The following is a 276094-nucleotide window of genomic DNA, read 5'->3' as shown; positions in this document are numbered from 1 at the left end:
CAATTTTAGGACCAGGCAATCACAGTCTTGCTTGGCCGCCCTGTCACCCAGGGATAACTCTAGTGTTAATGAAATCCACTGAGAAATAAACAGCATCTTTGCCAACAAAAGTGAGTTTGCAACAGATTTAGCCAACTGGAAAAGTTTCTTCCCCCTTTCCCTCAGGAAACATGGGAGGAAATGGGCAGGTGATTTAAAAGGTATTAGCAGAAATTAATTAAATTGCTAAATTATTCTGGAATACCTATGGAATTACATATTACATCCCTGCTGGTGCCTTTAAAATACATGGATTAGCATCAGTGCAATTAACTCCCAAGTATCTAATAACATTCTGCTGCTCTTTTAGGTAATTAATTTATGAGCCTTTGTTTTATAGCTCTTCCCCAGAAGTGGGCAGGGGGGGACCTTCAGGGGAACCTGTGGCATGGTGCTGTGCACCCTGGGGCTGGGATGTGCCAGCTGAGGGCGTCAGGCTGAACCCTGGTGCAGAGATCTTTCATCCTGGGGATAGAATCAGTGATCTGGTGGGTTTCTCTGATGGCTTGGGTGTTTTTTTGTTCTGTTTCACCCCAATAGCTAGCTCTGCGTCCTTACCATACACTGGAATATCTTCATATTCCCTCCATCCTGATCTGTTGCTGAGGTTCCTTGGGGGCGTCTGGCTGTGCTCCCTAAAGGCAGCCTGCATGGGAAGGGAATATTGCTTTATCCTCCTGGTCCCATAACTTCCAAGAAGGTTTAGGAGTCCCCCCAGGTTTCTCTTGAGCATGCATGACCCTGATTCCTACTGCTGACGTGAGGTTTTTGTGGAGTGGGGTGTTCTGTGGAAGGAGCAGAGGTCCTGCAGGTGATGCTCACCTGGGATGCAGTGCACCACATCATTCCCAAAAAGTCCACTCTGGTGAGAGGAGGGAGAAGAGGCTTTTCTCATCTTCTGCTCTTCATCATCCCCGGGGCTCTGTGTGCATCACCTTCTGCCTCAGCAGCACAGCCCTTCCTCTTCTGGGAGCAGCAGTGAGGAGCATTCCCTCCTCAGCAGCTGCCAGAGGAAGGTGGGAGCAAGGAGAGGCTGGGAAGGGAGGATGTCTGCGAGCAGAGGGGACAGCCAGAGCAGCCAGCAAAGCCCTTGGGGCATGGAGGCAGCACAGCAAAGGCAGCACTGTTCCTGCCCCCTGCTTGCCTCCTCCCAAAATCCAGCCCTGCCAGCACAGACAACCCCCCAGGAGCCATGGGACCAGCAGGAGGGGTGGCACAGCGGCTGGGCAGGGTGGCTGGCTCCCAGCCTGGATGGTTGTTAGGGGAAGGTGATATTTTGCTGTGGGCAATGAGAACTAAAGGAAACAATTAAAACTAAATAGGCTGGAACCGAGCGATTTTTCAGCTTTCTGCTGAGAAGAAAAAGAGCTCCTTTGTGAAGTGCGAAATGCTCCTGGCAAGCTGTAGAGTCCCACCTGATGAAGCCAGAGCTGCACAATTAAAATGCAGAAGGGATGCAGGGTGGAAAATCCACGGGGCTGGTGACCCTTGCTGCCATCAGGACCAGGCCACAAACGCAAGGCAGGGAGGGCTGGAGGTGCTTTGGGGACCCAGCTGGTGCTGTCCTCCCTCTTAGCACCCCCCTGCCAGTGCTGAGGCTACCCCTCCTTCCAAGTGACACCCCTGGAGGAGCCAGGTCCAACTTGCAGGGCACCCTCTGGAGATGCCAAACCTGAGCCCCTCTGAGCCTTTCTGTCAGGCTGGTCCCAGGGGTCAGCAAACTGCCTGTCAGGAAAATTAATCCACAAACACCAGAGGTTCATGTCCAAAAAGGAGACAGAGAAGTTCTTTTTCTTCATTCAAAAAAGGGAGAGGCCATGGGGCATTCCCCTGGGATCTCTCAGGTTTTTGGAGGATGCAGCCTCCTTTTTATCCCAATTTCCCATCTGCATTTCCCTCTCTCCTTCCCCATGGGCTGAGGTACTTGAGAGGCACAGACTTCCCAAACACCTGATACCTGAGATTCCCCTCTAATGTACAACCCTCCCTTTTAATCTTTAATTCTTATAGAATTCATGGTATTTCCCCATTGTTTCTTTCATCCTTCAATATCCAATTTCATTTATCAGCAAACCTGCAGTTTGCTTGTAAAGACAAATATCTTTTTTCCATTCATCAGTCAGTGGAGTCCTTCCCAATGTTTCTTTTATCTCTCAGTTCTAATTTTATCTTCCAGCAGATCCACAGCTTGTTTGTAAAGACAAATCCCTCATTCCTCTCACTGCCCCAGTCCTGCACAGGCACAGGGGATCTGATACCACTGCTGGGCAGTGCCCACCCATGTCCCAGGCACTGTGGGACTGCAAAACAGGAGCTGCCAAGTGCAGCAAAGCAAGCCATGCAGGCTCTTAAAATGCATCAAGCCCAGACAAACCCACCTGGGTCCCATCCCCCTGCCCAAAATTTGGGTGAAGTGGCAGCCACAGGTTTGAGCTGTTACACACCTGGCACCTGCCTGGTGTCAGAAAAACACCAGGAAATAGCCTGGACCCAGCTGCTGTGCCCCAGCATCCTTGTGGTACCTGCAGCACCTCCTCAGTGGAGCTCATGCAGCCCATGGCAGCCCAGCCTCCTGCTGCTGCACTCAGCTGTGTGCTGGCAGCGTGCTGAGCAGGGCTCCAGCTCCTCTTTCCCAAGGTCTGGCAGCGCTCACATGTCCTGCTTGTCCTCACTTCTCATATCCTGCTTGTCCTCACCTCCTTTTGGCAGGTGAAAATCTCCCATGCTGCAGCCTCTGTGCGGGACTGGAGGAGCGTTCAGGCACTGAGCTGAAAGCAGCAGCCAGGCTCTGCATGTGAGCACAGCTCTGGTGCCTGTGCAGGGCCCAAAAGGGCTTGGGAGCTTCTGGGAGAAGGAATGCACCCACCAAGGCCATGCAGAATGAGGATGGACTCTCTGCAATGCCCCCTGTGCAGCACTGCCACCTGGAACCATACATAAATAAGGGATTTTTTTTTCCTTTGGATCAGTCTGGGTTGATTTGATGAGCAGGGTCAGACTGAACTTTCATGCCAATAACTGTTTTCCTCCCACCTGCCCCAGATTTGCTTCTTCTTTTTAGCCCAGGCCAATGCTGCAACAGCAAACACAGGGCAGGTGTCCAGAGCACCGTGACGGCAATTCCCATCCTCTTAAATTCCTCCTGCCCAGGAACTGAGACAAAAGTTTCACACCGATTTAATCCTAACTGAATTCTTCAGTTGTGTCTGGTTTTTAGGTCTGGCATCCTTGAAGAACAATATCCATTTAAATTGCTGGTTTGGGCTTGCTCATTTAATTTCATCTTAATAAAGATTTTATGTGGTTTTGACATATTCAGTGTCTCGGGTGTATTGACACGGCAGCCTGAAGAAGCATTATGACCATAATGGCTCAAAAAAGCATTAAAAAGACCCTGGCAAGGTTTATCGATTGCCCTCTTTTACAGCTGCTTGAAGACAAAGACCAGTCGTAGGGAAGAGGGAATACTGTGTTTTTTTATGTGAGCTTCCCTGATGTTACAAGAAAAGGCATTTGCAAACAAATGCCTGCAAGCTGTTCATCAGGACATGAAGGAGCAGCAGTCCTCTTGCTGGGATGCTGTCAGGAGGGCGATTTGGAAGGAGAAATCCTGCAGACAGCAGAAAAGTCACCTCCAAGGAAGGGGTGTGAAAGGGGAAATAAATCAATCAGTGATGAAGATGCCCAGGTTCCTCCCCGGGGGTGAATCCCCCAGGAAAAGCCCTCATGCCTCGCTGGGGACTTGCTGTAACATGTAGAAGGAAAGGGTAAATCCAAAATCTGCCCAAATCTGTCCTGTGGCTTTCCCCGGGGACCCTTCCCAGCTGCTGTACCCCCAGGTCTGTGTGAAAGCACAAACGCATTTGGGCACCTTACACTAAGTGCAACAGAGATAAAAATCAGGAGAATGAGCCCTAGATGAGGTAGGAATGTGCTGGAGATGGGAGAGCAGAATAATCATCTCCTCACAGCCAGCACTTGCATACTGAGATGCACCCAGGAGCCCTGCGCAGCCCCTGCCCAACTGCTGAGGGGAGGAATTGCTTTTTAAAGACACTTCACTAATTGCAACCCATTCTCTCCAGCCCAGGCAGGGCTGCCTTGTGTTCAAAGGAAGAAAAGCTCAGGTGTGCTGCTGGGTGCTGCCACGCTGGCTCTGCCCTCTGCCAGGGTTACACACAGGTAGGGATATTGTAAAATAAAGGCCTTATAAAACATGGGTTAGGCCCTACTGCTCTCAGCTAATAACTAACTTGTAAGTTCCCACGTGAAAAAATCCTAAGAATGAAAGTCAGCTAGCACAACAATGTATTCCAGTAACGGAACTGCTCACACCTGCAAAAACAAAAAACCTGTCCCATGAAAATCAATGGAGAAAATATGTAAACACATCTAGAAAGGGAAAATCTCATAAACATATACAACAGCTCTTACCAATCAACAAACTAAGCTTCACTGTGTTGCTGAGCAGTTAACACAGTGCCTTCTAAAATTCCCTATAAATATAAGCTGTGTGAATAGAAAAACAGCTTTTCCTTCATGAAGAAACTTATTACTCAGTCTGCTTATTACTGCAACGGTGCAGGAGGCAGCACTTGGCTTCTGGGTAGGGCACAGGGAAGGAGCAAGGAGCTCCCTGGTGTCCCAGGAAGCAGGTGAACCAAACACAGTGTTTTGTGTCCCAAGGAGCTCCCTGGTGTCCCAAGAAACAGGTGAACCAAACTCACTCCCTGGTGACTGGTGCAGAGCGAGGTCCAAGGAAGCACCTGCCTTCTCCACCCTTGAAGAGAGGTTGCTATGACACCAAATCCATTTGGTGCCATAAAACCAGCAGACATGAGGTCTGCAGGGCTCTGCAGCCACAAATGCATTTTCTAGTCCCTTTCCATGGCTGTAGGTGAGTGATCACTCTTGCCTTGCTCGCCAGGGCTCTCCTGCTTCTGCATATGTGCCATGAAATAGCAGCTCATGGCTCACAGGGCTGAGGATGCTGAGAGCCAGGGAGCAGCACCTTGGGCATGCCAGGCACATCCTCCTGCAGCCCAGGTGGGCCAGGCAAGCAGGAGCTGAAACCCCAGCATCCCAGCTCCCAGGGCTGTTCACAGCTGGAACCCCAGCATCCCAGCTCCCAGGGCTGCTCACAGCTGGAACCCCAGCATCCCAGCTCCCAGGGCTGCTCACAGCTGGAACCCCAGCATCCCAGCTCCCAGGGCTGCTCACATCTCTGAAACCCCAGCATCCCAGCTCCCTGGGATGCTCACACAGCTGGAACCCCAGCATCCCAGCTCCCAGAGCTGCTCACATGGGGCCCACTCTGCCCAGCAGAATAAGTACCTCAAGCAGAAAAAGGCACTGTTTGCCTTTCTGTGCTGGTGCCAGGGAGAACTTAGTATTCAAAAACTGTTTTCAGATGTTTCACTTCACAGCTGGTGAATGAACTCGGAGAACTCAATAAACCTCTTTGTGAGACATTATCTCTCATTAATCTCTCAAATGAGGCTGGCACCTGGAATTGCATCAATCTTTACCTGCACATAGTAGGAAACAGGGGAATGGGCCATCATCAGAAAGTGTGTTATAATGGGAGAGTCCTAAGCAGCAAATAAAGAAGAAATATTCATAAAATTTTCCTCTTGGGAGGAGGACATCAACTTTTGGAGGAGATGGATTTTAGAAGGAGCCAGGGCAGCACAAGGGCTCCAGCAGTCTGCAGGCATTATGGGGGCACCACCTTTCCATTGGCCATCCCAGGAAATGTCCAAAAACTTTCAATGGTGCTGCCAGCTCAGGAGCAAACTGCTTCACAGTTCTGCCAGCTTGCAGATCCCTGTGTGGTTTCTGTCTCCTCCTTCTCCCAGCAGTGAGCTGGACTGGCTGTGCTGGAACATCCAGCACGTGCCATCACACTCCTACGAGTGGGACACAGCCACCAAAGCCACCTCCCTGAGGCAGGACAGCTCTGGAAAATGTTTGGAAAGGACAGAGATGATTTAGCAAGTCTTGAACAGCTTGATGTAGAAATAGCATCCAGAGTGTTCTCCCTTGCAGGGGATTTTTAGATTTATTTGGGCATCTTTTGCTTTGGTGCAACAGATGGTAGGGAGGCACGGTGGCCTGGAATATTAATGCTTCCTCCAGCATCCATGTCCTCAGAGACACTGGCAGCTCCATGCTTTTCCTGAGCATCGTGCTGCCTCATCTTCTGTCTCAGGGCCAAGCTCTTCCCACACCAGCTAGGAATTAAAATTTGTGTCTCAGTCCACAGTAGCCCCCTCGGGGGGGGGCATTTTGCATCAGGAGAAATTCAGAGCAAAGGCTGGGGCTGGGAAGCAGGGATGTGGTTATGGCAGGGATACCACCCCCTTTGCCCAAATGGGAAAGTTAGGAGAAAATAAAAATGCAGTGAAGCAAATCTGTTCTGTGACTGTAACCACCACCATCCTCTGCAAAGGGTATTCAGCCTGGATTTTAAAAGTTGTCTTTTATTGATGACTAATGTTCCATAACCAGCATCCAACGAGGAGCAATTAAGCATTCCCTGAGATAAAATGTATGTCTTGGGGCGATAACCAGGCAGAGGATCTTCTACTGCGATGTCAAGATGTGATTTTGTACCGTGGAGCTGAGTGTGGCATAAAAATCCTTCTGCTGCCTTGCCCCCATTCCTGGGATGCTGCAGCAGCTCCCTGCAGGCTGGAACTGGGGAGCATTGCCTGACTGTCTAGGCTTGAATGCAGAATGTAACCACCAGTTTGTATTCCATCACCAGCTGTTAAACCAGGTGGGGCAGTGTTCTTTATCTTTTCCACATCCCATCCTCCCTGCAGGAGATCTCTCCTGCTAATGGCCATTGAGTCCCACTGCAGGACTGATAAAATTCCATCATCCCATTGGGAGATGCTCCACCCAGGGGGAGGAGCCAAGCATTTCCTACCCAGATAAAATCTGAGATTTGGAACATCAGAGCAGCCTTTTCCCACTGGATTCCAGAGGAAAACCAGACCCTTCCACATCATCACTGCACCTTTGGAGGGAAACTGCACCTTCTACAGGAGCACTGCTTCAACTGAGCCACATCTGTCACTGCAGGAGGATGCAGCCACCATTTAATGGGACTGCTGCCAACACCCTGACTGCCTGATGGGGTGTCAGCTTTTATTCTGACTTTGGCGGTGTTTTGTTGTTTTGTATTCCTGCATTTTTATTTTAATTTACCTAGTAACGAACTGTTATTCCCATATCTCTGCCTGAGAGCTACTTAATTTCAAAATTATAATTTGGAGGGAGGAGGTTTACATTTTCCATTTCAAGAGAGGCTCCTGCCCTTCTTAGCAGAGACCAGTCTTTAAACCAAAACACTGACTCAATTCCCAGCTTGGTCAGGGTGCTCCAGCCACTCCCCCTGGCAGGCTGTGAGCCCTTCAGAAAGGACACAATTTCACAGCTCCATGTCCAATAACACGAGCCCCAGCAATGACACAGATCCATTGAGTGACACCCACGCAGAGCCCTGCTGGCTGAGCTGCAGTGTTTGACCAGGATGCTGAGTAACACACCAGACTATAAAAGCCAGCAGGATGTGGGCCAGCGTTCCAGGGCTGTGCAGGGAGGAGCTGCCATGAGTCTTAGCCCTCCCCAGCACGATGCTGTCAGCAGCCCAGGTGTTTTCTGCTGGGAAGGCAATGCCATCAGACTGGTGGCTCGTGCCACCCCTGCTTTGGGCTGCTGGGACTTGTGAGCATCACTTCCCTGGCTGGCTCTGTGTGGCACGTTCATCTCTCTCCTACCTCACACCTCTGTCAGGCACTTCCCAGGGGCTCTGCCTGATGGAGCTCTTCCTTTATTTTTCTTACAAGTAGAAAATTGCATCTATACTACTAAGTGCAAAGAACATGAGTGCTGTGGGGCTCGGGGTTTGAGAGGCAGCGTGTACTCATGGCTGCTGTGCCTGTGCAATCCCAACACTCACTCCTTGATTCTTTTGTATTTACAAGGACAGGCTCAGGGCACAGGCACTTGCAAGAGAAGGGATGTGCTTTAATGCTCTTCTTCTGTGGGTTCATGTGGGCTCCTGGAAACACTGGCAGTGCCCACAGCCAGCTAAAATCTGGAGCCTTGTGGAGGCAGCAGCAGCAGTGCTGGGAATGCCCTGGCTGCAGCAGGTCTCCCTGCTTCCAACCCCAGCCTTGCCAAAGGACATACCCTGGGGATTTGCTTCTGTCAGCATCAGGCTTACGACAGGTTTCTGCTTCTTTTTCTTTTTCCCTGACATCCCACTGAACACACCAAGTGGCCCTCATCATGTTTCCATCTGTCCCTGGAAGAAATCCTGCCCTTCTCCTGCTTAAGCCTTGCCATGATGACCCTTCAATTCCTCCTTTCCTGGGCTGAGCAGCTTGCCATACCCATCTCCTTCAGCCTCAGCTTTTGCAAACACATGCCCAGGAGCACAACAGCCCCAGGAGGGGTGGGGTGAACCCAGCACAGTTTTCTGAAGCATGGGAACAAGCTTGGTGTTTAATCTGCTGTAGCCCCAAGTAGGATTTAGCAAAGGATCTACCTGTAATTGTCAGTGCCTAAAGGACTGTTAAATATGTCCTTTAACTGGTTTCTGAAGGACTTGTGCTATTTTAATAATAAGCATCTCAAGAAAGAAAAGCTCTCTGTGAAGCATTAGCTCTGAGATCCAAAAGCAATCTCGCTAACACACAATATCAAGTTTGATTGACAAGGCCAATACCCATAAACTGTGCTGATTGACACTAATTAGCCTGCCAGCCTTTAATTGCTTCTGATCGTGTTCTACATGGCTCTGATTAAAAAATTAGTCCTATGCAAAAAAAAAAAAAATAAAAAGAAAAAAAAAAAAATCAAAAAAAATCAATGCAGCAGGGGGTGGTTTGAGATCGCAGCTGAGAGCCGCCCTGGAGCCTGAAGCCTCCTCAGGCTTGCAACACCAACCATGGCCAGCACCAAGCCATGTTTTCCTCTGCTGTCTCTTCTTCCTTCCCACAGGGCTGCCTTGGCAAGTGCATCCTGCACTGCTCCCTGTGTGCTGCTCACAGGGTGGATGTGGGGGCAGACCCCAGCCCCCCTGCCTTCCTGCTGCCCATCTCCCCACATGGCACTTCAGGAGTGTGGCAGCTGCAAGACCCAGGTGTCTTGGTTTGAAAGACAGGTGTTTGTTAAGAAAGGCAGGAGCCTTTATTAAAATGGACAATATAAACCCCATCCCTCCAAATTATTATAATTTCGAAATTAAGGGGCTCTCAGGCAAAGATACGGGAATAACAGTTTGTTACTAGGAAAATTAAAGTAAAAATGCAGGAATACAAAGCAACAAAAAACTGAGAGTCAGAATCCACCCTGACACCCCATCAGTCAGTCAGGGTGTTGGTAGCAGTCCCATTCAATGGTGGCTGCATCCTCCTGCAGTGACAGATGTGGTTCAGTTGGAGCAGTGCTCCTGTACAAGGTGCAGTTTTCCTCCAAAGGTCCAGTGATGATGTGGAAGGGTCTGGTTTTCCTCTGGAATCCAGTGGAAAAGGCTGCTCTGATGTTCCAAATCTCAGATTTTTATCTGGGTAGGAAATGTTTGGCTCCTCCCCCTGGCTGGAGCATCTCCCAATGGGATGATGGAATTTTATCAGTCATGCAGTGGGACTCAATGGCCATTAACAGGAGATATCTCCTGGAAGGAGGATGGATTGTGGAAAAGACAAAGAACACTGCCCCACCTGGTTTTTAACAGATGGTAATAGAATACAAACTGCTGGTCACATCCTGTATTGCAAGCCAAGACACCAGGAAATGCCTCCCCTGTGCTACTGACTGCTCTCACTCCCCTGGGATAACTTGCAGGAAGTCTCTGTTTTCCACATCCCCCAGAGGCACAGGGCAGCAGGACGAGCTCCTGTGGGCTGCAGAGCTGGGGACAGTGGGTTTGGTGCTGAGGACAGCCCAGCACAGGGCTAGTGCTGCTCCATCCCACACTCACATGCAGGCTGTGGTTGTCCTTCCTCTTCTTTTTCACTTTCCTTCTGTGCCTCTCTTGGTTTTGCCCAGCCTGGATGCAGTGAGGGGGCTGATGAGCAGCAAGACACAAGAGTGGAGGGCAGCAGGAGATGGACACCAATGCTGAAAAGCAGGAAAGAGGGAATGGAAACATCCCAGTGGATGAGTGTATGAGGAGAGGCACTCTTTGCAAAGCCAAGGATATCCCAGGGGATCTTCACCTCTCCCCTGACCTCCTTTTGATGCCTACAAGCCAGAGCCGAGGAGCTTTGTGAAAAACACTGTTCCCATGGCAGCCAGCAGCAGCTCCCAGACCAATAAAAGCAAGATACGATCACACTCTATTAGTTTGATAATATCATTTATAGTTGACTTAGAGCTGCATCCCATCTAATTAAAAGGGAGCTGCTTGCGAGAAGCGCGAGAGCAGGAAAAGGCAGAGAGGATCCTTGCCCTGAGCCCCGTGCCTGTGCAGATCTCTTGTCAGTGAATGGCTTTTTATTTCCCGCTCCACACTGGAGCTAATTCCATCCATCACCAGAACCAATGTGACTCATGCCCCCAGCAAGAGACAGATGCAATAAGTGAGCACCGAGAGAGAGGGAAGAGAAGGCACTGCTCTCCAGAGCCAGTGTCATCCGCAGCTCCTCTCTGCCTTAATTACACTCCTCTGTCTCCTGGGCTTTCCAGGGGCTCGTGCTTCTGCACAGTCAAGGAAAAGCAGGCAGCAAAACCACAGAATCCAGCCCAAATCCTCCTCCTCTTCCTCACTGCAAGCAGGGCTGGCACAGGGCTGGCTCAGCACAAAGTGTTCAGCTGGAGGCACAGAGAGGGCACGGGCTCCTCACAGAGATGTGTTGGCAAACCACCAGTTCCTGTGGCAAGCAAAATGCTGCATTTTCTCTTACAGCCAAAATATCAGGATTCCCCAGAATGCCCCCAAATGAGGAGAGGAAAAGAGAACTTGTGTGTGCAAAGAAGTAAGGGCTGACTGTGCCGTGTTTTCCACCCGTGGGCTGTGTTTCTGAGTTCTCGGCTGCTGGGTCAGTCTGGATGGTGTGTTTGCTCCCTGAGCTGTGGTGAGCAGAGCCCAGACCAGGCTGTGGGCTGGTAAATCATCCACCACCCCAGGCCATGGTCAGTCTCCTCTGCTGGAGCAGGCAAGGAGCTAAAACACATCTGGGAGCTCCCTGGAGCTGGCCTCAGCTGGGGAGACAGATGGGGATCTCCTGAATGTCACAGCAGGGATCTGCACACCTTTGTCAGTGTGGAGCAGCCCAGCTGCCCTCTGCAAAAGTCATCCTGGCACCAGCACTGCTTCCTGCCCAGGCAAAGACTGCCAGAGCTGGAGAGGGGCTGGGAGGGGTTTGGGGGATGAAGGTGAAATGAGGGAAATCAGAGAGGGAGTTCATGGCTCCAGGGAGCTGCAGACATCCCAAACTCCTGAGCTGTTCAGGTGCTCTTGGAAGATTTGCCCTCTGTCCCTGGGCAAAGGGACTGGAAGAACTTCCAGCCTGAAGGATCCAGAGATGGCTGAGCTCCCTCTGGCATCCCAGAGCATCCCAGGGAATTCCTGATGCTGTGCAGCACCAGCAAGGAGCCCCTGCCCTTGGAGGAGCCCTCAGCCAGCAGCATTCACAGCACAAGCTGCTGTCCCAGCCTGCCCCTGAGGTGTGCAAAGGTCCTGGCAGCACTGAGCACGGCTACCTGAGAGTCCCAAGGGAGTAGGAGCTGTTGCTTTCCTTCCAGACTTCCTTCAAGATGTGTTTTCCAAGGAGAAAGCTGTGCAGAGTGCTGAGGGCAGCTTGTACAGGGCTCAGGGGAGAGGGGAAACAGCAAAGACCCCTGTCAGGAAAACTAACCCACAAACACCAGAGGTTCATGTTCAAAAAGGAGACAGAGGAGTCCTGTAACTTTATTCGAATAAACGGAGAGGCCATGGGGCATCCCCTGGGATCTCTCAGGTTTTTGGAGGATGCAGCCTCCTTTTTATCCCAATTTCCCATCTGCATTTCCCTCTCTTTCCCCATGGGCTGAGGCACTTGAGAGGCACAGACTTCCCAGAACACCTGATACCTGAGATTCCCCTCCAATGTACAACCCTCCCTTTTCATTTTTAATTCTTACAGAATTAATGGATTTCCCCATTGCTTCTTTCATCTTTCAATATCCAATTTAATTTCTCAGCAAACCTGCAGTTTGTTTGTAAAGGCAAACATCTTTTTTCCCATTCATCAATCAGTGGAATCCTTCCCAATGTTTCTTTTATCTCTCAGTGCTGGTCTGATCTACCAGCAGACCCAGAGCTTGTTTGTAAAGAGCAGGGTAAATCACAGAGTGCAGCATCCTGCTTGTCTACCCTTCAAGGTGATCACCAGCATCTCACAGCCCAGCTGCTCCCGCTGCTCCTGCCCTCACAGGTGAGATTTTCTGGGCCACCAAAGCACGCAGAGCTGGCCAGGAGCCCTCTCGTCTTTCAGAGGGTGATAATGGAGCTGTGAAATTTCAGCTGCTCTATTCCACAGGCAGCCTCCAGCACACCAGCGTTCCCACAGGCTGCCAGGCTGGCTGTTCTCACACCACGTTAGCTGTGCTCACTGCAGGCTCCCACCTCTCCCCCTGAGCACCAGCATCTCCCTGATGGATGCAGGATGAGCTCCTCAAAAGCCAGGCTGCCAGCCCCCAGTGCTCGCACAAAATTCAGTCCTCTAGGTGATAAATCTCACTCTTGAGGGCTTTGCACTGCCTGAAATTCATATTTTCCAGGTTCTGTACTGCATTACTGTGTGACTCTGAACTCCACACAAAGTGTTACAAGTTCTCCTCCCAGCTCAGGCACACAAAACAATCCTTTTCCAGCCCCAGAACCAAGGACACCGCTGCAGCTTCAGCCCCAAAAAGTGCAAACAGCAGGGAATGGAGGAGAGAATCCGGGAGGGTGGGACTGCAGAACCTGGAGCTGGAATTGGACAATGAACCCCAATATGGGAATGGACCCAAACTTATAAAAGTGTGAGAGCTCCTGACTCTGAGCCCACCTTGGGTGTAGCCACAGCCGGGCTCTGGCACTGCCCAAGGTGAATCCTTTGAAGGGCTTTTAATAAATCCCTGCTTTATTCCTTTAACTCTGTGTAACCTCTGTTCCAGGGAGCCTCTCCAGGCCTCCCCACACATGGGACTTTGCAGCTTGTGGCTGCTGTCTGCTTCTTCATTCCCTGTCAAACACTGGCACGAGGAGCACAGTCAATAACTGGAGCTGATGAACTGCTTAAATCAAAGACTCTTACCCCATGTTAACCCACAGCACCAGGATGCAGGAAAATTAAGCAAACTCGTGAAGCAGAAGCCAAATTATCTCCAAATGGGTTTTCTTTCCAGAGGTGTCAGTCACTTTTCAAATTATTTTCCCTAGCTGGGGATGGTGAGGGGAGGTGTCTGGGATGAAGGTGCTTTGTGCTGTGTGACAGCCTCTCCACCTGACAGGCCTGGAGAATCAGATCATTCCTCTGTAAAATCAGCTTTCACAGCCGTGTCCCTGGGAGCTGACAGGCTGGCAAGGAGCAAGCAGCCATGGCAGGATGAATGCCAGCAAGGGGCAGAGCAGCTGGAAAAGCACGTGAGAGCAGCCTGGCCAGTGCTCCCTGTGCTTTAGTGGGAAATGAACTCCAGCATTTAAACAAAAAAGGAATCCTGTCAAGCCCTGAGAGGTGTTTTTTCCACCTAGTTACGGGGCTGATGAATGCAAGGGAATGTTGGCATGACACAGAGGCACCTGTCATGGTGTCACCCAGCAGCCTGATTAATACACAAGGTGTGCACGTGTGCAGTTTGTGCTCTGGAAATCAGCTCACAGAGGGGTAGCAGAGCACCTGGGAATGCAAAACCTTCACCCAGTGGTGGCAGTTCTGTGGCACCCCTCAGACAGTAGTCCTCTGTCACATTATTTTCTTATTGAGATGATTCAAAGTGAGCAGGACTGGGTTTATTTAAATAATAAGCAGGCAGGGCTGGGAGCTGCTCTGCAAAGCTCCACATTTATTTCCCCTGGGAGCTGCTGCCAGCAGGATGCTGCAGGACTGAGAGCAGGTCAGGGCATGCTGCAGGGCAATGCTCTTCCCCTGAGGTCTCCTTCCAGCCTGGAGGGCTCTGATCCAGCCTCTCAAGTGCAAATCAAAGCAGCAGCATCAAAGGAGACAACAGTGGGGGAGAAAGGAGAATCTATTTTTTTATCACTTCCTCCTGCCCCTCGCACTGGGCTCTCCCTGCCCCAGGCATGCAGTGAGTGAGAGCAGTGTCTGCTGCCCCTGCAGCCAGCGAAGCAGGAGAGCAGGAGATGCTGCCCAGGGCCAAGGACACGAGAGGAGTTAAGCCTTAATTATGAAAATGAGAGGTCCCTGAGCTTCCCAAGCAGAGAGAGCCAAGGCTTTGGGCAGCTGGGCTGCTCCTGCCTCTTCCAGCTGTGCCTTGGGGGCAGCTGCTCCTGCCTGGGTTTGAATGATCCCTGCAGCACCCAGCCCTGGCAAAGCAGAGGCAGCAGAGATTTCCACCTGCCAATCAATTCCCTTGGGAATTACTCCTGACAGGCAGCTTGCTTCCTTGGGATGCTCATGTGTTGCTGCTGTTCTTCCTCCTGCCACCCTGGCTGTGGGCTGCTCAGAATTTGCTCACATTTATGGGATACCATAAAATTCCTCCAAAAATCCCCCACAGGACCAAACACAGGTATGAGACCAAAAGCATCCGAGCCAGAAGCCAAGATGCTCTTGAGCCAACCTGTCCCAAGGAGGCTTCACCCTCATAAAAAGGGGTGAATAAAATTATTGCATCTGCAAAGTTATTGCAGAAGAACCCAGCTGCTTTGCCTTTTCAGTATTTATGACCCTTTTTATTTGTGAGTGCTCAAAAATATCAGCTTACGCTCATGTTGGTGGAAAGGAAACGCATCGCTTCTGTTTAAGAGCAGAAAATAAGGAGGGAATCTTCCTGCCATATGGAAAAGCTCCTTTTATTGTCTGTATAATAATTGCACAGACTTCCAGTCTGGAGATAATTTGCAGAGGACAAGGTGCTCTCAGTAGGGATAAAAACTCATCAAAAATAAACCTCTTTCGCCGGAAAAATATTTAATTTGGATTTGGGTCAGGGTTTCAAGCTCATGCAAAGTGCCTTTGCACAAATCGCCCCCCACGCACGTGGTTCCACCCTTCTGATGAGCACAATGAATGCCTGTATCTCCAGGGCTCAAAGGAATTCACTCTTCTCAGCATCAAAACATTTCCTGACAGTTTTTCAGGTGGAACACACGGGTTCTTTGTAAATGCTTGATCTCTTGGAGTGTAAGGGCATTCTGCTAAGCCCCATCTGGATGCCCACCATGCATCCATGGCATTACACCTGAAAACACACCTGGAGGTGACAACTGGCACTTCATGGAGAAGGCAGCTCCAAGTGCTCCAGGAGATGGAGACCATGCAGTCTGCCTTGGTCTGTCTTGGCTGGGGCAGCCTGGACAATCCCATGCCCACTGTCCTGCTTTCTGTCAGATGTTCCATATATAGATTTGTCCCATATATAGATTTGTCCCATATATAGATTTGTTCCATATATAGATCTGTTTCATGTATAGATTTGTTTCATATACAGATTTGTTCCATATATAGGTTTGTTCCATATATAGATTTGTCTCATATATAGGTTTGTTTCATATATAGATCTGTCTCATATACAGATGCATTCCATATACAGATGTTTTAAGGGATAAGCAGGCATTCCTGCAGCATCCTGGCCCCAGCACATGCAGCATCCTGGTGTCCCAGGGTGAGGCTGGGCAGGGAAGGGGTCCTGCTGTGGGCAGGCTGTTCCCTGTGTGTGCTGCTGGCCTTGAATCCTCCACTGCTCAGCTTCCACCACCAGCAGCCCTGATTTCCCCAAGGCCCCCACCAGCCTTGGGGCTGTTTCCTTCCTCTTCTGCTCCCAAATCAGCGTGAAGCGGAAAGCAGCAGGAAAGATTTCCATTTGAACGCTTCGAGGCTGATTACACTGGAAAAGCAACTGGGAATAGGGCAAACATAATCACAGGTAGCAGTGTGAGCATCATTAAATCAGGCACTGAAAAAGCAGCCTCTTCCAAATAAACTTCATTTCTTCTGATTCCTGCCTTCAGCCAGGCTGGTGAGGTGTTTACTGCACCTTGTTTGGGATTCAAATCCCTGCAGATGCTGTCCATGGAGCGCATCCAGACTTGGCACCTGGTTCATGGCTCCCTGGCCCAGGTGTCAGCCCTGGCAGACAGGGCTCAGCCCTCGCTGCTCCGAGAGGGGATGGCACCTCAGAGCTTCTCCCAGAGCTGGGAGCTTCTTTAGGTGCTCCCAGTGTGACAGGGAAGGGGAGCTCTGGGGAGGCAACAGGCTTTTGGGAGAGCAAAGTGAAATTTCCCTCATCATGGCAAGGAAAAGCCCTTGCACACTGCAGCTGTCAGAAGGATGGCCTGAATCATGCAGGGGGAGCTCTGTGATGCCTTCACAGAGTGCAGAAACTGCTCCAGCTACAAGGTGTGTGGGAAGGAGCTGCTCTGGCACCTGACACTGAATATCAGGAGAGGGCCCAGGTTGGATATGTTGTTTTTACAGCATTCATTATGGATGCTGCTCCAAGCATCCCCCTGCAGATACCCTCTGCTTGGAGCCTTGCTGCCCTGTGCCACTCCACAGCATCAGCAGCACCAGCAGTCCTTGGATGGGGCTGGTGGACTCAGCAGTTCCATGGGTTTACTTTCCAGATGTGTCCTTTTGCACAGCCAGGTTACAGGAACCCCTGGGTTTGGGTGGGTTCAGCTCACTTGAGTCTTTCAGACCTTTCTTTCCTTTTCTAAATGTATGCTAAGCCCCCAGCAGATAGGATCTCTCCTACTTCAGCGTTTTCATGTAAGCTTAATTCCTGATTTTACTAGAAGCTGGTGTTCTCTCAGAGTTGCCATAGTTACTGATGCATGCGTTTCTGATTTCACACGCTAATGACTGTCCCAACCTCTTGTTTGTGGAATAAACTGTGTAACCCTGAAAGCAACATAAAATGAAATATTAAAGCACTTACGGTTCAGAAAGCCGACATCATGAATCAGCAATTGGAATTAATCGCATTATCAAGCCTGGATTAAAATAATCCAAGCCTCTAGGCCGACCAAGAGATCAGGACAGCCCCCAGACCAGATTTTTTGGGGATGCTCCAAGCCTGAGAGGCAGTGTGGTGTTGTGGGATTGTCATGCCATCGCTGCACACCAAAATGACCCAGGCAGTGGCTCCAGCTTTGCTGCAGGAAACGATGGGGAGATTTGGCAGCCTGGCACCAGAGGGAGAAGTGCAGGAGCCATGCCCTGGAGCAGCCTGTCCTGCAGAGCAGCAGCACTCTGCTCTTCACCCCCACTTCCAGTGCTCTTTTCCTGCCCCAAGGAAAGAGAAGCAGATGTGCTGGGTGGCACTGGGCAGCACCCACAGTGGTGTGGGCACGGGTGAAGCAATGGCCATGCTGCAAAGCCCAGCCTGCCCTGGTGGCCTCTGGAGCTCTGAGTCCCACCTGGAAGGCTGGGCATGCCCTCCTAGCGCCCCAGAGCTGCTGTCTCTGCCTGCTCCCACAGCACAGTGTGCCCTGGGCACTGCCAGAAGTCCTCACACATGGCTGTGCCAGCCCTGCTGGCCCCAAGGCTGGCAGTGGCTCTGTCCTCAGAGGGGCCACAGGGCAGCAAGGTGCCCTTGACTCCTGAACACACCTGGGGTAGGTGGGCAGGGCTGACAGACCAGAAGGGCTTTGTGCTGGTACAACTCACTACACCCTTGACAGGCTTGAGACTAAATTATATAAATGCATAATGAAATACATCAATTTCCAGCAATGGGGTGCAAGTGCAGCATTCTTCCCCTGCCAGCTCCAAGCTCTGCTGGCAGTGGCCCTTTCCCCTGGCACTGGGGGTCATTGCCTTGTCCTGCAGCACCCCTGTGTCCCTGGCAGCTCCCAGGGATCCCATTGCCCCAGGCATGGCAGGAGCCTGCTGTGGTGTGCTGACCTTGGCTGGCTGGCAGTTAGAATGGATTTGGATAGCCACAATGAAAACAAACACCAATCACAGCCGAGGCAGGCTGGGGAGCAGCAGCAGCAGCAGTGTCCTGCCCTTGACACTGCTGCTGGCTCTGTGTGCACGTGGCACCCAGGGAGCTGGGCCAGCACTGGCCACGCTCCATGTGCTGGGCAAGCACCCATGAGCCTGCCAGCCTTGGGACACAACCCTGACCCAGAGCCCAAATTCAAGTGACCCTTCCAAGGGCTGGCCTGTCCTCTGGCTGAGCTCTGCCTGGGAGCAGTTTCCAGCCTCACTCCCATGGATGCAGGGTTATTTTTAATCCCCTCTCAGCTCTGGCAGGAGATCTTTGCTGTGTCCCAGTGCCGGGATAAGCTGGGGTGCATCCCTCTGGGAGGTGCTGCTGGAGGCTGGGATAACCAGCAAGGCTCTCTGGGGATGTGTGCTGTGCCAGGGGCGGGGCAGGGTCACTTGGGACCTTGGCCACTTTATTCCCTATAAATACACAGAAATAATGGCTTTCCTCATCCCTGCTCTGGGCACCAGTGTAAGCTTTGGGTTGTCCCATCATTGCCACTTGCAGTTCTTCAGCTTCCCTCTGAACTGCAGCTTCACCTCAACACTGTAAGTACAACAGAGGGAAGAAACTGTGAAAGGAGGAAAGCAACTGATGTAATTCCTTAGCACAGCATGTGCTCAGAAAAGACCCAGAGCAAGGATGTGGAGATAGCTGGGGTATCATCCCTCATGTGGTGCTGTGGAGCTGGACATGTCTCGCAGGTCCTGGCTCCTGGCTCCTATCTTGTGGAAACCTGCAGGTCCACAGCACCAAGGGACCCTGAAGGAGATGTAAAGCAGCTTTCTATGATACAGAATCATAGAAAAGCTTGGCTTGGGAGGGAACTTGAAGAACATCCAGTTCAAACTCCCCTGCCACGGGCAGGACACCTGCCACTATCCCAGGTAGCTCCAAGCCCTAATGTCCAGCCTGGCCTTGCAAACTTCCAGGGATCCAGGGGCATCCACAGGTCTCTGGGAAACCTTTTCCAGGGCCTCCCCACCTCCAGAGGGAAGAACTCCTTCCTGAATCTCTCCTCTCTTGGAGGTGACACATTTTGTGAGACAGCCCAGGATGCATCAGGTGCTCAGTGCTCCCGCGGGGCTTGGCAGACCATGGGGAGTTTTCAGGTCTCTGGTCTGGTGTCACAGGGCCCTGGGGATGGTGGAGAGCACCAAAAGCATTCAGACACCTTTTGTGTTCCATGCCCTGGGGGCCTGCACTCCTGGCTGTTGGCCCAGAGCAGCCACTCAGTCCAGAGATTCCTCAGTAATTCTGGGAGGTGTTTACTTTACTGTTCCATGTTATGTATTTGCATACATCCAATTTACCGAGCTGCCTCAGTAATTGGGCAGCTGGTCTCAGAAATGCTGATTTACTGCACTGCTGATGACATAATATGTGCTTGTGCTCGCAAGAGGCAGCCACGAAATCCCTCTCCCCTGAGCTCAATTCCACTATTGATGTTTCCTATTGGATTGATACTACCATGGGCTGCTGTCTTAGTCAGCACATTGGAGACACTGGCAAGAACAGACCTTCTGCCACAAACTGTGTTTCCTGCATGGGGCACGTGCATCTCCCCTCTCCTGCAAGGGAATAACAATCCCTGAGCACTGGGAGCAGGAACAAGACTGCAGAGAGTGCAAACAGCGAATGTCACCTTGAAATGTTTATTGGTGGCGTTGGGTTTTGCTCTGCCAACACCTCCTGGGCTGGGCACAAATTCCTGCTGCCTCTGCAAAACTCATGGAATGGTTTGGGCTGGAAGGGACCTTAAAAATGATCTCGTTCCAACCCTCCTGCTGTGGGCAGGGACACCTTCCTCTAGGTCAGGCTGCCCAGAGCTCCATCCAGCCTGGCCTTGAGCACTTCCAGGCACGGTTCATCCCCTCTGCCCATCACCAGAGCTGGCCTGGTAGCCAAGCAAAGGGTTCTGTACTGCTGCTGAACTCTGGGCAGCAAATGTCACCAGCAGTGGCAGCAGCAGAGATGGCCAAGCTGCCCACCCCCCATCAGCGTGGCTGGCTGAGGAGGACAACGTGCAGGACAAATGAAAATGGCAGTGAAGGGTTCCCATGGCAGAGCAGGAGCGCTCCCAGCCAGCTTCCCACACAGCCAGCTGTCTCCTGTGCTTTTTGTGTTTGGTTCCTGTCCAGCCTGGAGTAAGAGCAGTCTCTGAAGGGAGGCATTTGTCACTGCCCAGCAGGACTTGCAAGCAAGGTCAGCCTGGAGTGCTGCAGCAGCGTGGCCTGATGCTGCTTGCTCTGGATGAACACCCTGTCCCCAGACCTCCACCCACACTCCCTTTCAGCCTCCTGATGCACAGCAAAGAGCTGCAGTACAGACTCAGCACAAGTAAGAAAACAATTTTCCTTGTAGACATCCTTATTCTTACAGCCTGACTGATTTAATTTTTTTATTCCTGTAACTGGTAATTCCTGTGTTTTCTTATCTCCTAAAGGAAAGCTTTCTCTTGGAAAGCAGAAATGGCAGGTGCTGGTGCTGGGCTCGTGCAGTGTTCAGAGGTTTGCCCATCCCTGGCACAGCAGAGAGCTCCTGCCTGGGGACACGGCGTCACTTTGCATCACCCAGCAGCTTGGGGACATCCAGCAGCACAGGGCAGGGAGCTCTGGAAATGTCTCAGGCACTGGGGCTCACGAGAGCCTCTTTTCCCAACACTGCACAGCACAATGGGATCACACATCCCCCTTCAGGTGCGTTTTTGGGTGGCAGGAAACGCACCGCGAGGAGAAATGCGAGCGAGCGACAAGGAGCAAAATGGAAAGCACATTTTTCACCAAAATGGAAAGCACTGGAAGGGAACGCTTGCAAACAGCAATCTGAAGCTGCCTAGGGGGGTCTGGGGATCAGATCCCCACCTCTGATGGGAGCAGCCCCACACCAGTGAGCCCCAGTCCCCAGCTCCATGCAGCAGATTAAAATGCCAGTCTCCCCACTTCTCCCATGCTAATTCCCTCCTGTCTCTTAGTAACTGGTTGGTACAGGTTATGTTAATATGGATTTCAATCCTCCAAAGAGCAGAAAAATAAAGGAAATTATGAATCAATTTACATTTCATCTGATTCATAAACCTACACACTCTACAAAAATGAGTTGATTTGAAATAATTAAGGTTAAGAATGTCCTCATCACCTCTTCAACACTCCTACTAGATGCACTGCATCTTCCCTGTCTGCTCCTGCTCTCTTTAGCATTTCAAATTACACATCCTCCGTTGTTTTTTTTTCCAAGACACTGCAAATTTACCAGGCAATTAAATAGTGATATGTAATAATAGCAAAAACAGCAAAACCAATAATGGTGGCAGCAGGCTGTGCTTGCAGCAGGAGCAGTAGAATGTGATCTGCAGTTCCCCAGCACACATCCTTGCTCTGCTGTCACAATTCCTTCTGCAGAGCTCTGAGGGCACTTGCCCCAACCCTCCTAAGGATTTCTCATCAAGGTAATTTTTTTTTTTCCCAGCAGGTTTTACTGTCAGGATGATACATTTAAATCAGCTCCACCACAGCTGACTCACATGTGAATAGCCCCCAGTGAGAAGCAGAACCCACTCACCACCCAGAAATTTTGAGGGGAAATAGAGAAAAGACTTTTCCATTGCCTCACACCACCTGTATGGGAAGGTGACCCAGCTGAGTCTGAGCAAATGTGTGGCAATTTTCTTTACCTATTGAAAGTACAGGAGAGAGAATGGCAGTTCTGGTGGGTGGGTGCATTTTTTGGCAGTGGGATGACGTGCTCTTGCTTCCATTGCTGCTTTCTATTGGCAATTATAGATTTTTCAGTGATTACAGTAATTCTCCTCATTAGGAAATAAACACCAGTTCCATGCAGCTCTGTGGTGGCAGCAGTTTTCCTCTCCAACATACAAGTCCCTTCTGTCCAGACTGCTCCAGCCACAGGGCAGAAGGAAAATGTCCTGCACCTCCAATACTTCTTCCAAAGTTTCCCAGGGAGTGACAATGTGTCTTTCCTCACCTGACCTCAGAACAGCACCATGACAGGGCTCTGCAGGCAGGAAATTCCCCAGCTCCAGCAGGCAGAAGGGCTCCTGAGGAGCAGAGCCCCTTGGCATGAGGAGGCAGTGCCTGGTGGCAGCTGGAGGGACGCGCAGCATTTCCAGGGGGTGTGATGTGACACAGAGGTGACTCGTGTCCTTCCTTGGCTTGGCTGGGCTTGCTGAACCCTCCAGTGCTTCGGAGTGACACAGAAGCTCAGCTTCCCACCCTGTGCAGTGGCCCAGCTCCATCCACTGCCAGCCAGAGCGTTTGCCCCGTGGTGCATGGCCCTGTGGCTGGTGGCCAGCTCTCTGCCACCTCTGGGGGGACAAGGACTTGTGTCTTCCTGCTCAGAAAGAAGCCCACAGGTGTGCCAGCCTGCACATGCACAGCAGGACAAGGCAGCCACTTCCTGGCCTGCTTCAGGAGGAACAAGGCATCAGAAACAGAGCTGGTTTGGGTCCCCAGCTCAGGAGAAACCTGGAGAAACCAAAGGCAGCTAAAAGGGTCAGGGCCAGATGCAGTGCTGGTGACAGCCCTGTCCTGAGCTTGGACCAGGGCCAAGCAGCCAGCTTTGGTGATTCTGGGGTTCAACACACCAGGCCTTCCCTGGAAAGGGAGGAAATAACAGTGATGCCTTTGGGGAGACAAGCACGTCACCTCTTGTCGTGCTGCAGAGACAAGCAGGAGATACTGAAGCCCTGTGAGCAGCAGCCTGAATTTCAGCCCTGCCAAACTGACTCAGCTGCATTTGGATGGCCAGACAAATGTCCAGGGGCGATGTCAGACCCTGGGAAATGCAGAACAATTAGACAAGGCAAGCCTGTGGCTGGGGGAACAGCTACTCTCTTCTCTCCCAGCCTTCCAGCCTGCACTGTGCCTCGGGAGTTATTTCTGATATTCCTCCTCTCCCTGCCTGCGGTGTGGACCGGCAGCCTGCATCCCACTCGTTGACACGGCTGTAAATCACTCTTGACAGGTTTAACAATGACTCAAGGGCAGCCAGGAGCCAGCAAGGAATGGGTGCTGTTCCTGCCAGTGTGTGCCAGGTGCTTCCCCCACCTGTGGCCACCTGTGCCTGGTTCCATGGGGCTGGGAGAACATTCCCACCACAGCCACAAGGGCCACTCACCCCACCTGGAGATAAAATGTCAAATCCCAGCTGGCATTTAACTCAGACTCCTCTCACCAGAGCCTGCTGCAGGCACAGGGAGCCCCAGCTCTGCTCGGGGGGTGCTGCAGGCTGGGAGTGCTGCCATCCCCAGGGGCTGATGGCCACAGGCAGCACAGGTCCTGCAAGCCTCCCCTGTGAGCTGCAGCCCTCTCCAGTGAGAGATGAGCATGGCCTGGCTGGCTTCCTGCAGAACAGCCTGTCTGTCACATCATGCTGCCAGCAAAGCAAGGGCTGGGGCTTCTGCTGGCCCAGGGAGACACAGCTCCTGGAATTCCCTTGGGGGAATTCCCTTGGGGGGCTGCAGGTCACTTCTCTCCTAAATAAAGCCATGGGGACAGTCATGGGAGCAGCCCCACAGCCCAGTAGCCAGGGTGGCACATGCCCTTCTGCTGCCTGCTCCAGTCCTTGCTGGCACGTGCAGAGCACCCAGAGAGCAGCCCAGGGTGGGTTCTGGGGACCCACGGCCCCAGCTCTGACATGCCCCTCCAGCAGCACCAAACCTGCCACTGGTCTGCCAGGATGCCACCAGGGTGCCTGGCTCTGACTGCCCGTGCTCTGAAGCCACCCATCCCCTCTGGCCTAGGGGACAGAGCTTTTCTTTTCCATGTTCTGCCTCAAATTGCACGTCCTGCTCTGCAGACCCCTGGGTTTGGAGTGCCCAGAGTGCTCCCAGCAGACTGGGAGAGCTGGCTGCACTGATAGCAGGGGATATGATGGGAGGGAATATCCAGCTGTCATCACCATCATCTTGTGGCCAAGGTAACGCTGGGAAGTGGCTTTGCCTTGCTGAATCCTCTTTGGATGAGCAGCGGCGAGCACCGAGCTGCTCTTGCTCACAGATCCCTCCTGTTGGGTTTCTAATGTAATGATCCAATTTGCTCACACAGCTGCAGTTTCTGGGCTCCTTCCAGCTTCCGTGTGTGGCACAGAAAGGCTGCCTGCTGCACAGAGCTGCCCATCCTCTGCCCCTTCCCCCTGCACTGCTCCCTGGACACGTCCCCATGCCCCAGCAATGGCTACACACAGGAATCTTCCCTTGAATTTTGGGATTTGTTGCCTGTGGCACAGAGTTTGAAGAGCTCAGACCAGAGGGGGATGCCCAGACTGACACTGTGCAGTCCTCTTTTCATCCACAGCTCTTTCCCAAAGCACTGGGACCTCTCCCTTTAACTGAGGTGGTCCCTGAACTCTTTTGCTGCAAGATTAAGGTGTGCAGCAAAGAAGCAGAGCTGGCCAGAGGGTGTGGGTGCAGAGGCAGCACAGACCCCTATTTCTCAGCTGGGTGGGGGAAACAAACACTCCCTGGCTGCTCCACTTCTCTGAATCACCCCAATCCCACAGGAGAGGAGGCTAACAGGGGTGGAGAGCCCCCACCCTCCCTGCAGGGCTCTGTGCAGAGAGCTCAGAGCTTATTCTTCTGTGCTGGGGCTTTTTCTTACCCTGAGCAGCAGCGTGGGGCAGCAGAGCCCCCAGCCCATCCCACACCACCTGTGGTAGGATTCCTTCTCCATCCCAGCACATCCCATACCACCTTGGGTAGGATTCCTGTTCCATTCCTGCCTATCCCATACCACCTTGGGAAGGATTCCTGTTCCATCCTTCCCATACCACCTTGGTAGGATTCCTGTTCCATTCCTGCCTATCCCATACCATCTTGGGAAAGATTCCTGTTCCATCCATCCCATACCACCTTGGGAAGGATTCCTGTTCCATCCCTGCCCATCCCATACCACCTTGGGTAGGATTCCTTCTCCATCCTTCCCATACCACCTTGGTTAGGATTCCTGTTCCATCCATCCCATACCACCTTGGGAAGGATTCCTGTTCCATCCATCCCATACCACCTTGGGAAGGATTCCTGTTCCATCCCTGCCCATTCCACACCACCTTGGTAGGATTCCTGTTCCATCCTTCCCATACCACCTTGGGTAGGATTCCTTCTCCATCCATCCCATACCACCTTGGGTAGGATTCCTTTTCCATCCATCCATCCCATATCACCTTGGGAAGGATTCCTTCTCCATCCCAGCCCATCCCATACCACCTGTCTCCTCTCCCAAGTAAATAAGACTATTTTTAAAATAATAAACTGAGTTGTTTTCTGTACCTTTTCAGTATGACAGAGAAGAAGTGTGTGTGGGGAAGAAAAGTGGTCTGAAGTTTTATTCAGAGGGGTTTTTTTCCTTTATAATTTCTAGTAATAAACTTTCTCTTTGTACCATTTAAAATTGAGCCTGTTTTTCTTTCCTCCTAATCCTATCTCCAAGCAAGAAAATTTCAAATTAGTGACCCAAACCCACTACATTAATAGGTGTTTCTGCCTGGTTTCAAACTGAAACCAGAACAGTGGGGCAGGAATGGGGCAGGCAGGGCCACAGCACAGTGCTGGCCAGGCAGGCTCTGTGCTCATGCAGCTCCATTCAGCTCCTTGAAACTGTTGTCCTACTTATTTAATCTTTGGGAAAGATGCCTGATGGGTTTTATAAAGTGTCTGAGTGTGGTTTATGCTCTTGGGTTGCAGGAAATTAAATGCCTTTCGGTTGTCTCTGAGGGTAGTAAAGAAAGAGTTCAGGAGCCTTATTAGGCTTCATTTCCATTTCTCTCCATGTTGAAGGAATGCTAAATAACTTCATCTTGGTGGATTTGAAGTATCTGTCATTTGCTTATCTGCGGGACAAGCCAAGTATAGAGTATTATAAGTTCAAAATGGAAAAATAATCTTACTTATTTTCTCATTTACTTTATTTTTCGCTTTTTTTTCCCATACCCATCATCCTGCAATTGTAAACAACTTGGGCAGCTGAGCTACTGCTTCTCTCCAGTTTCACTGCCCTGACTCCAGTTCCTGAGAGACTCCCTGCAGAAATCCAGACACTAAATGGCTCCCACAAGCTCTTATGCTGGGCTCACATTTCTCAAAGAGAAGTCTTCAGGAAAAAAAAAATGCATCATATTTCATCACTATTCTGAGCCCAGAAGCGTTTTCCTCCCATGTATTTTGGATCTTTTCCTCTGAATGGATCAGCCGAGGAGGGCCAGGCACAAAGCAAGTGCAGGATGAACCTGCACTCACCCAGGGACTGAACCTTTAAATTAAATCCTGCCCTGAGCTGCTGCCCCCAGGGAGGCTCTGAGCCCTTGGGACTCCAGGAATTGGCCAGAGAGGGAATAAATTCCTGTGAGGAACAGCAGCTTTCCCTGGTCAGCTGACTGTGCACCCCTGCTTGTACCACGACTTCTCAGGGCTACTGAGCAGGCACTAGGGGCTAGTGAGAGCTGGGTGGGACTCAGGGCAGGGATCAAGGCTCCTGGGAAGCAGGAAGGAGCTGCTCCTCATTTTCCTAAAAACAGCACCCAAAACCACTTGCTGGTTTACTGCAGGAGATGGACTTCATGCTTTTTAGACATTTTTGTTTCCACGGGACATTTCTCTTTTATATTCTGTGTATTAAAATATATTTCAACGGATTGTTATGTCACAGGGAAATGGCATAGCTATTTTAGTAATGATCTGATTTATAGATTCATAAACTTTAGGGCCAGAAGGGACTATTATGATCTTCAGAGCCATGGCCAGAGTCACTTGCCTGATGATTCCGTGCTCCAAGCCCGGCGTTTCTGGCCAAGTGAAAATCCATCTTCACAGAGAGAAACCCTGTCAGAAGCAGAAAGCACTGAGTGCTGGAGAACCCACATCACCCTGCAGACACCCCATAGCTGTGTGGCAGAGGTGCTTGGCAGATGTCCCCAGCTGTCCCCAAAGCTCCTCTGTGGCCAACTCCCACCTCACTCTCCTTCAACAGAGAGTTCTGGTCATACCAGGAAAAAAAATCCTGCTTCAACCATTTCCTTGTGAATGTCTGGGGCAGTTTCAGAGGCAGAATGTGTGGGGCAGTTTCAGGACAGGCTGGGCCAGGGTTTGGCTGTGGCTCTGATTCAGCTGGGGTCAGGATCATGCACAGGCTCCCTCTCCTCACCCTGCCCATCACCTGCCTTGTCCCCACGGCACAGAGCCTGTCACATGCAGGGCAGACATCACAGACTCTGCCAGAATCCCTGAGCATTTCTTTTCCTTTCCTTTGAGCAGAAATGGCTGGAGGTGGGAGCTGGGCTCTCTGCAGAGCTCTGCTCCAGCCCTGGGCGTTGTGAGGACACGGAGGAATCGCTCTGGTGTGAGCTATCCATCTGTTACCTCCAGCCCTCCGTGGATTTTACAAGTGAAATGGGCAGAGACCAGCTCATTCCCCACGTGCAGGGGCTGCCAGGAGCCCCCAGCCCAGGTCCCTGGGCTCACAGCAGGCACTGTGCCACTGTGGCACCGTGAGCTGCTTCACCTGCACGCACCGCGGGGCACCAGGGATTCGCTGGGCTCCAATTCCATCCTCGGGGTTCATTAGGTTAATTAATACTGTGGACACACTCTGGTAATCAGCTTTGCAATGGGAGAGTGGTTTCAGCAGGAGCCGAGGAGCTGCTCAGAAGCTGCTAATGGTGCTAAATCCAATTTCAGGCAATGGCACAGCACAGGGAGATGATTCATGGGTTTTGTGTCTCCCCAGCTGTGGGGGCTGTCCCCAGCTCCCCCCAAGTCACAGGGAGCTGGTCCTTGCTGGCTGTCAGCATGGCAGAGCCCCCTTTGCTCCTTGAAACAATCCCAGGATGAGGGCAAGGGAGAGAAGACGTTTTTCAGGGCTGTATCAGCATCCCAGTGCCAGGCAGGGCCAGCCCAGCTGCTCAGGTGAGCCCACCCAGGCACCTGGAAATGCCAGACCCCCATCCCACTGAGGGTCCAGCCAGCAGGGAGATGCTGATTCTGACAGCCACTGAGGCAGGGCAAGGGTTTCAGGGACTGGTAACAAATCTGCCACACAAATATATTGCTGGATTCAATGGTCTAGTGCCATTTGGAAAGGATTTGCATTTTCATACGTCTGAGAGGAAGATTAGAGACACCACCTGCAAAAAGGCTCTCCTGGGCTATTCCTTCCTCTCTCCTCGGAACACAGACAGTGACTTTGAAATATGAAACAGCACTGACTGCAAATAAGTTGAAATAAAAGCACTGCTTATGTGACCCAAAGGATTTCCTGGTGGGGAAAGCTCTCACCTGAACAAGCAGGAGGATGTGACTGGTGCTGGGTTGAAGCCTGGGCTGGCTGCAGAGCTGTGACACAGCTGTCCCTGCAGAGCAGTGACACAGCTGTCCCTGGGACCAGGGACTGGCCCAGGCTGCTGAGCTCAAGCAGGAGGAGGGAGGGTGATGGGAAATAAGTGTATTTTCCCCCATGGCATGAGAAGGAGGAGAGAAGAGGTGGGCACCAGTGCATGCTGCAGCTAGCAGGCACATTGAAGGGCCATGAAAGTGCTGGTGCTGGGGACAGCAACTCTCAAAACTTCACCCCAGCAAATAAAGGGCGTGTTTACTGGGATTCACTGGTTTTGGAGTGGGTGATGGGGAGAAAACTCATCCCCATCCTCTGGCTTTTGCAGGGACTCAGTGCACATCAGATAATTCTGATGCTGCTCTCGGATGAGATCATGTCTTTGGCTGTAAAGGTAAGAGCACAGATACAGGGGAGCGCTTTGGCTTTGCTGCCATTTGAGTCGGGAGAGCCCTGCAGTCTGATTTTAGGAGTTATCAGGAGAAGACACATTATGTGAATTAAAATGTGGCTGGCAGGCTCACTTGTAGAAGGCAGCTGAGCCAGAAGCCCTCAGCTGGCAGCACTGGTGGGGTCAGGGCTCGGCATTTCTGCCACTAACATGCTGCAGGCAGCATTTGTTCCTTGTGGGGGTGGGCTGAGTGGGCAGGCTGAGCTTTGCAGCCTGTGCCAAGCACAGGTCAGAGCTGTTCGGGTGCCCCCCTGCCCTGGGCTCAGCCAGCATCACTCTCCTCTCCTCCCTGTGCTGCTGGTGTGGTGGCACCAGGGGGGTCCCTCCAGGATGTCCCTTGTGCCAGGGAGCCCCAGCAGCTGCACAGTGACATTTCCCCCCCATCATCACAGGGGCTGTGCCACGGCGCTGTGTGAGAGGCACAAACACACCCACGGGCACTTTGCTGAATTTCAGCATCTGCTCGGGCTGCAGGAGCACCTTGCAGCACTGGAATCGTGTGCTCCCAAATTTGTTGGAGTGCAGGATCATTTTCCATTGATTTCAGGCTAATCACACGAAGAAAAGCAACATCTGCTGCGTGAATGGGCTCCCAAGGAGAATTAACCGCTCTCACCCACAAAAGAATGGGAAAGAGTTGAACCAGCAAGATTCCCTTTAGCAAGAAGAACATTTATTTTTAGCGCCTCGTGTGGCCCAATCCCTCCCTCCCTCCTTTCTGCCAGCACCAGTTGGAGGCAGGAAAGTACTGCTGGCATTGGCTTTTCTCCTTCCTCCCCATCATCCCCTTCCTCACATCCTGACCCCCTCACTGACTGAGGAAAAAAATGGCATTTCTAGCGGGCCATCCATCTACAGTGCACATAAAGTTATTTGCCAGTAAAACGAGAGCAACTGAGATGATCTGAACCCGTGCCAGGGTTCCCCATAACACACCAGTCAGCTGCACAAAGGTGGAGTGGGGAGCCCGGGTAATAAGATGGAAGCACAGAGAAAAGCATCCTAACAAGAGTGTGGTAATTAGGATTGGGCTGTTTGTTTCCCTTTCCCAGGAAGAGGCAAGCCATAAATCAGGGAGGCATCTGCCGTGCAGGATCCAAGGGCTCTCAAAGCAGTGGGGAAAAGCCATCCATCACTGTTAGCAGAAGGAGGATCCCAGTTTAAATTACAGATTCTCCAACTATGCATTCGCAATTGTTTGGAAACAAAGTTTTCCCTAATTTCTCCCCTGCCTCTGGGAGGGGGCTGAGCCAGCTACAGCAGGGTTCAGCTGATGCCTAATCAGGCCCCAAAAGGAAAAATTCAGTGGGAACCCCAGGGCTGTGGGGTGCAGTTGCTGCCCTCCCCCTGAGCACCTGCACCCACTCTCACCCTCCTTGCCTTCTCCTTGCGGGCATTCTGCATTTCCAAAATAACCTGGTCCTTGAAAGCGAGAGAGGGACAATCTCAAGAGCTTTCTTCCTGCTGAGCACTCCCTCTGGCACGTGTCCCGTGCTGCTGACCTCTCTGGCAGCAGTTCCTGCGTGCCCAAGGACTGCAGGCTCCTTCCCCACACACCTGCTCACCGCCCAGGGCAAATCCCTGCCCCCTCATTTCGGACAGATGCCATTCCCTGGCTGCCATCTCCAGCTAAGGCTGTGAAAATGGTCCCAGTTGGATCCCAGTCTCCTCTTGTAGGCTTGGTTACCCCCCTGTGCCCACCCTGAGCTGCCCATCCCTCCTCTCCCCAGTGGAATGATGTAAATCCTGCAGTGATGGGAGCCAGGACTATTCACTGTGCTGTTTTAATTCTCCCCTGGTATTTACAGTCACTGGGATTTGGGAGCTGATATATATTATTGTTTCATCTGAATATATCTCCAGGCAAGGGAGCCGAGCTGCGAGCACAGAGATGTTCATTGCCCAGATAGGAGAGGTCCCTTAGGAGAATATATCAGAGCTACAGAGTTAGCATGTAAAATATGTGGGAGAGAGAGTGAAATACTGCCTTTGCTGGCCAGCACCTATCAATGGGATGTGGGAAGGGCTGAGGGGCAAAGGCAGAGCTGGGGGAGGTTCCCAGGCTGGGGAAGGGGTTGGCACATGTCCCAGGGGTGTGTGAGTGCCAGGGCAGGGGTTTGCTGTGGACTCTGCCCCAGCAGGGCTGGGCACAGGGAGTGCTGCTGCACCCATCAGCAGGCACCTGCTCTGTGTCCCGAGGGATTTCCACATCCCCTAGCCCCAGGAAAGGTGTGCAATCACTCCCACCGAGCCAGAGAGATCCTGCCCAGCCTGCTGGGCTCCACTGGGGTGTCAGCCCTCCCCTCATCACCCTCCTAAGCCACCAGGAGAAATGCAGGCTGGTGGCAGAATTAATCACTCTGGCAGTTTACAGGGCAGTTAAAGGAAGGGGCTGTGTGTCTGATTACACGGCAAATAATGGCCTTGGCAAATTACAAACATACCAAAGGTAGCTCCAATTAACTGCAGCGATCCAGGGGAGAGAGCTCCCAGGAAAACACCTCCTCCTCTGGCTGTGTCCTGCACTCAGGAACTGGGGAGTAACTCGTGAGAGGATCAAAGCTGCATTCCCACTTGAAGAATGCCAAGTATTGTATTTATTTGTCAGCCAGAAGTGGCTACCAGAAGCCTGAACAGCTAGACACTGCAATTATTGCTTGAATATGGCCACATGCTTGCCACACAAATGAAGAAGATGCTCCTCTTGCTCCTTAGAAGCTGAGAAAAGCCACATTCCTTCTTGTCTCTGCTGCAACATAAAAGCCATGGCCAGCATTGCATCTCTGGGCTGGATTAGCCTGGAGTCCCTGGTGCCTTGAGCACGTCCTGCAGAGATGGGAGATCCTGCTGCACGAACTCCTCCACACAGAGACAGAAACAACCCCCAGACCTTTCTTCCTGCAGCAATTCCACCTTCAGAACAGCACTGTGAGGAGCTGAGAATGAACCTGGGGTGATGCTGTGCCTCTGGAGAGGCTGCACGTGGCTGCAGCTCTCCCTGCCAGCCCATGGCACCAGCCTCTCACTGCCGTGAGCATCTGATGATTAATAATTGATTAATAATCTGTTAATACAGTCGCTGACAATTACTGCAGCTGGTAAAATATTGCATGGGGTGGCTCCTGTGAGGCTGTCCAGGGGATGTTGGCACTGCTCCAGCCTGCTGTGGGAACACTCCTGCTCCACATGTGGAGCCCCGTGGGAAGTTTCCAGAGATGGAACATCCCACAGGAACCCACAGCAGCTCCCTGCATGGCAATGGGACTCTGGGTGCCCCAAAGCTGCCAGGCCCTCACAGGCTGTGGTGGCAGGGGGCAGGGTTAATTTTAGCCACCACCTGCTCCACTGCAGAGAGTGTCATTTATTTCAGAAGTGTTTGTTTCTCTGCAACAAAAATGTTTCAAGGCTTGGGGTTTGTGGAGAACTTCCAAAAACTTGGGATAATTTAAAGTTGAAAGGAAACCACAGTGCAAAGATTCAAGATGCCTGTGAAGACAAACTCTGAGTTTTCAGGTGGTTTGATTAGCAGTCTGCCTGCACCCTTCTGGGTAGCGAAGATGTGTCTGTGTTTTCAAAAACAGCTCTGAAGCTGTTTCCAGGCCCACCTCTAAAATAAATAAATGCATACATAAGTGTGTGCCTGATGAGAACGAGCTCTGCCAGCTCATCAGAATAAAATGTCAGCAAATGCCAGCAAGTTCCTGACCTTAACTCCAACACACTTCCTCCCCTTCCTGAACTTATTTGCTTCCTTCCCAGACCTGGCTATTTAGATGTTGATCACCAGGTTTTATTGGGTAAAAAGAGCCTGTGCTGGTGGTGCTGACCCTCACACCCTGCAGGTGCCCCGAGGGACAAGGTGACCCCCAGCCCACCACAGGCTCAATTTTGGGATGTCCTGATGCCACACAGGTGGCTCTCCAGTCGCAGGGCCACGGCCCTAGAAGGATTTGCCGCTGTAGGATTTGGTGCAAGGGTTTCAGAGCCATGGCAGCACGGAGCTGAGAGCTGGATCCCACCTTGGCCCTGTGGCTGCCCGCCTGTCTAAGGGCCAATGTGCTTTACAAATGACTGTACAGAGCTGCAAAGCCTGCCATCTGCCCGCTGCTTCTCACAGCCATGCCCTGGGCTGCTCCCCCTGCATCCAGCACAGTAAAACATACCTGCATTCCTGGCCAAAAGCCCTTTTGTTGTTCCTCTGGGAGGAGAGGCTGAGCAGCAGCAGTGCATGGGGTGTTTTCCCCACACCCACTGTGCAGTGCTGCACACCTGACAGAACATCAAACCCCGTGTTCTGAGGACACAGGCAGCGAGGGAAGGGGGTACCAGCCTGCAGCTCACCATTGCCACCTCTGAGGGCAGCTCTCCTCTCCTCCCCACACAGGAGCTGTGGGGAAGTTTGGGGGAGGTTGGAGCTCGGTCGTGCTGGTGCCAGCAGTGTTGGAGGTACAAAGTGCTCTGCAAACACTGCATTTTAGGTTAGATAAAACAGCTTACTGCTTTACACTGTGGGTATTACAGTAACATATAGGACTTTCTGGTGGGAAAAGTGTGGTGTATTTTCACCGTGTTTTTTTTTTATAAGGGTGAGACTAGCTGGTGCAGGCTGACACTCACAGGCCAGGTTGCATTTATAACTTATTTGTACAACACGATCTCCTTTCCAGCTCTGAGACCTGCCAAGACTTTGGGATGCTTTTGGACAAACTTAAACCACCCTGACCAACTCTTTTGGGTCCTTGGCTGTTGGGGTGCATGGCTCACTGCAGACCAAGGCATGTTCCCAAGTGGGATGGGGATCATCTCTCCCTGCACCCCATGGCACCCCAGCTGCTGCTGCTGCTTCTGGGGGGCTCCACGGCTGGACACGGTGACAAAAAATGCAGATTTTATCTTCCTATCGCATAAGTTCTGCTAGAACATCCTCTTGACTTCGCAGGATGCCATAGGCAGTGTGTGGATGGCGGGTGGGGCTGCTGTCTGTCCCCGGGGCTCCGGTGTCCCCGGGGCTCCGGTGCAGAGCAAGGAGGAACAACCTCCACCCCCCGAAAGCCGGGGAGGGGCTGAGGGAGGCGATCGCGGACCCTCCGTCCGGTCTGGGCTTTCCGTGCCGCATTTCTCGGCCTTCCCAGGAGATGGCAGGCCAGCCTCACAAATCCACATCCCGCCGATCCCGGGAGAGGCGGCACCGGCACCGGCACCGGCACCGGGGCTGCTCGGAGGGGTCACGGGCGGCTCCTCGGAAATGCCCCAGCGGTGGCTCAGGGTGGCAGAGCCGTGTCCCCTGCCATCCCCCCGGCCCTGCCGGGGTCCCCTCGGGCTCGGGGGACACCTCAGCCCCCGGTGCCGCCACCAGGGATGCGACAGCGAGCAAACCGGTTACACAACCCCGACGGGTTATTCCAGTGCTCCCGATTATTGATTTGGAATGGGAGGGGACAGGATCTGGACTTGCAGGACAAACACGAGTGTGAGAGTTGATTTCCTTCCTTGTCCTTCCCGGATGTGCCGTACCCTGCGGTGCAGGTGAGCTCAGCTCCACACCTGGGAGCGGCAGCTCGGAAAGGCTCTGCCAGCAAGAGGCGGTGCAAGGGCAGGGACGGGTAAGGTCACTGATCGCAGGGGGAGAAAACAAAACCAACCCCAAAAAGCCAAACCAAACAAAAAAACAAAAGGGACCCCGCTGATTTTTGTAACACCTGGGGCAGCAGGGCTGGGGCAGAGCTGCTGCTCCCCACGCTGCTGTTTGCGGTGCCCATGGTGCAAAAGACCCACGAGTGACTGCAGAGAGGCTTGTCCCTTGCTTCAACCCCAATATTTTAAGGGTTGGCTCCAGGCACTGCAGCAGACAGTGAGAACAGCCACCACGCTGCGGGAGAAGCCAGAGGAGCAGGCTGGGACTGCTCAGGGCATCTTCCATGAGCCCCAGTGCTGCCAGGAAAACCACTGGGACTGCCTGGAAGGAGCTGGTGTGCTCCCCAGGCTCTCAAGGCTTTCCATCAAACACGTCCCCGAGGCACCATTCACCGGAGAGATGCTTGCAAGCCCTCCCACACGGGATTCAGTCCTTCCCCAAATCCTCAGGGCTTTGCTGGCGGTGGAAATCCTACAGTCTGCAAGAATGTGTGTCTGTAATCAAATTTAGCACAGGAACAGGGCTCCAGAGAGGCTGTGGGATCTCTGTCCCCCGGGATACTTGCAGGATGCCTAGACAGAGCCCTGAGCTGCCGCTCTCATCTCAAAGCTGAAACCCACCCTGCTTGGAGCAGGCATTGGACGAGACTCCCGGGGGACGTATGTGGTGTCTGTATCATCCCCAGCACCTGGGACTTCCATGCTGCCAGCCAAAACCTTCACTGGAGATAAACAGAAACCTTCAGCAAGAGCCATGGAGCAGATCCAGGCTCAAGGATGTTCCACCAGCAGCTTCTGCCTGTCCCAGGCTGAAGTGAGCTCAAGCAGATGTTCAGTTCTCTGCACCCAGGGGTCTCTGCAGGTGCAGCCACAATGGCAACACACAGCACTGATCCCCTGCCCTCTCCCAAAACCAGCAGTAAAAGTTTTCAAGAGCCCAGGGCTCGCTGGTGTCTTGCTTTCAGTGGGAAATCATCCCTAGATTCACTTGTCCAAGCACTGACAGCTCTGTGAAATCCCACCCTGGGCCTGGCACGGGAAAGCTGGCAGCACAGCTGTTCACATACACCTGTCATGGCAGGATGGAGCACAGGGATTTCTCAGCTCGAGGTGTAGCTGTCTGTGCCCAGACTGTCAGCTGAGCCTCTGGGGGTGGTGGGAAGCCCACCCCGTTCTCAGTGGAACAATACATTTTCCAGACATGGCTGAAGTGCTGTGGCTGGCACTGAACTCTGTTATAAACTCAAAGAAGTTTCACCACATCGATCCAGCCTGAAAAATCAATGGCTCTGGATGTGTTCTGCCCAGGGAAGGATCAACAATCAGCGCTGCTCTTTGCACTGCAGTCATTTGGAAGCCTGAGGGAAGCGGGCTCTGGCTGTGGGAACATGCAAAGGCTTTGGGACCTGAGGTTCTGTGCAGAGCAGTGCCTCTGAGAGCAGTGCCAGCTCTGCAGCACCCGTGGGTATCCAGCACAGGAGGATGGAGTCCCACATGAGAGTGGGGCTGTGGGGATAAGGGATGCAAGTGTGGACTCAAGGTCACATCCACGTGAATTGCTCCCTGAACAGCTGGAAAGCAGCTCTGGGCTGCTCTCAGTGGGTAGGAAGCTGTCTTGGGGTGAGTTTATGATTGTAAGTGTATTCACAGCTTTTGGGACTTTGGTAAAGCAGGGCCCGGTAGGGCCGGGGGTCTGGTCTCAAGAGCTGCTCTTCCTTTAAGCACAACATGGAGATTTTCCACTTCCAGCTTGCTCGGTTTCCACCGGTCCGGGGTTGAGACCAAGACTGGCGTGCGGAGTTCCGAGGCACCCGAGGGACGCCGGTCCCGCTGCCAGCGCTGCCCACCCTCCCGAGCCGCTCCCCGGGCACCGTGTCCCGTTATCCCCGCTTGCCTTCCCCTCCTTTCCCGTTTGAAGTTTGGCGGCGGGGCGCAAGCCCGGCCCCGCGCACCGGGCACTGGGCGTCAGCGCCGCCGCTCCGCTCGCTCCGGCACCGGGGCCGGTACCGGTGCCGCCCGGGAGGGGACGCACAGCTCGCTCCGGTGCCGGTACCGGGGCCGGTGCTGCCCAGGAGAGGACGCGCAGCTCGCTCCGGTGCCGGTACCGGTGCTGCCCGGGAGGGGACGAACAGCCCGCCCCGCTCGCTCCGGTGCCGGTACCGGTGCCAGTGCCCGTGCCGCCCGGGAGGGGACGCACAGCTCCCTCCGGTACCGGTGCCGGTGCTGCCCAGGAGGGCACGCACAGCTCGCTCCGGTACCGGTACCCGTGCTGCCCGGGAAGGGACGCACAGCTCGCTCCGGTACCGGTACCGGTACTGCCCCGGAGAGGACGCGCAGCCCGCCCCGCTCGCTCCGGTGCCAGTGCCGGCGCTGCCGGGGAGGGGACGCACAGCCGGTCCTGCTCGCCCCGGTGCCGGTGCCGCCCAGAAGGGGACGTGCAGCTCCCTCCGGTAGCGGTGCTGCCCGGGAGGGGACGCCCGGCCGGTGCCGCTCGCTCCGGTGCCGGTAGCGGTGCCGGTGCCGGTGCCGCCCCGCGCAGCCCCCGCCGCCGCCCCGCTCGCTCCGCGCGGGCGCGTCCCCGCCCCGGGGCCGGGCGGGGCGGGCTCGGCGGCGCTGGCGGCGGCAGGGCCGGGCCGGGCCGGGCGCGCTGCAGGGCTGCCCGGCCGCGGGGGCCGCCATGCCCGCCAAGTCCAAGTACAACCTGGTGGACGACCGGCACGACCTGCGCATCCCGCTGCACAACGAGGACGCCTTCCAGCACGGCATCTGCTTCGAGGCCAAGGTGGGCGGCGGGCGCGGGGGAGCCGCGGGGGTCGCTGCACCCCGGGATGCCCGGTTTTACAGCTGGCTTTTGGCAAAGCCGCGGGGCTTTTCTGCTTTTCCCCTTGGCGTTGCCCGGTCTACCCTAAACTCAGCTGCGGAGTCGGGCGAGGCTTCCCACCTGTCCGGTGGGGATGCCCGGAGCGGTGGGATGGGTCAGGCTGGAGTGGGGTCACCCTGCTGCTGCACCCCTGCATCCCTCCCTGGCCCTGCATCCCTCCCTGGCCCTGCATCCTTCCCGGGTCCGCGTGGTGCTGCTGGGGACGCTGCCCCCCGAAGCGGGGTCCGAGTGCATCTTCCCGGCTGGGGGAGAGCAGAGCGCTCGGGCTGCGCTCCGGGCAGTGCCCGGGTTGGGATGGGCTCGGCCGGCTGGCTCTGCAGCATGCCCCGGACCGGACCCTGGTGCTCCTGCGGTGCCCGCAGCCGGACGGGCTGTGCGCGGTCAGGGACACGCACCCGAAATAAACGCTCGCTGTTTCTCTTTACACACACAAACCATCCTTGCTAGCGGATTTGGCGCGGACTGCTCTTTTCTTTTCTATCTTTTCTTTTCCGTCGGGACTTTTCCTTCCCTCCACGTCGGCTGTGGCTTCCCGCAGGCTGGCAAAAGCCAAGCCACCAGCAGGAAGCTGGGAAGGAGCTGGCAGGAGATTGGGAAAGGGGAAACATCAAATTTGCCTCTCCTGGGGAACACGGTTATCGTGCCGACGGAGATACTCGAGTGAGGTTGGCTTAGGAGAAAAGCCTGGTGTAAAACCGGGAAGGTCTGTCACACACTGTTGTGTTCCGAGAACATGTGCTGTCAGGGGAGGAAAATTTGGCATCTGATGCCCTCGGGGCAAGGCTGCGGCTGGTCGGAGGGTGTCAAAGTGTTATTTTCCGCCTTTTCTGGGGCCGGGAGGGCTCCTCTGCAGAGGCCATCGCCTGCCCCACTGCAGGCACTGTGCTGCACAGCAGCCGAACAGCCCAGCAGTTGTTTATGGGGCAAACTTAAACCTGCTTTGCAACTATTTCCTGGGAAAGCTGCTACGGCTCAACTTTGCAGCCTTTTGCTCGTGGTTGGTGGGAGCCGGCTGGTGTGTGACTGCCAGCACCTGCTCACCCCTCACCTGCGGGGAGATGCTGAGCATCTCACCTTGCAAACCCCTGTGTCTGTTCTCTGTGCCAGCCTGGGGTGACGCGGGCTGGGGAGTGGGACAGGGGGTCAGCACCCCCGGGTCTGCTCGTGGCTCATGCCTGCTCCACGCTGCCAGTCTGGCTGCGTTGTGCAGGGCTCGCATTAGCCTTTGTTAGCTGCTCTTTCTCCTATTTGGTATCCGGTGGCACGCACCAATGCCAAGCGCGAGCCGTACGAAACCCAGCTTCCCAATTCCTGGGTTTCTCCAGCAGCCCTCGGTGCCAGATACAGAATGCAGATGGCTGAGGCAATTACTCTATCCTTTTATTAGATTGCTGGAGATTAATTAAATGCTTACACTCCTTTACTTCCTCTCATCCCCAAGAATCCCAAGCGCTCACACCCGCACGGCTCGTGTTGCAGCCAGGCACCCAGCACGAGTCACAAAAGTGTGGAGCTGTGATTTAGGGCAGAACTTTGGGGGAAGATTAAACCAGGAAAACGCTGGTGTGGGGTGTCAGGACTGGAGTGGCTGTCTCCTCAGATCCTCCTGGGAAAGCTGATAGTGCAGGCGGCGCGGTCCCGGTGTTAGAGCTCAGCAGCTGGACCAGCGCTCTTGGCTGCAGCAGCCTGAGATTCCTGACGAGCCTGCTTGGGGCTCACTGCAGGGGGGTACTGTGGGCCTGAGCCAGTGTGTGCTGATTTATGGCTCGGATTTTTAATTGTGTTCTTACACTGGGAGCTGCTGCTGCTTGAAGCAGCGCATGTGGTGGGTGCAGTGCGTGTTTTGGTCCAGCTGCAGCAGTTGGCATCCGTGCTGCTGTCCCCCTTGTGCCTCTCCTGAGGGAGTCTTGGCATCCTGGGTGGCCATGGACAGTCAGAATTTGAACCTTTGACAAGCAGAGGGGGATGGACTTGATGTAAGCTCGGAGGCTTGTGCCTCTTGTCCCCACTGGAGCCACTTGCAGCCGCGTGTGCTGGCACAGGGTCACTGAGTCAGAGCAAAGTGCCCCCTAAGGATTTTGTTAATCCATTTTCTGGAGATAAATCCAAGAGATGGAAAATCCCACTCCATCTTCTTATGAGCAGGAATGCATTTCACACTTTTGGGTCTGTTTTCATTGGTCACTTCTCTTGGCACCAAACCCTGCTGTATCCCAGAGATGCCTTGGTCAAGCTGCGGGGAATTGGAGGAGCTGGCTCCGAGGGGAGGCAGGAGGTTTGCTTTCTTCTGTGTCTTGCAGTCTGAACTGTTGAGTAAAGTCAAAAGCCTGGCCTCTTGGGTTAGCTGAAACGTTTGGATGAAAGAACTGTGAGCTGCAGCATGGTGCAGGGGAATGGACAGCAATTCCCACCTGTGCAGTGGTGTTCTGGTGAAATAAATGGGGATGTAGACCGGAAGGACACCTCCTCCACCTCCATGAGTAGGAGAGGGATATGAGCTTACTCCTTATCTTCCCAAAGCCCTGGTGCTGCAGGACTAAACCCAAGGGCCACCTTGTGCAACACCAGCAATTCTACACATTCAGGAATGATGACTCAGGCTACTCCAACGCCTCCAGAGAGAGCACAGAGAATGCTGTGGGGTGGTGGAGCCTGGCGCTGGAATGCCAGACCCTTGTCTGTTGGAGTGCTGGGTGCTGCTGGGTTTGCTCAGGGAAGTGTTGCTGTCCCTGTCCTGAGGCTGGGCTGAGGTTTCCTCCTGCCCCAGAGGTCTTGTGGTCCAGAGCAAGGTCCCACTTACCAAATGCCCACTTTTTGAGAACAGCTGTCACTCCTTCAGTCCCATTAATCCCTTTGCAGTGCCTTGAAGTGTGTGGTTTCCAAAGAAGGGGCAGGTGGGTGTGAGGACACTCTCTGCTGCTCCCCCTGTGCAGGCAAGGGGAGAAGTGACTGCCCAAGCACGTCTCAATCCTTGGTGTACCCAGTTCCCCTGGTGTGGGGCTGCCTGGGTGTCCCCTGTGCTGAAAGCTGCTGCTCCTGGTTCCAGACCTGCTCGTGGTGGATGTGGAGCTGCAGGTTAGGGAGGGTTGCTGTTCTTCTGTGCAGCAGGTGGGGTTTTTGTGTGTGCCTGGTGGGGTGGTACTTTATTTTTCTTCCCTTAAGTGGTCTTGGCAACCAGGCACTTTCTCTCATTTTTGTCAGTGCTTTTCTCTGCTTCCGTGCGTGGGAAACTGAGCTGAGCATCTGCTGCTGTCTATGTTTGGAGATGGGACACGGAGGAGACTTAGGTCTGATCCCTGCTGTCCTTTCCTCTGAACCTCCCCAGCCCACCTGCCTGCCACCCTCCAGGGGCTCCAGGCACTGCCAGCTGCTCCAGAGAGAAATGCTGTACAGGAAAGCCATTGTAGCCTCAGGTGAGCACTAAGCAGGGAGTACCTGTGTGTTTCCACCCGTGTGTGTATTTTTATTTACACAAGGGCTGCAAATAACAGCGTTGGAAGTGAGCTGAGTTGCAGGCAGCCCTGATGGAGGTGTTCAGTTCCCCTCCACTGCTCCAGGCTCCCTTCCCAGCTCCTTTCCTGGAGGGCTGGGAAGCAGCAGGCAGGTTGTGTGGTGCTCTGCAGCACTCTGGCTGGCTGGGAGCGAGTTGGCAGCTCTGTTTGGGGGCTGTTTGTACTGGCAGCTCTGGTGTGCTCTGTCGGGGCTGCTCAGCCCAGAGCAGAGCTGCAGTGTGCCTGAGCCCGGGATCGCTCGCTCCAGGCTATAAATAACCTTCCCAAGTCTACAAAGGTTCTCCTCTGAAACACTGGCATATTTCTGCCATACTTGTTAAGTCAGCTCATCGCCTGCTTAGTGCAGCTCTTAGCAAAGAAAACTCTGTCTGGCTGTGGCACAGCCGTGTGTGCCCGGGCTGTGTGTTCCAGGAGGGCAGGGCAGGTGCCAGGAGGTGCCAGGGGAGCAGCTGCAGGGTGGGATGCTCCCAGCCCTGCTTCCTTCTGGGGGTGCAAAAAGCTCAGGCCCAGGGTGGGGATGGAAGCATGGAGAGCGGGCAGTGCTGCTGCACTGGGGTGGAAATCTTCATCCCTGCTGCTGGTTGCCTGCAGCACAGGTGTCCCCCCTTTTGGGTGAGCCCTGTTCTGGCTGGTGGCAGGGCAGAGTGGGTGTGCTGCTCCTGGCTCTGGTGGGTGTCCTGGAGCCCCAGAGCTCTGTGGTTCTGGACTTGAGCCCCAGGGCAGTCCTAAGCAGGGCAGGTACTGCTGGGAGCAGCAGGCACAGGCACTGGTGTCCTTCAGGACACAGCCTGCCTGCTGTGACTGTCCCTGCTGTGACTGTCCCTGCTGTGTCCCTGCCCAGCTCGTGGCTCTGGGTACTGTGACTGTCCCTGCTGTGTCCCTCTCCAGCTTGTGGCTCTGGGTGCTGTGACTGTCCCTGCTGTGACTGTCCCTGCTGTGACTGTCCCTGCTGTGACTGTCCCTGCTGTGGCTGTCCCTGCTGTGATTGTCCCTGCTGTGTCCCTGCCCAGATGTGTGGCTCTCAGTGCTGTGACTGTCCCTGCTGTGATTGTCCCTGCTGTGTCCCTGCCCAGATGTGCGGCTCTGGGTGGCTCTGACACCTGGCTGCCAAGGGTGGGTGTGCTGCCCTCGGGGTGCAGAGCCCTGCTCAGGGAGGCACTGGGCAAGGCTGAGGTTGCCAGCTCAGCTCAGCTCAGCTCAGCTCAGCACCCCTCTGCTGCACTCAGCGTGGAAGCCAGGGCCTTTTTCCATGTCAGCTGGCACCGTGAATTTTCCATCGCTGTTGGCCTCTGAGCCTGCACCACCAGAGCCTGAGTAAACTTCCCCCTTTGCACCCAGCAAGGCAGGGAGTTCCTGAGGTGCAGGGCATGCCAGCCCAGACCCTTGGCTTCCCAGGCGTGGGCAACTGGAGAGCAGGAGCAGTGGGACAGCCTAAGTGCTGGGAATGGAATTGTCCCTGCTTTCCCTGACAGCAGCAGCCTGGTGAGAAGCCCTTATCAGGCAGCCTGCAGACAGACTGGGTGTTCCCCTGGTGCTGGAGGTTTCAGCCCTTTGTCCCTCACTTGGTGGCACAGCCCAGTGTGGCAGGGTCAATGTCCCATGCCCAGGGCAGCCTCACACCTCCCTGGGCTCTGTAGCAATCTGGGGACCCTTGTGCCCACATCTGGTGCCTCCCATCTGGCTGCTGGTGCCTCTGGGGCAGGATCCTTGCCCAGAGGGGACTCTGCTGGCCCTGAGGATGGGCTGGGGCTGGTGCCAGCATGTCCCTCCACCCTACTGCAGCTCCCAGACAGCAGCAGTGGCTCCCCATCTGTGGCAGGGTCCCTGGCTCAGGGTGGCTCTGGGAGATGGAAACCAGCAGCCAGACAGTGCAGGCTGCCCTGTGAGCTGGGGATGATTCAGCCCTGACCTTTGCACGCAGTCAGAGCAGCAGGAATGGCATCTCCTCCCCTGGAAGGCTTTGGCTGCCCACCTCTGCCCACCTCTGCCCACCTCTGCCCACCTCTGCCCAGCTCTGCCCACCACCCATCCCATCAGCACCCCTGCCAAGGTGTCCCCCAGCAGTGATGCCATTGGCCTTCAGCTTTCCAAAAATATCTGCCACCTGCTGTCACTGAAAAAGCAGCTCCTCAAGAAAATTCATTCCTGACAGAGCAGAAAACGAGCAGTATTCAACAGCCTCGAGGAAAAATGAGAGGCTGAGTGACTTGTGCAAACAGCGCTTTGGCAAAGCGTTCCCCTTTGTTTTCTGTTTAAAAAAAACAAATTTATTTTTTTTTTCCCCTTGGCATTTCCCAGAACTGGGCAGATCTTTTGTAAGCCATGGGTGCAGCGGTGTAGGCTGTGTGCTGGGGCCCTGCTTGCTGTGCCCAGGACAGAGAGGAGAGCCTGTGTGCACGGGGAGGGGGCAGAGCAGAGTCCCTTTGAGGAGCCTGATGGGTGCTGCCATCCCAGGGCAGGCCCATGGATGGATGGGTGGATGGATGGATGGGTGGATGGATGGATGGATGGATGGATGGATGGGTGGAAGGCTGGATCCCAGCACAGGGATGATAAGGAGCAGCAGGGCATAGGAAGGACCAAAAGCACCCTGCAAAAGAGTTGCTTTGTGCTGGCATCACAGCCTGGAGCAGCACTTGGCAGGGTCAGGGCTGCCTTTGTGGGGCTGCCTGCTGCACCAGGGACCCCCTTGGCTGCCCATTCACCCAGCAGCTGGGTGGCCTTTCTTCCTCTAATTGGGCTGGGGAGGAGGAGGCTGCCCAGGACAGCTGGGGGGATTTGGGACCCCCCTGATCCCACTTGGCTCTTGGGTGTGGGTGGGGGGACTCCAGTTCTGTCCCCCCATCCCTTGGCAGGGTGGTGGGGCTGTGGATCTGGAGGTGATTATTTGGGAAAACCACATCCTGCTCATGTACACGTGTTGGTTCAGGGGGCTTGGGGAGGGCGAGTCCTTTCATGGGTTCATTTCCTTTGTCAGCTCTTTCGCACAGCTTTATTTTCTCGCCTTTTGTCCCGGGCACCTTCCTTTCTCCTCCCTGCCTGCCTTGGCCCTGGGGTCAGCTGGCTGGCAGGGATGCTGGCCTGAGCCCCAGGAGCCAGGACAATGGCCCTGCAGGGACCAGGGCCACCACCGTGTGCTGGCACCTCTCTGGGGGCACAGAACTCCGTGCCTGGGGGTGTCTGAGCTCCTGGCCTGGCAGAGAGGGAGCTCAGGCTCAGGGGTGAGTGGGAAGTATTGCACCCTGGAAGCTCAGGCTGCTTTGCTTATCCTGGTCTTTGCCTCACCTGCTTGTTCCCACACCTATTCCCACAATTAGAACTGGTGCTGTGGGTAGGAGGGCTGGAGGAGAGTGGAGCAGGAGCAGCCCTCGGTGAGCCCATTGCCTGCCCATCACTGCTGGGTATGGATGGTTTCTCAGACCATCCCCCAGCTGAAGGGCCAGCCCCCAAATCCACATTTTGGGGGGATATCCACCACATTGTGAAGGGTTACTCTTCTGCGGCGCAATCGTCACGTGCGATTTCTGCCCTGAAGGCAAAAATAATCTGGAGAGACTTTGTCCATCTGCTGAGTTGTGTGAAATGTGTAAAAAGTACCTGCCAGAGTGGAGATGGGAGAGGGGGGTGTGAGCACAGTCATGGTGTGCAGTGAGCTCACACTGGGGCTGGGTGTGCCGTGGGCACCCATGGGCTGTGGGATGCTCTGGAAGCCAGGCACAGCTGAATCCTGCAGGGTTGGTGACCTGTGCCCCTCGGTTTGGGACAGCATCAGGACAACCCTGCTGCTGCTGCTGTCTCTGAGGAGGCCAGTGCAGAGGGGTGGTGCAGCTGTGGCCCTGGGTTGTGGTGGCAGCCAGGACATGGCATGGCTGGAATTCCTGTGGCCTGGGAGCCAGCGGTGCTGCAACTGTTGCTTCCTGCCCAGCTGGCACTGCCTGCCCTGTCCTTGGGCACGGCTGAGATCTGCACCTGCCCGGGCCAGGAGCACAGGGGCAGCACAGGGATCACCAGGCAGCTGGGAATAGCTGGAAGGAGAGGGGCTTCCTCTGGCTGCAGCACTCTGCCCTTCTCTATAGGATGAGAATCCTGCTTCCCCTGTGGTCCCTGGCAGGAAAGCAGTGTGGGAAGGCCTGGAGGAAGTACAACAGGGATGTTTGCCTGGCAGAGCAGGATGGGGAAAGGCTCCTTCCTTGGGTCCTGCATGGGGACTGCAGGTCCAGGGCTCCAGCTGCCTCTGCCCTCCTCCTCAGCTCCTGCTTTTTACTGATGGTTTCCAGACCTTACCTGAGAAGAAGGGATGTGCTGGTGTCTGAGATGCCCTGTCCCTTTGCAGGGGTGGCACACTGTGCAGGGGATGTGACAGGGGACCTCTCAGGGCTGTGTGCTCTCAGCAGGGCAGTGAGGGGCTGTAATTCCCATTACGTAAGGCACGGCACGTGATGGCCACGCCAGCTGTTTGGGGGTTATTTTTATATCCTGTCTCTGCACATCCTCTCAGCACTGTGCTGGCCACTGGGCACCTGCTCTGTGTCCCCCCAGGCTGGAGCTGCGTGCCTGGGGATGGCCTGGCCGAGCTGCTGGCTGGGGTGTGGGGGTCAGCAGGGAGCTGAAAAGAGAGAACACACACATCCCCTGCCCCGTGCCATCCCTCCTTAGGGTTGGCAATCCCACTGCAGGGGAGCTGGGGGAGGAATGACCCCTCTCAGCATCCTCTGGCTGAGCCCATGTGCACACTCTTGGGCACCCATGTGGGTGCTGCTGCTGGGAAGAGCCACCTGGGCTTCCATGGTGTCAGCAGAGGTTGTGGCCCCGCTGGCAGGAGCACGTAGCCCTGCTGGCTTTGGTGCCCACGCTGTGCTGCCGAGGGTTACGTCAGCCCTGGTGTGAGATGAAGCGTGGGAGCACAGAGGGCCAGTAAATAGCTTTTCTCCCAAGTACACGTTTTTAGTGCTCAGCATTGACTCTTCGTCGCTTGTCTGTTTTCTGATCCTTCTTCAGAACCTGCCCTCTTCCATTTTATTTTTAAAAAGGTTTTTGTTCCGCGTCTCTCCGTGCTGGGTCGCCGTGGCGCTGCCTTTGGTCCCTTTTGAATAGCAAAGCAGCTCCTTTATTCTGGAGGCTTGGCCTGGAGGCTCAGCATTCCTGCAAAAACAGCCACGGGTTTGGCAGAGCTGCAATTAAATGATGGAGGGACTTTCACAGGACAGGTTGGTCCGGCTATTTTAGGGATATTCCAATATCCAGGTCTGTAATGGATGACTCACTGCAGCTGAGAGGATATTTGCTTATACCTGTGTGCTTTGATCATGGCCTAGATGAGTGAGTCCTGCTGGCCTGATGGCTGAAGTTATTTTATTGCTAGAAAAAGGGTTTTTGACTGCTTGCAGTGCTGTGGTGAGCAAGCAGCTTCATGGCTGGAGGCGAGCAGGGATTCAGGAGCAGCAGGCAAAATGCTGCTCGTTCCCCAGAAGTTACCCTGGGCTCCCTGTGTGGCCATGGTGGGGCCATGGGCTTTGCAGGGCTGCAGGAACTGAGCTAATCTACTTTCTTTCCCTGCAGTACATCGGGAGCCTGGATGTGCCACGGCCAAACAGCCGCGTGGAGATCGTCACAGCCATGCGGCGCATCAGGGTGAGTGTGGCCAGCCTGCTCCTTCCCAGTGTGGCCATCCTGCTCCTTCCCAGTATGGCCAGCCTGCTCCTTCCCAGTGTGGCCATCCTGCCCCTTCCAGTGTGGCCAGGCTGCTCCTTCCCAGTGTGGCCAGCCTGCTCCTTCCCAGTGTGGCCATCCTGCTCCTTCCCAGTATGGCCAGCCTGCTCCTTCCCAGTGTGGCCATCCTGCCCCTTCCAGTGTGGCCAGGCTGCTCCTTCCCAGTGTGGCCAGCCTGCTCCTTCCCAGTGTGGCCAGCCTGCCCCTTCCCAGTGTGGCCAGCCTGCTCCATCCCAGTGTGGCCATCCTGCTCCTTCCCAGTGTGGCCAGCCTGCTCCTTCCCAGTGTGGCCATCCTGCCCCTTCCCAGTGTGGCCATCCTGCCCCTTCCCAGTGTGGCCATCCTGCTCCTTCCCATTGTGGCCAGGCTGCTCCTTCCCATTGTGGCCAGGCTGCTCCTTCCCAGTGTGGCCATCCTGCCCCTTCCAGTGTGGCCAGCTTGCCCATTCCCAGTGTGGCCATCCTGCCCCTTCCCAGTGTGGCCAGCCTGCCCCTTCCAGTGTGGCCATCCTGCTCCTTCCCATTGTGGCCATCCTGCTCCTTCCCAGTGTGGCCATCCTGCCCCTTCCCAGTGTGGCCATCCTGCCCCTTCCCAGTGTGGCCATCCTGCCCCTTCCCAGTGTGGCCATCCTGCTCCTTCCCAGTGTGGCCAGGCTGCTCCTTCCCAGTGTGGCCAGGCTGCCCCATCCCATTGTGGCCAGGCTGCTCCTTCCCATTGTGGCCAGCCTGCTCCTTCCCAGTGTGGCCAGGCTGCTCCTTCCCAGTGTGGCCATCCTGCTCCTTCCCATTGTGGCCATCCTGCCCCTTCCCAGTGTGGCCAGGCTGCTCCTTCCCAGTGTGGCCATCGTGCCCCTTCCCAGGGTGACCAGGCTGCTCCTTCCCATTGTGGCCAGCCTGCCCCTTCCCAGTGTGGCCAGCCTGCCCCTTCCCAGTGTGGCCAGCCTGCCCCTTCCCAGTGTGGCCAGGCTGCTCCTTCCCATTGTGGCCAGGCTGCTCCTTCCCAGGGTGACCAGGCTGCTCCTTCCCATTGTGACCAGGCTGCTCCTTCCCCTTTCCCATCCAAATCCCAGTGCCTGGGCCTCTCCTCCACCTGCACCTGCAGCTTTGTCTTGCCTCAATCCTGTCCTCCAACATATTCACAACTCTGTGTGTGCCTGTCCGTGCCAGCTGGAGAGGCTCAGTATGGCACAGTCCTGTTGGCAGCACAGGCTCCTTGTGCAAGAGTTTTAGGGTTTTTTAGTGCCTGTGAAAGAGTTTCAGCAGCATGGGAATCGGGGTGCTGCCTGGTTAAGGCAGCAGGTTGGTGCTAAATGGCACTGTGCAAATGGAAGTGCAGAGTAGCCAGCTCTGGGGCTGGCCAGCAGTGAGCTTGTTTAACAGTGAGTAGGTCAGGGGATGTCATCTGGTAATGAAGTCATCTGGCTTCCCAAAATACTTCTAGTCAGGATATGGGACACCCTTGCTGTACAATGCTTGGCCAATAGCCAGGAGAGGAGTTTTTCTTCTGCTCTGCTGCCCAGCCTCTGGCCAGCACGACTGCAAGGTGTGCAGAGGGGGCTGGGAGGGCAGCAAACCCCATAGAAGGAGCAAACCCCATGTGCACCCCGTAACTCGCTGCCCCCAGGCTGAAAAAAGCAGGAGCTTGGCTGTTCTCCAGCCCTTGGTGTGGTTCTGTGGCCATGATGATTTGATGTGTCCTTGGGCCACAGCAGGAGTGTCCCTGTCCTCCAGGGATGGCTCTCCTGGGAGTAGCACCCTGAGCTGAAGGGATGTGGGGTAAGGGATGAGCTGTTCTCTGCTGGTCTCATGGGATCCATAAGCACCAAAGCTGCTCCTGTGGCTGGGCAGCTGCCCCAGAGCTCTGCTCCTCTCAGCCCTTCCTGCTGTAATCCCATTTTCTCTTTCACCAGAGGAGGAGAGGAGTATCCTATCCCAAGGTGAGGAGTACCACGTTCAAAGCCCTGAGATTTCAAGGCTCTTCTGTTTCAAACTTTCAGGGTGTGAATATTTTATGGGCTTTCCTCAACAGCTTTTCTACCTGCTGTCCTGTGCTCTCTGTGGAGTTAATGTTGTGAGTGGGGCACAAGCTGGGAGGGCCTTTATGGCATTAGGCTTGCTCTCCTTGTGTCCAGACAAAGTTTGGGGTGGAACCACTGTTATGTCATTGAGAGCTCTCACAAACCTTCATTGCCTTTCAAGATAAGACTTTTGAACCAATGCACCTCCAGCCCCAAAATCACAGAACTCCACCTCAGTGTGGAAGGGCTGGCACAACTTTGAGTTCTGGGGGGAAAAGAAGAACACCAAAACATCCTTGTTGAGCAGTATAAATAAACTCAAGCACAGGTGCAATTCAGAGTGGCAGTGAAAGGACACAAAGTAGGGTAAAATGATGGTTTCCTGTGCATGGTGTGTTTGCCTGTGCTCAGCTCTCTTCCCCTGGTGTGAGACAGCAGAGAAAGGCTGTGACTTTGCAGCTCAGATCTGCCAGGGAGACCCTGTCTGTCTGTCTGTCTGTCAGGGGATGCCAGGATGGTTGCTCTGATGGCTGTTGGCATGCAGAGCCCTGCCCTGGTGTGCTGTGCTGTGCCCTGGCAGCAGGAGGGACCACAGCAGTGCTGAGGACATTTCTGGCCAGGCTGGCTGCTGGGGGCTCCTTCCAGTTTGGCTGGAGCTGAAGGAATGCACCTTACAGGGCACAGCTGCCCTCTGCTTTAAGGCATGGCATAATCCCTTAATGCTGGCATTGTGGGGAAGCCAGAGGAAGGAAGAGGTTGATTTAGGCACAGAAGGCAGGCAGTGGGAGATGGCAGCAGGGTTGTGTGTAGGGTGTGAAGCAGCTGCTGACCCTGAGGTTGGTGTGGTTTTTACTGCAGGCTCTGGTTTAGGGGCAAGGTGCTCTGTCTCAGTTTGTTCCAAGGGGACCTTCAGAGCAAACAGGGCTTTGTCTCTGTTTACTAAGTGATCTGAAAAATGACCCTGGGGTGCCTTTCCTGTTCAGATGGAGCCCTGAGGCTGTGGGGGCACAGAGGGGGACACTGCATAGCTGGCATTGCTGGGATGCCTGGAGGTTCAGCCCAAAGCTGCTCCCTCTGTGGCTCAGGGGTGACAGGACCCTCAGACAGGGGGGGTTGGTGGTACCATGGCCATCCCCCTGCTCCTGGCCACAGGCAGTTTCTGCCCACAATCAGGGCAATGTGGAGAATTCCTGGGATTCTTGGGGTGAGCAGGGAAGGGGAGGTGCTCAGCTGGCCCTCTCTGCTTTTCCTTCCTGCCTGGTTTGCTGGGACACAGCTCTCTCTGCACTGTAAATCCCTGGCCCTGGAATGTCTCAGTGCAGTGGGACATGAGCCATGCTGAAGGTGCTCTTGGGGAGCAGTTTTGTGAGCATTTGCTGCAGCTTTCTTCCAAACCCTACATCTCTGCTGCAGACCACTGATGGCCTATAAATAATAAATATTATTTGGTTTATTTATTTAATTTATCTATTTTTATTCTATTTAATATATTATATTAAATTTAATCTAATTTAATAATAATACAATATAATATAATTATTACATTATATGTAACATATAACATCTAACACATAGCATCTAACATATATTATATTATATTATATTATATTATATTATATTATATTATATTATATTATATTATATTATATTATATTATATTATATTATATTATATTATATTATATTATATTATATTATATTATTATATTGAAATATAGACAAATGTATTAATAATATAATATATTATATAATAATAATAAATCCATTAGACCTGTTCCCAGGGCTTGTTTCCTGGGCAAGCAGTGGGGTTTCTGTGAGTACAGCTGGCTTCTGTCTCCTCCTCATCCCAAGCAGGGTGACCCAGCCCATGTTGCTTCACGCCCTGAACTGCCACAGTAGGTTGGATTTCTGTCCTGGTTCTGTCTCCACCAACCAAAAAATTTCACTTTTTTTAATTAAAAAAACAAATAGAAATAATTAGAAAAAAATTGAAAAAAATTCAATAAGAATTGAAATTAAATTTTTAATTTAATTAAAAATAATAAATGATTTGAAATAAATTTCAAATTTAGTTGAAAAATAAATAATAAAAATTTTAAAATAAATTTTAACAATTAAAAACCTTTACAAACCACCACTATTTCCAAATTCCCCTTGTCTCCTCTGGGTGCAGGATAGAGGGATCTGATCCATGAGTCCAGGAAATCACCTGAGCATCCAAAGTGAGTGATGCACCTCCCCAGCCCTGAGGATTATGAGCTGTGGCAGATTTCAGTTCAAAGCCTGAGCAGGTGGCAAGATGTCTTTTTCCTTCCCTTCCTGGTGAGCTCATGGGCCCTAAATGACAATGACAACTGTATATTTTTTACAAATATAAATTCCTGCAAATGCTTTGCTCCCCATGCCCCTGGCACTTCTCCAGGGCAGCCAGCACTGCCTGGCTGGGGCTTGGGGAGGTTCTGGAGAATTTGGAATCAGCCCTTTTGGATTGCTGAGTGCAGCTTTGATCCAGGTTTTCCTTGGAGCCAGAAATCCTACATAGGCACTTCTTAAAAGCTGCCTCTCTGGAAGTCTTCTGCAAGGCTGTTTCTGGGAAGTGTCCAGCTGGGTTCTGCAGGCTCAAAACAGGGAGCCATTCCAAGCACTTGAAAATCTTGCTCCTCTACACCTCCTACTCTGTCAGGTACATCTGATTTCGTGGGACTTCTGTTGCTTTGCATAGCTGAGCTCAAATTTAGCAAATTGGCAAAATTGCTGGATTTCTACAAGCTTGTGTAAAGCAAGATTTCACATCCTCTGCAGGGCACAGGTGCAGTTGGGCTGGTGTGAAAATTGATGTGTGTGGCCAGCTATTGGTGTAGAGCTCCTGGTGTAACTCTGAGCCCATTTAATTGGAATATTTCTCAGCTCTCCCTGCTCCTGCCATGGTGAGTTTTTAGAAGCACAAGGCCATTTACAGCAATGCCTTCCTTTATTTTTCTCTTCTTTTCTCTCCCTGTGCATGGGAGAGCAGAGCAGGATTTGGGAGCAAGTCTGGGACACCCCACCCCTGTCTGTCTGTCTGTCTGTCTGTCTGTCTGTCTGTCTGTGAGGAGCAGCACAGTGGGAAGTGGGCTGGCCAGGAGCTGCTCAGCCTTTGGCCAGCTGAAGAGCACAGCCTGCTCTGTGCCAAGTCATGGCACTGGGTGCAAGGTGAATTACTGACAGGCTAATGACTTGATGTGGTTATCCAGGATGAGCAGGATTATGATCTGGGAGGAACTGAAAGGATGTCTGTCATCATTTCAGTTGATCTTTCGGTGCTCTGACAGGGTGAAGCCTTCTGGGCGTTCTTGGCATTTCTCCTGGCATCACCAGTGCCACTTAATGCCATTAATAAAATAATGGCTAGTTTGGTACTGCTACCAGCATGGCATGGAACATTCCAGGATCTCATCCTGTGGTTAGTATTTCATCAATAAACTGGTTAAATTAGAAACCCAGGATTTATTGTCCAGGACTGCCCAGGTGAGCTTGCCCAAGCTCTTTGCATTGCCCTGTCCACGAGTTCTCTGCCAAACCTGGCACAGCAGCATGTCCAAAACAGGGTGGGGTGGCCAGGCTGGGGCAGGAAGGGGCAGGGATGGACAGCTGGATGTGCTGGAGCCAGTGAGGATGAGGAAAACCATGACCAGGAGGTTTGGGAGAGCTGCTGAGCAGGAGGTGCTGCCATGGGTGCTGTGCCTCCTGTGTCCCTGAGGGGCTCAGCACTCAGCACTCCTGCTCTGGGCCAGTGTCCCGTGGGCAGGGACACAGCAGGTGGCACTGGGCATTGCCAGCACAGCTCCTGGTGGGCATGCTGGGGATGTGGAGCTGCAAACACTGCACACCTGGAGCCTGTGGGAGCTGCCCACAGGGCTCTCCTGCTCTGGCTTTTCCTCCTTTTATAATTTCTTTTTCCTTTTTTTTTTTTCCCAGAAGGGAAAGATTTGTTGCACACTGTGCCTCCCAGGCATGAATAGATTCAGCCTGGCTGTCAGGGCAAGGAGGTCTGCAGCTTGTTCTGGGAGACTTGGGGTCATGTTAGCACTGGTGGTTGCTGTTTGTGGGGGTTTGAAGAGTTCCTACAGCAGCAAGCATCCTTTGATAGCCCTTGTGCAAGGTGGCAGAGCTTCCTTTGATGATGGCCTGAGCCTCAGGCTCGCACAAACCTCTGCTGAAGGTGTTGTTGCTGTGGGCAAGGGCTGTGCTCAGTGTCACCAGTGTCACACACCCAGCTCAGTGCACAGCAGCCCCAAGAGGGGACAGCTCTTCTGCTGCTGGGAGATTGGTGAAGATATCCCCCTGCACTTTGCATTTTAGAGTGAGTTTCTAACTGTGATTAATAAGCCCCTGGCTAGCTGAGGGGTGGTTGATGAGAATAAACAGGTTTGAGGGAGGTGTGCTGAGGTTTGGCTGGCTTCAGGCTCTCTGCAGGGTCTGGGCAGTGCAGTGAAGAGCTGGACCTTCTCCCTGACTTTGTGGCTCCTCTCGCCCTTGGCATTGCTTTTATTTGGAGGTTTTGCCCCTTCCTATTTGCTACAACATGGAATTTTCGTGTGCTTTTTAACAAATCAGTGCTTTCAGCAATTTTCTGCCGCCATGGCAACATTTCACTCTAGGGATGGGCTGGGACCAAATGCTCCCTGGTGCTGAGTGCTGGTGCTGCATGGGCCTTGAGAGGACAGATGCAGGCAGCCTTGTTCTGGGCAGCCACATCTTCCAGCCTTGAGAGACAATTCCTCACTCTTGCTCTGTGGTTAAAGGGAGAAATAACCCAGGAGAAGGAGACCAAAGAGTTAATAAAGCTCACAAGCAGGGGTCCAGCAATATTTAGCATCCATTTTAGGCGTGAGAACCTAAGGCAGAGTCCTTCCACATCCTTGTGTAGGGAACTGGGCTGAATTCAAGTCAAACCAAACTGGAATCAGCTTTGAATGCCACTCCTGTGTCTGATCCTTTCTGCTCTTGTGCTTCCCTGCTGGTCCTCAAAGGCCAGGGACCCTTTAATTTAATCTGTTGTGGTGTTCTCTGCTGCATCACCTCAGCAGAGAGACAAAAGCCTGGGGCTGCAGCCTTCCAAAAGGAGTGCCACGTGCCCCAGATTCTTCCCTGCTAAAATTAATTCCTGGTGGTTTTGGCTCGGTGCAGCAGGAAGGTGTTGCAAGGGATGCTGAGCCCTGGGGAGGCACAGAGCCTGCAGCAAGGGGAGAGGGAATTGGGGATCCAACAAAGACAGAGGGGTTTGGGGTGTCCAGAAAGGACAGAAGGATTTGGGGTGTCTAACAAAGACAGAAGGATTTGGGGTGTCCAGAAAGGGCAGAAGGATTTTGGGGTGTCCAGAAAGGGCAGAGGGATTTGGGGTGTCTAACAAAGACAGAAGGGTTTGGGGTGTCCAGAAAGGACAGAGGGATTTGGGGTGTCCTTCCCCTGTGCAGGAGTGGAGGAAAGCAGCACAGCTGGTTAAGAGGACAGGTTGCAAAATCCTATTGTGTGAGCTGGTGTGTGGAATGGGAGTTTAATTAGGGAGTGGGAGGAAGGGATGTGTCTGTTGTAGGGCACTGCCCAGGACAAGGGGAAGGAGCCCAGCACTCTCCCCATGCCAGCAGAGGAGGCTGGAGCCTGCAGAGCATGCTGAAATCCCTGGAAATCCCTGGAGGTTCCTGTCCTTGTCCCAGAAGGGCTGCCAGGGCCACCCAGGGCTGCTGCTGCTCCACGTGGCTCGGTGGCATATGGAAACTGCTGATTGTTCCAGCAGAAGCTGCAAAAGCCAGCCTGCAGTGTGCATTTGCCACAGGAAACTTCAGCAGAGATGGTTAAATTTCAGCTTAATTCTTAATGAGCAGGAAGCAGCCTGACCTGTGGTGTTTCACAGTGTGCTGTTGGATTGCAGCAGTGATATGCATCTGAGAGAGCAATCTCTGTCTCTCCAAGGCCTCCAGTTTTGTTTTAGCATTTTGCTCCACTGACATTTTCTTACTCCCTCTTAACATGATGGATGGGATTGGTCTGGACTCTTTCAAACATTCCCTGATCCTTGTGAGCCTGGGGGATGTGTGTGTATCTCCAGCACAAGGAGCACATCTGTGCTGACCTCTGCTTACATGCTGAGGAGTCCACTTTATCTGAAAGGAGCAGAGAAATCCAGAATAATTGACCAGAGCTGTTGGGGAGTGTGGCTTGGGTGCAGCTCCCCTTGAGCTCTCTGTGAAAAAAGCCTGTCTTGTTGTGATTTGAGTGGATCCACCAGTTGATTTTGTGCATTTGCCTGAAGTCAGAGCCTTTGATGTGAGGCAGCTCTTCCCAAGTCCCAGGTTCTGGGCTGTGGACAAGTGCCCACCGAGCCTGCTCTGTGGATTAAAAAAATACAGAGAGTTTGTGTTAACCTCTGGGATGTGGGAGTCTGGGAACTGCCTCCTGTTCTTGGTGACTTTTTCTGTTTTTTCTTTGAAGTGTGTGCTAAAGCAGCAGAAGTCCTGCAGGAATAGGTTGTAGTGATTTTGGGGTTTGAGGTAGTGTCACCTTTCTGGTTTGCTGCACGTGTCCCCACAGTGTCCTTTGGACTGGGGTGGCACCTTGCAATGCCTCCAGGGTCTTTTTAGGATACATTTCTGCATCTTGGCAGATGCAGCTTCTGTTCCTTTTTCCTGTGAGAGGCTGCTTGGCCAATGCCATATAAAATCATCCTGAAATGAGTAGATGCCAGATTCCTGCACACTTGGCCTGGATAGCAAATACTCTTTTTTTTTTTTTTTTTTTTTTTCTCCTCAGCCCTGCATAGAAATGAATATTGGTGTGCTCTCCTGGCTGGGGTTTCCTGGAAGCACAGTGGCATTCTGTCCTCTGTCTCTCATTGCTTCATCTGGGGCTCTGCTGCTGAGGTGGATTTCAACCCCTCTTTTCTAGCTCCGCCTCAAATCTTGGTACTTTTATTACTTGGAAATTTTTTTTCTATGATTCTGTCTAAATCTCTATAAAAGACATATTTTTGTTACCTTTAACACTTAGAATTTATTGAATGGGGTTTAATTAATTAAATTAATGGGTTATTGTTGAAATAGGAACTGTGAAGCAAGAGTGATGTGAATAATCACCTCTTTTCTCCATTACAGCCCAGAAACATTGCTGAGCACTGCCAGCATCTAAAGAGCCCCACAGGGCTGGCTTGTTTCTGATGCACCGAGCGTTTAATGCTGCTGCTCGTTCATTCTTTATTAATTGTCTGAATTTCATCATCTCTGATTGAGTTACAGTACTGCCAGCCTGCCTTCCTTGGTGTGTCACTGCTTCTCTGCCTGGCTATTCACATTTGCCTTCCCAACTGGTCTTACTCAAGCTTTTTATGCAACAGTGGGAGAGCAGTAAAAAAAAAAAAAACCGAAATAAATCCTGTATTTCACAACTTGGGGCATAAATATCAGCTGGCTTTGCTGAGCTGACACCTTTCTGAAGTGCTGGGTGAGCATCTTCTGAGGGTGCCCCTTGCTTTGTCACCTGCCCTCGGGGTGGGTTTGGGGTGACTTTGTGCTCCTCTGCAGTGTCAGCCCTGCCTTTGACCCATCCGTGTGGGCAGGGATTTGCCTCAGCTGCCTCGAGGCAGGGTCTTGGAAAGCTAATTTTGAACACAGGAATTTTGTTTTCCTTCTCAGGTGCTGTGCTGGACATTGCTCATTCCCCGGGGTCCCCCGAGGCAGAGAGGGGCAGGAGTTTGTCAGGGATTATTGTACAGGGCATGGCTGAACTGCTGCAGTGCTGCTCTTCAAGCCAAGGTGGTTCTAGATAAACCCACTCTGGGCTGGAAGAGCAGAGACCATGTCCAGGCTCTTGTAGCTCTTTACCTTCTTCAGAGGCTGCTTGCACCAACCAGCTCTGCTGCCTCTGCCTGCTCAGGTCAAACCAACATGTCTAATTAAAAATACCACAAATTCCAGGCAGATGTGGGCTTCCCAAGGAATGCTCCTCTGCTTATTCTAGCAACAGGTGGTGGATGTGAGCACGTGTGCAGCTCATTCCTTGTGCTCTCTGCGAGGAGCAGTGTGAGAGCAGATGCACACAGAGCCCGCCCTTGTTTTCCTGGGCTGCAGGAAGCAGCTCCCAGCCTGCTGTTGTTTTTATAACCAGTTTGACCAGTATCCCACAGGCACCTACACACCAGTTCATTCACACCCCAGCATGGTCACAGGGATGGCAGCATGTGGAGCTTGCCACATCCTGTGCTGTTATCCCTTCCTTGGCTTTCTGGAAGGAAAGGGGTTTTTTGGGAGGTGTTTTCAGGGCTGGGGGATAGAGTGTGGCAGGGTCTGCACTGACCTGCATGCCTGCCTGAGAGCTGCTGCTTTCCCAGCCTGTGAGCACTGCTCCCACTTGGAGCTGCCACTGGGTATTCCAGGCTGGAGGAGAAATGGTATGGCTGGGCTGGAAAGAAAGGCCCAGCTTTCTGTCCTAAGCTTGGTGTTGGTCACGCCCCATGGAGTGGGCAGTGACACTGGCACTGGGAGCCTGGTGGCTTTGGTGGAACTGAGGGATGGGCTCCTGCATCCCTCATGGCACTCCTCTGAACCTCTGATTGAAAGGTGTTTTAAAAAAAACAAACACACAGAGAGGTATGGAATGCCTGAGGATTTCTTTGTAAGGGAGGTAAATCGTCTTGCAAATGGAAGCCTTCAAAAGAAAGGCTTGGCATAAGTTGTTGCCTGTTAACATTCTCCGTTTAACCCTGTGACTGGTATTGATTTAATTCTTACCAGTTCTGATTTCTCTGAGCTTCCTGTGGAGCTGCTTCTCCTGCAGATGGCTGGTGAGTGTGTCCCAGTTTGCCACCTCAACTTGTGAAACTCGGAGGCAGTGAGGGGAGGCTGGAGGAAGCGGATGGAGGCAGCTCTCGGGGAGGAAATAGCACCCGAGCAGAAGGCATTTATTGTGAAGTATTGGATGTTATTGGAAAACATATTTTGTGTGATGGATGGGTATGCTGCAATCCTGGGGTGGTTTTGAAGCAGCAACCCCTAACTCTGCTCTGCTGCTCTCACAACGTGGGTATTTTTAGCCTGATTCCCATTTATACCCATCGGTATAAACGGGAATAAACAACCATCACAGACGGGTACCGAAATTAAACCTGAAGTTGGATGGGAAAATAGGCACTGACCTTGTCAGTGCAAACCAAAATCATATCTATTTCAGACAAACACACGTACCTCAGAGCTGCATTTCCCATATGTGCAAATGCAAACTCCGAGGAGCTGTGGCAGAGTTTTAAAAAGCATCGTTAAGCTCAAGAGCAAGCATCCAGTACTTCATTATTCCTCCTCTCTTCCAAATTGCTGTGGCCTTAAATTGAGGTCCAGCTCGTGCCAAAAACCACCAGCAATGGGGTGTAGGCAGGAGGACAGGGGAAATTTAATCCTGAGGAGTAGTTTAAACCCAGCCTGACAGGATAGCAGAGGTGTCCAGCATGTTTGGCGATGCCATGCTGGCAGTCTGAGGATGGAACTGGTGGAACTGGCCTCACATATATCCATGTTTCTGTGCCCCACAGTGGGACTCATCCCTGCTGCAAGTGTGAGTGTCACAGGCTGGTTTTGTCCTGAGGTTTGGTGGCAGGAGCAGGGAGCCCAAGCAAAGTGGCCACACCAGGGGATCCCCAAATTTCCCTGCTGTTCTCATGGTTTTGTATCCCAGCTCCTGGAGGGAGCAGGGAGGTGCTGCTGGCATCCATCCCATGGCCAGTGCCCTGTCATGTGTGGAGCATGGGCACAGTTGTGGGCAGACTGAGGGATGCAGAGAGAGGAACTGGGGGGCAGTGGGATCCCACACTGGAGGATGGGATCAGACACAGCACTTTGCTAGGATGGCTTACAGCAGGGTTTAAAAACAGGTTTTTTTTCTATTGCTGATCACATCAGTAGGCTAGGCAGGTATTTCAGTGTGCTCCCCTCCAGCAAGCCTGAGTCCCCTGGGTGCAGCCCAGAGCAATGGGCTGTCAGGTGCTCTGAAGCTGTTCAGAAATGCCTTTTGGACGAAGCTGCCTGCCCTCCTGGGAGGTGCCCTGCTTTCCAGCCATCTCATCTCCTGACACCTGCAGCTGTCCTGGCAGGGCTGTTCTGTTTTGGGGGCAGCAGCAGGGAGGGATGGATGGATGGATGGATGGATGCTCCATGCCTGGGCAGGGCTCTGGCTCTCTGCTGCCCTGCTCCCTGCCTGGACACAGCTCACATGGTTCTGGACTCCTCTGCTCTGCAAGGCTGCTTCTGGCCAGCTTCTATCTGTCTGCTTCTTCTTGGATCCAAAGCCATATTTAAAACCATTCCCTTCTCTCCAGTGCTCTTTTCTTTCAGGCTGAAAGGCACACCTCTCCAGCTAAGCAGAAGGAAAAAGGGAGGCATGGGGTGTTGTGGCTGCAGTCTGCTCCTGGTGCTTTGGCAGGCACCGAGCTCTGGGTGTGGGTCACCCCACAAGGGCTCAGGGTGCTGCCTTCCTGCTCCTCCTGCTTTCCCTGCCCAGGCAAAAAGAGCCTTTCCCTCGCAGGTTCCTGTTCCCACAGGTGGCTTCTGAGTCACTGCAGGGCACTGGGGCTGGTGCCTTTTCTTTGTGTGGCTCAGCGAAGCAAAATCCTCGCACCCTGTACAGAGCCGGGTTTGCCACTCCTCCCAATTAGGGCTGTCAGGATCCCAGCAAGGTTTCTTAGGCTCCCCTCCTGGGAAGCTGCTGGCCATGTCTGAGCTTTGCTGTCACTCCCCATGTTTCCAGCAGCAGGATTTGGGAGCTGTGTGCCTCCCCCAGCTGTGAATTCCTGGCGCCGTGGAGCCTGTGCCCACTGAACTCAGTCCCGCCTGTCATTCTCTAATAAGTTAATTCTTCATCAAGAGCGCAGACCCGGGCTGACCCGAGGTTAAAGTCTAACTCAGGAGGTTTTTTATGAGGTATTTTATGAGCTGCTGTGCCAGCCAGCTGCAGGAGGAGCCCAGCCAGGGGAGCTGGGGGTGCTGCCAGCAGCTCTGCATCCAGCACAGCTGCCTCAGGGTACCCCACTTTGCTCACACTTCCATGGCCTTGCTGCAGAAGCACACAGAAATTCAGCTTTCTGGCAAAAACTGCCTCCTCTTCTGTGCTGTTTCTTACAGCAGGTTTTTGTCCCCTGCCCCCCAAGCCAGCACAGCAGCAGTGAGTTTTGTGGGAATTGCTTTTTCCCTGTTAATTGAATTCTCAGAACACTGTTCTTTCCCCTATGCAAGGTACAAGCTAGTAACTTTTTCTTTTTTTTTCTTCTTTTTTTTTTTTTTTTTTTTGAGGAGCAGGGATAGAGGGTGGGTGGGGATGGGGGCAGCTCAATGCACTTAGAGCAACTTCCTTTAAAAAATATTCTGTTTATTTGTATAAAGCATTCCTGGTGCCTTCCCTTACTTACTAGTGGGCAGACTTAAATTGTACCTGAGCTGGAATGAAATGAGGGCGTTTTTATTCAGGTTAACATTTTTCAGATGCTTGTGAATGTGGGGGATGATGGATGTGGAAAGACATCATCTCTCCTCCTCGGTGCCTGACCTTGTGTGCAGAGCGTGGTTTTGAGTTTTCTCACACTTCTGCTGTGTGGAAACAGCCCCATAGGCATGGGGAGCATCTTTCTAGGGAAGCTGAGTTTTCCCTGCTTTTCACACTTTGGGTTCATACATAATTTTACTCCAAGCTGACAAGGTTACATGCGCTCTCCATTAAGGAACATATGTTACTCAGTTCTCCAGAAAGGGCAGTTTTAATACTCTGCCAGTAGGAATGCGCTGTGCAATGATGCATGCACCAGCTGGCTTCTTTTCCTTCCAAACTTATTGAAATACTGAACTCTGCACAAAAGACAGATGTTGAAAATAGACTCCCACTAACCCAAGGTCCATGGGAAGGCTCCTGTGCTCTGGTGAAGTGGATGTTTCTCTTCCATTTGGAAAGATGAATATGTTGGGTTATTTTTGTGGGCAGGGTAGAATTAAGGGATAATCTTTATTCACTTGGATTTATGAGTGACCTTGTACTTCTTTTGCACTACTGAGACCACCTTTGTTGCAGGACATTTTAATTGTTGTATCTCAGATGTCCATTTTCAGTCTTTGCTCAAAAATTTTAATGCAGCTCTTAGAGATTCAGTGGGAGACAGACAGTGGAGCTGTGCAAGTCCAGGAACAGATGATTTTGTTGGGTTTACATTTTCTGTGCATTTCCCTGAAATTAATCCTTCTCTTTCTTCTGGCATTGCCACATTGCTATAAACAAGAATTAATGTAATTAACCCAAGCTTGTAGTATTATTAGAGATATTTAAAGGACCAGAAACATACCCAAGAGGGGCAAAATGCCTGGGTTGAAGGCTAAGAAAGCTCTTCTGCTACGGCATTTAATTGGTTATAAGCAGTACAGTGAAATCCTGCATGGTGTGAAACCAAAGTGGATCATGGGAATGCTGTGCAAATCCTCTTTCCTTTCTTGATTTCAAGCTGGATAATTATTTCTGTATCAGTTCTTTATTAAGCTGTAGGCTAGGATTCAGCTCTCCAAGACAGAGCCAAGGGTTAGCTGAGCTCATCACGTCTGAAATGTGTTTTTTCTCCTGAGGCAGTCCCTAAATCCCAGTGCAGTGCCCAGTGAGTGCAGGGTGGATTGCTGCCACCCAGCTCCCAAGTACAGAGAATTCCTCTTGCACATCCTTGGGAATGCAGGATGTACTCCCAGCATTGTGTGGCAGTGGAAACATGTGGAAACATTCCTTTTCCTGTGCCTGCTTGTTTTGGTAGAGCAGCAGTGGCTGTGGCTGTGCAGACCATCCTAGAATCCCTTTGGTGGCATTTCCAACCCTCTATCATCACCTCTGCTCTCCTGCCAGCAGCAGGAGACACTCAAATCCCAATGCTCTGCAGCCCTCTTTGTTCTGCAGCAGAAGGAGGAATGTTGACAGACATGGGCAGATCTCTGTCATCAAGAACAACTCCAGGCCAGGGAGGTCCTGATCACTTGTTCAGAAATGTTCTTCCATGGCCCCCTTAAATAAAGGGTTTGGGGTTCACCCCCTGCAGTCTCTGTGGCTCAGATCCCACTCAGAGGAGCTGCACAAAGCTGACACTTCCTTAGACCAAATTAGGAAGCCCCTCAAAAGCAGCAAACCAAAAAAACTGACTAAAAGAGTCTGTCTTACCCCTGAGATGTTTTTCTCTCTTCCAAGCCCACATCAGTTAGCATTTGGGGTAGCCCAGAGCAGAAACCCCACAGGAGCAAGGGCTCCAAAATGCAACTGGATGTGTATAATCAGTGATTGTCAGGACCAATAAATCAGGCATCAGCACCCCGGGTGCCATGCAGTCACCCTGGATGCTGCAGAGAGCTTCCAGATCAGCCTGCAGCTCCTGGAAAATCACATGCAGAGCCTCAGAAAGGGCTGAGTGAATTACTCCAGGGTTGTCAGGCCAAAACTCACCTTTTCAGGGCTAAACCAAGACATTGCTGTGGTGTTAGGTGCCAGGCACTGGTGTAGTGTCCCAACAAGACACAAAGAAGGGGGCTTGGAATGCAGTTTCATGGTAGTGATGGGGATGGCACTGGGAAGCCACAGAGATGGGTTCTTGGGTGAGACCCTTCTCCATGGGGAATAAACCATGCAAGCAGCACGTGGGGCTGTGCTGGGGGCTTTGAGCCTCACCAAAGCCACGGTGGGAGCCTGAGCTCTGCTTTCTGCAGCCCATCAGTGTGGCTTCAGCCCCAGTGTGGCTGGGCTTGCCTGGTCAGTGCTCGGGGCAGGGCAGAGCTGTGCTCCCCACACTGTTTTCCAAACTTCCTGAATCTCCCATCCCCTTCAGCCACTTCAAAGGGCTTTGAGGAATTGTGCTCTCAGTCTTTTATCATCTGATCAGAGGTCAGGGCCAGCAGCTTTCTGTGCCTGCTGGCTTGGCTGCCAGAGCCAATGCATCACTGGAGCTGGGAATGTCACAGTGAGCCAGGCAGGGAGGGCACTGCTGCCTCTGCAGGGACACTGCCAGAAGGATGAGAGGAGACATCCACTCCCTCTGCCTCGGGAGGGGCAGGGTGCAGGGCTCAGACAGAGGGTCTGTCCCCATGGGTGTGCTCAGTGGCACCAGCAGATCGGGTGCCTGATGTGGCTGCACCTGTGGCAAAGCAGTCATGGGACTCCTCAGAGTGCCACAGCAGGGTCAGCCCAAATGGCTTTATTAACCTGCTCCTCTGCCAGCCTTCTCCCTGCCTGCAGCACTCTAAATGCCAGAGTGGGTGGATTTGGGGGGAATCTCATTCTCTTCCCAGGCCAGAGCAAAGCTTTGTGTTTAGCCCCTGATCTTTGGAAGTTGCTGTTGGGATTTTTTCCTGTCCGGTGACTTCTAATTGAAGTGGGTGATTGCATTATCCCATCTCTGCTGGAAGGTTCACAGGATCCTCAGCAATCAAATTCAGTTTTATACTGAGCCCAAAAATACCCAACTCAAAATGCCATTTCACTTTCCAGAGCTCAGCAATGGCCACGAGCCATGCTGCAGATCCCTGGGGGCTGGCAAGGCTGGGGGTGTGGTGGGCAAAGCCCTTCAGAGGAGTCTCTGAAACACATGCTAACATTCCCAGCAGCATCCTGAACTGGGGAAACCATTATCCACATCCAGAGGCTGGATTGCTTCAGTGTGTACTCCTCCAGATGCTGGGCAGGGGGACACTGCAGGACAAAAAGATCCTGACCTGGCATGGATGTACAGGTTGATGTGGGACCAGGAAAATCTGTCCCTGTCCCTCTTCATCCTCCCTGGGGCTGTCCTGGCACAGGAAGGCTAATTCAGGTGTTTTCTCCCATCTCCTGCAGTATGAGTTTAAAGCCAAGAATATCAAGAAGAAGAAAGTGAACCTCATTGTGTCGGTGGACGGTGTGAAGGTCATTCTGAAGAAGAAGAAGAAGGTAGGCAGCACTGGTCCCTGGGCAGCAATGCCAGAGTAGCAGAACCCCTCCCCTCCTGGTGCAGAATCCTTGAATTTCTGGGAAGCCCTGGCAGGCTGGGAGAGGGAGGGATGGGCTAGGGTCAGCCTGCTGTGGGTCATGTTCCTGCAGGGTGGCTGAGCCAGTCCTGGTGTGCTGCAGAAGGGGCTGGGGGGCCCTTTACAAGGTGATGTGGGGTGTGACTGGTCCCCAACAGCACCCAACCCTCAGCAAAGGGTTGCAGGGGAGCAGCAGCCAAGCTGTCACGAGAGCTTCCCAAGTATGTTCCTGGACTGTCTCTCTGCCCTGTCCTTGTTCTCAAGGACAGCATCTGACGTACTCATTTTCAGCTTCTTTCATTGCAGAAAAGAGAATGGGCCTGGGACGAGAACAAAATGCTCGTCATGCATGATCCCATCTACAGGTAAGGCTGTGGGGTGAGGGACAGAGGCTGGTGTGGCTCTGCTGTGCCCCTTGCCCACACCACACCACACCAGCACTGTGCTGGGCACTGGAGAGCTGCCACCATCCCCTGGAGGACAGCTCATGGGGCTTCCCAAAGTTGCCAGCTCTCCTCCTCCATCTTGTTCCCAAAAGCCAAGAGCAGGGTGTGTCTGTCCCAGGGAGGCCAAATTGGAGCAAAAGAGGCCCCCAGCCATGCTGGGGAGGGGGTGGCAGGCACCTGGGCAAGGTATCCAGCTCTGTGAGCAGGCCAGGAGTGGGGCTTGCTCTTCTCCATCCCTGGAGGGCTCCTGGGTTGCAGATGTTGTCCCCAGGGGCGGAGCAGAGAAGTCCCATGCTGCCTTTGCAGAATGTTTGCTGCTGCTGCTGAATCAGCAGGCAGATTTTCCCAGCTGAGGTAAAACCACTGCCAAAAGCATTTGTGATGGGCTGTAGCAGGGATGTGCTGCAGAGGTTGGGCATCTGCCAGCACCCCTTGCCATGGGAGGTATTGATTGTGGCCTTGGCAGTCTCCTGGGCACGTGGGTAATGTGTATGCTGATATCCTGCCTTCCATTCTCTTTGCAGGATATTCTATGTGTCTCATGACTCCCAGGACCTAAAGATCTTCAGCTACATTGCCAGGGATGGCTCTAGCAACGTCTTCAGGTGCAATGTCTTCAAGTCCAAGAAGAAGGTAAAGATGCTGGGATCCTGTCCTGGTGTACTGGGGATGGAGCAGCTGGGGCAGGAGCCTGGCACTGCACTGGGGCTGCCAGCCCAGGGCACCCTGGGGCTCTGTGGCAGCACAGAGACCCCTGAGAGCTGTGCCAGGCTGAGGGGTCACCATGCACAGGCAGCCCAGCTGAAGCTACATCTTTTCTCTCCCTCTCCCTCTCCCTCCCTCCCCTCCCAGAGCCAGGCCATGCGGATCGTGCGCACGGTGGGGCAGGCGTTCGAGGTGTGCCACAAGCTGAGCCTGCAGCACACGCAGCAGAACGCTGATGGCCAGGAGGATGCAGACAGTGAGAGGAATGGAGATGACCTGGATGTCCCAGGTACAGCACACAGGTGGGGGTGGCAGGAGTGGCTGACAGAGGCTGACACCTCCAGGCAGTGGATCTGCAGGGCAGTGTGCCCTGCTGTGCTCCAGGCTCAAGCTGGGATGTGGCCCAGCAAGGAGCCTTCTCCAGGTGTTAGCTGTGATGCTCTCAGACGTGCCCCTTGCTGAGAGCCCATTAGCAGTGCCTGGGGCTCTGCTCTGTGCTTGGCTGCACACACTGCAAACATTCCCTCGCTGCTTCCGCACAGCCATGAGCACAGACCTTTCTCGTGTCCTGAGGCTGGCTCTGGGGCCAGCTCTCTGCCATTCCCAGAATGGACATAGCCGTGGTTGTGGTCTCCCAGCGAGCTGTCAGGGCTGCAGGCAGGCTGCAGACCCCGCTCCTTCTCAGCCCTGTGGGTAGAGGGTGCCTGGCTGGGGGCTGCTGGTCCAGCCCCATCACTCTGAGCTGTGCAGGGTCCCAGGGAGCAGCAGCTTTGCTCCTTGGCGCTGCTGCCTGTGCTGGAGGGGAGGCAGAAGTTTCAGGAGAGGTCAGTCAAACCTTTCCAGTGCCAGGTGGGACACTGGCAGGTCCTCTGTGTGGATTCTCTGCCCTGCCATGCCATGGGCTGGATCCCCCCACATCCCAACAACAGCAGCCTGGGCTGAGCTGTGGTTTCCTGCTTGCCTCTGTGACCAGTTCTGTCCTGATGACCTAATCACTGGGCTGCTCTGGACTGGTCATTGTTTGGTTTTCCTCCACACAATGTCCTGGCCACGATATGCAGCTCCCTGGGGAATGCAGAGCATCTGTTTTTTGTTTTTCTTTCCCGTAATCTCTTGTTTACCTTTCTCCAGCTTTATCTGTGTTTTCTGTTCTCGGTGGCCCGTTTGTCCCACATCAGGGCTTTTGGCTGCCAGTTCCCCAGGTTTGCTGTGCTGGGGCTGGGTGTGTTTTTGGCTGATCACAAAGCCTCCTCCCGAGCAGCAGCAGCAGGAGCAGCCGTGTCTCTCTGTACCTGCAGCGTGGGTGGCACAGGGCACTGTGGTGGGTGGGCATGGCCACTGTGGGTGCCACGGGCCCTGCCCTGACCCTTTCCCACAGCCTGTCGCCTCTCAGGCGTGGAGAGAGCGGCTGCCTCTGCTGAGGAGACCGACATCGACGCCGTGGAGCTGCCACTGCCCGGGGCTGACATCCTGGACTTCAGCCGCGGTGTCACCGACCTGGACGCCGTGGGCAAGGAGGTGGGTGCCGCTCTGAGCCCAGGCTGCCTGGCCCCGCTCTCAGGGGGGGCTCTGAGTGCATCCAGAGGGCTCTGGGGTCAGGAGGGGATGGTGCAGCATTCCCCAGCTCCCTGATCAAAGCCATCTGCCGCTGCAGGGCTGCCCTTTGGCTGGGGCCCAGGGCGCTCCTGGAGAGCGCTGTGCCGAGGATCAGCTTTGTGCAGCCACACGGAAAGGGTTCGGGGCAGAGCTGGTGGGGATTTTTTCCACCAAAAACACAAAAATAAAAGACTTTTTTGATACAGTGGAAATTCCCATGCCTTTTTGGGAATTTTCTACAAAAGTGTTGGGGTTGTTGTTGAAACTCAAAAAGTGCTGTTTTCAAAGCACCCTCAGCAAAGTGTGCATTATCTTTGAGTTCAGCTGGTTCTTTTCTGGGTATTTTGGGTGGCTGCTCTGTGCCAAAGCTCATGTGTGCTTGGTGGCTCTCTGAGGTGAGTGCTAGGGGATCAAACCTTCAGCACTGATGTTTTACAGAGCTGCCTCCATCCTGAAGATATCCTGACAGCGTCACCCAAGATGCTGCTGCCCTCATCTGCCCAGCTGCCCGACCTGGGAACACCCCTGTCTGCCCACCACCAGATGCAGCTTCTCCAGCAGCTCCTGCAGCAGCAGCAGCAGCAGACACAAGTGGCCGTGGCACAGGTTGTCCCCTCTGTTCTTTCCCGGGGCAGTGGCAGGGCTGGGGCACACTGCTGGGGTCTGGGGCCTTTGGCTCCTGTCTGCTCACCAGTGACTAGTGTGCCTGGGCTCTGCAGCTGGCAGCTCATTCTCCATGCAGCTATTTCTCATGGAAGCAGCTCTGGCTGCTTTATCCAGATCATTACCTGAGCTTTACTTGTTGTCTGACCCCACACAGAGCTCGCTGCAATTCACCAACTTCCATCGTGGCCTGCAATGGGCTCCAGCAGCATTTCTGTGCTGCCCCCTGGCTTTGCTCCTCTTGCTTCAGTAAATCAGTATTTGTTGATCAGTTCTGGCTGAGCTGCTGCCTCCAGAGCCCACATGCCTTTTGGGGTCACAGGCTGCCAAGTTGTGGAAGAGGGATCTGCATCCTCGGGGACTCCCTTGTGTCTGTCCAAGTGTAGAGTTGCTCACAATCCAAAGGCTCCATGGTGCCTGCTCAGAGTGTCAAATACTGCACCCCTTGCTCTTGGTCTTTGTGGAAAATTGTAAATCCCAGTCCTTTGCCTCATCTCCTGTCACTCCCAGGCTTGCTGTGCTTCAGCTCAGCTCTGCCAAGGGCACTGCTGTGCCACTTTGCTGGCCACATTGGGCCAGCTGGCACTGCCTCCCGGTACCCACCTGTGGGGGCAGGTGGCCCTGCAGCTGCAGCAGCAGCTCACAGCTTGGCAGGTACAGAGAGCTTCCTCTTCTTCCTCAAGGTCACTTTCTAGGCCACAGGAAAATAGCCTTTTGTGTTTGGTGGGGATATTTTTGTTTTCGGGTTATTTTTGGTTTGGATTTTGGTTTTTTTTGTTTAGTTGTAAATCTGTGCTTTCCTGGTCCCAGTCCTTGCTGGAGCAGTTGTAGGAGCTGTGGGTGGATGTCAGGAAGGGATGCTGAGCCCAAGTGGCCCCCAGGTCACTGCTGTTCCCTTGTGCAGTGTGTGTTTCTGGGGTTCTCCTTGCTCAAACACAAATCAGAGAGCTGCCCTGGGCAGGAGCTCCAGGCGTGGTTCTGGGGACACAGATGTTTGCATGGAAGTAGTTGTGCTGAAATCACTGTGGGCTCCCTGCAGGCATTGCTTCCCAGAGCCAGGCTGAGCAGGCAGCTCACAGCCCAGAGCTGTGCCCCTCAGCAGCACCTTGCTATCCGTGGTGCTGCAGCCCCTCCTTGTGACAGAGCTGCTGGCTGGGCCCTGTTTCTGGGAAAGCTGCCCAAAACCACAGCTTTTCCAGGGCCAGCTCTGCTGCATGGCTGCGCCCTCACACACCCACAGCACCATCCAGAGCGTGTGTCCACTGCTGCATCCATCCACTGCTCCTGGGCTGCCCTTTCCATGCACATCCCCAGCTCACCTGCACCACTGACAGCTCAGTGCTGCCCGCCTGCCCTTGGGCTTTTCCATCAGGGAGGCCAGGGGACAAAGTGCTGAGCCCTGGGGTGACACCACCCACACCCTCCCCATCCCATCTGCAGTACCTGCAGGGAACTGCTGCTTCATCACAGCATGGGTGGGGTGCTGGTGAGCCCTGGGAGAGGAGCAGGGATGGCCAGAGTCGAAGCCCTCGACCCTGGAGCAGCATGTGCCCGTGCTCACTGCTGTATCCCATCCAGGTCCACCTGCTGAAGGACCAGCTGGCAGCAGAAGCAGCAGCACGGCTGGAGGCCCAGGCTCGTGTGCACCAGCTCCTGCTCCAGAACAAGGACTTGCTGCAGCACATCTCACTCCTGGTCAAACAGGTGCAGGAGCTGGAGCTGAAGCTGGCGGGGAACACGACCAGTAAGCGCTGCCGCCCCTTCCTGTCCCCTCGCAGCTAGCCAGGGCTGTGGGGGATGTGCATGTGGGTGTTTGTGCGTTTCCAGTCATTTTGTTCAGAGGGATGTTTGTGCCCTTCTGGCCTGGCTTGTGTGTGTGCAGCAGGGTGCTTGCATGCAGCATGGAAGGGACTTGGGGAGGGCTGTATGGACAGGTAGGCACCTACCTCCATCAGCTGTATGTCTGCATGCTTCAGGCCATCTCCATACCTGCCCAAGGGCCCCTACTAGACCTTCCTCTTCAGCAGATGTGGCCATCAGCTCTCTGCAGGAGCTGGGCTGGAAGGTAGTTAACTTCCTGACCTGCAGAACTGGCCCTTTGTTGGCCAGCAGCAGCTCCTGGCATTAGTGACACCAAATAGCGAGAGTGGCGAGGTTGATACCCAAACGACCCCAGACTGTCCTCCAGCGTGCAGCCAGCTGTGTGGCCAGGGCAAGCTGGGCCTCTTAGCCGTGCCCTTCTCTTGCAGCAGGCTCCCAGGACAGTCTGCTGGAGATCACCTTCCGCTCCAACGTGCTGCCCGTGCTGTGCGACCCGACCACCCCGCAGCCCGAGGACACGCACCCGCCGCCGCTGGGCCCCAGCTCGGCATTCCCCAGCGCCGTGGGCAGCCCCATAGGTAGGAACGACTGCCTGGTGAAGCTGGAGTGCTACCGCTTCCTGCCCGACTCGGGGCCGCCCGCCCCGGAGCCGGCCCTGGGCAGCCTGGAGCTCATCAAGTTCCGCGAGTCGGGCATCGCCTCCGAGTACGAGTCCAACACGGACGAGAGCGAGGAGCGCGACTCCTGGTCCCAGGAGGAGCCGCCGCGCCTGCTCCACGTGCAGCCCAGGCAGGACCTGGGCGACAGCCTGGAGGACGAGATCGCGGTGTAGGGGTCAGCACGAGGTGGTGCAGAGCTGCCAGGACCTGCTGGAGCTGGGAAGGACCCTGGCCGCAGCCCTGCGGCCCTGGTAGGGAGGGAGGGGGGGCAGAGGAGGGAGCAGGAGGATTCCAGCGCCCGGTCAGGAGCGTGGAGGTGAGGATGGAGCCGTGACCAGGGGAGCTGCAGCATCCCTGCTTTGCAGCAGACACTGAGATTACAGCTCCTCGTGCTGCCCCCTGGCCCCGTCTCCCTTCGAACTGTGTGTCAAGGTCAGGAAGAGGCAAGGGACTTGTGCTGGATGCTGCTGGGGAAGCAGTAAAGCAGAGGAAGGGTTCTGCTGGGAATGAAGAGCAATCTATGGCAGTGAGCGGGGACAAGAGGGACCGAGGGGGCAGCTCCAAGGTGTGAGCAAGGACAGAGCAGCTGGTCTGGCGCTCTGTGTGCTGGGCAGGGTGGGGATGAGAGCAGGGCTGTGCTAGGTGAGAGTTGGTGACGATGCACTGTCAGAGTGGGTCTGTGAGTGAGACGTGAGGCATTGAGGGACAGTGGGGATGAGCCTGGAAAGGATCTGAAGGGGTGAGATGAGGTTGCTCAGGCTGGCCTGGTGCAGGCAGTTGCTGGCAGGAGGATGTGGCACTTCCAGGAGAGGGTTTATCCGTGCCAAGGCAGGTGGAGCCCGCTCCTCTGCCAGGCTGTGGAGCAGAGAGGAAGGCACAGCAAAGTGTGGAGCAGGGAGCCAGGGCATGCAGCACCAAGCTGTGAAGTGTCCTGCCCCTCATCATCCAATCCTTTGTCTCCTTGGCCAGCTGCCAGGACCTCAAAGCCTTTCTCCTGCTCTCAAGTCACATTTCCAAGCAGTTCCCATCACCACAAACTCCCTGCTTTGCTTTATAGACAAACCCTCCCATTTCCAAGCAGCTGTTTTGCCCCAGACCAAGGCTGGGAGCTGCAGTGCTGGCATTGGCATCTTCACGGATGAGCACACTTCCAGCCCTCAATGGGGAGTGGACTGCTGGTGTCTGCAGGGGTGTTTCATCACACCTCTGGTTTGCACCCTCTGGAAAAGTGAATCCAAGATCTCGTGGTCCCCCCACCAGCTCTCGAGACACTTAACAGCTGAAAGCCATCTGTGGGGGCCTCCAAGGGACTCAGAGCTTGTTCCTTTTCTGCACACACTTGTATCACCTGCCTGGTGCTGAGCCTCTAAGAGGCCATGGTTGAAGGGGTATGAACCAAAGTCCTGATGTCCACCCTGCTTCATGTGGAAGCACTCACTGAGGTGGGGATTTGGCACAGTTGTCTTCCTCCCCATCCTCCCTCCTATCCTGCTTCTGCTTTGATTTGTTGCTTCCATGCTGCTCTCACCTTTGCCAGCTCTGTCTCTGCTCAATCTGCCTGCAACTAACCCCTGGCTGACACCACCTCTTGCTCTCCTCCAGGGCTTAGCCTGGCTGCTGAGGAAGGTCCATCACTTCTCTCTGCCCTGGTCCCCTTGGGACTGAGGGCTGCTGAGGAGTGATGTGTGGATGAGGTCCCCTGGGTCAGCACGAGCTGAGCTATGCACCCTCCACCACATGGCAGGACTGGATGGACTTGAGGAGCTAGAGGGTCTAGTGGGAAGGAAAGAAGGACATGTTTCAGTGTCCCCAGCAGTGTCCTGGTGTCCAGGGGAGCTCTGCACCAGCTGCCCAGCAGGCAGAGTGTGAGAGGGTGCTGTTTGGTACGTGGTGCTCCTGTCCTCTCATGCCCTGTCCCTCATAGCTGGGGACAGCTGTGCCGGCTCCTCTGCTGGGGACCCGATATCCCACTGCCAGCTTGCAGCAGTTGAAGGTGAAGGCAAGGGGAGAGAGGCTGGTCCAGCTAGGAGGAGGAAGTGGGCATGGCAGCACGCACGAGGCATGGCGCTTACGGGGTAGGGTAGGGGTGGGTGAGCTTGGACAGGGGTTTCCATGTGGGCAGGCTGATCATTCAGGGGAAAGGACAGCAGGAGCTCAGCTGTACACACGGGGCAGATGGAGGGAGAGGCTGAGAGGAGCAGCAGCATTCCAGAGGTCTCTTCTCAGGAAGCAGGTGGGGGGAGCCATCTCCTGAGCCCCCGCTGTGGTCCATCCCAGCTGCACGCACAGAGATGTGTGCTGTCCCACACACACAGCCCAGGCCTGTCCCAGCTCCTGCAGGGGCTGTCAGCACCAGCTGTGGCCTCGGGCTCCTGCCCCACACTCTGCCCACAGAAGACAGTGGCAGGTGCCCCACAGGCCAAGGGGGGGCCAGGTGGGATCCTGCCAGCCCCATGCTGTGCCATGGGTGTACACGTGTAAATGACCCCTCCTAAGTCAGCGCTGCCTCCAAGACTCCTCTCTAGCCTCTCACTTTTGTTATGGACCTTGACAGGGGTTTTATAGCTATATTTTTTGTCCTTTCTTTTCCTACAACTGTCGTATTACTAACTGTTGACTCAATCTATCTGGGAAGCCAATCTGTCAATGTAAGTGCACTTAACCCTTGGGTGTTGTCATTAGTCAACTGGCTTTTGCTAAATAAATCTTTCTATTTCTCAAGGCTTTCTGTTGTCTCTTTCTTCTCACTGACTCTCTCTTTCTGTACTTGCTTCCCTCTCCATGCTGGGTGCCAGCACCAGCACTGGCATCCCCTGGCCTTGCAGAGATCCCCTCCAACCTGAGCTCTCTCTGCTGTGGGACCCCTGCTTGCAGTGCCAGGCACAGAATGCCCACGAGAGCAAGGTGCCCAGAATATTGCTGTGAGTAGAGGTGTTTCAGCGTTGCCCTTCAGCCACTGCATAGCACAGCTTTGTCTCAGGGCTGATCCAACAGCTGGAGGATGCCAGGGGCTTCCAGGCATCTGCAGAGCACCCCACGGAGATGCAGAGGTGCTAATTGGCACTTCCAGGGGCTCGGGAAATTTTTGGCTGCTGGAGAAGTAGGGAAGAGCCTCTCTTACAGGATGGCAGAAGTGTGGAGTAGGCAAAAGCAGCGCTCAGGCAGAAGCTGACTGCTCCTGAAACAATACATTCTGCTGCTGGTAGGAGTGATGGAGCAGTGCCCTCCCGTGGCAGCCGCCTGCCTGCTGGGGCTGCAGGGACACCCGGGGGACTGCAGGGATACCTGGGGGGGTGCAGGGACACTCGGGGACTGCAGGGATACCTGGAGGGGTGCAGGAACACTCGGGGACTGCAGGGATACCTGGAGGGGTGCAGGGACACTCGGGGGCTGCACAGATGTTCAGGGGCTGCAGGGACACTGGGGGGACTGCAGGGATACCTGGGGGGCTGCAGGAATACCCAGAGAGATGCAGAGACACCTGGGGGCTGCACAGACACTCGGGTGCTTCAGGGACACCCCAGGGGGCTGCAGGGACACTCAGGGGGCTGCAGGGACACCTGGAGGGCTGCAGGGACAGCCGGGGTCTGCAGGGACGCCTGGAGGGCTGCAGGGACACTCGGGGGCTGCACAGACACTCAGGGGGATGCAGGGACGCCTGGAGGGCTGCAGGGACACTCGGGGGCTGCACAGACACTCAGGGGGATGCAGGGACACTCGGGGGGCTGCAGGGACACTCGAGGGACTGCAGGGACACCCAGGGGAATGCAGGGACACCTGGGAGGGTGCACAGACACTTCAGGGGCTGCAGGGACAGCCGGGGTCTGAAGCCTCCTGTGCCTTGAGCTCCTGCTGTCTGGCCCTCCTGGGAGCTGTGCTGGATCCGGATGTTGAGCAGCCAGGGTGTGGGGAAGATGGGGCAGCACGACATGCACTGGTTGCCACGCTGGAGCACAGGCTGGCACTTGGAAGCAGTGAGTTTGTCCTGGACCATGATACTGGCTGTGCTGCTGACCGCCTGTCCCTCTCAGGGACTGGAATTCATCTGAGGAGCCAGAAGAGAGCTCTCCAAGAGGTTGTCAGGCTGCTCACACTCCCGAGAGCTGGAGGAGAGGCTGCCTAGGCACTGCTGGGTGGCTCTTGGTGCAGATGAATTGCTGTAGGATGAACCCCAGGGTAGATGCTGCAGGTGCAGGCAGAGAGCTCGCTGTTCAGCAAGACTGTGGGGCCTCAGAATGCAGAAGAAAGGGCCTGCAGTGAGTTGGGGGTCCCTGTAAGAGCCCAGCCCACCGTGAGGTTGGAGCAGTGCTGGGAACCCTTCCTCTCTGCCTGTCCCATGGGATGTGGAGGTGGTTGTCTCTGTCCCAGTACATGCCCCTGGGATGCAGAGGTAGAGTTGGGCAGGGGATGCTGATGGGCAGCGAGGCCCCAGAACAGCACCAGGCTCACCCAGAACTGGCTGGAGCCATCACACACACACACAATGACATGGAGGTTTGAGCTGGGGCAGCCCCCACAGCTGCAAGAAGACGTGGTGGAGAAACCAGGGTAGCTCAGAGGTGGGGTGACTGCAGAGCCCTTTCCCCAGCAGGCACCTGCTGCCCCCCACCACAGAGACCCAGCCTGGCTGAGCTGAGCTGAGGGAGCCGTGGCGGGGTGGGCAGTGCAGAGCCCACGCTCTGGGTGCCCCAGAAGAAGGCCCTGTGGCTTTACCAGGGTGTGGCTGACAAGGGACCCCAATGTGAGTGCCATCGCTTCAGGCAGCATGACAGGTCTGAGCAGGGGGTGGGCAGCACATCTCACCTGGCAGTGTGGAAGGGACACTCTTCCCTTGCCATTCCCCTGGTAAATGCTCTCTCTCTCTTTTTCCACAACCTGCTTCCCCAGTCACTTGGTGTCCAAGGTAAGAGAAGCTCTGGGTCTGTTGGCAGTGCCAACGTGGAGGCCTGGGCTTGCTGCTACCCTGTCTTACCCCATGCTGGTCCCCCGTGCATGCACTGCCCTGTGCAGCCTGGCATGGCCTGGCTGCTCACAGCCTCTGCAGGGCTGTAGGAACATCCTCCCAGTCCCCAAACCTGTGTTCCCACGGTTCTGCTGGGATCCCCCTTCCAGCCTGGCTCACCTCCTCTCTGTTCCCTTTCCCCCTCCAGTGGACCAGAGCATGTTTGAGAACGCCAGCGCCAGCGCGGCGCCCACGCCACGGGCACAGCACGTCCCTGCCGCGGCGGGCACCGCGCCCCAGCCCTGCCGGCCCGCTGGCAGCCAGCACCTCCGCAACCTGGGCAAGGCCGTGGGTGCCAAGGTGAACGACCTGCTGCGCCGCAGGGAGCCGGCCGGGCTGCCCGGCGTGGGAGCCATGGAGGTGAACGCCAACGCGGGCGCCGTGCTGGGGGCAGGACAGCCAGATGCTGAGGATGGGTGAGTGTCCCCGCAGCGTGCGCCCTGTGCCAAGGGCCCAGCACGGGGCTGTGTGAACTGTCCCTCTGTGCTTGCAGGGCTGTGGGGCTGGATGCCTTTCCCCGGCTGGAACCCCCGCCCCCCATCACCAAGAAGCGGACGCCGCGCGCCCTGAAGACCCCCCAGGACATGCTCATCGCTCCGCAGCCGGAGGGGACCAGCGCGAGGAGTGGCACCGAAGAGTCTCCTGAACCACCCACAGCCCACCCTGACCCCACAGAGGAGCAGCTGGGGATGGAGGACCCGTCTCCTCCAGAATGCCCGGGGGTCCCCAGCGTGATGGGTGCCCTAGAGCCCAGTGGGGACCAGCCTACCAGTGCCTTACCCGTGCCTGACCTCATCCATAAGGGCAGCCGGGAGAGCCAGTGGCAAGTGGCTGAGAGGGCTGCTGAGATGTCAGCCAGCACAGAGAAGCCCTCACGGAGACCAGGGCTGGAGCACGAGCCACCAGGGAGCACAGCGCGGCCAGAGCCACGTAGCCCTGGCTGGGAGGTGGAGGGGGCCCATCCTGACCTACTGTCCTTTGAGTAGCAGTGGGTAGCTGTGACAGGGGCACCACGGGGGCTGGCTCTCCCAGACTTGTCTTTTTTGGGGTGATTGTTTTGGAAAGGGGAAAGCCTCAGGGTGGAAAGAGCTGTTGCTGCCCGGTGAGGGCTCTGGGGAGCCATGACAACCTGCTTCTCCCCAAATTCCCAGGAGGGGCACAGCCTGTCCTGCCATGGCTTCTGCAGCCCCATTCGGGGCCTGTTCACCTGGCCAGTGCCAAGCTCCTGTCGTGCCACAGTGCCACTGCTACTCTGTCTGCAGCCAGGAACCTTGCTGAACTGGGGACCAAGGGGGTGTGTGGCCATAGAGGTGCCAGCCTGCCCCAAACCCCATCAGCTCTGCTGGAATGTGGGATCCTGTGAGCATCCCACAAGCAGCATGCACTTTCTATGTCGCACTGGATGCCTTGGTCCAGAGGATTTCCCAGCTTCTGCCATGTGCTTGCCGGGATACCCCATCCTGGGGTACCAGCAGGCTCACCCAGCCCCAGTGCCTGGTGCCAGCGAGCCAGGACTGCTGATGTGTCCAGGGCCTTCTCCAGGTGCTGGCCTTGTGGTGTTTCTGTGCTCAGTGCCATCTCCTTGCAGTGAGCCCCTGGGCTCTGTCAGGGCGCAGGGCTGGGCACCTGGGACTGCCCAGCTGCTGGCTGGTGGGCTCTGGCAGGGAGCTGAGCTCTCAGTCAGACTCCCTTCCAGCTCCTGCTCGCTTCCTGGTCTCATCCAAGCAGTTCTGGGTCACTGTCACTGCTCCTCTTCATTTCCTGGGACAGTGGTCTCTGCAAGACTGGGACACACAAAGCCATGTGGTCCTCTGATACTGCTGGATGAGTGTTTCACCATGGATTACGGGAGGGGTTAGCCAGCCTGGGGACACCCGTGCCAATGCAAGGAAGCAGCTGTGAGATGGAACTTTTTGCTTAGAGCTTTTACGTGCATCCTCACCACAAAGGTGGTTTTCAGAGGAAAGGCTCCAAAGCTCTGGGTTGGGTTGGAGGAACCCAGGAGCTCATGGATGGGCCTGCTCACAGCTCCTTCAGGGCCACACAGGGTGGTTTGCCTGAAGAAATTACTTCCACCACCCAAAGCCACGCTGTGCCACTGAAGGAAGGAAGCTGTGAGCATGGGCTCTGTTGCCCTGGGAGCAGCCATCCATGTCCTTGCCGTTGGTGTGGTGATGCCGTGGTGGCGCTGGGGCAGCTCTCGGCTCTGGGAAAGCCCTGCTCAAGAGTGAAGGGATGCAGAGCTGCACAGAGCCCATGTTCAGTGCTGAGGCATCCATGCCCTGTGACAATGTGATCACACAGTGCATGGCCACCTCCACGCTCAGATACAGGTGTGTGTGTGTGCTGCCCAGCTCTGCACTGCAATGGAGGTGTTGGTGGAAACCACGACTTGTAGCCCCTCTCTGAAGAGCCAGCATCTTCCATCACTGTGATCCCAAGGGAACCTTCCCCTTAATGAAGGTCATCACTCACAGCCAGTCCAGTCCCTCTATTTATGTTGTCAGGGTGTGTGTGTGTGGTTTGGAACAAGACATGCAGATTGCACAATAAATTTTTTTTCTTTTTTTACCCACTGATGTGTGGCATTCCCTTGATGGGAGAAGACACAGGCGCCATCCTGGTGGGGAGCCAGGGGGCAGAGGGGGACTTTGGTGGCTGCCTTGCTGTGCTTGGCACTGAGGGCACAGGAACCCTGGCTGGTGGCTGGGCTGAGGGGACTGGGCTGAGGGGTGCCCGGGCTGAGGGGACGGGACCCCGACGGGAGCCCCGGCTGGTGTCCGGGCTGAGGGTGTGCGAGCCCCGGCAGTGCTGAGGGTGCTGGAGCCCGCCTGAGTGGACCAGATCCCGAGGCTACTGAGGGTCTGGAGCTTGCCTGTGCCCGGCTGAGGGGACCGGGGCTCGGGGGTGCTGAGGGGACCGGACCCCGACGGGAGCCCCGGCTGGTGTCCGAGCTGAGGGTGTGCGAGCCCCAGCAGTGTTGACGGCGCTGAAGCCGCCCGTGGCCGGGCAGAGGGCACCGGGCCGGGCACCGCGGGACCCCGCCCGCTGCCGGGCCCAGGGCCCGCCCCGCCGGGGGCCGTGCCGCCCGCCGCACCGCCCCGTTTCCGGTGTCATGGCGGCCGGAGCGCGGCGGCGGCCGGGGCCGGGGCCGGGGCAGCGGCGGGGGCGGCGGCGGGACGGCGATGTGAGGCGGGACGGCCATGTCGGGGTGCGCGTGGGGCGCGGCGCCGCCGCTGCTGGAGGCGCTGGGCCGGCTGTGGGAGGTGCAGGCGCCGCTGGGCAGCGGCTCCTCGGCCTCGGTGTACCGGGTGCGCTGCTGCGGGGACCCCCGGGCTCCCCCCGGCGCCGTCAAGGAGTTCGTGCCGCCCCCGGGGCCGCGGCCCGGCCCCGCTCGCCGCCCCGGCGCCCGCCCGCCCGCCGCCGACTGCGCCGAGTACGGGTTCCGCAAGGAGCGCGCCGCGCTCGAGCAGCTCCGCGGGCACCGCAACATCGGTAACGGCACCCCCGCACCGCAGCCGGCCCCACACACCCCTTCTCGGGCACCCTCCGGCCCCAGAGCACCCCCAGGGCACGCTCCCCTGCCAGAACGGTGTCTCCAAACCGCCCTCCCAGCTCCTTGGGGAATACAGGCAGCAGGCTCGCTCCCGACCGCGCCCCCAGGCCAGTGTGCCCCTCGGACTGGCACCTCTGGGTGGGCAGATGTGAGGGCTCCTAGCTGGACACCCCAAAGCAGCTTCCCTGCAGTACTCCACCCCTTCCCTGGGTGGGGGATCTGCCGGTGACATCCCCGGGGAGGGCAGGAGAGATGGGCAGAGCGGGTCACACCCCGGAGTGCTCCTTTGGGCAGGGTGCCAGAGCCCCAGCGAGGACTGTGTTCCCTGTGGGACAGCAGTGAGACTATGTGTTCCCACTGGGCTGCAGCTCCTGGGCTGCCTTCGTGGGTGGGAATGAGCCTAGGAAGGGAGGAAGCCTGTGTGTGAGACTGGAAGTGCCAAAGTTCATCCACCTCTGATACTTCTTGTCAGCGTGAAATGCTTTTTACTGCCGTGGTGTGTCTGGACACCCAGACAGCACGTGGGTTCCCACTCTGCAAAGTTAGTCATGGGATGGGATTGACAGGTCTCTGAAGAGTGACACTGTGTCCAGTTTGCCCTCTGGGATGTGTTTATCCATGTCCCAGAGAGTGTCCTGAGCAGGAGTACTCAACCCTGTCACTTCAGCAGGGCTTGGGGAGTGTTGCGAGGCCAGCCTGTGCTCCAGAGCTCGTGGGGTCACATCACTGGTTATCCCTTGCTTCTTCCTCCCTGGTTCTCTGAGCATCACGCAGATGTTACAGAGCGTTGGAGCTGCCCCAGGTGTTGTGGTGAGTGGGGGTGGAAGGCTGGTTACCGATGCCTGTCCCTGTGTCTCGTTGCAGTGACGCTCTACGGCGTGTTCACCAACCACTACTCTGCCAATGGCCCGTCCCGCTGTCTGCTGCTGGAGCTGCTGGACATCAGCGTGTCCGAGCTGCTGCTGCACTCCAGCAACCAGGGCTGCTCCATGTGGATGATCCAGCACTGTGCCCGAGATGTCCTGGAGGCCCTGGCTTTCCTGCACCACAAAGGCTACGTGCATGCAGACCTCAAGCCACGCAACATCCTGTGGAGCGCAGAGGAGGAGTGCTTTAAGCTCATTGACTTTGGACTTAGCTTCAAGGAGGGCAATCAGGTTTGGAGCGTGCTACTCTTGAGGCAGATGGCTCTGTGTTGAGTTGTGTGGCTCTGTGATGTTTTCCAAGTGAACTGATCTGAGTAGAAGCTGAGCTGGTGCTGAGGGTTTGCTGGAAAAGGCCAAAATGTTGTCTGCCCCATACAACTTCCCCTGTTCCCATTCTCCTTGCACGTCTCTGGTTTCTGTTGATGTCTTAGCCTTTGTGCTACAAATTCCAATGTTAATGATGCAGAGGTGTCTCGGCTTCCTGGAAAGTCTGCTAGTTTTTATGTGGTCAGACCAGTGGGAGCACCCAGAAATGTAGGATTCCCTTTTATCATCCCTTATCATGTGTAGTAATAATCCAGGCTTTGCCATCTGCCTCCCCAGCCAAGTGTGTTATTGGCAGTGTCCTTGTGCTTGCCTTTACTTTCACCCTATCTTCAGCAGCCTCCCTTCCTCAGGAAGTCTGGATGTTTCTTTCCCACATGTATCAAAAGTGCCCCGGGTGGGCAGTGTCTGTTTTTTACTGACACACACAGTCTCTGCCTGTTCTACACTTTGTCCCATTTGCTGCTGTCCTGCTCAGTCTTCTTGCTGTCACTTTCGTTGTGGTGATTCTGAGTTGTTTGTCCTTGCCCATTTTATTCTCTTCCATGGTTTCTGATGGAAGCAGAGAGCCTCAGGAGGTTCTGCTGTTTGCTTGGTAGATCTTCCTTTCACTCCTCCTTCTCTCAGTAAAGAGACTTTACTCTCATCTTTTCCATCAGGTAACCTTGTAGCACACTTGTCTTCACTCACTGGGTGATGGATGGTAATTTTTTCTGTGCCTTCCTACATTGTCCTGGTTTGTCCCTATTCCACACACTTTACTCACTTAGCAGCTTTATATAGTTTTTTACTGGTTTACCTGGTATTGGCAGTACAGCCCACTGATTGTGAATATCAGAGGGTTGTGTGGGTGACCTATCTCTGAATTCTTTGGTACAGGAGTTGTTTTTAATGTTTGGACTTCTTAACTCCCACGTGTTGTCTTCAGTTCTCCTACATTCTTGGCTGAGTTTCTGGTGGTAATCTGTTGCTGTCTATCAGCAAAATACATGCTCCTGGTGTCCTGTGTCTAATGCAGATATTTTTATTTAATTCAGGTCTGTGTTTTGCTGCTTGCTGTGTGAGTTGCCTCGTAATAGTTGATGGGGTGTTCTGTTTGCTTCCATGGTTCCTTCCAGTCTGCTTTCTTTGGGCTGAGTTTCCTTTGCCCTTTCTCAGAAACACACAGGTTGTACGGGTGAACCTTCTGACCTTGTTTTGAATGTGCACCAGGTGCCAGTGTCCTGTTCCCACCCCCTGCCTTGGGCTGCAGCCTACATGCATAATTTCCTTATCTGAGTCAAAGACCATACTACTTTTGTTTATGACAGCCCTGCCAAGCTTACCCTTACACCAAATTTCCTGCAATTGCTGTGTAACAGGGAATGGTTGTACAAAGAGCAAGGTCTCAACCACTTGCAGCTCTCCAAATGCTTTAGGTGGTAGGAGTGAAATTCCATCTCACTCTTTTTGCTGGGGCAATTGACCACAGTGCTTTCTCTATCTCTGAATGTTGTTTGGGGGCCTGCCAAATTGCTGCTGTTGTCATGCTGGAGGTTCTGCTCCCTACTGATAGGAGGGGGAACATGGGATATAGTTTGTGTATAAGTTTTAAGTTCATAAACCACTTTTGAGCTCTGTTGCTGGAAGATGTCTTCTGTAAACTTTATTTTCAGTCAGAGAACCCCACAGTCTTGGTCTGAATATATTCTCATAGTAAGAAATCCTAATCCTGTGCCTTATCCAGGAGGAAGTAGGCTTGCATGTTCTTCTGCTATTCCTTGAGTTCCATCAGTGTTTCTGAAATAAGACTCCCCACATGTTAAAAAGACCCAGTGCAGTTTGTATTTGGGCATTTAGAAGACTTGGCTGGACAAAGCCACAGCTGACAGACCAGGTCTTGCCTGGCAGCAGGAGACTGGACTGGAGCCTTCAGAGCAGCCCCTCCAGCCAGTACTTGTGATTCTGTAATTCCCCATTTTCTCTGGAGCAGGCAGTATGTGGGCATTTCCTCTTGCTGTGCCAGCCACAACAGCTGGGCAGGTATTGATTGCTGCAGCACTTCCAGGGGAGTTGGAAGAAGTGCAGGGGAAGTTCCTTGGATGATTTCCTTGTCTGAGCATTTTAGCTGCCTGCTTCCAGAGAACATCAGCACCTGGATAATGGCAGCAGGACTGACTATGCTCTCAGGTGGCTGATGGGGGAGCATATTGTGGGTGTTCAACCCTTATCCCAAAATTTCTAGCATCATCTGCATGTAGGAGAGGTTAAGGGGCCAGTCCACAGGGACATCCAGCCCCTTTCTCCCAGTAGTGCTGTCTTTCTGAGGTCAGATGTTAGTGCTGTTTTGCTGGGAGATGTTTTCCTTCCAGACAGTCCTGTTTTTCCCTCAGTACAGCAGTGTAGGGAGTTGAACTGCCTGCTTTGCACAACTGTCTCTACAATGCTTTCTGCCAATTTAGCAGCAGTATTTTGGGGACTCCTTTGGAAGGATGTCGGAACTGATTTAAGGATGGAGTGGAGAACCTGAGTGTGGAAAATCAATTTTTTCCTTGTGTTTGTTTACCTGTAGGATGTGAAATATATTCAAACAGACGGGTATCGGGCTCCAGAGGCAGAACTGCAGAACTGCCTGGCACAGGCAGGGCTCCAGAGTGAGACAGAGTGCACCTCTGCTGTGGATCTGTGGAGTCTGGGAATCGTTCTACTGGAAATGTTCTCAGGAATGAAACTGAAACATACAGTCCAATCTCAGGAATGGAAGGTGAGACAGCTCTTGCTTGCACCAGATGAATCCTTCTGCTTCTTGTTTGTAATCTGGATTTGTGAGGTAGCACCTGGCAACTAGCTAGTGTTTCCAGGATGTTTATCTAATCCTATTGCCTTGAGAATTAAGGTTTCTGAGCCTTAAAGACACACCTGCCCTGTGGGACTGGCATGTCTGAATGCTACCTGTGTTCAGGTTACTGAAATAGGAGTGTCCAGGAGTCTCTCTCTGGAGCCTGTGGCTTGCCTGGATTTGGCAGGCAAGCTGTGCTGGCTGTAGTTGTGGCATAGGAGGAAGAACAAAATCAGTGATCAGCTGATGGCTGTCAGCTAGTTCAGCAGCACAATGGCAGGGGAATTATTTGCTGGCTTTAGTTTAATGTTAGCTGTAATTTGGGGATCTTCTTGTAAATCTGTATCCTGAGAAGACAAGGGGAGAGCTCTGTATTGTGAGACTGGAGCCTGACTGTCCTGTGTTCTGTCTGAAATAAATTTTTGTGCTCCCCTTCCCAGAAAGAGTATCCTTTCAGCATCACAGTAACAGAAAAGTTTCCTGCATGTGGAAATTTCCAGCTTTTGCTGACAAATGGGGAAAAGTTGATTTGAGCCTGCTAGTTTAACATGTGAGGCTTGGGCATTGGAGATCCCTCACAAAACCCTAGAGAACCACAGCCACAGAGTGATTTCCTCACTGTGAAAAATGATAGAATATTGCAAGCTTTGCACAGTCTGGTTTTTACCTCCCTGATCACTGTTTCTTTTTCTTTCCAGACAAACAGTTCTGCCATCATTGATCGCATATTTGCCAGTGAGGGGGTGGTTAATTCAGCCATTCCAGCTTATCACCTCAGAGACCTTATCAAAAGGTACCGTAACATATTTGATAACTGTTGATTAAAGATGTGCTCTGTAAAGTCATGCCTTGCTCTTAGCATCTTAGAGCCCACATCTAACACTTTATTTTATTTTTTTATCTCCCACTGTGCTGCTAACAAGTGCAAGCATTAGCAGACATGTTTCAGTTCCTCTGATTTTGGCATAATTTGGAGTAAGCACACAGAGATTATCAGTCATGATGTTGATCACTTGCTGTTTCAGTGCTTTGCACTTGAGCTGAAGATTGTATTTGGAGAAAACTGCAGACTTTGCTGCTTTTGGGGATTGTTATCATAAAAATGAGGGAGGGGGCAGAAAGTGCTGCTCTCCACTGCTGCCAAGATTCAAAGGCACTTTTGCAATTCTCCTGAGGAGTCTGCCAAGGGGATTGTTTTCACTGTCCTGTGACTGTGCTCTTAGGCTGCAGAGGGAATGAGGACACAACTTGGCAGAAATAGCATTGGGAGCCCTTGGTAAAGCCAAGTTAGGGATATTGTCAGGCAAACTCTGGGTTATTAGCTGCTTTGAATCCCATTTGTGAAAAGATGTGGGAGCACCTTGGAGTGTGATCACTCTCATGAGACTGCATGTATGCCTGGGATGTGGGATGAATGGCCTGAGGATGTGGGGCTGGAGCATGCTGTGTTCCTTGTAGACTTGTAAGTGAGCAATTTTCATTATTTGGTGCTGAGAGACATCAAGAGGGGAAGCTTGCTCTGCCATATACCCAGAATGCTTTCAGGGGATCCTTCTGATGTGCTTCAGCTGCAAATGGCAAGATGTGCTTCCCACTCTTCTCCTTGTACCATAACCACCCCAAAGAGAGGGTGTTCCTCTGTGCTAGCTCCCATCCTGTGTGGGATGTGTCAGTGCAGGAATGTCACATGTGTGAACACAAAGGTGTTTTCTCTTGCAGCATGCTTCATTGTGACCAAGGAAAACGAGCCTCTGCTGAGAAGGCTTTATGCAGCCCATTCTTCAGCATTCCCTTTGGTAAGCTGTGCCTGTGGCCCCTGCTTAGGACTCTCTCAGCATGTGCTGGAAGCAGCACAGAGAGGGCAATTAACTGTTGTTTCTTGGTCTGACCTCGTTGCTGCTCCTCTGTGGCACTTGCCAGCTCTCCATGGCACCACAAGAGGGAAGTCAGAGTGATGCCTGTGCTCTCAGTGCTGCCCTACTCCTCCAGCCCCACAGGCTGCCACTTTATCCTAGCTGGACTCTGCCCCCAAGAGTATGTTGGCAGCAGCATTCATCTGAGGGCACAGAAATAACCAGGATATTTACCTAACATTCTGACTGTTGAGGTGCTTTTGAAGAGTGCAGTGCTGTTTATGGTGAGTGGATGGGTTTTGTTACTCCAAGTGTTTCCCAGTTCAGGAATCACCAGGAATGTGAGTGCCTTGGGCAGTGGCTGCTGCCTGTGCACAGGTCAGACAGTCCCAGTGTGTTTGTGGTGTGAGCTGTTTCTGCAGTGACCTACGTGGCAGGTCATGGACAAATGCCACTGTCACTTCCATCTGGTGCTGTCCCTTTGATTTAATACAACAGTGGTGTTTCCTCGAAACCTCCCCACATGCCTTGCAGGCAGTCACCAAAGGTGGGCTGAGACCTCCCTGCTTAGTGTCCCTCCCTGTCTTCTGTTCCAAATGCAGCTCAGTAGCATTCTCCAGAGCTTGTCTGCTTTCCAGAGCACCAGTGATGAGCTGTGCATCCAGGTTTTCTGCAGCAGAAATTAATGCTTCAGGCTGAGCTAGCATCTCTCCTTGAATCTTAGCCCTGCTTTTCTTAAGCTCTTTGCTGTACCTTGCAGCAAAGATTATTAAGTATTGCTTCTTACAGATACTGATATTTCTGTATGTTAGGCAAAGGTAACAAACTCATTCTTGTTTTCAAACTTCAGGTGTGTCTCAGAAACTGGGGCTGTTCTAACCAAAGTTGAGCCTTGCTGCCAGGACTGCTTTAGAGCAGAGGGAATTGTATATTGGCAGTGCTTTCTGGGCTGGTTTGAAACACAGACCTCTAACTGTACTGAGGAAGGTGATTCTGTGGTCAGTGCTCAGAGTTTATATAACAGCTGCCATTTTTCTTAGTTCTTTTTGCTGCTTCTTTGCCAGCCTTGCACATATGCTTGTCTGCACAAAGAAGCATTTACTGCTGCTTTCCCAGAAAGTGATCTGTCCTTGCCTTTCACTTGGACATGGCTCTTCTGTTTAGAGCAAAGACAGCTGAGAATAGCTTTCCTTGTCATTTACAGCTAAGTCCTGAGTTTCCAGTTCATCAGGTTCTTTCCTGTGTTGTCAGTGTGGTTGGTGTCACCTGGCATTTGCAGAGGAGCTGGGCAGAGGGGGATTGCCAGAAATGCATTTGTCACTTGGGTACAACATCAGGTGTCTCTGAGTTCACAGAGTTGGTTTGTCTCCCTCTCTGGAAAAGGAGATATGAAATAAAGGACAGGTTTACTTCAGTGTTTATCTTTTCTCCCAGGTAGCAAGTGACAGGACAAGAAGAAACAGCCTCAGGTTGCACCAGAAGAGGTTTAGATTGGTTGTCAGGAAAAATGTCTTCAGTGAAACAGTCAAACATTGGGACAGGCTGCCCAGGGAAGTGGTGGAGTCACTATACCCATTAAAAGATGTGTAGATGTGGTACCAGGGGACATTGTTTAGTGGTGGGCTTGGCCCTGACAGGTTGGAGTTCATATTTAAAAGGTCTTTTCCAGCCTAAATAATTCTATGAAAATAGGTGGCATACAAGACTATGGTGACACTTAAATGTTCTTTCAGCCTTCAGTTCATCTGATGTGTCTTGGTTGCAAATAGTCCTGTAGAAGAATAGTCCTAGAGGTGCACTAGGGGCTGGAACATGCCTGGTTATCTGGAGGCAGCACCCTTCTTCAAAGAGCTGCCCTGAGAGCTGTCTGGGTATTATCATCTGTACTGATAAGGCCTTTCACACTCTGAGCTTTTCCTAAGGGCTCTTCCATGACAGGCAGGAGATTCACAGCAAGAGATGCTTGCCTTGCATCTGTGAGATCAACATCTGTGCCTGGCAGAGATGTCAGCTCCCTCACAGGCATTGTGTGCTTAGCTGGGAGAAGTATTTCCTGGGAAATAACAGCTCACATTGCAGGCTGGCCAGAAGGCTCAGAGTGGAGGAATGAAGCCATTTCCCTCTTCTCTCCCCTCTCACTGTCAAGTGGCTGAGCTGTGAGGTCCTGCTATTGTGTTCAGCTGCTGTAGCTGCCAAAACAAATAAACACATCAATGCTCTCCAAGTACTACAAGTTGGGTGCCCAGATCTTAGATTCATTAGTGGCCTGTCACTAGTGTGCAAGGACATGAAATCAAGTGACACTTCTGTGGCTTTGAGTGTCTAGAGGGCTGATTATCCTCAGAATGTGACTCTCATAGCTTGTCATTTTCTCCTTGACTGTTGCCTTCTCCCACCATGGCATCTATGCTGCCCTGCTCCAGGCCATCCTGGAGCTGCTTGTTTTCCAGAGCCAAGTGCCCCATGTCCAGCAGCCAAAGGGCTTTATTTCTGCTCCTGAGAAGTCCTTCACAGGATCACTGCTCACACACCTTGTGGACATGTCTGATTCTACAGCACTGCATTGTTCAAGTAGCTTAAGTGTGGTGGTCTTCAAAACAGTGGATTGCAGCTGGATTTTAAGGGGAGGAGGGTTAATGTGGTGTTCAGGAAGGAACTAAAAGATATTCTAAGGAGATCTGAGGCCTGTGCCTTAGTGCAGCTGAAAAATTGAAATTAGAGAAGCTGACAAGCCTGTTTTCAGCTTGTCTGGGAGCAGTGACAGGAGAGGCAGTTGCAGAGTATTCCTTTGATCTTCTCACATCTCTATATGGATGGGGTAGTTTGTTCAACTAGCATAGTTCTTGAGGTCACATCAGTTTCTGAGACTGGCTAAATAGACACAATTCTGGCCTTAATTTGAAAAACAATTTCAGATGCTGGCCTCAGAATAATTGCAGAGTGCACTGAACCCTTGGGAAGAGTCTCTCAGTGCACAGGTAAGATAAAATGGAAATGGAGAATTCAAACTATAAATGCAGTTAATAGTGGAGAGAAGCAAAACTGTACTGCAAAGAGCAGTAAGTGCTTGAGTATCACAATGCATGTTGAGTCAGCTTCCTGTTTGCTTGCTCCTTTAACATTGACTTTGTTTCTTTAATTCTGTGGGTGCCAAACAGCTCCCCATATTGAAGATTTGGTGATGCTCCCCACCCCTGTGCTGAGGCTGCTAAATGTTCTAAGTGATGCTTCTCTGCAGTGTGAAGAAGAATATGAAGGTTGGTGCAATTCCCATACACAGTATTGTCTTACACACTCTGTTTTCTGTGGCTCTGGGGATGTAAGAACAAGCAGGTGAGCAATTAATAGGCACAAGAACAGCAAACAGAGCTGCCCAGCTGAGCTTTGGTTGCAAGGGGTCAACTGCACCGGCAGAGAATGGACTGAGATTGACAAAGACAGCAGAACTTGTAGGGAATTGAAGGATCACAGATTTTTTTTTTTAAATATTTTCTTCTTTGGTTTGATGCCCACCAAATTCACAAAGTGTTTGTGGCTCTGAGCTTCTGCTGGATATGTACAGGACTCTGAAGCCCAATAGCACAGATCCTTAAAAATATGCTAATGAACTTGTCCAGCATCTCAGCAGAGAACTAAAATATCTCAGTGGAGTTCCTGAAGTGTGGTGGATGGCAGGCATGGTGGTGGGATTTGCATTTCTGTGAGCAGCACAAATGAGAGAGCTCTGGGGACATGAGTTGAAAGGCAGAGTTCTGCTCACACAAAGAAGGGTTTGTGCCAGCTCCTTCAGCTCCCCTCCTCCAGGTGCCACAGCAGGCACTCCTAAATGCCCCATGTTTTAGCTACTGGAACCTGCTGCTGGAGGTTCACTGCCTGCAGGCTGTTCCTGACCTTCAGTTCAGAGACTTCCATCTCATTATGTGGCCATTAGGCAGTGACAGCTTCTGCTGTATCACTTTGTGCTACTTTATTTTAAATTGAGAGGAGAGGAATATTTGTTGTCTGGGTGTTCTTGATGTATTCATCTCACCTTCACTTGTTCCTTGGCTCACCCTAGTTTGCAAAGTGAAAGCCAACCAGCTCCTTCCTTTCCTAGATATCCTGGAAGACATAAGGGAGGAGTGTCAGAAATATGGACCGGTGGTTTCCTTGCTTATTCCAAAGGAGAATCCTGGTAAAGGCCAAGTAAGTGAATGGAGGGAAGAGGCTGTGTGTTCCTACATATCCTCCGTGTACTGCAGGACTGCTGCTCAGTGCCTGGAAATCTCCTGGCTGATGGCAGTGCTAAAAATAAATGGCTGTTTTGAAGGACAGCACAGGTTCCTTCCTAGTTATATAAGGTTGGCAGATCAGCCTTTAGCATGGATGGACGGAATGAAGGGGAGAATCCAATGGGTGGGAGAGGAATTGTTGAGGGTATAACCACCAGCTTACTTTCTCCCACCTTGCCAAATGGAGGAGCAGGAGATAAATCCCAGTTTAGAGGTTCAACTCTTAGCTCCAGTGCTCTCTGCTCAACCAAGGATAGAGGGGAAAAAATTCTTTAGGGGTGGTTTTCCCCCATTGCAGGGGTAGGAGGGGGCAAGTGGCATGGTGCACTGGAGGTCCTACTTCTCCTCTCTCTCTTTCAGGTCTTTGTTGAATATGCAAATGCTGGTGATTCCAAAGCTGCCCAAAAAATGCTGACTGGAAAGATTTTTGATGGCAAGTTCGTTGTGGCTACGTTTTACCCACTGAGTGCCTATAAGAGAGGATATCTGTACCAAAACTTGCTGTAGGCAGTAGCAACAATCAGGAGAGTTGTCTTGCTCCTCTTCCTCACATGTTTTACAGTTGAATGTGCAAAAGAGCTTCCTAGCCCTGCTTCCCAGTCATCTGTGAAGGAGAGGTGCAAAGGACTCGAATGGGCTTTGAAATTTCCCTGCTGCTTTGTGATGTGCTGAGGAGGCCGGGACGCTTTGGCGTGTGCTTGTGTGTGTGCTGTGCTTGCTGTTTACAGGGGGTGTGGCTCTGCCCGGGCACGGCTGGCAGCAGCAGGGACAGGGGCAGCCCGGGAGGCCCAGCAGGTCCTGGCAGGGGCTCCTCCGGGATTTGAACTGAGACCAAAGTCTTGGCCTTAGCGCTGGGCTCGGCTCGGGGGAGAGGATTTCTTTGTTTAGCTTTCCTATAACGCAAGTCCTCCTCTCCAGCGTTAGGGGAGGAGGAAGGCTAGCCTGCTTTTTGTTGATACCTGTTATAAATAGCAGAAACACCATCCTCTCTAAAGCAAATCAGGAGGACTTTTGAGTCTTCTCCTCACCCAGAGCAGAGGGAGGCAATGAAATTGGATCTGCTGAGCCTGTGGGTCATCCTGACCTGAGCAGAGCCATGCAGCTGATGCTGGGCTGGGCAGTGAGGTGAGGATGGTGCTGCCTGTGGGGAGCTGAGCTTGCTTGTATGCCTGGGGTGGGCCGGGACTGATGGTGGAGACCTGGTCAGAGCAGTGCCAGCCTCAGTCCCAACACAACCTGTAAGCACTTTGTAGCCTGAGTAGATGTGAAAACCCCTCTGTGTGGATTCATCTTTCTAGCACATACCCTGTGCTGGCACTGATGCTCCTTGCTCTGATGCCAAATCATCTGTGATACGTAAGCGTCTTTGGGTGATATTTTTGGGAAGGAGTGCTACAGCACACAGTATTCTTTGTGTCACAGCAGGACTCCTGCCTTGGGAGTCTTACAAGAACAAATATTTGTCCGTGGTAGGTCCCACGCTTGGCTTTTCTGTGTTGTGCATTTTGGTTTTGCATTAACCCATTAAGACTTGTAGATTAGAAGCACTGACACTTTTGGTCCTTCATAGGTTACAAAAAGGGCTTGAGGCACTCTGAGATCCTGTACTGAAAGGGCTTAATCAGTCATCAGACTGGACTGGCCAGGAGAAGGTGTTTCACAGTGTCAGGGACAGCATCCACGTGCCCTGGGGGAAAGCACTGTGGTGAGCAGCATCACTTCACCCAGAGCACGCTCTGCTCCCGTGGCTGCAGTCAGCTGCTGCCCTGGAGCAGGCAGAGGCTGTTTCCCAGGGATTTCCAAACCCATGCACCCAGCAGAGCCTCTCCCTCCAGGGTGAGCACTCTGCTCCTGCTGGGCACAGTGTGAAACAGCCTTGTTCAGAGAGTCACCAGTGTGTTCTGGCCTGTGGTCTTGGTCCCAGTTTTAGTGAGGAGGAAAACCCTCCTGAATTCTTTCCTTCAGATGAAATACTTGTGGACAGCTGCCTGAACCTTCCCTGACCTTCCCTGGAATAATACCTGAATTACCTTGCAGTTTACTGTTTGCATCTTGCTGATGCTGGACTTGCTGGAATCCTGCACTTAAAAAGTTCCTCTTGATTTTTTGCCCTGTGCATGGTGTGCCAGGAGATCCAATGTCTGTAGCATTTCATGAGTCTGAGTTGCTCTCTGTGCTGGTGTATAGTCCTGTCTACTATGGCCCGTACCAAACTCCCTCAGAAAGGACCAATCTCTGAATTCTTCCGTTGCCTTTGAGATGGTGGGCTTGCCAGGGGAAAGAAAAAAAAAAATAGAATCCCACAATGAGTTTTAAGGTGTGATTTGCTGATCAGATTTTTCTGGGAATCATGCTACTTTAGTGTACATAGCTGTGCAGCAGCCTTTGCATAGGTGGGGTGTGTGATTCATTGCTTTTAATTTATCTGTCCTTTTAGTGAAGCACCTTTTAGTGTCTGGGAGGAATGGAATGATTAACTGGGTGAGGGTTTTTCCTATGTGGAGAGCAGTGTTTGGAGTATGGTTGGGTCTTGGCTGACCTCCTGAGCTCTGTGTCCCTGCTGTCCCTGCAGGTTCAGCCAGGGGTCAGAGCACTTTGGTCCAGACATGCACATGTTGAATGCCACCATGTCAGCAGCACTGAGCTGGCAGGAGCAGACCCCAAAGCTCCTGCCCTGCTGAGTGCCAGCCCAGGTGGGGCCACAGGGAGCTCCCCTGGCTGCAGGGTGTGAGGTCTGTCACCTACAGCAGCACTGGCACAGGGAGATGCTGGGATGCAGGGATGGAACTTAAATGCGTATAAAGTTCTCACATGCACTTGTCTGGAACTGTGAGCTGCTCTGTCATTTTTCAAGCATGACTTTTTCAGTCAGAATTCTAAACTAATGATAGAGCTGTGCCAGGATTGATCATCTGCTTGATCTCCTCTCTGAGAGGAGCTAGAGCCTGTTCAAGCAGCATGGCAGCTCCTCCACCAGACTTTGGCTGGGATTTTGTTCAGCTTCTTTAACAGGGGCTAAGTAAATCCTCACGATGCCAACTCCTGCTACCAGACATTTTTTCTCCAGATGTTCATTGACCAGGCTTGAGCACTGAGCTGGGTAAAAACCCCAAAGCTGCTTTTCTTTGTATTCCTCCTGGCAAATGTTAAAGATGTTGATCTCTGTCCTGTCACTGGATCCACCCTTCTGCAGGCTGTGGGGTGCAGGGAGGTTAAGAAGCATTGTATTGTTATTCCTCACTCTCTGCCTTCAAAGACTTTTCCTATCAAGATGAAGCTCACTCTGGTGTCTCAGACCGTTGGTATCATGGCATGAGTTTTAGCCCTGCTAAAACCTTGGAGTTCCTTAACTCTAGATTGTATATGAAGTGTGCATGGCGATTCAGTCCAAGGTGTCTGTCGTGGTGTGTCTGGGATGGGCCTGGCTTTCCTCATCTCCAGATTACTGCCTGCTTGAGGTGCACAAGTGTTGAGGCTTTCCACTCGGATGCTCGCTGGGATTCCTGGTCTGTGCTGTTCCCCCTGATACCCCTTGGTGTAGCACCAACCTGCACAGTCCTACCCTAGCGTAGGGTAACTGGTGTTTAAATCACTGGCCAAAGCACAAGTCAGCTCCAATCTTAGCTGTACTCCTAGTTTTATTGTCACTGGCCTTCAGCCTCGCAACAACACAGCCCAAGCACCGTGTTGTAGCCAGGCTCTGTCCAGAGGGTTCAGTACACTTCCTCCTGCTGTGCCGGATCCTGTAACCACGTGCCTCCCTTCGGGTTAGATGTCAACTGTTGTATCCCGTCACGCACCGTTGCTGAGCAGATGTGTGCTTGATACAGGTGATTAATAAACGATGCTTCAGTACGAGCTGCTTGTCCAGCGTGCCCTTCTTGTGGGACACTGAAATGCCACACAGCCGAGCAAGTTCTCTGTCCCTGAGCACCAGGGCCTTGTTCTCGGGGGACAGGACTGTGACCCAGCGTTGGTGTTGGTGTCTGCCAGAACTCCTTCCCGTTCCAGTGAGGTGAGCTCATGGCTCTGGGATGGAGGGGGCTGTTAACATTATTACTAGTCTTTAATGAAGCAAGTTCATCTAAGGAAGTGGATTTCACCACAGCTGTTGGCTCAGCATTAGGACATCTTCCCTGTCTCCTGTGGTTGACGGGACATGCAAAGTATCACCTGCAAAATGCCATTGAGTTCCTCCTCCTGGCGAGGATTTCTGGGGAGCCTGGATCTTCTGTCTCCACTCTGCTTCCCCACCCTCCAGCCCCCTTAGCATGTGTGTGTATGGGAAATCATCTTGGAATGCGTTTCCAGTCCTGCCAGCCGCCTTCAATCCAGGCAGCAGTAACTGATTTACCCTGTAATTTCCGTACTGTTATAATTCCCGTTAGGACACTAATAAAAATCCTCACGTTCCTCTAACTGTACCCCCGGTTAGCTGGGCACAGCTTCCCCGGCCATTCTCCCCACACAGGCCCCAGCCTGGCCGGACCCCCCGTGTCCCCTCCCGGTCACTCGGGGCTCGGTTTCCTGCGGCAGCCCCGCTGACTCAAGGCCCACAGGGGCGCGTCCCAGCCCGGCGTGACGATAACAGGGGCGAGCCGCCCGCTGACGCACGGCCTCCCCGGGGGCTGCTGCGGCTTGCACAACGCTGCCGGGATGGCACTGCCCCGTCCCGGCACCGAGCCTGGCAGGGCTCCAGCGGCGCTTGTGCTCGTGGAGCGGCTGCCGGGGGTGTCCTGTGCGTGGCCGGGGCTGCGCTCCAAGCCCCTCAGGGTCCCTCCCGGTTCAGCACATCCCGTCATCCTGGCATGACGGCACGAGCGGCGCGTGTGTCACCGCTGCTGACGCCTCAGGGCTGCCGGGCCCGGCTGGGCGGGCCCTCCTCCGCAGGGCCCCGGCCTGCGCGTTTTGGGGCGGATTTGGGGCTTTTCGCTCCCCGCTCGCCGCCCCCGAGCCCGCCGGGGCCGCGCGCTGACGTGGCGCGCGTTGCCATGGCAGCCAGCCGCGCGCGCCCCGCCCGCGCCGCAGCGGCCGCTCCGATTGGCGGCGGCCACGCGAGGGGGGCGGGCGGTCCCGCCCCTCCCCGGCGCCCATTGGGCGGGCGCGGCACCACGTGGTGCGGGGCGCGGCCATTGGCCCGCACGGGCTATAAAGGGCGGCGGGGGGCGGCGTCCGCACGGCGGCGGGCGGGATGGAGGCGGCCGGGGCTGACGGGGACGTGGCGGCGCTGCGGGAGCGGCTGGCGGCGGGCGGGCAGGACCATGTGCTGCGCTTCTGGCCCGAGCTGGACGGCGCGGCCCGCCGGGCGCTGGCGGCCGAGCTGTGCCACATGGACGTGGACGAGATCAACCGCTTCTTCCGCCGCGCCCGCGGGGACGGCGGCGGGGCGGCAGCGGCGGCGGGGCTGGACGCGCGCATGGAGCCGGTGCCGCGGGACGTGCTGGGCAGCGCCTCCCGCGACCGCGGGCTGGTGCCGCGCTGGGAGAGCCGCGGTAGGTGCGCGGGGCGGCGGCGCTCGGCGCGGAGCCGGCGCGGAGGGCCCCACGCGTGTCTGCTCCCGCAGGGCTGGCGGAGATCGCCGGGAGCCGCGTGGCCGTGCTGCTGCTGGCCGGCGGGCAGGGCACCCGCCTCGGCGTCCCCTACCCCAAGGGCATGTGCGACGTGGGGCTGCCCTCCCGCAAGACCCTCTTCCACCTGCAGGCCCAGCGCCTGCGAAGGCTGCAGCAGATGGCGGAGGAGCAGCACGGCACTGCCTGCCATATCCCCTGGTGAGCCCGGCTCGGGGCTGCTGTGGGCAGGGTCCAGCGGGCACTGACGGATCCGGGCCCGGTAGATCGGCACAGCCCTCTGGCTGTCGGCTGCCCGCAGCCCTCGGGGTTGGTGCAGTTCCCTTTGGCAGCCCGAGGTTAGCCTGGATTAGTGCAGTTCCCCTTGGTAGCCCCTGGGTTGATGCTGAGTCCCTCCAAGGACCGTGGACTGGCACAGCCCCTCTTGACGCCAATGCTTTACGATGGGCATAGCCCCTCAGAGTGAGCGGCGCAGAGTGGCGCTGGCAGGTCCCACGCTGTCACACTCAGTCCTATGGTCCTTGGGAGAGGCTTTTGTGTCCCCATGCAGGACAGCAGCCGTGCAAGGTGGGGACAGGGAGATGAGCTGCTGGGGTGCTTTGTGGACAAGGCAGGAGCTGGGTGTCCCATGCACGGTGTTGTACAATTTTGGAGATACACCTGTTGCAGAAAAGGGCGAAACCATTCATTGGCTTGTCAAAGTGGGGGGACCTCAGCAGGTGAGATCCTACTAAACGTGGAGGGGCAAAAAGCCTCTCCTGGGTATTGCCCACATTGGAGATGAGGGGTGTGAGACCCTGCCTCTCTTCCCTGCTCAGTGAGTGTTTTCTGCTCTGCCACAGGTACATCATGACAAGTGGCCGCACTATGGAGTCCACCAAGGAGTTCTTCCAGAAACATCGGTATTTTGGCTTGAAAAAGGAGAATATCATCTTCTTCCAGCAGGGCATGCTGCCTGCCCTGGGATTCGATGGGAAAATCCTGCTGGAGGAGAAGGGCAAGATTGCTATGGCACCAGGTTGGTGGCCAGGGCTGCGACATGGTGCTGAGGAGCAGCTTTTGGAGACTGAGCTGGCCCACAGCTGACTCAGGCTGGGCTGTGGCTGGGCCGATGCCCCTCCACATCAGCCCATGGGGAAGGAGTGTGGGTGGCTGACAGACAACAGGGTGTTGCTGCAGCCCCTGTGGTGTGTTCCCTCTGCAGATGGCAACGGGGGCCTGTACAGAGCCCTGGGCTCACACGGCATCATGGAGGACATGGAGAGGAGGGGAGTGCACAGTGTCCATGTCTACTGTGTGGACAACATCCTGGTGAAGGTGGCTGACCCCAGGTTCATCGGGTTCTGCCTGGAGAAGGGAGCAGACTGTGGGGCCAAGGTATGCTTTAGGGAGTAGGCACTGCTTCTGCAGAGCTGGCTGCTGTCTGTCCTGCTCCTTGCCTGCCTTCCCTGACTGTTCACCCTTCATTTGCTGGCTTGCCACAAGCAGGAGGGATAGCTAAGTACCTGGAGCTCATTGGTGAAGTAACACATGCTGCCAGAGTCCTGCCTGCCCCTGGAGGATGCCTGGCACTGCTCTTCTGCCTTGCACAGGCCCAGGGCTCAGAGGTCCCCCAGGGGCCAAGAGGCTGCTTGGGAGCCTTGTGCAGCTCTTTCCTGGGTGGCTGTGGCTAGCACAGGCAGACAGGATCCTGCCAGCTCTCCCCAGCTTGACATCCTGGTCACCACACTAGGACATGGTGGGTGCAGCTGACGCTGAACCCAGCCCCATATCTTGTGGATAGGACATTGCACGCTTCAAGCTTTACTTTAAAGACAGGCTTGACAGCCAAAGGTTTTGTTTACACTGGGCTTGGCTCTGGCAAACAGGTGAAAGGATTTACTGGCCTTGTAGCTTTCAAAGCATAAGCTGAGAAAGGGAAGGCAGTTTCTCCTCCTGGCCTGCATGAAAGAAAGAGGAAATAAACCTTAGCATGCAGAAAGGAGAAAGCCCTGCACCCCTGCATGCCACTGCTCTGTGGTGACAGTGGTAGGTAGGGATTTGCTGGAGTACCCCACACCCAGAGGAGGTGTGTGAGGTGCAAGGAGGAGAGGAAGGTCGGTGGATGGCTCTGCTGAGCCAGCAGCCTTCTGGTTGTGCATAGCAAGCTGGCTAAAAATACCCTAGCCTGCTGCCAGCTGCACGTTGGCTTGGTGCCACATCCTGCTGTGCCCTCCAGGTGTGTCTGACACCTGTCACCCAGCCCTGCCTCCTCTTGTCCCCATTGCCGGAAGCATCCGGGAGGGCAGGGCTCCAGCATCCCCATCCCTGCTTACAAGGGAGTGTGAGTGAGGTGTGGGTGCCTTTCCCTGACACTGCTTCCCTGGGCAGGTGGTGGAGAAGACCAACCCCACGGAGCCGGTGGGTGTGGTGTGCCGGGTGGATGGCGTGTACCAGGTGGTGGAGTACAGCGAGATCTCCCTGGCCACCGCCCAGAGGCGGGGCTCGGACGGGCGGCTGCTCTTCAACGCCGGCAACATCGCCAATCACTACTTTACCACTGCCTTCCTCAAAGACGTGGTCAAGTAAGGGCCTGCTGAGTGCCATGGTGGGAAATGCTGGTGCTGGGGTGCTGCTGCCCAGCAGAGCTGGCTGTGCCTTGCTCGATGCTGGGATGAGGCCCCCAATGTCTGGCCCCTGCACAGCCCCTTCCTTGAGATAAGGTTTCTCCAGGCCATATCTGGATGCTGCTTCCAGAGTGCAGGCATGGGGGGCTGTCTCTGCTGGCTGCTGTGGGGATGAGCAGCCCGTGCCTTGGGGCAGATGGAGTCAGAGCAGGGCAGCCATCCTGCTGCAGCACTGTCTGAGCTGGGGACATGGCTTGCTCAGGCAAGTGACATCTCTTTCTTGGCCTGTTGCAGCACTTATGAGCCACAACTGCAGCACCACGTGGCTGAGAAGAAGATCCCACATGTGGACATCACTACAGGGCAGCTCATCCAACCCGAGAAACCCAACGGGATTAAGATGGAGAAGTTTGTCTTCGACATCTTCCAGTTTTCCAAGTATGTCCTTTGCTCTCTGTAGGGCCCAGGCTGGCTGCTGGCTCTCCTGGAGCAGCTCTGAGAGCCTCTGGGGTTGTGTCAGGGTGTACCCACTGGCAATGCCTTGGGATAGGGGGGAGGAATGGGTGCTGTGTGCCCTGCTCCTGTGCCAGAAGAACATCTGCTGACCCTACAGAACAGGCCCTCCCCTCCCTCCTGCATGGCTGTGAAAATGGCCCGTGGGTGTGGCTGGGGGAGGGCTGTGGGCCCCCCCGGCAGGGGAAGCAGCCACAATTCCCAAAGGTGACCCTCCCACGCTGTGTTTCCCCAGGAAGTTCGTGGTGTACGAGGTGCTGCGTGAGGATGAGTTCTCTCCCCTGAAGAACGCAGACAGCCAGAATGGCAAGGACAACCCCACCACAGCCCGACATGCCTTGATGTCCCTGCACCACTGCTGGGTTCTCAATGCAGGGGGGCACTTTGTGGATGAAAATGGCACACGCATCCCTGCCATCCCTCGGTGAGCTGCTTCTCCTGTCACTCCTGCTCCTTTTTGGGCTGGATATTGTGCACAAGGCAATCCCAGCACTGATAACAGTATCACAGAAGTGGCCAGCTATGGGTCCCCTCTCCTGGGTGATCTGTGGAGCAGAGCTGGGTGTGAGCTGTGTGCTGGCAACAGGAGTGGTGCTCAGTCAGCAGCAGCTTTCCTTCTCAATTCAGCACCTGGGAGCTGAATCCTGCCAGCCTCCATTGCCCGGCCAAGGAGCCACCAGTGAGCCATGCAGCAGCCAGGCTGCCGTCAACACATCCCTCAGCCACAAGAGCTCCCACCACCCTCTGTAGGGACCAGCAAACCCCAGCCTCATTTGCTGTTTTCCCCCCTTGCTAACCCTTGTTTATTCCCGTGTAGCGTCACAAACGGAAGGTCAGCTGCCAGCCCAGCAGATGTCAATGACAAGTAACTATCCTGTCCCAGGTGCATGGTGGTGGGGCTGTGCTGAGGGACTAACGGGCTGCAGGCAGAGCAGCGTGCCAGGCTAACGGGACCGGGGGCTGGTGGCCGCATGCGGGCAGGGGGGCATGTCAGCCCTGGGCACGGGGACACTGCTTCTCGTGGTGGTGGGCACGGGCAGCTCTGCTCCCTGCTGGGCTCCTTTCTGCAGGGATAACTCCATGGATGGGGCTCATGCTGTTGGTACAGGTGCAGGAAGGCAGCAGCCCCCAAAGGTCACCCCATGTTGGCAAACACCCTGTCACATCCTTTGGTGCCACTCCCTGTTTGTCACAGAGTGGCAGGGACTGGTCCCAGCCAGTCCCAGAGCTGGGGATGGCTGCCACCTCCCCATGTCCGCCAGGCATCCGGGCAGATTATCCCAAAATGGGATTAAAAACATGAAGCAAACGTCAGGCAGGCTTTGATGTAGCATGTGTGAGTCTGAGCACAGCAGCCAGCTGGGCTTTGTGTGACTCCAGCTCTTGAGTTTGGAGGATCCAGAGCATGACACCAGGGAAAGCCCCTGGCTCAGAGCTGGAGTTTACGGGAATACACGGGGAGCTTTAACTCCTCCGTGATGTTCTGTAGCACAGGCGTGCTGGGACTTGGAGCTGGTGAGTGTAAATGACTCGCAGAGTAAGCAATCTTGTTACCTTCCCCTCCTTCATAAGCTGTATTTTCAGGTTCTTTCTGGTGGAATACAGCTGTTTTATCTCTATTTTAATTCCAGACTCCAAGTATTTTCAGGCTCATGACTAAGCCATCATACTAGTTGACATGTAGGAGAAAGGATGCACCTTGTCCTACATTTACCCTTCAATAGCAGTTAATGTCCATTTTTTTTTTAAAACAACTATCTTGAATCTAACACTCAGGGTAAATACCAGTGTGGGTAGGGATGGGTGAGTTTTATTTACTGACACTTGGGACAGGAGGGGCTCAGTGAGTGAGTGGCAGCAGGAACAAACTTCACATCCCATGGCATCCCGTCATGCCTGCCTGGCTACTGGGGCCACTACCTGAGAAAGGGGCACCCTGGGGTGCTGTTACCATGGCTGCTTGTTGGGTCCACACAGCTGCACCCCCAGCTGGATCCAGGGACCATCCAAGCATGTCCTACCAAGGCTGGTGGCAGCAGGAGCAGGGTCAGGGACCCCACATGGGCCTCTGACCCAGGGCTGCAGGAGGAGAAGGAAAGGGTGACTTGTTTCTATGCAGCATTGAAAACAGCAGGACTGGCAGCACAGGCACTGCTGTAGTTACACACATGGAAAGGCATCATGAAAGCCCCATCTAAAGCTCTTTTCCCTTTCAGTCGCTGCTGGGATCTAAACTTTAGCTGGCACTTCTGTGGAGAGCACGCAAGGCTTGACTAACCCAGGGCAGCTCTGCCTGGTGGGGTCTGTGTGGCCCAGACAGCCCCTGACCCTCTGCCTGTCCTTGGGCCAGATCTTGGACCCCATCTGTGTCCCCCTGGCTGCACCTAACTCTGGATGTCTCTCTGCAGCTTGAAGGATGCAAACGACCAGCCAATCCAGTGTGAGATTTCTCCCCTTGTGTCCTACGGAGGAGAAGTGAGTACTGGCTCTGCAGAGGGACTGGGCTGGCAGGGCACACACAAAATGACTCTGATTCACTGCAGAGCTTTGTGGGGCAGCACAGGGGGGAGCAGAGGCACCCCTGAGCAGCTCAGCAGAGCAGGTGATGTGTGGTGTGTTCCAATGAGCCCCTTCTCGTTCTGTAGGGCCTGGAGAAGTACGTGAAGGACCGGGAGTTCCGCACACCTCTGATCATCGACGAGGACGGGATCCACGAGCTGGTGAAGAACGGGATGTAGTGGCAGCCTGGTGCCAGGCAGGGCTGCCCATCCCTCCAGGAACTCAGCCACACAGAGGTTGATAGCTGGGCCTAGCAGGGGCTGCTCCTGCTCACTCCAGCCCTGTGCAGAGCAGGATTTGACCCAGTCGGTTCTTGGCACGCTGTATGCTTCTATTTATATTTTAATTTAAAAACCAAACACTATGGATTCCCCTGCCACAAGGCACAGCTGTGGTGCTGCTCTTTGCACTCCAGGCTGTGGGCGTTTATTTTTAAACATGTATATAGTAATAGTCACTGTACATGCACAGAGAGGATTTTTATGGTACGGGGCTGGGTTTAATCTTGGATTTTTATTTTTCTTAAATCTACATGACTTTTTTTTTTAATAGGGTTCTTGCCATTGCCCATGTCCTCCCTTTTGGTCATCCTTTGTATATTGCACAACTGGAAGCACCCAATTAAACTGTTGACTCCCTCCTATTTGTCATCTGGTGGTGTTTGAGTGACAGTGACTTTCCACCAAGAGGCTCGCAGAGCAGAGACCCAACTGCTCATGCCCAGTACTCAGTTCAGTGCAGCGAGAGTGGCTGGCTGGGGTGGCTGCAGGCAGGGCCTCTAGCTTGCAGTGTTCATTTGGGATGTTCCTGGAGGAAACGGAGAGTTGCACCCTCCTCTTACATTTCTGCAAGCAGTGGCAAGCCTTGAGCAGGTAGGAGGCGGCAGGTGTGTGGCACTGCTGGAGTGCTCAGGGTGAAGCCAGCCTGGCACAGATCCCTTCACCCCTGCCGTGTGCCCTCTGCTGTTCCTGGAGGGCCTCTTCAGCTCCTGCATGAGCCCACTGCCGAGGAGCAGCGTGGTGTCCTGACTGCCTCGGGCAGAGCAGCTGTGCTGCCTCCCCTGTTTGGGAAGGAGGATGTAGAGCTTGGCCAGCTCCTCTCCTGATCCTGGTGTGGTCACAGCCTCCTGCTGCCCCGTGGCTGCCTGGGCAGGGATTTTCCCTTGCAGGCCTGGGAATGGGACCCAAACCACTCCCTGTGGGGGAAGTCACCACGTGTCCCCCAGTGCAAAGGTGGCTGCGGGGCATCCCAGGCTCAGCCAAGCACTGGGTTCCCTGGGCACTGTGCCTGGGCCACCAGGGCAGTGTGGGGGGTCCTGGCTGGCACTGTGCCTGCTGCTGGCTCACCACAGGCTGCCTGGGCTGTGTGTGGCCAAGCCTTTGGCTTTTTGGCTTTGCAGACCACCACCTTTGCATTAGGTCCCTGGACTGAACGCCCAGTGCTGGCTGCTGCCAAGTTATTTGAGCACCAATTCCAGGTAGCAGGAGGAGAGTGGAGCAGAGCTGGCTGGGATTTGTGCTGATGTGCACGTAGGGCAGCCTGGGCTTCTCCCTGCCAGCTCATCTGGGGTAGCACATGGGGCCCTGCTCCCTGCCAGCTCAGAGGGAGCTGTGCCCTGCCTCTGGCACCCTGGGCAATGCTGCTGGTGGCAGTGACAGGGTCACCAGTGTCTGCTGGGGGCAGTGGGTGGCTTCCCCTGCCTGTGGGTTGGTTGGTGTGTCTGGAGAATTCAGGCTGGCAAAGAGATTGGTTTAGGAGCAAGGCTACAGCCCTGGGGCTTTGGGGTGTCTGGTGGGACAGGAAAGCCTTTTAGGGAGGTGCTGGCCTGCTGCCAGGGCTGCTACTTCCTTCCCATATAATGTGAGCGTGGAATTCAACACAGTCCAAACAGTCTAAAAAATAATTTTTGAGAAAGTTCTTTAATTGTGGTTTCTGCTGCTGCAGGAAAGTTAACATGAGCCCATTATTAGTAGTATTACTGTTATTACTTTCTCCCTGCCTTGTTGCGTAGCCGGTGGCCACCGTGCCAGGCTAGTGCCTGGAAATGATGTCAAGCCCCCAGCTGTGCGTGGAGCTGGGGGAGCTGGAGCACCGAGCCCGTGCCCTGAGCCAGGCTGGCTCTCTGGCCGCTGCGCTGGCCACGTGTGCCCGTGCAGGAGCCCCAGCTCGCTCCCCCAGGGGCCCGGACAGGGGCAGCCCGTGTGGGACACGCCGGGCTCTGCTGGGGTGTCCCCATCCCCTGCGTTTTGGGGGTGTCCTGCCCGCCCCACAGTGCAGGAGCAGGCTCCTGGACACGCGTGCCATGCCACAGCCACGGGGCAAGCGCTGGAAAGCGAAACGTTGCCTATTGCTTTAAGTTCCCTCGCTGGCCACGGGTGCTTTTTTATTTTTTTCTCTTGCGCTATGAATGGGTTTTGCTGTAAATTATAGCTTTGCGCACGTTCCCTCGGGCCAAGGAAAATAACCTCTGCCGAAAAGCCAGCCCGGATCGCTGACTGGCTCCCCCTCTCCGCTCCCTAATTGAAACCAAATGTGCAAGATGTAGGATTGTGGGATTTCTGGCCGGCTCCCAGGAATCCACAGAATGCGAGCGGGCTCCCAGAGGCATCTTGCATCAGCCCGGGGAAGTTCTCTCCTCACCTGGCTCCCCCGGCCCGGGCGAGGGGCGAGGAGCCCGCCCGGCCTCGGCCGCTGCCCCGCTCCGGTGAGTCCTGGGGCCGCGTTTGGCCCTGCTGGGATTGGGATTTTGGGGGGATCTGGTCAGGCAGCGGGGCTGGGGTGTGGGTCTGCCTGGGAGGGCTGTGGGGCAGCAGCAGGGCGCTGTCCTCGCTCGGGGAGGTGACAGTGACCCCTTCTCTCCAGCTGACCCCAGTGCCAGCGTGTGCCCCCGCGCCTCGTGCCAGGCCGGCGTTCCCGGTGTCCCTCCTCAGCGCCCGCCCCTGTGTGTGTTGGCAGAGCTGGTCGGCCAGAGAGGCCCTGCTGTCCCCAGGGTCCCAGCCGGGCAGCGGGTCACTGGGGAGGGGAGCAGCAGGCCCTGGGGCCATGCTGTGGGGCTGGCACGGAGCAGGGCTGGGGGCTTGGGGAGCCTTGCTGGAGGCAGCACCCACGGGACGCTGTGCCCAGGCCCCAGCCGTGCCCGGGAGGTGTCACAGGGCATGGGGAGCCATGGGGACCTGCTGGCTGCTCCTCGCACCCCGGCTCAGCCAGCCAGCCCAGGGCTGGGGAGGCGCTTGCTGCTGCAGAAAATGGGGCTGCATCCAGCCCAGAAAAAGTCTAAAATGGCATTTTTGGAAGGGAGGAGGACTACGGGTCCCGGCATGCTGTACTGTGCTCCCGCCGGCGGTGTGGCATGCTGGGGGCTGTAGTCCTCCTCCCTTCCAAAAATGCCATTTTTGGGGCAGGGATCCTGAACCCCCTCATCCAAACAGCCCTGGGCCGGGGTCACGGGCATTCTGTCCTCACTCAGGGACATCCCAGTGTTGCAAGGCAGCCCCAGCCCCATGAGGACAGCAGCTCTGCAGCAGGAGCCCTGGCAGTGCTGGCAGACTCGTGTCCAGCTGTGCACAAGGGGTGCAGGCTGCTGCCATCCAGCCCCCTCCCCATGGATGATGCTCCTGCAGTGCCAGCAGAGGTGGCAGTGCCCACCTGGGGACCTCACCCAGCTGGGAACCTCACCTGGAACGGGCTGCCAGCCACAGGGACCATGGCTCGGGTGGGGTTTGTCTCTTAACAAATTTAGTTTTTCCCCCAGTTAGTTCCCTGGGTTATTTCAGTGGAATAAGGAAGGAGGGAAGTAAGAAGGGAAAACAACAAAATAGCTGCAGCCAAGGGAAACTCGAAGCCCAGGCGATGCCAGGGAGGAGCTCCAAAAACTCTCTGCACTAAAACTTTCCAGTGATTGAAAGTTTTCAGCAAACATTCTCAGTCAAAACGTTGCAGAGCCATCCCTTTTGCGGGGCTGGTGGAACAGAACTGGTTTCCAGCTGGTCTGCCAGTACTGCCTGTGTGTTTGACTGTATGTCCCTTAGCCCTCGGCCTCGTGGCCTGAGCCACTGTCCCCACACCCCTGAGGGACAATCAGCGCTTCCCAGTGGCTACATGGGGATGATTTCCCTATACCAGGCTAAATGTAAATGCATTCCCTGCAGGAGATTACAGCATCTGGTATCCTGATGCTTAAAGAGTTTACTCAGCCTGAAAGAATAGTGGGGGAAAATATCCCTGGATATTTTTTGGAATGCAGAAGGAAATTAAGTTTTTAATGTTGGGGGCAACTGGCCATCATCAAACACAGCAGCCTCCTGCGTGTGCCTCTGGGCAATGCAGCTGAAATTCCCAGTTGCAGCTGAATTAATTGCAACTAGCTACAGTTTCCCAGCTGGGAGTAGAGGGGGGGGGGGAAAGATACCACATATGTGTTTATTAAAAAAAAAAAAAAATTTAGAAAAAAGTAGGGGGGATCATCCCAAGTGCAGGTGTTTACTTGTGCCTCCTTCACAGCTTGTGGTGTTTGGCAGAGACCCCCAGGAATGCAGCAGGGTGCTGTGGGGTGCAGAGAGCTTCGAGCAGAGTGTAGGTGGGAGCTCCTGACAAGGCTTTGCTCTCCCTTTGGGTGCTGCTGTGGCCACAGCAAGCCCTGGTCTCACTCCTGCTGTGCCAAAACCCGGCTGTGGCAGCAGCCAGGACCATATCCAGCACCTCCCAGCTGGCTCTGTTGGGTGTGGGCAGCTGCTCTGGGTGCTTTAGCCTTTGTCTTGATGGTGGGACGATGCAGGGACACAGCCAGGCATTCACCTGCAGCCTCAGTGGTGCTGGGCTGGTTCAAGGATGTGCCAGCCAGGACAGACATCCCTGGTGCAGTGAGCTCGGCTGGGATGTACCCCAGCAGCCAGGCCCCATTTGGCCAGGAGCTGTGGTCCCTTTGACCCCCAGTTAGTGGGTTGTTAATGTGTGTTTAAACTGGATTATAACAGGGGGTTTTAATAGAAAGAAAGAAAACTGATTGTATCTGGTGCTAGTGTGAAGTGTCCTCTTGGCAGACAAGGGGTGCTCGGGGGCCTGGGGCAGGGCTGGTGATGTTTAGGGGTGTCCCTGGTGCTTCCCCTGGCATAGTGCCATGGTGGTCACTCCAAGGTGTGTGGGCACAGTGGGAGCTGCTCGGCTCCAGGGCTTCCTGGCAGCTGAGGGCTGTGGTGACACAAGGGCAGGCATGTCCTGGAGAGGTCCCCCTGTCCCCTCTGAGAAGCCCCAGCAGCACTGGTCCTTTTTGGTCCCCATGCTGTGGCCCAAGCCCTGTTCCCAGGTCCCCTCCAGCCCCATCCCAAGCTCCCCTTGAGCAGAGGGTGCAAGCTGGCTCCCAAGCACACCCTGTGTCACACCTGTCTGTGTCACACATCCCTGGGATCTGCTCTGCCATGGGGAGCTATCCCAGTAAATCCCCTGTAAATCTTGGGTGATTACCTCTCTGGGAGCCAGCAGGCAGGGAACCCGCTCTGGCCCCGTGCCATTATTGCTTTATACCACGGGGTTGTGCAATCTCTGCCTTGCAAAGGCGGCCAAGAGTGGGTGGTGTGGCCAGAGCCTTCGTGCCCTGCGGTGGAGGTGGCCAGTGCTGGCCCCAGGGAGCTCCTGCGGCCGTTCCATGGGGATGTGGCACACCATGTCTCCCAGGGGTGGTGTCCAGGATCCCCGTGACCACCACGAAGGTCTGAGCCCTGGGACTCTGTTGCTCCTCCAAGGCCAAGGTGGGACACAGGGTGCTGTGCAGGAGAGGTGCTCCCACCCTCAGCTGGGCTGGCGTTTGCCCCTCCTCAGCTGCCTCAGCCTGACAAGCCCTGCTTCTGTCTCCACAGGACTGCCGACATGCCAGCCACCCCCAGACCAGCCCTGCTGTCACTGCTGCCACTGCTGTCACTGCTGCACATCCCACATGCTGCCAGAGCCCAGGTCAACCCCGGTAAGCCACACAGGGACCAGGTGGCTGCAGGTGCCATCATTGCATTCTCCTGGTCTCTACTCCTGCCAGATGGCCAAGTTCAGACTCACATCATCTCCATCATCTCTGGGACTTTCTCAGCTCTGGGAGCAGTATGTGATGGCCCCCTAAGCCCAGACCTGCCTGGTCACTCTGCTGTCCTGCACCTCACCTGGGCACCTGCAGTGACCTGCAGAGCCCCTCTGCATGCCCCTGGCAACCGGCAGGGTGCTGGCCATGGCAAATTTGGCACTAGAGCCAGAGCCCTGTGCTCTCAGTGGGGCCCTTGCCATGGGGGCTCCCTGAGTCTGGAGGCTGCCAGGTGCCAAGCTATTGTTTTCTCTGCTGGGCTGTGCCTTCTCTGGTGGTTTTGTAGCAAACCAAGGCTGGCTTTGGGGAAGTGGCTTGACTGGGTGCCTGGCTCTGCTCAGAAACCACAACACTGCGTGGCTGGCAGCACAGGCACGTTCAGATGGCTGTTCCTGCAGGGCTCAGCCCCATCCTGTGCAGGGATGGACAGAGCCCAGCTTTTCCCAGGGTTTCCCCAGGGAGTCCCTTTAACAAGGCCCTTCAAAGGCTTCTTCCATCTGTGGGAGGAGTTAGCTGGGTCTTCCCAGGAGGTGCTTACTTAGGGAGGCAATCCTGCTTCTCCTGCTGGCAGAATTGGATTTGCCTGGACAGGATTGTCATTACCAAGACAAAAAAACCAGGGCTGGCTCCATGTTTGGCAAGAATTAAATGGGAGTTCAGTGGGAGCTGTGGGAGAGCAGGAGACAAGAGGACATGCTCCTACTGTGCCAATGCTCACAATGAAGATGTGAGATATGGTGCCCGTGGGTGTCGTCCCAAGGATGGTGGCACAATGGGACGTGGATTCTTTGCCAGAGCAGTGCCAGGCTCCCAGGCTGTGGGCTGGGAGGTGGCCCAAGCACAGACTCCTGCCTGGTCCTTGCCACCTCGGTGCGGGTGTTTGCTCGGGGTGGTGTGCGGCGGGAGCGCGGTGGGCTGGAGCCGGCAGCCAGACAGTAAACATGGCCAAACAAGCCGCCCTTTCAGCGCTGCTCTTGGCAGCCAGGCGTGAAAAAATAACTGCTGGGAAGCAGCGAGGATGCGGTGCTGAGGGATCTCTGCCACCCGGGGCTGCAGCCCGCCTGCCACCCCAGGTACTTTTCCACTCACAGCCAGGCTGGGAGCAGGGCTGCTGGTGAGGGGTGGCCAGGGAGGATGAGTGCCTGTCACTTGTTCCCCCAGGCAGGGACAGCGAGCAGCAGGGCAGCATGGCACCATTGAGGTGAGGTTTCAGGGCAAGTGGCCTCTGGAGTGTGGGGACAGCAGTGCCAGCTCACAGGCTCTCCAGCACAGCCAAGATCCTCACCAGCAAGGCTGAGGAGATCCCTGGGGACAGGGCTCAGTGTGCCCGCCAGTCCTTGGAGCCACCTCCCCTCCTTCCCACTTCACTTGGAGCTGGGGTGGCATCCGCTGCTGGCCAGAGGCCGTGTTTGCTGGGGAGGGCTCCTGCTTTGGCAGCACTGTCCCCTCCTGGCAGCCAGAGGGATGGAGAGTGCTGCCAGCTCGTCAGGGAGGGATTTGTTCCCTCCTGCTGAGCGCCGTGCCGGTGTCATTGCAGCGGTGTGCCGGTACCCCTTGGGAATGTCGGGTGGGCACATCCCCGACGAGGACATCTCCGCCTCCAGCCACTGGTCTGACTCCACAGCCGCCAAGTACGGACGGTGAGTGTGGGCACCCTCCTGCAGCAGCCACAGCAGGGGCTGGGCTGGCGTGGAGGGAGAAGGGGGACACGGGGCTGGCCTCGGCTACAAACAGCTCCTCCGCTCTGGGCTCGCAGGCTGGACTTGGAGGGTGGCGATGGAGCCTGGTGCCCCAAGACCCCCGTGGCACCAAATGACCTGAAGGAGTTCCTGCAGATTGACCTGCACGCCCTGCACTTCATCACGCTGGTGGGCACCCAGGGGCGCCACGCCAAGGGCCACGGCAATGAGTTTGCCCCCATGTATAAAATCAGCTACAGCCGGGATGGCACCCGCTGGATCTCCTGGAGGAACCGGCACGGGAAGCAGGTGAGGAGGCTCTGGGTGGGGGCTGCATTGGGTGGTGGGTGAGGAGGCTCCTCCTGCCCATGCCCACCGTGCTTCTCCCTCTCCAGGTGCTGGATGGAAACACCAACACCTACGACATCGTCCTCAAGGACCTGGAGCCGCCCCTCATCGCCCGCTTTGTCCGCTTCATCCCGGTCACTGACCACTCCATGAATGTGTGCCTGCGCGTGGAGCTCTACGGCTGTGTCTGGTTGGGTGTGTGGTGCTCTCCTGTGCCTGTCCCCAGTGCCATCCCAGCATGCTGGCCATGCCAGCAGGGACTGGCTGTCCTGCAGCACTGGGACTGGGGGCTGTCCATGCACTCACCCTTCCCTCCCTGCAGATGGGCTGGTGTCCTACAACGCGCCAGTCGGGCAGCAGCTCGTCCTTCCCGGGGGCACCATCATCTACCTGAACGACTCAGTGTATGACGGGGCCTTTGGCTACAGGTGAGGGCTGGGTGCCATGCTGGGCAGTAGGGTGTTTCTTCCCTACATTGTCAGAGCAAATGCTTGTGGTGTCCTTGAGGTGGGGGACGTGGCCAGCCTGGGAAGGAGGATAGTGGGGGGGGGGGCAGTGTGATATCCCAGCCCTTCCATGTTCAGCACCCCTCAACCCTTTCCAGAGAGAACACCAGGAAAAAAATCCCCTCCCTGAACATCCCGTGAAGAACTGCCAGGGGGAGTTGGGTGATGCAGGTTGGTGGGGCTGGCCAGAGTCACGCTCCTTCTGTCCCCTTGCAGCATGACAGAGGGCCTGGGCCAGCTGACAGACGGGGTGTCGGGGCTGGATGACTTCACTCAGACCCACGAGTACCACGTCTGGCCGGGCTATGACTACGTGGGCTGGCGCAACGAGAGCACGGCCAGCGGCTACGTGGAGATCACCTTCGAGTTTGACCGCATCAGGAACTTCACCGCCATGAAGGTTGCCACCCCCCTGCCCCGCCGGCCTCCCCGTGCCCCTCGGTGGCCGTGCTGACAGCCTGCCCCACAGGTCCACTGCAACAACATGTTCGCCAAAGGCGTGAAGATCTTCAAGGAGGTGCAGTGCTACTTCCGCGCCGACGCCGGCGAGTGGGAGCCCGGTGCTGTCTCCTCGGTGCTGGTGCTGGATGATGTGAACCCCAGCGCCCGTTTTGTCACCGTGCCCCTGCTGCACCGCATGGCCAGTGCCATCAAGTGCCAGTACTACTTCGCTGACACCTGGATGATGTTCAGTGAGATCACCTTCCAGTCAGGTAACTGTCTTCCCGTGGGGGCCAGGCTCTCCTGGGTGGGAGGCTCAAGGAGATAGTGGAGCTGTGGGGCACCCCCACCCTCATGTTCTCTTCTTCCTGGGCAGATGCAGCCATGTACAACAACTCGGTGCCCCCCGCCGAGGCACCCGTGGTCCCCACCACTTACGGTAAGTGTGTCACCCTGTACTGGCCAGGGGCTGTGCCCCATCCCGTGGGGAAAGGGGCAGGGGGTCACCCCACACCCCACTGTGACCAGCCCTCGCTGTCCCCTTCTCCAGCTAGACCCCATGCTAACCCTAACCCCTTCTCTGGCCAGACCCCACCCTCAAGGTAGACGACAGCAACACACGCATCCTGATCGGGTGCCTGGTGGCCATCATCTTCATCCTGGTGGCCATCATTGTCATCATACTGTGGCGGCAGTTCTGGCAGAAGATGCTGGAGAAGGTGGGCAAGCGTGGCGTGGCTGGTGAGGTGCCCTGTGGCGGTGGTTGTGCAGACCGTGACAGGCTCACTCTGGGCACATTCTTCTGGGAGAAAACAGGCTCCAAGCAAGGGCTGCTGCTCCCTTCCCCTCCTCAGAAAGGCTGTGCTTTGCACCCATCTCCCTTAGCTGAACAGGGTGGTGGCTTTGGGACTTGCCTGTTTGCCCATCCCTCAGTCCTGAAGGTGATCTGGGGAACAGGAGCCCGGGTGTGGAGGGTTCTCACCACAGCCACCACCTCACCACGGTCACTCACAAAACTGATGAAGCCAAACCCTCCTCCATAGAGGCAGACAAGAGAAGGGGGGAATGTGAGGACAAACCCAAGCAGGTGTTGCAGCCCGGGGACCAGGCACTAGAGAGGAGGTTTGGGCACACCCCTGGTGCCGTGGAACAGGAGACACGCCATCCTGCCCACGCTGTGGGGAACCCCAGCTCTCTCCTCCCTTGCCCCACTGTCACAGGCATCACGGAGGATGCTGGACGATGAAATGACCGTCAGCCTCTCCCTGCCCAGCGAGTCCAGCATGTTCAACCACAACCGCTCCTCCTCCCCCAGCGAGCAGGAGTCCAGCTCCACTTATGACCGCATCTTCCCCCTGGGACCCGACTACCAGGAGCCCTCCCGCCTGATCCGCAAGCTACCCGAGTTCACCTCGGGGGAGGAGGACGCAGGTGAGAGCCAGGATGCTGTGTGCTCACAGCACTGAGCCTGCTGCAGCCCCCTCTCCCCAGCTTTTGGCCACTCTTTAAACGTTTTGGCACAGAGGGGAGAGGTCTCACAAGCCCCCGTGCATCCCATGTGAGGGTCACACAAAGCCTGTGATCACCAACATCCTCTGCCAGACTAAGCTTTGTCCTACTGTCATCCCTGGGATGCTCTGGCACCTCTTCCTCACCCATCTGGAGGCCAGGCATTGACCTCTGCTCACCTGGAGCTCAGGGCTTGGCTGGTGTGTTTGGTGCAGGGCTCTGGGGCAGAAGGCACAGGGTGCGAGCAGCCAGCAGGGAGCAGAGGGTGCAGGGCTGACCCTGCTGTGTCCCCCCAGGCTGCAGTGGCCCTGCCAAGTCCCAGGCCAGCGTCCCCGAGGGTGTGCCACACTATGCCGAGGCCGACATCGTCAACCTGCAGGGCGTGACGGGCGGCAACACCTACTCGGTGCCGGCCCTCACCATGGACCTGCTCTCCGGCAAGGACGTGGCTGTCGAGGAGTTCCCCAGGAAGCTGCTGACCTTCAAGGAGAAGCTGGGGGAAGGCCAGTTTGGGGAGGTGAGAGGGAGTGGGGCCTGCTCCCAGCAGGGATCAGGCAAAGCTCTTCCCAGCTCCCACTGGGAGGCTGTCGGTGAGCAGAGGGAATGGCTGCCCCTTGCTCCCCCAGGTTCACCTCTGTGAAGTGGAGGGCATGGAGAAGTTCACAGGGAAGGACTTTGCCCTGGAAGGCTTGGACGGCAGCTCCGACCACCCCGTGCTGGTGGCTGTGAAGATGCTGCGGGCAGATGCCAACAAGAATGCCAGGTAGGGGCTGAGGGGGCACACAGCCCAGCACTGCCCCGTGCAGAGCCTCGCCAGGAGAGCTGGGATGCTTGGACAGCATTCCCTGCCTCATCCATCCGCTGTATGCTCAGTGCCACTGCCAGGACCACACACCTGAGCTCTTTGGGGATGCTGGGCTGTCCCATGGCAGGATCCTTGGTCCTAACCAGCTCCCCAATGCCCGTCTACCTGCTGAGCCCACCCTGCAGCCCGTCTTCCCCACAGGTCCCTCAGCAGGCTCGGGCGGGCGGGTGGCACTCTCGGCCAGTCTGTGCTCACCTCCGTGCCCCTCTGGGTCTGTCTGTCCGACCCGTGTGGTTTCTGTTCCGGAAAGGAATGATTTTCTGAAGGAAATCAAGATCATGTCGCGGCTGAAGGACCCCAACATCATCCGGCTGCTGGCGGTGTGCATCACGGACGACCCCCTGTGCATGATCACCGAGTACATGGAGAATGGGGACCTCAACCAGTTCCTGTCCCGCCAGCAGGCAGGCGGCCCCGCTGCTGGCCACGCACCCTCCGTCAGGTAGGTGTCATGGCTTGAAAGACTGGTGTCTGCTAAGGAAGGCAGGAGCCTCTCTTGAAATGGACAATGTAAACCTCCTCCTCCCAAATTATTATAATTTTGAAATTAAGGAGCTCTCAGGCAAAGATATGGGAAATAGGAATAACAGCTCTTTACTAGGAAAAAAATTAAAATAGAAATACAGTAATGCTAAAAAACCCCAATGCAAAACACTGACAGAGTCAGAATCCAGCCTGACACCCCGTCAGTCAGTCAGGGTGTTGGCAGCAGTCCCATTCAATGGTGGCTGCATCCTCCTGCAGTGACAGATCTGGCTCAGTTGGAGCAGTGCTCCTGTACAAGGTGCAGTTTCCCTCCAAAGGTCCAGTGATAATGTAGAAGGGCCTGGTTTTCCTCTGGAATCCAGTGGAAAAGGCTGCTCTGATGTTCCAAATCTCAGATTTTATCTAGGTAGGAAATGTTTGGCTCCTCCCCCTGGCTGGAGCATCTCCCAGTGGGATGATGGATTTTTATCAGTCCTGCAGTGGGACTCAGTGGCCATTAACAGGAGAGATCTCCTGGAGGAAGGATGGGTTGTGGAAAAGATAAAGAACACAGATGGTGATAGAACACATACTTTTGGTCACATCCTGTATTACAAGCCAAGATGGCAGAGCAGGGACAGGTGCCTGGGACACCCTGCCTGGAGCCTCCTGGCTGCTGTCCTCCCTTCCCTCTGCTCATGGGTCCCGTGTGTCCCCACAGTGACCTGCGGTTCATGGCCACCCAGATCGCCTCGGGCATGAAGTACCTCTCCTCCCTCAACTTCGTGCACCGGGACCTGGCCACGCGCAACTGCCTGGTGGGGAAGCACTACACCATCAAGATTGCCGACTTTGGGATGAGCAGGAACCTCTACAGCGGGGACTACTACCGCATCCAGGGCCGGGCGGTGCTCCCCATCCGCTGGATGTCCTGGGAGAGCATCCTGCTGGTACACGGGGCCTGGGCTCCTCTGATGGACACTCTGGGGGTGCTCCTTGCCTTGTTTCCTTGGCTGGGGATGCAGGAGGGATGGCGAGGTCTCTGCTCTGCAGCCCAGATTTAGGGTGAAGCATGGGGAAAGCGGGAGTGGTGGCAGCTTTTTGAGGCAGGCTGGGGTGATTTTTGATGTCCCAGTGCAGGACATGCTTTAAGTGGGATGCTTGGCATCCCAGAAGGAGGTTTTGATCCCTACATCTTCTGGAGCAGGATGGGGTAAAGCCCACACCTGACCCCGCTCTGCTCCCTCTGGCCAGGGCAAGTTCACCACGGCCAGCGACGTGTGGGCGTTCGGAGTGACGCTGTGGGAGACCTTCACCCTCTGCCGGGAGCAGCCCTACTCCCACATGTCTGACGAGCAGGTCATCGAAAACACCGGAGAGTTCTTCCGCGACCAGGGCCGGCAGGTGGGGATGGGATGGGACGGGACGGGACGGGATGGGATGGGATGGGACAGGACGGGACAAGTGCTGTGCCTGGGACGTCACAGGCCTAGAGAGACACTTTAAACTGACCAGACAGGGAGCTTGGCTGTAAGGCAGCTGTGGGGCACGAACTCCACCAGGGAGGAATCCTGGTGAAGGGCCCATCGTGCCAAACCCTGCACTTTGCACAGCCTGAGGTGCTGCTTGCTCATGGAAAGATGGGGCATCCTGACAAACAGGGCTCTCCAGGAGCAGTTTGCACATTGCTTTCTGTGGCTGTAATTCTCTCTCTGCCAATTTTGCCTTTTGTTTTGCAGACCTACCTTCCCCAGCCCGTGCTGTGCCCGGACTCAGTCTATAAGCTAATGCTCAGCTGCTGGAGACGGGACACCAAGGACCGTCCATCCTTCCAGGACATCCATCGCCTTCTCCAGGACTCAGCCAGAGAGGAATGACCCTTGGATCCCACCTGTCCTGGTCCCCATCCTTCCCTGTCCCCGGAGGAGCCCCGTATGCAAACAGAAGCCACTTCAGTCGGACTTAGCCATACACCCCGAGCAGCTGCCCGTGTTCTCTGCAGTGAGGCCTCAGAGGAGACCCCAAGGACAAACTCCATGGCATGGGACAGCTCAGACCTCCTGCTTCCCCACAGACCTGAGCCCAGGAGCAGCACAGGCTTGGGGGAGAGTTATTTATTGAAGCAGCGTGTTCTGGTGACAAGGACTGGGACAGAGCGGCTTCTCCTCCCTGGCTGGAGGGGATGAGCATCAGCTGGACCTTCTCAGTGAGGAAGCTCGGCCCACAGGCAGGGCAGGCACCAGGGGAAGGGCTGTGTGCCCTGCCACAAGGAGCCAACACCTGCCTCAGGAGGAGCTGGGAGTTCCACTGCATTTCAGTGGGCTATGCATGGGTGAAAACAGACTCCACAGACATTTGGGGCGTTGGACATGCCACATGGAGAGACAGGAACTGCCCTCCCTGCTGGCCAGCCCCAGCTGCTCAGGGAGAAGCCTGAGGGCTCTCCCAGCACCTCACCCAGCTGCTGGAGTGTGCAGCCAGGGAGGAGTGGGCATCCTGTGCCCAGGGGACATTCCCTCACAGACCACAGCCACTCCAGGGCAGCTCTACTGCCTGTGAAATGCATTTTGGATGCCCCATGGGTGGCAGGATGCAGCAGGATGCTAGCACCTTTTACTTCCATGGGGAAATCTCCAGGTCCTTCTCCCCCGGGGTTACCCCACCTCTTCATCTGCCAGGAGAGGAAAGCACAAAGCAGAGTTTCACTGGCAGCTGCCTGATGCCCATGCCTGCACCAACCCTACGGGCATGGAGCAGGGCACTGCAACTCTCCCTGGCCCTCAGCCTGGGATCACAATCCAGCTGCAGTGCCTGAGCTGGGCTCTGCCACCCTGAGCATCCCCCAGCATCCAGCACCCGTCCATCCTCCTTCCTGAAGCTGGCAGCACCCTGAGTGAGCTGGTGCCAAAGCCGCGTGCCCTGGCAGGTTATACCCACCAAACTCGGACCCTCCTGAGGCTGGACAGGAGGAACTGTGGACTCGGGGGGTCCAGGACCCTCCTCACTTTTGTACATATTAGTTCAGCACGGTTCCCAGTACCCCCTGGCTAAGGCATGTGTATATTCAGTAGATGCACCTGTGTAGGGGCAAACCCGCTGAAGAGACACTCGGTACGTGAGCCTGGCTGCCTGCTTTCCTTGTGGCGCCTCTGCAGCAGCTCAGCTGGCCTCCCCCCGGGGCTGGGGGGCTGTGGAGCTGCACTGTGTGCTGGGATGTGGTGTGGGAACACGGGAACAGCCTGAGAGCTGGAGCAAGGGTGAGCGAGGGCCCAGCTGGCTGAGCCACGCTAGCTGTGCATCCCAGCGGTGGGAGGGAGGATGCACAGCCCCGCACTCAGTGAAACGCGGGGCAGCTGTGGGCTCTGCTGGCTCCTTCTGCAGCCCCGGAGGGCTCCCGCAGGGCCTGCGCACCCAGCCCTGCCCGGCACGGGGCAACAGCGGCCGGCTGGGCATTGCTGCTGGGCTGCAAAATCCCCCGGGGCAAAGGAGGGCAGCGCTGAGCAGGGCGGCAGGGCGGGGGGAGCGGGCTTCTCTGGGGATGGGGATGGGGATGGAAGGGGAGTGGGAATGGGAATGGAAAGGAATGGAATGGGAGTGGGAATAGAAAGGAAAGGGAAAGGAATGGGGAGTGGGGATGGAAGGGGAATGGGAATGGGAATGGAATGGAATGGAATGGGAGTGGGAATGGAAAGGAAGGGGAAAGGAATGGAATGGGAATAGGGAAGGGAATTGGAATGGAATGGGGATGGAAAGGAATGGGAATGAAATGGGAATGGAGGGAATTGGAATGGAATGGTGAGGGAATGGTAACGGAATGGGAAGGGAAGGGACGGGACAGCGGGAACACCCTCGGCGGAGGGGGCGGGGCCTACACAGAATGGGCGTGGCCAACGACACGGACACGACAGCGCGGCGTGGGCGTGGCCTCCTACCGGGGCGTGTCCATGGGGCGTGTCCATGGGGGCTGCGTCACTGTGGCCCCGCCCCCCGCGCTCTGCTCACCATCACGCCACCGCCGGCGCGGGCCCCGCCCCCCTGCCGCGCGCTGATTGGCTGCGGGGGCGGAACGGGGCGGGGCCGGGCGCGCGCAGCACTTATAGCGGCAGGGGGGCGGCGGGCGCGGGCAGTCATGGAGCGCGTGGTGCTGGTGACCGGTGCGAGCGGGTGAGTGACCCTGGCGGACAGACCTTGCCGGGGGGTCGGGACGGGAGGGCTGGGCTGACCCGGGCAGGGCTCGGCTCTCTCTGACCCCGTCCCGTTGCAGCGGCGTGGGGCTGGCGCTGTGCCAGCGGCTGCTGGAGGAGGATGGCCGCATCCATCTCTGCATCGCCTGCCGCAACGAGCAGAAGAGCGAAGCCACGCGCGACCTCCTCCTGGCCTCCTACCCCGCCGCACAGGTGTCCACCGTGGAGGTGGACCTGGGCAACCTGGCCTCCGTGCTGCGGGCCGCCCGGGAGCTGCGCTGCAGGTACGGGATCCGCCCCTACCGTGGGCACCAGGGGCACCGGGCGCCCCTGACCCGCTCCAACCCGGCCCCTGTGCTCTCCTCCCGCAGGTTCCAGCGCCTGGACTTCGTGTACCTCAACGCCGGCATCATGCCCAACCCGCACGTGAACTTCAAGGCTCTGTGGCACGGGCTCCTCACCGGGTAGGAGATGTGCTGGGGGTGCCGGACCCGGCTGTGGGACACAGGGGGCTGGCACCGTCAGGATGTGCCCCTGGGGCCATCCCCATTCCCTGCTGTGAGACAGAGCACTCCCTGGGGAATGCGCTCTGCTCTGGGCTGGGTTTGGCGGCTGAGTGCCGTGCTGGGGTGGTCCAGGGTGGTGAGGTGGGGTGTGAGGTGGTCCAGGGTGCCCATGCCACTCCTGATCCTGGGTGTGAGGTGGTCCAGGACACCCAGTGCCTCTCCTGACCCTGGGTGTGAGGTGGTCCAGGACACCCAGTGCCTCTCCTGACCCTGGGTGTGAGGTGGTCCAGGACACCCAGTGCCACTCCTGACCCTGGGTGTGAGGTGGTCCAGGGTTCTCAGTGCCACTCCTGATCCCCGGTGTGAGGTGTTCCAGAGTGCCCATGCCACTCCTGATCCTGGGTGTGAGCCCCACTGGGTGTGTGGGGCGGGCAGGAGGTCACCCAAAGCTTGCAGCACTACATGAGAAATGTGGCTGTGTTGAAGTCTGTGTCTCCTTGCTGTTGTTTGATGCCAGTGTAGGGTTTTGTGGCTGTTCATAGCTGTGGGTCAATATTTTGTGAAGCTCATGGCGCTGGTAAGAGCATGGTTACTCTGTGGGGAAGCTGAGCTGAGGGCACAGGGACTTGTGCTGAGTCTAACAGAGCTGTTGGGGTGTTGAGCCAGACTGGTTTCCTTGCCTGCGTTTGGTATGGCCTGAGGGTTTGGTTCCGTGCTGGAGCTTGACTGAGTTATCAGCGTGAAATGAGGGAAGGAGATGTTTTTACTGTGCGAAAGTAAAGAGAGGTACAGATCTCTGGCCTAGTCACTACTGAGGCACTTGCAAACAAAGGAGCTGGCATACTCTATAGACCTTTCCCATCCTTTTTTGCATGGGCTGGTACTGCCCTTGGAGGTGAAGCTGTGTGGAACCTGTGAGGTGGAGGGGGTGGTGGATTCCTCCTGGCACTGTGGGTCCCTCACTAGCTCCTGTTACTGGCTTCCAGGAAGCTGCTGCACATGCTGACCACTGCAGAAGGCATCATGACCCAGACGGACAGGCTGAATGGAGATGGGCTTCAGGAGGTGTTTGCCACCAACCTCTTTGGACACTTCATGATGGTGAGGCCTCCTGTGAAAACTGGACCCTCAGTCTGATGTTTGGGGTGGGTAGAGATGGGTCTGGGCAGGACAGACCTCACAGGTTCAGGTGCTGATGGAGGCTGCAGCAACAGATAATCAACAGGCAAAGAACGACAGGGAAAAGGTCTTGGCATTTGTTTAAATGCTGACTTTTGTTGTAAGAGTTAATGTAATTTTGAGGTTACTCTAGTGAGCCAGCAGACAGAGGTCAATTATGCGTGGTTCTCTATCCAGGGTAAATACTAAGGCTTGGCTGTATTAAATCCTGAGGTGCTCAGCTGAGCTGTCCAGCAGTGACAACTGCTTGTACTAGTGTCTGCTTTTGGCTAGTCTGGGAAAGCTGGCTGAGAGCACTGGGAGAAGCTCACAGCCTTAGGTGCTGTAAAGTTATACCCTGAGAATGGGAAAGTGCTGTGTTAAATAAGTTAACAACTCTTTTTCCAGGTCCGTCAGCTTCAGTCTCTGCTCTGTGGAAAGGAGAAGCCCTCCCGGCTCATCTGGACCTCCTCCAGCAATGCCAGGGAGTCTGCCTTCAGCCTCTCTGACTATCAGCATGCCAAGGGGCAGGAATCATACAGTTCCTCCAAATATGCTACTGACCTGACAAGTGTGGTTTTGAACAGGAAATTTAATGGCCAGGTGATGATGGGGTTTGTGGTGCTGCAGAAACCTACTGATTACTGTTAAATGACTGTTTGTCATTATCATGGCATTGTTGTTTCCTAGTTCCATTTGTTCACTCATAGCAATCTGCTGCGTTCCTAAAGGCACAGGTAAGAACTAAACGTGGCTGAGCTTGAGCTGGTGCTGTAGGAGGTGGAGAATCTGCCAGAGAAGACTGCCAGATTCTGGAGTTCTGGCCAGAAAAACTTCCCAAAGCAGGAGATTTTGGGAGCGGTTCGCACCTTGCAAGCTCTTCTCTCTAGATCAGAGCTGATGTTAAAGAGCAAAGAGGCTCTGCTTTTGTCAGGTGTCCCTGCCTGCTGCCTTCAAGCTGCAGGCTCTGCTGCTGGCCTGTGCTGCTGCTCAGGTTTGTCACAGTGAACTGTACCAGCAACCTGCCTTTGCTGTCCTGGGGCAGTGATGGATTTTGTTGGCAGCTGCAGCCCTAGTCTAACAGTAGTGGTTGTGCCATTCTCAAACACTTCCAGATGAAATGGTTTAGTGCCAAAAGGCTGAGCTCTTACATCTTAAAGAAGAGGTAACCTTTGGTCTGAGTGGGCTGTAATTTGTGGGATATCTACTGTGGCTGCTGAGCTACATGGAGATTGCACCAGGAGGCTGCACTTTCTACCCTGGGGGTTTGGAATGGGCATGGATTTAACACAAACATTTCCAGTCTGGACCTCTTAAAATCACTCCATCTAATTGCTGTCTGCTCTGGTACTTAGTGGAGTATTACTGTGATGTCTGTACACACCCTCTCCTGCTGGGCAGCGCAGGGAGGGAAGGAGTGTGACCCATTCTTTTCAGTGTGGTGTAATTGTGCCCTGACATGATTTTCTTCTCTGCAGGGTCTGTATTCCAGTGTTGTTTGTCCTGGGCTCGTTATGTCCAACATGACCTATGGAATTTTGCCTGTTTTCCTGTGGAAGCTGCTCATGCCCATCATGTGGTTGGTGAGTAGATAAATGTCCTGGCTGGTTTTGGGCTGTGACGCACTTTAGCGTGAGTGATGTACAGCGCACTTCTATCCCAGCACAGGCAGCAAGGAGCCAGATTCCTTCCTTCTGTTGGTTTGGGCAGGCTGCACCCTCTGCAAACCTTCCCTTTCTCCTCTTGGGGCTCCAGTTTCCAAGCTGAGTTTGGAGGTTTGGTGCTGGACTCTGTGCAGAGGGGCAGGGTTCAGCCCTTCAGCAGTGTTTGTCAAGGCTCCCCTTGGAAGGTTTGCCAGCTCTGCTTGGGCTTGTGAAACACCATGAGCTTGCTGGCAGCAGAGCTCAGGATGTGGCCCCAGCTTGGCTCCTGTGCTGTGAGATGCTGTTCATTTCTAGAACAACCTGTTTCTCAGTGTTGTTCTTTCCATTCCTCTAGAAGGCAGTGTTGTTTTTTTCTTTCCAACCCTATGGAAAGCAAAGCCTCCTGCTCTCTATTTCCTCTCCCCCTGCTTCCCCACAATTTTCCTTGCCTCTCTTCCTCTGTCCCTCAGCTTTCACTGCAGTTCTGTCCCTGAGGGCTGCCTGCTCTGAGCCTTGCTGCTCCTGCTGCCAGAGTGGCCTTTCATCTTAAGCTGCCCCAGTTGCAGCAGCCGATCCTGATGGATCACATTTCTCCTGGCAATGCCTTCTCAGCTGTCCTCCAAGCTGGCAGTCCTGCAGGTCCCCTCTGCCTGCTGCCATGCCTTGAGACCCTCCCAGCAGAGGCACCTGGGAGGTGTGTGTGGCTCCTGCCTCGGGGTGGGAGCATGGAGTGACACTTGGTGACTTGCTGGGGGGCTCCAGAAAGCAGTTTGTGGTGATAAAGGAGTGCTTTAGTCAGTGTGCAGTGTTACCAGTTTGGGAACCGTTTCTGGTAGATTATCTGGAGTGTTTGGGCTGCTCAGGGATTGCCAACAAGCCTTTGGCCTCAGCACAGATTCTGTCATGTTCTTTCCCCCTCAGATCCGATTTTTTGCCAAAACTTACACTCTGACACCCTATAATGGAGCAGAAGCTCATGTAAGTAGTTCACAACTTGATATTTTAATATTCCTTCCTTCTGGGTAGCTCTTCTGGGGTCCTATGGCTTGAGCAAAGAGCCTCTCAGCAAGGCTGCTGGATGGGTACTGTCTTTGACCCCCAAACAGCACAGAGCAGTGGGTGTGGGGGACCAGCTGTGCCCAGGGATCTGCCACATGGTGCTCTGTGACCTTTACCCAGCACCTATCAAATAAAGGATTTGGGGAAAACATCCTGGCCAGGGGCAATGATGTGCAGCACAGGGGATGGAGGAGGGTGATGGGGGGCACAGTGTGTCTCCAGCACAGTGGGAGCCATGCTGAACTGCTCAGAACTTCACAGATCACATCTTCCCCTGCTTTGTGGGAGCACCTGTGCTGTCTCCTCCTGTGTCTGCTGGCAGTCAGCTCTTTGCCTCCAGGCTTGGCTGGGACAGTGTGTGCTGGGCTGGTACATCTTTGTGCTGTTCTTCCCAGGTGTGGCTGTTCAAACAGAAGCCAGAGTACCTGGATTCCCATGTCAAATACCACAGCTGTACTACTGGGCTGGGGAAATGCTACGTGGAGCCTCGGAAGGTAAAGGGAGAGGGAGCTCCCTGCTGCAGGGGCCTTGGCTGGGGTCTGTGATCCCCTCTGCATGGGAGGGCTGGTGCCAAGGGGAGGGAGGATGCCTTGAATGGCAGTTAGAGGAAGGGGATGAGCTTATCTGCAGTGTTTCCTAGAGTAACTCCTGGCTTAGGCTGGAGTCTGGAAGATAATGAAAGTGATGATCAGAGCAGGTTAAGTGTGCAATGGTGCTTCCCCAGAACATGTTCTGGCTTATGCCCTGGTGGCAGATGTCTTCAGCTGGCTGTTTGTCAAAGTGGAGGCTCTGGAAATGCACCCTGCTTATCCCCAGAGCTGCCCTTGGTGTCTGCCTGGCAGGAGATGGTCTCACAGGGCAGTTTTCCTTCTCTTCCAGATGGATGTGGATGAAGACATTGCTGAGAAATTGTACCAGAAGCTGTTGGAGCTGGAGGAGCAGACTCTAGAGAAATACCGTGATCTCTTAGACTAAGCAAAGCCATTCTCAGTGGGGTGAGAGTCTTGAATCAGTAACGTGGGATTTCTTCATTCTGGTGCTACCTCTGTTGCCAGCTGTTCTGCAGGCACATGGCTTCAGACACAATCTTCCTTCTCGACAGAAGGTGAACAGTTCCTGAAAATGGAAGTGTGAAAACTGAAGAGAAATACTTAGACCTTTTGCTATGGGGTTTTTCTTTTGGCATAAAACTGGAGACCTCGAGTAGGCAGAGTCTGTCCTAACACAGTTGCAAAGCAGGGTCTTGCAAAAGCAGGACTGAACTGTGCATGGTTCAGGAGCAGCCTCAAAACCTGTGGTTTCAATCTGGCAGCAGCCTGGGGTTGCTGCCCTGCATCTTGGCTCTGCTGGTGTTTGTAGATGGCTCAAACACATCACCTGTGGCTGATCCTGATGTACTTGAAGGCTCACCTTCAGCAGAGCTGCCCTTACACTTGTTCACCAAAGCTGGGGCTGGCTGTGCATACCTGCCCAAAAGATTGAGCCTTGCTGGCAGGCAGGGTCTGCACAGCAGCTGCAACCAAGCTCCTGGAGAGCTGGCCTGAGAAGCACACACCTGCCTCAACTGTGACAAGAGATGCCTTGCTGTCCCCTGGGTACAGGCACTTGAGGGTTTGAACCATTGCTGGCTGGAAAGGATGATGTTAACCTGCACTCAGGGCCAGTCTGCTCTGTTCAGAGCAAGAGTGAGAGGTTACCATGTTGTTTTATCTATTTAACTGTTTTTATATAAACCTCTTGTACCAACCATTCTTCCTGTTGTTTATCTGGGGACCTTCAACAAGTAACTGCCACCTACTAACTTCAAGTGCTGTTAATGAATAAATGACTGAAAGGACTTGTCTTTGATGCAGTGGTGTTTGTACTCCAATCTCCATCTGCCCTTGATGCAGTGGTGGTTTTATGTGAATATCCATTAACTCTTGGTGCAGTGGTGTTTTTACTCCATCTGCTTCTGATTTGGAGGGCTGGAAGGAAATTCAATTTGTTGCCCCTTGTGTGTACCTGGGATATGTGGAGTCTCTCCCCTGTGCCACAGAAGAGCTGCTAGCCACCTTTTTGGCTTTAGTTCAGGAAAGACATGAGTGATTTCTGAAGACTTCAGCGTGGCTTTGTGTGCTGAGCACCTGTGGGAAGTCTGAGACTATTTCCCAGCCCTAGGCTCTTGGGAGATGTCCCTGGTGCTTGCTCACCCTGCTGTGTCACATAATTAGTGGCTTAATGCTCACTGGCAAGGGAGCCCAGGCGCTTGCCTGGGGCTGGCAGGGTCAGGTGAGGTCAGAGGAGGCTGTGCTGCGTGCCCAGGGTGGTGCCCACAAAGAGGGGCAGCTCAGGGGCCTGGGTAGGAAACCTGCACAGAGCTGGCAGCCTGGAGAATCCAGGCTCTTCGTGGAGTTGGCTTGCAGGGATACAGATTTAAAGAATCTCAATATTTAACTTCACATTCTTCACTGGTTTTGAGCAGAGCAGAGGGGTTGGTACCAGCAGCAGAGGTGTCTCAGTCTTGAGTTTGGGCAGAGGAATCCCTTCCAGCTGGGATGTACCACACTAGGGGCTTTGTCCTGGCTGTAGGGCAGAAAGGGGAGCTGGCCCTTGTGGGGTGGTGCTTCCCTCAGCTGTTAGAGCTGTGACCACACTGGGCTGTGCTTCTGTGGATATTTATTGAAATGCAATAAAACCACTCCCAGCACCAGGTCTGGATTCTGCTCAGCTGTGTCCTAAAGCACCCTGGACCAAGCCCCTCTCTCTGTGGGGGAGTGCCTCCCCCTCTGCAGGGACAGTCAGTGGCTGGAGGTGCTTGGTCCCAGGTACAGCATCCCTGCTCTGCAGAGGGATGAAGCACATTGCCTGCCTGGGTTTTAGATGAGTTTTGAGCTTTGCTGTGCTCACCCACCACCCCCACATTTAGGCTTCTCCCCATACCCCAAATGCAGAGGCCCTCAGCCTTTTGTTATCCCTGCCCCATTCTCTCTGGGCTGAGGTAAATGAAATAACAAGTGTTACTCAAAGCACAGTCTGACACAATGCTCCTGAACTCAGTGCACCTCAGTGGGAAATGGGAGGGTCAGGGCTTTGGTGCCAAGCTGATCACTTGTACTGCCCTGTGCCAGCTGGCACTGCAGCCCTGCCAGGCTTAGGGCTTGAGTGCAGTGAGGTCTGGAGTGCCTAGGAGATGGAGCTTTGAATGATCTAGCACTTTGGAAAAATAAAGGTTTTCTCATGTATGGGTTTGGTGGTTCTGTTGGATTTTTTTATTAAAGCTTGGAATAAAGGGGAAAATTTCTAGGATGGGCAAGGTTGATGACCAAAGGTTTTATCTCAAGTGGGCCTGTAGGATAAAGTCGGACATTTAGCAGGAAAAGTGGGGATGGAATGGGGACAAGTGCAGTGGCTGATGAGGGCAGAGGATGTGTCACCAGTCTTTATCCATGACCTTGCTGTCAATAAAGCTATGAACTTGTTTCTGGTTCATCTTAAAAGCTCTTTGTAGCTCTCCCTTGAGGATGTGCAGCTCAGGGTTAGAGAAGATGTGTCTTTCTGTCCTGCTGTGTGGTTGAGCTCCCCCTCCCTTGCTGTGGTGGCCCTTGGTGCACTGGGATGTTGTTCACGTGTGGGATTCAGGAGTCCTGAGGGATCCCTGCAGCCCTTGGCTGTGCTTGGTGTGGGTGCAAAGTGGCTTCTGGAGACCTGGGGCTCAGCTGCCTGCTCAGAGGGGCAGGGAGAAGGAACAGAAGGTGCTGAAGCACAAACTGAGCCCCCCAGCGTGGAGTGACCTGAAAAGATGGGATACACGTGTGATGTCCCACAGGTTTGGTGCTGCAGGAGCTGTAGAGGCACAGCCAGCCCAGGGGTCTCCAGAGGAATGCTCTTCAGTGGAAGGAGGTGCCCCATGGTTCTGTGGCACTTGTCACAGGTCCCAGGCATTATTTTCCATACCTTTCTGTAGAAAAAAAGACTTGGCTGTGCTCAACCTCACTTTCTGCCCCTCTCTTCCATGTGAGGAGCTGGATGTCTTTGGAGCCAAGGGATGGGGGTGCTTTGTGGGATGGGAACCATAAACACTTCCCACGTTTTGTGTTTTGCCCTGAAAGCACAGGTGGGGCCTGGATCCTCCAAACAGGGACTGCCCAAAGGGCAGGAGGTGGCTGCTCCCAAGCTGTGGCTGCTCCCAAGCTTTGGTTGCTCCCAAGCTTTGGCTTCCCAGCACCCAGCTGTGAGAAGAGCTGGCCAGTGCTGGGATGTGCTGGCCTGCAGGGAAGGATGGCTCCTCATGCCCTGCTCCTGGCTAGCAGACAGCTGAACAGGGAGCTTCATCCCTTTCAGCTGGATTTTCATTTCTGTGCAATGAAAGCAGCTCCTGCCCGGAGCTGAGAAATCCCAGCTGGGGCAGGGAAGAGCTGGCAGTGGCTGCCATGCAGCTCTGCTAACACAGGAGCTTGCTCTGTGTGATCCTTGGATATGGAGCTTTCCAGAGAACCTCCAGGGCAGGTCTGGAGTGTGAAAACTCGCTGCACAATCAGCTGATGGTGATATCTCGTGGCTGTGCCTCATCCTGAGCCACTGGTTTTTCACCTTTGTGAGCAAACACGTTGCCTTGCTCCAAACACAGTCTGGGTTTTGCTTTTCAGCTCAGCTGGCTTTCAGCTATGTAGGGCATGGATAACAGGAGGGTGGGTGGACCTGAGCCCTGGCCAAGGGAGGAGAAAGCTTGAGATCAGCGTGTCAGAGCTGTGACCTTTGCCTCTCCAGGAAGGGATGGGATGGACGAGAACAACAGGGACCGGCATGTCCCTGTAAACAGGTGGATGTAACACAGCCAGATTGTTTGGAAAGAGCCAGGCTTAGAGGATGGCAGCCTTGATGTTGAAAGTCCTGGAGGGGAGCTGCCCAGAGTGGGGAGAGGAGAGACCCAGCTCTGGAGAGCTGGGTGAGGAACAGGGAGCAGGAGCCCCTCTGAGAGGGATGCAGCATCATGACCTGTCTGGCAGCAGGGAAGAGCCAAGAGGACCCTGGATCTGGGTGGGTTTTGATGAGAATGCACAAACTGTAAGAGCCAAGACTGCCCCCAGGGTCAGGGAAGATTGTCAGCACTGCTTTGAAAAACGCAGCTGTGCTCAGAGGAGAAATCAAAAACGGAACTGGGAGATGAGCTCAGGAACAAGCCGTGAGAAGAATCAGTAGGAGTGGTAAATCCCTTGCTGAGCATGGATGCTGAGCACCTCTCAGGTGCAGGAGAAGCTGCTGAAGACAGAGATGGTGTGCCATGAGGCACAGCTCCAGGCTGGGCCTTCTGTCTGTCCAGGAGGAGCTCTGGTGAGCTCAGCCTGGCTCAGGGGGAGCTGTGTCCCTTGGTAGTTCCATGAGTCACCGTGCCTGGCTCCCCTCTAGGCAGGACACGGCGGGTGCAGCAATATTTGGTGTCTTTGTCACCTGGGCAGAAGGTGCCTCATTCCTGGTGAGCCAGCAGAGCCAGGCTGGCTGTGATGGTTTGGGTAAATCATTCCCAAGCAGCAGGGCTGTGGGGATGCTGCTGTGGAGCCCTGGCACATGTGTGCATGGCTTCCAGGGGTTCATTGATGGCCTCAAAATGCACTGAGAGCAGAGCAGATCCTCACTCTGCCTACCCACACTCTGCCTGGCAGCAGCTCGGGGTTTGGGAGGGCTGCATCCATCCCTGCCCTGAATTCCTTGGGTACCTCGGAGCAGGTCATGGCTTCCTTGGCTTTGGGCAGCTCTTGGGCTGACTCAGGCTCTTCCTGCTGTGGCATTCTTGTCTGGAGAGGCATGTGCTGTCAGCTGGGTCTGGGCTGGAAGGAAGCGCAGAATGAATGTTGTGGGAGGCAAGACTCGGGTGTGTGTGACAGCAGAAGTGCTGGAGCTCAGCAGGGTGGGAAGCCAGCTCTGAGCACAGCTCCTCCTCTGGGCTTGGGCTGGCTGCCAGGCAGTGTCACAGGTCAGCAGGCAGTGTGCCCTGTTTGGGCTGGAACACTGCATCAAGGTCAGAGAATTGGAGTGGAAGAAGTTGGCAGCCAGGGCATGGCTCTGGGGTCACACCTGCAGGGGTTTGATACAGCCCCTGGTGCCATGGGCTTGGGAGGTCCCTGCTCAGGATGTGCCTCCTGGAGCAGGAACAGCAAAGCATTAATGATTCACCTCTGGGCTCACTGCAGGCCCACTTGGTGCTGGCCATTCTCCTGTTCTCCTTTCCTGTCCTACGTGGGTTAGTGTAGCTCTGGGGTGCTCAGCCATGGGGACACCCATGATGGATGCAGGGGGTGGGTGCTCTGGCACATCCCCTGTCCCACAGAGGGCTTTGGGAGATCCTCTGCCACGTGCAGGGGACCAGAAGTCCTGCTGGGGCTGAACCTCTGCCTCTCTGGAAGGCAGGCATGGGGCCAGTGAGTCAGGCAGCAGCAGCACTCTGCCAGCAGGCAGCTCTAGCCAGGTGCAGCCACCTCAGCCTCGTGGGCACGAGCGGCTTCCTGCCACCCACACGTGGTGGCCCTTGGCATCTCCATCATCAGCAAAGCCCTTCCGCTGCTCCTGGTGGGGCAGGCACGGTGTCTAATGAGCAGGGACAATGAGGGCAGGCCATTCCTGCAGGAAATGTTTCTCCTCTGTGCACACAGTCATCCTCGGTGCACTTTGGGAGCTGGGTCCGGCTTCTGCTCTCGTCTCCCTCCCCAGACTCAAGGGCAGCACTGCTGGGCTGCAGAACTGCCAGGAGACAGGGGAGAAGGAGGTGAGGTGGTGGGGGTGGGAGCTGGTGGTGGGAAGGTGTCCCAAAGACCTCCTGGGCCCCCAAAAACCCACGGGACCTTCAGTGAGGTGTGGGCACTGACCATGGCACAGCGATCTGCTGCTGGTGTCCTGGGGCAAACAGAGAGCGTGTTGGAACAGGTTCCATAGAATCACAGAGCTGGAAGGGACACACAAGGGTCATCAGAGCACCACTCCTGGCCCTGCACAGGACACCTCAAGAACCACACCGTGTGCCTGAGAGCATTGCCCAAACACTTCTGAAACTCTGGCAGGCATGGCCACTTCCCTGCAGAGCCTGTTCCAATGTCCAAGCACTCCCTGGGTGAAGAGCCTTCTCCCAGTATCCATCCTGAGCCCTGCTGGGCACAGCTCCCTGCTGTGCCCTCGGCTGCTGCTGCTCACCAGAGAGAAGAGGTTGGTGCTTCCCCGAGGAAGCTGTAGGCTGCTGGGAGGTCTCTCCTCAGCCTCCTCTTCTCCAGGCTGACCAAACCTGCTCGCATGGCTTCACCCCCACCTCCCCCATCACCCTCCCTGGGACACGGGCAGGACCCCAGTGACGCAGGGCAGCTCTGGTGGCGCTGGCATCGCTGCTGCCCAGCCCTCCTCAGTGACAGGTGCTGCTGGCATGTGGTGGCTGCTGGAGAAACCTGTCCCATCACATCCCACAGGAGCAATTGCCTTCCCTGAATACTGCTGATCAAGCTAATACTCCCTGCATGGGGAGCTGAGCTCATCCATTCCCCAGGCACCTGTCAATACTGACACGTGTGACACAGGCTGCTCTCATGTTCCTATCAGCCCTTGCTAATCCCTGTTTTCCCTCCACCTTTTCCCCTGCCCATGCATCCCTCAGTGAGGTGCTCATCAGGGATTTGATTGCTGCAGGAAGAAGGTCAGGGCCAGCTTACCCCATGTATATCACAGCACTGCTCTGAGAGCTCTGGGTCCAACCACGGTGGCCTGGACACCTCAAAAGTGCTGCTAGGAGTGGGACACTGTCCTGGAGCTGGCCTATGCTCACTCTGCCAGCAGTGCTGAGTGTGGACCCCCAGCAGCCCCTGCACAGCCCCTCTCAGGTCCATGGCTCAGCTCAGGAGAGAGCAGGGCAGGGTGATGACAAGGGGGACATCCCCAGGTGGGTGCCAGCACAGCCGGGAGTCCTGTGGGTCAGCCAGGCTGCTTTCCCTGGAGCCAAAAGAGCTGAAGCCAAGCAGCCCTCAGAGCCTCACTTTTGTCCAAGTTGGAGATTTCCCCAGAAATCTAACGGGGTTCTCTGCCTGAGAGACTGAAACAGAAGGGTCTGCTTCCTTGTTTCATCCCTGAGCAGCTCCATGGCTACCACAAGCCTCTGGTTTCCCTTTGAGGGCCCTTCTTGTCCCCTGGCCTGTCTTGGAGGGCTGCTCTGAGGCCAGCATGGAGCCAGGGGAGCGTGGAGGGATGGGATCATGGGATGGGATGGGATGGGATGGGATGGGATGGGATGGGATGGGATGGGATGGGATGGGATGGGATGGGATGGGATGGGATGGGATGATGGGATGGGATGGGATGGGATGGGATGGGATGGGATGGGATGGGATGGGATGGGATGGGATGGGATGGGATGGGATGGGATGAGATGGGGATCATGGGATAATGGGATGGGATGGGTTGGAATGATAGGATGGGATGAGATCATGGGATGGGATCATGGGATAATGGGATGGGATGTGCGTGCTCAAGGAGATTTGTATTTTGAAACACAGCAAGGCAGCACCTCACCTTGATCACGGGGGCCAGGGTTAATTACAGTGTGGAGTGGGGATGGGTACAATCAGCTGCCATCTCAGGGAGGCTGGATGGAGCAGCTGCATCCCTGAAGCTGCTGGTTGTGAGTTAGGGATCAGAGCTATGGACACACCCTTGTATTTACCCACTGGATTTCTCTGTCACCTTCTGTGCAGTTCAAACCAGGACTGACTGGCAGACCTGTTTTCCTGGCTGTGCCATGCACGGGGTAGCCATGGGGCAGGGGTTTCCATGATACTCCCTAGGTACCAGTGCTGGCACAGGACAGAATCCCTCGAAGTGTAGGAAAACCCAGGTGAATCCCAAAGGTCTCTGACCCTGGTGGGAAAATGGCAGGCCCCAGCATCTGCCACTGTTTGGTGAATGGGAACAGGAAGCCAGGAATTTCAGCACAGTATCATTACAAGGCAGAACTTGTGTGAAGTCCACTTTCCTCACACTGCAGTTATCTGTCCTGAGCTTTGCAATCAGTGCCTGCACAGCTCAGCTTAGTGCAAGTTCTCCTAAAACCAGCTTTAAGCTGCTCTCATGAGCTCTGACAGGTGGAGCAGACCTGCCTGGGAAGGCTGGGGCCCATCCCAGCCAGCTAACCCACCTGACAGTGCAGCTCACCTGGCCTGCTCCTGGTTTCAAAAACCCTTCTTGCAAAGTTCTATTAATCCTGGTTTCAGGACATATTTTAGAATATATTTTTGTTCTGTTCTGGATTTTTTTTTGGGCAGTGGTGCCTCCTGCTCCTGTGGACAGCCCTGGAATGATTTCCGGAGCATGAGCCTGCTCACCCAGGTGTCACTTGACTCACAGACGTCAACAAAAATCTCACTGCTGAGGTCAGCGGGGAAACCTCTCAAATTGCTGTGCAGCTCAGGGTCATGTCACGAGTGTTCCTGCCTGTTAATTCAGCCCATGGGATGGATTTCCTCCTCCAGCAGGTGGACGTAGGAGGGAGCTGCCCTCGCCCTGGGTGCCTGCAGCAAACCTGCCTGGTGGAGCTGCTGCACGAGGCTGCCGCTGATTGCCGTGGGCCCTGGCAGGCTGTGTGGCCTCCTGCCACCCCAGCCACATGCCACCTCTCACCCCACACCCTCACCCAGCTCCCTGCCAGCCCCTGGCAGCTGCAGAGGTGCTGCCTCCAGGAGCCCAGGGGGACACATTTGACATGTTCCTGTCCGTGACCCGTGGAAGGCTCAGTGCCTCTGAGGATGCAGTGGGAATACAAACACCTCCTGAGGATTTGGGCTCTCTGGCACCCAAGGCCGTGGGAGCAGAAGCCACATGAGCTGAGGCTCCAGGGAGATTGTGGGAAGAGCTCCAGCACACACCAGGAGCATGCAAGGATTGACCACAGCCTGCAGCTCACCTTGCCCACCTCCGGGCCAGATAACGAGGAAGGTGATGTGTCCCATCCACGTGGTGCCATGGGGATCTTTCACCTTTTAATCCTAAATTACCTGAGGTGTGTCCTTTTGCACTGACAAGCTGGAGGCTTGGTCTGCCCTGCAGAGACAGCCTGGGGGAAGTGGGGTGACAAGGACCTCGTGCAGCCCAGCACAGCGAAGGGCACGGGACAGGAGCAGCCCCCACACCAGGGTGTGCTGGGCCACCCAGCTGGAAACAGCTTGGCAGGGAAAGCCCTGAGGGTGCTGGTAGGGAACAGGCTGGGCAGGAGCCAGGAACACACCTCGGCAGGGAAGAAGGCGGATGGTGTCCTGGTGCATTAGCGGTGATAGCAGGAGCAGGCAGGATCCCTCCGCACTGCTCAGCGCTCACACCTGGAGCGCTGCTTCCACTGCGGGGCAGCAGGAGAGACCCTGGAGAGCTCTCTGGCCTCGGCAGGAAGGGTTTGAATCACCAGGAGCCGAGAGGAGCCGCAGCCCAGAGCGCCAGGGTGTCCGGGCCGGGCGGTGCCGCGCGGGGGAGCTGCGGGACCAGCCCTCGCCATAAAAACGGGAAAGCACGGACCGGCCGAGCCCCGGGCATCCGCGGGGTCCAGCCCCGGGCATCTGCGGGGTCCTGCCCCGAGCATCCCGCGGGGTCCTGCCCCGAGCATCCCGCGGGGTCCAGTTCAGAGCATTCCGCGGGGTCCAGTTCAGAGCATCCCGCGGGGTCCAGTTCAGAGCATTCCGTGGGGTCCAGTTCAGAGCATCCCACAGGGTCCTGCCCCGAGCATCCCGCGGGTCCAGCTCCGGGCATTCTGCATGGTCCAGCTCAGGACATCCCTCAGGGTCCAGTCCCGAGCATCCCGCGGGGTCCTGCCCCGAGCATCCCTGAGGATCCAGCCCCGGGCATCCCGCAGGGTCCAGTCCCGAGCATCCCGCGGGGTCCTGCCCCGAGCATTCCTGAGGATCCAGCCCCGGGCATCCCGCAGGGTCCAGTTCAGAGCATCCCTCAGGACCCAGCCCCGAGCATCCCTCGTGGTCCAGCTCAGAACATCCCGCGGGATCCAGCCCCGAGCATCCCATGGGTCCAGCCCTGAGTATCCCGCGGGGTCTGGCTCCAGGCACCTGTTTTGAGACTGTTAAATTCCCTTTTACCCAGAATTGATGGTGTTTTTTCTTGTTGCACTTTGAAGAGCACTGTCTGCCTGCGTCCTTGGGCAGCCCTGGCTTTGCTCGAGCCCAGTAACACAGAATGGGGTCACGTATGGGGACACTGGGGCCTCCTGCTCTGAGCAAAGTTTGGGCCAGTCTCCATCAGCAAGACAGAAAAGCCAGAACCACACATTCTTGCTCTGCTGTCCTCCTCAGTCTGTGGATATGTCTTGGCTTTTTCTTGAGGGAGGAATGTTCAGGCTCTAGACATGACTGTTCTGAACCAAAGTTCCTGTAACTTTCTCTCCTTGAACCAAAGTTCCTGTAACTTTCTCTCCTTGTGCCCAAAGCACAGGCTTAAACCCATCTTTAACCCAAACTAAATACCTCCAGAAATGCTTTCCTTCTCCTTAGAAAGACATCAGCAAGGGATGTCAGTAACATATGAAATCTTTCCCTTTAATTTTGAAATACCATGGTTGATTTATTTTCCTTATGTTTTCCCAGCCTTTGAAAGTGATCATTAGGAAAAGGCCTCCCCAGCCCCAGGTGCTGTTTGCTGTGGCAGCTCTCTGGGCTGGTGTCTCTGCCAGCGCTGGCAGTGCCACGGCTGCACGGGGCTCTGGTGCTCTGGGCCAGCTGGGCACGGGCTGGGGCTCCAGAGGCGCTGGGCTGGCAGCCCCAGGACAGCCTGTGCTGGCAGATGGGGAAGCTGAGCCATGGAAACAGAAGGGAAGGAGCCTGTGCTCAAGGGACCGATTATCCTTGAGAGAGGCTGGTGGGGGGAGGCTTTTAGAGATGCCTTCGCCTCCCACTGCTCTCCAGTTGCCAAAAGCTGGCTGTCCTTCTCCTCCCAGCCTCCCTGGCTGCTTCCCCTCCTGCTCTGCTGTGCTCAGCCCTGCTGCAGGGACCCGCAGGGCCCTGCCCCCTTCCCCACAGCTTCCCTTCCCAGGGAGGCCAGGGGAGAGGAGGCACAGCGCCATCCCACACGGATCCTGAGGTCAGCATCTTCGCCATCCCTGTGCCACAGGCGCTTCCTCTCCCACACGAGCTGTTTTCCTTGTGTCTGGCAGCCCCATCCCCGCGGGGTGACTGTGGGAGACAGGGTGGGATGGAGGAGCTGAGCTCCCCTAGGGAGGGTGCCTGGTGCCAGGGCTGCAGGCACCACATTTTGGGGTGGTTTTGGGACATGTGTGCATTAGGGATTGAGGCTGCTTGGCTTGTGCTCAGCCTTGCTTCAGCAGCTTAGGTGTCCTCTCCTGCCACTTGCCGTGTGTATGACTTCTGCCTGTGACCCCTGGGCACACTTTGAGGAAAACCTGAGTCTGTGCCATACCTGGCACATGGGGCTGGCCTGCCCTGGTGTGTTCATAAGGGCACCTCGGGTTTCCTTGTGTTGCAGTGAGGCCCAGCCATGGTCAGGGCAGCGCAGACACCTCTGCAGCAGCAGATGCTGTGCTCTCCCTGGGAACAGCGTGTCCAGAACATTTCCGTTTGGCAGGAGATGCACAGGGATGCAGCACTGCCAGAGCGCAGCCGCTTCCCGACGGCCTCGGCCGAATTTCAGTGAGCACACAGAGCTCTGCTCTCATGGCTGGGAGCCTGTCTTGGATCACGCTTCTGCGTGACCCCAGTGCGGGCTGAGAGCCGTGCTGCCATCGGGACCGCGCCCTGTCACCTCAAGGATGGAGAGCAGGCTGTTCCTGGAGCTGGAGAAGGAGCCAGACAGGCCCAAAGGTCCGCCCCAGCTGCCCGGCACCCAGCAGCGGGGATGCTCAGGTTCGCCCTTTGGGGAGCATCCCGGCGCTCCTGCGCCCGCCCGGGCAGGTGGGAAGGACGCGGGGCTCGGGGAGGGGAAAGGACCGGAGGAGCAGCGGAGGGAGGAGCGGAGCTGGGAGGGACGACCGGGAGGGAGGGCAGGAGGAGCGGGAGGGAGGGCAGGAGGAGGAGCGGGGCTGCCCGGGCCGGCCCCCCCGCCCCGCTCCGCACCTGAGCGAGCAGCGGCGGCTCCGGCCCCGGCCCCGGCCCCTCCGCGCCCGCCCATGGCTCGGCCGCTGCCGCTGCTGCTCTGCCTGGCCGCGCTGGGCGCCGGCTGCCGGGCCGGGACCACCCCCGCCGGCACGGCCGGGCCCTCCGCAGAGCCGCTGCAGGACGAGGCGGACAACCAGGAGAACATCCTCTCGCAGGTACCGAGGGGCTGCGGGCAGGGCTGGGGTGCTGGGGGTGATGGGGGTGCTGCGGGTGCTGGGTGCTGTACGTGCTCGACAGCGCTGGGTGCTGCCGAGCGCAGGCTCGGGCAGTCTGGAGGATACTGTTCACACGCTGAGTGATGCTGGGTGCACATTCTCGGTGCTGCTGGGTGAACGCTCCGGTGCTCCTGAGTGTACATTCTCGGTGCTGCTGGGTGTACATTCTCGGAGGAGCTCAGTGATGCCGTGCACTGCAGGAAGTTCATCACCCCGGGCGCGGTGAAATCACCGCAGCCCACCAGAGAGCACTTCGCACACTCCATCCCATCGTTTTTCCGTGGGGACTCAGAAAAAAGGGAACTCCTTAGGAGGAGAATTGGTGGGGCCTCTTTGTGTGCCGAGGGGAGGGATCCGGGCTCTTTCCCTGCCAGTGGGATGCGGTGGAGGCTCCTGCTAGATTTGGCTGATCAGGCAGTGTGTTATTATCTGCCCTCGGAAATGGCTAACGCACAGACTATTGGAAACGTACCGCCAAAGTTATTTTTGTGCCTGGGCTTTCTGAAGCGCTGTCTGCAAATCTCCGTAAAGGAAATTCCTGGCATTGTATAGGGCTAATCAGAAATACTGCTTCACCACCAGGTTACGCTGCTTATAGGGTGGCTTTCAGCCACTCTTCCAATGTGCCCTTGCCCTGTTGGCCTGTGTTAAAGTCTTGCTCTGGGTAGCAGGTGGCTTGTGGGGTCTTTTGCACACAAAGAGCAGAAAAATTTTGAATTATTTTAAATAAAAGCAGCGTTCTGCGCAGTGGAATAAAAAGTACCCCGTTGGAAGAAGCCAGTTTTTATCCCCCTTGTAGGCAGCGACCAGAGGAAAAAAAGCAAAGCTCTCTGGAAGCTCCTTGGCTGGCAGGTTCTGGTTGCCTCGAGGCTCGGGGTGTCCGGAGTGTCCTTGTGTGGACCTTGAGCTCCGGGCTGTGGCGGTGCAGGCACAGGGCAGAGGTGTGCTCACTGCTCTGGCCTGTGCTCAGCTGCTAGGTGACTACGACAAGGTGAAGGCGGTGTCCGAGGGCTCCGACTGCCGCTGCAAATGCCTGGTCAGACCCCTGGGCCGCGGCGCCTGCCAGAGGATTAACGAGGGCGCCTTCCGAGCCGAGGATTTTTACACGGTGGAAACCATCACGTCAGGACCCAGCTGCAAGTGTGCGTGCGTGGCCCCCCCCTCGGCCCTCAACCCTTGCGAGGGAGACTTCAGGCTGAAGAAGCTGCGGGAGGCAGAGAGCAGCGACCTGAAGGTAGGAGAGCACCTCAGCTCTGGCGCTTTGGGGACCAGGAGCTCTTCTTTCTGAGATTTTTCTTTCTGAGCTTTTTCTTAAAAAAACCCCATTTCCTAACCTTTTATCCTAAACCATCTCCTAATTGCGTTCCTATCTGCATGTTTGATATAAGAATCAAGCTCAGTTTAAGGGATTGAGTGGAGCAGCTGCAGCGGATGATTCACTCGGTTCATCCTTCGCTGCCTGGGGTCCACCGTGGCTTTGTGTGCTGAGAGCCCAGCAGGGACTGGGCTGCTCCCTGCCCTCTGTCCAGCTCTAAATATCTCTGGAGGACAGCTCTGCTCTGCTCAGCAGCTGCCAGGTCTTTTTTCTGTTGCACAGAGGGACTCCCAGGGACCCACGCAAAAAAGCTGTTTTGGTTTCCATGGGCCAAGAGCTGCTGATGCGTCAGCTCCAGGGTGTGATGCACAGCTGGCTGATGGCAGGATGGATTTGTTGTTTTAAATGCTGACACTTCTCTACTATTCAGTATTTTATCTCTCTAGTAACATATACCTCTCTTCCAAAAGTGACACTGTTTGTTTTAAGTACTCCTGACTTTTACTGGGTGCTTCCCTTTGCTGGTGCAGCAGCTGGCAGCAGACCCCACTGGGTTTTCCTGTTTGGTGCTGGTGTGGGGCAGCAGAAAGTGCCACTGGCTTGGTCCAGCCCTGGGGTGGCAGGTTGGGTGCTGGTGGCACTGGTGCCCCTCAATCCCTCTGGACTGGGAAGGCAGGAGGCGTGCAAGGCAGCTGCCATCGAGGCCACCACGATGGGCTTGCTCTAATTAATGTGGAGCTCGAGGATGTGTTTCATCTTGTCCGACTGCAGACAGTTCGCAGCTCCTTGTCCAAGCGCCCCTGCAGCTAGGGAAGATAAACAGGCACAGGCAGACAATCCATCATTCCAGGGGAGGAGGAGCCCCAGTCTGGAGTCCTTTGGTGGTCCCTCGTCTGAGGAAAAGCCAGCAGGTCCCACGTGGCCTTAGATGAGAGTGATGAGCTCTCTGCGGTGAGGGGAGGGGACAGCCCGGGGTGACAGAGCCACCCCTGTGGTCCTTGCCGGGAGGCAGCAGAGCCCCTGCACCAGCAGCTCCCACTCTCCTTATCCTCCTGCAGGAGGAGCAGAGCGTGCCTGGCTGCCCCTTGGCTCCAGCTGCACTTCCCAGCGGGAGCTGCTCGCAGCCAGCTGTGGTGTGAAGGGCTGGCTGTCCTCTAGGAACTGGCCCCGGCTCCCCCTCCTTGCGCAAGGACTCCAGGCGCTCCCAGCGTTTGTCCAAACACAAGTTTCTGTGTGCCAGGGTCCATCCCTGGGCAGCAGGATTGCTTCCCTGCCAAGCACAGAGCCCCTCCTGGGCTGGGCACCTCTGGGAACAGCCTCTTCATGGAGGAGAAGCTGGGAAGTTGGAGAGGACACAGCTCCGGTTCTTGTGCCACTGATGAGGAGCAGCTCCCACAACTCATCAGTGAGGCCAGCCCACAGCCCTGAGCAGCCCCAAAGGGTTTGACTCTCTTTGCTGGTCCAACAAGCATCACTCAGTGCAGCAGCAGCAAGGGCACAGGCTCATTTTTTGTTGTTTTACCACTTTCTTATGATCTGACACAAAAGCTCTGGGCACTCTATGTGTGGGAGAGCCGTGGGAAGGTCCCTCCCTTGGGTGGGCTGGAGGATGAGTCCCTGAGGGAATGGTGAGAAAGAGAGGGAAATCCAGGCAGCAGGAACATAGCCCAGGGCAACCAAACTCTGAATGCCTCCACTGGGCTTCCCTGCTGAAGGTTTCAGCCCCATGTGTGCCTTTAGTAAGGTCCAATGGGAATTGCTGGGCCATCAGACCAGCCAGAGCCCAAGTGCACATTGGGTGAAGGGAAGGAAGCAGTGAGCTGACAGGAACATCAGCGTGGCCTCCAGGGGAAGGGCAGTGTGCTGCTGGCAGGCAGTAGCTTTATCTCAGGTCTATTTTTGTGAAATGGCAGCATGCTGCCTGCAGGCACAGCATGGGTTTGGGGGGTCTCGTTGCAGAGTCAGTGCAAGGAGCTGTGCTCAGGATCATTTGGAAGGAGGCTGATGCAGTCTGCAACCTTTGTGCGCTGATGGAAGTTCTCCAGCCTGGAGGGAAAGCTCTGGTCTCCAGTGGCTGTCTGGCAGGCTGTGCGCATTGTATCGGCCGTCTCCATCCAGCTCTCAGTGGAAAGTGGATGCACAGCCATAAAACAGCTCTTGTCTCTTCATGCTGCCATTTTATCTGGCCCCAAAAAATCTTTCCTTTGCTGTCAGCTCCGCAGGGAGGCTGCAGAGGCCGGGCTGGAAACTCCGAGTGCTGCCAGCAGTGCTGCCTGTGATTCTCCCATGTTTGTGAAGCTCTGCTGACCCGTTTGGAGCTGCTGGGAGAAAAATGTCAGCACCCTGCAGTAATTCCCATGCAATGAAAATCTGCTCAAGCTGCAGAGTTTGCAGCACCACACTGGATGTGTGGGGACACAGGGGACCAGGGGAAGGTGGCCCAGGAGCCCTTCCCAGTGGCCCTGCCATGTTCAGCACTGTCCTCCATGGAGCAGCACCAGAAACTGCACAAAATGCAGAGCAAGGGCACTGCTGTCCCCAGGAATGGACAGGACACAGGCACAGGGCTGACTTAAATACAGGGTGTCTGTGAAATGCAGGGCAGCATCACTCTGATAAAATTGTTCTGCAAAAAGGCAGCTGTTGCCAGGCTGGCACAGAATTTCTCTTTCTTCACTCTTGCAATTTGAGAGTATTTTAAAACTTTTTAACAAGTTTCTTCTTGTTCCAGGAAAAAGAGCACAGGATGGCAGGAACTCAGAGTCTGATCTCAAACTGAGCTGCCTTTTTCTTGTTGCCTCTTTTGCTGGCAGTCACATCACTGGTGGAGTAGTTAAGCCTTTGGGCTCGTGGGAGAGCCTGCCTGGAGCTGGCAAAGAGAGCAGCATTTTACCTTGCTCTGCTGCTAATCCCCAGCACCCAAAATGTGCTGCTGAGGCCCTGAGGCTCTGTGGAATGGCGAGGGTTGCTCTGCATGCTGAGCTCTGACCAGGGCTGTGTAAGGCAAAACCTGCTTTTTAACCCAAATTCTTGCACTCAGGTGGGTGCATCACCCTTGACTTTTTGGCTGAAAGGAGAAGGAAGCTGTGTGGGGTGTGTTACAGCCATGCTGCTGCCTGACTGCGCTCTCCCCTTGCCTTGCAGCTCTCCTCCATCGTCGAGATGCTGGAAAGTGCCTTCTATGGCTTGGACCTTCTGAAGCTGCACTCAGTCACCACCAAGCTGGTGGGGCGGGTGGAGAAGCTGGAGGAGGTGAGTCCTGCTTCCTTCAGCATCCCTGCCCTCGGTGGGATCGGCCTCCAACAAGTTCCTGTTGCCTTTGGTGCACTCAGAGCAGCCTCGCTTGGGGAGAAATGTTCATTAACTGGCTGAAACTGAGCCAGACCAGACTTGGATGTCTGAACCAGCCCAGACCACAGACAGTGCCCAGTGCATCCCCACCCCATCAGCCTCGCCTGACCCTCTCCAGCTCTCCCAGTCTCTCCCTCTAGACTGGGAGCAGGATCCCAGCTGTGGCCTCACAAGGAGCAGCACCTCTTTGGGTCAGAAATCCCTGCTGTTCAGTTTTTCCTCTTCTCAGGTTTCCTTGTGTGCTGGTGTGATGGTTGCTCTCAACCAGGAGCTTTTGTGCTGTTTGATGTGGGGGAGAACAGTTCAAGGTTGGTGCTGGGGTGCACTCAGCAGGACTGTGGGGAGCCAAGAGCTCGGATTCCTGAAGGACCAAGTTACGTCTTGGCCTGTGTTAAAACAGAGCAGAACCCTCAACCTTCCATTTTATTTTGGAGCAGACTTCCAGTGAAATAATTTTCACTTCCACACAGTTTAATATTTCTTTGGCTAGCACAGTGTGGGGTTTGCAGTTTAGGCTGTGCTCAGCTATGGAGAAACAGGTTGCCAGATTAAATACTGGAGTTTTCTCCCGTGGTCTGTATCTGGGACGGTAATTCCACGTTCCTGTCAGGGTGGAGCAGTCCTGTTTGCCTCCAGCCAGGAGCTGAGAGGCCATGATTTATACAGCCAAAATTCCACTTGCAAAGTGTTTTGTGTGTGCTCCATCCTGGGGGCAGGAAGGAGACAGCAGAGGGGAGCTCTGGGTTTCCAAGCATGGAAATTCACCCAAAAGGGGTTTTGAGGTCTGAAAATAGCAAAGCACCGATGTTTCCCTTTGCAATCCCACCTGTGGCTCGCTGTGTTGTTCAGTCATTGCTTGGCTTTGCCATATTTCAGGTGGGGTTGTCACTGCACTCTGCTCCAGCAAAGTGTCCCTAGCAGGCAGTTTCTGCAGGGCTTTCAGAGCCAGCAGTGCTGGTGGCACTGGGGTGACCTTTGCAGCCTGGTCTCTCTGGTCACAGCCCATCACAGCAGGCAGAGGGACAGAAAGCTCCGTGGGGATGAAGGAGCTTGGCCTGAGATGGAGCTGTAGAGATGTAGCAGCAGAGAATTCACAGGGGTCTAATTTCCCAGAAGTGGGGCTGCAGAATGATGCAAAAGCAGCTGGGGCTGCCTGCTGGTGCTTCGGCAGGATGGAGAGAGACAGGAGAGGCTGGGTGAGGAGGAGATTGCCTTGCTTGGGGCAGAGCCCAGCTGATGCAGGGGCAGGTGTGAAATGCCTCCTGCTGCTGGCTTAGCACGGGAATTCCTGCGGAGGGGATGTGGAGGAGGATCACACCCTGCACCAGCCGTGGGGTCTGACAACAGCTGAGATGCTGGGCTGGAGCCTGGCATGGCTTCAAAGCATGGCCCTCCAGGCAGGCGTGCTTCTGGCAGCAGCTGAGCAGCCTCAGAGCATCACAGCCAGGCTTTGGTGCTGCCCCTCCACTCAGGGGGAGGCAAATGTTATCCCCAGGCAGGTCAGAAGCCAGACATTACATGGGAGAAGGCTGCTGGAATCAGTCATCCTCTCCAGAGGATGGGGATGGGGTTGAGAGCTGCTCCTGGGAGAGCATCACGAGATCCCTGTTCCTCTGCTTGCTGCAGCAAAACGTTTGCTGGGGAGTCCCTGAGTCACTGGACTCAGCCCCAAAGTGTCCTGCTGAGTCTGGGACTCGTGTTCTTGGGTAGAGGCTGGGAGTTCAGTGGCCATGGAGGGGGCTGGGGGATAACCACTCTGTTTTTGGAGAGGTTGGAGGGTGTCTTTCCAGTACCACAAGGTATTTTAGACCCATGGTGTTGGTAGAGGGAAGGAGCCCCCAATTCTTGGTCCGTGGAGTGCCTTGTCTGGTGAGGCAGCTCCTCTGCTTTGTCTTCAGCCCACAGCTGTCACATCAGCTGGCAATGCTGAGGTCACAGATGGGGGTCACAGTGGGTTTTAGGAGAAATTAATGGCAGGACAGATTGAAAATGAAGGATCAGGGTAATCCCCCGCAGTGCCTGCACTAAAGGGCTGTGACTGATGTGCCAGCTATCCAAAGCAGCTGCTGTTTGAGGTGTGGAAGCCCAAGGAGTGATGAGGAGAGCCTGCAACAATCCCTTGGGTGCCGGGTGTGCCTGTGGCTGGGGGACTGAGAGGGGAGAAGGGTTTTGCCTGCTGGAGAACCAGCCCCAGCTCCCTCCTGGTCACAGGGCAGTGCTCTGAGGGTCACTGCCTCTTGTCCTGCCCCCAGACTCTGTGGGAGCAGAGGGTGTTGGTGAGGAGCAGTCCCTGAGTGCAGGCACTGTGTGGCCAGGCCAGGAAAGCGGGATGAAAAAAGTGCAAGATGAACTTGCTGCACAGGCCAAGGACACCTGGCTGGCTTAAAGTGTTTGAGCTTGTCTTTTCCTTCTGTGAGCTGGTGAGTGTGGCTGAAAGTGGGGGTGGAGAGCCTCAAGGCCACTGTCCCACTCCATGGGAACCTGCAGCGAAGAATAAATCTGGGATCTGCACTCCAGGGATGGGGTTCCTGGACCCCACTGGAGCCAGGGGCATCCCTGAGCAGCTGGAGTGCCCAGCCTCATGGAGAATGCCCAGCTGTGAGCCCAGGATGGCAGCACAGAGCTGCAGGGCTGTGCTTTGGGGGCCACACAACATCCCTGGTGATTCAGTGGGGTAAAGTCTGCTCTCTTGCTTTCCTAGGGCATGGCCAGGAACCTGACACAGGACAGCCAGCGGGCAGGGGCCAGCGGGGAGGATGCCCTGCAGGATGGCCCTGGCAGGGAAAACTGCTCCAGGCTCCTCCCCAGCAGCCTGGCTGACATCGAGAGCTCTCTGCAGAGGGATGCTGAGGCTGCCTACGCTCACCCAGAGGTACAGCTCCGTGCCACTGCTGCTGGCCAGCCCTGGGGTGTCCCCTGGATGGGCACTGCCCCGCTGGGTTCATCCTGTGTGTGCTCCTCGGGCTCCCAGCCGTGTGTGTCTGCACAGCCAGCCCTGTCACGGTGCAGGCAGAGGGAAGCTGCTCCCCCCTTCCCTCGGGGCTCTTGGTTTCGGGGTCAGCGGTGGCTGAGCTGCTTGGAAAGCTGATGTCATTGCGGGGCCGGCTGGGAAACACAGCCTTGATTAGAGGGCTTGGGGCTCGCTGCAGGGACAGCCTGTCTCCTGCCCTGCCTCCCTGCCAGGCAATTACCCCTGCACCACCAGCACCCCCTGCCCTGCCCCTGGCACCCAGCACAGGCTGGGGGTCCCCATGGGGACATCCTTGGCTTGGGGCAGCAGTTTCTGTGCAGCCCCAGAGGGATGTGAGCAGGGTGTTTGGGAAAAGCGCTGTGCAGGGTGTCCTGGTGTTCTTGCTGATTCATCTGATCCCAGCCAGGAGGCTCCTGGAGCATCCTGCCCTCAGCCCAGTGTGCCTGAGCAGGGCAGCAGGAGGTGTCTGGCAGGGGGGGAACAGTCAGTGCAGCATTTCCAGCTCAAACAGAGGTGCTCAGCTCTTGGGGATGGCAGGAACCTGTGCTTGTCCCCCAGCCCTGCTCTGCAGATCCTGTGTGGGGACAGGGGTGGGCTCCCACAGGTGCACTGGGTGTCAGCAGGCAGGGAAATGGCACAGGGAAATGGCCCTGGGATGTGGCACAGGGAAGTGGCCCTGGGAAGTGGCACAGGGAAGTGGCCCTGGGAAGTGGCACCAGGAAATGTGCTGTGCCAGCACTCCCTGCCCCAGGCAGAGCTGAGCCCAGGCAGGGGTGCCCAGCCGTGCCCCCAGCCCCACTCCCTGCTCCCCACCCTGGGCTGAGCAGCTGCTGCCTGCTGGAGAGGAGCCAGCCCTGGCCAGGCAGGGGAGTGGAGTGTGGGGCTTTTATTACCCCGAGTGACCTCATTTCCCAATATTCCCCTTTGCTCGCTGCTAATTGCAGCAGGGCCCATCTTCTCAGCCAAATGGGCACCGCTTCAACCCTGGGGCTGGCTTTCCGATTCCCGTTAATGAGATGAAATCCTTCAGGCCTGAGCTGTGGCAGCTGGTCCCTGCCCCGGGGGGTTCCTGGTCCCTGCCTGGGAGGGTCCCACTCGTGCTGGGAAGGTGCCCTCAGAAAGCTCAGTGCATGTTGCACGCTCTGCACAGCAGCTGCTGGAGCCAGCCCCTGGCATGCCAGGGAGTGACCCTGATCCTCCTGCCTGCCCTGCATCCCACAGCTCCCATTAGGGAGCCCTGAGCCCCAGAAGTGCAGGTGGCACCAAGGGCATGCAGGAGCAGCACTGGTCTGCCACCCTGATGGCTCCTGGAGGGTTTCCCATGGCAGAATGGACTGAGGGAGACCCTGAGGAAGGAGGGAGCTCAGATCCTCCTGCCCAGCGTGGGGCTGTGCAGCCTGACCTGCCCTGTGGCCAAAACGTGCCATTTCTGGTGACAGCCTCCCGTGTCTCTGCCAGGGAAAATACGAAGAAAGATTCCTGAAGGACGAAACCATCTCCCAGCAGATCAACTCGGTGGAATCCCTGCCGGAGCTGCACCTGTCTCAGGAGGACAAGAAGCCCGAGCAGCTCCTGCAGAGGCAGCTGCGGGTGAGGAGCCGGCCTCCTTCCAAGCCCACCATCGTCCGAGGGGTCACCTACTACAAAGCCCAGTCCCCCGAGTCAGAGAACGACATCGAGGAGACACGTGAGTTGGGTATGCAGCCGTGCTTGGAGGGGTGGTGGCTGCATCCCGCAGCAAAGCCGGTGCCTCATCCCCTGGGAATGTGTGGGCAAAGCTGTGGGAGCAGCAGGGGGAGGTGGGACAGCTGGTACCTCACGCTGTGCAGCCTTTGAGTTGTGTATGTGGGGCATGTGGCATTGTTATTCCATGGAAAATCCCTGGCAGCTAAGGAAATAGCTCGCTGGCATCCCAGCTTGCTGTGGTGAGAGGCAGCTCAGAGCTCGTGGAGCAGGGGCAGAGCCCTCAGGGACCAGCAGAGTGGGCAGCAGGGCACAAGGACAATGCCCCCTCTGTGCAGACTGGCTCAGCAGTGAGGGCAGCCAGCCCTGCCCCGGGGGTTTGTGAGCTCCTGGGGGTGAGGAGAGGACATGGGGTGCCCGTGCTGGCTGGGGAACCCCAGTGATGCCCTGGCTGAGGCACCCTGGGTTAGGTGAGTGGGGCTGGGTGGGAATGCAGCTGGGTCTCCATCCTGCCCAGTCTCTGGGAGGTGAGGGCAGAATGGATTTCCATCAGCTCTGCTCTGACTGGCCTGAGTGCTGGATGTCACTGTCAGCCTCTGCAGGGCCGTGGGGAGGGGATGCAGGTGGGTTTGGTCCCAGGCAGGCTGCAGGGGTGGGCAGGGGCCGTGGTGCCCTGGCTGAGCCCTGTTTGTGCTTGGCAGCAGACGAGCTGTTCAGCGGGGACAACACGGTGGACCTGCTGATAGAGGACCAGCTCCTGAGGCCCAGCAGCAGGGCAGGAGAGCCCGTGAGGAAGCCCTCTCCAGTGGGGTGGCCACCCACCCCTGGCAGCGCTGCCACCACCCTGCCAGCTGCTGTGACAGCCACGGTGTCCCCGTCCCCTGCCACGCCGGACCCCAACACCGCGAACCAGCTGATCCCTGACCCAGAGTCTGTGACTGCCCCAGCTGGGCTGGCAGAGGAGGGCACCCCACAGCTACCCACAGCCTTGGCCAGCACAGTGGCGGCCACAGCCACAGAGGACTTGCCCACGGCCACCCCCGCTGGAGGCTGGAGTGACACGGAGAGCAGCCCAGGAACTTGGGTACAGGCAAACACGCCCCCGACGCCGGTCAGCCCGGCCAGCCCTGCCACCCCAAAGGAGGGCCTGGAGGAGGAGGACATCAGGAACATCATTGGTGAGTGCCTGCACGTCCTGCACTCCTCCAGCTGTGTGACGGGGGCTGGCTCGTGCCCGCAGGGTGTCCTTCTAGGCACAGCACACCTGGGTTTGGTCACAGGTGAGAGGTGTCATGGGGGTGGACAGCACTTCAGTGGGGTGCCAGGTTTGATTATTAACTCTGGAACCTACTCTAGTTTCCTCCCACCTTTTGGGGCTGGGCTGGGCAGAGCAAAACCAAAGAGGACCTGAGACAGGCAGCAGCCTCAGCTGGAGCAGGGACATGGCTGGGGCTGGGGGAGATGTCTGTGGGGTCTGGCCAGTCCTGCTGCACCAGGGACTGGGGGACCTGCTGGGTGAGCAAGGGCTGGAGGGGGCTGATGCCTCCAGGGACAGTGTGGCCACCCTGCCTCTGGCCTCAGAAGCCTTCCCCTGCCCACAGGGCGCTGCAAGGACACGCTGTCCACCATCTCGGGGCCCACCACCCAGAACACCTACGGGCGCAACGAGGGAGCCTGGATGAAGGATCCCCTGGCGCGGGAGGAGAGGATCTACGTCACCAATTACTACTATGGGAACACCCTGGTGGAGTTCAGGAACCTCGACAACTTCAAGCAAGGTGGGTTTGCACCATCTCTGGTGCTGCATTGTGGGGGGATGATCTGCCTGGGCACCTTCCACTCTTGGGTGTGGGGGTACAGAGTGTGGGGGGTACAGTGTGGGGGGTACAGAGTGTGGGGGGTACAGAGCGTGGGGCAGCCCAGGCTGTGGCTGGTGGCCAGGGAGTGAGGGCAGGCAGAGCTGGGGACAGAGGGGGGACATGGCAGCACGGGGAGGTCTCACAACCAGGTGTGTGTGCCCTGCAGGTCGCTGGAGCAACTCCTACAAGCTGCCCTACAGCTGGATCGGGACAGGACACGTGGTGTACAACGGCTCCTTCTACTACAACCGCGCCTTCACGCGCAACATCATCAAGTATGACCTGAGGCAGCGCTACGTGGCCGCCTGGGCCATGCTGCACGACGTGGCCTACGAGGAGGCCACCCCGTGGCGGTGGCGAGGCCACTCGGACGTGGACTTTGCCGTGGACGAGAACGGCCTGTGGGTCATCTACCCGGCCATCAGCTACGAGGGCTTCAGCCAGGAGGTGATCGTGCTGAGCAAGCTGAACGCCGCCGACCTCAGCACGCAGAAGGAGACCACGTGGAGGACGGGGCTGCGCAAGAACTTCTACGGGAACTGCTTCGTCATCTGCGGGGTCCTGTACGCGGTGGACAGCTACAACAAGAGGAACGCCAACATCTCCTACGCCTTCGACACGCACACCAACACGCAGATCATCCCCAGGCTGCTCTTTGAGAACGAGTACGCCTACACCACGCAGATAGACTATAACCCCAAGGACCGCCTGCTCTACGCCTGGGACAATGGCCACCAAGTCACCTACCACGTCATCTTTGCCTACTGAGACCCCCCCACCACAGTGGGGCACTGCAAGCCAGGGGCCACCAGCACCTTTTATTATTATTTTTATTGTTATTATTGTTATTTTGTACAAATCGAAGAGTAAATGATGGGTTTTGTTCCAAGCTGGTTTTTTATGGCGGATTGTAGATCGATCCCCAGGCCAGAACCACCCCCTTTGCCTTTGCTGTATCCTTGCTTCTGATTTTCCTTCCCAGGGGAAGGAGGTTTTCCTTTGGAAGGGCAGGCCCGGCTCTCCTGCCCAGGGAAGAGGAGCCAGCCAGGGTCCTCCTTTTTAGCTAAAGATGACCAGCAAGCCACCCTGAAGCAGTGCAAAGCTGCACTCACCAGGTCCCAGCGGGACACTGCTGCCTGCCTGTCCTGGCGGAGGAGCTGCACGTCCCATGGGAATGTCCCATCTCTCAGGACCACCTTCCCAGCTGACAGCCAGCAGGCCCCTTGGAGACCCTGCTGTACATGGGGCTGCGAGCTCAGCTCCAGCAGCCCCTGGTGCTGGTACTGATGCCCAGGACTGTCCCCTCCGGCCGGGCTGCTCTGGGGACCGGGTGCACCCCCAGCCCTGGCTCACACCTGGAGGGAGCTGGCCCCAGGAGGGGCATGCTGTAAATACGTGTAGATGGCTTTTGTTTGTTCATTTTGTAACCCAAAGTAGTCCCCCTTGGCATTTGCTGGGCGCTGGGCAGCCTGGGCAGGGGCTGGCAGAGCTTTCCCTGTGCCGCTCCATCTCCTCTGTCCCCTCTCATGCCCACCCTGCTTCTGGACCATCAGGATCCCTCAAGAGGCACAGCCCTTGCCCTCCTGCCCACCAGCATCTTGTATTTACCTGCTGTCAGTAATAAAGGATCCAGTACCTTCGCAGCTGTTCGGGGCTTTCTTTGGCTCTGGCTCACCCTCTGGGCTCATGAAAATGCACAGGGCTGTTTTGGGTGGGTTTTGGTTGGTTTGGGGATAGCCAGCTTACACACCAGGTGGGGACAAACCCCAGAGGGCTTTAGGCTGCTTGAGAGTGGCACTGGGGCAGGGGGACATGGCCATGTCCAGCCCTCATGGGATCCTCTGGTAGGCTCTGGGTGAGCAGCTCATGTAGGGGCCCCCTCTCCAGCAGCAGGAAGGGGACACGGTGGATGTGCCACGGGCAGTGCCAACACTGTGCCAAGCACAGCCACAGTGCAGCCCAAGAGATGGCAGGTGTTCCAGTAATTTGCCCAAGGAAAACGGCATTAAAAAGCACAATAATAAAGTTATTAGTAATAAATAAAAGAAGGATTTTATTGCCTTCAGTACTAGGGACACAGAGGACAGAATTACACAGGATGAGGGATGCTCTCCGCCACCAGAGCCCAGGGGTGCTGGCTGAGGAAGTGGTGATGCAGCAGTCCCGAGCCCCCAGCCCTTCCCAAGGTGCCAGGCTGTGCCAAGCCCAGCCACCAGCCCAGCTCCCAGGCAGCAAACGCCCCCAGAGCAGCCAGCAGCCCCTGCCCACGGCTGCAGGGAGCCGTGTGCCTCTGGCTGGGGCACCACTGGGGTTTTTATTTTTTTATTCCTGCCTGTTGTGAGCTGGCCTGCAGTCAGGTGGGGCTGGGCCAGGAAAATGAACTGGTGTGAGCAGAGCCAAGCCCCGGCCGAGCCCGGCTCCTTCCCAGCAGCGCGAGCGCCGCGGGGACGGGGACGTGGCAAAGGGCACAGCTCTTGGTGCTGTGGCAAGGCACATACTGCACAGGGGTGTACTGCTCCTCATCCTCCTCCTCACTGCCCCTGGAGCTGTTTGTCTTGCTGCGGCATCGACCTTTATTTCCTAACAGCCACACACATACACCAATAATAACACTACTAATTAATAATTAAAAACCCCACATGAGCCACTTAATGCTCAGACCGTGAAGGAAAAGCAGCTGGCTGGCAAGGCTGGAGCTCATCATCTTCTGTGCGAACTGCACAGGGGAGAAAAAATAATGTAACAGCATGCTGAAGTCATTATGCAAGGCTGATGCTCTGCTGGCGGCTCAGCCCGGCTGAGCTCCGGTGTGCTGGAGATCCCGGGCCCAGCTTGGGCCTGGGGCTCAGCTGAGAGATGTGGGATCAGGGACAGAGCCCATGACACTCTGCAGTGGCAGCAGTTGGCTCAGCCAGTCTGGGGCAAATGGAACCTTCCCCCAGTGGCCAGCACGGCTGTCAGTGCTGGCAGGGCAGAGGGGACTGTGGGGCTGGCTGTGTGTATGGGGCAAGCTGTGTGTAACCTGTGTGTGGGACTGGCTGTGTGTGATGTGTGTGTGTGGGGCTGGCTGTGTGTGATGTGTGTGTGTGGGGCTGGCTGTGTGTGATGTGTGTGTGGGGCTGGCTGTGTGTGATGTGTGTGTGTGGGGCTGGCTGTGTGTGATGTGTGTGTGGGGCTGGCTGTGTGTGATGTGTGTGTGTGTGGGGCTGGCTGTGTGTGATGTGTGTGGCATCAGGAGAAGGTGCTGTGGCTGTGTCCCACAGAACTGAAGCAGCCCCTCTGCCCCAGCAGGGCCAGTGCTGCCCCACAGGATGTTGTTAGCAGTGAGAAGTATTAAATAGCACACACAAAAAACCCACGCAAACCAAAACCAGGAAGAAAACAAAACAACAAACTCAAAAAACCCAAACTTTACAAATGCATCTGCTGCATGAAATCACTTCCTTTGGGCCAAGCCTTCTGTGCAGCCTTTTGTGGGCTGGGGAAGGCAGCAGCAGGACCCTGGAGAGCCAGGCAGGTGTGGGATGGCAGTGCCTCAGCGGGCAGCCCAGCCCCGGGGCACTGGGGCTGTTCTGCTTGTAGTGCTTTAGGGGTGAGTGGGGTCCCAGACCCTCCTGGGGGGGCTGGGCTGGGCTGCCCCACCACACTGCTGCATCCCTGGGCTTCCTGCTGACCAGGATTTGGGCAGGGAATGGTGAGGAGTGGGGCTGCCTGGTCAGGCCCAGCACCTGCAGCTGGGAGGTGGACATGGCCTCCTCCTGCTGCCCAGGCATGCTGCAGGGTGAGACCCCAAGTGGAGGTGTCTGCTGCCGTGTCTCTGGCTCATCAGCCCACCTCTGGCAGCCCAACAGGGACAAAAATGCAGAACAACCCCAGTTCTGGACAGTGCAGAAGTAGCAGGAATGGCCCCTGTCCCCCATGTGGGGTGCCCAGGACTGTCCCTGGCCAGGAGCCAGCTGAGCTGCATAATCCCAGGCAGGATGGGGCCACTGGGTAAGGTCAGGGCTCAGGCTGGCAGCAGGACCTGCTGCATGTCACAGGAGCTACTGCAGGGACTTGACAATGGCCCTCAGGGCGTGGGGTGTCTCTGGGACCGAGGGGGACGAGCTGTAGAAGGGGTGGCTGTGATTCCTACGCTGCTCCCGGAGGTAGGGAGGGACAGATGAGCTCTTGATGTGCAGGATCCTGGTGTCCATCACCTCGCAGTCAATCTGCATCATCACCTCATAGTCCTGCCCGTTGATCACATTCTCTGCAAAAGGAAGGATAAAAAAGAGCAGGTCAGAGCTAGCCCTGCAAGCTAGGGATCCAACAGCACTAAAAGCAGAGCTTTCAGGACGTTTTTTAGTCCTGAGTAGGAGCTGCAGTGAGGGAACTCCCTTTCTGCAGCTGCACACATGGAGCTCCATCTCACACAGCAGAGCCCCAGACTGCTCGTGGCACCTCAAAGAGCCCAGAGCACACTTAGCATGTGCAGTCACACCTAGAAATTGATGTCTTTTATTTCCCCTTCTTCATCTGCACATAATTACTGACGGAGTTTGCACTGCGTAACATTTATTACAGAACTGTTGTTCTTGAGCCACTGAAGCATGGGAGTGATTGAGGATAAGGTTTATTTTAGAAAGCTGAATGTTTCACTTTCTGTAACCCTCCTGACACTGAGGATATTGAGGAATTTCTTCACCAGTTTGTTAATTAAAAAAAGCTAAAATGTGATCTCTCAAAAGAATTAAGTGTGCCTCATGCCCAGCCTGACCTGGCTGTTGTACTTGAGTGATGTGGTGACACTGGGCAAGGTCACTGCCCTGACAGAGCCCTGGCCACAGCAAGAGCCTGACCAGCACACAGCACCCCAGTGCAGCCCCAGGCCCCATCTGCTGCCACAGGAGCTGCTGGGCTTACAGGCTGTGCACATGGCTAGCATCTGCTGCCTGCATTGAAAGGTGGGAGACTATTCCTGCATAGACAGCGTGCCCAGGAATGCAAGAGCCCAGATCGGATTTCCAGGCACGACCAATCCTTTCAGAGTCAGAAGACTGCCACTGGCAGGGTTTCCTTTCTGTGCTGAGGAGGATGGAAGATCACCTAATGGAAAGCGTATGGACTGCAGGAATGCAATATACATTACTAATTTTTACTGTTTTCCTGGATTAACTCTGACTCTGGATGACAGCTGACAACCGTGGCCGGACCCTCTTGTACCCCACACCACCTGTAGAAGCCATTAGATCAACTGTGTCTGGTACAGTAATGAAAAGCAGGAGCAAACCCTTGCTAAGGGGGCTGAGTGCCTGCAAGGGAAATCAAAGCTCCCACCTGCAAGAAATGAAATGGAAAAAGCTCTGCATGTGCCACCGAGAGGCTGAAGCCAGCAGCAGCTGTGCATGTCCCTGTGCCACGGACCCCTCCTGGGGGTTGCACTGCAGCTAAAGCCCTGCCATGCCATCAGGGGCTGTGTCCCCAGCTGGGACCATTCCTGCAGGTCACCCTTTCTCTCTGCTTTTGGATGTGCTCTTGGCTCCCACCCCACAGGCTCAGCACCAGCCAGCAGAGGGGCTGGGCTGCTGCTGCCACTCAGGACAGGGGGCTGGGAAGGGCAGCAGAGGGGCACGAGGGGCACAGAGCCTGGAGCCAGCAAATGGGCACAGATGGGCTCCCTGTGACCCAGCAAGCTGGAAACAGCTCCTCAGCTCTCATGCTGTAGTTGATAGGACCCCAGCTATGTGAAAACAGTGCTCCAAAGCCACAAGTGGGTGAGGTGGGATGGGATGGGATGGGATGGGATGGGATGGTGGCCAGGGCCAGGAAAACGTCCTGTTAATGCAGAGCTTCCCTGGCTACCCACAGCAGCCAGCACAGAGGGCTGTCATTAAGGTTTGGGCATTGCACAAGACAGAGGAGAAGAGCAATCCCAAGGGCTGCCCAGGCAAGGCAGGGAGCTGAGCTCCAGTGACACTGTGGGTGGCACTGGGGAACCAGCCCAGCCCATTCTGGCCAGCTGGGATCCCACTCCCCCTGTGCTGACACAGCTCCCTCCCAGCACAGTGTGCCAGGACGAAGTGAGCCTCTCTGGCCAGCAGGCACACAGGGGATGCACACCCCCGACACTGACATTCACAAAAAGTACCCAAATTCTGCCCTCAGCCTGTCAGCTAGCCCAGGAGTTAAAAGCAGGTTTGAAGTTGGCATCTGATTCTTTCCCTTTTTGGGGGGAAGGCATTGAAAGCCTCTGCAAAGCCTCTGATCTCACAGGGGTGAGGGCAGCAGTGGGAACAGCTCAATGCCCACTACAGGCATTTCTAGCAGTCTTTTTCATTATCATTAGCTCCAAACCCACCCACAAGAGGGGGTGGCATGCTCCCCAAAGACTGCTTGGTGCTGCTGCAGGCACCTGGACCAGCTTTGTGGTAAGGAAGGAGGGTTCTGGAAGTGTGGAAGCCCTGGGACAGCCCAGCCCAGGGAGCTCTGTGAACACCCATGTGATGGTCTCAGCACAAGAGCAGGCAAACGTGACCTGAGTGCAGCTGGCACAATCCCCTGCTTGGGAAGACTGGCTCATTGTCTCTGTAAAAAATGATTCCACACAGCTCCATCCTGAGCTGCAGGCCATTAAACTGCTTCAGGGTCTGGATGAGGAATAGACAGCATACTTGGAAGATTTCTGCAAGATGCTCAACTGGGGAGATTCCAACCACCTTGGAGTGGCTAGATTGGATGAGACTGCAGTTTTGATAAAAGAGAGAAGCTGTCCAAAATCTTCAGAATGCATTTCAACCACGGCCAGAGCTGGAAAACATGAGTAAAAATGGAGCTGGGCAGAAGTACTACAGAAAAACCTTGAGGACTGCAGAGGATCACTGTGGGTAAGCCAGCAGAATGACAGGACTAGAAACAACAGCTCCTCTGCAAGAGAAACATATTTAACTTTGACCGAGTTTCTAAGGATAATGAAACACAAGCCCTGGATGAAAACACCTCGGGGAGATGGGAGGATCTCCATGATGAAGAGTTTTTAAGGCAAGGCTGGAGGAGCAGCTGCCCATCAAGCCCTTGGGTACCAGAGCTCCACAGACACTTGCATTTGCTCTTGGTCCCTCTGGCCCTGCCTTCTGTGAGCTGCAAGTGCCTGCTCATGACCAGAGCTGTGCTCAGCACCTTCCCTGCACTTGGAGCTGTGGGTTCTCCACCAGGCTCCATGGTCTAATCTGACTCCCAGAAAAAGAAAATGATTTTGCCTGGTGTCAGATCCTTCAAACCCAGCCGTGTCAGGCTTTCTCTCCTTCTCTTCCTGTGCAATATCAACATCTGGAGGCACCAGTGGGGCTCAGGGTGGGTTTCCAGAGGGGCTGTGCCCAGCCCTGAGCTCACCAGCTGTGTGTGGCTGATGCCTGGAGGGGTCAGTGTGTGTAAGCAGTGCTCAGGCAGCCTGCAGTGCCCTGCCTGAGCACACAGCCACCGCCCCTCCCAGCCAGGCACAGGTAGCAGGGTGTCTGTGAAGCAGAGCTGACAGCCCCAGGCTGCTGCCTGGAAGGTCAGTGTGTGTTACACAGGCTGCCCAGCAGTCCAGAGCAGCCCTGACACAGTGATTCCCAATTTACTGTCTGAATTACCTGTGGCTGATGTTTGGTGGGATTACGTAAGTGAAAACACAGGAAGGGATCTCCTGTAGAGGTGTCTGGATTTATAAATAGATTTATTGCTCCTTTTTGAAGTTCAGAACATACAGTTTCTCACACAGTGCAGACTCAGGCTTAAGAAGCCATCCTTGCTGGGCCAAGAGCCTGTGCTGCAGTTAATTATTTGTTAACAGGTTTAAAAGCCATGCCTCAGATGATTGACTCTTTCAAATTAATAGCAAAGCTAATTGTGCCAAGCATTGCTGCTCTGACTGCACTCCCCCAAAGAGCCTTGCTGGCTCCTGCAGGCTGGACCAAACCCCCAGCACAAGCTTGGTTTAGGGAACAGAAACCTAATTCCCAGTGCTGCTCTCCCCCTAAAAACAATCATCTTGCAACATCCAACAGATGAAAGCTGAAATCTGCAATCCAAACCAAAACCAAAGAAGGCTGGCGACATTAACTACTGCTACAAATTACTGAAGATGATGGAAGGTTGTCTTCATATTTGAAGCACTAGATTTCTAAAACTGTCTTACTGAAAAGGCCATAAAACCAAAATCCTTCTTCCCTCAGCAGCACGGACATCCATCAATCAGCTGTTCAAATGTCTGTGAGACTGAGCACCTGCCTCTATGGGAGATGCTCCCACAGAGAAAGGCAGGAGACAGGCAGAGGGCTTGAAAGGCAGGCAGTGAAACTTTTGTTCTGCAGTTAGTAAGAACAAAGGGTGATGCTGACTGTCTCCACAGACTTCAGCTTTACACATATTATGCTGCTTGGCCCTATCTGTCTTAAAAAACATGTAATTCTGATAATTTATCCTTTCCTACTTACATCTTCCCCAAAAAGCTTTGCTGCAGCAGATGTTCCCTGTGACAACTGGTGTTTGTACAGAAACTGAAACAGAGCCTCCCTGAAAGGCCACCTGAGCTGGCTGGACTGTTTCTAACACCATGGAAAAGCTTTACAGCTTTCTGACGGTGCACTCATGCCACAGGTACATTTACAGAGCCTTACTCTACTAGAACTATGAATTTTACCTTACTCTGGGCAATATCACAAAAAATACTCAGTGGGACCATATTCTATCATTCAGTGAGGTCCTCAGGCCCTTTTCTAAGGCCCCAGCTGCCTTTGAAGCAGATATAACCCCTGTACCTACTGGCTGCCTTCTGAGTAGGTGACTTTCAAATGGTCAGAACCTGCCTGCTGTGCTCACACACATTTAAGGTGCTATAAACCACACAGATCTGGACTACATGTGCTTGCTCCTGGTGGGGTACAGGGAGGGCAATCACTTACCCCATCCTTACTTTAACTACCTGTCTTTGTCAATTAGGCTGGAAAATCACCCCCTCCTTGTGGGGGGAGCAGAGGGTGACTTTGCTATCCATGGAACCAGCTGAACTGATGTCAAAATAGGAGCCAGCAAACCATCCCTGGGTAAGGTGATCCAAACTCACCAACTTATTAAAGCCATCTTTGTTGAACAGCTACTCACACTCTGACTTTCCACAACTCCTTCTGAAGAGGAAGTTTTCAGTGTGTGTCAGCATTAATCTACACTCAGAGTCCCTTCTGCAGGCCCATCTCTCACAGCAGCAGAAGCCAGGGCAGCTTTCAAAGAGCCACTAAGGTGTTCCAGCACCAGGGTGCTTTGTGCCAGCTGTGCCAAGCTGCCAATGACAAAGTTTAGCCTTAGGAATGGTTTAGCACTGAATTGCCCAAATAGTTTTTACTGTAACCTGCCCTGGCCCAATCCAGAGCTTATGTTTGGGGTAGCAGGGCTCAGAAAGCCGAGCTCCAGGAGCTGAAGGCACCAGCTGCACTCTGGCACTGCTGAAGGGCTGCAGCTGTCCCCATACATAACTCAGGGGCTCTCTCCACACTGTCACTGCTGCAATCTTCCACCTCATCTCTGTTGAGAAGCCCTGACTGACTATCCACACATCTGGACAGTGTTTCCATCTGAAGGGCTGCTATACACTACCAAATAAGTATATAAATGAAGCAGTGCTGCAGACTAAAAATACGCTCGCTGCAGCGGCGCAGCAGGATTGCTAAAACATTTACAGATTGGCTTGTTGGACAGGATTGTTTGAGGCAAGGGAGAAAGTTAAGAGTGTGATGACCCAAATAACTTCCTTTTTAAAAAGCAAATTCCCACTTGGAACTACTTCCAAATGGAGGGGTTGAAGTGGTGTGACCCCTGTGAACTCAGCTGTCCTCAGTCCCAGTCATGGGCTAAGTGAGATCCTGGCATTTCAGTCTCCAGGTCTCCTACCACCCCTCAGACTGTGAGCCAGGCATCTCCAGGAGTGCAGAAACACTGGATCCACACCATCAAAGCCACCCTGACCAGCCATGAGCTGACAGCAAGGAGACAGGGTCTCTCTCCAAGCCTCATCCACGGGAGCAGCGGTGTCAGGGGTTATCCAAGAGAGACACACACAAGCATGACAGGTAAGCAAGAAAACCAGAAAACTCCCTGTGGCCTCTGAAGTAACCAATGGAGCTTTCAGAGAGACTGGCACTGGCTGTGGCTGAGGAACAAACCTGCCTTAGCTTACACCAGTGTGGTTTTTGGAAGAGTCAGCAGCACCTGTGAGCAATGTGGTCAGTGGCCAACCTGTGCCAGTCGGGGCTTTGCAGGACCTGCTCTAGACTGGGAGGTCTCAGGGAGAGCAAAGGAAAGTTGGCTCTTCCCAGGGACCATTTCTCACCTCCCTTTCCAGTCTTTTTTGCGCTACATCACTTTCCTCTAAGAGAAAGAAAAGGAGCTGCTGAGGAGATGGCCCAGTGTGGACTTGGTGTGATTGCTCTTGTTTTGGAGAGGGAGCCAATGGACACCTCAGGCAGGGAGGATCAGACTCACCAGTGCTGACCCTCGCAGGCACTTCATTTAAAACTCCCCCACATGGAGTATTTCTCGGAAAAACAGAGACATTTTGACAGCTCTGGCTGTTCATATGTGTGCTGTTGGCAGGGCAGCATTGCTGCAGGATGACCATATTTAAAATCTAACCAGCCGTGACAATGCTAATGACAAGAGGCAAAAACCCAAAGAGCAAACAAAGACAAGGGTAAGGAGTTCTGCTGCACAAAAAACTCTTGGGAGTGAAGGAAAGAAGCTGGAGGAAGAGCAGTGCTCTTAGTCAGAACCATCCCATGCCCACTTGGGAGGCACTCAAAGGATAAACAAACTTCCCACACTGCCTGCAGATCCAGACCTACTCACTTTACAAGACATAAAACTGCACATAGGAGAGCAGCCTGGAAAGGCATTCCAGTAAAGGTTCCTCTCAAGAAGCAGGGCTGGAGGGTTTGTCCCAGGCCCAGGGCACTGCTGCCTGTGAGTGCAGCAGGGACTGGGAGCCAGGGCATCTCCCCAGCACAGACCTGTGTGTGAACCCACTGTAACAACCCCTCCACTGCAAAATCAGAGCTTCCACCTTTCAGAGACATTAATCTGTGAGTGAACCTTCCTTCTTGCTTCCTTTCAGCAGTCTCAAGGAACCATCTTCTTCCCATGTTTCTGACCCCTCAGCATGTGACTGTGCTGAAGTGACCACCCTTACCCTCACTCTGTGCCCCTGGGGCCTCCAGGGGAGCACTAAGGAGGGGCACTAAGGTAGGGCTTTCCTCTGCAGGAGCTGTGCTCTCTTCCCAGGCTGCTGCACATGCCAGGACACACTCAGTTCTCACAGATTCTGCCAACTGGTACAGAACTGACACTTTGGTTGAAGCCAGTTTTTAAAGTTTGCCTGATTTGTCACCTGCCATTCTCCTGATACTTACAGAGCCTCAGTGGTTAACACCAGCACAAGAACACTTTACTCCTTCCTTCAGCAGTGCTGACTTCCACTTTAAGTGCTCCTTTACACCTTGGTCCTCCACAGGCACTAGAGATTCCCTGGCAGGCTTCCTCTGAAAAATATTTTTACTATTTTTTTATGCCTCAGGCATGCTGTTGCTCAGTATCTTTTTCTGGCTTAACTTCTTATGGTTTGACATTTAGTCTGCCAGAAATTATCCTCCTTTTTTTTTTCCTATTCCCTCATTTGGCTACAATGTCCATTGTTTAAAAGATATCTTCTTACTTCTATGAATTGACTTTAATGTGCTGCTTAAGCCTATTGGATTTTTTAGTGTTCTTTTAAAGATTTTTGCAGTGAGATTTTAATCTTTCATCAATCTTCATCTGCCAGCATTTTAATCCCACTAGTTTTTCCTTTCATGTTCTCCTATTTTATTTAGCCCTTACCTTTGAACTACAGCATTTCAAGTTGCAGGCACTTACTGATAAAATTAATTTAACTACTGGACTTTTATTTTCAAGAGGCAGCATGATGTTTTCATTGACATGGACCTTGCCTGTCACCCAGTATCACTTGTTCCCTGGTGTTAAAGTGTGTCACTGATTTAAGACTGAAGGCTGGTGAGAGCCTGTACTCCTTTACAGCTGAAATGTCTTTATGGTTTGGACGGTATCCAAAGAGTGAGCCGAATTTTCCACCTGTCTCACTTGGACACATAAAGTTACCTCATTTATTTAGACACTGCAATCAGCTCTTGATCACAGAAGAGTATTTTTAACAGCATCTTCTGTGTGTGTGGGGTGAGCAGTCTCCTCCACAGGAGCCTCTGTGATTCAATGCCTGTGTCAGAGAATGATGAAAGCGCTGTCTGAACGCAGTGTGCTAATAAAGAGAGACATTGCAAACATTTCTGTCTCCCACTGCAGCAACAGCCGATTTACAGCTTTAATGTATCAGCCCTCCTCTCAAACAGGGCTCCTCCTTTCCCACAGAGAGGGGCAGCTGGGGCTGGCAGTCACTTCTCCATCCACATCCATCCAGAGGGTGTCTGTGCTGGATGGGGACAAGGCACAGCCTCTTCCTCTGGAGCTGCTACAGGCTCAGGCAGGATGCAGGCAGATCATTTACTTAATCAAGTGGGGAATGAGCAAAAATGTCCTTCAGGAGCTTGGCATGTATTTTTCAAATACCTGCCAAGCCCAGAGGATGCCCAGGAAACAGAGCAGGAAGCACCAGGGGTGAGGTGGGCTGTGTGAAGAGGTGAGGAAGTGCAGCCTGGAGCACAGAGCCAGATGTGAGGAGCAGGGAAAAGCTCCCAGCCCTGCTGGCAGGAGTCTCCCTAGAGACTGGCCCAAACACTCCAACAGGCCCTCTCAGGGCTGTGTTTTCACCAGTCTCTAGGTTTGCTCCAGTGATGTCCTCAAGACAGAACTCATAAATGTGAACCTCCTCTACCAGCTCTGTTGTAGCTTTTCATGTTTTTATGGGGTGAGCTCATTATGGATAATTATGCTTCAGATCACTGCAGAAATAAAGAGCTACCAGAGTTGGCCTGTGTATCACAAACATAAAACTGTTTGCCACCTATAACTTCACACCAAGAGGAATTATATAATCCTGAATTTACAACATTTGAAGATAGATTAAGGCAAATTGGCTGGGCTGGAGGCTGGAATTACAACATGCTGCAACAGTAAGCTCACAGATTGGGGTGAAAGCTCTCTCTTTGCTTTGCAGCACAGCTCTCAGCACAGTGCTCTCTGTGAGCCCTGGGAGAGCACACACATCCAGGGCAGCATCAGCATCCAGGGCTGACACACACCCAGGAGACACATACACACACACACACACACTCAGCTCAAACCAACTCTGCGACTCCACACTGCCAGCCTATGGCATGGGCTTCTTTCAATTACACTGTGAATTTTACACAAGTGTGTCATTCCTGTGGAAAAACCAACCTGCTGTAATAACTCAACACTGGCATTGGAAATACAGAGTATGAAGCCCAATTAATTTATGACTAATTCTCTGCCTCTCTGGTGAACGGCGCGTTCCCAGCAAAATGCCATCTGCAGCAGCTGCCCTGCCTGCTCCAGCACAACCCAGGAGATACTCTTCTCTGTATTAATTAAGGGGCAAAAGGCACTGAAGATCCTCTGAAATAACCTTCCTGTTATTCTGAATGCATAAAAATAGATTACTCATTTAGCAATTTAGGTAAACAGCTCGTTATGAAAAGTCATTAGGGAATAAGCCTTCATGATTTCATTTCTTGATCGTTTCCTGTCTAAATAAATAAACATGAACTCAAGTGACACAGATTCCATTACTTTTGTGCACAGATTCTTGAATTATTTCTTTCATACTTTTTTGAATAATTGGATCTCCTCCTTTCTGTCAAAGACAACAAATTAGCAAACATGGCTGGGGAGTGCAAAGTCTTTCAAAGCTGACAAAAGCTGTTGAAAACTTCTATCTAGGCAATGATCAGTTCTGATTCAAAGAAGTGTAGCAAAGTTTGAGGGACTATTTTGTTTTGACAAACTGCACTTCCATGTGGCTTTGAGGCCAGAAATGCAAATAGCAGCATCTTACAAGGTTACTAAAATCTGTTGTCAAAATCCCTTGTTAAACAATGTCCTGCCATTATTTCAACCCTGACCTCTGCAGCACAGCTTTACACGAGCACAGGAGCACAAGCACAAATCTGACATTGGCAAATCCTCCAAACTACAGGAGAATCACAGGAAATGCTGCCTGTCCATGGCTGCACACAGGACTCTCCTCTGTCCCAGTCCAGGCTCAGGAATCAGCTCCTGCACTGACGTCTGACAGTTCTGATTCTTCCCTACTTCACCAAATGACTTTTATTCCTCAACTGGCAGCTCAAGAAGCAAAAGAATGGCAGTTTCAAAAGTGGAAGGACAGCACTGGAGATGTTCTCAGATGTATTCCCTACATCCTGTTTAGAGAACTTGACTGACTCTCAGTGACTTTCCGAAAAAACCTCAGCAGTCACCCTTCCTTCATCTCCCATCCAGGTTCTAATCCCACCTACACAACTTCCAGAGCTTTCTGGTCACACACTGCAGCTTGTAAGGCTGTGCTGAGTTCTCAGCACTTTCTGCTAAATGCAGCAAGAAGCAGAAACACTGAGGGAAGTATCTCTGCAGCTCATGCTTGTGCAGCCAAGAGATGTCCTCTACACCTGGCAGAGTGCATGAGCTTCCCAGCCTGGTGCCCAGCACAGCAGCTGTGACAGGGAGCCAGGGCCACCACGACAGGGAGAACAATGAAGGACAACAGCTGTGGATAGCAGGGACCATCATCCTCCTGGAAACTGTTCTGGAGTTATCCAAACAGACAGAGAGAGGCCTCCCAAAAGCCAAGCAGTAACCTTCAGGGAAGGCAGTTGCTGTTCAGTCAGATATGTATTGTTTTAGACCTTCCTCAATGACTGACTATGAATTCTGTTTCTTGCTCTGAAAAAAGGAAACAGCATCTTTTGTTTGCTTGACCCTGAAAAGCAGAGGAAGTTGAAGACTTTATTTATTCAACCCAAAGACATGGGAACTTACAGACCATTGTCACTTCCCAAAGAGCTTTTGTTTTTATTTTCCTCCTCAGCCTGTGTGGGTCCTGTTTGCCTTACAGATTTTTCACAGACAGTTTGCTACCAGCCTGGGACATCTGTGACTTGCCTGGACATGGCTGTCAGTTGAAAAGAGGTTCTTCGAGCTGCATGCAAATAACCATGCTGCTTGATGGCAGAAATTGCTCCAGTTTTGATCAAAAAGCCTTACCACCAGATTTGTTTTCCTCGTTTTTAATCAGAACCTGTATTATTTCAGAGCACTTCTGAAGTCTGTTGCATCAGTACGATGATGGATGGCAAGAAGGAAAGCTGATGGAACTGGTCACAAATCAGAAGTTGGCCAACACAACAGAGCACATGGACTCTGTTGAAGTCACCATTCCATTCCTGCCTGTGGGAGATTATTTTGCTGTTGGATTTCATGACAGAAAGCAACCCTTAGGAAAAGAGGGCTCCTTAAGAACCCAGAAGCACAGAGGTTATCAAGGGTCAGGCACACAGACAGCTCTCTCAAAGGCAGACTGGAGACAAGCCCCACTGGGCTACATCAGACTAAAGACCAACCCAGAATATCTGTAAAAAATTCAAAACTCTCTCTGTCACGGCTGCTAATTCCAAGAAAATGAGCCTTAGATTTCACCAGGGACTTTCTCATCAGGTCTCTCACTTTTGTTTTGGCCTGGAGTGCAGACACCAGCCCTCAGTTTAACGAGAGTGAATGATGGAAGGACTTTCACGTGTAGGGAACTGTTTTGCACAGGGATCCTAAGAAGAACAAAGGCCTTTTTGGTCTTTGTGCTGCTGCTAAGGCCACCAGTATTGCTGGTGAGCCCACAGCTGCACAGACACTTGGAGCTGCTCCTACCAAGAGCAAGTGCAAGGTGTGAGCTAACCCCAGGGAGAACTGCACTCCTGGAAGGGCACTGCCTGTGCTCACGCTGCAGACACAGCAGCCTTGTGCTCAGGGTGGGGAGAGTGGCCCAGCTATGCTGCTCTCTATAGGTTACTTGGATCCAAATAACCCACTGCAGCTAAATAAATAGAGGGCTAATAGCAGATGGTTCCACTTAAACTTCAAGAAAGGCACCGCCTATATGTCAATTTGGAATTGGTGTAATGAGCCAACAACATTCTGAACTACAATAAAAGCAAATTTAGGAATGAAACCTACTGGAGACTTAACTGCTCTCAAGTGCATAGTTAGATTTCTAAAATAATAGCTGCAATCCAGCATAACAAACATGACTTGCTTGAAAACAAAAGCCTGAGTTTAACTGCAGAATGCAGTTCGTTTTCATTCCCATGAGAAACTGCAAGATATTTCTTCTTGGAGTAACCTCTCAGGAAGGCACACCAATGGTGTCTCCAAAACCACTTAGAGTGGGACTAGGACTCCCCAGTTCTGCTTTATTCCTTCCAGGTTTCCCAGTGCTGAGGTCCTTAGGTACCATCAGGCAGATTTTCTGTGAGGATTGCACGTGTTCACAAATTCTGGGCAGGAATGGAATTGGGCATGGCTGGCTGCAGGGGCCAAGGGCAGAGCTGCACCACAGGACAGCAGGGACATGGCACAAGGGCAAAGGGCTGCCAGGGCATCTGGGGAGGCAGAAATGGAAGAGCTGCCAGCAAGCATTGGCTGTGAACTGGGGGATGGCCCAGCAAGCTTGGAAAGGGGATGTGACCAGAGGAGAAGAAGGAAAAGGGAGTAAGAGGTGGAAGAATAACATGTACCAAAATGTATAACAAGCTCCTATACTTAAATTTAACATATTTAACATATGTTAACATATTAAACATATTTAAATAAGCAAATATGTTTCTGTGCACCTGCACAGTGAGGATCTGGTTCTATCCTAATGCCCTCTGAGGAGCATGGGTGATTCAGGCTGACTGTGAGAAGGAGCACATGGCACAATGTTACAAGGTAATGGCTGTTTTTTACTCTTTTCCAGCACAGAGCAGCTGAATACCTAAAGTAAGTTTTTATGTGGAAAATTAACACCATACTGCTATTGCCCCGTATAAAATCTTCTTTCAGACTTCCATCTTACTGACTGCACACACAATGACAAGATTGTCTGTTGACATTTGCCACTACCTCACAGCACAAGGACTGCCACCTCCCTCCCAGAAAGACTCCTCAGGTTGTAACCTTGACTCTGCTTTGTACACTGGTGAAAACTGCCAGATCAGTCTTGCAGAGCCATGTCAGGAACCACCACGTAGGACAGCAGTGGACAGCTCATTCTACTCTGTACTCATCACCCATCTGTGCTCTCTGTCCCTGCAGCCAGGCTGGGAGTGGCACAAGCCACCTAAAGGCAGTCTCTAGTGGACCTCAGAAAGCACCAGAACGATCAGTGTGACCAGAAAAGGGGACAGTCCTGCTGGGAAAAGACTGAAAGTTTTCACTGAAAGTTTTCCCAATTTCTCCAAAGGAGACTCGTCCTTTTCCAGTAGCCAACTCTCTGCAGGTGCACAAAGAATGAAGGTGGGCTTAAAAGAACAGCAGACAGCTGGGAGGAAAGCTCTGCTGTCAGCTAACTCCAGATGCACGTGCAGATCATCTCCAGTCCCCACAGAGGCAGAGCAGGGTGGAGAAGCAATGTCCTCAAAGGACAGAAATGGGTTCTTCTCCAGGCAGAACATTTTAGGGAATCATTTCCTACAGATTACCAATAGTCAAATTAAAAATCAAGCCAAGTTACCTACTGGTTCTTTTGTATCATGTAACTTTTCCCCAACACCTGGCTGGGTGTTCCATGCTGTTGTTTACTTAATGCTATCCTCATGTCTCATCTGTTTCGACATCTCTGCCCAAATCCCTGGACATTTTTTTTATTTCCTGGATTATGCTGATGTTCCAAAGAAAAATCCCGAAGAACTGATGAAAATATAATTTCACAATGTTTCATTATTTGTGGATAAGATTTGTCACTGGAGTCTGATGCGTATTTTCCAAATTATATTTACTCCAACAAACGAAAAGTTATTTCAAGTAAAAACAGGACTCAGGAAAATGTTAGGAAGAAATAATTTGTAATTTAGAAATAGTGTTTGTACTTCAGTGATAAAGTACCCACTTGCATGTGATAATTCAGGTCAGCCAGAAAAGGATTTTTGTAATAGACATAAGAAGGGAGTTTCAGGCAGATAAATGCCAAAAATAATTGTGGTACATCTAATAAAAATTCCCCTAGGACAGCTGTACAGATTATCACACTCGGCTGTACTGCATGGGAAAGTGCAACTATCAAAATGCCGAAAGCCTCAACTGATTCTTTTTTTCTTAGCTGATGGAAACTCGCATCAGCAGATAATGCTTTCGGCATGCTGGGATTTAACAATAACATTTGGGTTTATGATTCACATGCACTGTAAAACACAGATGTTTTACAAAAGCATTATGTGCACAGTTCTTCAGAGAGTAAAGTTTACACTGCTCCAGGGTTCTCAATGCATCTGATGAGTGTGGCAGTGACCCTGTGTCCCAAACATGTCCTAACTTGGCAATTCCTCCCCATGTGAATCCATGATACATTTGTGCAGGTCATGTCCTGTCTCTCATGTGGGGCTGAAATGCTGACCCAGAACATTTCTGTGCACTAACAAGCCCGTGCCCCAGTGCAAAGCTGTTTTCTCTGCTGTCCTGCAGCATGGTAATGTGATGATTATTAATCCTGAGCAGGCAGTGCTGAGAGGTCCCACTCACACTGAGTGTTGTATAACAGCGTGGTAAACAGCTGGGGAGGGCCAGGGAAGGCAGTCAGCATCCCAACAAACCAGCAGGGCCAAGGAATTTGCCCTGCTAAGCAGGCGTAGGAGGAACCCAAAGGAGATGAGGACAGTCCCCATGGGCTCTGTGAGCCACCAAGCCAGGGAAGTTCAATGCCATTCATGTAACCCTTCAGCAGCTGGGGACAAACCACCAGGACTGGGTGGCACCTCCCTGTCCCTGATGGAGCCAGAATGCACAACTGCCAAATCCCACCTCTCCCCACAGTCTGGGTGACCATGGGGGATTTGCCAGTGCTGCTGCTCCAAGGGGGACCCTGGCAATTAAACCTCAGTAATGATCAGTTTGATTTCTTCTGCAAAACTGTAATGACACATTTGGCCCAAGTTTGCTCTTCATGTACGAGTCAGGCACATCTCTTTGAAACTGTTCTTTCTTCTCTTGCACTTACCATTGATGTTTACAGCTGGCAGCACTATAGACATCTTTGGTCTCCTGGTCTTGTTGTGTGTGGTGGCTGGCAGTAACAGGTGGTCCTGGAAAACAGCAGAGATGTGTTAATAAATCTGCTCTCAGAGTGGAGAGCTGGGAAAATGCCTCTCCATTCTCTCTTACTGGCATTCCACAGCGAACTGTTTACAACAGCTCAGAAAATTCATATTGCTGAGGGAGTCTTCCAAAAGTCACAGCAATTGCTCATGCTGTGTAACCAAGAAGAAATCCCTATTGCATGCAGCAGAATATGAAAAAGCCTTGATCATGTGGAAAGAGATGGAAACTACTATTAAGTCCTCATTCAGCAGAGTGCTTATGTATATGATTAAAGTAATTTAACTTGACTTCAGTGATATTTAAACATGTGGTTAAGGACCTTGCTGAATTGAAGCTTTTACTTGCACAGCTGTTTACTTTCTATGTAAGTTGTCTTGCTGTCTCAGTGAAGCTCTACACCACACACCTTGAGCAGCAGGACTGCACTTAAAAGCTCCAGGCATCTCCCATATTATGAAGCCAGTCTGATGCTTTCCTTTCATGCTTTCCCATGCTTTTCCCATACAAACATCTCATACTTTTGGGCAAGGTTATCTTTTTGGCAAACTGAATTAGACTTCCTTCAGGATATGTTAATTTATTAATGTCAGGGTAGCTGTAATTCTGCCATTTCTAAAATATAAACACTTCAGTGTTATATGTAAGATCTGGGGAACTGAGTTACACACAAAGTTAGGTATTAAATATAGCAAGATATTCTGTAGATATATTGCAGAAATATCACTTTCTTTCTCTTTTTTTCCCATCAAAAATTTTCCCCCCCAAAACACCAAATGACTGACCATGAGAAGAAAACATTACTTAAACAAATGTCTGCAAAAAACATCTTGGTACCAAAATTATAAAACCACTCTGGTCTAATTCTCAGATCACACATGCAATTCCCATTTCACTTTTGAACCGCTCAAGATTAAGACAACATTCACTAAGACAATGAACCTCACATAAAAACTGTTCTTGAAACCCAACTTTCCCAAAGGAAGAGGCCAAAGATAAGATGTCCATTAAATTACATTTTGTAACAGTGTCCCTGCCATGATTTGGTGACTATTTTTAGCAGAGCTTACAAAATGCTTATACTGTTTTCTTTTCTTTTTTAATGCTTCTGAGAGTCCATCATTACCTACCAAACCACAAGTACTGCTCAGATGATCACCTGAGAGTCATTACAAGTAGCAACTGCTCTTTGCTAACCTATCTGAAGCCTGGAGCATTAATTCATGCTGCCTTGTGATGGCACCTCTATTTACTGTATGTATAAATTGTATTAAGAGCTACCACAAAGACTTTACAGATGCATTCTAATGTATTTTGGGGCTGCTGCACAACCTCCCAGTGATCCAACACCAACTCTGGAGAAAACAGACCAACAAAAAGCTCTAAACCCAGACTGCCACCAGGAGCTAAAGTGCAAGATGCACACATTGCCTGGAAGTTGCCCATCTATGAGAAGACATTTTCTAGATCTGGAATCAGTGAAATTCATCCACCTCTCTAATCATCTTTATCTTTCATATGCATCAATGCAAACTTGCAAGGTTACCTGACTACCCTCATTCTTCATTGAAGTTGAAGGGTGTGCTGTAGACTATCAGATATTCTGACCACAGTTAGCCACCCACAACTTTCTCAAGCCCTGAAGTCTTCAAGTAGTCCAAATCTTTTATTTGAAAGCAGTACATAATTAACTCTATGCCACAGAAATGAGAGTACAGATTAGTGATTTGGAAGATATCAGACATTTAGAAGCACTGTTTGAATGTGTCTCTAAAATGCCATTCTGAAGGATCCTGAATTGCATCCCAGAAGGGGGCTGTGACACTATCACTCATCCCTAATTTTAAACAGTAGACAAAAAAAAAATCTAAATTAAAATACTGTTGGTGATATTAACACATGGCATAAAACTGAAAATGAATAAAAGCAAATTTTGCAAGTCAGCATCTGGCTGAGGAGCATGAGTGTCAACCAGAGGCAGAATAAATCAGAACTATTACCCAACAACAGATGGCCTTGGCTTGGAGCAGGAGCTGCACTTAAGACGACAGTTTAAACAGACGAAGCAGACCTGAGACTGCTGGCAGAATGACTGGAAAAATAGCAGCCTGGAAAGAATATTCCAAATGAGACCCTTGCTCCAGCACTCTCCTTTTGCTTTTGATCATCTCTGCAGTTCTGTGATGCTGAAGCCAGATGAGATGGACAGATAGATAAATATAGACACAGATACTAAAAATCCAGTCACGAACACGTTACCTTAATTTAGTAAGTCTCAACAACACATGGAACTGCCATAAGGATTTGGAGGTTTCTTGCACATCAGATCAGTGTTATCAGGGCTCTAGCAGGGATAAAGCTTGAGAGCCTCATGTATCTCTAACCCTACAGCCAAATGGCAGTGGAAATCCTGTTCCACTGTGCTAGAATATTCCAAAAGTCCTGCTGCTCCTGCAGCTTCAGCCCCAGCCTCATGACATGTGGTTTGGTACTCAAAGTCCCTCCTACCAAGATGCATGAAAATATGGAGACATTTTAGCTTTCATTTCTAGTTTTTTTGTTAAAAAATTGGTTTAAACACTCACAGTTAATTTTAATGATGTAAACAAAACATCATCACTGCATACCATGAGGTTTCATTAAACAGAGACAAAAATGCTAGGCATGGCTCTTTTTGATTTCATTTTGTTTGTTAAACTATCATCACTTCTAAGCTGGACTCTTGGCTTTTAAATTAACAGAACTGGCCATATTTATTGCCTGTTTTGGGCTTTGCAATGCATATCCATCAGCCACAGGGCCTCCTCCATTCCTGCCTCACTGTGTGACAGAAACACACAGGAATTAATCCTCACAGTATGCCCACAGTGGAGGAGAGCACTGCAGGCAATGTTTGGAGGAGAGGTGCACACATCTGAGGGAAGCCTGTGTGACACAGGACACAAAGGACACAAAGGAGAGGATTTCCAGCCCCCCAAGGCTCTGCACTCCCAGCAGGAGCTGTCCTTCCTCCTGTCCCAGGGGTTTCTATCTGTCAAATCAATTCCCCCAGATTTTTCTTACCTTCTTAGCTGTTGTGCTTAGGTATGGAGAAGTGTTTTTCAAAAGGTTTTTCTGAGGTCCTAATTAAGGGCACTTGAATGAGATGTGCTTTGCTGGCGCACACCCAGCACATCTGCCTGTGTGCACACTCTGGTGGTGCCCAGCCTCAGACTCTTCCCAGGGACTGGAGCACAGACCCTGCCAAGCACAGATGTGATCCATGGAGCCAAGGCCCAGGACACAGCCCCCAGCCCAGCTCCCACAAAGACTTTGTCAAGATGTCCCCACGAGCCCTGCTCTTCATTAAGAGATCCATCTCTGGCAAACCAAGGACAACCTTTTACAAAAACAAGAGACATTTGCTGCTTCAGAGCAATAAAAGCTCCGAGGAGACTGGATTAAAATACCAAAGGAAAACTTTAATGTGCTGTTCTGGTAATTTGCCTTGATGAGGAGATTTGATCTCTCCCACTGCCTTGGAGACCAGCTCTGTGCTAGACCATTGCAACCAACAAAGGCAGCTGCCAGAGCAGAGGGGGCAGCAGGAGCCAGGCGTGCCAAAGGGCACTCTGTCCAGCAGCCTCCCAGGGCTTCTTACAACAAACAAACTCTGGAGCTGGCATTTTTTCATCTCTGTTTATGACTAAGAATCCTCCCAGGGAGTTGTGTGCCTCAACCTCTTCCAGCTTCAATCTCCCTGCTGTGGTTGCAGGACCACACTACAGCCGCTGTTGCCCCACATCCCGCCCTTCTCTCATGGCACAGCTCCTGCCAGTGCCCAGCACCTCCTGCCAGCTCAAACCCTGACCTGCTCACTGTCTGACCACACCTAGGGAGTGATCTCAAGTGAAGCAGATAGAAAACAAGTGTGCTTTTTTGACCATACAAACATTGTGCATCAAATCCATGCACTGTCTTTTGACACTGTTTTTTCTGAACATCTTCAGGGATTTCGAGTCTGACATGACACTGGACCTTCTTTCCAGGTATGCTTTTGACAATACAAAAAATGTGCAACAAAAATGTGGTCTCCCAGGCCCAAAATACTGCATGCCACTTCAGAGACTGGTTCAGAATATAAATACTCCATGGAGCTAGACTTCTTAAACCCCTGTGTTGACAGAGCCCTTGAGCCAGCTTTTTTTTCCACAAACCACAGATTTCACACTTTTTAAAAAGTCAGGATCAGTGTTTCAGGATTTTTGCTGTTGCCAGAGAGGTGATGTGTCTGTCCTGCTCTCCTGAGCAGCATCCCAGCCTTTGGCACACAGCTGCTGGCCCAGCAATGGTACCTGAGGCACCAGGAATGCAGGGCTGGATGGCAGCAGCTCTCTGAGTACAAAAGGAGGCAGAGAACTCACCAATGCACACTCAGAGCCAAGGGGCTGATCCTCATCCACCCCAGCAGCTCCCAAAGCACAGAGCACAGATCAGCATGGAAATGGGAGTCAGGCCTCTGCCAGTTCAAAAAGGATGTGCATGCAAGTTTACAAATTTGTAGAGGAAATGGCTGCATAATTTCATTATTGATTCTTTTGGGGGATGGCAACCATATGGTGCCCTGAGGTTACACCACACTGGATGCAGCACTGGTCCATCTGAAAATGCCAGAAGTTCCTGAAGCACTGCCTTTGCCATCAGTGGGTGTTAAACAGGGCAGAAATGCAGAGGGGAAAGTGCCTCTGGAAACATTTCTGACCTTATATCTGAAAAGCAGGGGTTGTTTTTGAGAATAGAAAAAAAATAAAAAAAGAGAGGAAACCAATTAAAACCTCTACACAAACTGTGAGTCATAGCCACCACTCCTGCTTGTCATACCAGGAACTCAGTAAAGCTTGTTTTTAAAGTTGATGTGTTGAGGTTTTTTTGTTTGGTTGATTTCTGAGGCTTCTTGTAAAGGTAGACCTTAGAAATCCAAGATGTACCCACCTCATCATGGATCCTTACAGTGAATCCATGACATGAAAAGTATGGGAGCAGGTGAAAAATGGGATGATGACTGCAAGGAAGCCACAGAAAACCCACAATAAAATTTCCCAAGGGATCAGCCTCTCTGCAGCAGATCTCTGCAGCCACCCTAAGAGCAGCTTTACCACTCTGAGTTTAGCAGTGCCATCTAACTTAATTTGAAATTGCACCAGCTGTGCCTATGTTAACCAGCACACATTAACACAGTTTGTGTTTGCAGCACATTTAAAGAGAGTTTGTAATTGAGAATTCAACCCCTAATCAGAGTGTCTAATTACTTTTCTAGGTTTTAAGCCTGTTTTGAGGGATGGGGAAAAGCTTGTCCCAGAACAAGAAAGTTCCAAAAAGCAGTAGGAATAGAGATTCTTTCTGTGCTTTCATTTTTGCCAAAATTGCTCCTTTTCACCCCAGTGCTGTTTCAATCCCAGTGTTTCTGTGCACAGGTGGTTTTTACAGCCTGCACTGTGCACACAGTGATGGAATGAAGTGATGAGATATGATTTTTATTTAAGTGTTTTACCAGAAATAGCTCCATCCCACAGTCAATAAAATGTCCTCTAGTGTAAGATTGCACCTTTCTGCCATTCCCAGACAAATTTTCATAAATAAAACCTAACTGCACTTTGGAACAGCCTCCAGTCACTGTCCCTGCAGAAGAAGTAGCTGCTATCCAGTTTAGTTCCCTCGTGAGAGATTTTTTAATGAAGAAGACTTTAGTGCCTTTTATTGTAAATTCTGCTACTGCCAGATGTGATAGGGCCTGGACTCCAAAACCAAACTGACTGGAAAGCACCTCACTGTGAGTCAGAGAGCCTTGTGAAAATCCCAGAGACCTCAGAGAAATGGAAAATTCACTCTGCCACAAGCTTCCTTCAGAGGAGTTTCCCCTCCTCCTTTCAAAGGCTGCTTGTCCAGGAGCAGGGCTCAGCTTTGGGGAGCTTTCTCTCTGCAAAGGAGAAGCAGCAGCACAGGATCTCTCCTGGATTAAAAACTAGAAAGGTTATGGAGACTCCTAAGGATAGCAGAGACCTGCTGGGAGCTGTGTCCTTTGCAGTCCACAAACATGCAAAGCATTGTGGAGGTGGACAAAGGGCAGCTGCAAAGCAGGGCTCATAGGAAGGTGGAAAATATTGATACACTGCTCAGTTCTTCTATTCTCATGGTTTATAATCCCTTTATTCAACACACAAGGCCAAAGAGGAGGCATCATGCCCTAAGATAACACTGAAATGTGAAGCAATTGGTATCTCAGTGGCTCTGGGAAGGCACCAAGCCTCCCTCCAGGCAGTGGAACAGGAGCACATTCCAAAGACAGGCTCACTAACCTCCTGTCCTACTGAAACATCCATCTCCACCCCGTTAAAGTCACACCAGAGCAGCAAAATTCCCAGCTTCTCCCAAGCTCCCCATTCCTCTGCAAATCCCTCCTTCTGGAATTACCCAACATGAACCTGCCTCATTTCTCTCCAAGCTATTTCAGGATAGTTTTGACTTGCAAGACATCCAAAATAAAGAGGCACTAAATAATATGATCCTTGCCCTGCAGATAGGGAATGCCCCAGGAAATCACAGTTTGCAGAAGCCTGAATGGGGCACAGCAATGCCAGCCCAATTGCAAGGGAGAACAAGGTGAAGGAAGCCCATTTGGACTTTATTTCTCTCATAAATGTATTTTTCCTTGTAGTTTTGTCCTTTTTGATTTGAATGGAAAGGAAAAAGGCCATGTGAACATGGAGGGCACAGGACAGAGACTGGACAGAAATGCTGCCAGTTAAACTTGTCTGCAGAACTGCTCTGCAAGCCCAAAAGTAAAGAACAATGCATGCATTTGCTATGATGTAATTTTGGTTTGGCAGCAGATTAAAAAAAATTCCTAAACGCCAAGTAAGAGGATGTGAGGGACAGAATTCTATGTTTAAGTGAACAGTTTTGGTTAAAATCATATAGGAAGGTTCTAAAGGACTTGAAAATGCTTTGATAAGTTGTGTTATTTGTGGAAATTATCAAAGTTTTAAAACAAACTGGAGAAGGCATGTCTAGCTGACTTAGTTCTGTGCCTCTGTGAAGGAAAAAGAATCCCAGCTTGTACTGGTGGAAAAGTTTCTCCATTATGTTTGGTAAGGATCAGGTTTTCTTCTAAAGGCTCTCTCAATCTAACCAGCAAAACAAAATTATAAATGTTTGCTTCAAATGATTTGAAAGTTATGTTTCTCTGCCATTTTCTGTCTTTCCCAGGGGCTATAGAAGCACAGAAATGCAGTTCATCTGTAACTCCCAGCTGAGTCTGTCAGCTGTCTTTGCAGATTTTACAAAGTTGTAAGACCCAAAAGGAATTAATTTTTTTATTACTATTACCCATAAAAAGAAATACCCCTCCTTCTATAACTCATTGCAGCAGAGCTCTGCTTTTGCATAGCATCTGCAGGCTATTAGTTTTGCAACTGCAATCTGTAATTGCAAAAACATGTAATTTAGGTAGGGCATGTGAATCCAGTCCAGTAAAACCAAAAGGGATATAATCCAGATTCTCTGCTTTTCTCACAAAACATTAACCCAAGGTTTCTATACTTGTCAGCACGACCTCAGGTCTTCTCCAGGAGACAAATCTGGGATTGCCAGAATTACTGCTCAGCTGGAGAATGCCCCAAAAAGCACACACAGAGGGGAATGCTCCTATCAGCAAACACCTTTGCTCTGCTGTTGTGCTGCTCTTTGGCAGCCCAGAGGCAGCCAGTGCACAAGGATGGGGCAGAGGCATGGGCACAGTCCTTGGAGTGGAGCAGGATCTCCTCACAGCACGTTCCTGTCAAACAGAAGCTGCATGGCTGAAAAGAAATTGATGCCAGGCTTTCTCCAAATGCTGGCTCAACCCACCACTGCAAATGGCTCCAAATCCATTTGCTAATACAGCTGTCCTCTGCTTTCCCTTCCAGCTGACTTCAAAGGACAGGGAAGTACCAGAACACTTTGATCTCGCTTTGTGCTGAGATCTCCATCCTGAGAGCTCTTCAGATCCCACTTCACAATGCCACAGCCAACTCTCTGTGCCAGCAACAGCCCTCCTCCACACACCAGGCTGGACCAGAGGGCTCCTCTAAGCAGCATTTCCAACATCCAGAAGGTCCTGGGCTCCAGTTTGGAACTCTGTCAAGATCATACTTCTACCTTACCTTTTCCCTGACTTGCTGACCTCATGACAAAAAAGATGCTGATAGCAACTGGGATTACAAAGATACCAAAGACAGCAATCAGGGTTAAATACACATGAGAAACAGCTCAGGAATAGCTACACAAGTCCAGGAAGGGTCACACAGTCTGTGACTGAATGCTCTTCTGGCAGAACAATCTCATTTCAAAGCAGGAGAAAGGATGCTTTCTTCCAGAGCAAAAATGCCCACACATGCAGGCAGCTGGGGATTCAAGAGAACTTTAGAATCCTAATCAGAAACAACTGCTAAGCAGAGTCAAGACTTCAATCTTTTTTAAATCAAGGCAATTAATTTGATCACAGTGTGTTCAGTCCTACAACACATATGGCACAAGAGCCAGCCCTGATCTGAAATTGCTGTCTTCTTGCCTTCTGCAGCAACAGAAAGAACTTAAACCTCCCACTCAAGCTCCACACTTTTAAGACAGCAGCAAACCAAGAAGTATATCACCTGCAGCTGTCAGTGCAGCCGACTCAGCATCCCAGACAGCTCAGCTGAGGAAGCTGAGACAGTCAGAATTTGGACACAAGATGCAGGATTCAATCTGAAGGGCAACTTTTATTGAGTGGATCATGTTCCCATGCAAAAAAAAATATATTATATATATGATTATTTTATATATATTATATATTATTATAAATTATATATATATTACTGTTGCACAGGAGAATATACATTTTAAGTTTTGGGTAAAAACACTACTAGACTGCAAAACTTTATTTTACAGAAGCTGATAATTATTCTAAAAATTATTCTAAAATGCACATTTGGCACAACAGGACCCAACAGTCCATTAGCCCAAAAACTGAGCACATACAGATGCATTCTTGACTTGAACACCTGGGATTTACCTTAAAATATGTTTTAGTGTCTGCAAAGAGAGTATACGTGTCCTTTGCAGCCAGGCTATCAGGTACTGGATTCAGATCTGGTTTGAGGGAATAAAATGACAACTGCATCTCAAATCTCCCAGTCATTAAGACTTCCTTTCCTGATCCATCCACTGATCTGATTGTTGTCAACTTGCTGGAAATATATTCACTGGGAGGGGTAAACAAACAAATTGAAGGCAAGGTTAATGACAAGAGAGAATAAAGTAAGCCTAAATTAAGCTCAGATCAAGCCCAGTGGGAGCCCAACTCAGGGTGTTCTTGTCCCTGCTGGTCCAGCCCCAGCTTGCTGCTGCTTGCCCTGGTTTCAACTGGGAGAGTTATTCTTCTTCTTAGCAGCTGGCACAGTGCCTGCTTTGAATTTATGTTGATAACACACCAATTTTCTGGCTGTTGCTGAGCAGAGCTTACCCCAAATCAAGGACTCCTGGCTCTCCCATGCTCTGCAGTGAGCAGGTGCAGTGCTGGGAGCCTGGACAGCGGACCCAAACTGGCCAAAGGGACATCCCACACCACACATTGTTGTGTCCAGTACACAAACTGGAGAGAACTGGCCAGGATTGCTGCTTGGGACAGGCTGGGCATCAGGCAGCAGGTGGTGAGCAACTGTACTGTGCATCATTTGCTTCTCTCCCCTCTCTCCTTTTCATTATAATTATTACCACTTTTATAATCATATTTAATTTTAATTATTAAACTGTTTTTATTTCACAAGGTATACTCTTTTCCCCCCCCAAGTTCTACTCCTCACTGATGGGGAGACTGGGCATGAACAAGTGGCTGCATGGTTCTTATTTACTGGATAAGCCATGGTACTGCCCAAGAGCAGACAGGGACAGCTTGATTCACATCTGCAGCCAGAGGGATGCTGCTTCTGAGAGCACAGCAGATGCACAGGAAATTAGCAACAAATCTTTCCTAATTGTGGAAGTTGCATCAGTTACACAGAAATACATCAGAGGACTGGAAAGTCTGGGTTAGAAGTGTTTGTTATCCCTCAAATTCTTGGAAAAAGCAACTGACAGTGAATTAAGTTTCTGGGGATCTCCTCCTCCCTCCATCCTTCAGCCTCATGCTCAGGGTACCTGAATCTCCCTCTAAACCTCTACAAAGTTAACTCCACTGAGATGGAGGTCATCACCTCCCAAGCAGCAGCAAGGAATGATATTTTAGGTCACCATGATGATGGTCACAGGCAGAAAGCTGCTTTATAAACAGAGGCAGGACTTTTACTAAACTGCCTTTGGTTTTCAAAGTATAGGTCTCATTTGCATTGTCAGTAGCTGCTGGGTAAAGTAGCTTTGAAAACATCTTTCTATGGAACCTAAAGAATTGGGTGCTCTTTCTTCTCTACCCATCTGATATTTTCTCTCTCTGATTTCACTACTGAAAGTAGCTTCTCCCTCCCTCCAAATCATGTCAAAGCTGAATAAAGGAATACCTGTATGCAACTATAATCACCCACAATGCAGATGTCACTGCCAAAGCCACAAGAACAGAGCAGCAGGGGACATAAGGACAGAGACACACTCAGCTAACACAGAAGTAAGCACTTCTCAGGTTCAGCTCAGGTATTTCTGCCTGAACCCCCCAGCTTCACCCAGAGCTCTGCAATGGCTTCAGTTCAGAGCTGGCTGGGTCTCTGCACACCCTGGGCTGCCATGGCTGGACAGGGCTCTGGCACACTCAGACTCACTCCAAAGCCAAGCTGCCTCCTGTTTCCCTCAAATGCTGCTGCACAGACAACGAGGTTTTAATATCAGGATGCAGTGGGTTGAATCCAAATTGGATGGCAGCACTTTAAGCTGTGCAATGTGTATTGCATTACAGTTGCTTGTTGGAAAGATGTTTCTCATTCTGCAGATCCCAGGACATCTGTATGGCTAAGGATTCATCAACTATTAATAGCTTCTTCTAATTAAAGAGATAGTCAATATAATAATGTTAAAAAAGTTATTGCCTCTGTTAGTAATAATCTCAGTTAAGAGAGCATGAAGTTCCCTTTCTTTTTTTTGCCTACTGGTTTGCATTTAGCCCAGTGCAATGAGCTTCCCTGTTTTCACATTTGTAGCTAAGTTTCATTGCTAAATCTCAATTCTGAGTCCAGATTTTTTTTGCCAAACGTCTGCTCTGTTTGAATTTCTAGTCTTGCTGAGGAAGACATAAATCAGTTTCTAGAAACAGAGATCATTTTATAAGGGAAAAAGGATTATAAAAACTTAGCATTTTCCCCCAGAAAGAACCCCTCAAACCAAAACAAGAAAGTAAACTGATGGAAAATGGTCTTAAAAGCACACATAAGGTACATGATTAACTCATACTTGGAAGCAAAAAGGGATGCCTGACATTGAGGATTCTTCATTAATCACCCCCAAGTCACCTTAAGTGCACTTCAGAATGGCTGGGCACAGCCTGAGCAGTCTGATCCCCACGACTACCTAAAACAAGAGGGTTCCTTCTCCTTCCTTGCCAGCTTCTAGCATTGTCAGACTCTCCTGCAAGTCCCCTGAACTCCTCAGGCTGTTTTCCCACCAAGACAACAAAATGGCCCAAAGAGGGACCTGAGTACTCACAGCCAAGTACTGGCATGGACAACAACAACCTTTATTCCAGTGCTGACAAGCCCTGTGAATGACTCACTGCCTTTTACCCTTAAAAAGTCCTGGGGTCTGCTCATGTAGCTCAGGAAGAACAGAAATCAGTTTTGAAGAGTGTGAGAGTACTACAGTGCTGTACAAGCCATCACACAAGCCACCTGCACTCGTCTGTTGTGCAGCTGGTAGAAATCAGCAGCTTGCACAGGAAAAGCTTTCTCTTGTGACAAGAGCTCACATGGATCCTGCTCTGAAGCCTGAGAAGGGCTAAACAGAGGCATAAACTGGTGCATGAGCACCATGCTCCTTGTCCAGCTCTGTGCATGTGAGCAACTGCCTGTCTGCCACTGCAATTGAACTAGAGAGATCACAGGCACCAGATTAGATAAAAGAGAGGGCAAGGTCAGCTTTGGGCAGATAAAAACCTGGAGAGGCTTGTCTGCACGCCACTCAGAAGACATCAGACTGCAGCTTTCAGCTGGGCCTGTGTCTCTTCCTGCAGAGTAATATGTTTTCTTCTATCAGTACTTGCCAGTTCCCCACCACATTTAGAACATAACAGCTCGAGCAAATAAAAGCCTTTCATCTCTCCACTCAGGGTGAGATTAATTTTTTCCAGCTTCAGTTGTCTCACAGAGTTGTCTGGGTCACTTTTAAAACCTGCAGAAGGAAAGGAAATCCAGTCCACACAATGGAAGGTGTTTGGGACAGGTGGGGAAAATTGAGAAGAGCTTTTCTGGCTCCATTGAGCAGAGAAGGAGCCTTGAGTGGTGCTTGAGAATTTGTGGTGCCTGGTAGTCTGTAAAGTAGCAACAGCAATCTGTGAAATGATTTAAGAAAGAAAGCCAGATGTGAAGAAATTAAGGAAGTAAAACAGAAATATGAGAGGAACACTGCAAATTAAGCAAACTTAAGCCTTTATCAGTGCACTTCTCACTTGACATGTGCCAGCAGCATCCAGAAGTACAGTAAAGGCTTTTGCCTTTAACCATTCTAATCAGGTACACTTTGCTCGTGGAACATGAAGTCTTGAGTTAATTTCAACTTTTTCTATAAACATCCTGCAAAGTATGATGCAACCATATCAGAGAACCACAGAAGCTCTGTTTTCATAAATGTGGGTTTTAAAAATGAAATGCCCTATTGACAACATTTCACCAAGCCACTGGAGCTTCCAGCTTTTCTGTTGCAAAATACAGGGGACTTTCAGGTCAAAGAAGGCTCTACCAGAATTCCAATCACAGAATAAAGAGGTGAGGAATGATGCATGACAGGTTTTAGATGTGTACATAAATCAGTGTTCTCTTGGACACTGAGGGTACAAATACTATGGTAAAATAACTGATTTCATTACATCAATTGCATGGGCACTTTATTAATCACCTGAATTATGCTTCTCTATGAACCTTCCCCTCTTTTCTTACTACTGTGCTGGTTTTAATTCTACACAAAACAACTGAGCATCTTGGACTCAACAAGATTTCTGTAAAGTATCAGAGGTACTGAGCACCCTGAAGGCACCAATCCCAATTTTCTCTTCTAACTGGAGGGCCAGTTAGCTTGCCATTAACCAGTTCAGTATGTGTAGTCACCACTCTCTTCATTAACTCAACTCATCAACAGAAATACCTCATCAGGTTCTTAATGTGCAGGTCTACAGAAAAGCAAAGAGCCTGAGGCTACTTCCTCCGGCTGGATGTGCTCCTTTTCACTTCCATTGCATCCTGCCCTCTGAACCCCTGGTGGCTCTGCAGAGCCACCCCTGACCCACACAAAGGCAGGGTGAACTCCAGGCAGTCCCCAAGCTGCAGATCATTTCCCCTGTCCCTCTGATCCCACACAGATCTGTTTGTGAGTGCACCAAGAGCACACACAGCCCTGTAACAACTGCACATGCCATTCCTGGCAGGGAAACCCAGACCAGGAGCACAGCAGCACATCCTCTGATGGGCCAGATCAGGAACTGTGACTTCCTACAAGCTCAGACAGCTGCACCAAGGCGTTGTCAGGCCATTTGCAAACAGAAAAAGCACTGCAAGCAGCTAGAGGTGATTTGTAACAGAACTGGACAGAAGGTGCTACAGCTGAGGCACAGGTTTCTACCTGGTTTCCTTCTTTCAATCCACACCAGTCTTGTTCCAAGGTGCTTGTTTCCTAGGAGGATTAAGGGGCTGGAAGTGACCTTTATAAGCAAACAGGTAAATTCTCAACTCAACCACCAGGATTTGGAGAGACTAAGTCACAAGGGTGTCAGTTTTGAATCATGTGAAGAGGTTCTACTCTGCTGGACAGTGCTGGTTAGAACTGCCAGGAGAGCAGAGGAGGGATGGAGTGCTGGAGGGAATTAAATGGTGATTATTCCAGAACTTACAGATGTCAGGTCCTTCTCTCTGGCTGTCCTGCACTCTTTACACTGCTTGTGTGCATGACAGTGAGGGCCATACATGCTTTTTACATGCATGTTTTACATCCTTTTGACAAGAGCCATGCTGTGGGCAGTATCCTCCTCCTGGACTGCCATACCAAGCCAACCCAACCCACTCCTCCCTGAAATGGAAATACCACGATACATAATACGACATTGCTGTTTACCCAGCTGGCTTCACACCCTTTTTCCAGCATCTCTAGTACCACACCTGTGTTTAGCCTGAACCTAAAGTTTCTTTCTGGTTGTGCAAATGTAGTTCTTTACACTTTCTCTTATTCTCCTAGAGCTGCAATTACCTAATTTTGCCAAAATTTTATACCAAGCACACTGCTGCATCTGTTGCTTCTCTCCAAATGACAGCATGTTTATATCTAGTTTCATTTTTGTACACGTTTCTCTATGTTGGCACTTCAGAAACTGAGCTTGAGTAGTCAGGAAACTTCATGCCTGGATTCTGTGCAGCACCTCTGCTGCCTGCTGGAGAGCCAAGGCTTACAGCTGGTCAGCAAATGCCAAACATGGTCCAGCAAGAGCAAAGAGAAACCCACAGTTATTTTGTTATTTCCCTGATGTTATGGAGATGCCCTTCTAGAGATGCTGGTCCCAGATTACCTGAGACAACAAAATGGTTTCTTTTCAGCCACTTTTTTATCTTTTCCAGGGGTTACCTGTCCACTATCACCCACTGAGTTCCTGATGGGAAGCTGCAGGTCTGAGTGCTCAGGACTGTTCTTAGAGAGAAGAGCTCCAGGATGATTTCCTAGAAAGGAGATTAAACAAGGGTGTCCCAGATGCTAACAAGTGACTCAACCCAAGAATCTCCAGGCTGAGGAATGTGCACTTGTGCAGTCTCAGAGGAGAGCACTGTTGAACACACAGGAGCCTGGCAGGCAGGACTCAGATCCTGAGAAGAAGGCTTGTGCACCTTCTCACACAGCACAGAACCTCTCTGAGCACAGCCCAGACCACCTCCCTGACACTGGATACAACCCTCCTTGAGACAGCTGACACTTCCCACCTTGTTTTGGAGAGTCAGGGAACCAAGGAACAATAACAATCACTTGTGCAACACTTGGTGGCCCTTTGCCAACCTGCTCCAAGGGCAGTGGCCCACGGCATGGAGCCAGCAGGCTCCTTCACCATCCTCAGGGTACAAGTGCCCCTCCTGCACAGCTCAGCCTTCCCTCCATGAAAAGCACTTTCAAGTGCCAGAATTATTCACAGGCACATTTCAACATTTGCAATCCAAACACAAAGAGGATTTCCTGAACAGTGGTTTCCAGCCTGAAGGATCTCTCAGCTTAGCCCACGGCATTCCCAGTTCTTAGTCACTAACTCAAAGTCCAAGAGTCTCAATCAAATGTGCTGGCAAAACTGGAATTTATCCAACTGCAGGGTGAGGAGCAAGCCATGCCAGGCACAAGGTAAAATGAGCTCTTCTCACCCCCATCACCATCCCAGCAGATAGAGCACAAGCAACTAGGAGACCCAGAAGTTGAAAACAAGTTTTATGTTCCACTTTCAAGTAGTTTCAAAGCCAGTTTAAAGATAAAAATGTACAGTGAGTTCTACCCACACTTTGTGTCCTAGGAGTGTCAGTTATTTAAAAATAAAACCTGGAAGCTGCAAGAGTTCTGTTCTGTCCAGTGGGAGGTGATGATAATCTGCATATACTCATAACAGCACCTGGGCTCTTACTTCATAAAATAAGCTTTGTGTGCTGTCCAGCTAAAAATCTGGCAAAAGGATTAATTCCAACTGGAAGCAAATAACTTCATCTGACCAGAATTAACTCTAAAAGTGTGTTTAAGATTTTAAATAATGGTCTCAAATGTGATGCAATGACTAACATTGGCTAAAAGGTAGGACACTAATGAAACCAAACCCATCTCCATTCTGCATGCTTTACTTTTATACAGACTCTAGAGAGTCAGATAGAAAAACTGAAAATGAACAGGAAAGTATCACTATTCTGAAGTACAACCAAGAAAGCAAGCATGGGTACTTTAAAGTGCTCTCTGCACGTGCTGTCACTCAAGGCAAACAAAGCATCATGAAGGTCATTTTTTCAAGCAGTTCTTTCCTACCAGATTCAAGTCAGTGTCTCACTGGCTGCTGCAGCTCCAGAGCTGAAGGTATCATTTATGTCTCTGTACAGTTAGGGCTCAGTCAGCATCCATCCCACAATTAAATACTGCTACAGATCACAAGCAAGAGCCCATCATTCCCTTCTGGGAACTGTTCAGAATAACCTCAGTAAAACTTTCTTCAATGAATGAATACCATGCTGTCACTAAAGAAAGATGCACTATTATCTGGCAAAATTAAAGTATTATTAATGCATTACTGAACTTGGGTTATTTCCTGAAGGAACTGCTTCAGAGCTACTTATTTTCACCACCTGCTCTAACTGAACACAGATTAATTGTCTGTGGATAAACCTGTGCTCCTGCTCACTTTGCTGGTAGCAATTGTCTGTTCTGTACTCTCATTAAGTGAGACACTGCTGTCACTTCCTTTGCTGAGACAATTCCCACTGTATAATCACTGCTTCCTCCCACGTTTCCCAATTACACTTCTCAGCCTATGTCCACACCAATTTCATAAGTAGTGGGTTTCTACAGAGGTTTTCCAAACCCAACAATCTTCCTTTCCTTCTTGCCCACAGCTCTGTGTCTCTCAAGCATGCAGCACATTTTAAATACATGTATGCTATTACTGATCACGTCTCTCTGCAACCACTCTGGCTTCTGGAGACATTTCTTGTGGCATATTTTATTTTCACTATAATTATCTGCTGTGTATGTTGTCCTTCCAAATACTAGTTTAAAAATAACAAAGTATTAGTTAGATCTGGGATATGTAAAGAAGTTCAGCACTAATATGATTCATGAAGTTCCAGCAAGCGTGGAGGGGACAAAGGAATCAAGACTATACACACAAAATCCAAGAGGAGCTTTTGCTTCATGCCAGACATTTGAGTTGACTTTTCTGCCTCTGCTTATACATCTGTCCTCAACACCACATCCACTCTCAACTTTACTTGGAGGACAGTGGGGTTCAAAGGGACCCAAGGAGATAAAAATCAGAGCGACTAAGACTTTGCTTCCAAAATGCCTTGGGGAGATCCCCGAGTAGGAGCAGCTCTCCAAACAGGAGCAAAGAACAGAACAAAGGAATCAAAACCCCAGTTGCTGTGGCAGGCACTACTTCCCTTCTCAGAAAGGCCACTGTGCACTGCTGTTCTGGTCCCTCTGACCCCTAAAGCACCTGGCAGAGCCAGGAGGCTGCAGGAGATGCAGCACTGCAGCTGGCACTCACTGCTGCTCTCTGGGGACACCTGGGGTGTCTCAGTGCCTGCTCCTTCTCTTCCCCCTCCTCTCAGCCTGCTTGTTCTCCTCAGCACACACACAGCTCTTTGCTGCTCTGCTCCCAAAGGATGTCCTCAGTGACAAATGATGACACACACAGGTTTTCTGGGAAATAGGAGAAGGTGTAGATAGAAATACTTTTCAAAGAACTGCTGCAAAGCTCAACTAACTTTTTTTGAGCTTCCTTTTCCTAACTCACAGTTGTGTTGTTCTCATACCCAAGTATTTTGAGAATCCTGGGACTGAGGTGAGGCCATTTGTGTTCTAGAGACCAAGTTTTTTGACTTGATTTTAGACTATTAGATTTCTCCCTGTAGGTTTTTAGACTAAGCTCTAAGATGCTACCAAAAGCAACATCTTCCCCAGCTGAGTAAAATGAAGAGCAAAGAGAAACCTTCTCCCTGCCACCTCTCAGTCCCTTTGAAAGTCACCTCTCCCTCCTCCCCACCCATCTGTAATATTCCATATCAGAAACGAAGACAGTTCAAGAAAGACCAGAAAGAAAGCTTGCTTCATTGTTTTCTCACCAGGGATTGGGAAGGAGAAAATTCCCTGACACAGAAAGAATCCAAAGCTTGGCCAGAAAAGAGGGAATTTGTAACAAAGAATGCAACAGGCCAGACTTAATTTTCGCTATCGACACTTAGATGGAAACAGGAGGTTCTCATAATGGATTTTCAAATTTGAAAGTCAAATACAGCTGTAGTTTGACAGAGGCTGACTCACTGAGCTCCAGGGCATGCTGAAGCACAATCACACTGTTTGCCTCCTCCAGTCCTCCCAGAGAGGCAAGAATTGGCATCAGAGAGAAGACAGGCTAAAGGGTGACCTCTCTTTGAAAAGGACAATTTTATCATGGATACTATGCCCTGAGCCTCAGTTCTTTCACCATGTATTATTCCCAGTACATTTATAATATATAGGACAAGATCTAAATATCCTACAATTCTGGGATAAAGTAGCCTTTTTCCTCTGAATAGCAAAGGTCAGGCTCCACATGAAAAAGAGCAGTTTGTAAAATCTTTCAAAATTCTGCTTGTTAACTTGCACCAGCTGCAGATCCACAAGGCTCAAACATAAAGAGCTGCTCTATCTGCAGAGCAGCAGAACTATGTGGGTCTGATCAATTCATCTGAATGAAACACCAAATTACACATCCCATCCTGCAGAAATCCGCAAGAAAGTCAACAGCAGAAAACTCCATGTTCAGTAAAAAACCACCCATTGTCAAGTGCAACAAAGCAGGAGGAAAGTATGTGTTAGGACTGAATTTCTGGCTGTGAAACATCATCTGGAGCCAACTTCTTTTAGAGTAGCTTTGCCTGCAGGATGCAGATGGCATCAGGAGTGCAGTGAATTGGAACCTGTCTCATGCTCTCTGATACACTCAAATTATTGCTGCCAGAAATGTGTGCAGCACAGCAAACTGCTGCTGCACAAGCATGTCATGTAAAATATATGTTACAAAGCCAGGCTTTATAATCTTTCACCTCCTGAAAGTAACAGAGCATCCCAAATACAATTATATCATCTCAAATACAATTAGCACAGCACAGGCTTATTACCAACAGAAGCACATCACAACCTAGCCTTTTTTATTCCTAGCAAAGAAAGAACAAAAGTTCTGACAGAAATTTGGCTTAATCATTACAAGCAAAAATTGTTTGCAGAACTTAAGAAACCCTTAAATGCTTACTGCAGATGTTGGATTGTAGGACCAGAAATTTAGTTTCATAATAAGAGGTTTCCCTGAAGCTCTCTGGTTTATGGCACTGAAGCAGAAATTTATACAGCAAAATCCTGGTCTTACACAAGTTGGTAAAGGCTTTGCCATTGATTCCCACAGGGCCAGCATCACTCTTGCTCTAACAAACAGAAACACCATTTAATATCTACTTTTTACTTCATTCTACTCTACATGCTCTGCAATATATGCAAGTGGCAAACTTTGGCATTTGAAGACATTTGTGCTTTGACATAGAGAAAATAGTGAGAGGAAATGTCAGAAGTCCCCTGGATTTCCCAAGTGAATTAAACTTTAAACTGTGTTTTTTCTTAAGAACAGTAATTACATTCTTACCCCTAAAAAATGTCACTGTCCTTAAACAAGCCTGCAGAGATGTCATCAAAGGGTCACAGAGAACCTTCCAGGATGGAGAAATCACTTAATCACTCCAAGTTGTGGGGACTCTGATCCTAACCACACCAGGGTGGAATGATCTGCAGCAGCATTAACAGGCCAAAGTAAATTGGAAGGGATTTGTTTTCTCCAATGATTTACTTAATTTACTTTCCAAATCAAGCTAGCTATTCAGGTAATTCTAGAAACAGTCTCAGTGAGTACTCTGTGGCACACGAGATGTGAGCTCTGGCAGAGCTGTGTGGGTGCCAGGCTCACAGAGAGGCAGCCAGGTGTCCCTTCCCTGCTGGGAGAGCACCTCAGATCCACCAGCTGGGGCTTTGTATCCACACTCCACTGGGCTTTTAGGACACATCAAACAGACCTAGAATCACAGACATTACAGAGCAGAAATCAAAGGGCTTGGCAGAGCAGCAGACTCTTCTTGTTTAAAAATGACATTACAGATTGCCCTGATAATAGCAACAAATTAATTTCTGTAGACACCCAGAGCAAAAGCCCTGCTTCTTCTATGGACTCAGCTGATCCAAATGCTACTTTATTTTCCTCTCTCCTCCTTAAAAAGGAAAAAAAAACCACCTAAACTTCAACTGCAAATATGCAGACCTGCAAGCCTTCCGAGGCAAGGAAAGAAAATAAAATTGCTGAGATCATGGGAATCTCAGTTTTACAGGTAACAAGCATCACCAGAAGAACACAGAGTGTGCAGGAGCTTTGCTTTCCAGCCCTGCACTTGCAGAAGTCTTGGCTGAGTCCTACCATGTAAGAGGCAGGGGCAGCCCTAGCAAATCCCAATTTCTAGAAAATCTAAGGAACTCAGGGCACAGCTCCTGCAGTGCAGGTGAGAACACACAAAAAACATTACATTTAATCAAATGCATGCAGGAGCAGGAAATGGGGACAGAGGATCCAGGGACATCAGTGGAAGGGAACTCCTGAGATGCACAGTCCCACCTTCCACCAGAACCACCCACTCCCTGTGACTCTGAACTGCATGATTCTTGTTCTGGTTTTTATGTTCCAGGGCTATAACAGCTTATTAAGCGTGGGGGAGTGTCTGCAGGGCAAACAGTGAGAAAGGAGAACAAAACCTTTCATCTCCAGGCCTGGGCTCCTCACTTGGGCAAGCCAAGCAGCACAAGTGAGCTGTGGGACAGCTCTGGGGAGGAACCAGCCCCCTCCCAGCTCCTAATCAGCACTGAAAGGGGAGCTGTGGGCCAGAGAAAATGAAGTCAGCAATCCCCAGGAGGAGGTGAAAGGGCACCTCCCAGGCTGGGGCCCTGCTGGTGGCACCCCTCGGGCTGTGCAGGACTCCTTTCTTCTGCATTCACAAAGGAATCCAAGCAAGTCATTGAAAAGTGCCTCAGGGCAGAGCCTGCTGCTAGATCAGGTTTGCCCTGTTAAAACAATAAATGAGGTAATGCATGAAACTGCCTTCTATTTGAGGACATTTCATTCATAAAACAGGAATACCAAAAGCTTTGCAACCAAATAAACTTCATAGAGGGGTTTAAAAGGCCCCCCCAGCTCTCCCTGCAAGAGAGCAGAGCGAGCTGCAGGGATCCTGTGACACAGGGCTCACTGTTTCCAAGGACAGCTCTGCGACTTGAAAGGAGAGCTGACAACTTCCAGGTCATTAACCCGACAGTGTAAACAGGACCTATGGACAAGAACAGCGTTCAGGTGGGCTGGAGCAATGCCCCAAGTGCAGAACTCCACTAACACTGCTCTGCTTTGTCTTCAGAGCTTCCAGGAAAACGATTATATTCTCCTCTCCCTTCTCCTCATCCTCAGGATATGTGGAGCCTGGCTATATTTGTGTTGCTAGCTGAAAGAACAGCAGAACATGCCAAGCATTTAATAACAAAATTCCAGCCTTGTGACACAACCCAGTAATCCCAAGCCTGGAAACTAACCTCATATTTCTACTCAGCATAAAACTTTAATCCTAAGAAGAGCACCATTACTTTTATTTTGCCTGAACCTCTTCTACAGACATGCACCTCACAAATGAAGAAACCTGCAGAGCACCAGGTGGAACAGGGCTCTATTACCTGTGTATCTATGGCATCACCAGATTGGTAGTTCTGACAACACAGGAACTGCTGAAACTAGCTGAGCTTATCTGTGTGCTCTCACAAGAACTGGTTTCAGCTGGGTGAGCTGCTGTGGGTCACTACTGGTCCCCCATGACCTTGGGAGCCCTCTGGGGACACACCTAAGAAGTGCAGACAATGGAGCTTTGCAGGGAGGATCACAGCTGGGTGTGAACACGCACAGAACAATTCTCATTTAACACCCCAACTGCAAAGTGGCAGGGCAGGAGACTCAGCAAGACCCCAGGGTCAGCCAAATGTGCTTTAGAGACACATCTAGTGACTCATCAAGACCTCTGCAGAAGGCAGAGGAGAATTTCCTCCAACTCTAGGTTGGTGTTTCAACCACTGCTTGCCTTGATCATTTCCATCACCAGATCCCAACCAGCTTCTCACTGCTGCAGCTGTCCTGGCTTCAACCCTAGTCAGGATTGCAGTGCAGAAAGTGCCATCAGACACCTGAAATTCCATTTTATAACAGCTTGTACCATCACTGACTGGGCTGCAGGTGTGAGGCTGTGCCTGACAAAGCTGCAGCACGAGTCTCTGCTGTATCTCAGCACAGACAGACCTGCTCATCTGTGTCAACTTACAAGTCACAAAACAGCAGAAAAAATGTGGCCCTGCACACAGCTCTGTACAGCTGCAGTATGTGACACATAAAACTGCAAATGCAAGAGTTTTAGGGGAAGACAGAAACTGTGTTAACAGTAATAATGATGCAGAGGATGCATTTCTTCCTATACCCAGAAGCACAGAAGGTTTGTACCCCTATAAAGTAGCTCTAATGTGTGTTTAACACACATTCATACATGAATCATGGGTTCATGCAATTTTGGGCTGCCTTGTCCTGGCACTACAATGTTTTCTGCAAAGCTCTTTCCATTCCCAACGTGATGGGCGTGTTTTGCAAAGACCATCACCTGCCCATGTTACTGTAAAGGACATAGAGATGCATCCTTTCAGAAGAAACAAATTCACCTTCAAACTGGACTAAGCCACCCTTGGTACCTCTGTTAGCAGCAGTTTTAGGGCCAGAGGTGAAGGGGCAGGATCAGCCCCTGGCACACTTACTCTGCGGAATGACACCACGTAGAACGTGTCCTCCCTCCGGTGAATTGCTTCAAAGAAGTCTTGGTAGCTCCTGGGAGAGGCATAATACACTTGCAGCTCATTCCCTGAGTTCCTGCTGAAATAAAGAAAGGTAATTATTTTAGACAAGACAGCTAATTCCAGGGAGACAATGACTTTGAAACCTGCTTTTTAAAAAAACTGCAGCTCTTCATCCACTGAGAGAAGCATGAGGCACACAGAACACAGGTGAATACAGTGAAACTACTCTGTACTTTTTGAAAGTTCATGGTGCTTCAAAAGGTCCTACTGTGGCAAAGTTTTCCACATTTGTTTTTGTTTGTGCTTCTGAGGCCAGCAAAAACCTGTTTGCTAGCTCAACAGGAAAAAAAAGTTTCAACCTGAAGTGTCTGAAAAACTGTGATGACTTCTGAAAATACATTAAAGGATAAAATTTCATTCTGAAATAAAATATCAAATAATTTAATAATTTAATTTTACTGCTAAGAATCCAAACCACTGAAATTGAAAGAAGTGCAAAGTTAAGCATAAACAGAGCTTTTAATTTACTGCCGAATGACAAATTCACCTTTTTTCTCACTGCCCCCCCACCTTTTTTTTTTTTTTTCCCTGCTGTGTCCTCTGGTCAACTCAAAGATTTTCCCCTGGTCAACTCATAGGTTTGCTCTTGATTTTCAATTGAGACAGAGGAGCAAAAATAAGATATTCACCAGCCAAATTTTGGCTTATCTTTTCCACAGTTCTCATCTTACACATGAGACACAAGGAGAAGATGCTCTAAACCATTCCAAACCAAAACACTGGCAAGTCCTACACTCATAGTACTTATCCACTGTTTATCTTGGAAAGGTGAGAAATTCCTAGCATATACTGCTATCATTTATACTTCCCCGATCCCATTCCAAAATAACTTATTTTATCACACTGGAAAGCTGTACTCAGGGAAACCATTAGATGGACCTTCAACCTGTCACTGTAATTTCCTCCACTTTAGCAGCACACTGAGTGTGTGTGGCAAGGACACTGGCCAGGCATCCCTCCCCTCCCAGGCTGTCTCCTGCTCACCCAGGTTCTGAACTAGAGGGGTTAATTTAGATTATTTTCTACATTTCTAAAATACAACAAGGAAAAATTCCATCATCAGGAGATTTTCTCAAGCAGCAGTAAGAGCAGGTTGTCACCATCTTCTCTTCCAGTGCTACCAGAGTCCTGTGGCAAGCAGCCTGCCAGGCCAGTTGCCCTTTCTGGACTGGGGGTGAACTCCTGGAGCAGGCAGCTCTACTCTGCACATCCCCTCCTGCAGAACTATGCACGAGAGGAATGGGTTCCCAACCTCCACACAAAGACTGATTTGGAGCTAATTTGGGCTTCATGAAAACACCAAGGGCCAGCAAATCGCTTCTGAGATGGGGCAGGATGTTGGACTAGAGATCTCCAGAGGTCCTTTACAACCCAAACTACTCTGTGATTCTGTGAGTTCATGGAGCACCTAATAGCTGGTGGCTCTGGGAGGAACTGGAAATCTGTTCTATGTTCTTAACAGTTCCAGGACAGCCTCAGCATGCAGCTGCCATGACTCACTGGTCCTGTTCATATAAACATCATTAATCTGAAAAAAAACCCCAAAAAAATCTCACTTCCTTTGGAGCACCACAGATGCTGAGCTGCATGATGTTGCACACTGTTTCCAATAATCCAGATAATTTCTTTTCAAGAGTAATGCAAGCATGTATATTAAACTGCCTTATGGCATGAGACTTGTTCATCAGTGTCCAGTTAAAACAGTTATCCTTCATCTGTCTGTAGAACTCAAAAAGCTTTTTTTTTTTCTCCTTGTAAGTCAAGATGTATCAAAATTTGACAGCCTGTTTTCTGTAACATTTGCCTGCAGCTTGCTCTTTTTCCCCAGGCTGATCCTGCTTTCAAAGCAGCAATGCAAACAGAAAGGCCCCAGCTGCACCATTTCAGGTGGTGTTCTCACCAAAAAGTCCCCTCTGTACTCCATTCTGCTCTCACACTTCTCTCAAAGCCTCACACAGAGATCAGGAGAGAGACACTTGGTTTCCTAGTTCTTTTCTGCCCAGTACTTCCTGTCACCAGAAGGACTGGGAAGGGAAGAGGGACAGGATAATTATGAGGAGGGGACATCAGGAAACTCTGCATTAATGTGCCCCAATAATTAGCAGAGAAAAGTCAGCAGGTGGTGACAAAGAATGCAAATGAGATACAATGGTACTTTAAGTTCACCATCATAATCTGGTGCTAACTGTAATGGCTCTGCTCTTGAAGACAGTGAGAAAAACCTTTCCCTTACTGAACTCAGGGCCCTTCAAAACCTTCTTACAAACTTACTTAGGATGTTCTCACAGACAGTCCAAAGTCAGTACCCCTGTTTTCCCCTAAATATTCCAATCTGTTTAGAAAGGGATTCTGGAGAGCAAAGCAAGGATTTTTCTTAAAATTCATGGCTAGAAAGGCCCTGGAAGAGTGGAACTGTGATACAGGGGTCCCTCTAAGTGTAATATAAATAATTAGAAACAGTTATTTGCTAAGGGACAGAATCAGGATGAGAAAAGTAGCTGCATTTGGCTTAAGAACCCTGAGAAGCATTCTTTACCAAATGTTGGTGAAATACAGGTTACTAAGTAGAAAGCAGTAATAAAGGAGCTGTTCTGCCTTACCTGAGACTGGTGTCTGTGTAAGGCATGGCCATTAGCTGGGAATCTGTTTTGTCACTGAGGGAGCTCTGAAAAAGGGGGAAAAAGAAAAGATGACACAAAGTGAAACCAATAAGCATTCCCTTGGTTTGCCACTACCTTAAATACAACACACAGAATGGGGGGTAGGGGTCCATGGTGCCCTACACCAGAAATATCAATTTTTCCACTGAAATATGAGAAACTGCAATGGTCACCAATAAAGCTGGAACAACAAAACCAGCAAGATTTTAATACAGCCAAATTTGAAGTCAACATTAAGAGACAAGAAAGGGAGCTTTGTACCATAAACAACATTTCTAAATATTCTACCATTCTGCTCTGGACACCAGTGAGAAGGATCTGAAGGGATACACAACACTTCTTTAGAAAACTGCAGTATTTCCCATGTTGTAATGCACAATTCCTTTTAAAGCTGTTACTACCTCTAATCAATTTAAACACTTCAAAAATTCATTGTCTTAATTTCAGCCTTCATATCAGTATGCCATGTAGATAAAAGAGATTTTAAGAAATGGGAAATATGAGCACAAGTCTCATAATTCCATAGTCTTAAAAAAACACAATCCCTCTAGCAAAAATTTAAACAATAAAAATATTTCAACAAAATCAATCAGCTGTGGACCTTCTCAGTGAATCAGATGAATCTGATGTAGGTAGCATTTCTCTCCATTAAGCAGTTGCTTATCCTTAGAGAAGCCATAAAAATATAATGATTGATTTCATTCTAGAAAATGCTGAACATATTTCATTGGCTGCTAAAAAATTCAAAACCCTGAATCCAAGAGAAGGAATGGAAGAAAACAACTCTGACAAAGTAATAATCAACCAAACCCAGCCAGCACAGGGATAATCAACCAAAGCCAGCACAGGGAGTGCTGGCTGCCCTGGTTACAGGCAGGATGGCACTTTAAGTCTGTAATGCCAAGGGAAAGGAGTGAGGGATGCCCCAGGGAATGCTCAGGGATGTCAGGGAACAGCTGTGCCCTGCCCACCTGTGGCACTCGTGCTCTCTGCTGCTGCTGCTGGCTGTTGCTCAGGCGCCGGGACCGCGTGCGCTCCACCTCGTGCCTGTGCACCCATCCCCGCAGCTCGTGGGTCAGCCTGGGAAATCATGGAGAAGCACAGGGATGGACTCAGATGGGCTTTTTTCAATGGAAAAGGCACTGCTAAGCTCAGAGTGTGCTTTAGTTGTGAACTTCCCCAGTCTTCTCTTGAGCAGCTAAGACAATGTGCACCAGCGGCACAGCAGTTCAGCGGTGCTCAGCCACCACAGAGGTGGTGCCTCAGGATTCCAGTTTTTATATTCTTCATGTGTTTGCAATCCTGCAGCTCTTTAGTGTATAACTAAACTCTAAAATACAGAGTTAGTTGCTGCTTCCCCATTTTGGTCAGACAGGATTCCTCTCCAGGCTGGGAATCAAGGACACCTCAGTGCCTCAGACCCCAGAGATGGAAACAAAAGTGAGTTGGGGGGAGCAAATCTGGGGTAAATGACTTCATTACCTGAAGCTGTAATTGGAAGATTAACCCCCAACATGCAAATGGACCAAATTTATAGAAGTGTGAAAACTTGTGACCTGTGGTTCATTTTGGGTGCAGCCCCTGGATGAGCTTTGACTGCCCAGGGTGTATTTATTGAAGACCTTTAATAAATACCTGCTTTTACTCTCTTAATCTTGTCTAGCCTCTGTTCTAGGTAGCCACTAAAAGGCACCACAGACACTAAAGATTACTATTATGATAACTTATTTTTAATACCACAGGAAAGAAATACAATTTTAAGATTTATCTGTAGAGTGTTACATTCATGGGTAGAAAGTATCACAGAAAGTATCACAGAAAATAGATACAGTCCTTTCTTTTGGCCAACAAACAGTAATTTTGAAATTACTGGAAGGATTACTGAAATTTAAAATCAAAAGTCAATCAATTCATTACAAATTATTGGTTAAGGATAAATTATGGCAAATAAATCATAGAAAGAATGGAGATAAGGTTAGTGACTCCTATCTACAGAAAAAGTGGGGCTAGGTGTTTTCTAGCAGTGAACAAACAACATGTGCAATGTCAGGTTCACTCTGCTTCCATCATGAAGTTGAAGAATAGAAGCCCATCTCTCATATAACTCACTTGGGAAGGGCTTTTGAATGGACTTGATTTCCATATCATTAACATTTCTACATACAAAGTGATTTCTCTTTTAAGTCATGAAAACCTCCCAGACAACCAGAAAATTGTTACTTGGTTATTACTGGCAAATTATTACTTGGTTATTATTATTGACAAGTGTGAAAAGAGAGTGGTGAAAATCACTACTAAAACCAAGGAAAGATCACAAAGATCCAAGTGGATCTGTCCTTACCACAGCAGGCACTGTGCAGACACTCAGGAGACACTGGACACATACTGGGACAAGCACCATCATTCCCAGCTGTCCAGCAGCCCTCAGCCAACACAGTTTATAGATCAGCTCCCAGTAAACTCTCAGTGCTCACAGCAGGGTGTTTGCTCACCTCAGGGACTCTGTCCTGTTGATCAGAGGCCGGCAGGGGGGTGGTGGTGGTGAAATATATAACAGTGGTTCTTCTGAGACTATCATTAGTGCTTTGTTATCAGATACGGAACGGTCGTACCTGGGAAAAATCAACAAAAGCACGTCAAGGAATCCCTTAAAAACTTTTTCATGACCCTTTGACCAAAGCCAGAGAACGAACACTAACTCCAGCAGACCCATAAATGTTACAGCTGCTCCCAGGAGAGCTCAGGAACAGGTGAGAAACAATTCCTATCAAACATCCAATGTTCTCAGTCAATCCTTCAAAGGGGGCTGACAGCTCTCAATGCAGGGCAGACAGATGAGCATTAGCAGATGTTGGATCTCTTCCCAAGAAGGCCAGATATTGATAGAATATGTAGTCTGTAAAATATTCCACATAGTATGCAAACTATGTGATCTCTGCAGACACAACTTTGTTTTTCATTCCAGAGCTGTGCAAGACTTGCTACAGAAATACTGAATTTATTATCCACTAAAACCATGCAGATAGAAAGACTATCGGCTATATGACAACTGAGCAGCCACAAACTATATTACAACTGAGTGGAGAGGATTTACATCTCTGAGTCCAGAATCAAGCTTGGTTTTGATATAAGTGAAAAGGAGCATGTATTTCTCAGTACAAAAATCCATAACACTCTCAGTTCCTGAGAGGTTAGCTATCTATCACCAAATACCTAGTGTAGGTTTCTCTCCTGACAGGTTATCAATGTAACAGCTTTAGTCCTCCTGGTTTTCACAGACTTGTAACTCCTGAACCTCAACTTCTTTCTGAAAAATCAGGTATAAGAGCTTATGAAAGCCTTATTCATAGTCCCCTCCCTTTGCCAGCTTTCTCTCCAACTTCATGTCTGCCTCTCCTCTCTACTGCATCTAGCACTGATAAAGAATATGCAGCAAAGAGCTCACAGCTTGCCAAACCCAGAGAGAAACAGTGAAAGAAAAGGAGGTATGGGCACGAGCACATCCTCCTAAGAGAAGCACTGCACTCTTCTGTCCCACAGGTCATGGTCTGAAATGTACCATATAGGATACAAAGTCCTCACCATGGCTACAGCCTTAAAATGCTCCTGATTTATTGCCTTCTTTCTGCATGGCAAAATACATGAGGGCTTTCTGCACATCTGTGCCTGGCTTTGTTCAAGCAGCCAAAACACTCCACTGGAAAGGGACAGTCTAATAGGATAAATCTTGTAAGGGGAAAACATGAGCTGTATTAGCCAGACTTCAATCTGGAGGCAATTATATGTTCACTTATGCACTGCATGCTGGAGATATAGGAAGCCTGAAAGCCAGTATTTAATGAAATAATGGATAAGCACAGGGATGGACTCAGATAGGTTTTTTAAATGAAAAGACACTGCTAAGCTCAGAGTGTGTTCTTAGCCGTGAACTTCCCCAGTCTTCTCTTGAGCAACAAAGAAAATAAATACTCTGGCTTGAAAAGTAAAAAGAGATAGATAATATGACAAATATCACAACTATGCAAGCTAAAATATAGATCAGAGGAAAACAGTAAACAGCTGAATTGAAGAAGGTCCTGAAAGTCTTGGTGATAGGCACTTGTGGATGTGCTCTCTTCCCTAACCCTGTGCAGCACAGCCACGTGTACACTTCTGAAGCTCTGGGAAATAAAACACCATACTCATCTGAAAAGCAAACTGAGTAGCTCTTAAAACACTCTGTTTAGAACTCAGGTGCTCTGTAAAAACAGCACTGGCCAAAAAGGTGAGCAAGGCAGCGAGGGCTAAAAGCACCACTGCCCTCTGCCATCTGAAATATAAAAGGTTTTCACCTCACCTGTTCCTCTCCTCAGAAATGATGCCCTCAGGTACCTTCTGAGCTGTGCTGGACTCCTGGCCAGCTGAGAACTCCAGAAGGTTTCTGGTGCGGTGGTTAGAACTCACAGTGGATTCTGCTCCATTGGGATCCTTTTCAAATACACTGGAAAACATCATAAAACATAACATCATAAACATAACAGCAAAATGTACCACACACAGAAGGGGTCTGCAAGGCACTTTTCTGGAAGGCATTAAATACTCAGGTGGAGAAGTTTCTGGCTGCTGTTACATTACATGGATAAAGTTCATATCTACTGTAAAAGAATGATATGTCAATATAATATCATTGTTCTAAGCAGCAGTAGTCAGAAAAACATTTCTGCTCTCTTTTTCAGTTTTAATTGTTTGAAGGATTCTGATGCTCTAGTTTTCACATTCTCTCACAAAAGCTTCACCTGCTGAAACTAAGAACACTTTGCTTGTAACCCAGGTCTAGAGGGATAAGAAAATTATCTACAATCACATCAAAGCACTTCAAAACTTTAACTTTCACCAGCCTCAAAGTACAATTTACATACTTTATATGAATACATGTAAGGAAAACTTAGCTATCAAATTCCATGCAGCTGCAAGCCTGGAATGCTATGCCAGACATCTACCAGGACTGTACACAAACCTCAATATGTTCAATTCTATGTGGATTTAGAACAACTGGCAGGGCCAACAGCCCCATGGGCAGCAGGCCATGGTGTCAGACACCCTGTCCTGGCATGGATGAAGGATCCTGGCCTGGAAGCTGCTCAGCCAGGCAGCCATGCAGCTCAGGAGGGTGAGCTGCAAGGGAGAACTCTCAAAAGCACAGCAGCAATATTTCAATTTCTCCTCTCCAGATGCTGGCTTTCCTCTTTCACAACACGGTTGCTTCCTGAAAAAAGCATGTTTACAAACCCAAGCTCTAACCTTCTTGGCTGACAACAGCAGAGCATCACCAGCAGCAACAGAGTGAAAACATAAAAATGCAACAAGCCCCCTCTCTGCCATTCATGCTGATCACAGTTCACAGAGTGCATTTTAATTCATGCCCCACCCCTCCTGTGCAGCAGAGCATAAGCTCTGCAGGGGAGGATTTCCTGCTTTTACATGGCATCACTTTGCAACAGGCAACAAATACAAATAGACATGGGCAAAACTGAGCAAGGAGGGCAGATTAAATACTCCACAACTAAGCAGAAGGCAGAAAAAATTGTCTAGAAATTCCCTCTCTTTTGGCAACACTTTTGCACTCCTATGAGCAGTAACCCAGGTGTCCCTGTGAGCAGCTGGGTCATGTTCTGAAGCACAGCAGTCAGGACAATCCCAGAGACAGGCTGACATTGCTTTGACTGCCTCCTGTCCTCCAGGTTTCTAGGCAGCAGCACAGAATGAGGGCAGCAGAAATGCTACAGGTTCTGCTTCCACTTGTGCCAATGGGCAGGAAAACACTGACAGTTTCCTTACTGCCTGTGTACATTGGAATCCAAATGTCTCACTGCCTCTGCTGCACAGAAAGCTGGATGCTTTATTCATAACCTCCTATCAGGTAGCACCAGGCCTACCCAATTTTACAGAAACAATCTCCACTACCTACTAGGTTTTATGAGACCACATTTCTTCTCTGCCAACGAAAGCATCAGCACAACTGGCAGCATCTCAAGCCCAAGAAGCAGTGCTCAAAACTAAGGCTGATGCTTAAACAGATGCCTCACATTCCTGCTGGAAGCCACTCACCTGTGAAATGCCCTTGCTCTACTTAATCTGCAGTCATGACAGAAGTACATGGTACTTCATTCATCACCAAAATAGCCCTCAGATCTGAACGTTAACTCTCCTGCAAATCCTTTCTCCACTGCCTGAAGTGTAGCAGCCATGCAGAGTGCTGCTGGACCTCCTGGATCTGGTGTTCCAGCCTATCCTACTTGTCCCCTTTTCCATTCAAAATGATATACAGAACCAGAGAAACTTTCCATGTAATTTGTTAGTAAAAGCTGAGGAAAAAATCTAAGCAGAAGAACTGCAACAAATTGCTTTTTCCCCATGATGCTTCTTCCTTCCTGTGTGTCTCATTCTGCAAAAGCAATTCCTGCTATTTCAGGTTCCAGCTTGGCAAGGTGAAGTGTCACATACAATTCATTCTTACTGCAGTTCACCCTGAACTCTGAACAACACAGAAAGCCAAGCCAAAGATAAAGACACACACTGCTCTACAATCACAGCTAATCTTCCTTTTTGTGATTTAGTTGTTTTAGCTACACACCCACTCTAAACCACACACGCCTCACTTTATTGCATCAGCTCTAGAAGAGAGGAAATGTTTATTTTCCCTCTTTTGAAGGGTAAAACATCTTTATCTTTTCATCAAAAATCAGCTGAGCACAGGATGTTTCAACCTGAAAGAAGATATCTTCAGCAGCAGAAGACAAAGGAGGTGAACAGAGTATGTTCTGCTATCCTTACAGGCATAAACCATAAACCATGGCGCCCACTTCTGACAGCCTGTGAACACAAACCTGAGAACAAAACACAATATCAGGGTGTTTTATCCAATGCCCTTTCCTTTATCAGAATTGTTATTTTCCTTTTGAAGCAGAGCTAGCAGCCCTTTCTGCTAGATGGGCCACTTTTGCACTCCCCTTTTCCCATCCTTTTTCTAATGACTGTTCTTTCTCAACGTCTCAGATACGTCTCAAAAAAATACATGTAAAAATCTCCTTTGTTGCTCCTCTGGTTTGTGGCAATGACCCAAAACCAAAATAGCTTTAGTTCTGGATAAGAAAAAGCCCCACAAATTGAAATCCTGCCCTACTTCCACCTTCTAATTACTTGGGGAGTTTTGTTAGTTTTTTTCCCCATCTGAACAGAGGATGTTGGTGTCCTGTTGTATCATTTCTTCCTCTTCCCTCTCCCCAGAGGGAACACTAACGAAGTTTGTCTATAAATAGGGCTTCAGGAAACAAATAGGGGAGGACATGCAGGTAATGGTCCATGTCCTCCAGTTTCTCCAAGGCCTTTCCTTGCCACGTGGTTACCTGAGGGTCTGAGACAGGCTATCAGAAATGTTCCTCCTTTGACATCTCCAATTAATATGGGGAGAAAAGCATGACTTAGGAGCAAGGAATCCCTTCAAGCAGCTGGGATGGTGATGGACCTGTCCTGCACAGCTGGAAACATCTGCCCACCTCAGGCATGCTGAGCTTCACAAGCACCAAGCAGAACAGCAACAGCATGGGTCTACAGAACAGATCCCAGCACATGGCACTGAACAGGCAGTAAATACTGGGCATTTAAAAACATCAGAAGAGTGAGAAAGGAAGGTAGAAGATTCCATTCAGAAGGAAGACAGCTTCAGAAAAACTGTATTTTCAACTAAGATATCAACAGCTGGTTTAAGAACTGGTTTAATATGACAGATGGCAAAAGCTTTTTCATCCTGTTGAGCTACAAGATGAGAAGTAGGAAAAGGAAGAGCACTTAGGCATACCTGCCCTGTGCAAGTCCTGCTATTTGCTGGAACCAAGTTACTGCCCCACATTAAAAGTCAAAAGAGACTGAAGCTGAGAATTGGCTTCACTGGGCAAGCCAGACTTTTAGAAGTTGGAATCTTCCCTGTTTGGCTCACTCACACACCTGGGGTGCCCAGCAAAGCTGGAGAGGCTGCATTTGGACACCCCAGATACCGTGAGCATGAAAGGGTTTTCACAAGCCACAAACACCCTGTCCAAGCTGGCTGAGCTCCTGGCTTGTTTCAGATGCAAAACCAGATCCAAGGGAAAAAAGAAAGAACCACTAAATACTTCATGCAGATGTTTGTTGAGAAGTGTAGATAAATTTGATTATAAGAGGGAAAGAAAAGCAGCACTCCTGCCATGGTTTCTCCAGGCATTCAACGGCACCTGATATTTTAGCTGGATTTTTACTTCTTTGGGTTGAATGTCAGTTTGATAAATGTGAAAGCAAGTCTTGCCAGGAGCCCAAACTAAATTTCATTTGTGCTTCTGGCTGAACAAATCCTGTGCACTTCAAGTTTTGAACACTGACATTTAAGTTGTACAGTAATTTGGAGACTAAAGCCAACAGTGATATCATAACAAAGAGTTTTCTGGGGACAGAACCATCTCCGAGTATGAGCTGGGAAGTTTCCAACAAGCTAAAGTTGACATTGCAAGGAGACACCAACCAAAGACCTTGTCCTCTTCCTAACTGATTCCAGACAAGGCTGCCATAGTGCCAGACACTCTCTGGAAAGTATTTTATGTTTCTATTCCCAGTGAGTGCACCATCTGCTGACAGCAAGGCTCTGCCTCCTCCTGAGGGCTGCTCCAGAGCTGAGAGCAGCCCAGCCTTCTTCCTCTGCAGGAGAACAGGAGGAAAGCAACCCAAAGTGAGCTTTTGTGCATTTTTGTTGTGTTTTGCATGCTTGAAATAACAATTTATTCTTAACAAAGCCTCTGGAAAAGAAAGGAAGAAGGCAAATATTGACACCCAGAGCACTTTTTTGCTTGGAAAACTCTGTACTATTATCTGGCCTTTATTGCCAAAACTCATGGCTGTGATCAGCAGAGAAGAGAGGAAGGAATCCTTTCCTCCTCCCAGAGCTGTAGTTTGTAAGAAAACCAAAGGTATCCAATTTTATTCAAGCATCAACCTATCAAGAGAGGCATTGAAATGTCTGGAACCTTGACCTATGTCCAATTCACTCAGTCTGACCTTTTTCTCTTGATTTCTCCATCTTGGGGCCATCTCCAACATAAATGTACACTCAACTCAGCACTGAGACCTGTTCTTTCAGTGTCACAAACATGACATTAAATTTCCTGTACTAAAAGTGTTAAGAGCCTCAAAGGTCTTCTCATGTTTCTGCTGTTTGTGCTAAAACACCCAGAGGGCTTCATCTTTCCCTGGTAGCCAGGAGCCATGGACCTGGCTAGCCTGGCACTGTTTCATGCCTCTTGCATTCATCTCACAGCTTTTTCTTCACATTTCACCAGTTCCTCTCTACTAGTGCATAAGAAATCAATAGGATATTGCTGTCATCATCTGTATGAAGGTTTACTATACATCACATTTATACCCACCAACCTCCTGAAGACATATGGGAGGCTATTGAGGCTTGCAAAAACCAGAAAACCAATCCTCTCCTATCCTTCACCAAGAGCAAAAAAAAAATCCCAGGACTGGATGAACTGAGGAAAACAAACTGACTCTGAAGTACAGCCCATGATCTGCAGTTCTCTGCTCTCTGAACACCTCTCAGAGATGCTTCAAGCAGCCACTGCAAGTTTGGGAGCTCCTCTTCCACTCCTCCTGCAAGCCATGGGTGGTTCCAGCCAGCCTGCCCACTTTGCTGTGGAATGAGGCAGGAAGGAGCACTCACAGAGTCCAGGAAGAATTGCTAAAGGCACAAACTAATGTAAGGCAAAACTAATGCTGTGTTTGAGCTGTGGCAGGTGCCAGACACGTGGTTTTACACAGCACACGTGACTCAAAGGGACATTTGGGATGTTTGTGAACACACCATGTCACCTTGGGGTCACAGAGGTGACTCCAGACCACCCCAGGACGTTGGCCTGGCTGCCCTGAGTGGGATCTGCACTGACAGAGCCCAGCACACAGCTCCCACAGCCCCCACAGCCCTGCAGCAACACAACACAACACCTGCTGCACGGGATGCTATGGCAACAACATCAGCTCCTTTGCTCACCCAGAAAATGCTCCCTGCTGCCACCATTCCTCTAACTCTCCAGCATCCCATCCCTGAGGTGTCCCTACCCTCCTGCTGGCCATAAGATGGGTCTTCTCTAATCAAGGAGTCCAGCATGAAGTCTCAAACAACAGCAAACTTGCACAGAAACACTGCTGAATGCACCAGGCTCAGTATAACCCTGCTCTCCCACACCCCAGCTCAGGATTGCTCACTTTGAGTAAGGGCCACAGTGACACCAATACAGGTGTGCTCAATGGATGGTGCTGTCAGCAGCCACAAATCCTTTATGCTCCAAAAGCTTAGCAGACCCCACAAGTGCTGACTAGCACCTTGCACACTAGGTGGGATGCTAATCTGGGTACTGGTATCAAAGACTTGTGTTTTCATTACTTTATCCTCACAAGCAAAAGGTCATGGTAGCTTGCAAGCTGAACAATCCTTGGGCAATTTCCTCAGTTTTAGTAAAAGATAAATAATCTTAGCACTTATGGTTTGGTTTTTTTTTTCCCCTGTTTGTGCTACCAGTTTAAGAAATGAGACACATCCCTAAGTCTTTCAGGAATCAAAAGCCACTGCTTCTTCATCTGCTGTTGTCTGTGATAACAGCAGACAAATTACACTTCTCAGCCAGCAAGGCCAATGTCTCTATTTGCCACTGCTGAGTGGATCTAAATTTTTAACAGATTATTCCATTTCCAGGATAGTCCTGGAAAGTAGAGGAAAAGCCACGAGGACACCCTGGAGAGGAGCTGCAGTGAAGTCTAAAGGCCAGCCCTTCTGGTGCAGCTGCTGGAGGTCAGCAGGACACAGGAGGTTTGGAAGCAGCAGCAGCTGTACTGAGCTACATGGATCAATCACCACCTCAGCCACTCTCCAGCACAAACACAGCCTTCTGCGTATCACCAGGTCTGTGCTCCAGTTTGAAAGGGGTCCCAGCCATACAGAGGGGGCCAACTTGTAAGAACACAGAATTAATACTAAAAAACCAGCATCACACCACCCTCTCAAACCTCCTGTTCCAATCTCCTGGAAAATCTGCCTTTCCTCCCTCCAATCTCATCTTTTTCTTTGTTTTCTGTCCACTACATAGCTAAAGGGGTAGTTAGGACACATTCTGGCTGGCTGACATCTTAACAAACGCTCTAAGACTACTGCTAGGTCACAACCACTGTGTAAGCTTACACAGACATTATGGGGAAAAAATGACCAGCTGAACACTTTTTATTCCCAAAAAGATAATGCTACAACCACCAGCAAATTCCTAGCTTACAAGCTTTGCTGCTACTGTCCCAAGGAGAGATGCAGAAAATATTTTGCATCTTCTGTGATTGTTCTCCTTTCCCTGCTTTTTACATGACTTGGGTTATTTTCCTCAAACATTTTACTATCACATGTAGGACTTGCATTAAAAAAAACCCAAAACAAGCATACAAGACAATTTATATTCAAATGAGAACAGGGAAGAGAATCAAAATAAAAATATTCCCAAAATAAATACATGGATGTTTAGACTAGAACATGTGCTTGGTTGCCATTTGTTTCAGCTTTGTTTGTGCTTGTTTAACACATTTTCAGATGTGTTTACTCTAAGGCACAGTCCAACACAAATGTGGAAATCAAAGAAGGAAAAAGAGGCATGTAGGAACTGCAATAATTTGAAAATGACCAGATTTGATGTGGTAAGTGCTAAAAAACCAGCCCAGCTAATTAGATGTTTGTCAATGCCAGCAGTCAGCCATGTCTCAGGCATGCCATGCCAGCTGGGAGTGGCCCCAGTGCTGGCTCCACAGAGGGCACACATGGGGGCAGGAGAGCCTGGCTCCCAGCACACCTGGCTCCAGGTGCCCTGTTCCAGCTCCCAGCCCTGCCCAGTGCCAGCCCTGTGTGCTCACTGCCTTTTGTGCAAACACTGCTGGTTGCCAATTCCTGCCTTGCACATCATGGAATGCAAGGCTGGGGCAAGGGGGTGACCTGTGCAATGAGCTGAACCAAAATGGACCCTTTTCCCTCCACACACCTCACCAATCACTCTTAAATAATAATAATAAAAGGAAGTTTTTGTACATGTTGAATCCAAATCCAAATAACTTAGAAGATTACAGAATAGTTCACTGACACACAGATGGGAAATTCCTGGGCGCCTTTCTTCTGGTGTAACACTAACAGATAAAATAGAAACACTGCTAGAATTCCTGCTAAATTACTTCTGCTTTTAATAACTGAAAGTTTCAGTTTTCAATACAAAGCAGCAACAAGCCCAAAGAGTTCAGTTCACAGAACTACCTAATGCAGAGTGACCACTGACTCCACACAAGCCCTTTCATATCCTCAAACCACACTGGCATTCAATTGATACTGAATTAGACTTGCATTCTTTTCTTAGAGATACCATGGTGCTGTGTCAAAGACTGAAGGATGCTCTGAAAGGCTTGGGGGTAATTAAGCAGACTGGGCAGCACCCTCCCTCCAGTATTTTCAAACAGATTTCTTATGTCAACAGGCCAACCTCCCTACCAGACTTTCACCCCCACCCCCAAATTCCCAAGTTCAGCATTACAGATTACCCCCACACATATCTGTCAGCCTGAAAAAATGTGTCAGCAGAATAATTTTATCTGCTGAACTTGTTTGCCAAGGGCTGCAACATCCTGGACTGCTTTCTATAATCTTAAAACAGTTGAACAGCAGTCTCAGAGCCCTCCAAGAAACATCACAAACATCTTGCCACACACACAGAGTCAACAAGACACAAGACAAATTTAAAAAACTATGTGTTAGTCTTTATCACACATCCATTAATGCAGAGGAAAACACAGCACTAACTCCACAGCCACCCATCCAGATGGGACAGTTCTGTGGGATGCTGAGTGCCCAAACACTGCAGGCTATGGAGGCTTTGCAGGACTGCCTGTTCTTCAGCCCTAATCCCCAAACCTAAACAATCCAACTGCTCCCCTGCTTTTCCTGATTTGACAGAAAGATGCAACCTACACACCTACCCTTCTGTTTTACCTCCAGATTTCAAAAAATCTGCCACTTCCCACAAGAACCTCAGAAGCATCTTACAATCAGGCCACCTAAGGGAATTTCAAAGTCTGCTACAAATTTTTAGGGGGTGAATTTCCCATGATTTTGCATTTTTTGGATGTCACTCTCTCTTTGCAATGGTTCATTGGTTTTAAGTAACAAAATGTTCACTGCTAATATGTTTGGAGCAAAACATTCTGAGCACAAATGCTGGCACACCTCCCTTCAGATGTGCAAATGAAATGACTTCTTACACAGAAAAAATGGCAACACAAGGTTTCAGAACATATTTACCTCCAGATGACCACTGCATGGAAATTAGGGATTAGCTAATTTGGGGGAAAAGAGGGCTTTTGCTGAACTATAAGCTAGCATGGATATTATCACAAAAAATTACTTATTTCTGTAAGAAATTGCAGGGACTGAAAAAAAGCACATCTAATAGAAGCTGCTGTTGTTAAGGACTAAGCAGAACAGCAATCCTGTCAGTTTGTGGAGCTGCCATTCAGTGACACCTCTATAAAAGGAAGAAAATGTGTATGGGAAGAGTGAAATCTAAAGAAATAGTCTGTATATCCCACATTCTGGGGTTCCTACAGAGCATTGCATAATTAAACATTCATACCACCTAGATACAGCCTAGGATTCTAACTGCAGTGTGAGCATTTCTTCTGCTAGGGAGGAAAAAAAAATAAAAGAAAAAACGCAGAAAGGGTAACTCCTTGCAAATTTGCAATTACATTTCTCTTCATTGCCTAAATCCAGGGCTGATGCAAACCACCTGGTTCAGGCACAGCAGTTACACTGGCATGCTCAGCTACTGTCCTGGCCAGGAACAGCCAGACACACAAGATTTCTTCTTGCTTTATCTACTTTATTAAACATCAGACCTGTCAGGAAGTTAACCCTGTCACATTCCTGTAGTCACTGTGCTGCAGAGACAAGAGCACAATGTGACCTTCAAGCCCCCTCTGACAGCAGTGCCTTGCCATCCAGCTCAACACCTTGCTCACTCCTGGGGCAGGGAAATGCCCCAGAACTCCAGAGCACTGTGGTAAAACACTTCCCACCTATCTCCCTGTGCTCCCAAGCCTTTCAGCACTAACAGGAGTTTGATGCATTCCATCACCTCACTGCAATGCAGACACAAAAGCATTTCCCCCAGCTTCAGGACTGGGTATAGTAATTCTCAATCTCTCAAGTGAGTGGGAATGCTTGAAATGCAGATGGGATGGACAAATCAATCCCTTTATAGCTGGAAGATGATTTTTCTGCCTGATAGTCAAAAACCACAATACAAATCTTAAATACATTAAGAAATGGTCTACCTTAACATCATCCACATCAAAGCAAAATTATCAGCTGTGTTTCACTTCCTGAGATAAACAGTATTTACAGTAAGTGCAAGTACTTCAGAAGTCATTCCAGCTTTAGAAAATTTTCTAATATTAAAAATACAAACATCACTTTCTAATATACAAACATCACTTTCTAAAAATTTATTACAGTCAGAAACAGTCTTCCTCCTCTTTTATCAAATTCCTTTAGTTTGACTGGGATTTTAAGGACAAATGGAGACCCTGCTGACTGGGATGCTGATGAAATATTGTGTCTTTTGGAAAAAGTGAATGGTTCCATCTAAAAGATTATTATATTCTAAAGCTAAGTTAAATAGACAGGTATGTGCAAGAAGTATTCCTTTTTATCCTCCTTTCTTCCACAGATTTCTTTATAAGGTGTGTGGGAAGTGATGTAGCTTTTCCCTGCTGCTCTCTGGCTCCTATGCCCTGCTGATCACAGTTCACACAAGAGAGATTTCTGATGGCCACTTCATCTAATCAAGGAGAGGGAACAACCTCTTCACCAAGCCTGGGAGACAATGGCTCACTCTGGAATGAGGGACACTGCAGCTGGACACATCTAAGGGTCAGGACTGCAAGGCATGGAATGGACAGCAGGATTTCCTGAAGATTTTGGATACTAAAGCAGCTTCAAGTCATAAGGAGCTGAAATTAGCACAGGTATAAGCAAGCAGATAAGCTCTCCAAGTCTGATGTTTTTTCCTATAAGGATTCTAAACACAATTCTTACTCTCTGCAGGTATAAATGGAGCAGACAAACTGGTGTATGCTGCACTGAATAAAAAAATGCCAGAGCAGGAGATTTATAAGATCTAACTCTTTTTGCCAGAGGGATTCCAAAAGAGAAGCCATTATACAGATACATCTTCCCCTAACACAGGAGGGGAATAAAGGACAGATTTCAGATTTCAAGCTCAAGCCTTTAAAACATAACACTGGCTTCAAACAAAAACCTCAGGACAGTAAACTTGCTAGGCAAAGAGGGATTTCTAAGCAGCTTACCTCAATGGACCATAATTCAACATTATAAAGGCCAGTATGACCATCACACACAGTGTCCTTCTCTTTGGAGATGATACTTTGAGCTTCTGGTTCTAGACAGAGAAAACAGAAGACACTGAGCAAAAGAGGGGCACATATATGCAGGGGTATGTCAGAAGCCAAGTACACCAAATTACACTTGATTTATAATTATAATTTTTAATTACACAGATTTATAATTCCCTAATTATGTGTGAATACATTCCTGAACTACAGTAATTTCACGATTATAAGCCACACTGAGTATAAGCTGCACTTCCAGGTGTCGGCAACTTTTCATTCTTTGTCCATACATAAGCTGCACCTGATTATAAGCTGCACATTACAATACAGGGTGTGATAAAAGGTATCTGTGCTAATGGCCATTGAGTCCCACTGTGTGACTGATAAAATTACTGCATCCCATTGGAAGTTGCTCCAGCCAGGGGTAAGAGCCCAACATTTCTTACCAAAATAAAAACAGAGGTTTTGGGACACTAAGGGAGCCCCTTTCTCCACTGGACTCCAGAGGGAAGCTGGATTTCTCCACATCACCACTGGAGCTCCGGAGGGAAACTGCACCTTGTACAGGAGCACTGCTCCAACTGAGCCACATCTGTCACTGCAGGAGGATGCAGCCACCATTTAATGGGACTGCCACCAACACCCTGCCTGACGGGTGTCAGGTTGTACTCTGACTGTGTCAGGGTTTGCAGTTTGTTTCTTTGTAGTACTGTATTTCTATTTTAATTTCCCTAGAAAAGAACTGTTATTCCTAATTCCCATATTTTTGCCTGAAAGCCCCTTGATTTCAAAATTATAATAATTTGGAGGGAGGGGGTTTACATTCTCCATTTCAAAGAGAAGCTCCTGCCTTTCTCAGCAGACACCTGTCCTCCAAACTAAAACAGCAACTTTTTGTTCTTTGTCCATATATAATCCGCACCTGATTATAAGCCGCACTTTGGGTTTGGACCAAAATTTTAGTCAAAATGGTGTGGCTCATAATCGTGAAATTACTGGTACTTAAAAATAAAACTTTGGTTTATACATTATGTTCAGTTTCTATCCAGTGAAATATTCAGAAGCACCATGAAGAATTAGAAGTCTACCAGATAATGTGTCAGTTGGTGAAAGTCATAGGCTAGAAACCCACAGAGTTCTTCCAGTCAACACTTCCCTGACCCTGTTGTAGCGCCTTCCACCTGAACTCCTATTTTCAGATAAAATCAGACTTCCATCACAATCTCTCACCTCTAATACCACTTCATCCAGCTGCCTCTTCAACGTGCTGTTTTCTTTCTTGAGTTTCTCATTCTCCAGCAGGGCTGCCTCCAGCCTGGCCTCCAGTCCCAACATGTATTCCTTCTTTTTCTTGCGTGACTGAAAGGCTGACTCGCGGTTTTTGATCATGCGCTGCTGCCGCCTCAAGACATTGACCTGAACACACAACACACGGGCTGTTAAACAAGCCATAAGTTAAAACTGACTCCTTTTCATGCAGAATTTCTGCCTCTCTGCTTTGGCAAAGGTCTGCTCAGATAGCTTCCTGCTCTCTGCTTCAAATGAGCTGGAATAATCAGCACAGAGGCACCTTGGGATCACGGTACACTTAAGGAAAAAGCAGATCTGCACTGGCTCAGTTTTCCTCTGTATTCCCAACATTCTATATGCAGGGATCATCAAACATACACTCCAGTTTGATTTGACCCATCAAAGCACAAAGACAGAAAATACCTATCTTCAGGTCTGCAAGGCAGCAAGAATGTCTTTCACCTTGACTTCTCCCTGCACCATTTCACAGGCTACAATCAGTCATCTGCATTCCTAACAGGAAAATTTCTAGGGTTTTCCAGCCTGTTCTGTATGGAAGTCATTTCCACACTGATTATACCTGATTATCTCTTCCACCTACATTATACAGGTTTCGAGATTTTGACTAGTGTTGCTGATCTCAGATTGCACATTCTATGTGCATCAAACACTCACACAGCAGTTTAAGTGCAGTCACCAGATGCATCTACACTAACATCTTAATTCAGATCAGGAGTGTGGCTTGGGTTCACATTTCCTGACTGTTCCACTAAATGTGCTTCACTTCACATCACAGAACAGTGTCTGAGAGCACAAAAACTGGATTCCTTTGGGATGAAGCTCCACCAGCAAACATGTTCCAGTAGAGCACATAATTCACCCTAACCACCAGCAGGCATTCAGTCTGCAAGACCAGACTGGGACAGCTCAAAGTAACCCCTCCCCATCCTCCAACAGTCCTGATGACTGATTTTTTTCCCAAGCAGGAGCACTCCATCTTTTACCACTTACTCATTTTGTGGTTTGCACTGAGTGGGACGACCCAGACCAAAAGCATCTTGTGCTGACAAGGATAACAACGATGGATACTGCAGAACTATACAAAACTACTTGAAATCCTAAGTTTAAACACTAGTCTATTGATTTCCTTTCCCTCACAGATTAGCAGCTCTGTTTTCATTAGGAACAGACGACTTCCATCACATTTTTAAGCTGCAACTGGATGACAATTACATTGACAGATAACTGAATGATCCACCTCACACAGATCTGAACATCCTTCAGTACCTACCACCACAGGCACTGGGGTAACCTGTATCTCTCAGAGCAGCAACATTGAAGAAAAAAGGAGAAAACCATTCCAGAAATATTATTCTGGGGAAATAGTATAATCACAGAATAGTAACATTAACTAACTCAGACTTTGAGTCCAGCTACGTAAAAAACTTTAACCACAGCTTTTTCATTCTCTCCTTGTATCTACCTGCACACAGACAATATCTTGTTACAGGGCACTGGTGCCTTCAACAAAAAGTGGCCACGAGCTGTTTGAAAACAACATCCTCCTTCACGATGCTGCAGTTTGGTGACAAAGATGAAGAAAACATGTTACAGTGCATTAACGTTCTGGGCTGCCTCCATGTTGGTCTAACTGCTTCTTATAAAGATCATTTATTATATGTCTAGTCTGCTGACACCAACAAAAGTCTGTGCAAGTGAAGCTGTTTGTACTTACTCCAGTTTCTGTCTTCAGCAGAGAGTGGAGAAGGAAAATATTTTAACATATTTTCATTAACACTAAGCTTTGTCTTGAATTTTTTTTAAGTACTACAACATTTAACATAAAAAAAGCTTCTGCAGACATATAAAAACTGGACCAAAAAAAAAGATTCAGGCTAGCCAAGAACTGCAGTGTACAGAACACACCAGTCTGGGGCCAGGATCACTTAAACTGTTCAAAGATGAAAAAACAAGGAATGAGTTCATGCAGCAGCTTTGGCTCAAGTTGTGTGCTATTCCAAACAAGGAGTTATGTTCCCCTTTTTAAAAAGGGCTTTTGCATCATGAACTCAGAGAAGACCAAATTGTTTACATCCATTCTTGTTTGCAGACCTGCTCAGGATTATTCATTACTGGACAGCTTTTAATTACATGTCTGGAACCTCTGGCAAATCCACATGCTTCCCTGAAGAAAATAAGGTGTTAGAGCACCAGAGCAGTGCTTCTACACTAAGAGTATATCCTAAGTAAATCTGTCACTTTTCAGACACTGCCACCTACATTTCATGTGTTATTTATCCAGATTGCTGTATTTTACTCACAGTTCTCCAAATGCTGTGAGGAACAGGAGCTCTCCCTAGCCTGATTCCAGGTACTCTGTGCAGTATCTGCATTTCAGTCTATGCCACACCAACTACATTTTGACTCATTTTTAAAAGCTTGCTTAAATGAAATCCAGAATTTGTGTCCTTAAGTAATTTTGCTTTAATTTACAATCCTTAAACAGCTTAAGGTGCTCCTTGGTCAGCCCTGTGGGTCTTGCCTGGCTTTTCCTGAGGAATATTCCACAACTGCAAACCCAATACCACCTAAATGTGCTGCAGGAAGTGGAAAGAGCTGTGTGAGTGAAGTGCTGCAGGAATGCTGAACCTGGAAGCAGTGTGGCAATCAGCATTACACAGCTGGCCCAGCACCAAGGTACACATGCCCCCTGCTCGAGCACTTTGATATTCAGGAGGAAGAGGAACTAATTTATAATGTCAGCCTGCTTCAGCAACATTGCTTTGCTCAAGTGCTGAACCAAGATTAAAGGTAGCAAACACCTCTGCTAACTTCTTGTGCAGCCTCCAGCTTCTAAAGTTGTATTGATGTTCCACTCAGGACAGCAACTTCTGGTTCTAAGGAAACACAGACCATAGAGGGAGAACACTGCCCTTAAAAACAATCAGTAATCAGTGATGCAACTTCTGCTTTGTAGCTTTGAAAATCACACCACCACTACCAGAGACACGCACAAAAATGCTGGAAATATGGAGAACTGGCAGGTTCACTGCAAACCCTTGCTTCAAACAGCACTAACCAGATTCAGATTGTCCTCTATCTTCAGAAGTTTTACAAAGAGTCATGCACTTTACAAATAAACACTGCTACCTCCATTTACTTCCAAAGAAAACTCAAATTATGAGCAAAATTTAACCTCCCTTCCAACACAAGCTGTACTTCTAGAAGCAAGAATGTCTCTCATACTCCAGAGAGTTTTTTGTACATGTGCTAGGAAAGTTAACAAAGAGCTGAAAGTACAAACCATTCAATGTGGCATTAGCTGGATTCTTAGCTTATGAAAGCTGCTGTCTTTGAAGACACACCTTTGATTGCAGGAATACAAAACATATGCAAGGTTTTTTGGTTTTTTTTCCTATGGAAATTCTCGGTTTTCTTGTCTCTAACTCAACAGAGCACAACTTGCTTAATGAGTTTGTTGCACAAATATTACACAATGTACAGCACAGAAATGAGGATTCTTCAACAGAAATCCACACTTATGCTGAAGCTATTTTGCACAATTAATCTTTTCTGGATTTTCAGTATTCTGGCACTTGCCCATGGCTGGCAGGCTGCACATGTGTGCCACCAGGACAGGCACGGCCTCACGCCTCCAGCCTGCCTCAGCCCATCCTGGTGTAATCCACAGGCAGCCTGAGTGTTAAGCCAACAGTTTATCCCTCCTAAGCCCAAAAGAAAGTCCTGCAGTGTTTCTTTTTATCCTGCAACATCTGCTTAGATTAGCAAACAATAACCCATGCTACAGAGCTCAAATGACAGCTCCATCTGTGCAGCCTGAGCGCCACAGACGGCGTCCACAGCAGTCGGGGATGTTTTAACCCTGCTGGCCCCAGCTGAACCCCACAACATTGGTTTTTTCTCAAAGAACTTTTTCACACTATGTGCCAAAGAGCAGCTGCAACTGTTTGTTCATGTTGTGATAAATACAGGTAAGATGTGCAGCATTTCACAAGTCTTAAAACTGCTTCCCTAAAAGGCTTTGGGTGGAAATGCCCACACAGCCACCCTCAGAAACAAACCTGTTTGTTACCCCAGCTACACATCTGACTCCTGATGTCATGGATGTGCATATGGAGCACAAGGACAATAAGGGGGTTTTGGCAATTAAACCTTACATTCAGACAATGGCAAGGTGCCATGCCAGCCCTGTTTACAGGGAGTCACAAATCCAGTCACTGCAGGTCATGATTTGTGTTCTCTTGAGTTAACTTTGCATGACAGGGAATTATCACTAATGCAGCACACTAAACTGCTCTGCCTACTAACAGACCTTTGCTTGCTTCTTGTACATTGAGTATCAAGTTTCCACTGCACTCTGGCTGCTGAACTATCTGTAGCACAATATTTTCATTACAAAATGCAGCCCACACACAAATATGATTAGTGAGGAAAAGCTACCATCAAGCCTGAGTGGCAATCCCAGACACCAGGAAACCATACAGCAATGTCCCTGCAAGGCAGCTGAAGGAATAAGCTTTCCTCTGCTTTTGGGAAACAGTGACCTGCACTGCTAATATGCAGGTGCCTATACAGCAAAATTCCACGTGTTTTAACCCCTACACTGAGATGAGACAGGACCCTCAGCTCACAACTGTACTTGGAATACCACATTGGGAAATCACAGAGTTTTGAAGTCACCAACAAGAAGCATTGGTCCTTTCCACAAGCATGTCTGCTTTGGACAACAAAATGCAAACAAAGCAGTTCTAAATTACCAGGAGCTAAATCAAATTAACACCCAGCTTGCTAGATGGTTAAGATGCCAAAGCTGAAGGGGAAAAAAACCCCACACACATCTCAAGAAAAGCTACTGTTTACACCTACTGCTTACTGTGAGCTACTATGGGATAACTTATTTGCAGTCTAATTGTTGAGAGCTTAACCCTCTTCTACTCACTCAATACATGATCAAAAGAGAACCTCAACAGATTAGCATCATGTGGAACTCAGTAACTGAAGTTTCTAAAAATCATGAGTAAAATCTGGAAAAAGAATGAGGCATTGACATTTCAATTTCAATGAGGCAATTCATCTGCTTCCAAAGAAATGTTTTTAATTTATGGATTAGAAAAGTGATTTAGCACTAATCAAAAAACAGATATATCAAATCTTCCTGTATGTAAGAGAGGTCCAGCTACTGAGAGCTTGCACTTGAGAACAGAAAATATCTATCAGCACCATCTTCTGGCACTACACTTGCACACCTGGTCTGCAGCTCCAGGCAGGCCAGCAGATATTTAGCTGTTCCTCCCTGTCCTGTGTCAAGCTGCTAATTCCCTGTTTGCAGCTGGAACTCCTATTAAGAGTTTTCCTGAGGCTCTGAAGGGACCATTAGGCCCCACATGCAGAAGAAGCGACTGAAGAAGTGCACAAGGCCTGGTTAGCAGCTGTCAGAGTCAGAACTTACATCCAGCCCCATGGCTGGGGCGCTGCTCTGGAGCAGGGGCTTTGTCACCGGGACTTTGCCGCTGCTGGAGCCGCTCCCAGCAGCTGCAGACAGCGCCTTCACCGCCTGGTTCTGGAGAGCTGGGGCCCCTCCAGCCACTGCAATGACTGGTTGAGAGGCAGGAAGCACCCCAGAAGCCTGGAGCTGTACCACAGCAGGCTGGGGCAGCACCACAGACGGACCTGCAACACAAGAACAGCAGCACTCAGCAGGGATGGAATGCATTTGTGCATCACCACTCTGCAGGGGCACACTGCCATCCCCTCCTGCCATGCACAACTGATCCCAAATCCATCCACATTCCACAGAACAGGGATGGAAAGAAATTGTTCCAAAGTTTACAGGACTCTTAATCCGTCTTGCAAACCAAAACTACAGATATTAAAGGAATCCAATAAACCAAGCTCTGTCCAAAAGTTAGTAAAATTCAACACTTGTTATATACATTACTCAGTATTGCTAATACTTGAAGCACTTTGAACAACCTTTTCAAAGAATTTAGCCAACTTACCTCAGTCCTCCTTCTCCCTTTTTTCTATAACTACTTTATTGCTGTCCTCAATGGAAAAGTTACTACACAGAAGTGACTCATGCCACACAGATCAATTCAAAATAGCAGAGAGATGGAAGATGAACAAAAAAGAACAATGCAAGTTTCACTTTCAAAACTTACACTGAAGCTTCAATTCACACTAAGACCATTTTTTAGAAAAATGTCTTATGCAAGAAAGTTTATACACAAGCTGAACAGAGCTTAAAGAAAAGCTGGCAGAAAAAATGAGGTAATTTTAAAAGAGTTTGAAATGGAATTAAAAACAGTCACTTCCAAGAAACTTCAGTCCAACAACCACATTTAATGCAAGCAGGTGCTTGAGTAATATTTTGTTTTCTGAAAACACATTAATGTCTCTCTAATCCTTTGTAACAGGATGACCTCGCCAGCTTTCAGAAAGAGCACATTCCAGCTGAGCATTCCAACCAAAATGCACCACAATGGATTACAGCATTTATCCAGCCTTCTGGAAGGTGAAAAGTGGAGTAATTTACCTAGTGCCAAAAATTTCATGTATGGAATAAAACCAGACCCTTTTTTTTTTTTTTTGGCAGACATCATAACTTAGTATGACCCAGTTTAAGAATCTTAAATGATGAATTTGAGACTATTTCAATTGTTTTGTAATGTATAAAAGAGATGATGCTCTAAGACCATGCTTTCTCCTTTAAGCTTTTATTAAAGGGGCTGAGAAAATCAAATTTCTCATGCTTCTTTGAAGACAATGGCATATTTCATACTGGTAGCTCCAACTTGTCATATGCAAGGGATTTAGACTGATGAAAAAAGATCCTTATGGTTTTTGTTATGGAAGCTGCACAAGAGAATTTTTAAACATACCATCAGTTAAAGGAAAGCATGGACATACTTTCTCAAAAGTATTTCCTCTATACTGTCTCACAGAAACTACTGTCCTGACTTTTCTTCAGGGAAAAGGAGAAGCTGATCTTCAGAGTACTAGACTTAGATCCCCAGCATTCCTTACTCCAGATGGTACTTTATCAGCTGGAACATCAGAAGGAATAAGAATTAGGTCACACTGACTGTGCTGACCTGTGTTTTAAGCAGTCAAGCAATCTTAGGCATGTTATAACAAATGTCAGCATCTCCAGATTTGGCTGAACCCCTGATGGAAGAGAAATCAGTAGTGGAGACAAATTTTTCCCAGCTGCAATAATTTCTAGATATGCACCCTTAAGAATTTCTCTCCTTTTCCTTCCATGCCTGTGCAATCAACTGCAAGGAACTGTGGCCATCAGCTGGTGAAAGGAGCAATTGCAGCTGGTAATTCCTGCAAGGCAAGCAGTGTCCCTACTGCTCAGGCTGGAGAGTGAAACAGTGCTCTGGATCCAGAAATGACAGCTTGAGCTACTTCAAAAATAGCTAAGAGGGTAACTGCAGGAATGCAGAATTATCATGGGGTAGGAAGCAATTTTCCTGTTGTTGACATCAGCAATTTTTCTAACCTCTGACACAGCTCTCAATTTTCAGCAGATTTCATTCTATTTAATGGTGTTCAGTGAGCTAAAAAGCCATAAACTCACGCTCCCACCATCCTGTGGAAGAGTTTTATGTGGATTAAAAAAAAAAAAAAAGCTTGTATCACTTCTCTAAAGCTTACTTCAAGCCATCCTACCTGATTCTGCTGGACCTTCCTTTGGTTTTGACAGAACAGCACTGTAATCACCTTATGCATCACCTGACACTGCAAGCAGAGCAGAGCAATGCACCCCTGCACATCCTTCCAAATCAGCAGTTTTGTCCCCACAGCTGCCAGTACTGGGCACAGCTTCTGTCTTCCATTCCAAATAGTAGAATTATACAATCCAGTCTGCAATTTTATACCATATGAGTGCTGTTTCTCACAGGACAGTAGGAGAGGAGAAAGGCCATCTTCTCAGCCTGAAGCCTTTCCAGCAATGCATGTAGGACTCTTTCTGCTCCTATTCCTCCTCTTTCATACACCAAACCTAAATTCATTCTATCAGCCATTCCAAACAGACAATGCCACCACCAAGACCTGGCCCAGTCAAGCCAATTCACTCACCTTTAGGAGGTGCAGGCTGGATGTTAACAACTGGCTGATTCTTTGGCAGTGGCACAAGCGTGGGGAGAGTCTGAATAATGATGGTTTTAGCTGGGATGCCAATGTTAGCCTGAGCTTCAGGCACAGCAGGCAAAAGGGGTTTGGGTTGTAGCAAAGGCCTGGACACTGTCTGACCACACTTCTTCAGGCTCCTCGCAGAATTATTTGCTAGAAGAGGAAAAAGAATCAGAATTGGACCAAGAGGCATAAAATACGTAATTCCAGCAATAATGAAATGGCTTTTAATGTGGGGATTTTACACGTCTATAATATTTGTCAAAAATAAACATATCTGATAAAATATCCATTTCATAAATGACAGGACACCTAGTGCTTGTTAGTTAATAGTTTAGATGCAAGACAGCACACATCTTTTCTACAGCACAAAAGTAACTTTGTCTCTCATACCAGATCGAGAAGAGATGCTCCCAGCAGGCTTCTTCCCTCCATCTCCTTCAGGGGAGGCAGGGCTTCTGCAGCTCTTGCTGTAGAGAGAGATGGGAGACATCTGGGAGCTACAGCTGAAGTCCATATCATCCTGCAGACAGAGAGCACAGGAGATCAATGCTTCAGAAACTCAGCAGTATCTCTAGCATCACACCTGCATTGCTGCTGCAGCCAAGAGGAGAAAGGTTTTACTGTGCAATTTGATTCTGGCCAATGCCAGGTACCACCAAAAAAACCAACAAGTACTTCTCCCCATCAGCAGAGCAATGGGAGGCAGAGACCAACACCTGCTAGCCCCAGAAGCCTTTAGAAGGCATTTTGTTTGGCAACAAGGCTAATGAACATAGCCGAGGCAAGAGAGCTGAATATGCTCTTATTCAAATGGATCACAGAGGTAAGAAAACACCACTGAGGGGTTTCTACAAGGGCTGGGAAAATCAGCTGTTTTCTCTTATGCCATGAACTTGATCAGAGGAGTAAATCACAGGGCTTTTTGTTAGTCAGAGCTGTTGCTGTCTGTGTTCCATGGGGGGTTTTGCATACAGGCACATTCTGCACTGGAGAGTCCACAGACGGTGGCGAAGGGACCGAGCAGCTGGAAGCGGCTGGTGACAAAGGTTCTGTCTTCACATCGGCATCTGCAAGAGGCAGGGAAAGACAGTTCACTGCACAAGCTTTTAGCACTGGGAAAAGTAAAAAACACACTTTCCTACACCAGATATTTCATTCCCAAAGCAAGGCACAGCAGAAAATGCAGGGACATAACAGGCATTAAACAGCTTGGCTTGTAGGGCAGCCCTTGCCAGCTGCACCCATCCTACAGAAACCCAGCCTAATTCTCATCCCAGAGCAAAAGGCTGTAGGGCATCAAACAGTTCCACATGAGTTTTAAGAGCTCACCCTTGTGGGGCAGGAGGGGAAGAGCAACACCTACAAAATATAGAAGGGTTATTACCTGCATAGGCATGGCCTGTAATATTCCAAAGGTCCGAGTCCCAAGACATCAAATCCAAATCAAAATGGAAGTTGTAGAGATCATTTTCCTGAAGTGAGAGTTCAGCAAAAGAGACAAGACAAAAAGAAAGATACATTGACACCATCAGCCATTGTGTTCACATTCTTACAGCTCCAGAAAACAAGGTAACTGTCAATGACTTCAGGTGCCTAGAGGTATGCAGAGATTAAAGTCCTTAAAGAAGAAATTCTCAACTGAAGCACATAAAACAAACCTTTTAAACTTACACCTGTAGGAAGGGGCAGGTCAGCTCAAGACCATCACTAATTATCATATTCTTATTTGTAATTTGTAAAGCAAAATTTCTAAGTTCAGTCATTGAACCACCTTAGGTGCCATCCTCTCCTTCATCTGCCTTGAAAAATTAATTTCATGCTCTTGCACCATTACATCTCAAAGCACTTCACAAACAAAAGCCGCACCAGGGACAGCTTACCAGCAGGAAAACAGACACAAGATTGATTTGCCCAAAACTTGATTAACAGCATGTGCTAGGTCTCCCTATACCTGAATACACTGAAGCCAAGGACACCAGCTTCCTTTTCCAACAAAAATCAAAACAAACAGGCCAAATCACTCCATACACATTATTTATCAAATGAACTTTAAAACAACAGTTGGGGTTTTTCTCCATTTATTCCGCTTGTGCATCTCTAAGTCTCAAGTGTACTATGCAAATGTGCTCCCTGCTCTGCCCGCTCCTCCTCCAGGGCACCCGGCACCCTCACCCTGCTCTGCCCGCTCCTCCTCCAGGGCACCCGGCACCCTCGCCCCGCTCTGCCCGCTCCTCCTCCAGGGCACCCGGCACCCTCGCCCCGCTCTGCCCGCTCCGCAGCCGTGCCCCGCCGTGTTCCAGCGGGCGCTGTCCCCAGCGCTGCCCGGGGCCAAGGCCGGCCGGCCCCGCTCTCCTGCCGGGCAGCTCGGGGCTCTCCCCGCCGGCAGAGTGAGCCCGGTCCCCGCCATCCCCGCTACTCACGTCGGGCTCGTCCTTGGGGGCCGCGGCGCCCAGCAGCTCGCTCAGCTCCTCGCCCAGCACCGCCTCTGCGGAGAGACAAGGGGCTCAGCGCCGGCCCGGCCCCGCCGGGGACCTCCGAGCCGGCCCTGCCCGGTCCAACGCAGCCCAGCCCCGCCCCGGCCCCCCGAATCCGCGCTCACCCCAGTCCAGGCCGCCCCCCGGGGCGGGCAGCAGCCCCGCCGGCTCCCACTCGGGCTCGACGGCCGCCATGGCTTCCCGTTCCTCCCGATACACACACGTCTGCTTCCGGCACGGCCGGGCCCGCCCCCTACGGCGGCCGCGGGCGGACACGCGGCGCAGGCGCGGCTTGCACGGCCGCGCTCCGAGCGCTGCGGGGAATCCTCGCTTCCATTCGGCTGGAAAAGCTCTGAGATCAGCGAGTCCAACTCTGACCCAAGAGCCCCTTGTCACCCAGGCCATGCCACTGAGGGCTGTGTCCGGTCCTTAAACACCTCCAGGGCAGTGACTGCACCTCCTCCCAGGGCAGCCCATCCCAGTGTCCAGTCCTTAAACACCTCCAGGGCAGTGACTGCAGCCCCTCCCAGGGCAGCCCATCCCAGTGTCCAGTCACCCTTTCTGTGCAGAAATTCCTCTGAATGTCCAACCTAAACCTCCCCTGGCACAGTCTAAGGCTGTGTCCTCTTGTCCTATCACAAATAGCCTGGGAGAACCAAATAACCAAACCCCACCTGGCTCCAGTCTCCTCTCAAGCAGTGACAAGGTCACCCCTGAGCCTCCTTTTCTCCAGGCTGAACAACCCCAGCTCCCTCAGCTCTCCTCATTGGACTTGTGCTCCAAACCCTTCACCAGCCTCGTTGCCTTCTCTGGACATGCTCCAGCAACTCAATGTCCTTCCTGAAGTTTGGGGCCCCAAACCGGACACAGCACTAGAGAAGTGCCTCACCAGTGCCAAGGCCAGAAGAAGAATCACTTCCCTAGCTCTGTTGGCCACATTATTTAATGAACATTTCCCCCCTCACTGGCCCAGGCACGCAGGAGGCATTAGTTAGTGAGACAAAGGTGTTTATTCACACCCATTACACAAGCTCAGAGGTGGAAGCATGAGTGGAGCAGCCACTGGAGAATGTCCAAATTTCCAGTGCGACAATGTTCAAGGGCTGGGTGGCAGGCTGCTCCCAGCACGTGGCTCTTGGCCCCTGGTAGGTCTACAGCTGCTGCCCTTCCCAGGGGAATGCTGCACACGTGGCATGGTGGCAGTGTCCAGGGGCAGTGCTGGTCCAGGCTACAGCCATGGGCATGGAGCCCCTCTGTGATCTAGCAGCAGCTCCTGCCCTGGGGGACACGGTGGGTCTCGTGCAGGCTGGAGGCACAGGAGAGATGGAGCTGCTGTCACCCACTTCAGTCCCATCCAGGAGCACCCCAGCCAGGAGGAGGATGGCCACTGGGGTGAATTTGGAACAGGGTGCTGTCAGAGTCTCCCTCTCACCTCACAGATTGGCATCGTATGCTGTGTTGGTGAAGGTGCCCGGTGCTCCCAGGTCACTGCAAGGCAAACACAAGGGACTGTGTCACCTTGGGAGTGTGTGAAGGGCAGGGGTCAGCACAGCCCTGTTGGCCCCAGAGATGCTCCCATACAAAAACAGCCTCACACAGGCAGGTCTGGGTGTTGGCAGGGTGAGTGCAGGGCTGTGACAGTCACACAGGCAGAACAGGTGAGTACAGGGCTGTGACAGTCACAGGGCACAGCCACCCTCCTGCAGAGCACGGCTCTCACCTGGTGGGTTTCAGGAGCTTCCTCTTCTCCTCTGATCACGGTGTTGGAATGTCCATGGAAATAAAGCACATAGAAAATAAAGGACCAGATCTGTTTAGTGAAGGTCATGATGCTGCAGCAGCAGCATCTGAAATTGAGCGGAGTTTAACAAGCATGGGGTGGGGCTGCCTTAAAAAGCATTTGCTGCCTTCTTCAGAGCTGTGATGTTTATCAGACTTTGCCCTCCAAACCTGGTTGCTGACACCCTCGGCTGGATAAACTGCCAAAAACCCAAGCAACTCAGCAGATGAAACAGTGAATGGAGGCAGTCACACTGTTAAACTCTTCTGATAACCCCAGCCTCCCCTGGGACCGTCACCACCTTGCCTGAGAGCCCCTGGCCAAAGCTAGGGTGGGATGCAGGAAGCATTTCTGTACCTCTGTCACTGAGCCTCTTGGCAAGGAGGGCAATGAGACCCCCGGAGAGCACAACACCACCTACTGCCAGGGCTGAGCCGCTGCTGTAAGCCAGGACTTGCTTCAGGAAGGCACCATCCTCTGAAACCAAACCCCAGAGCCACACGTTAGAAAGCTGGCAGGACTTTGCAGCCCCTGGAAGTCCCCCTCCACCACATTCAGGATGTGCTTGGAGGAGAGCTGGAAGCTCTGCAGTGCTGGAGGAGCTGGGGGGTCCAGCTGTACCTGCACACACAGGGGCATCCCTGCTCCAGTTCCCCGTGGCCTCGCAGTGGAGCAGCTCCGCTCCCATCTGAACAAACCCCTCCTCGCAGGAAAAGGTGCATGTGGAATTGTAGGTGAAGTTCCCATGCATGTGAGAGCAGCTCAGTTGGCCTCTGCTGGGGGGGGCCAGCTCTGGGCAGCTGATGGCTGGGGACAAAGCACAGCAGGGGCATCAAGAGAACAGTGGGATGGGGACATGTGGGCTGGCAAGCCAGGGGATAAACTGACAGAGCCCAGGGTGCAGGGCAGAGCAGACACATGTGAGATCACAGGATTTACCTTTGCATTGTGTGGGGTCTCCTGTCCATGTCCCCATGGCTGTGCACTCACGGCTCTCTGGCCCCATCAGCACAAACCCCTTCTGGCAGGAGAAGGCACACGTGGAGCCAAAGGTGAATTCCCCATGGAGGTGGGAGCAGGCAGCCTGGCCCATCTTGGGGGCAGTCAGTGCTGAGCATTTGATGGCTACAAGGGTAAAGAGGCCCAGCTCAGAAAGGAGCCTGGGAGATGACTCTGTTGGGACCAAGGGGCTGGGGACACATCACGGTGTCACCCCAAGGCCAGTGACACCCTGAGCTATGGCAGCAGCAATACCTTCACAGCGTGGGGCATCCCCTGTCCATGTCCCCATGGCTGTGCACTTGAGACTGTCTGACCCCACCAGTGCAAACCCCTTCTGGCAGGAGAAGGCACACAGGGAGCCAAAGGTGAAGTCCCCATGGAGGTGGGAGCAGTTCAGCTCTCCCTGGGCTGGAGCACTGAGCACTGGGCAGGTGATGGCTGCAGGGACAGAGAAACATTTTCCAGCTGAAGTGTGGGTACTCCAAAGCTAGACTGTTGAAACAACAGGATCAAGAGGGTCCTCTAGGGAACAGCCCATGCTCAACACACGGCCTGTGACACCCTGAGCAGCAGCAATACCTTCACAGTGAGGGGTGTCCCCAGTCCATGTCCCCGTGGCTGTGCACTCATGGCTCTGCAGCCCCACCAGTGCAAACCCTGTCTGGCAGGAGAAGGCACACGTGGAACCAAAGGTGAAGTTGCCATGGAGGTGGGAGCAGTGCATCTCTCCCTGGGCTGGAGCGCTGAGCACTGGACAGCTGATGGCTGCAGGGCAAAGAAGAACATTTGAGGCAGGAGCTTGGGGACTATGAGGCTGAATTCTTCTGATGAGAGGACTAAAAAGAGAACACCCAGGGTCTGCCCAAGGCCTGTGACACCTGTGACAGCTCTACCTTCACATCTTGTTGCATTCCCTGTCCATGTCCCTGTGGCTGTGCACTCATGGCTCTGCAGGCCCACCAGTGCAAACCCCTTCTGGCAGGAGAAGGCACACAGGGAGCCAAAGGTGAAGTCCCCATGGAGGTGGGAGCAGTGCATCTCTCCCTGGGCTGGAGCACTGAGCACTGGGCAGGTGATGGCTGCAGGGGTGGAGAAACACTTTGAGCAGGAGTCTGAGAAAGTTTGAACTGTCCAGCCTGAGAGGCTTCAGGGGAACCCTGGTGTCACCCCACAGGCAGTGACACCCTGAGTTCTAGCAGCAGTTCTACCTTCACAGTGTGGGGTGTTTCCAGTCCAGCTCCCCGTGGCTGTGCACTCATGGCTTTCCTGCCCCATCAGAACAAACCCCTTCTGGCAGGAGAAGGCACACGTGGAGCCAAAGGTGAAGTTGCCATGGGGGTGGGAACAGTGCATCTCTCCTTTTTCTGGAGGACTGAGCACCGGGCAGGCTAGGGCTGCAGGAACAGAGAAGCACTTCAAGGAGGAGCCTAGGAACTACAAGCTAAACTGCTTGGTCTGAGAGATGGGGAAATCCTAGAGTCACCCCACAGGCAGTGACACCCTGAGTTCTAGCAGCAGCAATACCTTCACAGTGTGGGGTGTTTCCAGTCCAGCTCCCCATGGCTGTGCACTCGAGGGTCTCCTGCCCCATCAGCACAAACCCTCTCTGGCAGGAGAAGGCACACGTGGAGCCAAAGGTGAAGTTGCCATGGAGGTGGGAGCAGTTCAGCTCTCCCTGGGCTGGAGCGCTGAGCACTGGACAGGCAAAAGCTGCAGGGATAAAGAAACCCTTTGAGCAGGAGTCTGGGGACTACAAGGCTAAACTGTTGGAATGAAAGGACCAAGACACTGGAGAACATTCCAGGGTGAGCCAGAGGTGTGTGACACCTCAAGCAGCAGCAATACCTTCACAGTGAGGGGTGTCCCCAGTCCATGTCCCCGTGGCTGTGCACTCACGGCTCTGCAGCCCCACCAGTGCAAACCCCTTCTGGCAGGAGAAGGCACACGTGGAGCCAAAGGTGAATTCCCCATGGAGGTGGGAGCAGTGCATCTCTCCCTGGGCTGGAGCACTGAGCACTGGGCAGGTGATGGCTGCAGAGTGAAGAGGTGCACATCAAGCAGCAGCTTGGGAACTGGGAGACTAAATTTGTGGGACCAAGGGGCTGGGGAACAGCACAGTGTCACCCTGAGCTATGACAGCCAGCACTCCAGCAGCAGCAATACCTTCACAGTGAGGGGTGTCCCCTGTCCATGTCCCCATGGCTGTGCACTCACGGCTCTCTGACCCCACCAGTGCAAACCCCTTCTGGCAGGAGAAGGCACACGTGGAGCCAAAGGCGAAGTCTCCATGGAGGTGGGAGCAGTTCAGCTCTCCCTGGGCTGGAGCACTGAGCACTGGGCAGGTGACGGCTGCAATAGGAGAGCAGATCTCAGAGATGGGATAGATGAGGTTAAAGCTAATGATTCAAGCTGAATCCAAATCAAATCTTACCCAGGCTCACCTCTTCAAAACCATAGTTGGTACAATAGTTTTTCTGCCCTACAAGTGATTTCCTCAGGGGGACACGGTTGCTGCTCTGCCTGAGCCCTGTTTATCCCTTTCACTACCCTGGGGCAAAGCCCCTGGGAGGAAGGCCACAGCTGCTGCAGTGCCCTGCATCTCCCTCCTTTCCTGGAGCAGAGACCAGCCTCTGTCCCTGTGCCACTGCCAGGAGGATGGCTTTGGGACCGTAAAGCACTGCAGTGGCTAAGGAGGTTGTGTACCAGTCTCCCCAGCCTGTGCCCAGGGTGTGTTTTGCTGCATACCAGGGCAGTACCCAATGTTTTCTGGGGTGAGTGGCTCTGCTGCCTGTGAGACCACCAAAGGTCAGTGCCAGCAGGGCATTAACACCACCCAGCCCAGCTGAGACAGGCTGCATCTGCTGAATCTTCTGCTTCCAGACTACCAAGCACTTTCTGGGAAAGACTTTTCCTTTCATAGCTATTTTACAGGCAATTCTGGTTTTCCAGAGTCCCCAGAGGTGCCTGTTGGTGAACATGCTGTGCAGGTGGGAGCAGCTGGCCCAGCCCCTTTGGGGGCCAGCCAGCAATGGGCACACAGGGGCTGCAGGCAGGCACGGGGCAGAGTTTGGGGCAGGGCAGGCAGCCTTGCCTTGTCCCTCACATTCCTTGCAGCACCCCCAGCCTTGCTTGCAGCCTTGCTCTCCTTGTTTCTGGAGTGAGCCCAGCTGGCAATGCTTGCTAATGCCATTTTATTATCAGCACAGGCGACCAACTGACTCCTCTGATTGTTTGCAATAAAACAAAAATCAATCATATTACAGCCAGCAGGGAAAAAAAAAAAAAAAAACCAACAGGCTGGGAAAGCAAGTCCCTGGAAACCTAAAAAGCCTGGAGCACACAGGCTCAGCCCAGCTTGCCTGTGGGGATGTTCACAAAATTGGGAGCCAGCTCATCTCCATGCCTGTTCCCTTAACTGCAGAGAGTTTTGCTGGTCTCAGCTACCTAAGGTCCTGAGTTGATCACAGGCCCACCCTGCACAGGCAGCAGCAGCACTAACTTCAAGGCAGGCTTATTTTGTAAAGAATACCAAGATGCTGCCCACTCCTGTTCCTTCCCAGTACAGAGGGTCCCCAGCTGTGTCCCCTGTCTGCTCCAGTCCTCCACTCACCCCATCCTTGTGCAAGGCTGCAGGTGTACCACACAGGAAAAGTGCAGCAAGGCTCTTGCACCCCCAAAAAAGGAGTTCTCTGGGATGCTTGGTGCCTGGCTGCAAACCCTCAAGCCACTGACAGGAAGACTTTTTCTGCCCCTACAGCATAACATACCACAGCTTTCTCTCCTTTGTGGTTTCCTGCCACACTCTGTCCCTCCCAGCTTATATGTAAGCTCATTTCATGCATCCTTACCCCTGTTCAAGGTGGCCACCCCTGCACCCTACACCCTTCCCCTGGCTGTGGGACAGCAGCCCCTCTTTTCTTCTTCCCAGGATACTGAATGCCTTCCCAAGGCAGATCAGGGTGGGCTAGGGGAGAGAGACAGTGCCACAGGGCTGGCAGAGGAGCCAGGACACCATCCTGACCCCACACTTGGTGCACACAGGGTGCTGGTATCTGAGTAGGATTCAGGGCACTGGGACAGCCAGGCAGAACTCACAGCTCAGAACGTGCAGCACCAGGAGATGCTTCCACAATAGGTAAGGCAACAGCAGCACTTGCCTGAACAGCACTGGGCACACAGGGCTGGTGCCCCCAAAGCATCAGTGCTGCATCCCTGGGAGCCCCAGCCCCTGGCAGGCCGTACCTGTGCAGGTGGGGGTGTTTGCTGACCACTCCTGGGAAGGCAGGCACCGCAGCACGGCCGCCCCTCGCCGCTCAAAGCCCTCGTGGCAGCCAAACTCGCAGGTGGAGTTGTAGCTGAAGTCTCCGTAGGGATGGCTGCAGTACATGGACACTCCCTGGGGCTCCAGCTTGGCACACTGCACAACTGCAAGAGACACGGTGCCACAGCCCGTCAGGAGCACCAGAACCAGGAGGCAGCGGGGTTTGGTCTCAGGGAGGGAGGGTGGGGACGGCTGCCTCACCATGCTCGCACTCGGGGCCGTGGAAGCCGGGGTAGCACTCGCAGCGGTAGCTCCCGATGGTCTCCACGCACTCGCCCCGCTGGCTGCACGAGAAGGGCTGGCAGGAGGCTGCACGCACAGGGCACGGCCATCAGGAGCTGCTGGCCACCCCGCCGAGCTCCCAGCCCACCCAGCCCTGCAGTCCCCCCGCTCACCCAGGTAGCACAGCGCCTTTTTCCTGCGGGTGCAGGGCTCGTCGTTCCACTTGCCGGCCTGCTGCGGCCGCCGGATGTAGATCTCCACACAGTCCTGGTTGGAGCGGCGGTTGTTGGGCTCCCCCTGGGCCCAGTTCTCTGCCTCCTTGGTCAGCGCCTTCCGTGTGCCCACCCAGGTCCAGACACCGTCCAGCTTGCGGAGGCCGATCCAGTAGTAGGACTTGTGGTAGGGCAGGCTCCTGTTGAGGTACTGGATCTCCTCCTGGTTCTGGATGGCCACCATGTCGGTGAAGAAGGTCTGGCAGTAATTCCTGGCCTGCTCCCACATGTAGTCCCCTTTGTCGCTGTAGTGGTACGTCCAGGCACCCACCTGCACCCACAGCAGCATGCCTGTGGAAGAGGATGAGGTCTGGGAGTGATGCAGAAAGGGTGGGAGCTGGGAGGGGATGGGATCCCTCGGGACAGGAGGGTGGGCTGAGCCTGACATCGTGGCCAAGAGATGCCAGTGACAGGCTGGGCAAAGGGATGAGTGGGGATGAGAATGGGACTGTGTGGGTGGATCAGGCATGGCAGAAGGAGCTGAGGACAGGGGGGATGGCACAGGGATGAGGAAGGTGGAGGTGAAGGGTGAGTGAAGGCTCAGATGGGCAGCACGAGATGGGGCAGGCAGAGCACAGGAGGCAGCAGAGCCCCAGGCAGTGATGCCAACCCCTCCCCAGCATAAAGATTGAAAGCTCAGCTGTGGCCCTGTTCCCCTGCCCACAAAAGCTTCCCAAAAGGAAAACCCCCACTTCAAGATGGTTCTGTAAACACAGTTCCTTCCTTGAGTGCAGATGTGTACACTTCAGTTTTCTTGCTTTACCCTGCTACACGAGAGCCAGATTGGAGCAAGGCAGAGCAGCCAGTATGCCCTCACCCAAAAAAGCACTTGGACCCCAACCTGCTCATCTGAGACAGAGATGGTCTAGAGTCGTGTAAAACTCAGTGTTGCAAAACAAGGTCTTTCAAAAACAAGCTCACATCATGGTCATGCCCACCAGGCAGGGCAAAGCCAGACAGTAACTGGAACCCACACCCTGAAGGACACTTTGCTGAAACCCTGCTCTTATTTACAGCATTTCACACCACAGCTTTATGCAATCAAAGGGTTTTAGCCACAGGAAGAAACTTCCTCCATTCTCCCCAGAAGCAGCTATCTCCACAGCTGCAGAAAGCCATGTGGGGATATCATATCTCCATCTGTGCAGAAAGTGAGATGGGGATCAAAGTCAAACAAGCAGCCTGGATCACACTGTGTCTCAGGAGAGCTTTATCACACTGCAGTTGTGTAAGGATCTGGGCACTGCAGATTAGATATGAATACATGCCTTCTAAAGTCTAATTAGTGTTGTACTTTGGTGCTTTGCTATCTATTTTTGTAAATAATTTCCCATGATTTGTCTGGTTTCTCTTGTGAAAGAGCAAACTATTCTCTTTGTTCAACAGAACTGAAGCTGAGGAAAATGTGGTTCCCTGTGTACCTTTTGGGAATTTGGGGCTGCCGGACGTTCAGAGCACGTTCTGGGATCCTGCTCCATCCTCAGCTCCCACCACCCTCTCCCTGACCCCTACTGCTCCCCAGCAGGGCTCAAGGCAGCTGCCTGCTACCCTCACACAGCCCATCCCCAAAGTGACAAGGGCCAAAGTTTGACATCTGCTGTGTGTCCATCCTCCACATGCTCTCCTACCTCTTTCCTCCAGCTCCGCCAGTTACACCCTCTCTATGGCACAGCTCATCTCCGTCTCATGCTGCCTCTCCCTGCCCCACCTGGTGCTGAGCCCCCCACATGGGTGCTGACTTCCCACATGGGTGCTGTTTTCCTGTGTTTTGATCCCAAGGCTCCCGTGGCAACCCTGATAGCTCTTCTCAGGGTGATGCTCAGCACCCTTCACAGTTGAGGTGCCTTTGCCTTTTTGTTTTCTCTCAGAGACAAATCTTAGCCTCCTCCTGACACTTCTGCACTTACATAATTTCTGTTCCTTTGCTCAGTCACTAAGGTTCTTAGGAAAAGAATTCAGCTCACGGAGAATTTCCAGGGGCAGAGCAGGCACCAGTAGGTTTTGCTCTGTGCAATGCCAGCAAGTGAAGAAAATTCCTTACAGGCAGGAAAACCAAATTCGTTTCTATACTCCTGATGTCAATTAGGAGCCCAAATTGTGTGTGGTGCTGCCCCAGCTGGGCTATGAACCCTCACACCCATGGGTCCTATGACTCCATCCATGCCCAACTGCACAAACATGGGTGTAGGGGTGGGTAGAGCTGCCCTGCCTTTCCCTGCTCACAGCACAGTGCAGCAGCTGCCACGCTGCAGCTGGGGAACCAAACATCCTGCAGGGACCTCCCTGGGGAGCATGGTGTGCCTGGGGGGAGCTGGCACAAGCAGGGGCAGCGCCCTCCCAGCCCAGAGAGATCCAGCCCTGGGGGATGTGACTGATGAGCCCCCAAAATAACAATGCTACATTTCTCCAGTTTTGCAGGCTCCTTGGCAGCAGGGTCACACTGGGCTGGGTGGTGGGTGCTTACCCCATGGGTGGGTGCTTACCCCATGTGATGGCAGCGATGCCCAGGTAGGTGCCAGGAGAGCCCAGAGTCCGTGTCCTTCTGGTAGATGGCAGTCCCACAGCAGTGCCCTGACAGGGAGGGAGATGTGAGTGTGCACATCCCAAAGGGTTCACACGGGTACCCACAGTGCTGCCAGGCAGTCCTGGCTCACACAAGGGCAGTCAGTTGTGACATTGGCACACAGGCACACACCTGCTCCCAGCTAGGTACGGCTCTTCTGCAGGAAGGGCCCCTTCAGCTCCCCCACTTTGGGCACTTCACTCCAGGGGAGCCCCTGAGTTCTGTGTCCCCTGAGCCCCTTCCTGCCCAGCCAGGGATGGCATCTGCCTCTGCAGTGGCAGTGCCCTGTGTGCCTGGCAGTGTCCCATGAGCCTGGGGTCGCTCGGGCAGCTGTGTCCTACAGCCCCCAGCTGTGGTTCCAGCCAGTGCCTGCCCACAGCCCTGCCCTCCCCTAATCCCCCTGTCCAGGCAGACCCTCAGTTGTCCCCCAGGAAAGCAGCAGGACTCACCATGTTGGTCAGGTCAGCTGTCCCTCAGTGGACAGTGCTGCTCACACTACCTCCGAGCGTGCAGCACATCGCTCCCTGCCCCTGGCCTCTTCCCCTCCCATCCCAGCCCTGCTGCCAGCCCACATCCTGCCCACACCCCCGCTTCCCCTGCCACAGGGCTCTCCAGCCCCAAGAAACCCTTCTCTGAGCCCGGGGCTGCAGGGGAGCAGTGGGGTCAGCACTGGCCATAGTCCCCATGGACTTCCATGGCATGGGAGTTGGCATCCCTGCATCCTGCATGGGGACATGACAGGAGATGACCCACAATGAGCAAGGCTTGCCTGAGCATCCTAGGAGGAGGAGAAGGACCCCCTGAAAAGTGTTCATCCCCAGTCCACAGTGCCCAGAGCACTGAGACCTCTCTGACTCACCGTGTCCATGTGGCAGTGCCTGCAGTGGTGGCCTCAGAGGAGGCTGAGGTGTGGTGAGATCCCTCGTGGCTCACGACCTCCCAGCTCCCGTGCCAGACGCTCTCCTGGCATGCAGGTGTTTTACTCTGGCTGTGAATCTTCATATAGCATTTATAAACAGTTACTTACACAATGCATTTTCCTGTCTTTACCTTTATGTCTTTGTGAGAAAGATCCAGGAATATGCCAGAGGAACTTCCCCCTGACTTACTAACATCCTTTGCTTCACCAGTGTTTCAGGAACACGTCTAATTGTGTCCACCGCCCCTTGGGCCATTATAATCTTCATAAATCTTTTCTTACCCTGTCCTGCTTGTAAGTAGAATTGCCTTGGCCGGGTTTTCTGCAGAAATGACTCTGCTGACTTCCAGCTAAAGCCAAACAAGAGCCATGCAGGTCACATGTATTTTCCAGTTCCAAAGAAATTGATGTTGCTCCTCCAGGACTCATTCTAGACAAAAGGAGGAACCCATTCCACAAGAGCCATAACCCACTACAATTACTTTATCATTGGCAAATATAAATGAACCTTGTTTCCTGTCTCTGGATATCTTCCTTTGAAAATGTTTTAATGCAGTTGTATCTTTTTATGGAATTGCTGAGACTGTATATCCAGTAAATTAGGAGCACTTGCTTTTTAGCAGCTCCTCTGCCCAGGGTGCACAGTTACGGGAAGGGAAGGAGCAGCCAGGCAGGCAGAGAGGGTGAGGGGCAGCTGCTGGGCAGGAGAGCAGCTCCAAGTGCTGAGGCTCACCCGGGCAGGGCAGGAGCTGCCTCTCCTTTTGCTGAGACACTGCTGGGACTCAGGGGGATGTTCATGGGTACACAGCCCAGGCTGTGCCCCTGCCAGTTTCACTTCTGCTGGAACCCAGCATGGTGGGGCAGAGCAGCAGGAAAAAAACATCTCCACCTTTGTTTTTGTGACTTCAAGTAGTTGTTGGTATTGCTTTAAAAATGGAATCAAGGTGTCTGAGGTGCAGAGGCTGCTGCAAAGACACATGAGCAAGTTTGAGCTCTGTGTGGGGGCAGGTGCCCCATGCCTGGGCTCACAGAGGGGGTCCTGCATGGCAGGGTGGATATCGAGGCTTGCTTTGCAGGTAGTGGGAAAAGGTACATAGGGTAGGAGGGAGAGCAGACCCAAATCAGCTCTGCTGGGATCTGGTTAATCACCAGGAGCCCTTTCATATCTCAGGGTATTTCCAAGGTTGGCTTCCCTAGAAGGGATTCAGGATGCCACAGAGCACAGGCTCCTGCTGGATTCCTGCTGGATTCCTGCTACTCTGCTTCCCAAGGAAGGTCCTGGCCCTGCCTGAGCAGTGTGGGCATTTCCCAGGGCTCAGGATGGTGCAGGCTGTGCCCCCAGCCATCCCTCCGAGGGCACAGGGCGAGCTGCCAGCCAGAGCTTTGCTCAGCACGGGGGCAGCTACAAAGCCACTTTTCTGAGCCTCCCCCGCCCCGGAGCCAGGCACCGGGATGGAGAAGCGGCTCCTTTGCTGTGCCACGGTGCTGGGCAGCACCGAGCGATGCTCTGTGTGCCGCAGAGCCGTGCTGCCCTGGGGAAGGGGCACTGCCGGGCGTTGTTTGCGGCAGAGATCCCGCCCCGGCGTGGCACAGCCCGTTCCCCTCCCTCCTTGTGCAATGCCCTCGCAAACCGCAGCGGAACCGAGTCCCCGGGGCACTGCCTGGCCGGCTGGGCTGCTGCCCGCGATACAGCGGGCACCTTCCTGGGAGCCCCGCTCGCCCCGGGGAGGGCTCCGGAGCCCGCTGCAGGGGCCGATCCTGCCCCGCCAAGGCTGGGGGGTGGCACAGGCGGGGACACACACGTCTGGGTGCGCCCCGCTGCTGCCATCCCTCCATTCCACCCTAAACCTAAGCCTAACCCTAATCCGAACCCTAACCCTAACCCATTCCTCCCAGGGTACACGGGCAGCTCTCTCTGAGACTTTAGAGGCATCTCCTGGGCGCGGGCAGGACATTCCCTTCCACCGCAGGTCCCCAGGAAATGCATGACCCAAAAGCTGTCCCTGAGCTGGAGGATGCCCTCGGGCAAGGCTGCCAGCGCACAGCTCCAGCAGCCGGAGCCTGCTCCACCCTTTTATCAGCTGCAGCCCCGCCTCGGCCAGCACCTGATAAAATCTTTCTCACAGTCTGAAAGCGTTTGGACACCGGGAGACGCATTAAGAGAGCTACCCTGGCTTAGAGGGACCGAGGTAATTGCGAGGATTAGCCAGGACCAGAAGTCCATGGGCACGGTGCCCCCCACCCACAGGGACCTTGAGGCACTGGGAGAATATAGGGATGATGTTGGGCAAATCACTCCTGCCCACCCTATCCAAACCCTCTCAGAGATGTTTCTCTGACTTCAGCTGTAGGACAGCTCTCTGCCTCCCGCCTCTCACTGCGAAGCTGGGGATGGAGAGCCTTTGCTCAGGGCATCACTGCCACACGGGTACCCCGTGCTGCCTGCCGGCTCCTTGGCACCTGGCAGCAGCCACATGTGCAGGGCACAGATAAGGGTTTGCCAAACAGGATGCCTGGGGCACAGATAACACTGACATTATCTCACTGCTTGAGTGACACGGTGTAAACAAGTGACTCTGCCCACCCGGGGAATCCCAGGCGGCTCCTCCGCCCTGCCAGCCAGCTGGGGCACAGGGTGGGTACGGGGTGCTGGGGTGCACTGCCACGTCCAGGGGCAGCCCTAAGTGACAGCCAAACCACCCAGCCTACAGCTCCTAGGAGCTGTGATTGCTCTGCTGGTGCCCTGCCTGGCTGTCCATGGCACTGTGCATCCCTGGAAAGCTGAGACAAGCCACCAGTAGAACCCATCCTCCTGGCAGGACAGTGGCACCAGCCACACTGGCCTGGTGTGGGGGCAGGCCAGGCACAGGAGGCACTGGCAGCCAATGGACCAGGCCACCCTCCAGTGGGCACCACCAGTGCTTTTGTCACATTTCTGGTTTAATGCAGAGATTTCAACCTTCTCCCGTCTCACACGGCAAACCCAGAGCCAGATTCCTACCTGTCACCTCTGTCACCCACTGTGTGCTATTGCCTGCTCCCCTCCCTGGGCAGCAGAGGAACGGGCTCAGCACCAAGAGCTGTGTCTCCAGCCAGGGCTAGCCCCTGCAGAGCAAAAGATATCCTCTCCTCTGGCCAGGAAATCCTGTGGCATGTCCAGCAGGCACTGTGCCCAGCTGTGTTTCACCCCATACAGAAGTGACTTTGAGGACATTCTTCACCTTCTGGCAGGCCAGGGCTGAGCTTTTTTCTTCCAAAAGCTGCTCTCTCTTTCTCACCTCCCTGCTTCAGCTGCTGCCAGTGATGCAGCAGGCACCCTCCTGGGTGATGATTTCTCCCCGGGGATCTTGGTTACCTTTCTGCTCCAAGGAGTTATTGTGTTGTCTATTTAGATTAGTGATTTATTATCTGCAGGTAGGGCAGGGACTGGCACACCATATTGTAAAGTCTTTTTTATGCCTCAACCACCTTGCTTTTGTGGATCTACAGACTGTCCTGTGTGCACTGCCCCAGCTATTACAAACTGCTGGGCTCTGCCCAGCACAGCATCCCTTGGTGTGTGACCCCAGGGACAGGGAAGCCCTGTCTGAGTCGCTGCCTCTGTGGCCATCCAGCTCTCCAGGCACAGCATGGGTGGCCCTTGCTGAAGCTGGCTCTGCCTAAGAATCCTGACTTCTGGGGCAAACCCCTGCAAGAGAGAAACAAAAGCTAAAATAACGAGGAAAGGGATGTTCCTACGCACTTGTTGTCCCCTTTTTAAATTAATTCTAACTCCTGTGACCTCTTGCAGCTCTGCTTTAAGAGCAAGATGGTCACAGACAACAATTCAACTGTGCTTCATCTATGGGCAGAGGGGTAAAGGATCCTTCACATCTAAGCAGCAAAACAAAAGGTCTTTTCTCCACTTTTCTCACAGGAAATGGCAAGGCAACATATGCAGTGCTTTCCTAGCTTCTTTTTATTTTTATTTACCCTTAAGTAGAAGGACTGCTTTGCAGAGAGGCATCTTGGGAGGCCTCAGTGGCCCGACAGGAGGTGAGGCAGGACGTTCCACCCGCACCCTCCCCGCTGCCCTGCGGGACCCAGGCGGCGCAGCCCCGCACCGGCACCGTACCTGGCTCCTCAGGGCAGGGTGCAGCTCCCCGGCTCCTCCGCTGCCTCTGCGCCTGTCACACCGCTGTCACACGAAGGCTCCCCGCTGCTCTGCGAGCCCTAGAAAGCCGCTTTTGCCCGCCGGGCGCTGAGGTGGCTCGGCAGAGGCGCGGGGCCGGGAGCAGTGTCCTTGCCGAGGGACGGCGCGCAGAGCTGTGCTGGCCGCGCCGTCTGTGCCCTCTGCCGCGGGGGTGCCGCCACGGGAGCCTGGCGGTGCCGGGGGCCGCCGTGCCGTGTCCATTGCTCGCCACGATGAGGCGAAGGAGGCCCGAGCCGGGGAAGTCCATGATGACCACCCCCCAGCGCACGGGCTGCCCGGCCCGGCGCCGCAGGTGCTGGCAGCAGCGGGGGTTCACAAAGCGGGCCACCTGCTCGGGGCACGTGAAGAGCCCATTGCCGGAGCAGAAGGTGAGGAACATGGTGCTGGGGTCTCCGCCGGCTGCCTTCTCCAGGTGCCGCCTCACCCGGGCCCACTTGCGCTCCAGCGAGAGCACGTTCCAGGCGTCGCTGATGCTCAGCTGCTCGTAGGGGATGCCCAGCACCTCCCGCGCCAGCGCCTCCAGCACCACGATCTTCCCGCGCACCTGGCCCAGCGTGGGCACCTCCTCCCGGCACCACACGCAGCCCTGGCCCTCTTCCAGCAGGCAGCGCTGCAGCTGGGCAGCGAAGCCGGGCCGGGAGAAGATGGGCAGCTCCTCCTTGATGCGCATCAGCACGGCCTCGCCGGGGTGGGCGCGGAGGAAGCGCAGGGTGCGGCGCAGGACGCCGCGCAGGCTGGCCCGCTGGAAGGTGCACAGGTGGTAGATGCGGAGCTCGCCCCGCCACAGCTTGCAGCGCACGTCCAGGAAGCGGATACCTGCCGCCAGCTGCGCCTCCAGGCCCCAGCTCTGGCACCGCAGGCGCCGGCCGCCGAACAGGCTGAGGGAGTCGTGGGTGCCCGGGATGGAGAGACGGGAGAGGGGCAGGGCGTCGGGCAGCTCCGCCATCCAGTCAGGGCAGCAGGCTGCCGGCTGCGGCACGCAGTCGAAGGCAGCGCCGCGCCGGGTCCATGTGTCCATGCCACCGGGCGAGCGGGCACCCCGGCAGCGGCTGGGCCCCCGGAGCCCTGCCGTGGAGGAGAAGCAGACCATGAGCTGTGGGAACATGCCCCCCTCGCGTCCCGATCCCACCCTCCCCGGTGGCATCCCCACCGCACCATGGAACCCTAGAGCACACCGCACCCTATAACACACCCATATACGCCCCATATACGTTGCTGCCTGTACTTCTGTCGCACTATACTGCTCCCCTGCCACTCTCAAGCACCCGTCCAGCACCCCCGAGCCTCCCTCGTTCACCCACCTGGGTTTTCCTGTGGCTGCGGAGCAGAGCCGGCTGGGCAGCGCGGCCGTGGGTGCCGGCGGCACAGTGGCAGGTGGAGCGGGATGCCAGCCATTAACCCGGGACAGGCATGACGCGCGTCCTGCCTCGCAAACGGCACGTGCACCTGGGATTCATCCTCAGCCCTCGGCCAGGGAGCGCACTTGACAGACACACCGGGCTGGAAAACCACCCGGCTGATCCCCACAGCAGCCATTCAGGCCTCCGCACCTCCCTGCCCAGGAATCAGGACAAACGGGATCGCGGCGCCGCGGGGCCCCTGGATGCTGCCCACGGGAGGGGCTGTGCAGAGCCGCGGGGTGCCCGCATGCCTGCTCCAGAGCCGTGTCCTGGTGGGACCTGGACCACCCCGCTGATGATTGGCATCGTCCCCGTCACAGGGACAACGCACAGTGCCCGGAGCAGGGGTCTGTGCTCGCCAGCACACCCCAGCACCTGCTCAGACAGAGTTCCCAGGGAAGTGGGCTTCATCTCCTTGCTCTTCAGGCACCAGGGACTGCTTCACGCTGGAAGTGACCCCCGTCCTGCCCAGGGGACACAGCTGCCGGGCACGCCGCTCGGCAGCACACACTGAACCCGGCGGGGTTTGCAGAGGGGCCCCGGAAAGATGACAGACCCCTCCGAGCATCCCTCCCGTGGGGCGGGCACAGGGATGGATCCTCGGGCGGCGTTCGGCTCTGCCACTGCAGGAGCAGCCGGCGGGGACAGGCCAAGGGGCACCGTCCTTGCGAGGGTTCCTGGGGCTGAGCGGGGGGTCCCTGGGGCTGAGCGGGGTTCCTGGGGCTGAGCGAGGTCCCTGGGCTAAGCCGGGGGTCCCTAGGACTGTCCCCGCCCGGCCTTGGAAGCTGTCCCGTGTCGCGTCCGCCCGCGGCTCCCCGGGCACGGAGCGCTCCAGCGCGGAGCCGCAGCGCGGGGGCGCACCGCTCCCGCCCGGGCCTGCCCTATCCCGGTCACTGTTCCCGTCCCTGTTCCCGTCCCTGTCCCTGCTCCCGGCCCCGCCCCGGCCCCGCCCGCTGCTCTCGGCATGGCGGCGACGGGCGGCGGCGGCCGGAGCTGCTTCGTGCTGGGCGGCTCGGGAGAGACGGGCCGGGCGCTGCTGAAGGAGCTGCTGGCCCAGCGCGCCTTCGGCCGCGTCACGCTGATCGGGCGGCGCCGGCTGAGCCTGGGCGAGGCGGAGGCGGCCGTGGTGTGTGGGGACCGGGGACCGGGTCGTGCGGACAGGGGACAGGGCTGGCCGTGGTGCTCGGACTGAGGACAGGGCTGGCCGTGCTGCTCGGACCGGGGACAGGGCTGTGCGGACCGGGGACAGGGCTGGCTGTGGTGCTCGGACCGGGGACAGGGCTGGCCGTGGTGCGGGACAGGGGACCGGGGCGGTGGCTCTGACCCTTGACCTCCCCACAGGAGCAGGCCGTGGTGGACTTCGAGCGGCTGGGCGAGCACGCCGCTGCCTTCCAGGGACACGACGTGGGCTTCTGCTGCCTGGGCACCACCAGGGCCAAGGCTGGCGCCGTGAGTGGGGACCCCCTGACCCCGGTGGTCCCGTTTGTCCCCTCCCCTGGCTGCCCTCCCATGCCCTGCTGACCCTGCTCTGCCCCGCAGGACGGTTTTGTCCGTGTGGATCGGGATTATGTGGCACAGGCAGCAGAGCTGGCGCGGGCAGGGGGCTGCAAACACTTTGTCCTGCAGTCCTCCCGGGGGGCCAATGCACAGAGCCGCTTTCTCTACCTCCGTGTGAAGGTGAGGGGGCAGTTGGGGTGGGCTCCTGATGCTCCTGCAGGAGTCACAGGATGCTGGGATGCTCGGGAAGGAAGCAGGAGCTGAAGTCTTGAGATGCAAATGGCTCTGGGGGTCCTTCTGCTGCTGCTGAATAAGGGAAGGGGCTGGCAGAACAGCTGAGCAACTGGCTTCTTATAAAGCAGCACAACACCTGCATGCAGTGTCTGTCTCCCTCCTCAAACTCCAGAAACATCTGCTGGGTCTTTAGCCCAATAGCAGCTCCCCAGCCTTAAGCTGGGATGGCTGCACAGCTGTGTGGGAGGCTCAGGGCTGTGTCCTGGTGAGATATGGACTATCCCATGATGGAAAGGCTCCCCAGGGAGCACCACACCTGTCACAAAAGTTTTTTTTCTCCATATGTTGTGTGCTGCAGCTCCCACCACCTGCTGCACTCAGCTGCCTGCCAGCATCTTGAGCCGGCTGGATCCATCCCCAGGCTGGATGCTGAGTCCAGATGCTCTCCGGAGCAGCCTGCTGCAGTTTAGCTGATGGTTGCAAGGGCGCGCTGCTGACCTGCACTCGTGTCCACCTCGGGCCCTGCCCCACTGCCTGGCCTGGAGAGCTGATCCCTGCCTGGCCTGCTCCAGCCTCGCATTGGCATTAGTGCCATCCTCCTGCCCTTGGCTCAGCAGCTCTTTCCTACCCGTTCACGGGGTGGCAGGGATGGTGCTTGCAGTCATCCTTGTCTCCTTTCATCCTGCCTGGCTGCTCTGACAGGGAGAAGTGGAAAACCTGGTCCAGGCTGTTGGTTTTGATCGCTGCACCATTCTCCGGCCAGCGTGAGTAGTGGTGGAGGAGGGAGGGACAGGGCAGAGGGCTGCCAGGGCAGCAGGGAGATGTTTCACTGGGAGATGGAGCAAGAGAAAGGATACATGAGCACAGGGCTGGGGAGGGAAGTGGAGAATGGCAGCAGCTGCAAATGCAGCTCGAGGATGAGCAGACTGCTTCCCAGTGCTGCAGGGTACAAGCTCTGCTGTTCCTATGGCCCATCCCAATGCTAGTGGCATGTGCCAGCAAGGAGAGGAGCCTTGGGCTGAAAGCACAGGTTGAGGCTCATAGGTCAGAGCTTATCTCCAGATGGACCTTGACCTTATGCAGAGGGAACACTCATCTGGGTCCTTTCAGCTGTATTGTGCTTTTGCTGCCTAGAACTGGAATTCTGCTTTTGTCAGCACAGTGGGGAAAGGAGTTTAGTGTCCGAGGGCTCAGCTCTGTCACATTCTGTGACCCTGCCAAAGCCCCTTATGTGGGTTCAGGAAGCTTGTCTGGGCCCTGGTGCAGCTGGAGAACTCAGTCTCTAGCCTTCATCCAGGATGGCTTGAGGCTGACCCATGTCCCCTCCTGTGTCTGCAGGGTGCTGCTGTGCAAGCGCCAGGAGTCGCGGCCCATGGAGTGGATAGCCCAGCAGTTCCTGGGCGCTGTGGCTCGGGTGTTCCCCACTGCTTACTCAGTGCCTGTGGAAACGGTGGCCAGGGCTATGGTGGCCTGTGGGCTGCAGCCAGGCGAGGGCAAGGTGAAGGTGCTGGAGAACGGGGCCATCCACGAGCTGGGAAAGGCAGTGCCACAGCAGGGCACGTAGAGCAGAGGGGATGGCAGGCAGGAGCTTGGGTCACCGTTCAGTGCTCTCGGGGCTCAGGATGGTTGCACGCACAGGAGAGGTGTGGGGTGCTGGCATGGCTAGCGTGGAGCCAGAGCTACATCCACTGCTTTACACAGTGCCTGATTCTGTCAGGGGATCAATAATGCAGGTGCTGGCTGCTGGGTGAGGATGAGCAATGTGCTCTGCTGCCTGGATCTGTGACACGCATACGGGTAAAGATGATGTAATCCAGGCCTTGAATAAAACCCTGTGACTGATCTGGTTGTGCCGGCTTTGTGTTGAAATAGTATCTGTCACCCACACACCAGCAACCCAGCCTTAGCCTTGTGTGCTCAGATCATGTCACTTCAGGGAATGCTCACAGGCAGGTGACAGGCACAGGAGAGCAGAGACGAGGCACAGCTGCCTGTGTGGAGGCTGCACTTCACAGAGCACACGGTGGCACCAGTGCTGCTTGGATAGCAGAGCTCCTGGATGCTCAGCAGCAGCTGCTGAGCCACCAGGAGTGGTGCTCTGCCTGCAGCAGACACTCCAGGCCTCATCTGCTCAGGGTGCAGAGGGACTGCTCTAGGGACACTGATGTTCACACCTGGGCTGCCACTCGGTACCTGCAGTCACAAAAACACCGTGCAAGTACTTGCGTGGACTGGCAAATGCCTGTCCCTTTGCTTTCCTTCCGGGCACTAGTGAGCCTGAGCCCAGCTCAGTGTTCCCAGGAGCCCTCTGCATGTGCAAAGCCCTGTGCACGCCTTGGAGGGGTTTGCTCCTGCCCAGGTGCCAGAAGGGGAGCAGGTTCCTCCTGTGGGAGTGGAGCAGGCACCAGGAGCAGTGCAGTGTCCCAGGCACGGCCCCGCTGTTCTCAGGCCTCGTGCTCGGGGTCGAGGAACTCGGTGGCTCCTCAGATGGGATGCAGAACATACGTGACTCCCAAATTCCCTAATGGCCAGAGTCCCAGTGCTCCGGGTGCTGCTGCTTTCCAGGATTTTCTCTGACCTCACCCCACGGTTCCTGTGTCAGTGACTTGGATGTGGCAAATGGGGGGAGCCTAGATTTCATCTCCTCCTTCTACATGAGATTTCCATCGCTGTCTTGGGCCTCAGAAGGCTGGTGGAGGCAGGGAGATGGTGTACCTAGACAGCTCCTCAGCCATGTGTGAGCTGGGGCCACAGAGCCACAGCTACTGATAAGACTGCCCCAGTGAGAGCAAAACAACACCTTCAGAAGGGTGTTTAATGCACAGAGGGAAATGAGAGGCAGGCTGCTCAGCTTCACACAAGTATGAGGAGCACTGGGTTACACAGGCATAGTGCACTCAATGCTCAAAGAGGTTTTTTTCAAAGGACATGTGCTTGTACAGGGAGTGGAAATGAACACCTGAAGTGGTAAGACCTCAAAAGAAGTGAAAATTGAGATGAGAGAATAAAAAAAAATAATTAAAGCTCTGGAAAGTTACAGGTGAAAGGCAAGCCACAGAAGATGTGGCATAAACATGAATTATGACTATGTGAGAAGCACAAAGTTCTCCAGGGACGCTCAAGGACAGGATGTGATCAGGCTCTATAGGAAGGAATGAGCCATCACAGAAAGCCTCAGTGAGTTACTTGCATTGCCCTTTGCTGTTAGGGAGTTCACACTACCATCATTCCTTAGGGGACCCACATTTGCATGACTGTCCCAAAGCATGCAGGGGAAAAAAAATATTTTTAACCCCATTTTTAGAACACGTGCTTTAAAGTCTGCCAGAAGGAGCACTCAGATGAATGGCCAAATACTCTCCTGGGTGAGAATTGCAGTGATCCCTTTACCAGAAGGTCAACATTGTTAAATACGATGCTAGTTCTTAAAAAGTTCCAGTGGGAACCAGGAAACTGCAAAGCAGCTAGGCTGCTTTCTATAAAAGGCACGTTGCTAGAAAGGATAATAAAGGCTGGAAATAACAGGGCCCAGGATAAATCGGGTGTAATGGGAGATTCCGCGGCTTTTGAGGGGGCAGCTGCGAGGCACAAGCCTGGAGCCCTCTTGGAGGAAACCAGCCATTGTGTACACAAGACAATCTGCTCCTCAGAGTGCACTCAGATCTCCAAAAAGCTCTCCCAGAAGGGCTCTTAAAGAAATTATGCTGTCGTGGGAAGACAAGGAAGGTCTGTAGTTTCTTATTGGGAATATTTTCTTAGCACTCCAAAGCCTTGAAACACACAAAACAAACATTTCTTGGACAAAGGTCTGTGCAAAACACAAGCTATTTCTGTGTAACCCTTGTTTCTGCTCAGTGGTAACAGTTTCTTTTTCAGCATTTCGGATAAATCCGTGTTAAAATGCACAGCTGCAAACCCAGCACACAGTACAGCATCCTTATCACCCTCCCACACAGAGTTTCCTCACACACTTTGGACCTCAGTTCCCCAGATTGCTCTGTGCACTCCTTAAACCCCTACGCCCGAGCTTTGAAAGAGATTTTAGACTGGTCACTGAATTACAGCAGAGGGGATTTGCCCACCTCGGGCTGGAAGAGGTGAAGGAGATTTAAGTCTGTAGGGAACAGACCCAAATCCTGCAGGGGGTCCCACTGGGCACAGCTCCAGAGCAGCAGGAGCTGTGCAGGGATGGAGCTGTGTCCTTGGCACGCCTGGCGGGGCTCTCTGCTCCGCTCCAAGGGCACACAGCCCTGGCTGCAGCTGGGGGAGAGCAGGGCAGGGTGCTCAGAGCCTGCTGGACAGCATCACACAAACCACCTGGTCCCACAGACCCTCCTTCGCCTGGGATTCCGCTGCTGACTTTGAAGCTCCATGATGAAGGGATAGCCACATTCCCAAGGAATCAGCACTAGGGTTTCCAGGAGGTGTCACGGCCCTGCTGTCCCTCCCAGCCCTGAGCTGTGACCACCACTAGCCCATGCTGCCACCACCTTCCCTCCAAGCCAGGGGCTGCCTGAGCAGTGGGCAAAACCTCCTGCCAACAGCACCACGCTCCACAGGAGCTCTTCAAAGCAGCCTCTGAGCTGGCAGGCACTGACCTGGCACTCAGTGACATCCTGGTGACATCCCTGCCAGCAAATGTGTGGCCCTGATGAACCCTCTGGCCCCAAGGGCACTGGCACAGCCCAGCAAAGGTGCAGTTTGCAAGGCTGTGTTCCTTCAGAGAGCAGGGGCTACACCCCAGCTGGGAGATGGGGCTACTGTGCTACCTCTGATTAGGGTGAGGCACCTCCAGGCTCCCCCTGAGTCCTCTGAGAATGAGAACAGCCTGGGGAATAAAGGGCCTTCGTCCTGCTCCTCCCTTCCCCGCTCTGTGAGACACGAGGGAGGCTGGTGGGCACCTCCATGCCTCCAGACCTCGGCTCTGACCCCTTGCCTGAGTGCATCCTGGGGGCTCTGATAGCCCAAGTCATGGTTATCTGAGTGTCTCATCCTCTGAAATTGCCAGCTGTACTTTTTTTCATTCAGTTTCCACTACAAACCAGTGACAAAGCCAGCCCCAGCTCTCCAGGGAGGCACGGTTTCCAGCAGACTTCCAGCTTTCACTTACTGCACTCAGATGCCTGAACACAGACAGTGTCTTGCTGCATAATCCACAGTTCCGGCACAGCACAAGGGAACGAGGACCAAGGGCTGAGCTTAGATGTAGCCCTGGCTTTTACCCAGGGAAATGGTGGTTGTTAGTGCACCTGGGTGTGGACAGCCAGGTTGAGAGCAGAGTCCCTATTCTCAGCTTGCAGTGTTAAACAAAGCACAGAAATGCACATTTTTATGGTCACCCAGGAGCCAAGGTCTGAAACCCAAGTCTCTGTTAGCCACCATCACTGTTGAAGCAGTGGATATTTTGACATTAGCCACAGCCTTGAAATCAACAGCTAGACTTCTCATAAGCACTTTTACTTTTCTGAAAGTTCTATTTTTCACTGGAAAAATCTCACTTGGATGAAGCATTTCTACCTGGCTCTTCTAAACACTGGACCCTGATGCTGTGAGCTTCCTGAAGCCCCCTAAACATCAGCTTGGCCCTTCCAATTTCATTACCTGACCTCGCCCCAGAAAATCCACATTTTTCTTCCCCCCGTGTGAGCTCAGAGAGAAGAAAACAAACTGCAGAAGCCGCCGGGGCCGGGGCCAGCTGCAGCAGCCGGCATTGGACACGGGGCTGGCGGGGGTCCAGCTCCGGCGCTATATAGGAACGGGGGAGGCGGCTGGGCTGCAGACCGAGCCCTGCTGCCCGCTCCAGCCATCACTCACACTCTTCTCACGGCCGAGGAAAACACAGCCTGCCAAGATGTGCAAGGGATTAGCGGCGCTGCCCCACACGTGCCTGGAGAGGTGAGAGCGGCCGGGATGTGCGGGATGCCAGGGCTGCCTCCCCCGCAGGGCTCTGCCGGGGCTGGGGGCACAGTGGGGCACAGGGGCTCTTCCTGCAGCACATCCCTGCCGTGGGCATCTCTTATTGGGATTGTGCAGCTCTGAGCGGGGAGAGAAGGGGAGCTCGCTGGGGCTGGCTCAGTGGGTGCTGTGGGATCTTTGGTGGGATGAGTGCTGATTCCCAAACTCCCCTCTCTGCCCTGAGGCTCAAACTCACCCTGCTGCTGGCTGAGTTTGGGCTGCTCCAAACTCTGGGCAGGAGTGCTTCATCCTCACACCTTAATTTCTGCAAAACACAGAGGAGGAGAGGGGGAAAAAAACAGGACAGAAGTTTTGCCTTTCTGGGGTGGAAATAGCGCTGTCTGCAAAGTGCCTCACAATTCCCTTCTAAGTGCCTGGATGTCGCTCACACATGGAATAGCCAGACGTGGCCCCTCTCATGAGGCTCAGCCCTGGCCCAGCTCTGTCCCCCCTGTGGCACTCATCCTCACCTTCGTCCCTACCCACCCACACTCCATGCTTTACTGAAGGAGGAAACTTGGGGAAAGATTCAAGTGAACCCCTCAGTGAGGGCTCCCTCACACCTGCAAATGCCTTAGCACTGGTTTTTGGATGAGAGTGGCAGTGGGAAATTCACTGCCCTGAGGGGAGCTCCAGAGAAGTTCCAGCTCAAATTGTGCTGCTGGGGGCTGATGCTGCTTGCCCAAAAGGCAAATCCTCATGACAGGCACAAATGGGAGCGCAGGCCTGGGATGGTTTTGTTGTTGGAAACTTGTCTTTCATGAATCCATGAATCCATGCTGACCTTGCCTCCTCCCCTGCAGCTCCTGTCCCATGGGCAGCCAAGAGCGCTCTTCCAGTTGTGGGTGATCCACGTGTTTCTGCTCTGCTATCTCCCTTGTTGTCACTCTTCTGACACTTTTTAACAGTAAATTTTCTTAATAAAGATTTTCTCCCACTGTTGCTATGCTGGTGTTTCCATCTGCTGTGCCCTCGAATCCTCACTCTTGAAGGCTTCACTGACTCTTGGATGTGCAGTCAGGGCTACATTTGCCCCCTGTGCATCACCTTGTGCTGCTCTCTGAGGCTTTTCCAGCTGCTTCTCTGCCGGTGTCACAACAGCCTCATGCAGCCCTGCACAGCTCGTCCCCAGTGCTGTACCCAGGGACTGCAGGATCTGTGCTTGGCCCCTGACCCCTTCTCCCAGAGCTGGTGACATGAACAGCACGGTCCCAGCCCACATTCCCCATCCCCACAGGTGTGTGCTCCCTTCCCACACTGCCATCCACGCACTGACCTTGCCCTGCAGAGCCCATCCAAGGTGCCCTGCCGGCCCCAGGGGCTGCTGCCCCGGCTCTCCCCACAGCACGTGTCTGCTGCCTCTTCAGAGAGGGATGAGAGGTTGGAAGGAATCTCTTCCTAGGGCCAGAGGAGCCTTGACTCCTCTCCAATAGTCCATATTTGTCCATGTGTCCAGCACGGGTGTGACACGGCTGCCCCTGACGTGCCCACACAGCATCACTCTCGCGGCTTTATGGCTCCTCAAATCCCCTCCGGAGGCTTCTGCACGTGGAGGGGCATTTCCTCTGGCACCTCCCTGCCCTCAGGCACAGCATCACCTTCAGCTTTCAGCTACGGCTTTAAACTCCTTTGAGCTTCTATTTTTGTTGTGTTTTTAAAGCTGGAGTCTCTCCTGGCCCTCCCCAGCAGCCCTTCTTGCTCTCGATATGTTTGACAGAGCCCATATTTTCTATTAATGCTTCTTGGAAGCTATTTCTCAGACTTTTTCTTGGCTAGCTCCCACATGTTCTCACAGTTAACCTTCCACCATTTACAGTCCTCTTGCTTTTTCTCACTCGGCCACAGCTGGTGTTTTTTTTTCTTTTAAAGATGCCTTTTTTTGTTTATAGCTGCCTTTTTTTCTTCTGCTGTTTAACCTTCCCTGAAGCCTTGCTTGAAAGCTTGTAATCCATCTGCTGGAGCACGCCAGGATGGTGTCTTTAAATAGCCTTTCCCTCCCTCAGCCTGCAGGCTTTCAGCCCACTCCTGTCCTTCCTTGATTCCTTTTAACAGCCTTTCTTATCTCTGCTGTCTCTACAGATGTCGTGAATCCCCTGTCACTGCCAGAAAATCGCTCTGGTGCAGGGGGGAGGCTCTTGCTGCTGTCCCCACACCTGCAGGGCTCCAGCAGAGTGGGCAGCTGCTGGGATGGGGACAGGATAGGATTCCCTCAGTGCCTTCTGAGCCTGACAGCTCTGGGACATAAATCCCTGTCAGAGCATGGGAATCAGAGAGCAAGGTTTTGAGCCAGGTCTGAGCACTGTGTGAAGCCACCATCAATTGCACCCAGATTTTGTGTGGGTGTTGGCCTCATCCACACCAGGGCAGGGGGTCCCCAGGTGCTGCTCTGACAGCAGCAGAGTCCTGGTCCTCTCTTCCCAGCTCCTTGGGTCATCATGGGCTAAGTTTGGCTCTCGGTGCCCCTGCTGCCAGCACAGCTCACGTTATCCCTCTGCTTGCTCAGGAAATCCTGGGATCCACTGTCCCCAAGGGGGGCAGCCCCCCAGCCCCTTGCTCTTCTCTCCTGCTCCTGCTGGATGATTCCCCCTGATGTGACACATGGTCCAGTGGCTTGGAAGGGACTGTCCCTGCTGCACAGCACCTGGCACTGGCAGGGCTTGGCCATGGCAACATCCCCACTCCTTCTTCCCAAGCACTGGCAGAGGGACAGGGTGGCACCCAGCATTTCTGCTCAGCCCCTCTTGAGCCCCTGTGTCCCCTGCCTGCAGGAACCTGTGGCCACAGGCACAGATGTATGGGAAAGCAGAGCCAGGGGAGAGGCCAGCCTGTCCTCTCAGGCTTTCTGCAGCACCCTCTGCACCCACCCACTGCTTTGGTGCCAAGGGGGCTGCCTCCTTCCCCTGCCCCCTTCCCCTGCTCCCCATGCCATCCCCATGGGTCAGGGACATGCCAGGCAGTCCCAGTACAGCAGTGCTGACCAGCAAGGTGCCAAGGGGCAAATGAGGCTTGCTGGAGAGCCAGGCCCAGGACATCAAGAGCATTGGTCTGCATTTTACTTATTTACTCACAGCAGGATGAAGGGCAGCATCCCTGTCCCAGACACCTCAGCGTGGGAGCGTGGTGACCTTGTCCCCCTTTTTCTGAGCTTTCCAAGGTTCAGGTTTTCCCAGAAGCACTAGCAATGGAAACTGTCCCTGTAGCTGTGACCTTGTCCATGACAACAGCTGCGTTTCTGGGGGGTCCCTGCAGCCCCAGGCTGGGCTGCTCTCTGTGCCTGGTCCTGCTGCCCACCTCCATGCAGGGGGGGCTGTACAAGGACAGGTTTCTGCAGCAGAAATGGAGGGCAGGGAGCAGAACAGACACCCCTATGCCAGGTCTCCAAATGTCACCCGTGGGGACTGGCGGGTGGAAACCAAAACACAGAGAGAGACTTTTACAAGGAGGGAAAAAAAAATCAAAGGAATTGAAATGAAATAGCAGACATAGCAGTGGAGTGATCATCCACAGAGAGCTTGTGAAAATAAACAGCAGAGAGGAAAATTGCAGGGAGCACTGAAGACAGGGAGCTGCAGCCTGGCTTTGCCAGCCATGCTGAAAGCTCAGCCCAGCCAGCCTGTGAGGATTAGTCCTTCCCCTCTCCTTCAGCTCCTGTGCCAGCAAGACCACCTGGAAAACACCAAATGTTGCTGTGCCAGGGAAAAGCCCTGTTCTGCAAAGATGGGGATTGTGGAGGGTCTGTTTTCACCCCTTTATTTCTTCAGCCTCATGCACACCTGAGTGTTCCCTGCAAAACTCAGCTTGCTCTTACTGCCGCCCCTGAGCTGCAGCAGCGGGGACCCTCCTCAGCAGTTTCAGATGCTCAGGACCTAATTACTGGTTTTACTGCATGAAAGGGAACATTTTGGGGACAGGACCCCCTGTTTTCTCTGCACCCTCCAAATGCAGGTCTGGAGCGTGGCCTTGGTGCACTGGAAGTGGCAGTGAGCCTTTGGCAGTCTGCACCTCCTGAAGTAGTTTTTCCCTCTGCCCAGAGAAAGCAGCACGCAGGAGGTGCCTGCTTACAGGACCCTTCCCATTGCAGATATAAGGCTTATATATTGCTGATAAACATGCCACATGCAAGGGCTCTGAGTGCTGCCAGCAGCGTGGGGCTGGTGGCACAGCGTGGGATGGCATCATGGGCAGGCACCCCCAGCACAGCACCTGCACAGCCTCTTCCCCAAGGGCACTCCTTCACCTCCTCACCAGCCCTTCTCCAAGCTCATCTCTGTGGACTGAGTGCTGCACACACGTCCCCAGCTCAGCCCCAGAGCACCTGACAGCCCTGCTGATCCAATTATCCTGGCCACAGCTGGGGACAGAGCGAGCACACTCAGATCAAGAGCTGCCGCTAATGCGCAGCGCCTGTCTAGAGACACAGGCACAGCCTTCACAGCATCAGGCTCCATTTGCTCATCTGGGATTAATTACACCAGGGCAGGGACTGTGAGTGTCCCACTGCCCCATTCCTCTGACCTGTCTCTGTCCCTCCCCTGCTGCAGGGCCAAGGAGATCAAGACCAAGCTGGGCACGCTGCTCCAGAAGCCTGACTCGACCATTGACTTCATCATCCCCTACCCCGAGAAGCCGGAGAAGCCACCCAAGGCCCAGAAGTGAGTCCTGCACTGGGCTGGGCTGCAGAGGTACCTGTGCCCAGCCACTGGGGTGGGTACAAGCCCTTTTGGGATGCAGGGGAGCTGAAACCCTGCTGTGGGCATGCCCCTCGTGAGCTGCCTGCTAGGTGCAGGCTCAGGAAGTTATGTCAGGGCAGCATGAGACATGTCAGGCAATACAGCTCTATGGAAACTAGATCTCCCATGGAAACTCAATTTACTTTTGATGAGATTTCATGTTATTCGATAAAGGTTTTCCCAGAGGCATATGGCACTTGGGCTTCTCTGAGTCACCTGCCTCAGCCCAGAGGTGCCAGCCTTTGCAGCCATGTGGCTTTGGGGTGGTACTGTGTCCCTGAGCTGGATGCACAACCTCCTGGCACGATGCCTGGCTTGGGGCAGCTTTGTGGGGATGGGACCTCCTCCCCTCATGGCCTTTGACTTGACCACTGCTCTCTGGTGTGTAATACTGGCTTACCAACATTATTTAAAGCACGTGAAACATGAATTATTTTGCCTTGCCAATCCAGGGTGCAGGGGGATGTTTGCCAGCACTGTGCCTGCCTGTCACACAGTGCTGCCTGGCAAGAGCTGCCCGTGCCCAGGAGGGCCAGCAGAGCCCGGTGGATTGTGTGATTCTTACTGCATTGCTGCTGTGCCCCAGGTGCCTCTGTGTCAGAGACACATTTGTCTCCATTAGCCATCCCTGCAGAAAGCCAGAGAGCATCTCCATCCCCGTTGTCTGGAGGAGCTGTTTGTTTTCTCCTTCACTGCATCACCGTGCAGCCCTGGCATCACTCACCTGTCAGCATCTCACTCACAGTCAATATCATCCCAGGGACACTCAGATAATGGCAAAGTGAATTTGGTGGTTTCCAGGAAATCTGGATTGTGTTAGCTTGCTGCAGTGATGGGACATGGGGGCAGGGAGAGCTTTGATCCTTGTTAGAAGTGCAAACACAAATCAAGGTGCACAAAGTGAAGGATAAGAACTCCCTGTCATGGTGCCTACTGCTGATGGTTTGGTGACAAGAGGGGGCTGGTACCACCCTGAGCAAGCCTGCCATTCCTGCCTCTCTCCTCTCCCTGCTGGAGCCACCTGGGCAGCCTGATATGGCTGGGCACCAGCACCTGCACTTCCCCCAGACCCACAGGCTGTCCTGCCCACTCTGCCTCCCCGCTCCCAGGGATGCTCTGCTCAGCCAGGGGGTTTCACCCCCGTGATGTCCCCTGCAGCAGCAAAACAAGAGAGTGTAGCACTGCCTGGAGGGAGTGGAGAAGGTCCAAGCCAGCCCAGCACTCAGTGCTGAGCAGGGGGGCTTCCCTTGCCTTCCAGCCAGGGCTGCCAGGGAAGGAGCTGGGAGCCCAGGACAGCTCGGTCAGACTCCTCGGGGCTTAAATATAACAACAACAAAGACACAAACAAACAAACAAACAAAAAAACCCCACAAAACTTTTCAGTCTCACTGCAAACATCGCACTGAAAAATATATTAAAGAAAAAAAAAAAAAGAGGAAAACCGATGCAGATGGAAAACACAGGAGGTTTCCAGTGGGAAGGGCGCCGAGGCCAGTGACCCCCTGGCTGCAGGGCGTGGGAACGGGGCGAGCGGGCTGTGGGAGCCGAGGGCACTGACCCCGCAGTGACCGAGCCCCCGTGGCCAGCGGGGAGCATCCTTCCATGCCGGCAGGAAAACGCAGGGATGCTTCCCAGCGCTGGCAGAGCCCCTGCGCTGCCTCCCGTGTGTGCGCCGGGCTGAGGAGGAGCCTGTGGCTGCAGAAGGGACTCCTTTGCAGCTCAGCCACAGCTCTGCTCGAGCACGGGGGACTCGCCCTGCCCACCCCGTGCTCGCCCTCCCTGCGTTCGGCTCTCCCCCGCAGAAGGGCACCTGTGCTGTGATGCAGCAGCATCCCCATTCCATCCCCAGACCACCGCCTCCGCTCTAAAAGTCTCTGCAACTTGTCACTCCGTTTCTAAACAATTCCTTTAAAAACCTGGAGCCCAGACCGAGGCTGTGGGGTCACCATGGACCATCTGGGCTTGCTTTCCTCTCCTCAGGCCATCTCCAGAGGAGGCTCTGCAGTGGCGCGATTCCTTGGAGAAGCTCCTGCAAAACCCCTGTAAGTTCACATTGCCCTGTGACGCTTTGCACATGGCCTGGGGTGCTCAGGGAGGGCTTGGTGCTCAGCCAGGGCTTGGTGCTCAGCCAGGGCTCCCCTCCTCCTTGGCCCCCAGATGGGCTCGCCAGCTTCCGCAGCTTCCTGCGCTCCGAGTTCAGCGAGGAGAACGCCGAGTTCTGGGTGGCCTGTGAGGACTACAAGAAAACCAAGTCCCCTGTGAAGATGGCAGAGAAGGCCAAAAAGATCTATGAGGAGTTCATCCAGACTGAGGCACCCAAAGAGGTCAGTGGCCATGGGGCAGGCGATGGCTCTGGGAGGGATGAGCTGGTGCCCTGTCAGCTCCATCCCAAAGCAGAGCCTTGGCTGCAGGGATCCTCGTGGCTGAGGGGCTCTGAGGGCCGTGTCCTTGGCAAGGGGCAGCGCCATCCCCACGTGCTGCACTGCCATCCTTCACAACCCTGCAGCCCCTGTTTGCAGGTCAGCCCCTGCTGGGCTGTCTCCAGCCATGGGCTGTCACCCCCTTCCCCACAGAGGCGTGACATCCATCACAAGGGATGACAATGCACAGTGATCTTCCTCCCCAAGTTAGCTTTGCCACCAATAATCCTTCCAGAGGAACGGACCTGCTTCAGTCCCTGCCCTCACCCTTTGTGTGCTCGTTGGTGGGATGGAGCAGGCAAGGGGGACATCACTCAGCCCTGCAAAGGCGGGCTCCCATCCCTCTTACACTCTCATGGCAGGTGAACATCGACCACTTCACCAAGGCTGTGACCATGAAGAACCTGGTGGAGCCATCACCAACCACCTTTGACATGGCCCAGAAGAGGATCTTTGCCCTGATGGAAAAAGACTCCCTGCCCAGATTTGTGCGGTCGGAGTTTTATCACGAGTTAATCAAGTAGCAGTGCAGCAGGGCTGTGCGAGGCACCCCCGCTGCTTCTGTCTGAACACCTGCCCCTTCTCCTGCAGCCGCTTTGCTTTCTTCATGCCACCCTGGGAGAGCACCCAGGGGTGTTGCTAAACACCTTCCCCCATGCTTTGGACTGTCAAATGTCCTGGTGTTTCCTCTTTTTCCAGCTTTCTTTCCTCTCCCACAAAAGATCAATTTGCAGAAACTCCCTGGAGTTGGGTCCCAGAAGGGTGAGGGAGCAGTCCCAGTCCAGCAGTGGCCAGGATCCCTGTGCTGTGGAGCTTGGCATCAGCTGGAGCCTCTGAGGTGCTGACTTTGCCTTCTTGGGACTCCCTAGAACATGACAATTTCTCTCTGCTGGTTCGGCCCAGGCTCGTTCCCTCGTCCCAACTTCCCAGGGTGCTGCTCAGGTGCCCTGCAGGTGCTCCCCTCCCTGGCCAAGGTGAGATGCACACATCCACTGCCTGCTTGGCACCACCTTCCCTCTCAAGAGCAGCTGCCAGGCACAGGGACAGGGCACAGCAGGGACAGCAGTGACACGTACAGCGAGGATGGCACTGTGACCAGGATGGCAGGGACCGCTGTACGGCACAGCCAGGTGCTCCTGGCTGGCACCAGGGCTGAGCAGAGCGAGCCTGGCACCGCCTCCCCGCAGCTCCACTCAGCCTGTTTGCTTCACTCCACATACAAAAACAAGAGGATAGAATGAGACCTGCTGGTCCAAAACACCAGGACTGTTTAGCAGCAGACCTCCTGCTCGCTGCAGCCTTTGCACAGCACCCTGAGCTCCCAGGGCACATCCTGTGCCCCATCCTGTGCTCATCCTGTGCACAGCCCCCGTGGGGTGCAGGGATGGCAGCTCTGGGGGTGTGCAGGGCTCTCTTGTTTCAGCTGCTTCTCTCTCTGCCAAAGCAAAACTTCTGCACAAACCCAACACAGGGGTGGCCAGCACATCAGGGAGGGAAATGAAAGCTGAAATTCCAGATATTCAGATCCAGTCTGAAAAATCCAAAGCAAAAACCAAACGCAAACTCAAAAAACCTAACCCATCATTGGAAACATGAAAAATAACCCCCTGGCTTCTAGAACAGCATGCAGACCCTGCTGGGTTTATGTAGCCTGCATCTCTCTCTCTCTCTGCCCAGGCCATGTGTTTCCATAGGCTGTCTCTAAAAAGGATCAGCTGCTTTCTGATGGTTTAAAGCCAGCCCTCTGCTAACAGAATAAATCACACCTGAAACAGGGCAAGGGCATACATGACAAGCAGCCCCCAGGGTCTCCCTTCAGCCCTGAGGGAAATGTGATAAACCCCTGCTCCCCAAGGCCTGGATGGCTCATCCCCGTGTTGGTTTCCTGCATCATCCCCAAGGTCATGGCTTGCAAAGAGCTGCTTCAGCTTCAACCTGACAGGTGCCAGCAAACATCCATGGCCCTGCTGCCCACAGGATCCCAGGGCAGCCCCCTTGCCCAGGCTGCTCAGCCTCTCTGCAAGTCATGGCACTCCTTGCAAAATGCGATAATGTAAACAACGCATTTGCCAGCCTCTTCAAGATTTGCAAAATCTGGTCAAAACTCCACCAGCCCCAAATATTTACACATTGTCACTATGGCGATGAAGAAAAATACATCCCGAGCTGCAGGAAATGGGCTGTGCTTTCCAGGGAGGAGTGGGGAGGCAGGGGAAGGATGGAGGCAGTCACAAACGTGACTCCTTTTTTAAAGCTCTGGAGCAAAAGGCCTGGGAAAGTCGGTGCTGGAGCAGCAGGGGTGATGCTCGCAGGCATTCCCCTGGGGTGAGTGCAGAGGGTGGCTTGGGTGACCCTAAAGAGCCCAGAGGAGCCCATGAGCAGCAGGAGGGTCCCATCAGAAGGGCACAGGACCCCCTGTGGGTGCCCCTGTTCAGCAAAGGGGAGGCAGAAGCAGGGCTGGGTGTGGGATGCTGCAGGGTGCTCCCCCACCTCTGCCTGCACACACTCCCTGCACCCTCCCAGCTCTCCATGAACTGGTGTCAATACAAGTGGGTTCAGCATGTTTGAGCTCCTCATTTACAGCGTGACTCAGAAATGCAAAACCAAACAGGCTTCCCTGCAGAAAGACCTGGATCTTCCATTTCTACTTAATCCCTTGGCAGCTGTTTCCAGATTGCCTCACATGTTTCACAGTTAAATGCTGCCACCGCCAATGCCATGAGGTGGGGATGCTGCTGGAGGCTCTTACCATGCACCATCAAACCCTGGGATGTCCCTGCTGCAGCAGTGGGGCAGGGAGAAGGTGTCTAGGTATGTATGTGCTGAAAAGAAAGGAGCAGGCTGGATTCAGGAGAGATGAAACAGCTCTGTTGGCAATCCCTCCCTGGCTCAATTTCTGCTAAAATGCTGGAAGTCTACTTTGGGGGCTGCCAGTGATCCACTGGGTGGCCAGAAAATGTGGCCACTGAAGTGTTTTGGAGCTCTAGGGAAATTGTGTTTGTGTAGAAGGGTCATTTGGCTAATTACTCAAGCAGGCTTGCCCAGAAAGGTGGCAACACCTGTACCAACCCCATGGCCCAGCTTTCCACAGGCCCAGAGGTATTCACTATTGGGCTGATGCCAACCATCATATTCCTGGTAGGAGATACTTCATGTATTTTATCACTCTAGCTCTCGTGAAATCTGGCATATATAACAGTATATAAACACAACATCTGTACTCCTGTAATCATACATACACATACACACACATATACACTTGTAACATGGGCATCTTGCTCCCCCGAGGGTCAGAGAGCCCAAAAGCAGTTTCTGGGTGTGTGCTTGGGGTCCATCACAGACAGGAGAGTGGGGGCGTTTTGCTGGTCCCAGACCCTCTGGAGGGAAACCTTGGCCATGCAGCTGAGCAAACACATCCTCCAGGATCACCCCTGGCCCCTGGCAGGTCTTGTGCTCCCCGAGGCACCCCGATCTCTGCCATGGGGCAAGGCAGCCCCACGCTGCAGCCAGGGCATGGGGCACCAGGCACTGCCTCCATGCCCCCTGGCACCCACTCCTGCCACGGGCACGTGTGGGAAAGGGCTCCCTGCAGCTGCATCCCTCAGAGGAGCACCAGGGGAGGGGTTGATGTGTGTTTTTTGGTGACTTCAGCGACCTGGAGCCTCATAATCACAGGGTGAACCTTGCCCTGTGTGTGCTGAGGCTGGGCTCTGCCAGGGCTGCCCAGGCCCAGACTTGGGCACTGCCAAAGCCTGGTGGTGAGGGTGTCCCAGAGCTCACCCAGGCTCCCCTCACCCCCTGGAGGGTGCTGCATGCTGTGGCCAAGGGTTGGAGCAAAGGCAGGAGGGCACATCACCTCCTCACACCTGTGAGCTACAGGTTTTCAGGCTGGAGCTCTCCATGGGATTTCCACTGGAGATGTTCAGGATGTGAGGTGCTGGTGTGCACCGAGGAGTTGTGTTAACCCATATTCATGTACCACTCAGTAATCCACATGTATTGAACATGTAATAAACATGTATTTCTGCTACTGTCTCAATGGACTGGTCATTTTATCTCTTAGTCCTGCAGGTGCAGGGTTTTCTTACCCACTACAGGACACTCCCAGAACTTGTGCCCAAAAGCCCTGGCAAGACCAAAAGCCTCAGAGAGCTTCTGCTGCAATGATGCAGTGGTTTCTCAGTAAACTGGAAAGGGAATTCCCCCAGGGAGCTGATCCAGAAGGAACATCCCAAGGCTGAGATAAAATGTGTTCTGTGTCCATCAGGGAAGGGCTCCTTGATGTTCCCCACTCCAAGGCTGTCAAGGGGGGCTCCACACTCACCCCAGACCCTTGGTGAGGATGGCTGGTCCCCATGCTGAGCTGATGGCACAGAGCCATGAAAACCCCATGTCCCCCAGGCTCATGGTGCTGAAGGTGTCTGGAGGATGTAATTTTTCATTTAAGTTTCATCTGCCTGTGACTTAAAACAATCTCAGAGTGAAGCCACTTGTAACACAACTTTTTAGAGCAACCTTGTCCAAGGAATTGGATCTCCACACATTTTCTTTTGTTCACATAATACATTTCAGAAGGGAGTAACGCAAACATTTTTATTTAGACTGCATTCATCATTATTTAAATATTAATACAGTTTTTCAATAGTTACCAAGAGTTCCCAGTACCAGGGGGAAATAAAACATAGCCACATGCTTGGCTATGTTCAGAGCTTTAGCAAGCCTCTCCACCTCTTAGCTGAACATGCATGGCGATAGGTGTTAGTACATTGAATAAATACAAAATAAAGCACATGTTAAAAATGGAGTTTCTCTATGGGCCTGGAGAGCCACAGCCTCCTCCTGCCATGCCAAAACCCCGGTGTGAGAGCTGTTATCTGGGCTGGGATGCAGAGTGCAGGATGCACAGTGGCCAGAGCAGCGATATCTAATGCAGGAGGGACCAAGGCTGGGGACAGTGACACACCTGGTGCTGCAGCAGGACAGGAGAGGGGCTGCAGGGATCCTGCAGCTGCCTCCCGTGCTGCCCACTGCAGGGCACTGCCAAACCCCACAGCAAAGGCCGTGTCTCACCACAGCAATCCAAAAGTGAGCCTTGCCTTCTGGCAAACCCCTGGAGCAGTAAGGAGATAGACACATTCCCTCTCCCATCTTTAGGAAAAGCAAGCCATGCTATTACTGAAATACTAAATAACACCTCAAAAAACTCCATCGTTTTCAAGTACTCCCCAGCGGGGCCTTTCCTCCTCAGATATTGTGGTCCTGTTCCCTGACAAACTGCTCCTTACAAGCCAGGACAGGCAAAGCTGAATCCAAATGGAATATACACCTGGCTGGGAGAGCAGGAGCACACTTCTGTTCTGCTCTGCTGGAGTGTTTAACCTGGGAGCGTGAAGGTCGCAATAAATAACGCAGGGAATAACGAGCCCCCCCAAACTGACAGCTCTGCACAGCCCTAGGGAAGATCCCTGGCCAGCATGAACGTGGTGCCACAGAGGGAGCAGCTGGAGGGAGGAGGCTGAGCTCCCCTGCCACCCTCCCTGCCTGTGATGGAGGGAGGCTGTCCAAAAAGCTTTGGTCTCCCTTCAAGAGAGAGCAGGAGCCCTTCCTGTGCCTGATCCTGCAATGCAGCACAGCCTGAGCTCTGGGCAAACAACTCCTGCCAGCCTGGGCACTGGGGAGCCGTGACAGCTAAGGACCAGAGCCAGCCCTTTTCACCCACACCTCTGCACATTAGAAAGGGGAGATCCCAGCCTCCAGCTCTTCCCTTGGCTTCTCCCTGCCCTGCACCTCGCTGGGTGTCACAGGGTGAGTGCCCTTGCCTGCCTGTCCCTCCGTGGGCAGAGCCAGGGCTGGCACTGCAGCTCCTGGGCTGGCACTGCAGCTCCTGGGCTGGCAGGGCTGGCAGAGCCCTGGCACTGTCCCCAGCTCCTGCCCCCAGCTCCTGTGCCAGACACAGCCCCCAGCTCCTGCCCCGACCCATCAGAGGAGGGTTTGCTGCACACACTGAGCCCGGATGGGGTTACAAATGCTGGCTGTTGCATGACATGGGACACAACTGGGACATTAGACAGCTACTGGAGACAGCTCTGTTGCTTCATGCCAATGAGTGCTTTTGCTGCCGTATATTCTGCGAGAGCCCGGCCCGCCCCTGCCGTGCTGCAGGCTCAGGCACACTGAGAGATGATGTTGGAGTTGCAGTCTAAGCTGTGAGTGTGGTTTCTTTTGCAGTTTTCGGGCCCACAGCCAGCCCCAGGGGGGCTGACCAAGTCCAGGTAGTAAGGGGACTTGAGGAAGCGGCGATAGGAATCCTTCTCCATGAGGGTGAATATTTTCCTCTGGGCCTCATCAAAGCAGGACAGTGTGGGCTCCAGCATATTGTGGCTTGTCTTCTCCCGTGTGCATGAATCCAAGTTCACCTGTGGGCCAAAGGCACAGTGTGAGAGGAACCTGTCCCAGAAGGGGCACAGGGAAGGGAAAATCCAAGTGCCTCCCTAGCACATGTTCTCGGTGAGCAGTTGTCTGGAATGGCCTTGTGATACCCTGTGGCCTCAGCAGAATCTGTGCAGCTGGATACCAATGCATCCCTGCTGCCAGAAGAGTTCTCAGCAGGGACTGACACACATCCCTCTGGGATGCAGCCAGCCAGGAAACTCAAACTGCATGGGAGCAGCTGAAGCATTGGGAATCACAGTGCTCTTGGGCTTATCCTATATATTTTGGAGTGGCCACACTCTATCTCTCCATCCAAGTTTAATATAAAATCAATAACAACCCCACCATGTCCTTGCTAGCTAGCAGAGAAGCCTTCATCTCTTGTGAAACTGCTGATCTCTGCTTGCCTGTGCTGCTGGTTCAGAATTTAGGGTGGTGCCTTTGCCCACGTACCTCTTTTGTGGCCTGCACTGAGATGAACTCATCATAGATCTTCCTGGCCTTGGGGCTGAGCTTGGCTGGTGACTTGGTTTTCTTGTACTCCTCACAGCTGACCCAGAACTCGATGTTTTCCTCACTGTACTCAGACTTGAGAAAAGCACGGAAAGCAGCCAGTCCTCCTACGGATAGTTCAGAGAAGCAGGTCAGGTGAGAGTGCTGGTGCTGTATGGCAGCACACACTGACTGAGGGCTCTCCTTCCCAGAGCTGGCTGAGAGCTGCCCCAGGCGTGCTGGAATTCAGCCTGACCCCATGGGGATGTCACACAGCCCCAGCTGCCTGTTCCCCCACTGTGACCTCCAGAGTTCCTGCCAGGGCAGCACAAGCAACTGGTGTGCTCCCAGGAGGCCTGGAGGAGACAGCCAGCACGCTCCACAGAGCCTCAGACCATGGGAACAATGCGATGGAAACCTCAAGGATGGGAAGACAAAGTCTCCCATGGGCTCAGCTGCAAATAATAGCTCCACTTCTTGGTTCCTGTTTAACCACTAACTGCATGTCCCAGTTGCCCTCCTCTTGCACAAGTTGCCTTCAGATAAGAGACAGCTCAGCACAAAACCACTCTCATGCTGCGTTGGGATTGACCCTTGCCTCTGATGGGAGCAAGAGGCCCCTTTCCCAGCCCTGCCAGGGGTCTGAGGAGCTCCTGAGTGCCCCAAGAGACAGAAGGTGATGTCCCCTGTCCCCTCCCAGCCTGCTCACAGCACACATGCTCTGCAGGCAGCGTGAGAGCCCCCTCCACTTACTGTCATGATGGATCAGATTTTCCAAGGAGTCTGCCCATTTCCTGACTTCCTCTTGGCTAAGCCTGAGAAGAGACAAAGGGGGAAACACAGGGCTGAGTTAAAGAGAGCACAGAAAAGACAATTTTGGTTTGTTTCTCGGCACCACCAGAAGATCTTTTTCCCTGGTTGTTGTAAGAGCGTACACAAGAGACTGAGAATGAAGTATCAGTTTGCTTTACAGATACCCCCAGGGATCCCAGGTCCAACCTACAGAAATTTTGGTTTGCAATCCCCATTCACCAGCCATGGGCTAGAAATTAATTTTTCTGGAAAAATGACTGTGGAATTCATATTTATTTTGTGCCTTGCTGGAGCACAGACCTGGAATCACTGGTTACATCAACAAACTCCAAAGGGCTGATTCCTTTAACCTGCCAGGGGAACAGTAGCCATGTGGAAGAGAGGAATGTGGGAACCAGGAACACATCCTGCATTCATTCCCTCTACCACACTAGAGCACCCCAGGGTTCATCTGTTCCAGGAGCAAACCCTGGCTTTTTGGAGTGCTCTTTGGAGAGAGCACTGCCTCCTTGCAGCTTGGGGAGAGCAGTGGTGCCCTGACAGGCTGCTGGCTGCTTTGTGTGCCTACATCTCTGTGTGGAGCATTGCACAAACCCAGCTCAGAGAGGCAGGGATGCTGGTTCTGCAATGGCTGGTTGTGCTGGGTCTGGAATGGAGCCACTCCCCTGCACAGAGCACTGTACACACCCTCCCCTGTGCTCATCCGTATTGAATCACAGGAGTGGCTAGTTCAGCATTCTTTATGGCAATTGAAGCCCTCAGGTGCTGATAGTCAGCTGACAGGACTGTCAACACCTGAGAGCTATTGCCACACTGGATCCAAGCACAGGTGCTCAGGAAGAATTGGGAACAGCAGCAGAAACACTGATGGAGTCCAGCTCCTGAAGGAGTAACATGCTGCAGCCAGTCTGGGATTAACCAGGTGACAGCACCTGCTCTTACCTCTGGCTTGAAGATATCTTCTCCTTCTTGCCCTGGGAAGAGCTGTAGTCACAGGAATCTGACTTCTGCAGCAAGAAGCCCAGACGGTGCTTCATGTCTTTGGCACTAAAAGAAAAAAATCAAGGAGGAGGTGAAGATGATGCTTTGCACTCCCTCTGCAGCCTCCTCACTGCACAGGCTCCTCTAGCATTACTCAGTGACACAAATGCAGGTCACTGACAGGGACTCCAGTGCTGATTTTCCACTCATCACATAAGGCACATTTTTGTTTCTAGACAAATACAACCGTGTCAAAGAAGTAATTTTTCATGTTCAACAGCTTCTGGCTGAGAAGGTCATCAGCCTGGAAGCAGATGGCAGTGGGGGAGAAGCTGCTGTTTTCCTACTGTTTACAGCAGAAATATTGTGACAGAAAAGCCTCACCACGCTGTGTGTCACCTCTCCTTGAGCTGATTTGCCCAGCTGCCAATGTGTGCTTCTCACACCCTTACTAATCCTTTCCTGCAGCCCCTGCCATCCCCACCCCATCACCCAGCCACAGGAAGAGCAGGGCTGTGCCAGGCCACCCCAGCAAGCCCATGACACAGAGGAAAGGCAGGAGGGCAATGGCTTGGAGCAGGACTGTGGGCTGAGATCAGGGGATGAGCCAGGAGCTTCACCACAACCAGCCCACGCTGACTGCAAGCTGCTCCCCTGCTCCACAGCAAGCTCCTCCAAAGATTCATCCTCAATTCCCTTCCACCTTCCAGCATGCTCAGGACAACCATTTCCTCACAGCAGCTTCTAGCTTTTGGCTGATGCTGGCCTTGGCACCTCTCTGGTTTTCTTCCAGTTTAAGGATGAGGGAGGGGTGGGTAAACCATTCCTGCTTGCTCAGGGGCACAAGCCCTGGCCTGCCCCAGGGCGCAGTGATAGTGTAAAGCAGGAAATTCTTCTCCTCCTTCTCAGATCTGAGCCTGAAAAGAGCAGGGGGCTGTGCCACAGGGCTGAGCTCTGGCAGCTGCTCACCCCCAGCCCTGCTCTGTGCTCCAGCACCCTGCCAGGTGTCCTGGCCATACCTGATCCCACTGCTTGCCTCAGAAATGATTCCTTAACAGCTCCAGCACCCGGGGACAACAAAGGGAGCTCACAGCTGCTTTAGAGCAGGGTGCCTGTGGCCAGCACCACCATCCAGGCTCTGCCCAGGCACACATGGGGACTCTGGAGCTGTCGTGCTCCTTGTCCAGGAGGAGACTGCCCAGGGCTGCAGGAGGGTGCAAGTGGGAGGAAACAAGACACTGCTGCTTGCAGCCAGTCCCACAGCTTTATGGCAGAGAGGGATTTTGATAGTAATCCTGGACAGATGTGTTTAAATATGTGAACTATTTTCATTGCATTTTTTCAATTTTTGTTTTAAATCCTCATTGAATATTCCTGCAAATTGGCAGTGTCAACACTTTCTCCTTCCATTTTCAGCACCTGTTTTCAAATCCAACCATGAGCAGGAAGCTTTATCCTCCAGATGGGAGCCAGCTGAGTGTCTGCTCGCATTTTCCCACCCCACTGCTCAGCTGCTGAAAGGCAGCTCTGCACCATCAGGGACCCGCCGAGTTTGGATGGGCTGGATGAGAAGGGAGCATTTTGTCTCCCCTCCCGGTCACCTCCAGGCCCCAGAGCACCTGAAAGGGAGTAACACCCCTCCAGGAGGGCTTGCAAACCCCTCCTGCTGGGCTATGGGGCAAGCCACGCTGCCGTGGCACATCTGGGGCCGTGTACATCTGATCCCACACAGCGGCGTGCAGCCAGCCCCGCAGGGCTGCAGCCCAGCCCGTCCTGGCTGGCAGCACACAGAGGGCTGTGCTGAGCCCCCAGTGCTGGGGCACAGCCTGACCTGGCCCCTCACATCCCCCGGGAGCTCGGGCTGACCCCGCACCCTGTGCCGCAGCCGCATCCCCGTGCCCGCATCCCTGCCCACAGCACTCGGCTCTGCTCCTGCCTTTCTGCCTCTGAAATGCATTGCAGGGGACAAGCCTTCATTTTTATCCTGTCTGCATTGCTTCCCCTCCAAAGAATCAAGAAAATTTAGCAGAGAGGAGCCCAGTGAGAAGAGGGGTGCAAAGACTGCAGCAGAAGCAGCTGACAGGAATATCAAAACATCGCAATGCTGAAAGCTGCGGGGTTTGATGATGGGGACGGTGGGAAGGAAGGCTTTAGAGTTCCCACAGCTCGCTACAAAACCTTCCTGCGGAGAAAAAAAAAAAAAAAAAAAAAGCCTCCAAGCAATAAATTGTATCTAATCCTGCAAAACAAGCGGAGCCAAACGTGTCCTCCCGTGTCGGACACAAGGCGCAATGCATCAGCGTCTCCGGGCTGGCGGGACCGTTCCCAGGCGCTCGGAAATAAATAAACAGTACCTTTTTAAGCAAGTGGCTGGCAGCGCTGCGAGTCCCTTGCACATCTTGCTGCTGGGGTCGGATCAGTATTCCAGGAAAAACAAGGAGGAGGAGGAGGAGGCTGCGGGGCTCCGGCGGCGGTGTGAGCCAGCTGCGCTGCCTCGGCTCGGTTTTATAGCCCAGCCTAGCCCAGCCTAGCCTAGCTGGGTGACCCAGTCAGGAGTCAGCACAGCAGCAGCACCCGTCCCCCTTCTGCCCAGCCCGGAGGAAGAGGGTGACGTACAGAACCCAGACACAGGGGTGAGAGAGAGTGAAAACCTTACCAGGAGCGAAGCTCGGCGTCTGGCTGCAGAGGTGGATTCTTTTAAAAGGGCTCCAAAAGCTTCGGGGACTTCCTCTATTGCAGGAGGTTGGAATGGTGCAGATGAAAAGCAGATCTTCGGGGTGGGTGGGACACAGATAGTAAAAAAGGTCAGAGAATCAATTCTGAGAAGTGAGATGAGCTTTGCTGGTTCCTCTGTTAATTTCCTTTCCTCTTCTATTTACAGTAACCTGGATCAAGAAGGGGACAAGAATTTTAAACAGAAAAGGTTTCCATAATCCCAACAAACGCAGAAAATAGAGCTCTTAAGGAAAGAAGAATGTAAATTCACCAGGGAACTACCCAGGCAGATGAGACTTTCCTGTTTTATTCTAGAGTCATGTGAATATATATTTTTGGTGAGGCTGCAATAAAAAGCTCGAGGAGGGGGATGCAAAGCACTACTGGAATATAAAATGTGCACGTCTCAGCACACAGATTTGAGGACAGCTCATGTACATGCATGGAAAAAGGAATTTAGGAGTTTGGCAGCACGTCTGCCTTAGATATGGGTACATATGGGTACCACTGCAACACCTTCTCCATTTGCAAAATCAAAAGCCAGACCTTGGGACTCTGGTATCCCAAAGGAAAGATGGTTAATTAAAACAAAAGGCTCAACTGTGCCTGCCCAGGGAAGTCTTTGAAGCAGTTCTGAGGGTACTTTGTGCCAAAGAATGAACCCCTGAAACACCTGTGGGGGTGCCTGCCCTGCCTGGCTCTGCTGTGGCTCCAAGGAGAGAATGACCACAGCCGCTTGTCCTCAGCCCGGGGATGGTGCAGAAGGCAATTGCCCCTCCAGGGAGAGAGAGAATTGGCTGATATTTATCGAGGTGCAGCTCAGCACAGCCTGTACCATCCTTATCAAAGGGGGAAGCTTTGGGCAGACGGGCGTGCATATGGGCTGCTGCATTTCCAGTCCTGCTCCCGCTGTGAAATGAAGGGGATCAGCAGCAGGCTGCCTGCCCACACTACCCACTGCTGCATCCCCTCTCCCAGAAACCTTTCAGTGCTTTGCCCACGATCTGCACAAGTTGCAGGATGTGCCTTTCCCTCCTGTGTCTCTAGAGCCTACAGCACACGGTCCAAATCCCGGAGGAGTTCACCTGCCCTGGCATACTGCATCCTCTCAGATCATTAATTGTGCTGAAAGGCAATGCTCTAATTAACTGTAAAATGCTTTCGTGGGAGTGTGACTGTCATGCTGCCAAACCTGAGGCAATGTGCCTGCGAGTCCCGCACTGTTTGGATTAAAAATCAGCTCCAGCTCAGGGCAGTGTAAAACTTTACCTGAGTGAATGCCCTCGTCCTTTTAGTGTTGGTGAGTTGACAGCACCTGGGTGGATCTGTAGGAAGCAACTGAGCACTGGCAGAGTTGGTGCCTGAGCTCTCTGATCTCTTTTGTTTGGGAAGAAGTCAAAGACCTGAATATGGTCAACAGAAAAAAATATAACTAATTATTTAGTCAATGTCCAATTTTATGTATTAATATTTATTTATTAATATTTATTTATTTATTATTAATCCTTAATTTTATTTTACTCTCAAACTTGTGCAATGTTACTGACATTCAAACAATTCAAGAGCTCATCTGGCTGACACAATCAGGGTGTTTGCAAACTCTAACCTTGCCCCTCTCTCTGCCAGGTCCCAAAGGCTGCTTGCTAGGGCAAGGAACTTCTGTGCAAAACACAAAAATTCTCCATTTTGCCTGCAAAAATGTTGTATAGCCAGATTTAGGAATGTGACACTTTTCTGTGAATTGCAAGCACATTTGCTGCACGGCTGTAACGAGGCTCAGATGCTGGTGTTGTCACCTTCTGCATTTCCCAACTTCTGTGTGAGCAGGCTGGAATCAGGAGCTTCTGGCACTGCCATCACAACAGCCAGCCTAGAGGGCTCTGCAATTACCACCATCCTCCCTGGACTGGGCATGGACACTCCTGGAAGTGCTGCAGTTGAAATTTCCCTTTTTCCAGTTCGTTAACACTGGCTGGCTCAGCCTGGCCCCCATGAGAGGAGCTGGGCTTGTGCACTGTTTCTCCTCTGAGCTGTTTCCCTGCTCTGGCAGTTTAATATCCTCCCAGTACTCCAGCTGGGCTCCAATCTGAAAGATCCCCATTCCATCTCCCACCACCACGGGCAGGCCTTTCCCCCAGGGTACAGACTGTGCTGTGCTCACCACCAAACTCTCCTCGTTGCTGCCAGTGAGTGAAACTCATGCCGTGTTTTACGGCTGGCACGTCATTCCTGGCTTGCTTCACTGCTCACGGAGAGCTCAGCGGAGAGGATGGGCTGGGATGGGGCTGGGATGGGGCTGGGGTGGGGCTGGGATGGGGCTGGGATGCAGGGCTGGGATGGGGCTGGGATGCAGGGCTGGGATGGGCTGGGATGGGGCTGGGATGGGGCTGGGGTGGGGCTGGGGTGGGGCTGGGATGGGGCTGGGATGCAGGGCTGGGATGGGGCTGGGATGCAGGGCTGGGATGGGCTGGGATGGGGCTGGGATGGGGCTGGGGTGGGGCTGGGGTGGGGCTGGGATGGGGCTGGGATGCAGGGCTGGGATGGGGCTGGGATGGGGCTGGGATGCAGGGCTGGGGTGGGCTGGGAGAGGGCTGGGATGGGATGCAGGGCTGGGATAGGCTGGGATGTGGGACTGGGATATAGCTGAGATGGGCTGGGATGGGGCTGGGATGCAGGGCTGGGGTGGGTTGGGCCATCCCTGGGCCATGCAGTGCTTTGGAGGCACCCAGGGGCTCTCGGGAGCCCCCGCCTGTGGTACCCACTGCTCCTCATCCCTGCTGCATCCCCAGCTCCGAATGGGAGCTTCCTCCCAACAGGGTGGCTCCCTGCTGCCAGGGAAGAATGTCACACACGTATGTATGTGTGGGATGGGATGGGGTGGGGTGGGATGGGAGGGGAGGGGAGGGGAGGGGAGGGGAGGGGATGGGATGGGACGGGACGGGACGGGACGGGACGGGACGGGACGGGATGGGAGGGGATGGGATGGGATGGGACGTGTCCCTCAGCTCCCCGCAGCCAGAGGCAGCCCGTGCGAGGAGGCAGGAGCAGAGGAGTGCCGCTGCTCCCGCGGTCATTGCCCCGGGCTGAGCTGCTCCCTTCCCATCCCCTTCCCTTCCCATCCCAGAGCCCTGCCGTGGGAAGGGAGTGCTCCAGGAAGATGCTGCTCTTTGCGTCACTGGGAATTGGGCAAGTGTGACATGGGGCTGCAGGGGCTGTGACCCACCCCTGCTCCTCTCCTCTGCCATCACTCACATCCCACAGGCAGCCAGGCACCTTGGCCAGGGCTGAGCAGATGCCCGGGTGTGCACGGTGGGCACTGGGCAGGGCACTGCTCATCTTTCCATGTCCAACAGATGTCTGGCAGAGGAACTGGAGCAGCTCCAACACACCAGCCAGGGTGGCACCAGCCCCCAGGCTGCAGAAGCTCTCCACATGCAGCCACTTTGGTGACATCTCTGCCCAGGTGAGCAGCCCCAGTCTGAGCCCTGCTGTGGGCTGCTGAACTCCTTGGTGTGCTTCCTCCAGAGCCCCAAGCGCTCTTCGCACAAAAACCCTTCCAGTGCAGCCACCCACTGCTGGTATTGTCTCCAGTACACTGTTGGCAGGTCAGATTTCCTTCCAGCACTGAGGGCTGCCTCTTCCCCATGAAGGCTTGAGTGAATTGCAGCGGAGGAGCTGGAGCAGAGAACCCTGGAAGGGCCACTGGGTCTGAGCACGGATGGATGAGCTCAGCCCATGTCTGTGCCTGACTCTGTGCACAGCCACATTTCCTGTCCCAGGGCACTGACTGCAGCCTGACCTCCCTGAGAGACACAGAGGGGGCCATGTCCTCCCAGGGCAGCCCTGCAGGAGGGACCAGGAGGGACCAGGAGGGACCAGTCACCCTTCTGCAGAAGGGGTCATTCACTGCACACAGGGAAACTTTCTGAGCACATGGACGCACCCCAGGCTGAGCCAGCCCCCTTGTGCTCTGCATGCACAGGGCAAAGCTGAGCTCCTAAAGGCAGAGCAGCTTTGCTTTGCTGTCATCATTCCTTGGTGAGTCTGCTCTTCTCTGAAATGATGCTCTGTACATGTCAGCACGTTCCTTTGGAGCCTCCCTTAGCTCCAGCTGCACACAGCTCACACAACCAAACATGCAATCCAGCCCATTTCCCTGTGCTCTCAGTCCTCTCCTACTCACCTGTGCACCTACAGCATCATTTTGTCATTTTTAAAGGCTTGGAATTTCCTAATCATCCTGAGAGACTGGGGGGAGTCATATTTTTCTTTGCTTCAACCCCAAGGTTTTGGGCTGCCTACTTGTCCTGTTGCTACCCAGAAAAGAAATATTTCAACTTGTGTCAAAGGAAGAATTTTGTTCAGCCCAAATGGTTGGGTTTTTTTTCCTCTCCTGGTTTGGATTTGCTAATGAAGTAAGTGTTGTTTTTGGTGTGATTTTTTAATTTTGTTTTTAGTTTTGTCTATTGTTTTTAGTTTGATTGGTTGGTTGGGTTTTTTCGCTTTGGTTTGTTTTTTTTCTGTCTGGCTATTGCTCTTTTTTCATGGCCATCAGACCACAGGAAAATCTATTATTTGAGTAACTTGCCTTCCAATTTCCCGAATCTCTGTCTCCTCATCCATTTTGATTAACAGCCCCTTAAACATTTCCTGCTGATCACTAAGACAGTTTGAATAACACTGCACCACAAACCAGCCAACATACGGCTGTTCACTGACGCTTTCTCAATACAAAAACCACTTTGAAATGTCTCATTTAGCCACTTCTGGTGCATTTAATATGGATTTTTTTGACACTTGAAGCCAAATATTGATAGCACATCATATTCATTTATAAATGTATTTCACCACCATAGCTTCCTCATGAAAAAACCATTAAGCTCATTAGAAAAGGTCTCTTTTTCCATTAGATCATGTCATTAGATCAATGACATCACCACCTCTGTAACAGCACTCCTGCATTCATCAGCAGGTCAACAGCTCTGGGACTGCACAGCTCACCCCTTCTTGGGGAGCCACTTTAACCATGAACACCTGTCATGAAGGCTGGTTAAGGCTGGAAAAGATCTCCAAGATCTGTGAGTTCAGCTTTTCACCGAGCACCTCCATCCCAACTAAAGCACGGAGCGCCACGTCTGCTGATGGTGACTTCACCACTTCCCTGGGTGCCCTGTTCTGATCCTCAGCCACCCTTTCAGTGCAGAAATTCTCCCTGGTGCCCACAATGAACCTTCCCTGGTGGAGCTTGAGGCCATTTCCTCTCATCCTGTCACTGCCCAAGAGAAGAGCCCAGTCCCTGTCTGGCTCCAATCTCATTTCAGGCAGTTTAGCAAGTGATAAGGTCACCCTGAGCCTCCTTTTCTCCTTTCTCCTCGTGGCTGTTTGGCCTTTTCTCCAGGCCAAGCACCCACAGCTGCTCCTGCAGCCCATCCATCACCAGTGTGCTCACAGCTGTGGCTGGCACACACCTCTCATGGGCTGCTTGCTGCACCCTCAGCTGGAGAGCAGGCACAAAGGGAGGCAGGAAGGGAGCTGGTGCGTCAGAAATTAAGATGTCTTTATGTACAGTGTGCAACAAAACCACTCCCCGTGCCTTCTGCACCCTGGCAACCCAGCTGTGAGAGGCTCCTGCTCTCCAGCTTTAGAAAGCCCAGTTTTCCAGTGTGAGCGAGCTAACTCCTGCCTGGACAAGCTACAGAACCAAATCTTTCATCACTGCAGATGCAGTGGGATCTACTGTCTCAACCTCAAATGGACTTTTCTCACCCCTCCCCTCTTATCTCTGCAGTGGCAGCCCTGCAGGATTAGAGGTGCCTTACCACAGGGTCCATGCCAAAAGCTGGAGCTTTATTTATTATTGACTCTGCAAAGCCCAAGGGACGTTTTGTCACCGAGGTCGTGGCTCTGTGTCCCAGGCACGCTGCTCCAGTCACAGTTTAGATGCTGAGCTCTCTAAGCCAGCTCACAAAAGGCAGCAGCAAGCATCTGTCAGAGCCTGCCTCAAGGGGATGCCTGTTATTTAAGAGCTGACATCTGACAAGCCTGTGAATGGGGTGGCAAGAGTCACGGTTTGAGGCTAAGGAAACACAAAAGCAAGGACAAGGGGCTGCAGCAGAGAGACAGCACCTTTTCAGAGTGCCAGCACAATGGCTGGGCTCACTTGAGAAGAAATAAAAGGTCAGCATACAGCCCCAGCCTGAGGGGCAATCCTGAAAGGTGGCAACTATCCAAGGGCTCTGATGGGCTGGTTTAAACTCACAAACAAGGAGAAGAGTGTAGCAAAAATGTGGAATTGCTACCCCTGGAAATGTGAATTGCTGCAGAGACTGGTGGCACAGAACTGCACACCCTGAGTGACAGACATGCAGAAGCTTCTGGAAAAAAGCTGCTTGCTGAGCCCTGGTGTGTCAGGACACCTTGCTATTTAATATTTATGCTGCAGGAGTGCTGAAAATCCTAGCAAACCTGAGTTTCGCTGTGCCACAAAGGAAGATTTTAAGAAAAGATAGAGAAAGAGCTGTGAGCAAAATCTATGGCACATGGTCCATGCTGTGCCCTGCAGCTGATGCTCAGAGAAACAACATTTAATGCCTCATCATTTGGAAATTTCTGCTTTTTAAAAAAAAAAAAAAAAAAAAAGGAAATAATTGTTTCATGTTGGTACATTTCATCCTTCTGAACTTCTCAGCAGGACGCAAGTGGCTGAGATTTTAGTGTCTCCTCTGAAACCAGTCTTCCTGGTGCTCCAGATGCAGGCTGGATGCTAAAGACTGCAATTACTGGCTCAGCAGGTGAGCCTGCAGTAAGCTGCTATCCCGAGGCACATTCATGCTTCCGTGTTTCAGCTAGAAATCAGCTTTAACACTAAAGGAAAAATATGGGCTTCTACACGTGTTCTGAATCAAGCTCCAGTATATCCATAACCGGCCCATCTAACACAGGAGCAGCTGGATCACCCAGGAATCTGCCCAACACCTACTGCAGCAATCCTAAATGGTCATCCACACAGGACCTGTGGTCCTAAGGACATAATGCATAAAAATCAAAGGAGATACTCTGCTGGATAACATAATAAATGGAGCCACGCAGGTACATCATGGAGCTGGCCTTCCTCAGCTGGAGTGTGTTCAGCTCCAGGACACTGTCTCTGGTCACTGGAGGGACAACCAGCTCCAAAGACGTACATCACACTGAAAGGAGTAGCAATGCTCACTATTGTCATGGTATAAATTGACTGCCATCATGCACAAAGGGTTTTATATTCCATAAGTACGGAGTGTTTATCTTATTTATCATAAGAAATTGCAGTTTGTGTTTTCCCATTTTGTGTAATAATGCTGCAGTCCCAGTCAGTCCAGCTAAACCTCACCCACCAAAATCTAACATGAGATTGCCACTCAGCCTAACTTCCCTAATGGACCTGTCCCACCTGGAGAGGATTGCTGTTACACAGAGCACTAGATGACCACCAAAACATGCCCAACATCCCATCAGGCAAATCCTGCCTGGGCATTGCTTGTCCTGTCCCTGTGTCACTGGGCCACTCCGCCTGTGCATTCCCTCTGCTCCATGTGGGCACCAGCTCCTTGGGAAGGGAGAGCCAGGCTGAGAAATGGGCTGGCTGGGAATGGGAAAGGCTGGGGTCATGGGAGCTGGAGAGGGAAAGAATAGCCAGTGATGTACAGAAGGAAGCTCTGTGAGGAGAGGCCCCCAGGACGAGCATGGGAAGGAGGAGGACACATCCCACAGCATCTGGACAATCCTTGGGAACGCTGTCCAGCAGCCAAGGATCTCCAGGGACATCCAGCTGCCTCTGGAGAGAGCATCTGCACGTGCTGAGTGGCCTTGCTGACCTGTAGGGAGGTCACAGTGAGCTGGAAACAGCTCCAGTGCTTTAGGACAGTGCAGTGGGATCTCTGAGAGCTGTGCCACACATGGGCTCCAGAAAGATTCTTCAGCTGAGCAACACCCAACCATCTTTACTGTCATCTTGTGCTTGAGATGCATCATGGAGAATCACTTATATTCTGAGTAGGAGCAGCTAAAAATAGTCCTAATATAACGAGGATGAGAGATGAATTTCAAAACGGAGCAAGAGAACCCAGAAGCTCCTCACTGTCATTATATCCTCCCACAGCTTTCAGACATGCTTTGAACAGCAAATGCTCTTGCTGTTTGCTAGGCAAAGAAGCAAATTGCTTGTGACAGTGGCAGATGCCTGAAAGACTTCATATTTCATTTTGCCCCCTCTTCCTTCTACATACCTTGTTGCTCTCCATCTTTTAACCCTGGTTCCTTCAACCAAAACACACGGGGCTGAGCTGGCAGCAGCTGTGCACAGCTTCTGGTGAGCCATCACATCAAACCTGCAGACCAGAATGGGCATCTCTCGTTTTCCAAGCCAGCACCAACAAGGCAACTCTCCCTGTCTCAGGGTGCTGCAATTGTGCAGAGGGTCTGCTCCTTCTGACGTGGGCTTGTGCATCCACAGCTCCATCCCTGAATAAGCACCGTGGACCTGTGAAATCTCCAAGAACTTGCTGGTGAGACACAAGCAGCAGGGTCAAGAGTGGGAACAGCCAAGAGCCCAGGCTGGCGTCATAGCCCATCCCTGGTGCTCACACTCCTTCACATGGTGCAGAAGGTGCTGCAGGAGGACACACACTCTGAGAAAACCTGCACCTCACCAGATCAGCTGCCTAGAGAGCTCTCAAAAGCTGCAGGAGCTCTGAGTTTAAGCCCTGTCTTAAGGAAAAAGGCCATTCCCAGCCTTGGTGGAGCCCTTTGAACAGGGTGCTGTCTCACCCTGCCCTGGTGCTGTCTCTCACCTGTCTCACAGGAGTGCCTGCTCTCCCCACACTCTGCGCAGCTCCTGAGCAATCCCAGCCCTGCTGTGAGCTTGATGCAGAGGAAGTGGCTCATTTAAACTCTCTGAATTGCTCTGGGGGCTCAGGGAGTGCTTCCCCCTCCTGTTCTCTAGACTAGGGAACCGGGGAAGCTACCTTGAAATCAGAGCTGTAATTAGAGTGACAGGCAGCTGATGCAAAACAGGCTCCAAAGGCAGTTTGGGAAAGATAAATTGGGTAGAGAGAGGCCTGGCTCCCCCCTCCCACAGCCACAATAAAGTGCTTGATGTGTCCCTTCCCTGCACTTGATCACGTTCCTGCTGCCTGTTTCATGTTATGTAACTGATTGACTTCACAAGATGTGAGAACAGAGCGTCTCCTTGCCCTGCTCCCTGATGTGTGCTAAGTGTGTTGGGCTGGGAGGATGGAGCAGAAATCCAAACAAGCCCTGGAGCCGCCTGCTTTCCCTGCTAATCGCTGGGGCTCAGATCCTGGTGCTACAGTGGTCCGGAGGCACCACCCTGAGCCTGTTTCTGAGCAGAGCTGGGGACTCTCTGTACCCAGCAGAAGCTGTGCTCAGGCAGGACTTTCCTCTTTGAGGGCTAATGAGCGCCTCTGGAGCAGACTGTGATCCGTGAGGTGTGAAGGAAGGCAGCAGGAGGCACAGAGCCCAGCTGTGGTTCCAGCTGCATCCCCATCACCCCACATTAAAGTGCCAGGGCTGTGGCCAAGGGCACGACCTGCTCCAGAAGTGCCCTGACGCCTAAGGCACAGCTCCCGGCATTTCTCCTGCAGATCCCCCTGTAGCCTCTCCAGCCTGGTGCCACATGCCAGGGATGGTCCTCAGAAAGCACTTCCCACCACGAGCCCACAGCAGCAGGGAACAGGGTCTGTCAGCACATGCCACCCACACTGTGCACTCTCACGTCCAAGGTACATCACTGGCATCTTGCTGAGCTGCTCAGAGTAGCTTTGCTGCATGGAACCTGGTGCTGTATTTTTCCATTTTCCTCCACCCGGCTGTGGGCTGCCTTTACTTGCAGCTCCTGGCCAACAGAGGCTGAAGCCCACTGTGCTTCTTTAATTCTCCAGCATATGCACACCTGGTCCAAACCCCATCAGGGCAGTTCGGGGGGCAGGCTGGACTCTGTCAGCAGCAGAGACCAAAGGAGGCTCAGATTTTGAAGAAATTATCTCTAAAATGGTTCTTGTGTTCGTTCTGTATGAGTCACACAAGGTAATATGCAGTATGTACAGGAAGAGGAGTGGGGACAGTTCTAAAAGCAGGATTTTCTTCCCCCACTGCAATTTCCCTCTCATATGTTGCCTGGAGCTGTTCATGAGAGAGCAGAGGCAGGATATCTGCCCTCAGCCCTAGACCAACATGGTATTGCAGAAAATAAATCCGTCTAACAGTGTCTGCTTGGTATCACAACACAACAGTAACAGACCTGGAACCCCAAATCAGGTATTATTATACAAGGACATGGAAATTATTCCCAGTCAAAACCCCATCAGATTTTATCCAGCTATTCTAATGTGTTTTCAGTTAACCTGTGTCAATATTGATGCAGAAAGATGACTATCTCAACCAGCCTCCACTGATGAACTATCTGCCCTAATCATCCGGGGTTTGCAGTTCAGTCAAGCAAATCCTTTATTGAGCAGCAAGTACATCAGATCAAAGCTCCAGGGGCTTGTCCAGAGACACTCCCACCCTTCCCCATCAGTCCAAAACCCCCAGATATGCAGCCATGGAAGGGCAGTGCTGAACCTGGCAGTGCAGAGATTAGAAGCAGTTTAAGTCCAGACTGGAAATGAGGAGAGGCATGGAGATTCAGAACATGAGCATGGAGATTTAAAACATGAGCATGGAGATTCAGAACATGAGCAGGGAGGCTCAGAACATGAGCATGGAGACTTAGAACATGAGCATGGAGATGTAGAACATGAGCATGGAGATTTAAAACATGAGCATGGAGATTCAGAACATGAGCAGGGAGGCTCAGAACATGAGCAATCCTGCAGGGAGAGGGGAGGGAGAGCAGAGTGTGCCATGCACACAGACAGGCTGCTGAAGGTCAGTGCAGGATGAATGGATGAGGCACAGCTGCTTTTACATGGCTAAGCAGACAGAATTCTTTTTCCCAGGAGGTAAAAGGCCACCAGGCTGAGGCCATGCTGCCAGGAGCACAGGACAGTGTGTGCAGAGAGGGAGCTTTAAGCTGTACACACTGCCCTTCCTGCCACCAACAGCATGGGCTAAACTCTTCAGATTTCAGACTTATCTGCTTCTCCTAGCCTGGACATGTTTGCTTTCCTGGAGGCCCACCAGGAAAAGCAGTGGTGTGTGAATTGCTGCAAGCTCCATTCTCTGGGCAGGACGTGGGGTCTGTGCTGTGATCTGACCAGAGGGCAGGTCTTGTGGTCATGCTATAAACACATTCCTCAGTTTTGCAACCAGGAATGGCATCCTGGAAACCCAGTTCTGGGAGCAGTGTTCTACCTTATCAGTACAGGTCATTCTTTTAATCCTCACCCTGTTGTTTTTTTTCCCATTCTTTACATGCACTGGAATTCAGGCTTCACTTCAACCTTAATATTTCTGTTACAAACCTCTCCCACACCTACATGTGGGATAATCACTGTGCTCTGCCTCCTTCAGATACTCAGTAAGAGGCTGGAAGATGGGGACTGTTCTTCAAGGAGGCTGCAGACTGACTGGCAAGGGTCCAGAGTGCAGACCTAGAAGGTAAGATGGAAGAATGAGAGTTTGCTCAATCTAGAAATGGGCAGACCAAAGGGACACAGGGTAAGGATACATGAAGTACCTAAATATCACACCATAAAAGGCTGCACTCACAGAGAGGAAGATGATAAACTGTTAGTGTGTCCACGCTGGGTAAGGACAAGAAGTGTTTGTCCTCAATTACACCAAGTAAGGATTGGATTAGGCAGCAGACAAGATTTTTCCAGCTGTAAGATCATGAAGTACTAGACTGGATCACCTGGAGAAGGGCTTATAGCACCACTTTGAAGAGCTCCCACTAAAAACATAGTTTATCTGTCTCTGCCTTGGAGCTTGGTGAATCTCTAGAGGGCCTTTCTGCATTCCTTCAGAGAGAGTCTATGGGGAGATGGGAAAACAGGAGTTTAAAGTTCAGCTTTGATCTCCAGGTTTGTGGAGATTTGTGGCTGAGTGTTGTGTGCATGGTGTGTCCTGATCCTGTTGATCCCACCTGGCAGCCTCAGGGACAAACACCCAGCTCTTGCTGAGTAGCAGGGACCCCTGGCCCTGCACAATCCTGACCTTCCCACTCTTCCCAAGCTTTGTTACCCTTTCCCCACAGCCATAAGGGAAGCTAGGCTGCATCATCAAAATGGTTCACTTTTTTTTTTTTTTTTTTTTTTTTTTTTAAGCTAAATGGATTTCCACCGACTCTGCAACCCCAGGGGGAAAAGGAAGTTGAATTTCTGGCTGGAGACAGCAGTTCACAGTGACCAGTCCCGAGGGAAAAGATGATATCAGTGTTTCTGAGTTTCCAGTTAATTGTGTTTACTGAAGAATACATAGCATTAGAGTGCCTTGAGCTTTGGCCAAGTCTGTAAAAGTAAATAAAGACAATTCCAGCCTAATGTTAGAAAACTGACCCTTGGATTATTTCTGAGCTCACTTCTTCCAAGAGCTGGAATAAACCCCGATGTGAATGATGTGAAATAAGGAGCTCTGAACTCATACCTTGTTACTGACCCTTTGCAGCCTCCCCTCCCCCTGGCCAGCCCTGCCAGCCAGGGTCCTGCTGCCTGCTCCTGTGCTTTATGAGCACACCTTGCACATTGCCCACAGCAACCCTATCGTGGCCATTTCTGCCCAGTACACCCCATTAGCCAAAGGCTCTCTCCTCAGCCTCTAATGATCCTAACCACAAAGCCATTTGTCATGCTACATCTTCTTTCCCAGCGAGTAAAAGTCAATTAGTGTTTTCAGCTTTGCTCTGGAACAGCCTGGCTCCCTCCTGCTTCTTTATGCTACCAGGAAACCATCTACAATAATGACTTCCTTGGATGTGTTGCAGTGAATTACAAGCTCTCTAAACTTCCCTCCCTGTGTACCAAACACCTTACACAGAAGCCATGTTTTGCTGCCAGAAATTCCACCATGAGTTGGGTTTTGAGCCTGTCATATGGCTGCTTTTCAAATTTTAATCTTTATGCTCAAGAAAAGAAGCACCATTTTGGCTTCCAGACCTCAGCTCCCATTTCAAACGTGTAAATCTTAATCCTGCCTTAGTAGAGGAACAAACTCTTGAAAAACAAATGCTCCAGAAGATCTGCAGAGCCAAAGAGTGCTGTGGCTGCCAGTGGGCTCTGGTCACTGCTGTCACCCCAGGGCCACACCTGGTCACACAGCCCAGGCTCCCTGTCAGTGACTGCCTGCAGCCCACAGGGGCTTTGCAGAAGCAAATCAGCTCCAAACACAAGCTCAGAGCCTCTTGTGTTTGTCAGTGTTGGGATGTAATAAGGCATTAAAACTTGACTGGCCCATGATAATTGTATTAGAGCTGCGAGGGTTTTAAAGTTAAAAGACAGTAATGTTCCTAAAATGAAAAATTCAAAACTGATGTTTTCTATCATATGGATATTTTGATTTGAAGAAATAGCCATTAATCAGAGCTAATTGAAACAAAATAAGATTTTTTGAATTAAATTATTTAATTGCCTGGCCATTTTTAATTAAAGAAAGCAGCCCAATTATTAAATAAAATCAGATGTGCTTAGGTTCATTGCTGGCCAGCAATGAGTTTATACATCTGCTTAAATTTCACAGAACCATGGGATGGTTTGGGCTGGAAAGTTTTTCCTACCAGCCTCTCATGAGCAGCACATTCCCAGCAGTAGAAGATTTCAGTTAAGGAGCATCCCTGAGCTCCTTGACTGAAAACTTCTGCCCCACCAACGTGTCAGCATCCTCCCTTCCACACTGTGGAAGAGCTGTGAATGTCCTTCTATTTGTGGATAGGATAGGAATAGAATAGAATAGAATAGAATAGAATAGAATAGAATAGAATAGAATAGAATAGAACAGAATGGAATAGAACAGAATGGAATAGAATAGTTGTAAATCCCCTCTTGGGCAGTTTGTAGGGCATCACCTGCCCCAGAAAGCCCACACAAAAATTCCTGCTCTGTGCCTAATGGGCAGGCAGAGATGTGGGCTGGCTTTGAGTCCCTCCTGCACCTGGTGGGGCAAGCTGCATGCAATGCCAGGCTCCTGGTGCTCTGCTGAATGTGCTCCCTGGCATCCACAGCTCCTGGCTGGAAGGGATTTTTCCTGGGAAACAGCACCTGGGCACCAGGCAAAGCCTGAGTCACTTTTGGGGACAGCAGCCGGGTTCGGATGGGGCCCAGCACGTGTGCAGGGAAGTGTTCAGGAGGGCTTTGCTCATCTCTGATTCAGCCTGGAAAGCAGCTGGCAAAAGTCACCAGGCCTGGCTTCAGGCCCAGCTCACACAATTAGAAAAGTATTAGCTGAACTTAATAGGAAAATCAACATTAAGCAGATAGGAGCTGATACAGTTGTTAAAGACTATGTACTGTTTTTCCCTGGCAGAAGCCCAGGCTAATGGAGGGCTTCCAGCACCCAGAGCAGCCTCCAAATGAAGGCTTAATTGGCCTCTGAAGCCACTCATATAATTACAAACACTTCTAATGAAGCATGAAAAATACAAGAGCCTGGGACCCGGACACGGAGGGAAGAAATTACCTCATTAATCTCAGAAAACAAAACAAAGCTGCTTCACCTTCTTCCTTACGCTGCCTGGAAGAGCAGACTCTGTCAGGTGCTAATTCCCAGGGCAGTGCTAAGTCCGAGGGGAAATCTAACACAAGCCAAAACTTCTGCTTTCTGCCAGCTGTGGGGGACACCCCTGCAGGCCCCCACCACTGGATGGACACTGGTTGGACACTGGGATGGACTTTGACTGCCCACTGCTGGTGTGCACAGCACAGCCCTGCCTGCAGCAGCACAGCTGGTTTGGCAGAGGATTTATTGTTTGAATCTGCTGTCACTCCAGCCCAATGATTTCTGCTCAGCAGCTGCTCCCTGGAGCACAGAGCTGTGCCCATCACTCAGGCACAGCAGCAGCAGCACCTGCAGCACCTGGTTCAGCCAGAGCCATGCACATTCCCTGCCAGAGCAGGGAGCTGCAGCCCTGGAACGTGTCACACTGGTGGAGAGTCCAAGGTACAGTACTCAGTTGCTAAGCTGGGTTGAGGAAGAGATTAATGGGGTTTATGCTGGTTGTTGCTCTATGATTTTCTGCTTTGCTGGTTGTTGGCTGGTTTGCTGTTTTCAGGAAGACTCTCAGGTCTCACTGACAGAGTAACTGAGGTCTGAAGGGAGTCAGAACCCAGCTGGTCCAACACTCACAAAGAGCAAGGAGAGCTAGGACATCCTGTATCCTTTCTATAGGTCAGGTGGCATCTGGTCCCACCAAAAGGAAATTTCATTCAGGAATGTTAGGAAGGATCCAGAGGCAGCTTAGCTTCAATCAAGAAGGCTTCCTCCCTGTATAGATGAGGAAAACAGCTGTACCAGCACCACACCCAGCCGTGTCCAATTAGCCATGCCATCATCCTGGTTAATTAGCCGACTCAGAGCTCTGCAAGGCCACAGCAAGACTGCTCATTCTTTCAGTATCACTTCAGATCACACTGCACCACTTCCTTTGCCTTATATTTTACCCCAGTGTTTGTCACTGAGGCCAGGGGCAGGAGCTGTTGTCTCCATCACCCACACCTCTGCTGCCAAAGCTCACAGCTGCTAATGCAGAGAGAGGGAAAATTCAGGAGAAAAATCCCAATGGGAAGGGGAAGGGATGGCACAGGCACTGCCAGGGCTGCCAGAAGGGCAGCAGTCAGCTGTGTGCCTGCTGTAGGGTCGATAAACACCACTGAGCATCACTTTGGTCTGGTATTCACCACACACCTTGTGGGATTTGAGGGCTCATGGCCCCGCACACACCTTGGCCTTCCCTCTTGGACTCTGCCCCCTCTCTTTGGAGACCTCTGGTGCTCATTTCTCACCCTACACAGTGTCCATACAAACCCACTGAGTCACTCAGACCGGGCATGAGAGATAGGAAATTTCCATCCTCTCCCAGAAGCTGATTTTGGCTGAACTTACTCAGCCTCCTGTCACTGCTGTGGCATTCATCTGCACTTACACACTGAGAGATGGACACTGGTCACTGGACCACAATTTTTTCACATGACTAACACAGCTTGCCAGCAAATTCTGTCCAAGAATTCTAGCCCTGCACAGGCCAGACTCTGTCAAGAAATGCTGCAGGATAATCTCACACACAGCATTTGGGATTTAGGGGCCACCAGCCAATCTGC

At 52.7% G+C, this 276094-nt stretch overlaps 13 protein-coding genes across 27 annotated transcripts; 9 read left to right on the top strand and 4 right to left on the bottom strand.

The window, feature by feature from the left end:
• Positions 1 to 37262: 37262 nt before the first annotated feature.
• LOC117000241 (nitric oxide synthase 1 adaptor protein) lies at positions 37263 to 72384 on the top strand. Of its 4 annotated transcripts, none has more exons than XM_033067723.2 (10): positions 37263 to 37408; positions 46579 to 46650; positions 63604 to 63696; positions 64080 to 64138; positions 64744 to 64852; positions 65072 to 65213; positions 66303 to 66442; positions 66959 to 67126; positions 68762 to 68927; positions 69433 to 72384. In XM_033067723.2, exons 1-10 carry the CDS (start codon positions 37304 to 37306, stop codon positions 69834 to 69836), a joined length of 1458 nt encoding a protein of 485 aa, XP_032923614.1. In that variant the 5' UTR covers positions 37263 to 37303; the 3' UTR covers positions 69837 to 72384. The 4 variants fall into 4 exon arrangements, with proteins under 4 accessions (XP_032923614.1, XP_032923613.1, XP_032923612.1 ...); XM_033067722.2 differs by having other exon boundaries at positions 64065 to 64138; positions 69436 to 72384; XM_033067721.2 differs by having other exon boundaries at positions 64065 to 64138.
• A 1907-nt stretch (positions 72385 to 74291) lies between these two features.
• On the top strand, positions 74292 to 77201 carry C9H1orf226 (chromosome 9 C1orf226 homolog). Its single transcript, XM_033067726.1, has 2 exons — positions 74292 to 75081; positions 75159 to 77201. Exons 1-2 carry the CDS (start codon positions 74513 to 74515, stop codon positions 75649 to 75651), a joined length of 1062 nt encoding a protein of 353 aa, XP_032923617.1. The 5' UTR covers positions 74292 to 74512; the 3' UTR covers positions 75652 to 77201.
• A 644-nt stretch (positions 77202 to 77845) lies between these two features.
• Positions 77846 to 92271, top strand: UHMK1 (U2AF homology motif kinase 1). The gene is made up of 8 exons (XM_033067716.1): positions 77846 to 78160; positions 79086 to 79378; positions 82023 to 82214; positions 82988 to 83082; positions 84009 to 84085; positions 87301 to 87399; positions 88239 to 88327; positions 88774 to 92271. Exons 1-8 carry the CDS (start codon positions 77869 to 77871, stop codon positions 88918 to 88920), a joined length of 1284 nt encoding a protein of 427 aa, XP_032923607.1. The 5' UTR covers positions 77846 to 77868; the 3' UTR covers positions 88921 to 92271.
• Positions 92272 to 93598: 1327 nt separating this feature from the next.
• Positions 93599 to 100301, top strand: UAP1 (UDP-N-acetylglucosamine pyrophosphorylase 1). The gene is made up of 9 exons (XM_033068012.1): positions 93599 to 93905; positions 93977 to 94181; positions 94823 to 94998; positions 95185 to 95357; positions 96351 to 96544; positions 96881 to 97024; positions 97335 to 97523; positions 99508 to 99574; positions 99745 to 100301. Exons 1-9 carry the CDS (start codon positions 93605 to 93607, stop codon positions 99835 to 99837), a joined length of 1542 nt encoding a protein of 513 aa, XP_032923903.1. The 5' UTR covers positions 93599 to 93604; the 3' UTR covers positions 99838 to 100301.
• Positions 100302 to 101847: 1546 nt separating this feature from the next.
• On the top strand, positions 101848 to 114654 carry DDR2 (discoidin domain receptor tyrosine kinase 2). The gene is made up of 18 exons (XM_033067916.2): positions 101848 to 102339; positions 104293 to 104311; positions 105511 to 105614; positions 107260 to 107362; positions 107479 to 107710; positions 107797 to 107944; positions 108072 to 108177; positions 108472 to 108655; positions 108725 to 108968; positions 109073 to 109135; positions 109285 to 109415; positions 109917 to 110127; positions 110502 to 110722; positions 110832 to 110968; positions 111321 to 111512; positions 112257 to 112485; positions 112790 to 112939; positions 113275 to 114654. Exons 1-18 carry the CDS (start codon positions 102243 to 102245, stop codon positions 113410 to 113412), a joined length of 2709 nt encoding a protein of 902 aa, XP_032923807.1. The 5' UTR covers positions 101848 to 102242; the 3' UTR covers positions 113413 to 114654.
• A 969-nt stretch (positions 114655 to 115623) lies between these two features.
• Positions 115624 to 121925, top strand: HSD17B7 (hydroxysteroid 17-beta dehydrogenase 7). The gene is made up of 9 exons (XM_033067915.1): positions 115624 to 115699; positions 115800 to 116003; positions 116091 to 116183; positions 117212 to 117326; positions 117792 to 117986; positions 118862 to 118966; positions 119948 to 120004; positions 120481 to 120579; positions 120965 to 121925. Exons 1-9 carry the CDS (start codon positions 115665 to 115667, stop codon positions 121058 to 121060), a joined length of 999 nt encoding a protein of 332 aa, XP_032923806.1. The 5' UTR covers positions 115624 to 115664; the 3' UTR covers positions 121061 to 121925.
• Positions 121926 to 133208: 11283 nt separating this feature from the next.
• On the top strand, positions 133209 to 146234 carry OLFML2B (olfactomedin like 2B). The gene is made up of 8 exons (XM_033067827.1): positions 133209 to 133352; positions 134383 to 134646; positions 137872 to 137979; positions 140780 to 140950; positions 142508 to 142736; positions 143434 to 143910; positions 144334 to 144510; positions 144758 to 146234. The coding sequence occupies exons 1-8, from the start codon at positions 133209 to 133211 to the stop codon at positions 145357 to 145359; spliced, it is 2172 nt and encodes a 723-aa protein (XP_032923718.1). The 3' UTR covers positions 145360 to 146234.
• Positions 146235 to 148164: 1930 nt separating this feature from the next.
• ATF6 (activating transcription factor 6) lies at positions 148165 to 217138 on the bottom strand. 2 transcript variants are annotated; one of them, XM_033068057.2, is made up of 16 exons: positions 217033 to 217138; positions 216854 to 216918; positions 215818 to 215905; positions 215406 to 215500; positions 214824 to 214953; positions 214377 to 214583; positions 211738 to 211958; positions 206208 to 206393; positions 204936 to 205027; positions 193822 to 193965; positions 191978 to 192097; positions 190457 to 190565; positions 189426 to 189490; positions 186727 to 186841; positions 163817 to 163901; positions 148165 to 148843 (listed from the first exon to the last, which is right to left on the bottom strand). In XM_033068057.2, exons 1-16 carry the CDS (start codon positions 217100 to 217102, stop codon positions 148635 to 148637), a joined length of 2001 nt encoding a protein of 666 aa, XP_032923948.1. In that variant the 5' UTR covers positions 217103 to 217138; the 3' UTR covers positions 148165 to 148634. The 2 variants fall into 2 exon arrangements, with proteins under 2 accessions (XP_032923948.1, XP_032923949.1); XM_033068058.1 differs by having other exon boundaries at positions 186727 to 186838.
• A 755-nt stretch (positions 217139 to 217893) lies between these two features.
• LOC117000383 (selectin P) lies at positions 217894 to 229821 on the bottom strand. Of its 9 annotated transcripts, XM_033067954.2 has the most exons (18): positions 227927 to 229820; positions 226988 to 227075; positions 224406 to 224795; positions 224212 to 224319; positions 223932 to 224114; positions 221853 to 222038; positions 221535 to 221720; positions 221214 to 221399; positions 220898 to 221083; positions 220583 to 220768; positions 220269 to 220454; positions 219942 to 220127; positions 219627 to 219812; positions 219309 to 219494; positions 219045 to 219164; positions 218628 to 218658; positions 218340 to 218395; positions 217894 to 218213 (listed from the first exon to the last, which is right to left on the bottom strand). In XM_033067954.2, the coding sequence occupies exons 1-17, from the start codon at positions 227933 to 227935 to the stop codon at positions 218341 to 218343; spliced, it is 2658 nt and encodes an 885-aa protein (XP_032923845.1). In that variant the 5' UTR covers positions 227936 to 229820; the 3' UTR covers positions 217894 to 218213; position 218340. The 9 variants fall into 9 exon arrangements, with proteins under 9 accessions (XP_032923845.1, XP_032923847.1, XP_032923846.1 ...); XM_033067956.2 differs by lacking the exon at positions 220269 to 220454 and having other exon boundaries at positions 217894 to 218395; XM_033067955.2 differs by lacking the exon at positions 221853 to 222038 and having other exon boundaries at positions 217894 to 218395.
• Positions 229822 to 231921: 2100 nt separating this feature from the next.
• LOC117000384 (1-phosphatidylinositol phosphodiesterase-like) lies at positions 231922 to 234377 on the bottom strand. Its single transcript, XM_033067964.1, has 2 exons — positions 233480 to 234377; positions 231922 to 233243 (listed from the first exon to the last, which is right to left on the bottom strand). Exons 1-2 carry the CDS (start codon positions 233712 to 233714, stop codon positions 232156 to 232158), a joined length of 1323 nt encoding a protein of 440 aa, XP_032923855.1. The 5' UTR covers positions 233715 to 234377; the 3' UTR covers positions 231922 to 232155.
• Positions 234378 to 234531: 154 nt separating this feature from the next.
• HTATIP2 (HIV-1 Tat interactive protein 2) lies at positions 234532 to 237151 on the top strand. The gene is made up of 5 exons (XM_033068101.1): positions 234532 to 234704; positions 234920 to 235027; positions 235118 to 235255; positions 236012 to 236073; positions 236648 to 237151. The coding sequence occupies exons 1-5, from the start codon at positions 234543 to 234545 to the stop codon at positions 236871 to 236873; spliced, it is 696 nt and encodes a 231-aa protein (XP_032923992.1). The 5' UTR covers positions 234532 to 234542; the 3' UTR covers positions 236874 to 237151.
• Positions 237152 to 241065: 3914 nt separating this feature from the next.
• RGS5 (regulator of G protein signaling 5) lies at positions 241066 to 252449 on the top strand. Its single transcript, XM_033067842.2, has 5 exons — positions 241066 to 241204; positions 245806 to 245916; positions 247975 to 248036; positions 248152 to 248318; positions 248777 to 252449. Exons 1-5 carry the CDS (start codon positions 241161 to 241163, stop codon positions 248936 to 248938), a joined length of 546 nt encoding a protein of 181 aa, XP_032923733.1. The 5' UTR covers positions 241066 to 241160; the 3' UTR covers positions 248939 to 252449.
• Positions 252450 to 252993: 544 nt separating this feature from the next.
• RGS4 (regulator of G protein signaling 4) lies at positions 252994 to 260007 on the bottom strand. 3 transcript variants are annotated; one of them, XM_033067312.2, is made up of 5 exons: positions 259789 to 260007; positions 257094 to 257198; positions 256092 to 256153; positions 255300 to 255466; positions 252994 to 254830 (listed from the first exon to the last, which is right to left on the bottom strand). In XM_033067312.2, the coding sequence occupies exons 2-5, from the start codon at positions 257186 to 257188 to the stop codon at positions 254579 to 254581; spliced, it is 576 nt and encodes a 191-aa protein (XP_032923203.1). In that variant the 5' UTR covers positions 257189 to 257198; positions 259789 to 260007; the 3' UTR covers positions 252994 to 254578. The 3 variants fall into 3 exon arrangements, with proteins under 3 accessions (XP_032923203.1, XP_032923200.1, XP_032923205.1); XM_033067309.2 differs by lacking the exon at positions 259789 to 260007 and adding an exon at positions 259487 to 259717; XM_033067314.1 differs by lacking the exons at positions 255300 to 255466; positions 259789 to 260007 and adding an exon at positions 259487 to 259739 and having other exon boundaries at positions 254760 to 254830.
• Between the last annotated feature and the right edge of the window lie 16087 nt (positions 260008 to 276094).

The sequence above is a fragment of the Catharus ustulatus genome, chromosome 9 (genome assembly GCF_009819885.2).
Source record: "Catharus ustulatus isolate bCatUst1 chromosome 9, bCatUst1.pri.v2, whole genome shotgun sequence".
Classification (NCBI taxonomy): domain Eukaryota; kingdom Metazoa; phylum Chordata; class Aves; order Passeriformes; family Turdidae; genus Catharus; species Catharus ustulatus.
Note: the sequence above shows the minus strand (reverse complement) of the source record. Positions and strands in the feature narration are given on the sequence as shown.

Bases quoted from the DNA above. Each gene is read 5' to 3' on its own strand.
- LOC117000383 (XM_033067954.2), bottom strand. The intron at 221,084-221,213 runs GTATTGCTGCTG...CTGTTCCTGCAG, and splicing joins AAACACCCCACACTGTGAAG to CCCTAGCCTGCCCGGTGCTC. The intron at 220,769-220,897 runs GTAGAACTGCTG...CCACCCCTGCAG, and splicing joins AAACACCCCACACTGTGAAG to CCATCACCTGCCCAGTGCTC.
- HSD17B7 (XM_033067915.1), top strand. From the start codon at position 115,665: ATGGAGCGCGTGGTGCTGGTGACCGGTGCGAGCGG. The intron at 117,987-118,861 runs GTGATGATGGGG...TCTTCTCTGCAG, and splicing joins ACAGGAAATTTAATGGCCAG to GGTCTGTATTCCAGTGTTGT. The intron at 118,967-119,947 runs GTGAGTAGATAA...TTTCCCCCTCAG, and splicing joins TCATGCCCATCATGTGGTTG to ATCCGATTTTTTGCCAAAAC.
- RGS5 (XM_033067842.2), top strand. From the start codon at position 241,161: ATGTGCAAGGGATTAGCGGCGCTGCCCCACACGTGCCTGGAGAG. The intron at 248,037-248,151 runs GTAAGTTCACAT...CTTGGCCCCCAG, and splicing joins GAAGCTCCTGCAAAACCCCT to ATGGGCTCGCCAGCTTCCGC. The intron at 248,319-248,776 runs GTCAGTGGCCAT...CTCTCATGGCAG, and splicing joins AGACTGAGGCACCCAAAGAG to GTGAACATCGACCACTTCAC.
- UAP1 (XM_033068012.1), top strand. From the start codon at position 93,605: ATGGAGGCGGCCGGGGCTGACGGGGACGTGGCGGCGCTGCGGGAGCGG. The intron at 96,545-96,880 runs GTAAGGGCCTGC...GGCCTGTTGCAG, and splicing joins TTCCTCAAAGACGTGGTCAA to CACTTATGAGCCACAACTGC. The intron at 99,575-99,744 runs GTGAGTACTGGC...CTCGTTCTGTAG, and splicing joins TTGTGTCCTACGGAGGAGAA to GGCCTGGAGAAGTACGTGAA.
- OLFML2B (XM_033067827.1), top strand. From the start codon at position 133,209: ATGGCTCGGCCGCTGCCGCTGCTGCTCTGCCTGGCCGCGCTGGGCGCC. The intron at 133,353-134,382 runs GTACCGAGGGGC...GCCTGTGCTCAG, and splicing joins AGGAGAACATCCTCTCGCAG to CTGCTAGGTGACTACGACAA. The intron at 137,980-140,779 runs GTGAGTCCTGCT...TTGCTTTCCTAG, and splicing joins GGGTGGAGAAGCTGGAGGAG to GGCATGGCCAGGAACCTGAC.
- C9H1orf226 (XM_033067726.1), top strand. From the start codon at position 74,513: ATGCTCTCTCTCTCTTTTTCCACAACCTGCTTCCCCAGTCACTTGGTG. The intron at 75,082-75,158 runs GTGAGTGTCCCC...CTGTGCTTGCAG, and splicing joins CAGCCAGATGCTGAGGATGG to GGCTGTGGGGCTGGATGCCT.
- LOC117000384 (XM_033067964.1), bottom strand. From the start codon at position 233,714: ATGGCTGCTGTGGGGATCAGCCGGGTGGTTTTCCAGCCCGGTGTGTCT. The intron at 233,244-233,479 runs GTGGGTGAACGA...CCTCCACGGCAG, and splicing joins GCAGCCACAGGAAAACCCAG to GGCTCCGGGGGCCCAGCCGC.
- DDR2 (XM_033067916.2), top strand. From the start codon at position 102,243: ATGCGAGCGGGCTCCCAGAGGCATCTTGCATCAGCCCGGGGAAGTTCT. The intron at 108,656-108,724 runs GTTGCCACCCCC...CCTGCCCCACAG, and splicing joins GGAACTTCACCGCCATGAAG to GTCCACTGCAACAACATGTT. The intron at 112,940-113,274 runs GTGGGGATGGGA...TTTGTTTTGCAG, and splicing joins TCCGCGACCAGGGCCGGCAG to ACCTACCTTCCCCAGCCCGT.
- HTATIP2 (XM_033068101.1), top strand. From the start codon at position 234,543: ATGGCGGCGACGGGCGGCGGCGGCCGGAGCTGCTTCGTGCTGGGCGGC. The intron at 234,705-234,919 runs GTGTGTGGGGAC...ACCTCCCCACAG, and splicing joins GCGAGGCGGAGGCGGCCGTG to GAGCAGGCCGTGGTGGACTT. The intron at 235,256-236,011 runs GTGAGGGGGCAG...CTGCTCTGACAG, and splicing joins TTCTCTACCTCCGTGTGAAG to GGAGAAGTGGAAAACCTGGT.
- LOC117000241 (XM_033067721.2), top strand. From the start codon at position 37,304: ATGCCCGCCAAGTCCAAGTACAACCTGGTGGACGACCGGCACGACCTG. The intron at 37,409-46,578 runs GTGGGCGGCGGG...CTTTCCCTGCAG, and splicing joins GCATCTGCTTCGAGGCCAAG to TACATCGGGAGCCTGGATGT. The intron at 64,853-65,071 runs GTAAAGATGCTG...CTCCCCTCCCAG, and splicing joins TCTTCAAGTCCAAGAAGAAG to AGCCAGGCCATGCGGATCGT.
- UHMK1 (XM_033067716.1), top strand. From the start codon at position 77,869: ATGTCGGGGTGCGCGTGGGGCGCGGCGCCGCCGCTGCTGGAGGCGCTG. The intron at 84,086-87,300 runs GTAAGCTGTGCC...GGTGCCAAACAG, and splicing joins ATTCTTCAGCATTCCCTTTG to CTCCCCATATTGAAGATTTG. The intron at 88,328-88,773 runs GTAAGTGAATGG...TCTCTCTTTCAG, and splicing joins AGAATCCTGGTAAAGGCCAA to GTCTTTGTTGAATATGCAAA.
- RGS4 (XM_033067309.2), bottom strand. From the start codon at position 259,530: ATGTGCAAGGGACTCGCAGCGCTGCCAGCCACTTGCTTAAAAAG. The intron at 256,154-257,093 runs GTAAGAGCAGGT...GTCTCTTCTCAG, and splicing joins AAGATATCTTCAAGCCAGAG to GCTTAGCCAAGAGGAAGTCA. The intron at 254,831-255,299 runs GTACGTGGGCAA...TTTGGCCCACAG, and splicing joins CAGTGCAGGCCACAAAAGAG to GTGAACTTGGATTCATGCAC.
- ATF6 (XM_033068057.2), bottom strand. From the start codon at position 217,102: ATGGCGGCCGTCGAGCCCGAGTGGGAGCCGGCGGGGCTGCTGCCCGCC. The intron at 215,501-215,817 runs GTAATAACCCTT...TGCCTCTTGCAG, and splicing joins TACAGGCCATGCCTATGCAG to ATGCCGATGTGAAGACAGAA. The intron at 193,966-204,935 runs GTAAGCTGCTTA...GATGTTTTCCAG, and splicing joins TTGAATTATGGTCCATTGAG to TGTATTTGAAAAGGATCCCA.